General features: G+C 34.6%; 1 protein-coding gene across 3 annotated transcripts; it reads right to left on the bottom strand.

The window, feature by feature from the left end:
• Window positions 1–3,791: 3,791 nt before the first annotated feature.
• On the bottom strand, window positions 3,792–218,956 carry LOC145683397 (hemolymph lipopolysaccharide-binding protein-like). Of its 3 annotated transcripts, none has more exons than XM_081754727.1 (4): window positions 218,884–218,956; window positions 174,099–174,384; window positions 91,492–91,752; window positions 3,792–4,043 (listed from the first exon to the last, which is right to left on the bottom strand). In XM_081754727.1, exons 2-4 carry the CDS (start codon window positions 174,364–174,366, stop codon window positions 3,880–3,882), a joined length of 693 nt encoding a protein of 230 aa, XP_081610853.1. In that variant the 5' UTR covers window positions 174,367–174,384; window positions 218,884–218,956; the 3' UTR covers window positions 3,792–3,879. The 3 variants fall into 3 exon arrangements, with proteins under 3 accessions (XP_081610853.1, XP_081610855.1, XP_081610854.1); XM_081754729.1 differs by lacking the exon at window positions 218,884–218,956 and adding an exon at window positions 218,720–218,857; XM_081754728.1 differs by lacking the exon at window positions 218,884–218,956 and adding an exon at window positions 177,724–177,853.
• Between the last annotated feature and the right edge of the window lie 69,402 nt (window positions 218,957–288,358).

Below are 288,358 nucleotides of genomic sequence, written 5' to 3' on the forward strand. Positions count from 1 at the left end.
TTTTCCTTGTTGCTCTGTAATTAAATATACATGACAAACCAGTTACCATGACAAACTGTTTAATTTACACAAGCAGTCCTGAGCAACGTTTATAATCGTGAAAGGACATATAGCATCGTTGCTGACGTACCCATTAATCCCACCTATTCATTCATTCATTCATTCATTTAATTGACACAAGTCAACGTTTAAAAGGTTAAAACATCAGATATAAATGTAAATAACTTAATTCTTATTTTAATAAGATTACTTTCTTCTTCAAGAAACTGTTAATATTATTATTATTTGCAGTTTTAAGTGCGACGCTTCTACCGTTAAGGTAAATTTAACGGTTATTGTAAGATTGAATGAACCGGTGGGATAAAAAAAAGTAGAAGGAAGCGGGACCACCCTGAGAAAACTCAAGAACACTGTATGTCCACAACAAGGTCTACTTTGAGCGGGGTGGTAGTAAACCAGAGGTAATATGCAATTAATATTTTTATTGCAACATGTAAAGTAACACTCTAATTTAATCGCAAGGACATGTAAAGTGACACTCGAATTTCAAATCTAGCACGCATCAAAATTAAACCTGATTGCGAAACACTATCAAGCATTCCACTTAACGTGAACTTTCCATTTTCCACTTACATACTCTCATCATTGAACTTCTTTTTGATACAATTTCTATAAAGATAATTTCAAGTGCTCACAAACTTAGCTCAATTTTATGAATCTTTATGTTTTAATACTTTAGAGTTTAGAGCAAATACTACTTTTTCAAAAGTATCTGGCATCTAATTTACAAGCTCACGATTATTTCTCGTAAGACGGAGTTAATTTGCACAAGATTTAAAAAAAAATGAAGAAAATGACATTTAACTTAAAAACGCAATGATTTAGAATACCGTGTTTTAAACATATATAACAGCTAAATATATAAGAAAAACATTCGTGCATTTGGATTAGTAAATATTCAGTATGAACATACTCATTCAAATATACTTTGGGGAAAGTTACCGCACAGGTTAGGATACTTTGCAGAGTATAAAAAAAAGTATGTTCAACACACGAATATTATATTTTTATGCACTGTTTTCCGTACAGTTTGTATTCATTTCACTTCCTACACAAGACTACATGCAGTCTACAAATTTTGATATTAAAATAATGATACCGGTAGTCAAATGGTTAATGTCTCAAAGAGGTAAATTCAGATCTCCTGAAAGTACTTGTTGATAAGACTGCAGGGGCAGATCCGGAAAGCGGTTACATGCTTAGTAATTGCTAGGAATATCCCTATTTACGCATGTAATGTATTCAAGGCATATTCTTCTTATCATATTCCACACATATTCTTTTTAGTATACTCCACGCACATACTTTTTAGTATAAGCTACGCATATTGTTTTTTCAATAGATTGTTTGTATTTCTAGTATATTTCACTTATGTTTTTTTATACCACGCAAATCATTTTACCACGCAACACAACGCATATATTACAATCGAGCATATCTGAATATGCTTTACTTTCGTGGGTACAATAAGGCAATTCCTTATGCATTTTTTTATAGAGTTAGGGGATTAGAGAATTTAAATGGATGATAATTGAATTGCCAAAAACAAGTTATGGAATTTGTATGAGGTAGAAGTATGAATGAATACACGTTTAGAATGGCATAGACAATTGTTTCACAAATAAACATTTAAATATATGATCTTAATTTGCATGTAGTATCAATTAATTTTGCCAATTCTATTACGGTGAATTTAGAATTCAGATACACAAAAACTATAATAAAAGTACACGAGGACTTAATTTATTGTAATATCCGCAGTAAAGTATATTCCATGCATGCTATTTTGAATGCGTGGAATGTACGGAAAATATTCTTACAATAAACTGAAAAGAATTGCAAAAATTTACGTAAAAAATATGCGTGGCATTTGCTAAAAACAATATGTATGGAATATACTAAAAAGAAAATGCAAAGCATATATGAAGAACGGATATATCGATATTATTAGAATATGCTGCGCATATACTGAAACACCCAAAAATATGCTGAGAATATCCGCAAGTTTCGTTCGATGTTTGCGTAGAATATGCTGAGCATTTACTTGTGCTATGTGGGATAGGTATGCAACCAACTACTGGGGTTTTGAATCCGAGCCAGAGAGCTCACAGCCGGATTTAAAAATGCGACAAAATGTAACGTAGACGAAAACACTAGCCATGAGCAAATAAAGGAGACATAATGTTTTACTATTATTATAAGAATATGTTTTAGTTTAGTGCTAAACGAGTGGCATGCTGTAGAATGAGGCCAAATTATGAGAATCGGTAGAAGTCCCCACAACCCTTGTCAGTTATTTAATGTCGGTTATGAAGGGAAGGGGTAGGTTCCGACAAGAAATTGTTTCAGTTCTGTGCTTAAGGAGTAGCATGCTGTCGAATGAGTGCAAAATTTTTAAAATCGGTACAGGTCTCCATAACCCTGTCGGTTATTTTATGCCCGTTATGGAGGTTAACGGGGAGGTTCCGAGAAGAAATTGTTTTAGTTTCGTGCTTAGGGTGTGGCACACTTTTGAATGAGTGTAAAATTTTGAAAATCAGTACAAGTCCCCATAACCATTTTTGGTTATTTTATGTCGGTTATGGAGGGAAAGTGGGAGGTTCCGACTAGTTGTTTCAGTTGCTTGCTTAGTGGCATGCTGTCCAATGAGTAAAAATTTTGAAAATCGGTAGAGGTCCTCATAGCGGAAGTTGTCCTAAAAATTATGTATTTGGGTCTTTAAATACATGATATACAATTTTAAGTGCATATACCTTAACGTGAGCAGACATTAAACTATTTCTTTTACATTTTGAATAATATTAATTTATTTTCTTAAGGATGGCAATTTTGTGGAATATTCACATTATTCAAGATATTCGCTTTAAATGCTCATCTTGCCACAAATTAGAGTTCCTTCGAAATGTATTTAGTTATTTATTTTCTTTTTTTTTAATTTAATATTTGTTTACGTTTCCAGGAGTATGTTCAGTATCGAAGGGAGTAGAAGATTACTACGAACGAAATATTGTAATATAAAAATTGTGGGAAAATGGAAATCGCGGTGTTTCTCCAGCAAACATTCTAGTTAAGACGAACGCGCCTTTGGCGTAGTTCGATTCCCGGCGGGAGCTCATGTGGTTCGGATTCCACTTTAATCTGTAGGTCCACGTCTCATATCGCCTCGCTGCTGAAAGGGACGCTAAACTAAAATCAACTCAACTCAACTCTAGTTAAGACGACCTGTTATCGATCTTGACCTACTCTAGAGGTAAGCATTATTCATTTTGATGCAGTGTTGCTGCTTAAATTTACCTATTTTCAACTATTTTACCTATTTCCAGCTAATTTAGAATACATTACTAGAAATAAATAACTTTTAAGACTCTTCAAATAAATATATCTTAAACCAGTATTTGCATATATATATATATATATATATATATATATATATATATATATATATATATATTTTCTATTAGGTCTACTAAATATAGAGTTAATTTGAAATGGAACATCTGAAGAATTGGTTGATGTTACTGATAAAAATAAACAAACTGCATAATACAACCAACTAGATAAGATTACTGCATCTGGTATGTATATGTGGTTCCGGTATCAGATAAGAATTTGTTTCCTTGTGTCAGAATGTGTCTTAACTTACTTTAGTTACCCTAGTATAGTCACAAAACTATCTTACGTAAGGTTTCCTATATAAATGGTGTGATTTTAAAAACTAAATAAAACTAATATTATTCATCAGTAATATTTTGTTTCATTATCTCGTTTAAATTCTTATTATTTTATGAATGCGCTATTTTTATTATGATCTCTATTCTGTTACTGCACTCCATATTCACAAAAAAAACAGTGTTCAACAAGACAGTTTACGTCGTTATAACGAGCCGTGTTAATGCTAAGTGATCCACAGTCTTCTTTTCCAAGGAAATTGTTAGGTTCACCAGTTTCCCAAAATATAAATCCAGTTTCATCCAGTGGCTGACCTGTAAGTAAAAAAAAAAGCATCATGTTGAATAATCGCAATTCTTAGAATATTTGTAAAATGCAACGTATAGTATATTTTACCTAAGTCTAAAAATTTGAAATCTACCTCTAAGATTAAATATTAATGTAACTTTTGCTTATTCATTCAAGAGTTATTCTTAGTGTAACATTTTTCAAAATTATATATTATTATCTGAATCTACCGCAATTGAAGAGTAGATAGCAGTGTGAGGAAATCGTAATCCTATTGTGAAGTTTTGTTTTTGTATGCTGATATTTGTTTGCAAATTTAGAAACTTATGAGAGGGCTTTAGGCATGTCAATTATTTCGTTGATGTTTATAATGAAATACCTTATGATAGTTTCATGAGATGTTTTATGATATGAATTTCGCATCTTATCACAGTATACAAAACAGGAAGTAACCTTGGATACAATTAAAAAGGTTTCATCAATTCTTTTATTCTAATTTTCGAAATTTGTTAACATGCAAATTTAAAACGTTAATCGCCATGTATTCAAGTATGCATTTAAGGAAAATATTGGTATAGAAGACTGTAATACCCAATGTTTGTTTTTCATTACAGGCTAACAAATTTTGGATAAAGGTGCAATTAGGTTGTCTAATGTGGATGTGGTTATTTTGCATCACAGGGTCTTACATTTTTAGCCATATACTTTATTGAAATGTAGGGCGAAATTTCCGTATTTGTCTGCCCATTTCATGCTACAGCAGTTCTACGGGCTTCACATCTTGGGACTGCGGAGTCTATGTCACACTTTTGTAAGATATTTTGTTGTTCTTGTGCCCCAAATAATTCCTTGTACTTCTTGAATGTGTGTTTATGGTCGTTGTCGTATTTAAAAATAAGTCTTTGTCCAATTAGACGAATTACAGAAGGAATAATTTGAGTTTGCGATATGTTCTTGCAACGTTTCTATTCAGTATTCCATATATTCTTACAATATCTCCCGCATCGAAACCAGCAAAAAACCACTAATCTTCTCAGAGCCTCCGCCATGCTTCACTCAAGGGACAGTACCTGGTTCAAATGCTCTCATTAGGTCGACGGCGGCAAAGTACTCTTTTTCTTTTACTCAAACCATCAAATTTTGATTTGTTCCTCCACAGGAAATATGAACATTCACAAGTTGTGCAATTTTGATTTTATGGCCAATTCAGCCTCTTCTTCTTGTTTGTCGTCTTGAGGAGTGATTTCGATACTATTATGCACCCTTCATATCAGCATTCAGTAACTTTCGTTTTACTGTAGTCACATTCACAGGCTTACCGCTGCCCACATTGATGTCAGCTACTATTTCGCGTGCAGTCAAGCTACATATACAAGCACTATGTTGAAATCATCCGTCGAAGTTATAACCCGAGGTGGTGTAGTGCGCACTTGATAGTGATATCTTCTGCAGGTATGAAATCTCTAGAATACTTTTGCCGGATTTATGAAGACCGATGATAACTGCTCTACTCTCTTCGGAATATTCCTTTCTTTGTACGTTTTCGTTAGCGTTAAGTAAGTAAATAGCTAAAAAATAAAAATTTTCCACTGTAGAGTGGTTTTATGGCGAACTGAAGAATCTTCCCCATGTTATTTATATGGGAAATCTTCTGCACTCCAAAATGTTTAGGGATTTCCGGCAGGACTAGAATGATGATATTTCGTCAGGATGTAGCCTTTCGGGACTAACGTACATGGAAATTGCCAAAATTGAATATTATTAGTTTTTCAGGGGTCTAAAGGGAGAATGAAAAAATCCGCATGTTATTTAATTGGGCGTTTTCTTACGATACCAAAATCTTATCTTCTAGATAGTTGACATGGGGAAAAAACTTGAAATTTTGTAAAATTTATAGATTTAAGAGTTTCGAGGCCGTAGGCCGTGTAAACATGAGGATCAGGGGGCGAAGACACCAGCTGTGCCAAATTCGAAAAATGTGATTAAAGAGCAAATGCACAAAATTCACTTTGATGCAAAGACCTAAGAGATGCAAGGCCGTAGGCCAAGCAAACTCGGGGCCTGGAGGCCGAGTCCCGGCTAGTCAAAGGCTTGTTTAGTAATAAAAATCATCTGAAATAAATAAATAAATAAATGAAATAAGACACAACAAAGAATTCAGGAAAAAAATGAAGTTAAAATTAAGTCTGGCATAAAATTACTTCTATTGTTGTTTCGTAAGGATACAATGAAATCAAACCAGATTAAGACAAATAGCATATAAATACCATATCTTGTATCATTAGTAGGTAAAATTCGCTTGGGTCGAGCGTGGGAAAATTTCCCAAAAATTTCTCATGGGAACGTCAACTAGGGGTCCTAAATAGGTCTAAAATATTATATTGTTATGCTCATGGTCTCGGACTCATACCATCTGTAGAAACAAGATGAAACATGCTTTTTCCTCTTCTTAGTTTTCTCGTCTTGTATTTGATAGCTACTTTCGAGCCTCCGCCCTAGTCTCTCCTGCGACGCTAAGAAAGGCATAGCATTGTTTACCTATTTTGGACTGCCTCTGTCAGAGCCACGCCTTCGAAGAGCGAATGTTATTTGGTCCTATCCCCACTGAAACGCCTGTAGGTTATAAACTGAAGCTGTAATATTCAATGAACGAAGCTTTCCACCAGATTGTATGAAATTTGTCCTTTGATCGAATTGGTCTTAGTTGCTAAGACGAATATTGTATTTCATGATTTTTCTTTTGAAAACGTTGGATCAGAAACCGTATATGCAACTGCTCTCATAGACTGGGAGCTGAGTGGTTAGTTTCGAAAAACATTCCCATAGAAAACATGACTACTTATCTAAATCACTTATGGAGATAATCTAAAGATCAAATTATGCCAGGCAAACAATAATATATGATGATGATGATGATGCTTATATTGAAGCAGTGGTGAGATTTTATTTTGAATGATATTCCCATAGAAAACGATGACTAGTAATCAAAATTACTTATGCAGAGATTCAAAAGTAAGTAAAGTATAGATGTGTTCATTAGTATCCAAAGTCACTTTTGCAAATAGGACAAGTACAGGGTTTGTCGAGAAAGTAATAGGACTGATTCGATTTTTAAAAAAATATTGAGCCAATCGTTACAATTCTTTAAAAACTATCCAAATAGTCAAATTATGCAAGGCAAATTATAATATATAATGATGATGATGACCTCTGTATTGAAGCCGTGATGAGATATTGTTTTGAAACTCATTCCCATAGCACGAAGAACTGCAGCATCAACACCAACGAAATTTAGTATGCATCGTATTCCCATAGATATATCTGTATAAACAAGATAAAACAACTTTCCCAAATCTTGATGTGAAAGATATTATGTTAATTACTATAATACATCAAACAAAACTAGAATATATGATGATGATGCCTATAATGAAGGCGCGATGAGATATTTTTTCGAATGAATTCCCATAGAAAAAGACTAGTATTCAAAGTCATTTTTGTCCTTCGATCGCAATGGTCTTAGTTGCTAAGTGATATAGTATTATATACTTATATATTGATTGGCCTTGGACCCCCTGTACTATAGTATATGATATTTATCATTCGAAGCTCCTCATTTCGAATCACTATTATGTTTTCAAGTGTTCAATGCTCTCTCTCTCTCTCTCTCTTTCATTGAAAATTTAACCCGGACCCCCATGTAAGTATAGATGTGTTAATTAGTATCCAAAGTCACTTTTGCAAATAGGACAAGTACAGGGTTTGTCCGGAAAGTAATAAGACTGAGTCAATTTTTAAAAAAAATATTGAGCCAATCGTTACAATTCTTTAAAAACTTTCCAAATAGGCTCCTTCTGCGTCGATGCAGCGCTGCCAGCGCGATTTCCAAGAATTGAAGGCGTCACGGAAGTCATTCTCCGGAATGGCCTTGAGAGCCGCGGTGCAAGCTGCTTGGATCCCCTCTGTCGTCTCAAAATGCTTGCCTTTCATCGGGCGTTTCAGGCGAGGAAACAAAAGAAGTCCGGGGAACCGCATCTGGGCTGTAGGGCGGCTGCGGAAGCGTTGGGATGCCGGCCTTGGTCAGGTAGCTGTTCACAAGAAAGGCGGTCTGAGCCGGGACGTTGTCGTGGAGCAGCTTCCAGTCGGCTCCGATGTCTGGTCGGACCCGATTGACCCTTCGTTTGAGTCTCTTGAGCACTTCCACGTAAAACTTGGAGTTGACGGTTTGTCCAGGAGAAACAAATTCATGGTGCACGATGCCTTTGATGTCAAAAAAGACAATGAGCATCGTTTTCACTTTGGATTTTCTCATTCTTCCCTTTTTTGGGCGAGGAGACGCCGGGGTGTGCCACTCAGAAGATTGGCTCTTTCTCTCGGGGTCATACTCAAAGATCCATGATTCGTCACCTGTGATTATGTTATTCAAAAATTCGAGGTCACTTTCACACATGTTCAAATTTCTTTGGCACAATTCCACACGCCGCAATTTCTGGTCGTCAGTGAGCACTTTTGGGACAATCTTCGCGCACACCTTGCGCATGTTCAAATGCTCCGTCACAATTTCATGAACCACTGTGTTTGGTAAATTAACATCTGCGCAATTAAACGAATACTTAGTCGACGGTCTGAGTTCAAAACTTCGCGCACACGAGTCACATTTTAGGTGTTTGTCGAAGTCGAAGGTCTTCAAGCACGGTCTTCATCGGCCACCTCTTCCCGGCCCTCCGAAAAGGCCTTGTGCCGCCGAAACACACCACTACTTGCTAAAACATCATCTGGGTAAGCCTGCATGATCATATCAAACGTCTCTGTCGCAGATTTACCGAGTTTAATACAGAATTTAATCGCGTACCTCTGCTCTAACGAACGCTGCATTTTCCGCTTGCACTAGTCACAGAAACACGTCGCGCGAAAAAGCCTGTCCTGACTCTCCGTGAGCTCGAAGACAACTGACCAGCCGCTCGTTCGTTAGCTAGGAACGCTCTCTACCGGATCCAGTCGGTGCGCGCACGCTCCGAAGAACAGTCTTATTACTTCCCGGACAAACCCTGTAAGAAATTACATTAATCGAGCTTAGGAAAGATGTGTTAGTGGTTGTAAGTATAATGGATTTCCCTAATTCTGAACAAGGTGGTATTAAAACGTAAGAAAGAATGAAATTTGTTTTGCTTTCAACGGTAATCGAGCTTAGGACTGTATGTATAACACTCGCGCTAACCACTAAAACATCAAATTTTTAGCGGTAAACGATTAGAATTGTGTCTCATCGAACTCCGTAATGTTGAACAAAGTGACTTTAAAACGTAGAAAAAGAAGATATGTTTTGCTTTCAACGGAAATCGAGCTTATATAATATATCCGTGCTAACCACTAAATCATCAAGATTTCAGCGATAATTGATTAGCCTAGGGCCCATGTACTATAGTATATGGTATTTGTCATTCGAAGCAATATAATGCTTTCAAGTGTTTATTGCTCTCCCTTTCTCTCATCGAGAATCGAATTCTGAAACCTATGTAAGTTGTGTTAATATGTGTATAATCGAACTCCTTAATGCTGAACAAAGTGCTATTAAACGTTAAAAATATAATTCGGGATTATAGCTCGGATACATATGTGTACGGCTTGCACGTGAGCTATATCTGTACTTTTTGGTGACATCTTTTACTTTCCCTTGTTGTATATATGCGCCTCTAAGGCGCACACAAGTATACTATAAACTGACTAGAGTAAATCATATCTCATTATAGTGCATTAAGTGGAATGTTCATTAAATGTGTAAGAAACTGGTTGCTTAAAATATTACTTTAAGTTAATTTGAAATATATACATTTTCGACTGAGTGCAACCTTATCGGAAACGAAATCATGATCCTAAAAATGAAATGAAATCTTTGAGTTTTACGTCCCATGTTATGCCGGTTAGGCTAAAGGAGACGGTGATGATGAGTAATGAATGAAATGGTGGAATGAAGAAAATGGGAAGAAACGGGAGAAGCCCGAGAAAACCCACGTATACGGTGTTTGTCCACCACAAAGTTCACTTGGCGGGGGCAGGGATCGAACTCGGGATCCCAAGCATCAGAGGTGAACGCTCTACCACTGAGCCACCGCGGCCCCCACTCATGGTCCTAGGGTCGATACCACACGGAAGCGTATGTTCGTTCGATAGTAATTTAGTGTCCTTTCAGTACCACACATAGGTTGTATTCTCATGACAGAGGCCACAAATTACATGCTGAAGGTAGAATACTGTAATGATATTGAAAATAAAAATTAGTGATCTTCTTCTCTTGCAAATTGATCGTTGGTGCTCCCCAAAGGGACCCAAGACAAGAGGAATAAATTCTATTTACTCATAACCTTTTTGTATTTGGTAATAACAAAGAATTCTATCCTTTAAAAAACACGTATACATATAAGTGAAATTAAATGAAGTGTGAATACCTCTTCTCATTGTTATACATTGAATTCAGCGTTAAAAGTTATTTAGTTTCAAAAGCAAAAGATGAGATACGATACCAGATTATGTAATTGTGTGTGTGTGTGTGTGTGTTGATTAGTATTTCAAGTCGTTCACAGCTGTCATGAGAAAGTGTTTAGAGTCTTGTTAGAGCAGATGAACGTTGAACGATAAAAGGATGTATCACTTGTAGTTGTATGTTAAAATAATATTACGAATGAAGATGTATTATAATGTGTTTTAGTTTCGATAATACCAAACGATAGGTTTAGGCCAAACAACAGCAGAAATGTAGTGGTTGTTCTGACACCTCACCGAAGAACAATCATCTCTATAGTTATTTAATATAAATAAAATAAAACTGTTTATCTGTCTGCTTGTCTTTATGTCTGTCTGATGTATGTGATCGGGGACCACCAAACATGATTATTTTAACATTGAAAAAGAATCCTTGAAATCCTTGTGTTTTACGTCCCACGATAATGCCGGTTAGGCTAAAGGAGACGGTGATGATGAGGAATGAATGAAATTGTGGAATGAAGAAAGTGGGAGGAAAGGGGAGAACCCCGAGAAAACCCACGCATATGGCGTTTGTCCACCACAAAGTTCACTTGGCTGGGGCTGGGATAGAACCCGGGCCCAAAACACCAGAGGTGAACGCTGTACCACTGAGCCACCGTGGCCCCCATTGAGAAAGAGTCGCGTGGTAGGATGAAGGAGAAAGTGGAAGGAAACAGCATGGCCCCGAGAAAAAAAAACACGAGCACAGTGTTTGTAATGTACAAAGTCCATACGGTTCGAATTGGTGTCGAACCAAGAACCCTCAAGTACCGGAGGTGAACACTCTGCCACTGAGCTATCGTGCCTCAGGTGAATAATGATAGAAAAATGAATAATCTGAGAGATGTGATGGGAAACAGTTTTAAGAGAGCTTGTACTTGATATTGCACACGCATACAATGCAAGATTAATTAGAAGTTAAGATAACTTTATGTGTGGATTCAAATTTAAAAAATGGCAGACACGGGTTCTAATTCCACGTTAGTTAGTAGGTCCACGTCTCAAATAGTCTCACTGCTGAAAGAGACGCTAAATTAAAATTAACTTAACTCAATGAATTCAAAAAAAGAAGTTACTCATTTCGTTTAATAGTTTTATAAGTCTCCTCTACTTTCATTTGCTCAGTTCTAGAGCGTTCACATTTGGTATTACAAAAAATCTAATTCTATTCTGCATCAGGATAAAAAGACGTTTCTGGTTATGCTTAATTTTTTATCTTTAAGTTGATTTCAAAGATAAATTTTCGACTGAACACTACCAGAACCAAACTCATGATTTTAGGATCGATACCCTACGGAAGCTCAAGTTCGTTAGATTTGATTTTAATGTCCCTTTCCGTATGGGTGGGTGAGCACTCTACCAATGGAGGGAACGCAAACATACTTGACCAAGGATCAAATTAATGACTCAGACAACTAAGATAAGCTAGCTTTATGTGTGGATTCTAATTCAAGAAAAAGAAGTTTCTGGTTTCGTGTAATAGTTATATAAGCCTCATCTCGTTTCATTTATTCAGTTTTAGAATATTCGCAGGCAGTTAATTTTGTTACTATTACTATTAGTGTATGTAGGAATTTATTTCTTGTTGTTTGGTGTTACGAATTTAAATCTTTTTATAAGTATTATTTTGATTTCGATTTTTATTTAGTGCTTTTTAAATCCTTTTTTCGTAACGTAATTAGTTATTTCTTTAATAGAGTTGGTAATGGAATTAATAAATGTATTTGTATTTCTTAAAAAAAAACTCGTTTTCTGCGGATGTACGTGCCTATGTTGTGGAAGATTTGAGTTGGACTACTGACAATAGATTATGTGGTTTGAATTTCACGATAGGCTGTAGATTCATTACTCATATAGCCTTGCTTAATCCTTCTAGAATAGAATTTTCAGAGAAAAATTGATAATGAAATCAGAAATGTGTACATATTATGTAGTTCGAATTTCACTAGAAGCTTAAGTTTGACTTACATCTCATATACCCTAGTCTAATCATTCTAGATTAGAGTTTTCAAATAAAAATTGATAATGCATCAGAAATTTGTATATGTATTTCAGATATTAATGTTGGTTTTTGCGACAATGTTTCTTTGAATGCAAGTTATCTTCTCTATATAGGATAGGTCAGTGTTTCTTTCTTTAGATATATAGGTTGTCTTCTGTTGTTCAGCGTTACGTCACTTGATGTGAGACCAGTACGTTTCACATTTTCGCTTCTCACTTTTGTTGATGTTTCTCTTCACAAGTGACTTATCTTCACACGTATGCATTTGAAGGTGTGATATAAACCTGAAGATGATGATGATGAACATGTACAATACGAAGCAAAAAACCTGCAACATGAAAGTTTAAGTTCATTGTGAAACTACGCCAACAACATAGGCAACCAACCTAACGTCTTTGTGGCACTGATCACGCCAGGATAACCTTCGGCTTCGTCCCCCTGCACACTTCGTTTGGAGCAAGAAATGCATAGACCACGTGACTACAAATCACAAAATTTCTCACAAGATGGAGTAATAGATTGAGGTTCTTCTCATTTCTCTTCTCATTTTACATCCTCAGTTTTAAAGAGAGAGAAAGAGAAAAAGGTCAACGTGATAAAAACTAAATAAAGAGGAATATGCGAAATATAAAGGAAAAGAAAACGTGCTCATATATTGACAAATGACACATGCACTTCAAAGGAGACCACCTCAAATTTTGTTATGAACCATATATAATAACTGTGAGAATCAGCAAACCACAAAGACATAATTACACACAGTAAGTGTTATATAACACATATTTATTTAAACAAATAAAAATGCTTGCAGAAAGCTGAAAATGTCTTTAAAATCTCAACCATAAGTGAAACAAGAGATTACTTCTCTATTGTTTTTCTTCGTAGCATCCATCTACATGGAGAAATGAGAAAGAGAGAACATCTTAAGAGATTCGCACGTATACAATATCGGAAACTGCTAAATGGAAAAAATTACAGTCTTTGGATGGGATTCGAACCCAGAACCATGGTATTAGAAATCCCACACTCTACCGATGTAGCTAGTCTGACAGTAATACCCTGTTCCTCCATCATTACCATGAAAGATGGAATGGAGTCTGCAGAAAACTACGTCTAACATGTCCACGACAGACCGCCTATAACCTATGTCTAATTGGTACTTAAAAAAGCTAGTTCTACACGTGCATAGAAAAGTAAAATCAAATGAGTAGTTAGTACAGATCACTTTGTCTGTCTCACTCTATCTCTGACTATAGAAATCGAGGAAGAAGAAAAAAGTATAGAGGTGAGAACACAGGAAGAACAAGCAAAAATATAAGTTGCAGGAAACTGAATATCAAGGAGAGAGAGAGAGAGACATAGAGACAGAGAGAAAAATAGAGGAACGGAGCAAATGATTTAATATACATCGGAAAAGAAGGTTCACAACTGTGCTATACATTTAATGTATTGAATACTCCGCAGGCCCGTATCCACGGGGGGGCTAGGGGGACCGGGACCCCCCTAAACTTTGGCTGGCCCCAATAAAGGTTTCACGATAGGCTTGCAAATGAACTATAATATGGTGATGAAGTATAATATGATTGAGTCGGGCTCCCCCTAACTTCGGCCGCCCCCCCTATATTTTTGGGCTGGCTACGGGCCTGATATTCTATTTCTTCTAAATTGCTTGCTAGATGACAAATATTAATTTGTTAAAACGTAGCAAATGCCCGCGTTGTCTTGTTTTCTTACTGTTTCAGTAATAGTGGAAAACGTGGTTTATGCAACATAATAAATTACTAATTTTCCCACAACAATCATGTAGATGTTGTTGATGATTTTGAGTTTAACGTCCGTTCAGCAGCGAGACTATATGAGACGTGGACCTACTTATTAACGTGGAATCCGAACCATATGAGCTGCTGCCGGGAATCGAAGCAACCATGTACTGTTGGTAAGAAATTTCTAAGCAAAAGAAAAAACTGATCAGCAAAATACATAAAACGATAGTCCTGCAAACTATTACTTAAAGAGAATTTATTGTAAAATCAATACATCCATGTGGCGGTATATAGTCGTAAAGTGATTAGAAAACTTAATATTAAACTGTCGATCACATTGTTTTACTTATTTGAATTCAATGTCGTATAGATTCGGTTTTAGCTCTAGATTTTAGCGTTCTCACTTCGATTCTTAACTTGTTGGAAATATGCATTAATCGAAATTATAAAAGTATACGAAATTTAACTAGCTAAAAGAAGAGAATAACATAAAAATCCGGATTAGAGTATAGCACAGTTGTGAACCTTCTTTTCCGATGTATATTAAATCATTTGCTCCGTTCCTCTATTTTTCTCTCTGTCTCTATGTCTCTCTCTCTCTCTTTCCTTGATATTCAGTTTCCTGCAACTTATATTTTTGCTTGTTCTTCCTGTGTTCTCACCTCTATACTTTTTTCTTCTTCCTCGATTTCTATAGTCAGAGATAGAGTGAGACAGACAAAGTGATCTGTACTAACTACTCATTTGATTTTACTTTTCTATGCACGTGTAGAACTAGCTTTTTTAAGTACCAATTAGACATAGGTTATAGGCGGTCTGTCGTGGACATGTTAGACGTAGTTTTCTGCAGACTCCATTCCATCTTTCATAGGTAATGATGGAGGAACAGGGTATTACTGTCAGACTAGCTACATCGGTAGAGTGTGGGATTTCTAATACTATGGTTCTGGGTTCGAATCCCATCCGAAGACTGTAATTTTTTCCATTTAGCAGTTTCCGATATTGTATACGTGCGAATCTCTTAAGATGTTCTCTCTTTCTCATTTCTCCATGTAGATGGATGCTACGAAGAAAAACAATAGAGAAGTAATCTCTTATTTCAGTTATGGTTGAGATTTTAAAGACATTTTCAGCTTTCTGCAAGCATTTTTATTTGTTTAAATAAATATGTGTTATATAACACTTACTGTGTGTAATTATGTCTTTGTGGTTTGCTGATTCTCACAGGTATTATATATGGTTCATAACAAAATTTGAGGTGGTCTCCTTTGAAGTGCATGTGTCATTTGTCAATATATGTGCACGTTTTCTTTTCCTTTATATTTCGCATATTCCTCTTTATTTAGTTTTTATCACGTTGACCTTTTTCTCTTTCTCTCTCTTTAAAACTGAGGATGTAAAATGAGAAGAGAAATGAGAAGAACCTCAATCTATTACTCCATCTTGTGAGAAATTTGTGATTTGTAGTCACGTGGTCTATGCATTTCTTGCTCCAAACGAAGTGTGCAGGGGGACGAAGCCGAAGGTTATCCTGGCGTGATCAGTGCCACAAAGACGTTAGGTTGGTTGCCTATGTTGTTGGCGTAGTTTCACAATGAACTTAAACTTTCATGTTGCAGGTTTTTTGCTTCGTATTGTACAATAGACTTCAAACTTTTAACGAAGTCATTCGGTTTTCCTTTTAATGTTAGACTTTTGATTTGAGAATAATTTCTTTCAAGCAGCGGGTGAGGAAGCGCTGCTATACTCTACGAAACTCCTCAAGAAGTCATTGTTGCCACCCTGAGGAAATGCAAGCTGGTCTCTTTACTAAAAAAAAATACTTTCAAATCCCCTTTATAAATAATATCCACCAAAACGTCACTGAGAAGCGGGTATATACAGTACAATCAATAAAGCAAGCAAACAAATAGTGCATACATTATTATTATATTCGACATAGTCTTCATATCGCTTGAGGCACTTGTCGGATCATAACACTAGTTAACAAAGGTTTTGTTACATAAAAGGAAATACCTGTTCTTAAAGGAACTTTTTGCGCTGAATTCGAATATGCACTCGGTTTCTCTCCATCACGTACGATTTTCCCGTAACAGAGCGATTTTCGGGAAAATCCCTCAAAAATTTCCCTTTTCGTTTATTTTACACCCCAAGATCGTGTCCCCTTGCATATACTAACATCGAAATTATACTTAAGTATACTTTAATTCATATTTAACAAATCCTCCAAGTTTCGTAATAATCGCTTTACTCTTTCTAGAGAAATAAATATGTTTGTATGTATACTGTGTGTACTGTTTATTGCACCTTATAGTAATGCTTTCAGATCTCTTAAGTTGAGGTAAAACCTTTTGCTTTATTACCACAAACACATATATAAAATATAATACAATATAATTTACAAGTGTGACAATTTACAATAAACATTATTACAAATGTACCAAAAGGTCATGAAAAGACAATCAAAACTATCACAATATATGAAACTTCCATTGGGTTACTAAAACGTACACTACTTCCTTCTTTTGTAAGAAATGTTGCATTCTCTAACAAGACCCCAACAATAGTCCCCCATCATTGAAGGATCCCATCCTCCCTGGTACCATTTCTCCATTGCCATTATATCTTGGTGGAATCTTTCCCCCTGTTCGTCGCTGAGAGCACCTAGGTTAGCAGCAAAGAAGCTGAGGTGGGAGTGCAAAAAGTGGGTTTTTAAAGACATCCTACAACCCAACTCTTTGTATTTCTGTATCATGTCCTGTACGATTTCTGTGTAACACTCAGCTTTGTTATTGCCCAGAAAGTTGCTCACAACACACTTAAATGCTGCCCAGGCAGCTAGCTCAACACTGTTTAACTTGCTGTCAAAGCTATCATCAAGCATTAATTTCCTAATTTGGGGACGAATAAACACTCCCGCTGAAATCTTAGCATCACTCAGGTTAGGGAACTTATCTCGCAAATACTTGAAACCTTCACCAGATGTGTCCATGGCTTTAACAAAGTTTTTCATAAGTCCTAACTTGATATGAAGTGGCGGTAGTAATATCTTATTAGGATCTACCAAAGGAGCGTATTTGACGTTGTATTCTCCAGGTACGTAATTCACTCTAGGTTCCCATTCCTTCACTTCATAACGTTTGTCATCAGCTCGGCCATCCCATAAACATAAAAAACATTGGTACTTCGTGTAACCGCACTGCAGTCCTAATAAAATACCAACTACCTTGAGATCACAACATATTTGCCAACAATGGTCCTTGTAATTTATAAGATTTAGCAAAGTTGACATGGTGTCATAGGATTCCTTAATCTTCACTGAGTGCGCAAGTGGTATAGAAGGTTTTTTATTTCCATTATGTAAAAGGTCAGCTTTAAGGCTGACCTTTGGCGCGTCGATAAATAACCTGCATTCTTCTGGAACGTAAGAAATTCCTAGCTCCGCCATCAACCCATTTATATCCGTACATACGCACACATTATCTTGCATTGAGAAATAGCTTGAAAATTGAACATGCCTTTTCCTGTACACTGATATGTTCGTTTCTGCATCCAATAAGTTCCACTGCTGGAGCCTTGATCCCAGAAGTTCCGCCTCTTGTTTTGTCAATTGCAAATCACGGACTAGGTCATTAAGTTCACATTGCCGGATGAAATGTGGCTCGCGAACACAGTCAGGGATGAACGTTGGATCCTTGGAGTACATGTTGATGTCGATGGTTCATCAAGGTCATGATCATCATCAGAGTCTTTTGGCCATATCTCTTCCCAGTTGGTAGGGGGCTCGGGAAGTGGAAGTTCATCTCCGTCGGAATAGGTCACACCATTGGTACAGCAAATTTCATGTACCTCCGTTTCCCTTTGGCCCATGCAAGTAAAGTGACGTAGCACGACGCACAAATTATGTTGGGTGCCCAAGTTTTGTACTGATCTCCCACACGACATCCGAAATATATATAATATGCTAGTTTCACCGATGGCGTAATGGATCTAAACTGTCCTTTAACTACAAACTGGCCACGCAGATAACAAAAACTATTTGTTGAGTTAACACACGAACGCCGTCCTCTTGATGCCATTGTACTGATCACAAACTAAACTTCTGGTCTTAGTTGGGTATAATGCCGTTAAGATCAAACATGAAAGCACTCTTAGCAGCAAAGACAACTTTGAAAGTGAAGTAGTGTTAAACCACACGTCAATATAAAAATGTACAAAACTCCCTCACCAGGTGTCAAGAACACAAGAAAGAAAGAAATGCACGGGGGGAAGGGGGAAACGATACCGTAGTGGAAAATTCGGACTGCATTAGTTCATTGTTGTCAACAATGAGTCTGTATTCCATTCTTTCTTTCTTTTGCATTCTGTTACATTTGATAACAAATATTGATAACCATTTCATGAACAAAACGAAAAAAACTTGGAGATTTATATATATATGTATTAAGATATACATATACTGTACGTTTAAAAAATATATACGTGGGAAATACATTGTATTTTTATACACGTTTCTAATTCACAGAGAGCAATACAACTGTGTTGTTGACTATTGTAAATATTCACTTTTATGTCTGTGTTTGTAGTAATAAAGCAAATCGTTTTTACCCCAACTCAGGAGATCTGAAAGCATTACTATCAGGTGCAATAAACAGTGCACACAGTATACATGCAAATATATTTATTTCTCTAGAAAGAACAAAGCGATTTTTACGAAACTTTTAGGGTTTATTAAATATAAATCAGGGTATACTTAGGTATAATTTCTATGTTACTATATGTAAGGGGACAGGAGCTAGGAGAATAAAATATCTGGAAAAGGGAAATTTTTAAGGGAATTTCCCGAAAATCCCTCTGTTACGGGAAAACTGTACGTGATGGAGAGAAACCGAGTGCATATTCGAATTCACCGCAAAATGTTCCTTTAAGATCAGGTGATTTTTCTCATGTAACAAACAAAAAGTTTAAATTTGTTAACTAGTGTAATAGAAACAAAGTTCGGTCAAAACGTTATACACAGTTCACTATGTCTTTAAAATGGTATGCATTACACATCAACAAAGAAGTTAGTTTCGAAGTCCTATGTTTCGCGTTGTTTGCGTCTCACTTTAAATACATTCTGTTTCTCATACAACTTAAAAAGAGAAGAAACAAATGTGATCACTCTATCAATGGACGTAGAAACGTGCGGTAGCACTAATGGAAAACCCACAAACACGATGTTCATCACAAATTTACATGGGTAAAGATCGAGGCATGGACCTCCACACATCTTAATACTCTAAACGAACTGAAAGCTGTAGAAATTATTACTTTATGATTAACATAGGTTAAGTGAGTTTCACTTCACATTTCAATTTGTTTTGTTATTTCTTTCCGTTGTTGCTATCTGATGATAATATTCAAACCTCAAATGAAATAAAATGCTTCAGTTTTACGACCCACGATTATTCCGATAAGGTTAAAGGAGACGGTAATGATGAGAAATGGTGATTAACGGTAAAACCAAAACTGACTACTACCATTCTAATTTGAAAAGAGGATTAAGAGAGGTGATGCGATATACGCTATTCTCGGAACGATGAATTGTTTTCAAAGAAATCAGTTCTCGATCTTCCCGTTTTGTGTCTTGATTCTTGAAGTATTCTCAAAAATTTTTTGTCGTCTAGTCTTGTTTTGGAAATTTAGGTACAAAATGTATGCCCCTAATTTCATATAGAAGTTATCCGCGAAGGATGTGATATAAGAATACGTAGACGATACTGAATTAATTGTTGGGGTATGTCGCGTAGTAATTGTGTTCGTACAATTACGTTATCAATTTATAGTTTTTGTACATGACTCATGTAACATTGAATCAGTGTTTGATATCTGAAACTTGGGTAAAGTAGTATTGCACACGATTCTAGGGTGTTTTTGTATCTTATCCAATTTGAAATGTATTTGTCGAATGTCTTGTCTCTTTTCTTGTTGAGAAGCTTCTCGTTTCTTTGGAAATAATAGTTCTTATTAGTATTTTGGGGCTTCCCTAGCAAGTCGTTCATTCCCCTGCATTTGTACATTTTATTTCTACTTTCATATTTTTATAGTTATTAGATAAGATAAAATATGATCGTGATTTAAAAATGAAAACAAAAGGAATGACGATAAAAGCTTTTAAAATAAGAAATAAATTGTTTTGTGGATCTTTGAATAAGTAGTTAAGAAAAACTCATATCAAATTTTATATTAAGTATAAGAAACATAAACGTTACCCATGCACACATGATATTTGTGCACCACAAAGTTCAGTTGGTGGAAGCTGGAATTGAACCCGAGTCAGTACATATTTGAGGTTATCGCGATACAAAACTTTATTGTCGTATGAAGTTGAGCATGGTAATGAAAGTTTCCTTGGAGGATTAATTCGTACAGTCTTGTCAAAAAAAATCATGCTCATTACTGTTCTTCGTTTGTTGTGATGAACACGTATGTTCAAGGTCCGATCCCTATTGCATGACATTCCGACTTCTCTGTAAATTTTGTCTAATGTAGACACCTCAATCATCCAAATGAATTTCTGTTCACGTCCCTCGTTGTAAGTAGTAAAACAAGATTGACATGGGATATGAAGCTTTATAACTTTTTTCGTCCTTTTTCTCATTCGTGCAAAGTTTACAGAAATTGTTAGTATTTAGTTCATATTTATCACCACAAAGTTACTTATCCATGGATCATATCAAAGACTTACAAGTGTAGAATCTTCAGAATTCGAAAATGAAAAATGATTTTTTAAAATTCCATCTGTAAATTAAAATGTATCTACTTTGAAATTAACATTTTTATTAATTGCTTATCAGCAGTCACATTTGTAAATAAATATGATGTATTTATAAACGTCTTATCATCTTGGTTCTGGGTTCACGAAACACTCTCAAATCTGAGAAAGAAAACTTAATATAATGTTATATTCACGAATGGCAGTATCGTGTTCGTGCGCTTTCATAAGATTCCCCTGTTTCTTTGCTCATGTTTCATTTTATTAATTTTTTTTATAATCACTCACTTTCAGTAATTATAGGTGCACTTTAGTCTAGAGGGTATAAGCGTTGTTCTCCTATTACTATTCAATATCATTGTCTTAAAGCATGCTGTACAAATTGTATAAATATGTTATCAAAAGACAATAACAAACGAACATAAATTCTGCAAACACACACACACTCACACCTTCACACACAAGATCAATTCTAAACTTAATAATTCTCTCTCTCAAATATATTATTGCTGACTTCATTTATTATTTGGTTTCGTGAAGTACCAAGAGAAGTGTGCAAACTGACCTACCAGCGTTTCTCCTTACATAAAAGTTGATGATCTGCCTCGTTTCTAAGCTGTTAGCGTACTTCCTTTAGCGTGGGAGACAAGGGTTGGATTTTGTCTGAGAACTCCTGTGGTTTGGATTGCACGGTAATTAGCAGTAGTAGACCTACGTCTCATGCAGCATCACTGTTGTGTGGGACGATACAACACAAATCAAAACAACCGAATCAAAAGTTATGAGGGTGTATGTTTTCAATTATGAACATTATTAGTAAAGTATGATGATGGTGCAAACGTAATAAACATTCCATTAATTTAAATCTTTTAGTTTTAAAATTCAAGAAAAGCGTATATTTAAATTACATACTACTAATAATGAATTCAAATATGATTTTTTCCATCAAACCTAAAATATTATTGAACTTAAGAATTATACTTATTCAGAAATATATAAAATATATCACTTTCACTTAAATCACTACACTCAAGAATATTGTTTTAATAATAATGAATTCAAATACAATTTTTTTGTGCAACTTAAAAAATTACAGAACTAATGGATGATACATTTTCAGAAATGTATAAAATATATCACTTTCAATAAAAGCACTAGACTGAAAAATGTTTTCTTTCTTGTATATTCCATTTCACAAATAGAATTGTAAACTTGATCATGCATATTATTTTCAGGCAGTGAGACATCCTTTACATGTTCTTGCCAGTCAATTTACGTCATAAAATACATCACTTTCACTAAAATCAGTACACTGAAAAATATTTCTTCTTCTTCTCCTTTTTATCAATATATATCCATATCACCGATACCTTCCAAAGGTTGAGTATCATTTTCCCCGCATTATGGCTGTGTTTGTATCCTGTCAAATAATTCATCCCTGATTGCGTCCATGAATTTTGTTGACATAGTACTGTCATTTCCATTTGCATCACCGTGGTTCTTCAAATCAAGACACGCCTTCGCAAAACTAATGCTCATTCTATTAATAATACTCTGTTCATCCACACATGCATGGATTTCCTCAAGTCCAGTATATGCAAGACATTGGATTCTACATGATTGCGAATAATATCTTTACATAGATTAAAATACGAGGGTCGGAACTTAAATAGTGGCCACACTGCTATGGAGACACTATGCAATGAAATATACTAGTGGCGCTGATATCGCACGTTGTTCACATATCTACCTAACCACCGAGCAAATAGACTCGCCCGTCCCACGTCATCGGTAGGCGCACATGCGAGGAAAGCACAGTCACTTGTGAGCGAGCGGTCTAACGTAAAGGTGTCACTATGTTTTCGAAACAGGAACAACGGAGTTGGAACAAGATTGAATGTTCCAGAGGTTGTATAGCACGACAGTGTCATCAAAAGCTTTAAGAGGCGTGTGAGGAACGGGCATAGCCGTACTGAACTGTGGCACTTGGGTAAAAACTTGAACGAAGTTCGGCAAACTGTTGGCAGACATGCATCGGGCAGGTCGTCCTAGTGTCTCTAAAGAAGAAGTGCAAGCTCTTGCCGTGTTAGTGGACAGTGATCGACGCCTAAAGACTCGTGAGCTCACCCACGAAACGGGATTAGCGATTACGACTGGGCTTCGCATGAGTTGACGGAAATGCAGAAATGAATGCGTTATGACGCTGCTCAGACGCCCAGTGTGGTGAAAGTTACGGTGATTCTAGTTTATGACTGTGATGGTTTTATCCTAACAAATACGTTCCTCCAGGGAAGACCGCCAATTCCCAGTATTACTGTTCGTTTCTGGAGTATCACCTGCGACCAGCCTGCTTCTTCTTCAGAGACTCTAAGACGACTTGCCCGATGCATGTCTGCCAGAGTTTGCCGACCTTCCTTCAAGGCTTTTACCCATCGTGCCACTGTTCAGTACGGTAATGCCCAGTACCCACACAACTTTACGTTAGATCGCTCGCTCATAAGTGACTGTACTTCACTCCCTTGTGAGCCTGCCGGTAACGTGGGAAGGGCGAGTCCATTTGGTCGGAGATTAGGTAGGTATGTCAACAACGTGTGCTATCACTGCCACTAGTACATTTCATTTTATACTGTCTCCACAGCAGTGTTGACACTATTTAAGATCCAACCATCGAATTCATGTACCACATCACTGATAGCTTTACTGTTTTCCACAGCATGCTCAACACAGGGTATGATTTCAAAAATTAAAACCATTCGCTTGAATTTAAGTACATACTGTTTCAAGAAGAATGTGGTGTTCATTTTTTTCTAACACTGCATTTTTTTCACTCAATAGTTTTCGTTTAACCAGTTCATACTTTCGCCCCACAGAATGTGTACATGTAATTTCCACTCGAGAATTTAAATAGTTCGAAACAAATGGGATCGAATGTACAAGCTTCTAGTACTCCGACAAACTTAACTTAACTCCAAACAAAAGTCCCTTACTAATACGAATCACTGGCTCAATTGTACTATTATGCAGTCCAATACATATTAATTTTGTTTATACTGAACTAAGTGAACACTGAACATTTAACAAACACTCATTATTAATTACCATAGTTGATGTACAGTTCGCGGCATAAAAATTGATAAAAAAAATTCTAAGTCCAAATTAATAACAAACACTTACCCAGTTTTCTTATGCATCCAGAATACATGTCTCAATCGAATAGTTGCTTCTAGTACGATCCAACTTCAATTCCTCTCCTCCTCAACCTTTCCTTAACTAAAGCAGTCTGTGATGTAGTATACTCTTTTCATTCAAAAAAAATATCAAGTTTACATGTTATAGCTCCAAAGCAGTCTTTTTCATTCGTTTGTTCTGAAATATCTTTCAAGAGCCGAAATTTTAAAAAACGTTTCAAGATCTTCCCATAGTTTGATTGATACCTTTAGTTTCATCCTTTCGCTTCTTTAAAGACTGCAAGTTAGTAAGTTGCTCCCGAAGGAATCTATGGAAATTGCCAAAAACAGCAGTAAGTTTACTGATTCGTAAAGTCTGTAATGCACGCACAGAACTCGAGAATATCAACTGACAGAAATGTGATTCAATGATTCATTTTAATTTCTTTTCAGTAATTGAAAGTAAATATTCCAATATCGTCCTTTGGGCAGGACAAAATGGTGTAATTTCCCCTCTCTTGAGCTTCATAAATACAAATCGTTTGATCAAATGTATAGTAATACACTAATAAGAAAGTGAAAAAACTTTTGTCGGCGGTGGCTCCTTCTTCGAATAAGATCTCAAATGACACTGGTTTTAACAACAAACTTACTATAGATATATTGCTAGAGAGCTTACATTTGGTTTCAAGTGTTGAAGAATGATCTCAAGCCATATGAGTTCCTGAGCTACATTCAGAGATACAGACTGAGAGAGGTTGAAATATGGAGACAGAGAGGAATGAATTATAACACAGATTTATAACTGGGGAAAAATGATCGGACAGCATTTCTATTATGACGAAAATTTTGATTTTGTGAAAGAGAAGAAGGGAAGGTTTCGAACTGCGAGGTTCACATTAGGCAGTTGTCGAAACAAAGTGGAGAACACTTTTGTGAGTATCAGATGATAACGAATGGAGAGAAAGAACTTGAGAACTAAGGTATTAAGAATTTAAAAAATCTGCACATTCCGAAACATGGTTCAAACCGCGGACTTTATAGTTATCGAACCATGGCTGAATCCATTCTGCTACGGAGAATTCTGTACTCATTCACATACGTTTCCTTCAGCTACGCTGAAAGATAACTTAATAGGATATTCCAAAATTGACTTGTGGATGCGCCGTTGTGATAAGACATAATGTGCATAATGAACTTTCCCTTGATCAGAACACTTCTTAAGCCAGTGAAATTTGTTACTGTTGTGTTAATTAGTTGATATTTTATAGAACCATCTGATAAAGTAGTGAGAAATCCTGTGAGCCATTGTCTGTTAAGTGAATGGTTAATGTGTGTTACTCCTACGTGTATGGTCCGAGCTTCGAATCAAGAACATTCTTATTGATTATTACCTTTCAGCTATGCTTATACTGTGCATTCCACAATTTCAATTTTGTAGTAATGTAATCACAGCTAGTTTAATTCGAAATTATTTACAAATATGATATTTATTACTTGCGTTTCTTTAACTTGCGATGTTTCAAACTTGATATTAAATCTTACAACCTTAATGTAACCCATTTCCCAACGGTATATCATCATGAATGTTTGCACAATGTCTACGGTCATTCGTTAATACCAAATTCAGTTCTTACTGTAATGTATGTACATATATTTAGAAAGTTTGACTCAGAAAAAGTACAGTGCAATATTGACTCTTGGAGGAATTTCAAACGAATTTACTATACGTATAAACTACCATCTCAACAATCTACTATGCGGGCTAAGACACTGAAACCAATCCAGGGAGGGAAAAGGGTTACAAGTACAAAAGTATTAAAATACGAAAAATATTGGTGTCAAATTCATAGATTTCTTGGTTCGAAGAGATGAATAGTGGCTACCATATGGCACTTCTCAGTTGTTTGTTGCCTTGCATAAATGGAAAATTGTTTTAAAAGTATATTTTACATTCAAGTATGATTGTTTTAAGAAAAGCTTGTCCTTCAACATTATGTATTATAATTATATTCTACTGTATTTCTTATTTATAATAACATATTTTCTATAGATATTTTATTCTATGTTATACGTTTCTTATTTACATTTTACGTCTTGCATTTGAAGAGGAGCTTGCGATAGTTCGGAGCAGCAGGGACATACGCAGAATGCAGGCCTTGGCAATCAACAGCCCCTGCCCCACGAAATCACTACTTTACTGTAAATGATATTTAATTTTAGTGATGATGATATATATTTTAGTAAAACATACCGTCACAATGCCTTGTCTACGTCTCTGCAAAGCAGTGAAAATTTAAGAGTGTGAGCAATTAGTAATGTTTACCCAGAAGTTATAGCTCGGATAATTCCGAGTGTTATATCAGTATTTGTGTATTATCACTTTTCACCTGCAGTGTTTTTTGAAACGCACTAAATAGGAACTGTTCTGAAGTCTTCACTGGTTCCCTCTATGACGCCAATAAGGTCAACCTTGGACATATCCACATCTAAAATATCATCTTTTATATCACTGATCTTGTAAAGTATCCATTCCACACAAATATAGGATATTTTCGATTCTTTTTGCCTCTCACTCTCCCATTGTCAACTCCATGCCACCCAAGGCTTAATTTGGAATTACGCAGCATCCACAGTGTAATTATTCATCTATGCACATGAATTCGACACTAATATCGTTCGTATTTGACTTATTTTATTGTCTTCTTCACCTCTTGGCAGTGGTGATTTCAGTGTCTCCCCCTATAACTATGGAGAAATTTCAATCAACGTAAGTTTAGTTATAAATTATCATTTGAAAAATAATTGTGCAGGTGATCTTTTAGGAGAGGAATTCGTTAACTACATTTTCGATATCAATGTATTCTTTTTTTCTTTTTTCTTTTTCTTTTTTTTTCTTTTCTTTTTTTTTTTTTTTTGCTTTCCATGCTGAAAATTGCCAAAGGGCTCAACTTCATCTGCATAATTGTGCTATGAATATAGGTATTAGTGGTTTAATCAATGAATGCTCGCTTGGATGTTGCTCTCGTCACAGGAAAAGTGAGATACAGTTATAAAAAAGAAATTAAATAATTAAGATTTAAGTCCCACGATTATACCGATTACGCTAATGGAGACATATATGCTGAGAAATGAATGAAATCGTTTAATGAAAGAGGGGGAGGAAACGGGACAAACCCAAGAGAAATGGGAAAAACCTGAGAAAACTCATGCAGACGGTGTTTGTCCATAATAAAAGTACATTCGGGTCCAGCGGGGATCGAACTAAGGAACTTATGCACCATAGGTAACGATATAAAAGAATTAATGTCTAAACAAATATGGAACACTACTATTAATGACGGTTATATAAGATTAAATCTTTTGTTATTTAATTCTAAGTTAAAGGTTCAACCAATCTTTCAAAATACGTGGAATCGTAATCGTGTTTCGTTTTAGGTTAAGGTATTATGATTCTGCTGTTTCACGTTTGAATGGAATTACGATTCCCGGTGTCTTTTCTACATATGTTAACGAGCAATTATTTGAAACTCTTTTTCGATTCGGATTGGTATGGGGTTAATAGCTTGAAAATGAAGTCTCTACGTATAATGTCCCACGATTATGCCTGTTAGGTTGAGGAAGACTATGATTAAAGCAAGTGAATTATGATGGACAAATTAGTGGAATGAAAAAGTGGGAGTATCCCGAGTAAACAAATGAGCACGATATTGATCGTCTCAAGCTTACATGCCTTGGGAACGTACCAGGTACCTCACCCATCAGATAGTTCAGTAGGCGAAGTCTCAGTTTCGATTTCCGGTGTGAGAGCCTTTAAAATATTAAATGTCCTCGAAGTATCTGTGTTTGCGTTCCTCTCGTTCAAGGTGACTGGAAATACATATCAAAAGACGATAGTCGAATATAATACAGAAAAGTTACGGAGATACTTTCGGTCTCTTTTTAAAATTTAAACTTGAATTCTCTGGACTATAATATTTTATCATGACCGAAATCACTGTTTCATCGTTAATAAAATATTGCAACCGTTAACGTTTGAAATTTATTATCTACACGAGCGTTTCTTTGCTGTTGCTTAAAAGAGCAGCTTTAAAATAGTGGTTTGAGCAGTCGTTTCGTGAGTAATGGGTCGGCGGTTCTAGCTCCTCCGACAACATTCAAAAATATTTTATTATTTACAAAGTTGATATTTCTTATGTATAACAATATAAAACAAAGTCAATTTCTGTCGTTCTTACAAGTTACAGTTGAAACGACTTCCTTCACAGGGGGAAAACTAATAACATGACGCCACCGTCTACACTCTCGATTCGTACTGTCTGAAAATCACGTGTTTTCCAAACAATTCATGAATACAAAACGGCAATCGTTAAGGTCTAGTATGAGTCAAAAATTTGTATGAAACGACAATGTGAATTTATTTCTTCCACTCTCACTAAAAGTAATAATATTTCCGTTCGTCATTTTCAACACGTTCCATATATTCGTTCAACTAAAATTGGTAAATACGAACTATACTTTATGTATATATATTTTGTTAAAATATCAATATAACGCAAATATAATCCATTGTTTTTTACCCAAAGAAAGGTCGTTACTATGTATCATGATGAAGACAAATCCTCCTTAGTTTTTGTTAAGGCATTCGAATGTCCGATTTTTATATTGTCCAGAAGCTGACACCTTCTTTTTTCCCCTCTTTCCTTCCAAAGTGTCTCTTATAAGGAAATTCGTCATTATAGAGAATCCAAAAAAGTTCTTTCGATTTTTCTTAACTTCGGTATGCTTATTTTCAATGGAATAGGACGTAATATTTAGGTCTCAAATATACAGTAATAATAATAATAATAATAATAATAATAATAATAATAATAATAATAATAATAATAATAATAACAATGAAGACAAATTAAGTATGAGAGATTATATTAAAATCTGTAAAATCGCCAATAGCTTTAGTCAAACGTTACAAAATAGTTGGGATTGGAGACAATTATCAGGACCATCAGCACATACCCTCTGCATACGTCCCTACAACTAGCTGAATGTTAAACGGAAAGTTTCCAGGCCAATTGCATGTAGAAAGTAAGGGATAATGAACTCAGAAGAGCCATTCAAAAATGTGTTTTTAAGTAATGGCTATGCAGGCTAAGGTAAAGAAGAAGTCGATGATGAGAATGAAAGAAATCTTATATATAAAAGAGAACGTACAAATCCTTTGTTAGCTCATCACGCTAATACGGCTGAACCAATTTCTTTCATTTTTGGGGGGTTATTAAGATTTGGACCCTAGATGGTTTTTATCATATCACTTTAATTTTCAATTACCAGTGTCTTGAGATAATTGACCATTCAAGTGTCCATAACGTACAAATCCTTTGTTAGCTCATCATAGCTAAATCTAACCGTATTTATATGCAACCCACATGACCGTGTCACTCGGCGGGTTAACATAAATGACAGGCGATATAATGTTAACATTTACTGCAATCTTCTATGGTTTTTATCATATCACTTGAAAGCGAAAAAGTAAAAATTATCTAAGTAACAAAGTTTATTGCGTTCCGGGGTGACCCCAGCGAAGCGGGGTGAACGCTGCTAGTATGAAATAAAGAAAATGGGAGGAAGCGGAATCCGGAGAAAGCTACACACACGGGGTTTATTCAGCACAATGCCCACTAGGCGGGAGCTGCGTGGATCATGGTGAGCCTTTATATTAACAACACTTCAATAATAATAATAATAATAATAATAATAATAATAATAATAATAATAATAATAATAATAATAATAATAATAATAATAATATTAAAAGTTTTAAAGTTGCCCTAAAATTTGGAAAACTTACTTAAACGTAGGGATTTCGGAGAAGAGTTTCCGTACCTTCAAGATACACCTCTGGAACTACCCACATTTTGGACAAAAGCTTTCCACTCACGTTTCATGTAGAAGGTGTTTTACTGTATGTTTAAGAATAATAATTGTAATAGAAATAACTGAATATCACTAAACACTAAGGCATATAATAAACTATTTTTTTAGGATATGCAAAGGTAATTATAAAAGCTTTGCTAAAAAATACGTACACATACCATAATTAAATGAGCTGTAAAATAAAAAGTAATAAAAAAGCCTATAAGATTCAGTCTACAGAGCAATTGTTATTTAAAGAATGGACATACACTATTTCCTGAATCGTAAAAACACGCGAAATGTTTACGATACTGTTCGTCTCGTCTAGATACTCATGTTCAAAGCGTCATGATAATTGGAGCTACTCTTGTCACACCTCGAATGTAAAATGCTAATTCTCATGTTATTTTGTTTGATTTAGAAACAAGATGAGAAATTTTTCTTCTCATGGGTAACATTAAAAATAACGAAATATTCTTGCCAAATGTCACGTTTCTGCTTGTAACGGTATGACAGGAGCGATAATTAGCTCCCAGCGATTTTAATCTTCTACGTGATAATTATTATTAATATTATGATTCCTGAAGATTTGATAGTTCAAGTATTGAAACATCCAAGTATTCAAATATCTGAATATAATAAAATGTGTGTCATCGTCTATCAGTCGCCATGAAAAATCCTAGAGTACGAAAAATGCCTGACGTGGATTCGAACCACGAACCTCCAAATTACTTGTCCAGCGCCCTGACCACTAAACCACAATCACAACGCCGTAAATGATTTCTGTTAAATCTTGTTATGGTAGGTCTTTTTTGCCTCAGCTTGCAAAGTTGTATGTTATATTTCTTCGTTTCAGAACGTCTTTTGTATCTTTTATGGTCATATAAGTGAATAATCTCCTGCAAAGTTTATATTAATAACTTGAGTTGTTCTTAAACCTTTGGTTCACAAGTTTGTTTCCTCTATACACGCAACTACGGATATGACAAATTTAGTTCTCATACTTTGCACTTGCTTTCAAAGCATTCAGCATTAAGTGGTAAAGTAATTTGTTCCGTCACGATTCATGAATTTTGTAACAAAACACGTCAAGAAATGAGTTAAATGTAGGATGGAAGAGTTGATATCAAAGTTGAGTACTGTAAGCTAATGAAAAGCATGTAATAACGTCTCGTCTTTGAAAATAATGTGAGCTACTTTTAATTCACTAACTGGTATTAGATTTGGTTCAAGCTTGAAGATCTGGAATGCACAAACTCAGTGTAGGGGAAAGAAAAAGGCAACAAGAATGGACGAGATTCGAACGTAGGACAACCAGCAAAAACCCCTTCAAGAACTCCTCATCTATCAAGCCAACAACTTTTATAAGTTATACATTTGCATGCAAATGATACCATTATGCGTTTGTATAATTAATGTTTTGCTCTTTTTCTCTTCAAAAACGTAACATTTATACGATGATTCGTTTCGTTTATCATTAGAGCTTTGAAAGACATGATTTGTGTTTGAGTATAGGAACTTTCGTTTCCTTTAAGAAGCAGTTCTAGCAAATAAAACTCAATTCACACAGCAGTAAAAAACTTCGTACTGCCTTAGAAAATATTCCTAAAAGGGTGAAACTGTATCACGCATCCGGCGTAACTAACGGGAGTATGGTGAGGGAGGCCTACAGCAAAAAGGGGCCCACTGAAGTTTCGTAATTCCACTGTCGAGGTTTTTATATAATTTCAAACTTTTTCCTCAATGTCTAAAATGCAACTACTTTAGTCTTAGATGAAACAGAAGTTGTGAAGTAGCTATAGACTGTGAAGTCTACGGAAAAGATTTATCACGTCCTTGCAGCAACAACTTTAAGTTTTCGAACAGTAATGAGGAATAAGATTGATTGAAAGTTTAACTTAGAATGAAATAACTAAAGATATGTTCTTATATAACTTTCATTGATAATAGTGTTCCGTATTTCTTTAGACACATGTTCGTTATATCTTTACGTGTAGTGCATGGGGTCCTTCATTCGATTCCCGCTTGACCACAATGAATCTTATTGTAGACAAACACTATGTGCATGAGCTTCGAAACTATAGGAGCTATAACTTCTGGAGAAACATTACTAACTGCTCACACTCTAAAATTTTCACTGCTTTGCAGGGGCGTAGAGAAGGCATTTTGAGGGTATGGTTTACTAAATTGTATATCATCACGTCTAAAGTAAGATATAATTTACAGAAAAGTAGTGATTTCGTGGGGCAGGGGCTGTTGATTGCCAAGGCTCGCATTCTGTGTATGTCCCTGCTGCCCTGTATTATCACAAGCTCCTCTTCAAATGTAAGACGTGAAATGTAAATAAGAAACGTATAAAATAGAATACAATGTATATAGAAAATATGTTATTATAAGTAAGAAACACAGTAGAATATAATTATAAAACATAATGTTGAAGGACAAGCTTTTCTTAATAGAATCATATTTGAATGTAAAATATACTTTTAAAACTATTTTCCATTTATGGAAGGCTACAAACAAGCGAGGAGTGCAATATTTTAGCCACTATTCATCTCTTCGAACCAAGAAATCTATGAATTTGACACCAATATTTTTCGTATTCTATTACTTTTTTATTTGTAACCCCTTTCCCTCCCTGGATTGGTTTCAGTGTCTTGGCCCGCACAGTAGATTAATTATATGGTAATTTATACGTATATTCATTTCGTTTGAAATTCTTCCAAGAGTCGACGTTGCTCTGTACTTTTTCTGAGTCAAACTTTCTAAATATATGTACATACATTACAGTAAGAACTGAATTTGGTATTAACGCCTGACCGTAGACATTGTGCAAACATTCATGACGATATACCGCAGGGAAATGAGTTACATTAAGGTTGTAAGATTTAATATTAAGTTTGAAACATCGCAAGTTAAAGAAACGCATGTAATAAACATAAATTTGAAAATAATTTCGAATTAAACTAGCTGTGACTACATTACTTCAAAAGTTGAACTTGTGGAATGTACAGTATAAGCGTAGCTCCCAGAAAATAATCAATGAGAATGGTCCTGATTCGAAGCTCGGACCATACACATAGAAGTAACTGACATTAACCATTCACCTAACAGACAATGACGCACAGGGTTTGGCACTACTTTGTCAGATGGTTCTATCAAATGTCACTTAAGTAACACAATAGTAACAAATTGTACTCTCTAAAAACTGTTCTGAACAAGGGGTAGTTCTAACAAAAGAGATACTGACCAAAGCTTAAAACCCACTTTATTTTAAATTCTAATTTGTAACTGTTTCTGATATCTAGCATATCCTTCTTCAGACACTATCGAAATTAATGAAAATACATACACATATAAATAAATGTTGTTAGAACAAAGTTTAAATTCTTGAACCGTTAGATATATATATATAGTCATTGTTATAAAAAAAGTTTAAATTCTTTTAACAGACATATATATATATAGTCATTGTTGTACTTTTTTATTTTTATTTATTTTTTCTTCTTTTTCTTATGTACAAGTAAGGATTCCCAAAGTTACACAAGAAAGAGGTAAAGCTTAGACCAGCACTAGACTGTAGAGGCAACTACTGGGAGCCACTAGAGAAGGAGTTGAAGGAGATTTGTGAAAGCATAAGAGAAGAACAACAATCGTGCAGAGTGAAGAACACAGAAGAAGGCAAGGAATTGTTAAGAAGAGTGGATCTTATTGGAGGTAGAAAACTTATGATTAGTGTTGATGTTAAGGCTATGTTCCGGAGCCTCAGTAGAGAAGCAAATATAAGTGTCATAGAGAAAGAAATGGGTAGTAAACGTATAAAAGGATGGAGAAAGTATTTAAGTTAATATGGGAAAACAGTTATTGTATAATCGGTGAGAAAGTGGTAAAAAAAGAAAAGGAATCAGTATAGGTTCGAGGCTGAGCCCAGTACTGGCAGAAACAATTATGAGCAAATGGGAGACAAAGGTGAAAGAAGAAGGTGTAAGAACTTGATCATATTTTGTAGGTATGTGGATGACTGTCTAGGCTTGTGGAAAGGGACTAAGAGACTATTTGAAAACTTCTAAGATAGTGTGGAAGATAAACAAAAAGGCATAAGCTTGGAAATGGAGTTGGAAGAAAATGGAAGAATAAACTTTTTATACATGACCATAATAGAACAAGGAGAAGGGCTGGTTACGAGGTGGTACCAGAAAGAGTGCTCAGCGGGAGTGTACTGCCATCATAGGAGCGACGTGGATAGGAATACAAAGAGAAATTTCATAACAAATATGATAAGAAGAATAGAAATGATGGAGGACGAAGAGGAAGGAAGGAAGGAGAGCATACAACAATTCTACAGACAGTTAGAGAAGAAAGGTTACAGCAAGAAAGAGTTAGAGAAGGAAGAAGAACGCAGGAAGAGGAAGAGAGGGATAAAGAAAAATGAAGAGAATGAGAGTGGAAAATGGCATGACATTGAAAGTATGGGAGAAGAAACGGATAAAACTGAAGAATTTATTGAAGAAAAGAGGGGTCAGAACTTATAGAAAGAGTGGGGTGACTTTATTAAGATCAATAAAGAAGAAGAATAGAAAAGGGACTGAAAAGATTAATGAAGAGGAAGAAGGGGTCATCTAAAGGGTATGGTGTGAGAACTGTGATATGTCATATATAGGAGAGACAGGAAAGAGAATGAAAGAAAGGATAAAAAAATGAAGATGATGTTAGGAGGAAGAAAGATACCAATGCCATATACAAACATGTTAAGGAGACGAATCACGGAATTAATTGGGATAAGACGGAAGTATTGGAGATGGAGAAAAGAATGATAATAAGGAAGTGGAAAGAAGCGGATTGGATAAAGAAGGTAGGAAGAGAAACTGATGAACTGGAAAGGGGGCTTACCAATTAATGAATTATGGCAAGAAAGTTTGAGTAGCATAGAGAAAAAGAAAATTAAAAAAAGGCCCTTATAAGAACCAAAAATGAAGGAACGTGATTAATTGGAAAGTGAACACGAAGACTTATAGGATTGGCTGAAGGCCTCAGTAAATAGAAAAAGAAGAAAAAATAAAAAAGTACAACAATGACTATATATATATATATATATATATATATATATATATATATATATATATATATATATGTATGTCTGTTAAAAAAATTTAAACTTTGTTGTAACAACATTTATATATATGTCTGTATTTTCATTAATTTCGATAGCGTCTGAAGAAGGATATGCTAGATATCCGAAACAGTTACAAATTATAATTTAAAATAAAGTGGGTTTTAAGCTTTAATCAGTGTCTCTTTTGTTAAAACAATCAATCCGAAGCCATGAATAGTCTTACTATCGAAGGGGAAGTTCATTATGCACATTATATCCTATCAGAACGGCGCATCCAGTAAATCAATATTGGAATATCCCATTAAGGTAGCTTTCAACGTAGCTGAAGGAAACGAGTGTGAATGAGTACAGAATTCTCCGTAGCAGAATGGATAAAGTCATGGTTGCATAACTACAACCCATCTCAGAAGCTGCAGATTTTAAAAATTCTTACTTCCTCAGACCTGGCGGTCACAAATGTGTACATTAAATTTCTATTGCATTAATTCTACTTAAAGCATTGTTGTGGGCATACAGGCCGATTGTTTACATTTGTGTAGCTTTGCCTCACTGTTATACAAGTAGCTGCTGCGTTCTAGTGAGTAGTATGTGATAAACGTATTGTAAATGATCTGTGGTGTTGCAGTTTTATCAACAGGTACTACCTCGTCGATTTTATTACAATAATTAGAAGTTTCTCGTTTCTGAACTATCTTTTTGAAGTGCTTGCGTGTGTTTGTGAATATCTGTTATGTTTTGTTGTAAAATTACAAATATGACAAGCAATTCGTTATAACTTTATTTGTTGTTGAAATATAATGTACACAATTGTGCCCAAGAGGTTCGTAATGAACAGATGCCTTATCAATGAAAACTCATTGAGTATGTGTTTTTGTGTGATAATATTAGTAAGAATGGGTTTGTTTTAGCTTTGATCGGGCTTATATCAACGACATTAGACCAACATTTTCTCATAAATTATATGGTACATTGAGTTACTGTGTACACGAATTAGAATCATGGATAAACCATCTGGTAGCAGCCCATCTCTCTCCACGGAGAAATTTTTAGATATGTTGGAGAAAGGTGATATTTCTGATTTCGATTTATGTGAAGATGAAACCGAGGAAGATTCACCGCTTGTAGAAGAAATATACTTATTGGATTTTATTTTTATAAAATATCAGCGTGACCGATAGAATTCTAAATATTTAATGTACAAAAATGTGTACAATGGGACACCAATGCTATATAAAAACTAAAAATTTATATGACAGTGGAGTCCAGATGTACACATTTGTGCACATAAAATATCTGGAGAACTATGGGTAACAAAACAAAATTTCAAGCAAAATGGCATCAGAAGACCCCAATGTGTTTAAAAACCACAACAAATAATTTTCTTCAAGCTTAAAAAAAATCAGGTCTGAAGGGGGTAGATATTCTCGAGCTCTCTGCGTGCATTGCAGACTTTAGGAAGCACAAAACGTGCTGCCGTTTTGGGCCATTTCCATACATTTCTTAGGGAGCATCTTACTAGCTTGCAGTCTCAAATATGGGAAAGAATGTATTAAAGGTATTGATGAAGCTATGGGAAGATTGTGAGACTTTTTTTTAAAATTACTCTCTTAAAAGATATTTCAGAACATCATCATCATCATTGGTAGTCTGCCTTTTATTGGCAGGTAACTTCCCGCAGCTGACAAGCTCCATGCTCCACGGTCCTGCGCTAACCTGTTATTCTTCGCGCATATTCTTTCTGTTTTAATATCATCCATTAATTGTAGTCTCCTTCGCCCCTTCCCTCTCTTTCCCGCCACCATTCCCTCTAGGAGGTCCCTCACGATACAATTTCTTCTTACGCAATATCCCAACCAGTTTCTCTTCCTCTTCCTAATTATATCTAAAAGTGTTCTTTTCTGCCCCACCATTTCTAACACCCTCTCATTCGTTTTTCGCTCGACTCAACTAATTATTTCCATTCTTCTCCACATCCACATTTCGAAGGCTTCGATACGATTTTCGTCACCTTTACGTTTCCACCTTCAAGGTCCCACAAAACAAACTTTTCTTCCTCCTAAAGGCTTCTTTCGCCATTCCTATCCTTGGTCTTATTTCGCTTTCGCACTTCATGTTATTACTAACAATACAATCCAGATTTCGAAAACTATTCACTTGTTCTATTTCCCCCTCCTACTTTTATATTTGACACATACCCCGTCGTTAAAATCACCACGCCTCTTGTCTTTCTAACATTTATTTTCATCCCATATTTTTAAACCCTTTCTCATTTTGTCTAATTAAAACAAAAGAAGGGGAAAAAGGAAAAAGAAATAAAGAAAAAGAAAGAAAGAAAAAGAAAGAAAGCTCTATAACATATGAGATGCATGGAATAAATCGTGAGTGGGAACCCTTCGCCCCTGGTGGGGGGATATTCATGAAGCTATAGGCTTATGTCTAATTATATTGGAATATATTATCCATTTCTTAATTCCGAACATACTAGGTTCGATCGAAATGAGAAAACTTTTTATCGAACTTCTGAAAAAAATAAAATAAAATAAATAAATACATGAACGTGTTTATTATATATGGAATTCCCAGTCACGACCCCATTTTCAGTTTTATTAAAAATAGAAGAAGAAGAGAAGAGAAAATTGGGATAAAGGAGAAGAAAAATAGGGAAAATAACAGGATGAAAAAAAGGAACTGTTACTGGATATTTTTGAGAAATATGGTAAAGGAAAGTGAATAATTATCGAATTGGGATCATTTCCAATAGCTATTGGGTGAATATTTGGTATTAAGGTGATCAAAGGTAGACACATGTTAACCCATACCTCTCAGACCTAGATCCATTTACCCTCAACTACCGAATTATCCCAATCTAGGTCTGAGATAGATGAGAAAGTTTAATTTAACAGTTTATTATATATTTCCAAAGTTCTTAACGAGTATCCAGTACTTGAAGTATAAACGATTAAGTGGACGGCATGCTAGAATTGACCACAGAGAAGAATAAAAAAAATCAAAGTAATACATATATTTGTCGAAGATTTTGACTTTCAAAGTTCTCTCATGATGACCATTCGTTCAGGCTACATCAGTCCTTTTTGCTTCCTTCATAGAGCCAACTTAAATTAAGTCAGTATTGACATTCAACGACTTTAATTGCCAACTACCATTAACTATAGTAACTCATATATATATATATATATATATATATATATATATATATATATATATATATATATGTGTGTGTGTGTGTCAATAGAATCGGTGCACTTAATACTAAACCTACATTTCACTCACACTCACATTCATAGAGGACAGTGTATACTTCACATTACATTTAGTTGAATTAAACTAACCTAACTACATTTCTATAGACATTTATTACATTTCAATAAAAGAAAACTTAGTTTGACATAACAGGAAAAATTTGATACATGAAAAAAGAATGTTTCATAAGCATGCACAGAAATCTGCTACTTTCAACAATATCAAATAACACATTTCTCTTTCTAGAGATATTAAAAGTTGGTTTACATTAAAAAAACAATATTCGACAAAAGACGAAAAACAAAAAAAAAGGAAAAAAAATCAAAGGTCAACATATTTAAGATTCAATGCAATGAATACATATCATTGTAAAAAAAAATATATAATTGGTTAATCATTCTTTAAAAAAAAGCACTTTACTAGCATTTTATTGAGACTCTGTCCGAAGAGGAGAAATTTCGACAATTTTATGAGTCTTTGTTCTCACGTCGATAGTAACTCCTTTTTTAACTCTCTTTATTCACTGTGATTGGTGTCCATGAGAGTATTTAGTCGTTTGTCTTAACGACAGACAAAAATTTTAGTTCCTTCGTATTATTCATATATATATATATATATATATATATATATATTTCTCATTTCATCACGACGCACTTGATATGAAATTTCAAAAATTATTAAGATTTAAAAAAAATATTATCGGATCCAGTCACAGACATTGAGAACTTATTTCCATTATACTATATCTAAATGAAGCTTTGTCTTTGGACTTATCTAGGTCCTGTATTCACATTACTAAATTATTAACCAAAATCAGTTCAACTTACGATCACTAAATTTTTATTTCCAGTATAGATCGTGGAGTCAAGAGATTGTATTCACTGAACTGACGAAAGCCAAGTAGTTATGTTTCCAGTCGTAGGGTAGGATTTGTTTCATAGGTTACTGATAGAAGGATTCGTTGGTGGGGCGCACTGTTTCGTAGTTTACTGAGTTCACTATGATCTCGCAAAATAAATTTGGATAAGGATTAGGGTTATTTTTACTTTTCTTACGACCTGCTACTTGTTCTATTTATGCAGTATTTAACATGATATTCAACTTTAAAAGTCACAAACATTAATAACAACTCAATAATGTGTCATTTATTACAATTTACGCGGTAATACTGTATATCACAAATAGTTGGACAGTGTCGGGTGTCAAAAATCTATGGCAACCTAAAACAACCAGGGTAAATACCGAGCCCTTTAGATACATGATCGTATATATATATATATATATATATATATATATTCCTCAATACAATCAATTTCACTCTAATATCAATCTCAGTATTTCGTCGACGTTTAAATTCTACGTAACCTTTTTATATTCGATAAATATTCACATTTTATTGGCTCAAAGACAAAACAAAACCCTGACTCCCTAAATTCTTTTTCTTTTCATAAGGTTGCAACATCGAAATGTATATGTATAAACCTGATAATTAATAATAATTCTCAATTTACTAAGATCCGCGTATAAAGGAATGGTTGATAGTATTTAGTAAGTTGACACAAGAGGTGGAAATACAACAAATAGAGCAGGCACGTAACCCTTTAAACTATGTAAGTACATATATAGATGTATATACAGCGAAAAGAAAAAAATCAATGTTATTCGAAACTAGTGGGCCCAAACTACTAATACATACACCATATAACCGATCAATAGAAAGAAAACCAGAAATCAGTAATAAGCAGGTATAAGTTGTACGATGAATGAATAACAAGTAAGTTTCTGGGAATCTGAAAGCATAGTGTACATTCTCGTCAGTTTCTTCCGTGGTGGGTTCAGTATCGTGAAAAACGGTAGTAAGTTGTTCTGAAATACCTCCACGAATTGTATCCCTCGATGTCTCAGTTAGTACATACGATCGAAATAAGTGATATGAACATCGGATGTTTTCATGAGTTTGAGAAACCGGGGGGGGAAGGTTGAAATTTTAAAAAAATCTCGAATAAGAAGGAAGAAAGAGACAAGAGAGAGAAAGCGGCGCCAACGAAAGGAGAAAGATTAAAGTACTACTCACTACACAAAAGAGTGATCGAATTTAAATATATAACAACTCATAGCCAAAAATATTCACGTATGCCGAAAGAGGGTGGTTTACTTAAATACGCAAACTAGGGGGGGTCCTGCTGCCAAGGATGCAAGTCTGTGTCCATCAGATCCCAATCCCACAAGAGTTTGCTTGTAAGATTGAAAACTGAGCCCCGTATCCGGCCCAGACCAGCAGGATAAAAGGAGAGGGGGAAGGGACCAGGTAACCGCGTCCCCAATTTTGAAATCTCTAAGTAAGAAAAAAATATTCGACCCCTCAGAAGAACTAAGAAGGTTCGAGGACAGTAAAGAAACTAGAGTAAAAGTAATAGCTAAGATATCCCTAAGTAATGATTTGCCAAAATAAAAAAAATTAAATAAACTGAATTTTGGATCGGTAATTACAATTACCAAACATCACCGATGGCTACCCTGCGCAGACATGCCAAAGTCTGGGATGTCGTAAATTTCCCTCACCCAATTAAACTAAGAAAAGAAATGAAAAGACCTAAGGGGACTAGGGGCCGACATCCGGGTACGCGATTGACATAAATATTAATTAAGTAGTGGTTGATTTAGTCAGATAGTCCGAACTAAGTTGTTAGCTATGTGAACACTGCACGGTAAGTACGGTAAGCAACGAGAAGAAAAAAATCTCGGAGAGTCAATGAATGTTAAAGGTACAAATGACCAAACCTGCTCTTTTCGATGATCACAGGATATAGCAGTTATTTTTCTTTATTATCATTTCCGCCAACCTTTAAAAGTAATTCCCACATGATGCTACCCTGTCTGTTGAAAGGCTTAAGATCCGGGGCTGTTAGTATGAGGTACTTAAATGCGAAGTAACACACAATTCCCAAACTACACTTTACTATCCAAATATCAAACTCTGTTGGATGAATGTACTGGTGTAGAAGTCAAAACGCAAGAGTAAACATATTCATATTCTCACTATATAACATACACTAGGAATATCCATTTAAATATAGGTGTCATATCATCTCATTCATATTTTATATCATATTACTAATATATCATTACAGTCATTCATTATGTACTCATTTTCGCGCGAAGTAATATTTTAGAGACACCCTATTTAATACATTTTACACGCAGTACATACACATATTTATATTACACATTAATAAATATATATTCATTACAATCTGTCACGCTTAAACTACTACACGATAACATTCATTGAACCACGGACTCTTTGTTTCAAAGCACTCAAATTATATTTACTTCGCAGCTAAAAAAATCATACGTGTATTTACTGAAAGTTAAATTGTCAACGATGAATTTATTTTTGATTTGCTGATAAAACTAAAGCAACAATTTAAAATTTCTACAGCCACGGGAAAAGAGAATTTAAAACTACATTTTGAAACAAACAGTAGCAGCATATGGACTTTACCTCTATTAAGAAAATAGGCATTCTTTATTTCAGTGGATATTTCGATTGCTACTTGACCTAGCAAGCTGTAATTTTCAGGACTACGAGATCTCATGTTATCTTATATGAATGCATTCTCATCTAAACCGAAAACCATGTCCACGGGATGTAATTTGAGAATAAATGGCCAAAATCAAACAATCTAGATCACTAAGTCATGCGATGTCGTAATGTCAACAAACAATTGACTACCGAAAACGGGCATGATGGCGCTGTAGTGGATGCATAATTTACCGTGTACGGAAATATATACTTGTACTTATTAATCAGAAATCTAATATTTACTCTCGTTTAGTGTGCTTTGAGTTAGACAAATGGTATTAAACTAATGCATGTGAACTAAACTATTCTAATAGTAGAAATCACGCACTCACTCACAACTACTAACTACACACACCATTATAAATACTACAAATAAAAACTACTAACTAAACAAACACCATTTAATTACATGCATATTGAGGAAAAGTACTCCTTTGTTCGTATATAGAGTTGGCTCTATTAAACTTTAGGGGGCAAAATGAGAAGGGTAACCCTAGGTCCAATTGACCTGGCCAATTACTTAAAACATATTTACTAGAGATTGATGCCCTGGGGGCACCTTAACGAGGTTTATTGAGGGACGCTTCGCCTGAAAGGGGAAAAGGCCCTAAAACAAACAATAACTAACCCATCCCCCGCTAGAAATGGTTCAATTTGGAAACAGAAATAGGAGCCCCTTTTTATTAGCTTAAGCTGCCATTCTGCAGATTAGTATTACAGCTATGAAACCTACTAAGTACATGCACTTACTAATTTTAAAAAAAATCAAATTTACAATATAAACTTTAGAATGTACGAAACCAGGTCGTATTTTCCTAATCCCTAACTGAATTTTACTGTTTGAAAGAAAAGGAAAGTAAAATCACTCTTATAAACTGTCTATGCTTCGGCTCGGATGACGAGCAATATGACGTCTGAAAAGCTAGTTCCTATTTCTCCTTTGTTTTACAGTTCACTTAACGAAAAATGGAAGTTTGTCAGCTCCTAAATATCATACGGCGTTTATCAATGAAATTAACTGGATATTACCTTGAGATAGTTAGAATGTCCGTCCTTTTACCGCAGATATGTAGAAGAAGAAATCACGAGCTGCGCCTCGTAATGTGTCTTCGATTATTATAATAACATTGCGCCGAAAACGACAAGGGTTGGAAAATTCCACCAATCATACGGGAACCTTTATCCGCGGAAATTACAAAACAAATAGAAATTTGGCAAATCCAGATAAAACCGGATCTGAAAGTTATTATGAACTAGTGAGAGGGAGTGAGGGAAAGATTAGGTACCTGACTGAATTCTACATTGGTCTGAAATTAAGAAAATTTATATCCAATGACGGAATTATTTTTTGGTATGACGTCGGCCTGATAAACCTTGTTCTACTCAACTTGTGTATGCGAAAATGTGATTTACACTTAATCAAAATATAAATAAATATATTATTCAGTGGGAATATGGCTACTAATGAAACCTTTCTATTCATTACATTTAATTTGAAGTAAAGAGAGTAAATAAATTGTGTAATTAAACCGAAATCGAATAAAAAAATTACTAGGTACAGGGTGCGTAAAAAAAGTTGCCATTACTTTCGACTGTAATGGTACATTACATAATATTACAGAACAAACGAATGAAAAAGACTGTTTCGGATCTATAACATTCTAAACTTGATTCATGTTTCTTTTTTCGTCTGAATGGAAAGAGTGTAGGCCTACTACGTCACACACTGCCTTTGACAAGGAGAGGTGGAAGAGAGGAGGAGTTGGAGTTGGATTGTACTACAAGCACCTAATCGATTGAGATATGTATTTCTGGATGCATAAGAAAAAGGGGCAAGAGTTTGTTATGAATTTTGACTTACAAGGGAACCTTCCGAAAATGATAGTTGCAGTGAAAGATGTGGCCCATGCCAATTGAAAGAGCTGTAACAAGATGACTATTAACAAAAAAATAGCTGCCCATAGCAATAGGTTCAAGAAATATAAGGGGTGGAAGTTCGGGAAACAGCAAGTTTGGACAAGGGGGAAAAGTGCAAATTTCGCAAAAAAAAAAAGTGGGGCACGGCAAATACAATGCTGACAAATGATGCATTGAAAGAGTCTTGCCAGAATAGAGAACAAATGAAGGCCACCAGTACGGTTAACAGTGTTGCCAACTGCAATGAAAAGTTCATGTTTTGCAAAGAGCAGTATATGAAGTGAGTGCAATATTCAGTGTCATGTAGAACATAAGATATGACGTGTATAATCAGTGGTACAATCTAACAAAAGAAAATAGGATAAACAGAAGTACGAAAAATACGGAAAAGACGGAGTTGGCCATAATGCGCCACATTTAATCACTAGCTGCGATATTAGAATGAACAAAACAAGAAGCACCGACTATGCAGGAAACTGACGTACCTAGCGTCGAAAAGAAAAACGAGTTCTAAAGTTGGCAACACTGGCCATGACCATCCAGACAAGTCTAATATAGTTAGGCCAGTCGCTTCACAAAAATAAAATTCCGGCAAGAGGCACTAACCTTCGCATTATTTGTATATGCTCGTCCACATTGTATGTGCAATTGTTCGATGAGACTATGGTCCAAACCAAAGATATATTTGCAATGAGCACAGCGGAATATTGCCAATCCGTCACACAGGTACAATGATCACCTGTGAATGTCTGGAAACAGTACTCTAGAGGTGTGGGACCTTTGTTTTTCTTTCTATCACATATACACACCTGTAGAAAGCAAACATAAACAAAGACTTGATCTGCTGTGTGTTGCTGTCTGCAGTACTATCACCGCCTATATTATATATCTAGAGTGTCCCACCTAACTCTGCGACTGAAATAGTTTCAAAGCGAAAAAAGTGTGACGCATCCAGTTGTGCCGGAATGTACCCATGTCAGCGGGCGTCAAACTTCTGTGAGACGCAAATGCCCCCAAGTCCCCCATCATAGGGTCCCTGGGGCCAACTTCAAAATTTATCAGCATCATCGGTCGAGTTATATTTCTTTCGGTAAGTCATTGAATATGCAACAATGCATATCAGAAATATTTACTATATGGGATTTCAAAATGGCCGCTAAAAATATCTGCTCGGTGACAAGAACAACGTGCATTTTTGGCGGGCATTTTGAAACTTCTGCTTCATGTGGCAAATGTTTCTTATAGGCGGTGTTGTATCTATCCAGAGAAATATCATCCTCCGTCTGTTACCATTTGAAATGTTGCGGTTGACCCCTTGAGCCTTATTATGGGGACCCTGGGGGACTTGCTTCTTACAAAGTTTTCTTGGCCCTCGACGTGAATACATTCCTGTGCAATTGGATTTGTAACATCTCTTTTCGCTTCGCAGCAATTTGAGACCACAATGTTCGATGCCATGTTTAAAGACAACATATATTTGTGGCAGCCATTTTGAAAAACATGCTTCATATAGCAAATGTTTCGTATATTTGTTGTTGCACATTCCATGATCTATCGAGAGAGGTACCATTCGGTCCCTGTTGCAATTTGAAAGTTTGAAGTTGGCTCCTGGGGCCCTATGATGGGGATCGTGGGGTCACTTGCTTCTCACAGACTTTAATCACCCCCTGACATTGGTACATTCCTCCATAACTGGATCCGTCACATTTTTGTTCGTTTCTCAAATATTTCAGGTCACAAAGTTTGGTGGGACACCCTGTATATTCTCACAAGCGACCCAACCATGACACAATGTTTATTTCTATTATCGGTTGTTGGCTCAACCCGAAGATTTCATGTTCCCCGACTTGACATTGCCTCAATCACTCTGGCATTGATGTATTCCGAGTGATGCCTCTTGGCGGAATTTTCTTTTTGTGAAGCGAGTGGCCTAACTATATTAGACTTGTCTGGATGGTCATGGCCAGTGTTGCCAACTTTGGAACTCGTTTTTCTTTTCGACGCTAGGTACGTCGGTTTCCTGCATCGTCGGTGCTTCTTGTTTTGTTCATTCTAATATGCACAGCTCGTGATTAAATGTGGCGCATTATGGCCAACTCCGTCTTGTCCGTATTTTTCGTACTTCTGTTTTTCTATTTTCTTTTGTTAGATTGTACCACTGATTACACACGTCATATTTTATATTTGTATGACACTGAATATTGCACTCACTTCATATACTGCTCTTTGCAAAACATGTACTTTTCATTGCAGTTGGCAACACTGTTAACCCTACTGGTGGCCTTCGTTTGTTCCCTAGTGTGACAAGTTTATTTCTATGTATCACTTGTCAGCATTGTATTTTGCCATGCCCCACTTTTTTGCAGAATTTGCACTTTTCCCCTTGTCCAACCTTGCTATTTCCCGAACTTTCACCCCTTATATTTCTTGAACCTATTGCTATGGGCAGCTAATTTTTTGTTAATAGTCATCTTGTTACAGCTCTTTCAATTGGCATAGGCCACATCTTTCACTGCAACTATCATTTTCGGAAGGTTCTCTTGTTAGAATTTTTGTAACAATTTCTATGCCGCGAACTGTACAAATAGTCACGGACATGTTACTCCAATAGCTGAATAGCACAGAATAATGTCACTATACACACATGTTTAACTGAGCACACATGAAGGGGGAAAGAAGGATAATGAAGAAGAAGACTATAATCATGTTTTATCTTATTTGTACATGTCCATACACTTACAATGTGACCAATTCAGTGAATTCAATTCCATGCATGGTCTGGCCCGTTAAATTCATTTTTTTCATTTGTATAATAAACATACGTTTCCAGTTTGTAAACATGATAATAGTGCACCATGATTTGCTTCTACTTTTTCAGTAAAGAATCCTGGCAGAATCACTTTTTGTTCTGCTTTAAATGTCACACAAACATTCTTTCCATATACGGTTGTAATTAATTTGCAGTCTGCATTAAAATAGATTTTATTAATTTCTAAGTCCTGTAATTTTGTAAAAGATACTAACGGCGGTGTATTAAGTTTAGTTAATCGGAGATGCCATCTTTAGTTAATAGATTTAAACAACAAATCTCTCTCTCGAAGACAAGATATTATGTTCTCTCTCGAAGACATAATCTATATGTATGGCCACTAAATCAGCTTGTTCTCATTCTCTTAAGAATTCACAAGATATCTTTCTTAACTCTCTGAGGATATAATAAAGCAGCCTTCTGCGTGAGACACAAAACTTAACATATTCACACAGGATTGAAAAGAATTTCAAGCTCATCAATACTCCTGAGCATGTTATGGGAACATGATGTCTTAACAAATCACACGAACAAAGGTGATTTCTTTGACCACATAGAAAGTAAATCGTAAGCAAAATAAGAATAAGCTGAATTCCATGAGAAATGAAGTTTGCAACTAAGTAAGCCAAAGGAGAACGTAATAACAGAATTTGGTCATCATAGGTACAATGATTTATTACATTAATTTTACAACTAAACTCAACAAATAATACTCAAGAAAGTGCTAATGGTAAATATAGGCATATCAAATATTTATAAACTTGAGAAAGGCCTACGACTCGATTATGTGGGAAACATTTTATAACATTCTTAGAGAATTTGAAATACCGAGAGAAGTTATTTGAACTGATTAACATAGGTTTAAATATATCTCAAAGTAATAAATTATTGTTCACGAACTAGAATGGCCTGAAACAAAGAGATGCGCTCACGTCTTTATTATGCTAAGCATTTTGACTAATAATACATGGATCTACAACTTAATGTACGACTCGAACTTGATGATGAGGCAGAGTGTGTCAATGATAGAGTATGCTTAGCGTCCCTGGTTCGATATTGAGCGATTAGATTTGTGATGAAGAGCGTCGTATCCATCAGTTTTCATGGAGTACTCTCCTTTCACATTGGCATTCCATCGTCATTTACTTACCTTAAATTTTTTCGCCCTTAACCTATAGGCAATTCTCAAACTGAAAGATTTCATTTCATTTTCGAATCAGATAAGCTCCCATTGACTACTAATATCTCTTATATCAAATATACGAATGCTAACTATAAATATTAAGGAGAGGGTATCATATGTAAATAAAATAACGTTAAGTGTCTCAAATTAAGTGTCCCCAAGTTAACGCTAAAGATCTTCTCAGAAATTGTGTCCGAAATTTCAAACACGAATTAACTTTTCAAATCTAGTTTATACCACTTTCGTTTGATATCTAAGTACTTCAAACAATTTGATGGCACATAATTCGTGTCTGTTTTGATTATGACAAAGTTCCTGGCAATTAGCATTTTCTCTTTCTGTTTTCGTGAACTAATTAAGTTAGTTTGGTAGTAGAATTTAGGTCTAGATAGGTCATAATTACTTTGCGAAGAAGGGAAAACTGAAACTGATCGTTCATGAGATACTGTTCGTATATTAAACAAAATTTACAGAAAAGTTGGTTTCGGTTATTTCAAGTCGAGTCCAGTTTTAAAGGAACCTAGTTCGTGCAAATCTTTAATGCAAACCTATTTCAGGGTGGTTTGCCTAAAAAGAGTTTTACATTTCTTGGAACGAGTGCCAACACCGGGAATCGAACCCAGGACCGTTCGCACCGAAGGTACATCATACTTATTAAAGTTGTGAAACTACAGAGTTCAGTTAGACACTGTCATCTCTTATTGTAATTTTGGGACTCATAAAGGTGTCAAACACATACTAAAATTAGCAACAAGAAAGGTAGTTGTACGTGTTTAAGAAATAAATAATGTAGTACACTTAATTTCATGCTACTGATTTCCAAAATAGCAAGATAGGCGATTAGGCTTAGGAACGTTTTGACTTGACTACATTACTCTTTGTGATAGATTCGATAATTTTTTATTCTAGTATGTATTTAAAGTAAACGTGTCATTATAATACATTTTAGGCGTCATGGATAATCAATGCTTTGCTGCGAGTAGAAAAGGGCTGCGAAACATTGGTCTAGTACACTGAGTATCCAGCTGAAGAATAAGTTGTTGGTAACACGGAGGTAATGTGTTATATACAACGGTTATACAGGTTAGGCTTAAGGAGACGATAATGATAAAACATTAATGAAATGGTGACAAGAAAAGTGGAACAACGAGAGCACCCACGCTCACAAAGTTTATTCACCACACAGTTCACTTGTTTTCTGCTGGGATTGAATTAAAGATTCCATGCACGAAAATTGACCTCTTTACCACTGATCCATCCCGCACATGTTTCGTGCTAGGATGAAAAGAGAGAGACATAGAGAGATTCCACATTTGCTTCCCGATTATTATTGCAACAAAGTGTATAACCGTAAAAGATAAGCGATTTGTAAGAAGTCTTCAGGAGGAAAGGACAGCATTCACGAGGACATAGATTTGATTGTTAGGAGGAGCAAGTATTTCAGTTGGATGCAAAAGTTGAGTAGAACCGTTTTTAATGACGATCACAGTTAGTTCATCATAAAGTTCACTTGTAGTGAGCTGTGATCGAACCAATGAGCCTATCCAAGAAAATTGAACGATCTACCGCTGATAATAAGAAGCGAGATAAAACTAAGGGATATAACAAGGAGTGCCTTACGGATTCACAACTTAATGAAGAATAAAGTTTATTCACCACAAAGTTTACATATAGTGAGGTGGGATTAAACCAAGGACTCCATGTACGAGAATTAAAAGCTTTAACATCGATAATAAGAAGGGAGATAAAACAAAGGAATCTAGCAAGGGGTACTTTTCAAATTCACATTTCAATGAGGATTACAGTTAGTCAAGAGAATCTATAACAAAGCTAGGAATAAGATATTTTTGCATAATAAGACATTTTTTGTAATAATACGTTCATAAAAACAAACTGTCTTCCTTATTGCCAGTTCGTAATGTAAATATGAAGATGTATTTAGGGGATTTAAGCCATGTTAGTTCAGTGCTCGGACAGTGGATCTAGGCCGTCAAGAAGTCCTCAGGAGGCAAGGATAGCATTTGCGATGATCTGGATTTGAGTTTTTTGAGGAGCAAGTATTTCAGTTCGATGTAAAAGTTAAGCTGAGCCGTTTCTAATGAGAATCAGTTTTTTTCAAGACAAAGTTCACTTGTAGTGAGCTGATCGAAACAAGGACTCCATGTAGGAGAATTGAACTTTCTACCGTTGATAATAAGAAGCGAGATAAACTCAGGGATCTAACAAGGAGTGCCTATCGAATTCACAATTTAATAAGGATTCCAGTTTGTCTAGGGAATCTATACAAAGCTAGGAATACGATCTGTAACATTTAGATCTTTTCTGAAAATGATTTCATAAAAGCAAACTGTCTTCCTTATTTCCAGTTCATAATGCGTATATGAAAATGAATTTAAAGAATTGAGGTCACGTTAGTTAAATGGTTCCGAGTTCGATTAATAAATATTTGCCTTTTTGACGTAGTCCACAATTCGAATGCGGATGAGTACTCTTCATTTTACTTTTTAATGTCATTATGTTCAGCGTTATATAGTTCAACAATTGATATGAATACTTGACTTCATCATGGTTCGATTTGCGGATAAATAGGTATCACTAACGTATTTACACTATTCGTAACGACGTCGTCCGTCTCTTCGAGTGAATGAATGCATTACAGTTCAGATTCGCAACCGGAAATGCTATGACAGTGGATTAATTTTCTTCTTCTTTCACACACACTCTCTTGATGCAAAGTGATACACACCTAAAGGTGCTCAGTAAAAATACGATATCTCGAAACCCATGAGCAAAAAATTCATATATCCTATATACATAAATCCTAATCCATAAAGGTAAACGAAATCGCGAAGTAAAACGATCATTTACAAAAAAGTACAACATATATGAAATCGAAGATTCTCAAGAAACATATGGGCTTTTCCAAGTGAATACTATCCTGCTACTTTTCACATACTCATTCAGCCCTCATCTAAAACAAAGTTATAACATTAACTCATTCCTTTCTTCTCACATTATTCGATAGGTGCGTCAAAATATTATTTTAAGTGAATCTTATCTACCAACAATTTTAATTTGCACTACACATAGCTCAGCATTTTCGCGTTCAGATTACGTAATCTACAATCGCACGTATGGAAGTTCGTATGTGCCTGTGTGCGAAGAGTACAAGTGGTGCACTTCTCACGACAGCAAAACAATACATGTAATCTGAAATGCTGTATACGTACAATTCTTCTGTAAGCTTGAACATTTGCTACAAAAATATAACTATTTTTTGCTTAATAATGTTACAGTACCCAGAAGGAACATAAATTTTTAATCTAAGCTGACAAGTTTTTCTCTAGTACTAGGGGGCACGGTGTCTGAATAACAGAGTGTGCTTATCTCTTATGGTTAGTGTCTCTGATTCAATTTCCGAGCGAGTACCTTCATGATCGTATTCGTGGAAAGACATATTTGGGGGGATATTAAACCCTAAGATTTCATATCATAAATTAACATGAAGATTAACACCCATGATTATATCCCACCACAGAGAAACTTAATTCTACTCTAGATCGTGATATACCAAGTTCAATCCCTGCTCTCACAAAATGAATTTTGGCACAGAACCTTTAAATCGTAAGTTAACGAATGTACAATCAAGATTAATTGTCTGTTTGACTTTCACTCGCGAATAATAATAATAATAATAATGTGATGCTGTGTTCTTTATTTTTATGTTTGTATTTACGGCTTAATACCACTTTGTTCAGCGTTAGGGAGTTCGATGGAACTCAAGTCTAATGGATTACCTCTGAAAATATGATTTTTCAGTGGTTAGCGCGAGTGTTATACATACAGTCTTAAGCTCGATTACTGTTGAAAGCAAAACATATTTTCTTTTTTCTTACGTTTTAATACCACTTTGTTCAGCATTAGGGAAATCAGTTATATATACAACCATTAACACATCTTTCCTAAGCTTGATTAACGTAATTCCATACTTGTCCTATCAGCAAAAGTGTCTTTGAATACTAATAAACACATCTTTACTTACAAGGGGGTCTGGGTTAAATTCTCAATGAAAGAGAGACGGAGAGCATTGAACACTTGAACGCATTATAGTGATTCGAAATGTGGAGCTTCGAACGATAAATAACATATACTGTAGTACAGGGGACCCAAGAACAATCTATTTAAAAGTACACAATACTATATCACATAGCAACTGTTCTTCCTTAGCAAGTAAGAGAATTTCTATCAAAAGACAAAAAATGACTTTGAATAATAGTCATCGTTTTCTATGAGTATGTCATTCGGAAAAATATCTCACCGCACCTTCATTACAGGCATCACCATAATATATTCTAGTTTGGTTTGATGTAGTCATTCACATAATATCTTCCACATCAAGACTTGGGAAAGTTGTTTTATCTTGTTTATACAGATATATGTATGGGAATACGATGAATACTAAATTTCGTTGGTGTTGATGCTGCAGTTCTTCGTGCTATGGGAATAAGTTTCAAAAAAATATCTCAAGGAATACGATCAATACTAAATTTCGATTATGATCATTATGCAGTTCTTCGTGCTATGGGAATGTGTTTCAAAGCAATATCTCATCATGGCTTCAATACAGAGATCAGCGTCATATATTATAGTTTTCACGTGCAACACACGCCCCTTGAGGAACACAAGCAGCAAATTCCTATGCATAATTTGATTTTGGATTCTCTGCATAACTGATTTTGATTACTAGTCATCGTTTTCTATAAGAATGTGTTTCGAAACTAACCACTCAGCTCCCAGTCTATGAGAGCACTTGCATGTACGGTCTTTCATCCCACGTTTTCAAAAGAAAAACCATGAAATACAATATTCACCTTAGCAAATAAGACCAATTCGATCAAAGGACAAATTTCGTACAATCTGGGAAGCTTCGTTCATTGAAAATTACAGCTTTAGTTCATAACCTACAGGTGTTTGAGTGGAGATCGGACCAAGGCCAACTAATTTATGCTCTTTGCAGTCGGAACTTCGGCAGAGGCGGTCCGAAATAGATATTCAATGATATGATAAGCTTCCGTTCTTAGCTTCGCAGGAGGGACTAGGGTAGGGGCTGGGAGGCAAAAAATAGCTATCCAATACAAGACAAGAAGGCGAAGAAAACGAAAAAGCATGTTTCATGTTCTTTATACATCTGGTAGGCGCTCAAGAGCATGAGCATAGCAACGTACTAGTTTAGGCCGATTTAGGACCCCCAGGGAACGCTCTCATGAGAAATTTTCAAAAAAAATCCCACGTTTGACCCAGCTGAATTTTACCTACTTTATTGGGGTAAATTACTTAATTAATGGTATGTACACCCATCATTACAGTTCACTGTTACGGGAAACGTGAAGATTTACTGATCCTTTCCTCCGTATTTTCCCTTATATTACTATTATAAACTCCCCTAAAAATGGCGAAGGAAAATGATTCTGACACCACTTCTAGCTCCAGAAGTGAAAGCTTATGATTAAAAATGCAAACGAGCCTGGTAATGACGTCGAAAAGACTTTACTAAGCTGAGCTTTACACTGTTCATCTCGTTGTTCAAGTAATGACTATCTAATATTTTAACCCTGTCAAGATATGGTACGTAACGGCGAGAAGTGGAAAATGCGCGGTCATACAAATGGACACTTGCAACTTACCAGGAAAAGGTGTTTAGTCACTCAGAGATAATTTCACCAAATTTACTATAGGAGTAGGTAATTTCAATAGAAAAATGTAGAACTATTTGTTTTGCAGACGATCGAAATCGTAAATAATGGGCCCCACAGTTCAGGAGAAGTATGGCCTGTTATTAGATATTATTGGAACTGAGCCATTAATAGCTGTTCAGTCAAATGCAGAAGAAATTAAACGAAAAAAGGAAAGATAAGGTGAACTGAAAATGCGCAAGTGTCCTCCCTCAGTCCCACAAGGCGAATGTCGGGATACTATATCTACCAACTCCGTTACCATTACCGACCTTGTTTCTTGCCCATTTTATATATATCAGTACTTAGCAAAATGAAATGATAATAAAGAAAATATATATACACAAAGATAAATCGAGGAGGAAGACGAAGCTCGAATCTCTGGCTTATATTTTCTGAACTGGGCAACGGGATGTTGAGGCTTACATAATTGTCAAGGTGCTAATTGATTTATGGTAAGGAAGCACAGACAGATCTGCAAGAGCAGGTTTTTCACACTTAGCGATGTCTGTTTTTCAGTGCTCACTGTGGAACTATGCATTATAAACAAAGCTTTTCACAGAACAGTATCGGTGTTGATACGTGGCTGTTTTTGTCCGATATATCTCACTGCTTTCTGATGGTGAGTATTCCAAACTCAAATATCTCATTTATCCTTTTCGTTAACATAGTTGTGTTAACGAACAGTTTTACATGTATTCAAATGGCTATTTTGTCATGTCAGTCCACAGTTGTTCCGATATTTAAATTCGACTCCCAAGTACACAATACTTCAATTTCGGTGGGCACACCAACGTAGATATTGAAAGTCCATACAGATGAAATCAGTTAATATTCGTGGATACAAACAGCTAATATTCGCTTACTCACAGCTTCTTTTAGTGTGAAAAATATAGCATCTTCGTTTCGACCCCTTGCACAGAAAAGTGCTGGAAACGCACAAGATTAGTTTCAGCATGCATTTTCTTTATTTTTTAATCTAATTTCGTTAAGCTAACTCGTGATGCATACCTAACGTTTAATGGGAAAGGCAGTTAATACATTTAGTATACCGGCATTCGGCTGGTGAGAATGATGGATTATATTGGCACATTTTGTTGTTCATCTAATATTTTTTGTTTTCATTCTTCTTCCGCATTGGCTACAACAGCGAGCAAAGGCTAAGTCCCATTAATATCATTTTAACATGACATATTTATCTGCAAATGTTGCGTCCGTTATTTCTTATTCCGAAATCCTACGAAACGAATACTTGCTTATGTTGTTTCCTATCCCAAGAATAAATTTCATGGAATTAACTCTGAGTGACACGATGCCCTTCCCTCGTTAGTTTTAACCGTTTCATTTGATTTCTGGGAGTAACATATCAAGATCATAATTACTTCAAGTTTATTTTGAACATTTTGAGTTCAAGGCAAAACGATTACTATAGTTGAGTTTCAGCATTTGATTGGCTAATTTATTGTAATGGTTAAAGCCTGTTAATTGTTGTTCATCAGTTTAAAATTTATACACACTTCAGTAATTTTCCCTGTAATTGAATTTGTTTATTTTTTAAATCGAAGTTGCAAACCACGTTATTTTGGCATCATTTAAATTAATTTTAGAGAACTACTTAAGTAGTAGAAATCCAATCAATCTGGATCTGGAACAACGTTTTGCGCAGTGACTCCTATAGCATGTACTCGGTTTCTCAGAGGCGCAAGATATGCCATGAACTACGGACGAATCAAAAATGGAAAATAGAACACACTGAAATTGAATTCTATTTTACGACTCCTTTATAGCAGTGCAATAGGTCCCTCTTATGAGCACTTTCTGCATTGCTATTTGAACATAGCAAGAGTTACGTAACTTTATAGGCATATAAACTACGAACACAACAATGTAACATAGCATACCTAATAAAGTGTATAGCTTATTTTCCACTCCTATTTTAACATAGCAAGAATTACATAAAACCATCAGCACAGAGACTACGAAGGATTATTTTATCAGCAGTATTACGTAACATACCAAGACTACTAATATAACAGACAATAATGGAGGGTGTATTCGTTCTCTTTTACGACTACCCTTCGAACCCCATTTATAAGAAATACTAAGAATACATATTTCAATCAGAGATCACACAGAGTCTACGAACATAACTATGTTACATAGCAGAGCTAATAAAAGAGTATTGCAAATTTTCAATCTTTATGTAACTTAGCAGAAAGGCTACTAAAATAATAATGCTGTATTCGTTCTCTTTTATGACCAACTTTTCAGCCACTATTTTAAGATAGATTAAATTGCTTAATACAATGAAGACAGAGACTACGAACATCTATTTTCGCAACCCCGTAAGTATAAAAGAGTATGGCCCATTTTAACCACAAGTTAAAAAACCTCAGATTACAATCCCTATGTAACATGGCAGATATCATAAAAGAGTATAGCTTATTTTTCCAACACTATCTAAAACAGGAGAGACGATGAACATACATTACAACCTCTATGTGACATAGCAGAGATGACAAAAGAGTATGGATTATTTTTCAATCCCTATGTAACATAGCAGATATTACATAAAACTATGAAGACATAGCAAAGAATAACTGGGGTGTATTCGATCCCTTTTACAACTACCCCTATTTTAACATAGCAGAGCTAATAGAGTATGAACACATATTCCAAACTCTATGTAACATAGTAGAAATTACATAAGACTACGAACACGTAGCAAAGCTCATAAAAGGATTTGGCTTTTTTTTCGCATATTTTAGTAGCACTTCTATGTAACATAGCAATGACAAGTAAAATATCAGGGAATAATGGGGGTATACTCGTACCCTTTTACGACACCTGTTTCAGCATAGCTGAAATTACTTAAGACAAGGCACACATAATCCAATCAAAAATTACACAAAGATTACGGACACCTATATTTACAACCCCCTATGAGAAAATTTATGGCCTATTCTTTAACCAGTACTGAACATAGCACAGGTTACACCTCTTTTTAACACAGCAGAGAATATGAGCCAACAGAAGGAGCGTATTCGTTCCCTTTTATGAACCAAAATGTAACATTCCAGAAATTACACAAGCATTCATCATGTACTACATGTCCCAAATCTACTGAGCATCCAGTTGAAATGTCAAATATTTAAACAGGAATAACTCGTAAGCGGAGCTTTATATTCAGGTGATGTTTCCACATTTAGTAACAGGTCATCAACTACTATGTGTCGCGAAAGTACAGACCATCGAGGTCAAAGGTCAAATATTTAAACCAGAATATCTTGTACACGGAGCCACATATTGAGGTGGTTTCCACATTTATTAATAGGTCATCCAGTAATACATGTCCCAAAGGTACTTTCACCAAGGTCAAAAGTTAAAATTTGGACATAAGAAAACTCGTAAACGAAGCAACGTATTGAGGTGCTGTCTGCGCATTTTGTAATAGGTAATCACGTATTACATATTCCAAAAGTACTGATCATTGTTTTTAAAGGTCAAAGATTTAAATGTAAACAATTTTTAAACCGAGCAAAGTATTGCGGTCCTGTTTCCCAATTAGCATTAAGTCACCAACTAGTACATGTCTTCAAAGTACTGATTTTCGAGATCAAAGGTGAAATATTTAAACGTAAATAACTTGTAAACCGACAAACGTACTGAGGTGTTGTTAACGCATTTTGCAATGTCTTCAAGTACTACAGTCCCAAAACTAATGACAATCCAGGTTAAAGATAAAATATTTAAAGCCGAATAACTCGTAAACGGAGATACATATTTAGGTGGTATTTCCACATTTAATAATAAATCATAAACTACTACATGTTCCAAAATTGTTGACCATCGAGGTCAAAGGTAAAATATTTAAACGGGAATAACTTGTAAATGGAGCCATGGATAAATTTGTGTGACCTATTCAATTTATTACAAAGCAGAAAAAAGTGAAAAAGTAATAAATTTGAGTTGCTTATTTTCTTTTATATTAACGAAAAACAAACGAAGAAACACCATTTTAACTAGGATTGATATTCTCTACTTTTTGTGCCATTCAAATTATCAAAGGAATAAATTTGTGTGGAGTGATTATTTTTGTACAGTTCGCGACATAAAAATTGTTACAAAAATTCTAAGACCCAATTAATAACAAGCTATTGCCCCGTTTTCTTATCCATCCAGAAATGCATGACTCAATCGATTACTTGCTTCTGGTATTCAATATAACTACTAACCCTCCTCGACCTCTACTTGTCTAAAGCAGTGAGTAGTGAACTCTTTCCATTCAGTTGAAAAAGTAACAGGAATTAAGATTTCGACGACATAGCTTTCAAACTGTCTTTTTCTATCGTTTGTTCTGAAATATTTTTAAGAGCCTAATTTTTTACAAAATTCATACAATGTTCCCAGAGCTTCATTAAGACCTTTAGTTTCATTCTTTCCCTTCTTTCAAAACTGCCAGCTAGTAAGATGCTCTCTAAGAAATTTATGGAAATTCCCAATAAAGGCAGTAGGTTTTGTGCTTCCTAAAATCTGTAATGCACACAGAGAGCTCTAAAATATCTCCTGACAGAAATTAGTGTTATTCAATGATTTATTTCGTTTTTCCAATAATTGCATGCAAATGTTCCAGGGGGTCATTTGGGTAGGAAAGGTGGGTGTAGTTTACCCTTCATAGAGCTTCATAAATACGTATTGTTTGATCAAATGTATATTAATACATTAATAACAGAGTGCTTTAGCAAATAAAAACTCTACAGAATTAAGATAGCACATTGCTAGAGAGCCTACATTTGGTTTCAAGAGTCGAAGGTTTGATCTTAAGACATATTAGTTCCTGGGAAACATTGAGAGAGAGAGAGAGAGAGAGAGAGAGATAAAGAGAGAGAGAGAGAGAGAGAGAGAGAGATTCAAGTATGGAGACAAAGAGGGATGGTTTGTATACACAGATTTAGAATTGGAGAAAAGTGATCGGAGAGCATTTGTATTATGACGAAAATTGTGATTTTGTGAAACAGAAGAAGGGAAGTTTTCGAAGGTTTCGAGGATCACAGTAGGAAGTTGCCTAATGAAGGTGGAGAACTATTTTTTAGAGCATCAGATGATTACGAAGGCAGAGAAAGATCTTGAGAACTGAGGAATTAAGAATTTAAAAAATCTGAAACTTCCGAGACGAGTTTCGAACCACGATCCTTGTAGTTATCGAACCAAGACTTTATCCATTCTGCTACGAAGAACTCTATGTACTCGTTACATACGTTTCCTTTATCTACGTTGAAAGCTAACTTAATTGGATATTCCAAAAGTTGACTCGGTGGATGCGCCATTCAGATAGGACGTAAACCTCTTGTAACTTAGTTACAATGTAACGTGGCGGGTATAAATCAATAATCAGATGATGCCGACTGCTTTAAATCAAATGCAGAGTATGAGAATTAGATCAGTGATATCTGTGGTGGAGAAAAAAAACTTGTGAACCAAAGGCTTAAGAACAACTCAAGTTATTAATATAAACTTCGCAGAAGATTATTCACTTATATCATCATAAAAGGAATATGAAAGATGTATTGAAACATAGAAATATACAACTTTACAAGCGGAGGCAAAGAAACCTTAGTAACTAGGCGAAAGACGAACCATTTACCGCGTAGTGATCGTGGTTAAGTGGTCAAATCGCTGGATAAGTAATCTTTGGGTTCTTGGATCGAATCCACTTCGGGAATGTTTTAACTTAGGATTTTCGATGGCGATTAATCGACGATGACACACGTTTTATTATATTCAGATATTTGAATACTCGTATGTTTCAATACTTGAACTATCAAATCTTCAGAAATAATAATTATTATTATCTCGTAGAAGATTAAAAGCAAGGAGCCAATTATCGCTCAGTTCATACCACTACAAGCAGAAACGTGACATTTGGCAAGAACATTTTTGTTTTATTTTATGTTGCCCACGAGAAGAGGACTTCTTCATCTCGTTTCTAAAATTAAAAAAATGAGAATTAACATTTTACATTCGAGACGGGACAAGAGTAACTCAAATTATCGCCTCGTTTTGAAGATGAGAATCGAGACGAGACGAAAAGTATCGTAAACATTTCTCGTCTTGTATCGATTCTCGAAGTAGTGCATGCCCATTCTTTTAGTAACAATTTCTCTGTAGACTGAAACTTATAGGCTTTTTGTTAGTTTATGCTGTTATTTGTATAAACCTATTTATACTACCATTTATGCTAGTTATGATACCTTATGCTACTATTTATGCTATTATGTGTTACTTATAGGCAATTTCAGAGCTCACTGAATTATGGTCTGTGTAGGTGTTTTTTAGCAAAGCTTTTATAATTATCTCTGCATATCCTAAACATTATGAAATTATATGCCTTAATGTTGAGTGATATTAAGTTATTTTTATTACTGTTGTTTTCCTTAAAACATACAGGAGAATACTTTCTACATGAAACTTTAGTGGAAAGCTTTTGTTGAAAATGTGGGTAGTTCCAGAGGCGGGTCTTGAAAGTACGGAACCCCCTCTCCGAAATCCCTACTTTTAAGTAAGTTTTGCTAAATTTTACGGCAACTTTATATTATTATTATTATTATTATTATTCTAATTATTATTATTATTATTATTATTATTATTATTATTATTATTATTATTATTATTAGTTGTAGTAGTATTAGTAGTAGTAGTAGTAGTATTAAAGGGGTTCATCCTCTTCCACCCATCTACCGGCTAGTGGGCATTGTGCTAAACAAACACTGTGTGTCTAGGTTTTCTCCAGGTTCCGCTTCCTCCCACTTTCTTTGTTCCAATAATTGTTTTATTCTCATCATCGACCGCTTCTGTAGTTTAGCCGGCATATTCTTTACTTAAAAACAAATTTTTTATAGCTCTTGTGAGGTCTGTATTCCTACTTTCTACATGAAATTTACCTCGAAACTTACCTTTATAACATTTAGCTAGTTGTAATGACGTATGAAGAGGGGATGTTCTGATGGTCCTCTCACTTCTCTCAAATCCCGGCTATTTTGAAACTTCTGCCTAACGCTACGGGCGATTTTACAGATTTTGAGGATACAGTGTGTCCTCATACAGAATATGTCTTCTATATTAGTATTATTTTTGGTATTTTTGTTGTTGTTATTATTATTATTACTATTAATATTATTATTATTATTATTATTATTATTATTATTATAAGTAGTAGTAGTAGTAGTAGTACTGTTGTTGTTGTTGTTGTTGTTGTGAGTAAAATAGGCACAAAATTTGTAATATGAGCTGCACGTTGGTTTACTGACCTTGAATAGGGACTTTAAAATTTCATCCGTTTTCATACTTAAATTATCAATAATTCAACAAGGAAATAATTAGAACATGATAATTTAATTGAAATTCTTGGTAATTTTATCCATGACAAACACTTTACAATTTTATATCGTAAAGGTCAGATCCATCGTTATTGTAAGAGCGGTGATTGAGGGATTGACGATAGAAATTCAAACTCAGATTAGTTAGAATTGTATTGCAAGTGTAAATTGTTCAGTCAGTAAAAAGGCCGTGGATCATGTCAGAGTTGATGACGATATGTTTTGGTGAGGCAGTGGTTCATGGGGGATGGTGGGTCGGAGTGGGTCATAGTAGGTGGTGGGCCATATTCTGTCACGGTTTGGTGTGGGTCATAGTGGGTCATGGACAGACTGGGTCACGGTGGGTGGTCGGTTGTGAGTCACGGTGGGTGCTGGGTTAGTGGGTTGTGGGTCAAGGCTTCATTGACCCACGCCATTTCTAGATTAAATGGTTTGGGTTAGGTTTAAGCTTGAAACATATTGTGTCCGTTTATTTTAGAAAACGAGCCGTAATTTGGTTCAGTTTTGTTTGAAAATAGACACTATATTGTCACTTTCAAGAATATCCGTAAATATTTTGGAAAAGTTCCAAATGAATTGTTATGGCTTCGTTTCAGTTTAAGGTATTATGAGTCTGCTGTTTCACTTGTGTATGGAATTACGATTCCCCATTATCATTTGTGAAAAAAACATTAATGAGCAAGAGCAAATACAACTGTTTTTCGATTCGGATTTGTTTGGGATAACAGCTTGAAAATGAAATCGTTACATTTAATTTTCAACGATTATTTCTGTTAAGTTGAGGCAGACTATGATTGAAGCAAGTGAATTATGATAGACGAAATGATGGAATGAAAAAGTGGGAGTGTCCCGACAAAACAGACCAACACGATGTTGTCCCTCTAAAGCTTACTTGACTTGGGAACGAACCAAGCACCCCACCCATCAGATAGTTCAGTAGGCGGGGTGTCAGTTTTTATTCCCAGTGGGAGGGCCTTTGAAATATTAAATATCCTCAATGTATCTATGTTCGTGTCCCTGTCATACAAGGTTACTGGAAATACCTCTAAAACGAGAATAACCTAGTATAATAGAGACACGTTACGAAGATGCTTTCCTTTTTTATTTAAACTTGAATTCTCTGGACTATAGTACTTGATCATGACCGAAATCAGTGTTTCATCGTTAACAAAATATTGGAATCGTAAACGTTTGAAATTAGCTACATAGAGGAGTGTTTCTTGACACCTACTTAAAACAGCGATCTTAGCGTAGTGGCTTCAGCACTAGTTTCGTGAGTTAGGGGTCCACGGTTCGCGTTCCTCAGAGGATATTCACAATTTTTGTATAATGTAAAACGTAGATATTTTTGAAGTATAATAACTTGAAAAATAGTCAATTTCTCTCGTTCTTACAAGTTGGAGTTGAAAAGACTTCCTCCACAGAGGAAAAAACTAACATGACGTCACAGTCTACAATCTCAATTCGTACCGTCTGAAAACCGCGTGTTTCGCAAACAATTCATGAATACAAACGGATCATCCTTCAGTTCTGGTATGTGATATAAACTTGACTGAAACGTCATTGCGGAATTCTTATTAAGTTCTTCCACTCTAACTAGAAATCATAATATTTTCTTTGGCCATTTTCAACACGTTCAACAAAAATTGGTAAATAGAAGCTATTTTGTTAAAATACAATACAACGCATACATAATCCAATGGCTTTTACCCAAAGAAAGGGTGTTACTATATATTGTGATGAAGCCAAATCCCACTTAGTTTCTGTTAAGGCATGCGAATGTTCGATTTTCATATTATCCAGTAGCTGACACCTTCTTTTCCCCCTCTTCTCTTTGCAAAGTATCTCTTATAAGGCAATTCATCCTTATGGAGAATCCAAAAAAAAAAAATCTTTTTATATTTCTTAACTTCAGAATGCTAATTTCCCATGGGATAGGACGTAATATTAAGGTCTCAAATATACGGTAATAATATTGATATTAATAATAATAATAATAATGATAATAATAATAATAATAATAAAAAGAAGAAGAAGAAGAAGAAGAAGAAGATGATGATGATGAAGAAGAAGAAGAATATAGGAGAAAAATCTGTATGAGAACACACTGTATTAAACTGTAAAATCGCCGTAGCGTTAGAGAGAAGTTATTATATAGCTGGGATAGGAAAGAAGTATCAGGACCATCATTACATACCCTCTGCATACGCCACTACTTCTAGATAAATGTTATAAATTAAAGTTTTGAGGTAAATTTCATGTAGAAAGTAGGAATACAGACCTCACAAGAGCCATAAGGAAATTTGTTTTTAAGTAGTGTTTATTCCAGCTAAGCTACAGAAGACGTCGATGGTGAGAATGAAAGAAATATTGGAATAAAGAAAGTAGGAGGAAGCGTAAACCTGAGAAAACCTAGACGCACCGTTCGTTCAGCACAATGCCCAGTAGGCGGGAGCTGGATGGAAGAAGCTTAACCATTAAATTAACACTTCAGTACTACTACTACTACTACTACTAATAATAATAATAATAATAATAAACATAATAATAATAATAATAATTTAAAGTTTTAAAGTTGCCCTAAAATGGGATTTCGGAGAGGCTGTTCTGTGCCTTCAAGACACGCCTCTGCAACTACTCACATTTTTAAACAAAGGTTTCCCCTAAAGTGTCATATAGAAAGTATTCTACTGTATGTTTTAAGGAAAATAACGGTAATAAACTTAACTGAATATCACTCAACAGTAAGGCATATAATAAACTAATGTTTGGGATATGCAGAGATAATTATAAAAGCTTTGCTACAAAAATACAAAGACCATAATTCAATGAGTTCTGAAATACAATGTAACGAAATAGCCTATGAGATTCAGTCTACAGAGCAATTGTTACTTAAAGAATGGACATACACTATTCGAGAATCGAGACAAAAAATTTTACGATAATTGTCGTCTCGTTTCGATTCACATCTTCAAAGCGAGACGAATTTTTGAGTCAGCCTTGTCCCGTCTCGAATGTAAAATGTTAATTCTCATTTTTTGTTTGTTTTAGAAACGAGATGAAAAAGTTCGCTTTTCGTGCACAACATAAAATAAATTCAAAATATTCTTGCCAAATGTCACGTTCCTGCTTGAATGAACTGAGCGATAATTAGCTCCTAGCTTTTAATCTTCTACGAAATAATAATAATTATTATTAGTTTATGATTATTATTATTACTATTCCTGAAGATTTGATAGTTCGAGTATTGAAACATCGGAGTATTCAAATATCTGAATATAATAAAATGGGTGTCATAGTCGATCAATCGCCACGAAATGCATGAAGTAAAAAAGTAATGTCCGACGTGGATTCGAACCACGAACCTTCAGATTACTCATGCAGCTCCTTACCACTGAACCATGATGACTACTTTAGGTTTCATTGCCTAAATTGGCAAAGTTGTATGTTATATTTGTTCGTTTCAGAACATCTTTCGTATTCCTTTTACGATAATATAAGTGAATAATGTTCGGCGAAGTTTATATTAATAACATGTGTTTTTCTTAAAGTTGTTTCCTTCTCAACCACATATATGACTGATTTAATTCTCATAGTCATACTCTGCATTTGATTGAAAGCAGTCGCCACCACCTGATCAATGATTTATATCTGACACGATATAGTGTAACTAAGTTACAAGAGGTTTACGTCTTATCTGAACGGCGCATTCATTGAGTCAACTTCGGAATATCACATTAAGTTAGCTTTCAACGTAGCTAGATGAAACATATGTAACGAGTATAGAGTTCTCCGTAGCAGAATGGATAAAGTCTTGGTTCGATAACTGGAAAGTTAGTGGTTCGAAACCCGTCTCGGAAGATTCAGATTTTTTAAGATTCTTAGTTTCTCAGTTCTCGAAATATTTCTCTGCCTTCGTAATCATCTGATGTTCTAAAAAGAGTTCTCCACCTTAATTCGACTACTGCCTAATGTGCTGCTCGCAGTTCGAAATCTTTCCTTCTTCTGTTTCACAAAATCACAATTTTCGTCATAATACTCTCCGATCATTTTTCCGAATTCTAAATCTGTGTATATAAACCTTCCCTCTTTGAATCCATAATTGAATCTCTGTCTCCCTTTCTCTCAATGTCGCTCAGGAACTGATATGTCTTGAGATCAAACCTTCAACTCTTGAAACCAAATGTAAGCTTTCTAGCAATGGGCTATCGTAACTCTATATGTTTTTTGCTAAAAGCAGTGTCTTTTAGATTTTATTTGGGGTGGGGGGAGATTCTCCGCCGACATAAGATTTTCACTTTTTATTAGTGTATTTGATGAAACAGTTATGAAGATAATAAAAATAAAAAGATACAGTATTTTTGGCTATTTTCGATCACCGTGCTGATAGAGGAAAAGTGAGAAGGAAACCCAGGATAATATAATTAGATACAGTTACGAAGAAGGGATCATGTCAATGTAGAAATAAGCTCACGAAGCAGAAGTTTCATGTTTAGCCATCTATATAAAGTGCTGGATTATTAGCTGTGAACAGGTTTATTCAACTCTCAAAACTATTGTTTTCTGTGTTGCTCCAGATATTTTGGCTTCTCAAAATTAATACATTTTAAATAAAATAAAAAAGAAATGATACGAATGTTAGCTAACATTTGTCCTGTTAGTATAGTGAGGCACATGTATTGAGCGCAAATAAGTTTTTATATACATAGGGCACCTTACTAGAGTGGAAGGCAAACGCTTAATATTATGTTTCTACTTTTTATGCTTTAGTGTAATTTCATTAGGCATAAGCTGACATGGCGAGAGAGACCATTAAAATTTATTTAGCAATGCAACTTACTAAGCATTTTGTTCTATGACCCTACAGTTTTACCAAACACGAAGTACCACAACAATGTGTTGCACATATAAACGGAATATATTTTTCTGTTGGTAAAAGATTCTAATGTAAAATTTGTACTATAACGTACTTTTCCTTCTTTGCATATTTTGAATGGTATGCAAAAAGTACACAAACATAGTAATATGACTCTCATTTTACATACATAGTATAAAATATGAATTACAAATTTGCATCAGAAACATTGGATTTCAACATCTATCTGCAAAACTAAATAGGCCACTCAAATTTATTCCTTCCTTTATTTGAATACCACAAAAAGGTATAAAATACTGAGCTATTTAAAATGTACCCCCTCTTATTTTCTTCTGATTGGCTCAAAATAAAGTAGACTAGTCAAATTTATTCCCTCGTTTATTTGAATATTACAAAATGGTATAAAATAATCAGGTAGTTAAAATGACCCTTCTTAGGTTTTATTTCTTAGTTGGTTCAAAACTAAATGCTCAATCCAAATTTATCTCTTCGTTTGTTTAAATAGTAGAAAAGGTATAAAATTGTATTCCAGTTAAAATTGCTAGACAATTGACACAACAATTTTCAGAGAATTTAATGATATTCGATATCATATGTATATGTTCTCTCACAGATTTCGTACAAAGTTTTATTTACGTTCTTCTACTGACATTATGGAATTGTTTTTACCTATTGAGAAATGAAGAACGTTGCACGTCGAAGAAAATAGAGAGAATAATCATTCCAGGGCAATAATATTAATAATAAAGAAAATCAAACTCTTCGAAATAATCAGAGATTTTTCATTTATAGTAATTCTAATACAAACAGGTATCACAATCAAAAATTCAATAGCACCATAATAAGGCTAACAGAGACAGTCACTTGAATAACTAACACATAAATAATGGTAATAACAACAACAGTCAACGCTACTCAAGCAATCAGAATATAAAAAGTAAGCAAGTTCGGAATCGAAAAAATCAAATTGCGATAAACTACGTAGACAACGTAACCGGAGTCTGATTCTCAGGAAAAATACTAAAAAGTTGTACTATGGGCCGAGTATTAGCCAGCGTAAATTACTTTAACGAAGGGCGAAATACATATTTTTATGTTACCCACACACACATGTAGTTTGGAAAGCTAGATTTAGATAGAGGTGGCTGAATCGGACACTAACTGTGTACACCACTACGTTAATTCTAACCCAACTCAGATTTCTTCCAAATTGAAAGTGAAACTTGGTTGTACAGACGTAGAATCCTTTTGCGTTTTGCGGCTGGGGATCGGAACTTCTGTTTTATCACTAGCTCTTTGGAAACGTATAAGTGCTGACTTCAAGGCGTCAAAATTATCTCCAACCGATAACATTTTTCCAGATTATTTTAGTGGATCAATTGAATTAAAAGTAAGAGGCTAGACATTAATTACAGTACAGATCGATCACATTTCCATTTACTTAAAGTAACTCGATTCACTCAACAAAAACCTAATTTTCGGATTAGACGCTCTTCAAGGTGTTAGCAATAAAACAGATCTATCTCAGGCTACTATCATGATGTTATACAATAATTCAGAAAAATTTAACCACCTCTTAGCAGACCGACACGTATCAGAGTGAATTTCAGGGGACCAAGGAAATTGCATAGGGGATGAAAATGTTCTACCCTGTATCTACATTTGAGAAGCAACACGCTACACGTGATCATATTCGAAATGATACAAATCGAACCCTTAATCTTACACCACACAAACAGAAACAATTACGTTTCCTTTTATTTAAATAGAGAGATATTTGAACTAACTCTACCAGGTCTTTGTAAATACCTTCTTTATGAGATGGAAGTCAAAACTTTCAACGCTGGTTTGCTGGCAGTACACAATACTGCACAAATATTTGGCAGACACCCGAGAAAAAATCAATAAACTTTTAAAGTTATGGTAAAACTGCTCCTCGTATTCTATACACAGCAATCTTATTTTATTCTTCCGAAGTAAAACCCTTAGCGGAGGGTATGCGTCGATCTTCGATTATCGAATAAGTTCATTGAACTTCGACAAACCAAATCAGAGAATATGCAAAACTTGCTAATAAAAGTGAGGTTTAAACAATTTCTGCCTTCTTTAGATTCAGTACGTAGTTACAATCAAGCACTAGTATGTAGTTAAAATCAACCTCCTAAATAACATTCATGCATAGCATTTAATTGTAAAGAAAGACATTATCAGTGTCGTATGACATGTTTCTGGTATAAAACGGTAGTAGTGTGTTAATATCTTGCAAAATATATTGGAATCCTATGTACACTCCAAAATATTTAGTTACATTGACCATCTCGCCTGTTTTACTGATATTTTGAAGAACATCTTCAGTTGTTAAAACGTTGTTTTAAATCAAGGAATACAACTTTACCATAGTATTGAAAAATGTTAATTGTGTTTCCTAGGTTTTCTAAATACTTCTGAAGGCATCAAGAAGAACCACAAAAATGCAAAAACCGTTCGAAGTTTACTGCGCCCTACTGATGTTAAATCTCAGCAATCTTCAGAGGACCTTTCACTTTGTATCATTCTTTAGTTCCTCGTTTTGCAGAGAGAATGAAACCAGTTTTCGAACTTCTTAAAAAAGGTGAGAAGTAGCGTTGGAAACCCGACGACGATAATATTTTTGCCAAATTAAGACGACATATCTAAAGACGGCCTTAAGTCGCATCCGGACCTTAATGTACCCTGTTATGTAGAGTCAGAAGCTTATGATGGGTACAGTCCTTTATCAGGATGTATGCGACCTTAAGATGAATACTAAAATTTATTACTAGGACTCTGACTTCACAAGAATCACGGTTTAACGTAAGTGAATTAGAGTTTTTGGCAATCGCTTTCGCTGTTCAAAAATGGCGTTAATTATTGATCAATAATCGTGTCATTTTTATTACATGTCACAATAAACTTTGCCGTTTTGTCAAAGCTAATTCTCAGAATAAGTGTCTCTTACGATTCACTATCGAATTACAACAGATGGATTATTAATTTTTTTACCAGAAAGCTTCCGACAATTGTGCTGATAAACTCTTACTTTTATTTCTTTCTACAGATTTACCCACTAAATGTGTTCACTTTTTACAGGTTATTGTAAATGAAATCCTTAATATGCCGTCCAAACAACTTTGACGTTTACAGCATAAAAAGTCTAAATATTTAGTGCTTATTTTCTTTGTAGGAGGTGAAATAATTGAATTTTGACCGCGTAATTCTATGAATTGTTCACAATTCTTAAATTAATCGATAACATTTTATGTTATTAGAGATTTTCCATTTCCTAACCCGTTGAAAATCCTGTCCCTAGTTCAAAAGATGATATTTGCTTATCATGATCAACTTCGTCACGCAGGCACCGATAAGATAATAAAAATTATTTCCAACTCGTTCTATTATATCAAAGTTAAGGCTGATGTCAATACGAACATTTGGGGTACTATTAAATTTATGCAGTTTAACTCCTGGATGCATATGCGGGGTCAAATTGCTCCCAAGATCCATATTGCTTTCTTAATCTCTTTTTTAACTCAATGTATCACATACTTGTGTATTCCTTTATTGATCTTTCGTGCAAATCTCAATATTTAAATTATTTGTATATTGTAAATGGAATGTATGTTATATACGTTTTCAATTGTAATGCTGCTTTTACATATTTGGGGGCAAATAGACCCCAGTTTTTTTACTGTGCTTTAGTGTTCAATTTGTTTCATAGTCGGCCACAATATGTAACTTTCAAGTGGCATCACTGCGCATGTGGCTGTTCGTGGCAGGCAGGGATGAATTCAGGGGTGACCCGGAAAATTTCTCCCCGGTGTTACGACATTTAACCCCGGGTGCTTGAGAACTCAGAGGAAATTCTTGTAAAATACGTATTTGAAGTTTTTTCACCTCTATGAACTGAAACGCCCCTAAGGAAAATACTCTGAATTCATCACTGGTTGTAGGCTGATCCCTTTTCTATTGTGTTTTAGTGTTAAATTTGCTTCAGTATTGGCTACAATGTGTCACTATAATTTAGCAGCAGTGTGCATGTTAGTTGTTCGTTGCAGGTGAGTTTTCATTGCGTGCATAGAATATAACTCAATATTTTGTATAATTCATCATTATTACAATGAGTCTTAAGAAGCACTAAATAATTGAATCTCTAGGTAAAGATGACGATTACTATTGTATTGATAGTGAAGTGTCAGATGAAAAAGAAATGAAAATCCAACAGGGATCATCATGTGAGTTGTCAATTTATGAAGGAAATATAAGAGACGGTGTGTGAAGTGATGAAGATGATGACACGATTGCACGAGTGCCATACAACCAACACTGAAAGCAAAAAATGGAACTCAGTGCTAGAGTCCGCAGCAAAAGTTCTGCAACATGAGCAAGTCAGTTTATTGTGAAACGGCGAAGTGTCTTGATCGAAAATAAGTGTCCAGGGGAGGACGCCAAGATGTTTTCTGCTGTGATTCGTGCCACTTAATGCTGTGTTGATTTCCTGCGCTATAGATGTAGTTTCACAATAAACTTACATGCTCATGTTGTAGGTTTTTCTGTTGTGGATTGTACAAGTATCCCCTCCAGCTCATCATAACCATGTGCATAATCTAGTAAGAAAGCAGCCCCTGCCAAAGCAAGGTATTACATCTTAATATTCAGTATACGTAGAAACGTATACCTGAAACGCAAAATATGAATAGACAAGCTACGAAATTGTAATGCGATTATAAAGAAAAGGAAAATATTTCCAACAAATACCGAATTATGACTTAATTGTTAGGGGGTCCAAGTATATCTTGGTTCACCAAACTATCTGCTTAGAATACAGGTTGGAAAATAAATTTAAACTTAAACTCATTAATGTATCATTGCATAATTACCGAAGGATCGGTCGTATCAAGGTGCTAAACATGCAAAAAATTGTTAGCGAAAAGCCCCAATAGTAAGGCTACAATCCTAGATAAAATAGTTAGGTAAATACCGCAACCGAAAGATATGCCCATAAACCTTGAATACCTGTCTTAATATGGTTCCTATAATAAAGAAAAATCTACTTATAGTATTAACATAAATTTAATATATTTATAACAATATAATATGTTTACAATAATAACATATACAATATTAATATCAGAGTATCATAATGATAAGCACTATAATATGCAGAAGGTAAGCAAAGATTGATATCAGACATTTTAGAGGAATCCACAAGTTTCCATTTCTGTTCGGTTATAGCTTGCTCAATGTCATCAATCTTACGAGAAGCTAATCTTACCTAATTAAAATTGTTAATTACATACTTAAATGGTACATTTAGCTGTATCTCGTCCAAACTTATTGTTTGTCCATGTACGTCAAAACAATCATAGGTAAGATTCAATTTTGGTTTTAAATCCTTAGATGTAGTATTGGATTCATAAATGTTATGTGCCTGGATCATTATTTGTTTTCCACAACCTTTACAATTTGGCTGTAATATTAGCTTACCTAAATTAGTAATACAAAGGTCATAAGGTTCTTGATTTTTACACAGAGGTGTTATCTTCTCCTTGCCATTTGTTTTTGTCCAATTGTGTTAACAATGTTTGTTCGAGGGGAACAATTTTCAAGTAGTTCTCTAGTATATTGTAATAATTTTACCTCATATTTTTCATATAAATGGGTTGACATAATTGGGAAACTTTGTTTACATACATATTGGTTGGTTTGCAAGATTTTACTTTTACAGAATTCTACTTCACTTAACTTGGCATAGTACTGCTGGGTGTTATCAACTAGGAGTTATTCCTTAGTGGGTTGCATATAAATATGTTTATTGGTAGTATTTTGTATTCTAATTGGTAAAGGAATGATGTGATACATATCGAATTTCAAATGTTCAGTTAAAGGTAAGCTAATTACATAACACAATGTATTATCATGAATGAAAATATCTAAAGACATGACATTGAGGAGTAAGTATCCATATGTCAAATTTGTTGGAAAGGGTAAACGGAGTCCAGTCGGAAAAGTAGTGGCACTAAAATTGGCGGAATATCTCAGCAGGAGTTATTATATGGGGTTGAAAAATTCCCTTTTGAGCGTTTATAATCGCTTGCAATATTAGTTCGAAGTCTTGTCGTAGATCTTTTAAATGTCGGTCAGTCGTTTGAATGTACTCATTTAAGGTAAGCCTCATTTCTAAAGTAAGAAAATTTTGAGAAATGTGTTTGGTTCTTTTATTAATTTCGATAGTTAGTTTATCTAGACTTTCTTATATTTTCATTCGTTTGTATGGTAGAAATTGTTCCATTTAATGTTAATAAAGTAATTTTTATAACCATCATTTGTTCTTTACTTAGTTTGAGAAAATCATTTTGTACTTGCTGTAATTTATTTATTTGCTCAGTATACCACGCCGCATCGCTAGCTTCCATTATATCATTTGTACCCACAAAGTCAAAGAGACCTCCTTTTACTTTATCTTGGCGGTTTTCAGTTACTTGGTTGATTAATAAACGCTTGGATGGACTTCATTTTTAAGGTCACGCTTTGTGAAAAGTAGTATTACAATTTGTTTTACTTGACTGAATCAGCTTATTTCAAATATTTCTGGTTGCTAGTACATAACGACATATAATAACAAAGTTTTCTAGTAAGATTAACATATGTGACGAGCCTAAACTCAGTTTATATAATTTTGTGTATCCTTTACTCATAATATAACCCTGGGATGTCTTGGAATCTTTCCAATCTAGCCTTGGTGTATGCTGCGCGGACTGTGCACATTAAAGACATAACAGAACCAAATTCAACATCTGTAGCAGAAGAGTGAGAGAGAGAAAAATGAAAAGTTACTATAAGCTTAGATGCATCTCAACCTTGTGAGTACATTTAATTAATAATAATGCTTCAACGATTGGCATTCACTTTTAATATTTTATTCTTTCTTATCTGCAATGTAGATTTGACACCTTCCACTTTGACCAGTTTGTTGTTGCTTTCATTCCAAGGTGGCCGGCTACGGGGCTAGCGTGAAAATCTTTCAGAATCTGTTTTTTCTTTTCTTCCGTTAATAGCTCACTAGGTTTTTCTAGGACTTGCAATCTACTGAGGGCGCCGGCATTTTGATGGTTTTTTCCTGGTCTGAATTTCACTTCAAAGTCAAATTCGACTAATTTCAGACGCCAGAGCATCAGACGGGAACTAGGATCTTTTTCGCTGAAAATATAACAAAGTGGACCGTGCTCTGTCACAATAGTAATGCGACGTCCATACAGGTAAGGTCTGAAAGTACTACATCCCCAAACTATTGCTAACAGTTCCTTCTCAATTGTGGAATAATTCAATTCAGGTTTGGACAATGTGAGTAACGCATAGGCTATTGCCCAATCTTGTCCTAATTCTTCCTGTGATAGAAAAGCGTCAATGGTGTCCTGTGCGGCGTATGTGCTCAAAAGGAAGGGTTTGGAAAAGTCTAGATACCTGAATAAAGGATACTCTGTAAGTTTCTGTTTCAAATACCAAAAGCTTGTTGTTTTCTATCAGTCAATTTGAAGGGAGTGTTTTTCTTCAAAAGATTATTCCAATGTTTGGTAATTTCACTAAAGTGATCTACAAAGCGTCTAAAATAATTATCAAATCCGAGGAAAGTCGTTCGTTTTTCACAGTCTTTGGTACGGGATAATGGGATACATTTTCAACTAATCGTGGATCTCGGCGTATTCCATTTTCTGATATAATATGTTCAGTGTAAATAACTTCTTTTCTTAAAAACTCGCACTTGGTCGGTTGCAATTGGAGGTTATGCTTACGTAAACTTTTCAGAGCTTCAATTAATCACTCGCTATGGGTCTTTAAAGTGGGTGCGTAAATAATCACACCATCAAGATAAGATAAGCATCTTATTCCAATTATTCCACTCAAAACTACTTGCATTAATCGAGCTAAGGTTGCAGTAACCCTCTTTAAATCACAAGGCATACGAATACATACCCAATATTGATCATTTGCCGTGAATGCTGTTTTAAGGCGTTTCTCCTCACAGACTTTTACTGCGAGACATCCAGAATGAAGTTCGAGCGTTGTAAAAAAATTGGCTTTTCCTAGTTGATCTAAAATTTCGGAAATATTAGGTGATGCATAAACGTTTCCGACAGTGAGAGAGTTAAACCTAAAAAATAAAAAGTACGATATTTCTGTTTCACGGTGCTATCAAAATTTTTCGGCACTACTACGAGGCGAGAATTAAACGGGGATACTGAAAGACTGATTAATTTCATCTTTAACATCTGATCTACTTGTCTTTGGTTTCGTCCCTATTTACTTCAGATAAGCGTTAATTTCGGCGATTTATTACTGTATGTTCATGTTGGGAGAGAAATGGAATTTTATGTTTATGCAACTTGAGTGCACTTGATGTTATCTCCTTAGAGAAAGAAAACATCGTTAAATTCTACGCAGATTTCTAATATGCTGGATATTTTGTCTAGAGTTAAGTGTTCTAACCTTAAGTGTTTACTTAATTCTATCAAAATTCCCTAGAGCTTTTATTAAATCATTAGATGTTTGAATTGATAACACCTTAGTTTTGTCATCTGAAGAAGGCAGCGGGTCAAACGTTACTGGAGATAACTCTACTGTAACGGGGATTCGTTGGCGTTTAGAATAATGCTAATGCATTTACTGTTTTCTCCTTCAGTTTTAGCAGCACCTAAAATAACTTTTTCTTGCACATGTTTTCGATTAAGAATCCCTATACTTTCTGTTATTGTAGGGCCCTCGACAAATTGTTCGCACCTCGCAGGAATGTGTAACAGTCACGTTTTGATGAAATTTTTAATACGTTTTGCTTTGTATCGAAATCTAAGCCAATGATTCCTTCAGTGGCTAAGGTTAAATTTACGTTATCTGACACACAGTGAAATTTTTGTGTTATCTCTTCCTGGCCTAATTTCAAGGCTAAATTAATTCTTCTGCTTGCAAGTAAGGAAGTGGAATATATTTCTTGTATTTTTGTAGCAGAATGTTTATTAACTAAAGACAACAGGTCAGATGTCAGCTCGCTTCATCGAATTAAACATAATTGACACCCTGTATCAGCCAAAAGAATTACTTGTCGTCCAAGTTACTTTATGTATATTCTGGTCTTGTTGTTATTTAAGATCAACGGGATATTATTGCAGAGGCCAAGAGAGAATTGTCTTGCCTCGTCATTTACACGTTTACCGAATTGCCAACGCTTCCACGGTATTTTCTTCCATCAGTGGCGTGTTGCGCGGGACTACTACACACGTTTTCCGAATTACTAACACTACAATGATATTTTCTTTCATCAATGGCGTGCTGCACGGGACGACTGCCCCTTGGGGAGCGAAAATTACCTTCTTCTTCTAATGCCACTTCTACTGCTCTTCCCAAATTACTCGGTTCCTTATTCCTGGCAATTGTTTGAATTCTTTCGTGGGCTAGTCCTTAAATGAAACTAGTCTTCGAAAGGTGCTCAATCAATGACATGGCGCTGCAAAATTCCTCATCGGTACAAATGCGACAAGCGACTTCTTTTAAATCTGGTTGAAGGGAGTCGATTCTGGAACCCCGAGAGATTACATTCTCTTGTTTTCCTGCACGGGTATTAAACAGATCGCATGCATAATAATCTAAAGTACGTTACGTGGCATAGTTTTTCTCAAGAATGCCTTTTACGTCCTCTCAAATTTAATAATACAGGGTTTTCATAAAGTATGGACGGATTTAATTCGCTTATAATTTACATAAAAATGCTCATATTGAAATCAAATAAAGTGCAAACGGTAGCGGAAGGATTAAATTTTTACCTGTAATCTGCACCAGCTCAGTTCATTCACCGCCACATCTCCAACTGGGTGCCGTTTACGTCCACACATTCGCGTAGGACCGTCTAGGAATCGACTTCTGTGGCCTGTTGATGTTGCTTTCCCTTACCCTGTTCACTGTTGCAGGCGATGTTGGCGGCCTCCCACTTCGAGGACGGTCCAGGACGCTTCCTGTCTCCAAGAACTTAGCATGCCACTTTCGGATTGCACTCTCAGTCGGTGCCGGCTTTTTAAACTCTTTGGTGAACTTTCGACACACCAGAATTGGCCTTGCCCTCCCTCTCTCAACGTGTTCAGAGTTGCCGCTTATCTAACAGTGTTGCCAACTAAAAATTTAATGATTCCGCTACCGTTTGCACTTTATTTGATTTCATTATGAGCATTTTTTTATAAAAATTATAAGCAAATTAAATCCGTCCAGACTTTATGAAAACCCTGTATGTATGCGTCAGGGGTCTACGATTTGAAAAGCTTTGTCTGCGTTGTCTATAAATCCTCTAAGCTTACGTTTAACTCTTGAAAATGGTTCTGAAAAAGATTTTAGAGCTTCACTAATGAAACAATGTGTTGGAGTTGTTTCAGGTTCACTGTACTGTCCCCAGCTTCAGCCACTTAAAAAAATGTTGGACTTAAATTAAAATTAAGTGGAAACCTCTAAGCAATATGTATACTTTGTAGCAATGAAATATTAATAAATTTAGTTAATGAATGTTAGATTTCACTTGAAAAATGATGAATTAATTAAGAAACAAAAAAGGTTTACAACTTAGAATTGTTCTTTCTCTGGTTCCCTTCGAGATGAGCTGCTGCTTGCTATATTCACAGGATAATGTGGTCCTCTTGGAGGGTCCTGTGTCTTCTAAGGCGGGAATCCAGATATGTTGGTTCCCCAGGCCAGTTGAATTTTCCGGTGTGGTTATGCCGAATGGTTGATTTGTACTGGAGTGAAACCTACTCCAAATGCGGACTGACGCAAATTAGTTTCAGGAAGATGTTCGTTTTCGTTGTATACGAGTCCAGGGAGCTGCCTCCTTCCAAGAAAATAGTGTTTTTGTCTTAGTGGTTGTCGTGTCAGATGAATGCGGTCTACCACTACTGCTTAATCTTAAACTCTAGAGCACTGGAACCATCGCACTGCTGAACACCAAAAATGCGTTTGTACTGTAGCGCCCCGATCGGATTGGGGGCGTCTTTTCTTTCTGCCGTTGGTTCATGATCTCTAGTTCGACTCTAGTATACAGTAACACAATGTTGCAGAGAAATGAAACGTAGATAAGAACTTGATTGTAGTAGAGATTTATTGGTTGAATAAGTTGCACAGTAAAAAAATAAATATTTACAAGAAAATGCACAGACTGATTGAACGCAGACTCACTAAAAGGAATACGAGAATGGTAAAACGTTTGACAGGCTAAGTCTAACTAGACACAACCGCAGGTGACAGACTGGGCCTTTTCCAATGAAGTGAAATTACGAAATTCAGGGTGAAGAGAAGGATGAAGAAAGTGTCCTCTTCTGGGGTTTAAGTCTTTCCCATTTGAATATCATTGACGTTAGTCTGATGCGAGAGTCCAGTGTTCGTACATCACATGATTTTAATACATGACATTACCATCTTTCTGCATTAACTTTGACAAATAAATTTAAGAACATTGCACTTCTTATCTCTGATGATTCCACAATGCCTTCACATCCATCGGTCAATAATCTTAACCATACATACATCTAGTGTCGTGGTTTCTCCATAATCCGACTGTTACTCTATAATGCGACATTTCCTTATTATTTAATGAGTATATTACATTCTCTGATGCCTCTGTCATGCAAGTTATTGACATTAGTGAACTTGTTTACATGTAATGTACAGATCAATTATTAGTGGATTAAGAAAATGAAAAAAGATCAAAATGAAAGAAGAAGATGATACACAAAAAGATAGGTAAAGGAGCCAAGGTACGACACGTGTTTTAGAAATGGGAATAAAGATAGAGACCGTAAATGGAAATGTACATTCAAGATGTAGAAGTACATGAAAATTGAGATTTAGTTATCAACACAAGCCACGACTCTTTCGTCTTGACCGCGGGATGCAGTACACACTACCCTTTTGCCCAATCAATTTAAAGTTAGGATTGGGCTTCTTAATTTAATTGCACTTAGCCAAAGACGACACGGACGTAAGCGAACGATTGTACTTTTCTTTCTTTGTATTCTAATGAGAAAAATAATTAAGAAATTGGCAGAAACTTCATAAAATAGACATCCAGGCACGTAGCCAAGGGGGGTCCAGGTGGTCTGGAGCCCCATTCGAGACCATAAATGAAAAAATAAGGAAGGATGAAACAAAATGAAATGAGAAAAAGAAGGATCAGCGTTAAAAATTTTAAAAAAATAAAAAACTACAGGAAGCTTTTGTTTACTCTTCCTCATGAGAAGATTTGTATTATTTGCAATACATGGTAGCGAGGTGAGCAAGATATCCTGCAAGAGTCAGGGAATTTGAAATTTCTAGAAAAGTTACAGAATTCTCAGAATTTCTGCTACTAGTCAGTAAGATTTCAAGCTTCCAAATGCATAGTGCCGTTGAATAACAGCGTGGACATATTTTATCATATTTTTTGGTTATCGCATTCTTGCAGTATCAAACATGTTATTTCAAAAACAATTTTGTACTGTCCCTTTAACCTGTCATTTCGAACCGACTGTAGTTGGCGGAATAATAAAAACAAAAAATTATGTGGAAAGAAAGTTCTATTAGCATTTGATTCGACAGAGAAAGGAACGCAGATATTGTAAAATATTTTACAAGACATTATTCAAATACTTTTACTTTTTATAATAGTGAATATGTAGTTTTTATTAAATATAATAGTTGAGGACATAATAAAAGGAAAATTGTTATATTTAAATACACAGAGGAAGGGCGTAAATGTTGTAAAATCTTTTTCAATGTGTTTATTATTATTATTTTACTCGAGATTTCTTCATAGTTTGTTATTAAAATACTTACCAAGATATCCTAATTTTATTGTCCTAACAAACCAATATATGTTGATAGTAAAGTAGTTAGATTGATGAAGCTCCTGGGCCTTTAGAATTTCATGTCACGTCCCCGCGTTACGAAATCCTTGCTAAACGAACCAATATATATTCCAGTAAAATAGTTTAGAGTGATCGAGCCCCTGGTGTGATGACCACAGTATTTCATGTCACGGACCCCCCCTTCACGAATTACTGGCTACGTGCCTGAGACATCGATGATCTTTTTCCTTTTATTACCTGCCAACACATTGAGAAAAGATGTTTCGTACATTAATGTTTGTGTCTAAAATCATAGCGATCTTTTGCAAAGAGAAATAACTTACCGCGACGCGTTCTCGAATTTGTTCAACATTAGATGGGAGAAACTGAAATCCCGACCACTGCTGCTCAAGTGATCGTGTGATTCTAAATATTTTGCAAGTGCCTTCGGTTTCGAGGACGTTAAAATGTCGTGGGATGGATTTTTTAGAATTCCTTAATCTTAAATTGTATGATTTGTCGTGTGGTGTGTGCAGACAAGAACGTTTTAAATATAGTCTCTTTCGATCGACAAATATGGATCCGGTCCCAGTCTCTTCTCTATAGTTTCGAAATAAATTGTGTGGAATTATTCTACACTAAATTTGACGGTAGTTTAATACAGTATTCCTTCCATAATCAGGCCCTTGCCCTGTCCCCATGCGCCCTCCGAAACATTACGTTATAAAGCACAGATGTTGTTTTACAAGAAATTCTTTCAGTTGTTATTGGTAAAGAACATGTGTAGGGTACAGAGTTCCTTTACGAAAGTCGCCTTTGCGAAACCACACCAAAGATAAACGATTTTATTTATTCTTCTCTAGCACAGCTCTGTGCAATGAATACATATTGTTGCTCTTATTAAAGAACCTCTGAAGGGTACAGTCCGAACGTTACGTGAGGTACTCTTACGAAAGTACATCCAACTTAAACTTTCATTTATTCTTATGAATAGCACAGTTCTGTACAATAAATATATACTGCTGCACTTGATAGACAACCCTGAAATATACAGTGCGCACTGCGAAACATCATACTACAGATAACTGTTTTTTTTTGTTCTGTATTATAAATTCCTATAATGGCTATTGATAAAGAACTTGCGAAAAGTACAGTGCACCATGATAAAAGGCGGCCTCCTAAATATCACATTATAAATATTTTTTTCAATTCTTCTGTCTACCAGATTTGTATTATACGTTCATACAATCGCTATTACCAGAGAACAGGTAAAGAATACAATCACTTTTCAAAAATATCTATAAAGCCACTAAACAATTAACAAGATCAAATTGGCAAGATAAAATATAAGTTTTTTGTGCTGCTACTCATTTACTGTCAAAAAACTGTCAGAAGCTAAGTGCAATCTATATAGCGCTAAGTGCAATCTATATACAATTCATGTTTTCTTAAAAGCTCTTTATTTACAAATTTGTTTGCTCCTGTGTATTTTAGAGAAGTGGTCGAATAGTAATCAGTGTCTATTTTATTTCTAAATTATAGCTATATTGATTTATTGGTATACATTTACTTGCATTTTTTTGACAAAAAATTACAAGAACTCAAAAGTGTTTCTGTAGCAAAGACGTTTTTGCAGTATAACTATTTACGTTTCTAAACACATTTTGTGGTTTTAATATATAAAATGTCATATATATATATATATATATATATATATATATATATATATATATATATATATATATCTATTATATAAAAGAGAACGCACAAATCCTTTGTTCCCTCATCACGCTAATACGGCTGAACCAATTTCTTTTATTTTTGGGGGGTTATTAGGATTTGGACCCTAGATGGTTTTTATCATATCACTTTAATTTTTAATTACCAGTGTCTTGAGATAATTGACCATTCAAGTGTCCATAACGTACAAATCCTTTGTTAGTTCATCATAGGTAAAAATAAACGTATTTATATGCAACCCGCATGACCGTGTCACTCGGCGGGTTAACATAAATGACAGGCGATATAATGTTAAGATTTACTGCAATCTTCTATGGTTTTTATCATATCACTTGAAAGCGAAAAAGTAAAAATTATCTAAGTAACAAAGTTTATTGCGTTCCGGGGTGACCGCAGCGAAGCGGGGTGAACGCTGCTAGTATATATATATATAAGGTGTAAATTACTGTATCAAATACCAGGAGGTGACACCGAGATAAAACTAAATGTATAGACCAATTTGGGTATAAACATGCTTGTTTTCAGCGCTTTGATTACCTGAAAATGTGTAGAAAAAGCCATAACTAAAGAACAAAATGTCGAATCGAAGTCGTTTAAAAGAGAATTGCCATTATTTTCAGTTGTAGATAATATTAGAGTACAATCGGAAATAGTGAATTTCGGCGCAGGGGTGACTCCCAAAGAAACTGGACAAGACATGTTCCTTAGAGGATGTTTTTCAAAATTTGAGTCAAGGAACTGAACAACGATCAAGTACATTTCAACTATGAAAAATAATAGTACATCGTTCAAGTTAGAAGAACACTTAGAATTCGAAAGACAGATACACATGATCTACTTTGTCTCAGTACAAAATAAACTATGGGAAGAATAATTTAAATGAAAAGAAGTGTTTAACGTATCAAAATTATACCTTCTAGGCTAATGTAGACGGATGGTAAATAAACAGCTTCCTGTCTAACTTACGAGTATATGAGGATGGAAAAAATGATAAGCACGCGTAAAACTTTAATCAGCTTTGCCGATGTCATATTTCTAATGCTGTCGACGGTGGACAATAGCACACTGTGAAGTGTTATTTCTCACATCTGTCTAGTGTACACATAGTATAATCATAGTACAAGGTATCTTTGAGTATTTTACAGCTATCGTACTTTGTACGAAACAGAATAAATAGGTAGTTTGGAACTGAATTTCTTTGCATCAGTGCTACACTCGCAAAAGTTTGTGCTTCGTCGAGTTTCATTGCTTCTGTGTACGGAAATATTATATTCCACTGGAATGCTTATTACGAGGAGGAGCTGCTTACTTTCACCTGCTACTTACTTTTACCTTCAATACAACTCCTTACTTTCACCCAAATTATTCACATATATGTGGAAATAACTTTTACCATGTGTAGAATCCCTTGTACTCTTCATCATACATGCTCTTTCCGCGACTGTGTCTGAACAGTCATTATAAACCTACTCTGGGTGGAAGTTACTGTTTTCCATTTTCACACACTCTAAATTGGACAGGAAGTCGATCATTTATCATCCGTTACCACTAGTCTAGACGACATAAATGTGACACGTTAAAGATTTCTTTTCATTTAAATTCTCATTCCCAGGCTTTGTTCTGTGTTGATACATAATAAATGAATCACACATGTGTATATCTCATTCTTTCGAATTCTAAGTGTTCTAATTTAAACGATGTACTATTATTTTGGTTTGTGGGAATGTTGTACTTGATTATTATTGATTTTGCTCATTCAGCGTTTGACAAAATACTCGAAGTAATACTCCAGTTTTTTTTTGTATTTACCTTGGCACCGCCACTGCACAACATCCGATTGAACACTAATGTTATCTACGACTATAAATAATGGACAATCTGTTTTGCACGATTTTGATCCGACATTTTGTTCTCGAATATTATCTTTCTCCTTTTCTCCGAAAATTTTCAGATGGTTATGGGTTCGAGTCATTTTCACACCCAGGTTGTTTTCTCGGGGACAGTAATCACTGCAATACGTTTACTACATCAATTAAGTTAAACTATAAATACATGGGGTTTGGTGAAGGTAGGGAGGTTACTTTCAGTGTAGATTGTTCTGTTTCTAGAAATGTCGGTGTACTTCTATTCCGTTCAATTACCTGCCACTATTGTTACTGCCTGTAATACCATGTGCCACGTTTCTCATTACTAACAACGTTGACCGGCATGGCAAAGAAATTTTAGATGTTGGTCATCGCAATGAGCAGGCGTCTTGTCAGATGTGTCCATGAGTTTCCTCGCTGTTCTTCCACTGTAGAGCGTATTTTCATTTCCACCTCTCTTTTCATATTTATTTAATCATTTTAAGAAGCAACACAGTGAAACATTAATTTGTTTCAAACATATCTGAAACAACAAGTTACCAATTCCTCTCAAGATAAGATACCAATGCTTTCCTCCCTTTCTATTACACAGCCACTATTTTTGCTTTCATTTTTCATCATCTCCCATATGTTGTAAGCAGTTGTTGTTCGCTACGTTGGAGGAGAAAAAGGGGTACATAGCAACTCAGTGTTAGTGTTTTGTCATATGGCAAGGAGTCCCACTTTAGATCTTCGAGCAGGTGAGTTTCTGGTGAATGACATTGTATTTATTGTTTTTATTTTCGTTTTACTTTACAAAGATACTTCCATTTTCTCGCAAATGCTCATTGGATCAATTCTTCCAGAATCATTATTTATTGTTAATGTATATCTCCATTAGCACACAGATCATGATTGTGGATCATGAACCTGTATATGTAATGATATTTAATTTCCTTTTATCAAGTACATTCATCCCCTAGGCGCCGCTATGACTCAGTAGTAGAGCGTTCACCTCTGGTGCATTGGGTCCCTGGTTCGATCCCAGTTCGCAAAGTGAACCTTATGGTGGACAACCTCCGTGGGTTATCTCGGGGTTCTCCTGTTTCCTATCCCTTTATTCATTCCAACATTTCATTCATTTATCATCATGTCTCTTTTAGTCTAGCCGACATACCCGTGTAACGTAAAGCTCAAAGATTTCATTTCATTCTTACATTAAGCCCCACTGTAGTTATGGACCACGCACAACCCACGAAAAATCAATGACGGAGAATTTGAGAGATGAATCCACAGAAAAAAAGAAGCGAAAAATGTTATATGAACATTGGGTGAATGCGGTTAAGTTTGGACGCTACAAGTATCTGAAATACCACTTTCGAGGCAACAGTTTGCAATATTGCAAGGACGGAGATAAAATACGAATGCCAAAGATATTAAAGAAAACGACATCCGAAGAATCCAATTATGTATAAGTGATGGCGAAACAGTAGAAGGACCCTCAAAGAAAGTGAATGAAACGCGGAGAAAAGTGAACAATTTACACTGAAAAGCTATAGGAGAGGGTGTTACATGGAACATGGAGCAACAATATTTAATGAACAAAGGCAATAATGGCTATGCAGTACGGACACTATTCGAAGTATAATGAAGAAATACAGTATCTTTGAAAAGGAGAGAAATAGGAATGTGGGGTCAAAAGATATAAAAGGAAACTCCATCCGAAGAATCCAATTATGTACACATACTGAGGAAAAGTGGCGGCGCACGTTAGCTATAAACAAGTTGTTAAACACTTTTTAATGATGGAACGTGCAGATCGTACAAAACACACATGGAAAATAAGACCCAGTGTACAGTATAAACAAGAGGTATTGTACTTACCGCGGTCAACATAATGCCGTCCTACATCAGGTGTTCAATTATATTCTCCAAGACAGACAGTTATACGATGTCGTAATAATTCTCTGACTAGTGTCAAAACGCTGGCGTTTGCCGTAGTGTACCAAATGCAGCTCATATACACCAGCGAGGATCTTCAACGTCATTCATGGGTCGTGTATGCAGGAGACTCTTCACATAACCCCAGAGGAAAAATCAAGGGTCGAGTGAACGTAGGGTCATGGTCGTCTGCTACCACGCCCTATCCACCTACGTGGAATTTTTCGTTCGCAAATGTACGAACGGTGTGGCATGAATGGATGTCATCAGGCATAAACCACATACACTGTCGTGTCCTCAGTGGCACGTCTTCAAGAAGAATAGGTAGGCCCTTGATAAGAAACTGGAGATCGACATTACTTGCGTGCAATCGCTGTGGTAAGAAGTGTGGATCCACAACGTTCTCGACAATAACACCAGCCAAAACATGCATCTGAATAACCCTGTTGATGCTTCGTCTCCACAGTTGCATGCGTGTAGTTGGGTGTCCACCGATGGTTATTGTGGACATTCGTGATACAATCCCGTGTGAAAAATGCCTCATCCGAGATAAATATCTGTGTTGGAAGAACTGGTGATGCACGGCGCTGGTGGTATAACGAACGACGGAACGTTCTTAGTCACCATCGTTCGTTATACGTTGTATGCTCTAAGATCATTTTTTACAAGATGTTTAGCACGAGTTGATGCGAAACATGTTCCTGCCTTGCCATTCGTTGGATTCGATGGATACTCGGGTTCCGGATAATTTGTAGGATGTACACAGCTATGTTAGGGAGGAATGACCCAGTATCCTGTAATTGCTGATGAATGCGAATAAACATCCCCTGTCCTGCAATTTGTCGATCTGTGTATAATCTGCGTGCTTCTTCCGCAAATTAATACAACATATGCATACTCCCTATTTCATCACTAGTGTACACTACCCTATTCATCGTGGTGCATTAAACATAGCATTTGGCCGTCCCACGCTTGTCAACATCAAAATTGTTTCACATGACACAACATACACCACTTTCACATACACACAGTCACTACTGTGCTGTAGAGTTGAGCAAAAACATGTTTGTGCTGTTACTGTGATTGCCCCATTCACTACGAATGAACTGTGCGCGCTCCTCTGCACCTTCAACGCAAAGCTTTCGGTACACGAATTTTCTACATTGTCTATGGATAAGCTGTATAACCCGACGTTTTCACGCACCTGGTTCCACCTACTGTAGCTATGAGCCTTGTCATCGCACACTAAGCAGTACAGCAACAGTTGTATTCTTTGTCTTCCGATAGTTTCCAAGTAGTTTTGTTCACCAACTTCAGCTTTTCTCTCCATTTCATTCGCTTTCTTTGTGCTCTCTTGTGAAACCACTGTTCCGCAGTATGTGTGCATAGTTGGATTCTTCAGATTCGGTTTCCCTTCAAATCTTCTCACTCAACATTTTTATTTCTCTCCGTTACACAGATACTGTATTCCTACAAACCATTTCCAATACAGTCCGTACAGCATAGCCATTGTTGCCTTTCTTCATTAATATTTTTTTCTTCCATGTTCCATGTAACATCCCTTCCTACAGTTCTTATTATTAAAAAGGTTTATTTTCTTCTCGTTTAATTCACTTTCTTTGTACCCGTTCTGCCGCAGCCACTGTTTCGCCATCACTTTTGCATAAGTTAATTCTTCGGATATGATTTCCTCTGATATCTTTTGACCCGACATTCTTATCGCCTCCGTTCTTGCGATATTCCAAATTGCCGCCTCGAAAGGTGACACTAAACACGCCTCTAGTGTCCAAGCGAAGCACCATTCATGTAATGTTCATTAACATTTTTTGTCTTTATCTGAAGATTCAGCTCCCAAATTTTCCGTCATTGGTGTATGTCGACCCTATATATATATATATATATATATATATATATATATATATATATATATATATATACGTAATCACGTATGAATTGTTGCCCTTTCGGTAGACCTGTCTACCACATTCATTACTACCCCAGCTCATAGTTCTTTCCATTAATTCGCACCATATTCTATTAGATAAAACATAAATTACTAATTCATATACAGCAATTAACATTTATCTTTTAAATTAAATATACTCTTTGTTTGTTAAATTACTAGCTGCAATAGACGGTGTTGCAGGCGAAGAATATTTTTGAATTTTAAAAATATATTTGAGATTAGTTTTTCCCATTCGATTACGTATTTGAATCGAAATGAAATTGCAGGAACGCGTTTCAGGCAGGAGCAAATGAATAAACTTACCGCTGACAAAGAGTAAGGGCTTGGACTTTAATGCTATCGGAAGTGTCGTTTTTAAAATCAATAACCCCGGAAACTATTGAATAGACACACATATACTGTATTTCAATTAGAAATTTTAATTTCACCCCCTGTTTAAACCTCCATACCAGTAGAGATAAACTTTGATGTGAACGATATCGCATGTATCACAATTCATACCAGTGACATCAAAAACTATGGATTTGACTTTAATATGGTTCATTTTCGATTATTTTCACATGTTCCTGTATTCCCCAAGATAGTGCTAGATGTGATAGAGGTATCGAGTAACGGCGGGAGTTGTGCTTCTCGTCTTTCACGTTGAGTGATAGATTTACGTCTTATATAGATTCGCAGCTCAAAGGCACTCTGAAATCCATATTATCTCACATCGTGAGATATTCTTCTTTTGCGTTATTTCTAAACCACTTTTCTCTCTTTGAATTCCCACCTAACTTTTAAGATACACAAAGCTCCTAAAAAGTAATTTCTTCCTGATTGGAGGATGCAAAGGTACTGTACCATACAACCCTTATGGAACTACGGTAGTTGTAGAAATCAGTCCATTGCAACGGCAGTTATTACCTAAAGCGTAAGAGCGCTGACTTACGAACTCAAGGATTGCGAGTTCGAATCTAGACCAATTAAAATGATTTTCTTCTGAATTAATTTTTAAAATGGTAAATGTCTATCTTCACTTTATGTCGTAATACTGAATGGAGATTTTGGTTGCGAAAATGCGTATACTAAATCATAAGAAAAGAAAGAAAATTTCAAGATAACTTTTGCAATCTTAATTATATTTTCATATACCTACTACGTTTCTAAACCATCAGACTTCTAGATCACCTTTCGCTCTCTTACGTCCCTCAACTTATTTCTACAGTATCTTAGTGAATCAGATGCACGTATATTACATATGTCGTATCTCTTTCTATTCTCTCTACATCACATCTGGAGATGAACCTTTCGAAAATATGCTACAGAAAAGATTTTAAAAACTAAGACGATCTACGCTATCAGTAATACATGTTGTGGTGTTTAACTTACCATATAAAAGATTAAATGGAAATATGAAAATACGAATTTTTTAGAGATGACAGTGCTCTCCTGCTTTAAATCTGACCTTTTACTCCCTATACCTACGTTAATTCACTAGTCAAAATAAAAGTTCTTCAAAATTAATAACAATTTCTTACGCAAACTTTCCTTCCTTGTAATACTTTGCGACAATGTTAATGCACTTTTGGCGATAACGATGCATAAGCGGTATTGACTACAAGTTTGTAATTATATGATACTGGACATTGTTCTTAATATATCCTGAAGGATGTTGAACGTTTTGAATATTATGAATTTGAGGACCAACGTAACATCACTTTTATTTTTAGGAAAGAGACGATTATGTTATGTTGTGCTAAAACAATTATATTGGGTTTTCTTTTTACGAACACATATATATGTTGTGTGTTGTGTTGTGTTGTTTTGAAATAATTACGTTGTATTCTCTTTTTATGCATTCATACGTGACACATTAAATTTAAAAGAATTCCAATGCTTGGTCTTTCTGTAATGTTATTTTAAAAATTCCATCACTTGGATTTCTAAACTTTACAGGGTCATGCATTTGCCAAATTTCTCTATTTTAAATATTTGTAAAAATTAATATTCCTTTACATTTTAATATAGTTCATGTTTTATTGATTTGATTTTTAAAGGATTTCTTTTTACTCTGAGATATTGTAATGTGTGATATTCTTTACATTTTGATAAATATAGTACTATTTTCCAGAGTGAGTATGTTGTATTGATTAAAATTATTGATATGAGTATTGTATTTGTTCATCTTAGTGTTAAAGAATACTCTCAATTGGCCACTCGAAAATTACATGGTATCCCTTTTTTACATAGCTTTTAAAGTTCATATATTATTGTTTACTACCACATCTATTTGAGGAAATTATACTTTTCTTATATTTTGTTTTTACGTATATCAGAAACAAAATCAGTTACCTTTTAATATAGATAAAACTGTCGATTTTATCACTATTACCCGAATTATTGCCATTCTTTATTAACGCTTCAAAAACTTAAATTAATATTGTGAAGAAATTGAAATTGTCTATGCATTAAGATACCTTATATTTGTTATATAGAAAATTCATTTTGCAAAATTTGGCTCTACCTTCATTATGAATTATTGGAATTACTAAGCCTCGTAAATATTGAATGTAAGATGCATAATATTGTTCTCTACTTTATTTATATATTTCATGTGTATTAAAACAGCAATAAACGGTATGTAATTGTTATCTAACTTGATGTTTATGTATATTTACAAGATAGGCATGCAGCTATTACGCTAACCATGAAAGCCTAACCTTTAACATAATTTAGCATTATCTTTTTAAATACTATTCAATAATATTAAGCTTTTTAAAAATAATTATTGCTCACAAAATCTGCCTGTAAGTTCTTTCGTATTAATCCTTCTATTTTTTAATTTATTTGATTTGAAGGTATGGTCTGATTAGTTATAACAACAAGTTTAACAACTTAGTGCGTAGGCCATTTCAAAAACCTTTAGATTTACTTATTCAAAGAAAATCAACAATTTTATGTTTATGTTTATATGTTTCTATATTTCTTTTACATATTTTCTAGATTTTCTTGTTTATACTTTGTATTTTCTCCAAGTTTCGTACCAAATAGTCAGAATGTATTATAGTATTCCTAAACGAATTCTTGTGTTATTTAGAATCACTTATAAATCTGTTTAATATACACTTTTTTCAAATTCTGATTAAGAATAACGTTCAACTTTCTACGACAGAAGACTTTACACTTCTACAAGTTTAGTAATGATTAATATGAAATTTTCGGTACTACTCCTAAACGTCCTTGTTATGTAATTGTTTTCCTTGATCTATTTTTAAATTATTGGGTTTATTAACTGAATACCGAGACAAACGCTTTCTTAAAATTAAAACCATGAAATGTAATAATACAATCACTGCAATATTAACACCAATCTCGCTTTGGGATTTTTTTATGCATTAACAAATAATATTATGCTTTTTGCATGAATTCCATGAAAATTATGACGGTGTTGAACTGAAAATTATACTTACTTTATGCCTTGTTTTTGGACGTCTTTATATGATTTTATATAAAGCATTTTGACAGCCGCTAATTGTTATGGTAAAATTATACAAATATCATTGTATCAAGCAAGTAGATTAATGGTATCATGTACCATGTAAAGATTATATATTTTAACTTAAATAACACGTTAATGGTTGTAATTTGTAAACTTAGAGACACTTGAGATCAGATGGAATACGATGCCTTCACTACAGAAAAACGCATCCACTACCTTCATCTTCCGATACAATGGTTAATTATCTCATAAAAAAGCTCTCAGATCTTATTACAGAAGTAAGAGGTATTCATGCTTTATCACCCAGAATCAATGGCGTATTTAAATAATAACCAGTCCTCTATATTCATTCTTTTACAAATGTTAACGTTAAATTCCCGGCATATGTTTGTGCATGTAGGAATACATATTAGAAACAATCGAGTATAGCTCGTCGTATGTGATATAGAAACTTCAAAATGTATCATCTCTATTAGGGGTATTACCTTTTAAACATGTTATGCGCCAACACTTACGAAAATGGTAATTTAAATATCTGTTATACTTGATGACGCTGATCACAAAGGGATAAATATCAGTTCAGAGGGTGCTCGGGATGCATTCCGTAGTTAGGTTACTTACGTTTACTGGAGTATAAAAGTTGATACAATTAAAATTTTGAACATATTGATAATAGAAAACAATAACCCAAGACTTTGGTGATCAACACTTCTGTGATACGAGGATTACCAATTCGAAATACCAGACAATATATAATTCCCATGTTGACAACAAAATACAAATGCGTGTGGGTCATTGTTCATCCTTGTCTACAAGCAATGTATTCCCTAAGATGTCCTTTCTAAAAATTTCATATGCAGCAGCTTATCTCTAAAATTAAGTAATAATCACGAATGCCGTAACAAACAGTGATTATACACTTTTGTGCCTTCATTATACATAAACAAGACCAATGTTTTAAAATTAGAGAAGCTTTTTTTTTTATCTGACCGTATCAGGCTTTTCCAGCCATCTGCGATCCGTGTTGTATTTAAAACAGTGCGTACTAAAGTGTGATGGTTTATTTCGTATTTTTCAATATTGCATCTTCACACCATGTGTGTATCTCAATATAACTTGCCGTAGATTGCTATTCTCTAAAAATCCTATTTGAGACTCAGACTGTTGCTCACCCATCCTACATTGTTCTAAGTGACAACTGGCTTAAATACAATTGCTGGTATGAAAATGTTTACTTCCTTTCTATCAGTGTACTTTCCATTGATGTGATTTTCATTTTTTGTTTTTAATTTGTTTTCATACTGGAGTATTTTGGCACACTTGCTTTTGACTATCTTCTTTCTGTCAGTAATGCAGTGCAGTACTAGCCACGTATTTTTTCTTTGGAAGAAATAGATTTTAGATTTTACGCTAATATCATATACTTTCTCCTCTGAGCAAAAAGTTTCATAAGATTGTCGCGTAGGAAGGACATACCGTTAATAGTAGATCACCGATATTTTGCTGCTGAAGTCGAGACTAACTACTTGTGACGTAGATACATAATGTGTATATTTATGATCGGTATTTTCATATTTTGGAAATTTAAAAAGGATATATAAAGCTAGGATAGTTAAAATATAGATAAATTGAAAATTTGAAGTTAAATTTCCTTACCAAATATTGTAACAAATTCATCTCCCTGTCTATAAAAACCAAGAAAAGCCCATACGCCGCATGTGTTGATTTTATGGATGTCCCACTCTGCCCTAAACATGTTCAGTAAAATAACTGCTTCTTGTTCCGAGTTGATGATAGCTAAATGGCCACCTTCGTCTTCACAAGTGGCCGCAGCGTCGTCATAAACTTTCTTATTCGTGTTGAATTTGTAATATCCAATTCCAGGGTAAAATTTGTAGTCCTTAGGTGGCATTGGAACTAAGAGTGGATAACATTATTTTGTATCAGTGAAGGTGTTGAAAAGAACTTACGTTCATAGTTAATAAAAATGCCATGAAATAATAATTAAATAATAATTATAACTATGAGACTTCAATATTAGATACTAATAGTCAGTAAATTAAATATTTGGGATAAAATGACTTTTATTTTAAATTTAGTGCTTTATTAGTGCGCTTAATATTTATTTCCAGGAGATCTCTTGTTCGACATTTTAACCAGTGATGATTTTCATTTCTAGATAGTAATCTGAATTTCTAGGCTATAACTATACTAGAATCGTCCAGAAGTGAGCAGTGGGGTAACTAGACAGTTTTGAATCCGGAAAAGTCGAACTTCACACTTAGGAAAAGGAAATTGACGATTTACAAAATTGCATTAAAGATGCATGTGAGCAGTTACAAAAGACACCGGGGATGATAAAATGCATTGGAAACTTACGTGTAGCACGTTCTATAGATGTTGAAGTAGTGCTCTTTGAACATTTGTAGGTACGTTTATTTTAGCACGTATGACCTATTAGTTTTTTTGTGCTGATCTGTGTAAGATGCTACGTTACAAATACAGCATGTTGTTGCGAACTTTGTCTGTTATGTGGCACAACTAGTTAGGCCTGTTCTCATTTCTACCCTCTCTCTGCAAGTTTCTCTCTGGTATACCACTCTCCAAAGCCCCCTGGGATTAAGCAACCACAATAAGTGTCCTATACTTTGACTCTAATCGTACATGTGTGTGCAATTGTGCCTTGGATAATAACATTTTCTGTGTGTTTTCCATCTTCACTGCACCTTTTCATAAATCCTCTATTCCCAGACGTTCGGTGAATTTATAAATTGCGTATGGAGAATCTTTTACGCAGTTATGTAACATGCAATTAACATATCAATCTGAGAGGACCTTTATGTCTTTCTCAACCACTTCCTAGCTCCTATCATTATTGCGATGGTAAGTTCACTCTCCCCATTCGAAGCCGTCTTTCTCGGCCCTGTCCATTTCCAGACTATTTGTCGTACCAACATTTTTTCTTGTTTGTGACCAGGAATCCGTTTTTGCTCTTTTCGATATTACTTTTTGGGATAGCTATTACTCTCAAAAGTAACATGCTTGACAATAACAACAGTTTTTATAGGAAAATGATACCATGGTTCGAAAAACAGTGCTGGAGACCATGAAAATATCTTAGTTTACATTTTCAATAATGTATGTTGAATTAGGTGAACAACAGAAAGAATTACAAAAATAATATGAAAAGTTAAATTACAATAATATATATTAGAGTAGCTAAAGTGCGCAGAACAAGTATTTGTGTTAACTAAAAGCTTATATAACATGTTTCACAGACCACTAAATTATTTACACGAAGACAAGAGACAAGAGTAGACGATACTTCATACTTAACCCTTAGTCGGTAATATCCATCCCCAGACGGATGTACTATATTTTTTCTTCACAGTTGGTACGTATATTCGCAGTATGATCTGATATTTCACCTGTGCTTAAGTGGTGAGTTCACTGTACTGTTTTGTGCAAGTAGTCGCGTGTCTAGGTCATTGGTGTAAAGTAGGAAGTGAATAAAGTTTTAGTGAATAAAGGAAATAGTAAACAAGACCTTGCCCGATTCATGACACATACAACTTATGAACTCAGTTACTCAGATTTATTTCACATCTAAAAATTTATAACGAATTCTTGATAGATAATCGAGTTTCCAAGTTACACTAGGAAATATTTGCAAAATAACGTTAATTCCCGGAAACTGTGTGCATATTATATTGTTCTAGGGTTTAAAAAATCATTTTACACATCAATGGTAATCGGAAGTTTAAGTGCCATATCTTCTTCTCCTACGGAGCTTTATCAATCAAAGTGTACACTGACCTATCAATAATGTTTATTTTTCAGCCTATCGATCACACATTTAAACCCTTTCCGAATTGTCAATCATTAATTATATTTACACATGTTTGATTTGCTTTTTACTTAGAAGTGTTTATGAGAAATTATTGTAAACATTATGTATTTGGTTGCAGATATTAAGATCAAATTTGTTCTGCCCTGATTATCAAAGATGAAATACATTATGAGAACTATATCTGGGTATCGTGATTCTGGTTCACCTACTTTCAAAACAAACTGTCTGCTATAGAGAACCGAAATAAATTTTGTTACACAAAGTAACAGCATGACTTCAGAAAGTAGTAGTCTGACTGATAGTACTGAAACAAATAATTTCTGATTGAATTGTGAAGTATGAGCTTCTTTCTAAGAAAATTTATTGGGAAAAGAGAGTAATGTACTTTTTTCCTTAAAGGGTATGATATTTTATGTAATGTAGTTTATTTACCTAAAAGTAAAACAGTATATATAAAATGAAATAGAGTGTTCCCAAATAGTTGAAGTTCTAGCTAAATGTTATACTTAATGTGTCCGATAAGTTATTGGTTCACGGTCCTTGTACATTTAAATTGCTCTTAACTGGCCACGTATTGGTTTTGATCACCAAATACTATAACCTAAATAAAATGTTTATGATAATATTCAACGATTCTATTGAACACAACATTATGTTGATTTAAATTATTCAAAAGAAGTACACAGTACATACATCGATATGGCTATGTAGTATTAGAATTCGTGCTGAAAACATATTGAGAGACTGACACAATATAAAGTGACACCATAATAAATTGCCAATACCTTTGAATATAATAAATGCATAGATGAACAAGAATTTAATTTATTAGTTGTAGACACAGGACATCAAGATTCATTATTAGCTTTTAAAACTAACTTGTTATCGAGATTGGAATGCCATCAGGTATATGGAACACAGATTAAATGATCTTAGCTGTAACATGGTTCATAATAGCGCACAATCATTAACAAATGCAACTAGAAATAATTTGGACCAAAAAATATTAAAAACTTGAAACTTTGCTTCCATCAACAACGAGTAACTGTGCCATATTTTTTTTCATTTTATATATTTATATATTCTTGAGAGCGCAAAAGAGAACATTTCCTTACATTTAATGAAACAGTCGTTAATATAAGTTCTGAAAATTATAAACATAAATCTGTGGTTTGAAAATCGAATAGGTTTTCTATGGCGTGAACAATATGAGCGACAAGTTGGAGAGTGATGGAGGGAAAGTGGAGACAAATCTCTTCATATAATTAATAGTGATTACTGTTAGTTCTAGCACTATAGTCTCGATTAGCCAATTTCGTTTGATTTTTTGACTAAAATCTTATCTTTTAAGTAATTTAGGTATTTAATTTAATAAGATAAGAACATAATGACATTACTGATATATAAGTGAAATTAGTTGAATAATACATGAATTAAGAAATGTTTTAAAATATGTTACATTTATAATTCATGTTTCAGTGCAATTTCATCACACTGCATTAGTATATATTAATGTCAATATTAAACATCTTTCCGAAAATTATCTTAGCATTTACCTCGCCAATAAACATGAACTAGTTATATTTTTTACGTATGATCAATGGAGAAATCAAACATTCTAGGGGGGATTGAAACAACTCTACTATTTTGCTACAAATAGAAATATAACTAGAAATGAGTCTAAAATATATAATAACAAAATGAAAGAATAAAAACAAGATGATTAAGTACAAAATATGGGAGAGATTACATATGCTGTTGTAGGTCATAAAAAATCTGCAAAAAGAAAATTTAGAAACTTGCATAATGAACTTAATTGCAGAACGAATATCTAGAATTTTATATGGGTTATAAGACTGTACCATTTCCTCTTGATAATAAAGTTAGCTATCACCAACTCAAAATAAATAAGTTATGGGATTATGTTTCTATTATAAAGATTGAGGGCATGATTTTAATTTCAAGAAATATCATGTTTCCATTAAGTGTATTCATAACGAAATGTGAAATGATTATGCAAAACCTATGTGGAGTATTAAATTTAGGTTTGCTGTATTAAATTACATTTTTGTAAAACAAAACAAAGTTTATATATAAACTTAAGGTAATATAATTTATTTAAATAATTTATTCTGTTATCTGTTTATTTTTCGCGTTTTAGTTCTTGCAAGGGTTATGAACTTTTAGTTTTACATATCTGATAAAGTTCCTAAACCAGAGTATGATTTAAAACTAACAATATTTCTAGGTTGTGTGGGAGGAACAACGTACGTCTGAAAGGGGCCATAATGACATAAACCAAAATTTTAGATCTGCGTGTCACGCTCCACTTCTATTTAACTTCTTATAAGTAAATTCTTAACTGGATTTGAATAATCACTTCTTAGTACTATTAGTATAAGTCATTCAAGCTGATACACGTACCGGGCAGGAAAGAAGAGTACATGTTTACTTATACTCTTTGGACCAAGTTAATAGTACAAGTCAATATACATTATAAATACAAGGAAGTAATCAGTGTTCAAAAGATATTTTATAAACACAGAATAATAACACATTTTTATGCCTAATCTCAGCTTATTAATTCTACTTAGACCACAGTTGCTTCGTCCAGTAAATAAGGTGTGTTTTGAAGCCTACCATGTTCAGTTTGTCAGCTCTTTTTACAAATTGCATTGTTTCTTTCATATTAGGAACGTATTGCAACAGTGTTTAAGAATCGACAAGCAGTTTCCAATACTTCCCGCTTTTCCCCCATCATTTCAAAATTTAATAGGCTTTTCTACCAATAATATTATGTAGAAGTTTACTACTGGTAGACAAAAATAATAAATTGAAAGTTGTGGACTACAGGTCGAAGGATATCTTACAATTGATACAAATATCGCAAGCAGGTATCGGAACTAAGCAGTATATGTATACTTTTATTTTTATTATGTGCTTAAGATGCCGCAACCGATTTCTAGGCTCTTGTCTGCAGCATTTCTTTGAGAAAAAAATGTTCCACGGTGTACAATATTATTTACAGTGACATATGTTATTTTCAAGCGGTATTATTCTATTTATAATATTATGGACGTTGTATTTAGGTCTCCTTCGGAAAGAGCACTCTCAGAGCTCCGGGGTAGTGCCCTCCACGAAACATGTCCGGATGAAACACTGTATGCCTGTATCCAAATGTAGACCCAGGCCAGGAGACCAGGTATAAAACGCATATTTTGAAATTCTGTTCAAATATTATTTCATAAATTTTTGTGTGCATTTGTGATATTTACTTTCGTCGGCAGCGAGATGAAATGTTGTCAGTTTCATTTGTGAAGAATCAGATAATCCATCAGTTCAATAGTTCTTAGGTATGTTTAAATGAAATGAAATCATCAGTTTGACAATGTAACAAATATTGCGACCACTGCGGAAAAAGAAAGACTTCGGTGCTGCAGTGAAATTGAATCTTCTGACCTAAGCAGTTATGACTAAAAGGAGAAAAACCGTTTGTATCAGGCATTGATAGTGAACGTAACAGTAGCAGTGTATTATTCCTACCTAGTATGACAAACGTACCAGGAAATCCAATATAACTCAAGGATGTTCCACAAGTTGAAGAAAGAGCAGAGTGAAGTCCAGATATTCAAAACCATTAAAACCGTGAATCACTAAGTCTCATGATATTTGAGAGAAGTTTGATAGAGACGAGTGATGTATAAGTTTAGAGGCTGTTTGAAGAATACTGGCCGTTGGGAGTCAGAAATAAAGGGGTTGCGTACGTTGTGCCCCTCGTTGAATGCAAACAACCAACCATTAGCAGAAATAAGAGCAAAATGATCCTGAGAAAGAGAAAAACAGACCAAAGATACACGTATTGAAATTCAAAATCAATGGTAATCGCGTACGTGTGTGTATAATTTGATTTATGGAACCTAAATATTTGTTACGCTTGCTATTGCCAGAGGAAAGGATTGTATTTCTGGAACTACATCAGAAGATCAAAGAGTGCACATTATATCGGAAAATGTGATGCAGTGAAGCGTCATAACTCTTCATCCCAGCATCGGAATCGCATTACACAAGACGTACAGGTAGTCGTTTATTCTTGCCACCACATGTGCATTTACAGATGTACATCGAGGAATATTTGAAAGCGATATCTCGTAAAATATAGGAAAGAGAATTTCATAAGCTGAATCTAAAATTAAATCACCCATAGTGGATACCTGCCACAAGTGTGATGTATTACATAACCGAAATTATATCGCTGTGAATAAAGAATCGAACATTACTCAGAGAGAATCGGGTCAATATCATTTAGAAACTTACGTTGCAAAACGTTCAAATCACTAGGACAAGAAAATAGGAAAACATACTTCGTGAATGGCATGCTACGCATTCGATCTTGAAAAAAGGAATCACCTTATCTAAATATACGTATTGCATTTTACAAACAACAGCAATGAACGTTCAACTTGTCAATCGACGAAACAAGTAGTGGAATGAAACTGATGGTGCACGTGGAGGAAAGCAGATAAATACGTGCCTTTATACCGAACTTACGTCTTTGTTTGATGATGTGAAACATGTGTTATATCTAAACACTTCTATCGGCCGATAGGAAAACTCGCAAGTAGCTCCCATGTTTTCTGCTATTATGCAAGAAAATGAAACCTTGAATATATTGATTAAAAATTTTATGTTAGAAGTCACAGCAGTAGTATTTCCGACACCCTATCTAAATTTGTACTTTGACCCCGACATTCGTGACGTCAAAGGTCAAAGTTCAATGACATGCGCCGGGAGTCAATGACCGAGGGGTACTTAGGACCACCCTTTAAATTTTGGCAGAGGTACCATGGCCCACCCCCTAAATTTTGGCAGGGGTACATACTACCACCTACCTTAAATTTTGAAAATTGTCAAATCTAAAAATTGGGTGTCGTAGCCTTGGACCCTAGTATGTACCTCTAGTAGTATTGGGGGGCTATGTCGTTCCATTTCGTAGATAGAAAAATGCCAAAAACTCAAATTCCGGACGATTTTGACCTAATTTATCCCTTTTAATGAGGTCTTATTACCCTATATAGTTATATGGGCGTATACAAGGGTCCATTACCTTTCATAAGATATGGGTACATTAATGCACCCCTTTAAAAATTTGGGAGGGGTACCTTGGCCCTCCCCTTCAATTTTGGAAATTGTCAATTTTAAACATTTGGTGTTATAGTACTGGACCCTAGTATGTATCACGTTTAATTTGGGTGGTCTACTTCGTTCCCTTTTAGGGGTACAAAATTGCCAAAAAATAAACGTAAGCAATACGTAATACTACGTGTTTGGTTTTGACCTAAGTTATCCCCTTTGATGAGGTCCTATTACCTTATATGGTTATGTGTAGGGGGTCCATTTTCGATCATAAGACATGGGTATATTGATGCACTCTTCTTAAAATTTGGCATAGGTCCACCGTAGAATTAGGGTATTGTCCAATTTAAGCATAGTACAGGACCTCCATATGTATCATGATAAATTTCGGTGTCCTATTGCAAAATTTTTTAGTACAACCATTTGTTCGGTTATTGACTCAAGTTATCCTTTTTGATAAGGTTATAAGGTATGGACGGGTATCCCCTTTCAATTTGGTAGGATCCTTAGGGTGTAGTACGGTCACGTTATCGATGATTTGGTTTTTATGCGCGACGGGTCCCTGGTCAATGTTTTCTAGGAATTAGGTGGAAACTTTGCCCAGGGTACTCATCATATATCGTACAGTTCCTTAGGAGAATCTAATAACGTTGTATGTATCATATTGATGGAATGAACAATAAAAGAACATAGATAAGCATAAATTGTATTTTATTCAGTTTCTGGTTGCTTCGTTTTCTTTCTTCATACACTAAGGTATTGACAATGTCTGTATATTGAGCTGGGTTCCTTCATTGGACCTCCTTCTCTTCTTGATTGTTATGATTTGTTTCCATGTTTTGCAGCATAGCTTCGTATAGTGAATTCTGTAAAAAGAACGAGGAAAAAGATTAGTATAGAAATACGTGATAATATAACAAATAAACTTTCAATGATAAATATGATAAAATTAACTGGAAGGTATTTTGCAGTAGTCTACGATCATTAACCGTGGGTACTGTTGTGATCAAGTATTGAATTTCACGCAGAGATTTTCCTTGGATTTTACAGCACAAATAAAAATAAGCATAATAGCCACGTACGGATGAACCAAGACTTTGCATTTGGCTATTATTATATTTATAGTACATACAATGAAGTTTTAAGAATGCAACATGTTGTGGTACATAAGGAGGTAGGCCATAGCTGTCAAAATAGTCTCCAACACCACGATTATCAATATAAATTGCAATGCAATGGCTTCCTAGTTTTATGATGGATCTGAATTTAAATGATTGCCAGAGGAAGAGAAATCCGTGATGGCAAATCATCGCTTGCAAATACCCCGGTAAAATTATTACTAAATAATGGACTACCATTAAAAGCACTAGCTAATTGTAATGTATTCAACATGGAGAATGGAAATGACACATAACGTATACGTACCTTGTAATTTAAATGTCCAGGATACTGTTGCGCTGGTGGTCGATCTCTAGGAGTGAGGAAAACTCCCCATACACAATACAGATTGCAGGTGCTGCTAATTTCTCTTGGAAATTAACTTCCAATCGGGTTGCTCCATGTCGTTGTAAATTCCAATAGTGGCAATCTCCAGCAGAAGAAGCCGGAGTTAGGTCAAACACAAACAGTGTATATCCATTCTTGTAGTCGGCTCTTGAAAGTGTATTTCCAGTATTGGAAAATATATGCCAGAGCCTGAGAACAATGTGTGGTATGATGAAATGTAGAGACTCTCTTCAAAGCTGGGTTGCAATGGTTTTGAAGGTACAGCTTTTCCATCCACGTACAATGTAAAGAAATTAATGTTTAGATGTTGAAATGCAAATGGATTGTTGGTAGTAGTTCCACTGGATGCTTAATTTGATGTAAATCCTACAATAATATGATTTGGCAATGTTCCCATAAACAGGCTATCAATAGTTTTGGATTGTATATCCTTCGGGATGGTAAATTATTTCATTTGAACCCTCGTCAGAGGATACTTTGCGGTGTAGATTGTAAAATTTTATTGTGTGCCAATTTGAAACTAGGGCTAATGCTGAATTTTTTCACCTGCAACAATGCATCTAGAATATTGATTTTTGCATTGACACAACTTTCACTGCCCATGAGACAACAGTTTGGTTTCGCAGGAATAAGTTTCACACGTAATTCCACACCATGAATTAAAAATCTATCTTGATTAAAAGTGCCGCAATGAAGATGTACAATCATATAAAATTTCATACTTTGTTTTGTCAGTTCACAGCGTTGTAGAAATCCTTTGTCTTCCCTGGTGGTTGCATTCATATGACCAACCGTATCTGAAACCAAATTGTTGTTTGTAAATGTGTATTTTTAGCTCCATCACTATAATTGAGCAGTTTTTCCAGGTATGAACGATATGGATGATTATTTGACGGACATGAAAACAGTTTATTGTTTAAGTAGATTTGTACTTCACTAAGCATAGCATTTAGAAAATCATTGACAGGTGCAATTGCTTTATCCGTTTTGGCCAAGGAGGAACCATTTGATTTCACAATTTGTGCTTGGATGTACAATAAAGTTTGTGGCAAATTAATATATTCATCACTGCTACCACTCACTACAAATTCTATTGGTGAATTTTCAGCTATTGAACTAATTAGTTTGTAGTCTATAATACGATTGTCCAGAACAGTGGTTTGCGTGAGTAACGTTAAAAAGTGTCCAATTCACTTTTTACACATTCACAGGATTGATGATGCAAGAAAGCCATTGTTGAATTAATCAAATATATCTGGTGACGATGCCAATGATCTCTTCTTCTCCTCAAGTGATAATTTACGTCTCTTCGTAGGATTGATGGTGTTTTTGATCGTTGGAAGCTCAACGTCAAACTGAGAGCAGTCATCCCATTTTCGTTTATGATATCCACTTCCCAGCATACTTTTCAACTTATTTTTAGCTTTTTCTTGTAAATTTGGTTATGCTTTGTTGATGCAACTGTTCTTCCAGCGGTTGATTCGAGATCACAATATCATTAACCATATTGTCACCTGATTTTAATAATTCTTTTCCCACAGTTTCAGCTCCTAACTTCACAAGTGGTAACACAGAACGAAGTAAGCCACTAAGGAAACATCAAATGCCATGTCCTGCTTGATAGAGAATTCCCATATAGACGTTGAAGATACAGGATAACGCTTATTTTTGGTAGTATTACAAACACGGATCAGTCATAACGACGACGACGGAAATGTAGTTTTGTATCCTCGTCGCCATGAGTGCCTTTACATCGCAGTGACGGGTATGTGACCGCGCAGTACTCCAAGGAAGGGATGGTTGTATAAGAATTTGTGATTAATTTTGAAGAGTTTTTATTTTGACTAGGGAATTAACATAGGTGAAGGGAGTAAAGACACAGATATGAAGCATCAGTTCACTGTTATTGAAGCATCAGTGCACGAAAAGATTCGTATTCTCAGTTTTTCTATTTATTGTTTTATATGTTAAGTTAAACACCACAATATGTATCACTGATATCGCAGATCGTATTATTTTTTAAAATCGTGTTTGTAACCTATTGTCAAAACATTCATCTCCAGACATGATGTAGAGAGAAGAGAAAGAGATACATCTGTAATATATGTATATGTGATTCACTAAGTAACTGTAGAAATTAGTTAAAGGGCACATAAGAGAGCGAAGAGGAAGTCTAGAAGTCTGAACTTTTTAGAAACGTCCTAGATAGGTGAAAATATAGTTAAAAATTGCAAAAGGTATCATATAATTTCCTTCTCTTTTCTCATATTCTAGAATACTTTTTCGTTCACATCCAAACATCTCTATTCAGAATTACAAGATAAAGGTGAAGAGAGAAACATTTCCATTTCAAGAATTATATCAGAAAAAAAATCTTTTGACTTAGACTAGATTCGAACTCGCAACCCTTGAATCCATAGCTCAGCGCTCTACCGAATAAGCTAACAACTTCTGTTGGAAAAGGTTGATTTCTACAACTACCGGTTGCTGAATGGTGTGTATTAACCAAGTTTGCCGAGATAATTTGCTTTATATAGCTATTGCAATAATAATAATAATAATAATAATAATAATAATAATAATAATAATAATAATAATAATAATAATAAAACAGAAGAAGAACAGAATCTAAAAAGTCGCATATGTTAAAAGTTTGACGTGCAGAGTAAGTCCTAATATGAGATTTTATTAATTATATATAATAAATGTAAGCGTGGGTTATTCGTGCGTGCTACTCAAACTGCGCAACTCACTACCGAGTCCCATAAGGGTTGTACGCGTATGGTACAGTAGCCTTGCGTCCTCCAACCGTGAAGAATGTTTCTGTTTGAACCTATGCGTGTCCTAAGAGGAAGGAGGAGATTGAAAGAAAGAAAAGTGGTTTAGAAATTATGCAAACGTAGAATATCTCACGAGGCGAGGTGATATAGAGTTCAGCGTGTCTTTCAGCTACTACTCTATACAAGACGTACATCTACGACTTAACGTGGAACCCGAACCACACGACTCCTGACGGGAATCGAAACCCGTATCACCTCTAGTTCTATCATGGGAGACACAGGAACATGTAAAAATAATCGAAAATGAAAGATATTAATGTTAAATCCATAGCTTTTGAGTGCATGAATTATGTATGATACCCTCTATATCGATCACATCAAATTTTAGCATTATCTGCATGGAGGTTTAATGGGAGGGGTGAAAATTAAAAATTCCTAATTGAAATATATGAGTGTCTTTTCAATAGCTTTCGGGGTCGCTGAAATGCAATATTACACTCCCGATACTATTAAAGGCCAAAGCTTTACTCTTTCGTTAGCAGGAAGTTTATTCATTTACTTAACTCAGGACACCTTAAAGTTAAGGATATGAAACTCGATGCATATATTTCTAATTCAAAATTATTAGATACGTATTGTAGCTTAGACTTCTAAGGAGGGGAAGGGACAATTTACGCAATGATTTCCTTCACATTCGAATAAAATACTGCCCCATTATATTGAAAAAACTCATTTCGAGTGGTGTCATTGCTAATAGTTTTCCGTATTTTGTTTATATCCCTACTCATTTATAACAGTATCTCACTTTTCCTGTGACGGGAGCAACACCTAAGCGAGCATTGAGGAAAGTAAATGCCATTAAAATCTATATTCATAGCACAGTGTTGCAAATAAAGTTGAGCTCTTTGGCAATCTTTAGCATGGGAAGCGAATAAAGCCACCACATTGGAAAAGCAGCTAATGAATTCCTCTCCGAAAAAGATCACCCGCACATTTATTTTACAGGTGGTGGTTTATAGCTATACTTAAGTTTGTTGAAATTGCTCCAGTGAGGCGAGACACTGAAGTCATTCGTAATAAGGGGGAAGGGACATGTAAAAGTAGTCAAATATGAACAATATTAGTATCGAAATCATAGTTTTCGTGGTCGCAGATGAATAGTGACGCTGTCGATGTTTCTTACGTAGAAGTTAAGCCTTGGTTGGCATGGAGGTCAGAGTGGGAGGGTGACAGGCAAAAAATAAATAAAATAAAATCGAAACATCCTATATTTGTGTCGAATATATATTTTTCGGTATCTCTGACATAAATAGTAATATTCCAGATGTGGTATATGACCAAGGTCGGCCCCATTCGCATGCGGTTTCAGAGGAAAAAATCGGTGAAGATTTCAGAACAGTTCCTTTGACTTAAGTTTCAGTACACTGAGAGGAAAGAGTGGTAATACACAAATACTGGTGTCACATCCGGACCTATCAGAGGTATGATTTCTGGGGAACTGTCGTTGCTCCAGGGAGGCATTATACCCTGATCAGTCCCTAACATTCTTACTGCTTTACAGGATCGTAGGCAGGAATTTATTTCAGTGATCGAAAACATTTTTAGGGGTAAATTGTGCACCCTCCAGGAGCCCAGGTAGCATCGTACGTTCAACAGTACTTTTTCTGAGTCAAAACTTTGTCTCTCTCTCTCTCTCTCTCTCTCTCTCTCTCTCTCTCTATATATATATATATATATATATATATATATATATATATATATATATATATATAACAGTAACAGAGTCGGTTGTAGACAAATTTCGTAACTGTAAGCAAATAATATTTAGGCGCCCCGCCTATATGATAATAAAACAATTGAAAGCTGTAATGGAAAAAAATTCTTCAGATAATTGTTACAATTACAAATTTCTTCAATATATAATAATTCAGTCTTCCAGTGAGTATTAAAGGAAAATGGTAAAATTAAACCTAATTAACTGTGGATGAATCATGACCAAAGTTCCAGTTTTAATAATTTATATCTTTTATTATTATTATTATTATTATTAAATAAGCACAGGAAACAACTAAAATGTATACCTAAGATGTATTTTGACAAATACAGTTGAAACATAAAAGTCGAAATAGAATAAAACTAATGTGCTTCAAGTCTAACATTATCACAGGTTTGATTTTGACAAAGAGATATGCTCTTACACTTCATTAAAAGCATATTTAAATAGTGTTTTCTAGTGATACAAATATGGTAATTAGCTTAATTTCTCGTTTTCTTTGTTACTGTAAAGTTCATGTTATAAAGACACTTTTCTGGCTTTCAATTTGGCAAAATCTCTTATTATTGCATCCATATCAATTTCATTCAAAATGTCATCTTCAATGGCCATCAAAGCTAGTCCATTTAATCGTTCTTGAGATATACTTGATTTCAAATAATTCTTTATTAATTTTAGTTAAACTAATTCAATACACAAAAAATGACAAAAGTGTGTGTCTTAATTTATATGTAATTTGTCCCCGATCAGTGGCAGAACTTTAAAATCAGGTTTCTCCGCAAAAATTCTTTTCAGGGCCTCTTATGCCTATAGAACAATTCAATTCTTTCGTGTTTCTTTCCAACATAGACGTTCGAAATCAGGCAGTAACACAATGTAAACACAAGTAATGATGCACCCATTGAGGTCCGAAGATTTTTTCGGAATAACCTATAAAATGCAAATAATTTTGTGTATTTGCCCCCTGAAATTATGCTAATTGGGGGATCCAGACTCTCAGACTGCCTGTTCAGTGTTTCGTCCACACATATTTTAGGGGGCCACTCCCCCCGGGAGGAGATCAAAATAATACGTCTATAATATAATAATAAATAAAATAGTACCAGCAGTGGCCCTACTAAGTGTGCCCCCCGGAAGATGTTTTCTGAATAGAAAACTGCACCTATTAGGGATGCGCACGATACAAGATTTGTGGCTGTCTCGTCTCGAAAATGTGCTGTAAAAGTGATGGCTCGACTCGAAAAATGTATATTTCTCTATTGGAAGAGCCGTGTCTCGACTCGAATTTTGTCTGGAAAATTCTGTCTCGACCTGGCCCCTTGCGCATCCGTAGCACCTATGTCGGTACATCCCTGAACACAAGAAACTAATAATCAAAACTCTACTTTGCATTAGAATTATTACTAATTTAAAATATCGCTCCATCTAAATTTATTAGCAGAGAATGGATTAATAATTATTGTTATCTGTCATAATAAAACGAGCATCTGTATACGCTGCTGTGATTGAAAGTAAGAGTACTGAAAAAAATACTTGTCATCCAAATGACCTTTCGTCGCTTTCGATTATATCCTTTCAAGTTCTATACTTATATGCCACCTGAAAACTAATTGTATTCAAACAAATTTTGAAATACATGAAATTTAATTCAGACCCGTAACCGAAATGACCGTATCGTTCCATTTTAATTCAACAATTAAATTACTGCAACCAGGTTAAAATAAATTTGTCAGCTTCAAGAGAATGTCGACCTACAAATGCTTCGTTAACAGTGACTGATATTGACAACTCCCCACCTCAATATTTGTCTAATTTTGTCCAGCACTCGAAAGAAACTTTTTTAGAGCCTTCGGGTGCCTCTTATCTTCTTTCACGTTTTGTAGCTTTCTTTTCCGATAAAATGCTCACTTGGTTTTATATCGTTGGTCATTATTATTACATGAAAAACAAAGTACTATTAAAAAGTGAAAGCACACATCATTATAAATTAAAATATAAACAAAAACGAAATGACTTAGGATAGAAATGAAAATGTTGACGAATGACAAATGACTAATAGATATTAACAAAGTGAGCATTAAGCACTGGACAGCGATTGTGAGTCAATAGGAACTTAAGTTAAAATTTCCCTCAGAAATGATTTTTAAAGAACCCATTTGTACCGCCCGTCTTTTCTTAGTATTCGCTCCACTCCCTGGACGAATGGACAAGAAAGCCTACTTGCTTGCATGGGGGCCCGAAGAATGTTTTTAGGGTGGTCATCTCCCTCGTTACTATATTACGTTTGGTATTTTTATTTGTATTAAGAAAATCTTAAGAAATTATACATATACATTATACTTGTCGTAAGCCAGGTGGGGCCTGGCCCTTTCGTCCCCTTTTGGGTGCCCATGCTGGCTTCAACTTTGATAATGTGCATTTCATTTACGGTGATCTTTCTCAACCCTTAACTGTTGAGAAAGGAATGAAGAGTCTGTTATATTTGTATTTTGTGCATATGGTGGGATTGTGGAAAGAATACCAGTCTTTAGCTCTACGGTCATAGTGCTTAATACAACATCTATTGGAAAGCTAAATTTACATTGATTTTATCTCATATTCGTACAATATCCCTCTTTCCTCTTTAAAAGGTCTATCCTGTGTCATGGAAATTTTCCTCAAACTAGCATCTCTTGTAAGTGTGGCATTGGCATCAATTTCTAGAGGATATCAGGCTTAGCGCCTATTTTGAATTTTCCCTGTATGTTGTTAGTGTTCTTCAAACAAGAAATTGTAATTATTAAATAATAAAGAAGAGACTTCCGTATGTTGTCACCTCATCCCAATACAAATTCATGCTTACCATTCTCTTCCTAGTTTCCGTAACTTCATCAAAACAAGCTCAGCCACGCCGTTTCAGCAATTAACAAACTTCCCTATTGACCAAGATAATTGTGATGAGCTAGTCATCCACGCGCGGAGCACCAGGAAGATGCGAAAGCAAAGAAGTAGAACAAAACCAGGGGAAACGGGACCCTCGAGGTGAGAAGTGTGACAGAAGCCGCCAGAAACACACTTTGGACCCCTATTCAGAAGAGTCGTCGTAGCAGCAATTGAAAGACGGTCGGCACGCCTAGGCCCTCACCAACCATTGCATGACAGAGGTGTCATTCTGAAGAGGCCAGGACATCTGGGAGCTGTTGCCCTGAGGTCGAGAGGTTCTTCACTCTCGAACGTGAGGTCCGGGATCGATACCAGACGGAAACACTCAACGAATTGGAGGATAAGGCTTCACCCGATATTTGAAGAGGCTCATCATATCGAAATGGCTGAAGTACAGTAAAACCCTTTCCTTTCCTAACCTTTGTGTCTCTGTGATTTCTTCTATTAGAAAATATGCATTTCATTTCATTCATCCCAATTAATTACTTCAGCGCTGTACTGCTCAGATCCCCACGTACTTTCTCTCTTGGCATTCGAAGTGCTATCCCCACATTCTTTCAGTAAAGAACTGATAATTGAGCAAATAACTGTGGTTGTAACTCCACAGTACAGTACAGCAAGAAATTGATGTGCGAGTCCATTTCATTTGTAAAGGGGTGTTTTACAGCCAACCAAGCGAAGATTCGACTTTATTGTCCTTTTGATGTATTTTATCTGTATCTCAGTCTGTACAATATTTATTCGAAGCTATATGAAGAAAATTTTTCATCATAACATTTTTAAAATGAATATTTACATTTAAAACAAAATTCATTTTTCTAATTTGGCGCCCTGTTCACCTGGCGCCTCCTGCGAACGCGTAGTTCGCAGGATTCAAAATCCGGCCCTGCAGTAACAATGGAATTCAGTATTACCGCCCGACTATCGTTGTTGTGAAAACATTCATCATAATATGACGTAGGAAAATGAGTTACATCAAGGTCTAAGATCTAATATCAAAGTTGAAACATCGCAAGTAAAACAAAAACATATAATAGCAAAAAGTTTTGAAAATAATTTCAGTTTAAACTAGCTGCGACTACATTTAATTCAAAATTGAACTTCTGGAGCGCAACATATGAGCGTAACTAAAAGAAAAAATCAATAAGAACAGTCGGGATTTGAACCTAAAGAAAACAAGTAGGAGTCCCTTATGCTAACCATTCATCTACTATATTTTGTTTACTAAAAATATTTTCCATGCAGCAAAATACCATTTCACACTGAAACATTAACAACATAAGAACAAAGTTTTCAAGACAATTTGCCAAAGCTTATGTATTAAAAGTATCCCGGTATTCGCCCAGTGGTACTGCAAAATCACTAGTCAGGATGCCTCGTATCGAAATTTGAACCTGGAGACTCACAATTACAAAGGTCAACGCTAACCAGTAACCTACGTTCGCTCAGTAAATGTCATGAAATTACTTTTCTGTAATTATTTTTGGAAAATGTTTATTATTTTCATGAAGCAAAGAGTGCATCTTCTACTTGGGCAAATACCTAAAGGCACAAGTTATACTTCTAAGAGTCAACTAATAGTTGATGTTTATTATTTCCGTCGATTTTCTACATCTGCTAAGTTATTTCAATTTTTTTTAAAGTTTTCCCTTCCGGTTATGACAATGATTAGAAATGAAGAGTCCTCTTCTTATACAATTCTTGATCATTGTAACATTTTTTAGTCTAAATTCTGAATTATTGAAAATATTTAAATTAGTTAGATTGAAGAGGATAATACTAAGAAACATGATTAGAAAAAAATAAACATTGTTGTTTAACGAATTGATAGAATCAAGCTTTTTCAAAACATAAAAAATACTGTATGGTATGGGATGATCATGGAAAAAGTAAAAATAGCCATCGAGGACACACTAACCAACCACGGTACGCAGGTATGTCAAGGTTCGTTAACTTGAAAATGAAATGAAATGAAATCTTGGAGTTTTACGTCCCGCGGTTATGCCGGTTAGGCTAAAGGAGATGGTGATGATGAATAATGAATGAAATGGTGGAATGAAGAAAGTGGGAGGAAAGGGAGAACTCCGAGAAAACCCATGCACACGGTGTTTATCCACCACAAAGTTCACTTGGCGGGGACTGGGATCGAGCCCGTGACCCCAAGCACCAGAGGTGAACGTTCTATAACTTGGTAGACGTATATGAAGAAATCACTAACAGAAAATAGCTGATAGCTTTACGCCTAACCATCTCAGCGACCTCGAAACTATGAACTCTACATGAACATCGGTTGTCGTTTTCGATCATTTTAGCGAGGGGCAGGGAAGGAAGAACGCACACAACTCGCTGTATAGCTTTAGGGCAAATACCTAAAGGCACAAGCAATAAACCACTTGACCAAGAGCAATGTTGCAAAACATAAGACAGGGTAAGCCCACGCTCAGCCTGTTCGACACAAAATCACTGACCCTTCGAACAAGATAACATTATAGCGCTCTCAGAGTCAGGTTTTAATTGCATTTGTGTTGAAGTATGTTTTCTTTGATTTTTAAACATTTGATGAATTTCTTACACACTGTTGTGTATGATATTTTCTATGTGGAATATTATTGAATATTTTCTACTGTACACATTGTGTAAATAGAACTCATCTGTATTTCTTACATTGACTTTGAAAACTTTAGCAATGCCCTCATGCGCTGTGTACGGCTTTAAAATGAACACACTAAATAGAAAAGTTGGTGAAGCGAATGTCAAGTTCCGTTCATTTCCAAAGCAGGGAGATTTACAGTAATTGTAAAGCAATAGGGGTGTAATTTTGTCATCTGTGGTTGGACCCAAAAAGCCGTAGGTCCACGCTGCTTATGCCCTTAGCAGAGCTGAGCTGATTTTGAGTTTAACATCCCGTTCAGCAGCGAGGCTATATGATATGTAGACCTACTGGTTAACGTGGAATCCGAATCACATGAGCTCCCACCGGGAATCGAACCTGGGTCTCCCACGCCAAACGCGCGTACGCTAAGCTTGTGCCCTTAGTTTTATGAATTTTACCAAATGAATGAATATCTACATATTTTGCTGAAAGTATATGAGTTCTTTGCTATATTGCTTTTGTAGTAATATTTTTGTCATTAATTTGCTTATTATGTATCTTTCTATATAAAATAACAAGTTCTGGCTGGCTGATTGATCAACGCTAGGCCAAACCGCTTAAGTTAGAAACTTGAAGTTTAGAAAGGGCATATGATTTGTAATGTAAGGTCCCACTAAAAGAAGAATATTTGGAAATTTGAAGGGAAAAGGGAGAAAGAGGAGTGGAAATTATCTTAAAATGCCCATACCTTGGAATCTTTGAGTGTTAACGACATGAAATTTGGTATATGGACTTCTCATTTAAAATAATTAGATATGTATGTAAGCGTTTTTATGATATTTGCCCTAGAAAGGAAGAAAATAGGGTAAAGTTACAATTGTTATAATTGGATGGTCATAACTCGAAAATCGTTAAGGTTATTGACATGAAAATTGGTTGAGTTGATTTTGAGTTTAACGTCCCATTAAGTAGCGAAGCTATATGAAACGTTAACCTACTGATTAACGTGGAATTCGAAATACATGAGCTCCCGCCGGGAACGAAAATTGGTGTTTAGGTTTTGCAAGTAAAACAATTAAAGACATGTTTCTGCGTTTTCTATTTTTCCTTAGAAAAAAAGGTTTAAATTGTAATTAGTAAAATATAATGGCCATATTCCAAAATCCCTTAAGAGTAGTAACATCTTGATTAAAAATGTATTTCAGCGTTATATATATATATATATATATATATATATATATATATATATATATATATATATATATATATTACGGTTAGAAGAAAAACAGCAGGAAGACAAAGTTGGGAGTTGAAATTGTTACAATAAGATAGCCATATCTCGAAACCAGTTAAGATCAGAGGTTTTAGGGATATGAGAAGTGAGAGGTCGGAGAAAGAGCAAATGCAAGCGTCTGGGGGCGGACTCCCCGCCTAGCCGAAAGCAAGTTATGCAATAAAAAAATTTGCATTAGTTAGACTTTACACGGCGGTTTCTGGGTGTTAGTTTTTGAAGCTCCAAGTTAATCACATAACTTCAATTTACATGGCTTTATTTTCTAAAATTCAGCAGTTGTTTATAAGTGGGTATTTTGGACTCAAATTTTACATTTAAATTCATATGTTTTTTCGTTATTTATATCTGGTATCAACTTTGTTTTCATTATCAGAAAGATAGAAGAAATTTTCTATTATTTTTACATGTTCCTGTGTCTCCCATGATAGAACTAGAGGTGATACGGGTTTCGATTCCCGTCAGGAGTCGTGTGGTTCGGGTTCCACGTTAAGTCGTAGATGCACGTCTTGTGTAGAGTAGTAGCTGAAAGACACCCTGAATTCTATATCACCTCACCTCGTGACATATTCTACGTTTGCATAATTTCTAAACCACTTTTCTTTCTTTCAATCTCCTCCTTCCTCTTAGGACACGCATAGGTTCAAACAGAAACATTCTTCACGGTTGGAGGACGCAGGCTACTGTACCATACGCGTACAACCCTTATGGGACTAGGTAGTGAGTTGCGCAGTTTGAGTAGCACACACGAATAACCCACGCTTATATTTATTATATATAATTAATAAAATCTCATATTAGGACTTACTCTGCACATCAAACTTTTAACATATGCGACTTTTTAGATTCTGTTCTTCTTCTGCTTTATTATTATTATATTATTATTAGTATTATTATTATTATTATTATTATTATTATTATTATTATTATTATTATTATTATTATTGTAGCTATATGAAGCAATTATCTCGGCAAACTTCGTTAATACACACCATTCAGCAACCGGTAGTTGTAGAAATCTGGCTTTTCCGACAGTAGTTGTTAGCTCAATCGATAGAGCGCTGAGCCATGGATTCAAGGGTTGCGAGTTCGAATCTAGTCTAAGTCAAAAGATTTTTTTCCTGATATAATTCTTGAAATGGAAATGTTTCTCTCTTCGCCTTTATCTCGTAATTCTGAATAGAGATGTTTGGATGTGAACGAAAAAGTATACTAGAATATAAGAAAAGAGAGGTAATTTACATGATACCTTTTGCAATTTTTAACTATATTTTCACCTATCTAGGACGTTTCTAAAAAGTTCAGACTTCTAGAGCTCCTCTTCGCTCTCTTATGTGTCCTTATTGGGATGTTTTATGAGACACATATTATTAGTTGCAACATGGGATATGAATAAATTGGTTTCTTTACGTTGTATATTAATTGCATAAATAAGACCCCGTATATTGTTATAATAGCGTACAGGAATAGTTACAACTTTCCATGGTTAATGATCATTACTACCTGATGATTTGTAATATTTTTTATTGCTTTCGCTGTTAATGTTAAGTAAAGAATGTGTATAATGAATCTCTACAATTGCCACATCCCATTTCTGGCGATAAGAATATAGCGGCAATTGTGTTTATAGCTTTGAAGTGATTGTAAATCATTTAAATCATATTCCCGTTGGTGATCAATAATGCTGACAACATAAAAATCTCTACGAAAACGACGACGTAAAGGACGATGTAACGTGTAGGTACGTGTGTTTAGCTAAAGTTTTATTTTGGCTAGAGGTATAGATTTTCCTGTGGCTTGCCATAATTCTTTTGCTGTGGAAAATCATGCAGGATGTGCTGGATTGTAATAAATAGATTTCAACTTTCTGTTCATGGTTTGTACGTTCACCATTGTGGAATGATACGTTTTCTTTTTGGTCGGACTTCTAAAACATCATTATCATCATCTTCTTCTTCTTCTTCTCTGGGAGAAAATAACTTAGCTGCAGGTTCTAGTGGTGCAGATCCTTCAGATGCTGTTGTACTATTCTGCTTGACAATATAGATTAATCTTCGTGGATTACCAATTAATATCTTACCAAATTTCGCACTGATCATGGTTTGGAGATGTGACAGTAATCGCTTCAGAAAATACGTTTTTCCATACCCACTAGGTCCTGCGAGAATACAGGTAAATGGATGTTTCCACTGTGTATCCATGATGAACACTAACAGCTAGTCTCAAATATGATGCGTATTTAAAGCGATGTCAATTTTTTTGTTTTGGTTTGTAAATTCTTGCACTCAGTGGTAAATGCTCCCGGGAAACGAAAAAATCGTTTATATGTTTATCGAATAGCTGAAAACCGTTTATTTCTTAATCGAATCATTGAAAACCGCTTATTTGTTAATCGAATAGTTCAAGTTTAACGGTTACTGTGAAAGTTGATCACTCATTTTAAATTCTAATTTTAAAAAAAATCGTTAGGAGTTTATTGTGGAAAATTTTTGTTTCAAAATTATGTTCGAATTTTTTTTTAAATTTTTAGTTTGAAAACTTTTTCGTTTCAAAAATATTCTTTCAAACTTTTTGTTTTTGTAAATTCTCGTTTGAAATTTTTTCGTTTCAAAATTTTTGTTTAAAAATTTTTCGTTTCTAAGTCTTTTGTTTGAAATTTTTTGTTTCAAAACTTTTGATCGAATTTTGTTTAAAATTTTTCGCTTGAATTTTTATGTGTGAAATTTTTGAAACTTTTTGTTTCAGAATTTTCTTTCAAAAAATTTTAGTTTGAAGATTTGTGTTTGAAAGTTTTTGTTTCAATTTTTTTTGTGAAAATTTTGGTTTGATTTTTTCTAGTTTGAAAGTTCAAAAAAGTTTTAAATGCCGTGAATCTCGTTCAAAATTTCCACCTAATTCCTAGGAAACATTCACCAGGGACCCGTCGCGCATCGAAACCAAATCATCGATAACGTGACCGTACTACACCCTAAGGATCCTACCAAATTGAAAGGGGATACTCATCCATACCTTTTAACCTTGTCAAAGAGGACAAATTGAGTCAATAACTGAACACATGGTTGTACTAAAAACTTTGCAACAGCACCAACGAAATTCATCATGATACATATTGAGGTCCTGTACTATGCTTTAATTGATAATTCCCTAATTCAACGGTGGACCTCTGCCAAATTTTAAGAAGGGTGCATCAATATGCCCATGTATTATGATCGTAAATGGATCCTTATACATAATCATATAAGGTTATAGGACCTCATCAAAGGGGTAAGTTACGTCAAAACCAAACACGTTTTACTACGTATTGCTCACGTTTATATTTTGGCAATTTTGTACCCCTAAAAGGGAACGAGATGGACCACTCAAATTTATAGTTTTATATATTAGGGTCCAGTACTATGATAAAAAATGTTTAAATTTGGTAATTTCTCAAATTTAAGGGGTGGGCCAAGGTACCCCTTCCGGGGTACACAAGTACCTATGTTTTATGAAATTGAATGGACACCTACACATGAGCATATAAGCATATAAGGTAATATAACCTCATCCAATTGGGATAAATTGTGCCAAAAAGCCAAACGCGTGGTTGTACTAAAATTTGGCATTTTTTACCCCTAAAACTGAACGAGGTGGACCACCCAAGTCTATAGTAAACTATATTAGGGTCCTATACTATAATACCAAATTTTTAAATTGGGCAATTTCCAAAATTTAAGGGGTCGGCCAAGGTACTCCTTCCAAATTTTTAAAGGGGTGCATTAATGTACCCATATCTTATGAAAGGTAATGGACCCTTGTATACGCCAATATAACTTTATAGGGTAATAAGACCTCATCAAAGTGGATAAATTAGGTCAAAAACTTCGAAATTTGAATTTTCGGCAATTTTTTACCCATGAAAGGGAACGAATAGACCACTAATACTACTAGAGGTACATACAAGGCTCCTAGGCTACCATACCCAATTTTTAGATTTGGCAATTTTAAAAGTTTAAGGGAGGTGGTCCTATGTATCCCTGCCAAAATATAGGAGGTGGGCCATGGTTCCTCTGCCAAAATTTAGAGTGATGGTCTTAAGTACCCTCGGTCATTGACTCAGGACCAAGGTCATTGTCCTTTGACCTATGACGTCAAATGTCGGGGTCAAAGTCCAAATTTAGATAAGGTTTCGCAAATACTACTACAGCCTACTGTAATGTGATATCGATCATACATTGATCTAAAAACAGGAGAACAGACAAAGCTTTCAAATTTCCCATCCTCATGATTTATATCAATTAGTGCGCTCAGGAGATAAAAATACCAAATTCAGTGTTACAGAACTCGCATACAGTGGTTTCATCAATTTCGGTGTTCTCCATAAAACTGCTAATTTTCTACGGAATGTAGTTAGCATCACACTAAATGGTTCCGATATGATAAACAAAATAGAACACTATACTATAAGAACTCACTGAATGAGCATGTGCCTTTCAGGACCATGAATGTCTGCCGGAAAGAAAGCTCAAAAGCTGCTTCGATGACTCCAAAATGCTACACTAACAAATTGCCTATCAAATGGGAAAAGAAAAAGGATCTTTTAGATGTTCCACCGGTGATACCACAATAATTCGACGCCATCTATTAAGGATTGTAAACATCGGATATCCCGTAAATATATCCAAGCATAAAAGTGCATGAAAAAATTATTGAAAAATATTGCAGTTTCACGTGCATGCATTTCATCCTTAGAAAAATGGATTGAGTGAACATGAAGTTCAGTTACTGTAGTTTCGTTATTTACAGTGACTTCTGAAATTTCGTTATTTACAGTGACCAGCTTAATATAAACATTTTATGATTATTCTTAATCTTCATTCAGTCTTAGTTCCTCCTGTATACAGGAATTTGTTTCCTTTTATCTGCCAATGTTCCTAAATGGGAACATGCTTTTATAAATCCTGTAGAGAGGTTGTAACTGAAAGATACGGACGATGTTTGGTCATTTATAATGTAAGAAGGTTGAATCGTTCATTTTAACTGAAATATTTTGTCTTAAAACATTTTTAAGACTTCCTGAAAAAAATGAATTTTACTTTTTCGGCACTCTTTGCCATGCATATAGTAAACGATTTTAAATTCGTGTCGAAAAAGAATTCTTGAAAATTCCTGAAATATCAATTGGGAAACATCAATGTTTGTAATAAATACCATTGCGTTTGGATAAATTAAAAAAAAGGGGAGTGAAATACATTTTTCTTCCATGTTCTCAAATGGAAAAACTGACAATTTCCGTTTGCGTTATGGAGCTGGAGATGGCGAAGAAGAATTCAATTTCCACGTCAAAGAGGTAAAATTACTACTTTGACTTTTCAGCAATGCTACTTACATTACTAAATGTAGTAGTGTTTGTTGTTTTTTTCGAAGTTATATATTACTTTCAGTGCCAACAGAAACAAGAACAGAGACATTTGTTTGGAAATGAAATTTACTTTTGATTTGCTATATACTTTTTTTTTTTAAAAAAAAGACAAATCATTCTACTAGTAACTCGTGTAGAGGCGAATGTATTTACAAAGCTGGTGTTTTATTCAGCTCCAATTCGTAATAGTTAATGAGAGTGGCGCATAACTGTCCAACAAAACCTACCTACAAAATCCCGTAGAAAACTTTATGACTTTTAGCGAGTCTGATTCACATGATGGTCTTCGAAGACGACGTAGATTTGTATCAAATTTCTTCAGATGAAGGTGGTCGCCTAACAGAAGAAATAAATAATATCATGTTGGAGGAAGTAGCCTATAAATGAATCTGTAGACAAATTAAATTACACTTTGATTATATATAAGAAATATCGGTCTCTTCGATGTTTTTGACAGATTATTGTGAAATTCCCGCCTAAACACCGCTGGAAAAGGTAGAATATATTTTCTAATGACTTGAATGTTGCTGGCCAGTATCTAAGTGAGCTGCCTTACATATCGGAAATTAAATGACAGTAACGAAAGTGAGGGCCTTAAGCACTAAAGAGAAGTGGCGATTACTCTTATGCGCCACAAGATAAGAACTACACCAAGACCAGGACGAAGAACACAATTTTTTGCATATCGTACGGAAACTCTTGTTCATTACATAACGCAATGTGATCGATAACATGCCCTATGTGGAAACAATTCTCGTTTGTAGTGTTTGAAATGCAAGTAAAGAATTCACATCCATTGATTTTCCAAATGTAATGTCATTTATTCAATAAAAAATATCCGTTGCATTTCTGAAAAGATAATGAAATTGCATTGAGCTTCCAGTACATTATATTCATACTATATGTTTTGAAGGCTATTGTATTGCATTTTTTTATTCTTCACAATAAATCCGTACATACACTCGCAAATCATTATCAATTTAGACTTTAATAATAAGAGACTAAACTTATGTAATAATATGTATTTACAACATTTTAAAAGCACAAAGCGCCGACGTTCCCAAGTGGAAACACGAAGTATTTCATACATGTACAACAATTTGTGTAACTAAAAGCACATAAACGTCTAAATAAACTTCGATTCGAAGGAAACTTTTGTTAGATATTTAATTTCTTCTCAATTAGGCAAAATATAAGATACCTAAGTGTAAGTAATCTATAAAGTGGAACTTTTAGATAAACATGACTTTTCCTTTTAATGCCTAAGAGTATTCTACTTCTTAAAATAATAAATATTCACAGATCCACAATAGACTTTTTATAAAGTGGCGAGGAACAAAAGTTGAATTTGGTTTGAACCGCGTGTGTATTACATGATGTAAAATCATGCCATATTGAATAATTTTATATCAAAAGACTGGTTTAAAACTAGTACAAGTCAGTTATTTTGCAAAACAGTAGATATTAGTAAAAACTTCTAGCTTTCTAAGATTCCCCTTTCAAATATTAACATTTCTTTATAATAATGCCATGCAGAACTGCAACATGTGTTACTAAAATAGATATGTCGGTGCCGGAAAACCCGTGTTTCTTCATACTGTGAAGATATGTGTATTTGGACAAACAACAAACCATTTATTTTGGAGTTCGGAACATTTTATTTAAAAATTCATACATTCAAAAGCATAATCGTTTATTTAATGTCCAATCACTTTTCGTTTTTTTCATCTTCTTCTTAAGCTTTTGCTTCATGAAACTGCAGGGGTTTTCAATCGGGTTCCTATCAGGACTATTGCCCGTCTATTGCCCCGATAATAATTTTGAACCTCTCGAAGAATTTTTTTACAGTTTTCCCTGGTTAAAGGGGTCCATCATGCATAAAGATGAAGTGTGTGTCATCTAATCAGATTGGAGTCTGTGGAAGCAGATTTCTTTTAGAACTTGTAGGTATTGTTCGTGCTTCATTATTCCCACTGTTATATGCAGTTTCTCAGGCCGAAGACAAACATGAACCCCCAGACCAGGACTGAAGTAGGATGCATCACTGTTAGAGGCATTCCAACTTGAATTCCTTCCCAGGTCGAAGTCGCACATATTGTGAACGTTCATCAGAAAGTAAGACACATGATTCATCACTGAAACACCTATTCTCCAATCAGCAGTAGTAGTAGTTGTCCCCGTTGGCGCGAATGACTCATAGTGACGTGATAGGTCAAAGGTCAATGACCTTGGCCTGGAGTCAATGACCTAGAGTTACATAGGACCACCCCCTCTAAATTCCAGCAGGGGTACCTTGGCCCACATCCTAAATTTTGGCAGGGGTACATATGACCACACCAATTAAATTTTGGAAATTGACAAATCTAAAAATTTGGCGTGGTAGCCTAGGGCCATAGTATTTACTTCTATTAGTATAGGGGGTCTATGTCGTTCCCTTTCATGAGTAAACAACTGCCAAAAATTTAAATTTCGGATGTTTTTGGATGGTCCACATCGTTCCCTTTTAGTGATACCTAATTGCCCAAACCTAAACGTAAGCAATACGTAGTACCACGTGTTTGTTTTGACCTAAGTTATCCCCTTTGATGAGGTCCTATTACCTTATATGTTTATATGAGCGTATAAAGGAGTCTATTACCTTTCATAAGACATGAACATATTAATGCAACCTGGAGGGGTACCATGGCCCACCCCTTAAATTTGGGAAAAAATGAAATGAAATCTTTGAGTTTATGTCCCACGATTATGCCGGTTAGCCTAAATGAGACGGTGATAATGAGAAATGAATGAAATGGTGGAATGAAGAAAGTGGGAAGAAACGGGAGAACCCCGAGAAAACCCACGCACACGGTGTTTGTCCACCACAAAGTTCACTTGTCGGGGGCTGGGATCGAATCCGGGACCCCAAGCACCAGAGGTGAACGCTCTACCACTGAGCCACCGCGCCCCTCCTAAATTTTGGAAATTGCCAAGTTTATACATTTGGTGTAACAGTATAGGAGCCTAATGTAGATCACTATAAGTTTGGATGGTCCAGCTCGTTCCCTTTTAGGCGTACAAAATTGCCAAAATATAAACGTAAGCAATACGTTTTACTACGTGTTTGGTTTTTGACCTAAGTTATCCCACCCTAAGTTATCATATTGATGCATTCTATTTAAAATTTGGCAGAGGGTCCACTGAAATTGTCCAATTTAAGCATAGTACAGGACCTCAATATGTTTCATGATAAATTTTGGTAGTCCTTGCATGCGTAGAAAATAGTACAGTCGCGTGTTCGGTTATTGACTCAATTTATCCTCTTTGATAAGGTTATAAGGTATGGACGGGTATTCCCTTTTAATTTGGTACGACCCTTAGGGTGTCAAATGCTAGTACGGTCCGTGATCGTTGGTTTGTTTTAATGCGCGACGAGTCCCTAGTCAATGTTCTCTAGGAATTAGGTGGAAACTTTGAAAGTAAAGATTCATGGCATTCAACTTTCTTCAACTTTCAAACTAAAAAAAATCAATCCAAAGTATTCAAAACAAAAATTGAAACGAAAACTTTTCAACGAAAATCTTGAAAGTAAAATATTTACAAAACAAAAATTTGTAACGAAAAATTTTGAAAAAGTTTCAAACGAAAAATTTTGAAACAAAAAAATTCAAACAAAACATTTTCAAACAATAATTTTGAAACGAAAAAAATTTTCAAACAAAATTTGAAACAAAAAATTGTAACCAAAATTTTGAAATAAAAAAAATTCAAACAAAATTTTTGAAAAAAAAATTCAAAAATTTCAAACGAAAAAAAATCAAATAGAATTTAAAATCAACTTTCACGGTTAACCGTTAAACTTTTTCCGGTTTTTAACTATTCGATACACAAATAAACGGTTTTCAACTATTCGATTAACAAAAAAATGGTTCACAACTATTCGATAAACAGATAAACTTTTTTTTCGTTTCTCGCCAACATTTACCAGTGAGTGCAAGATTTTACAAACTTAACCAAAAAAAATTAAATCACTTTAAAGACGCATCATATTTGAAAAAAGGTCTTAGTGTTCATCATGGATACACAGTGGAAACATCCATTTATCTGTATTCTTGCAGTATCTAGTGGTTGTAGAAAAACGTATTTTGCGAAGCGAGTACTGTTTCATCTCCCAACCATGATCAATGCGAAATTTTGTAAGATATACTAGTATTATGCAGAATGGCAAGACATGTATGCAACATTGCCGTTTCCAATAGAATTTCGTGAAGGACTTCCACGAATGAAAGATTTTCAGCCTCAAGCTGGACCACATTTGATTATTATTGATGTCCATATGCGAGAAGTAAATAGTGATATTGTCGATATGTTCACGAAATATTAGTGTGATTTTTATACCACAAAACATATTTCATCAAAGTAAAGCAAATAGAAGTATGAGTTTAAATTGTTCGTATTTGGCGTTGTTTAAAATCCACGTGACAAATCACAAATTTGGCATATGAGTTATCAAATCATGCATGAGCATTCACTACTTCTACAGGAAAGTTGTGCAGACGCAACAAGAAACCCACATGGCTATTTACTGATAGATCTTAAATAAGATACACCCGATGAAATGCGATTTCGTACAAATATTTTACCCGATGTTACATTACGTTTACGTACCAACAAAACATGTTTAAATTATTGTGAATGTGAAAAGGATCACTTAGTCTATCACGATGTCTCCTACAGTGAAACATGCTGATCTGCAACGTGCTCTGCACAAAGCTAAACCAAGATTGTGTAAAGCTATTATTGTCAATGCAGACGCTTCATTAATTCATAGTATTTGTGAATGTTGTTATAACGTCTTAAAAGGCAATGTTGCACTGACAAGTGCGCAGAAGTCAAGATTAAAGCGTTACAAGAACAACCTCCGCTATCTCGTAGACAACACAAAATCATTGGACAAAAAGAAGAAACGTTTAGCCGTACAACATGTATTCTTACCTGCATTACTTGCACCTATTGTAGGAAGTATTTAGCCGGACAACAAGGAGGATTCTTACCTGCATTACTTGCACCTATTGTAGGAAGTGTTTTATCCAATATTTTGTTTAAAGAATAAACATCGTGGAACATAGCAAGAAGATGGTTTTAGTGCCACCAGAAATGCTTCAACGAATGCATGCATCATCATCCCGTGCTAGTGAAAATCGGGAATCTAATCTTGATCGTGAAATGCAATCTATATTGAATACATCGTATCCAAGTGATGAGTAAAAATGGAATCAGTACAATAGAATATTACAGGAATATCTTTATTTGATACGTAAACAAGAAGAAGAAATACCACTTACAATTATATCGATGAAACCTGATGGTGACGTTCCGAATGTTGACGACAGCACGAAAAAAGAAATTTTAGCTGTAATACCACAAATGTATCGTAAGAAAGAAGAACTACTATTCCGTCGTTTAAAACAAGATGACGCAATTACGTGGGATCATAAAGGAAGAGTGTACATCAACGATCATAAACTACATGGACTATATATTGTAGATTTAATGTGCGATGTGACTCGAACGAATAAACATTCTAAACCCCAAGCCTGGGAATTGTTTTGCAACTACCTTGCATCGTCAAACATACCTCAAGAATTGATTGGTAATCCACGAAGATTAAACTATATTGTCAAGCATAATAGTACAACAGCGTCTAAAGGATCTGCACCACCAATACCAGCACCTGAATTATTTTCTTCCGGAGAAGAAGAAGAAGAAGAAGAAAATTTTGATGATATTTTAGAAGTCCGATCAAAAAGAAAACGTATCATATCACAATGGTCAACGTACAAACAATGAACAGAAAGTTGAAATCCATTTATTACAATTCAGTACATCCTGCATCATTTTCTACAGCAAAGAAATTATGGCAACACACAGGAAAATCTATACCTCTAGCCAAAATAAAACTTTGGTTAAACAAACAACCTACCTATACGTTACATCGTCCCGTACCTCGTCGTTTCCGTAGAGATTTTATCTTGTCAACAATATTGATGGCCAATGGAAATATGATTTAAATTATTTAAAATCACCTCAAAACTATAATGACCGTTACCGTTATATTCTTACAGTGGTTGATGTGTTTAGTCGGTACTGGTGGGCTGTACCACTAAAATCGAAAAGTTCCGAGGATATAGTGAATGCATTTGAAATTATTTTCTAGGACAGGAAACCAATTGTGCTACGTAGTGATCAAGGAACTGAATTTACCATCAAGACAGTACAAAAGTTTCTCAGGAAACACAACGTGCAACATGTTACAACAAAGGATCCAGATTATAAAGCCAGCATCTCAGAAAGATTTAATCACACATTGAAACATCGTATGTGGAAATACTTTACCAAATATCAAACATACAATTACATCAATGTATTGCCTTTACTTCGACGGCATACAATGAAAGTCGACATTCCACTATTAAAATGGCACCAGCAAACGTTTCTCAGGACAATTTACTGGAGGTGTGGCATTACTTATACGATAAAAAACTACAATGTACAAAAGAAGATACGGATTTATCTGTTGTTGATACTGTTCGTATTAGTAAAACAAATGTATCTTTGAAAAGGGTTACCTCGAGAACTAGACTTGGGAAATATTTAGAGTAAAAGCCATTTTACCAAGAAACCCACCAGTGTATCGACTAGAGGATTTAAATCATAAACTCATCGATGGCGCTTTGTAGAGAGAAGAATTACAACCAGTACCGCTCCCTTCGACGTTCCTCATAGACAAAATATTACGTATAAGGACAAAAGGTCACAGAAAGGAGTATTTCGTCCAATGGAAAGGATATCCTTCCTCACTCAATTCGTGGATCCCTGCAACTTCTTTGAAGAAGAAGAAGAAGAAGAAGAAGAATGGAACCTGATCAAGACTTTTAAGTTACACTTCCCAGTAATAGTTCCATGGATTATTTTCCAGAAAATACATTGATTTCATATATTACGAAATTACAACGTCGTGTAGAGTTTCGCCAGAAATGGGATGTGGCAATTGTAGAGATTCATTATCCACATTCTGTGCTGAACATTAACAGTAAAAACAATAAAATATGTTACAAAACATCAAGTAGTAGTGATCAGGAACCGTGGAAGTTTATAACGATCCCTGTACGCTATTATAACAATATAAGTGATCTTATTCATGCAATTAATATACATCATAAAGAAAATAATTTATTTATATCTCATGACGCAAATAATAATATATGCCTCATAAGATATCCCAATAAGGAAATCCATACTTCTGTACAATCCTCGCTACGTGTTAGTTTAATACTTGAATTTGAACCGAAAAGTGATTTAAAAATATGCAAAAGGGGCAACATACACCGGATGTACGATTAGGTTTACCATCACAAATGTTCGTCTACTGTGACATTATTGAATCTGTCATTGTTGTAGATACAATTGTACCCTTGCTACGCATTGGTAACATGGATCCTGTGAAATACTTTTGGAAGTCAGGCAGTACAAATCTTTAATTCTGCACATTATGTTCCGGTGGAAAAAATGAATTTTGTGCAAATACAAATCGATATAAGGGATAGCACAGGTCATCGTATGCCATTCACCTTTAGAGCGGTGTGTAAAAAAAAAAACACATTTCCATCGTCATGACTGATCCGTATTTGTAATACTACCAAAAACAAGCGTTGTCCGGTATCGGCAACGTCTATGCGGGAAGTCCCTATCAAGCAGGACATGGCATTAGAAGTTTCCTTGGTGGCTTATTTCGTTCAGTGTTATCACGTGAACGTTGACAATCCGTTCTGTACAAAAAGTTAAAAACTAAAAGATTTTATGTGAATTCCGGGGTTACCCAAGAATCTAATCTTGGACTCATTTTGTTTATATTATTTATTGATGATCTGCCTTTTTATATCCATACCTCTCATAAATTAGTATTGGCGGATGATTTATAAAATGTTGTAAATGTGAAATCTGTAGATGATTGTCTACTCTTGCAACATTATCTGACTAATATACTAGTATGATGTACTACCAATAGACATGAAGTAAATATTAAGTGTAAAACAATGGCATACAGTAGACGTGAAAAAAACATATAACTTTGATTATTCGATCAATGGAAGAAATATAGAAAAATTAGAAACAATTAAAGATTTAGGTGTGTTGTTTGAGAAAAAACTAACCTTCTCGCGTCAATTGGCAAATCTTACCAAGGATGCATATAGAAATCTTGGGTTTCATATAAGGACGACCAAAGAATTTAGAAATGGTAACACTTTAAGTATGCATTATATATCTTACGCAAGATCCAAACTTGATTATGTCTCACTTATTGGGAACACTTCTGTAAAATATTCAGTCAAAAAGTAGAGCAGATAGAAAACAAATTCATACGTTTTCTCGCATAGAAGAAAACAGGACATTACCCAAAATACTTCTGTGGAACATTCAGTGAAAACGTAGAGCAGATAGAAAGCAAATTCATACGTCTGCTCACATAGAAGACGACAGGACTTTACCCAGAATACGAACCAAGTGATGATTGACTTGATAACTTGATCCTTGATAACTTGATAACTTGATAAATTGATGACTTGATAACACTTGTAAAAAGACGGAACGACCTCCTCTTGTTACACAGACTTTTGCACAACAAAATAGGCTTTATAGACATAATTAAAAAACATAATGATCGAAGTTCCATCATTATCAAAAGAGGCAAGGGAAATAGTAGCCTATTCTAGTACAGGAATTCACGTACAAATGCACTGAATATTTCACCTACCTGGAGAATTTGTTCTACATACAACAAAATCATTAAGGTTTATGAATATGTAGATATATTTCATTGTTCAGAAACTCCTTAAAAATTCTAATATTGAGTGTTCTGTAAAAAAGTAAAAGGTATTCAAAGTATATATATAATATTCTATTCAAACATTAGGTTCATTATAATTTAATTTTTGTATTCAAGTTTTACATTATATTCTCACATTATGTATTTAAGTTCATATGTATACACTGTAATTGGCCGGTAACACCTGATGTGTAGATACATAAATAAATATTATTTCCATTTATTAATTATTATCTGTGTGTATAAGAAGTAAAAACGAATACACCTATAGGGCTATGTTTACTGATATAATGGGCATAAATAACCATAGATCATAAAATTTAACAAGTTTATTGTTCCCTAATAGCCGAGTCATGAAACGTTTTTTGTACTAACAGGGATGATATCGAAACTGCCCCTTGAACTGGGAGCCATTCTATTTATTTCCTGATAGGACATCTCGAGCAAGTTCCAAAACAGGTGTTCGTTTCTTGCCCGGAAGTGACCCCGCATTTGCAGGGGCTAAAATATATAGAACATTTTGCCATATTTTCTATAGCAGGTGTACAGAAAGTACGTTGCTACCCCTAAAAGTTGAAACCTATGCTAAAACGTCAAAACACCTGTTTCATCATTGTAAAAGCATAATTTAACAAAGTGTAAATATTTGCCCCAAGGTCTCCGCAGGGTCCCAAAGTGGGGTCCAACTCAAAATTTGCGGGGGGCACGGTGGCTCAGTGGCAGAGCGTTCACCTCTGGTGCTTTTGGTCCCGGGTTCGATCACAGCCCCCCCCCAAGTGAACTTTGTGGTGGACAAACACCGTGCTCGTGGGTTTTCTCGGGGTACTTCCGTTTCCTCACACTTTCTTCATTCCACCACTTCACTCATCTCTCATTATCACCGTCTCCTTTAGCCTAACCGGGATAACCGTGGGACGTAAAACTTACAGATTTCATTTCATTTTTTCAAAATTTGCGATTAAAAAGAAGGGCAAGTAGCATATCGTTTGAAAGCTACTGTTAAAAGAAAAACGATAACAGAAGTTTCACAGCTCTAATCAAACTCTGTGCGAAATGGCGGAAGATTTAAATATGAAAACAGTGCATGGCCACCACTAGAATTTCGAAATGATCATGTTTACCCCAGGGTCCCCTCAGGGTCCCAGGTGAGGTCCAACTCAAAATTGGCAATGAGAAGAGGGGCACGTAGCATATCGTTTGAAAGCTATCCCGCTACAACTTACCAACAGCCCGTCTCGTAGAAGCGATCTATAAACCTCTAGACGGCGTGGCTGTTTTGCATTTACAAGTGTCGTTTTGATGTGAAGAACCACATAGCTCGACATTTGTTTCAAAGCTTTAGGTGTAAGAGGTGGTCCTGAACTTTAAGATTCAGCATGTAGACGTAGTGTAAACACCCAACCATTTTGCACAGGATTGGCGTAGAGACGAAAGATTGGTTCCATACGGTGTCGTTTTGAGAAGCTTTGAAAGAAAATACTACTTCACTCATTTGAAAATGTGTAGTTTGGCCGCTGTCCTCATATAGGGACTCCAGATCATACGTTTTCATTTCTATACATTGCACGTTTGCAATGACGTATTTAGAAAGCCAGCAACCCTGACTTATAGCCTGTGATTAGCTTGAATGAAACGTTGTGTTAGTCAATTTGCAATAACGTTGACTTACATCTAGAAAATTGATTCTCTAGATTGCAAAAAAGATCACAAGCTCATCAAGTTGATGGTGACAAACTCTGTTCTCCAGGACATTACAATGACCGTAGACGATTATGTTACGTCCGAAGATAATACTCAATTCCAGCCCTTGGACACGACATCAAATCAACAAGGAACTGCTTCGGGTACCGAAGGCGATCCTGATTACGACTACCTGGACCCAAATCCTTCTCAGGAAACCACATTTTGGAGATCATGGAGTGAAACGAAATTGAGGGATACTGTAGCAGTTTAAAACAACGCATCCAGTGGTCAAGGATGCGAAACATGTGGCAAGAGTTGACATCTGTACAAGTGACAACACTTGGATGTAACTATTCCTGGACAAGGCATCCAAGCGGACCAAGCTAGCAGAACTCAGAGAATCTGTCAAAGCATGGTGCAAAAATCAACGCGCTGCTTCGAATTTTTTCGGGATCACTGAAGAAGGCATTTGCCGTGGAAGCATTGGAACAATGGCGGAAGCTAGGGTTTACTGGTTTCAAGGCATCCGCCGATTCTGGATCCGCCGACCATTGAGAGAAATGAACTGGGGTTCCAGGAAAATCACAAAAGTCGTGACAATGGCGGTCAGGACAAAAGCACAGGACCGCTCAACGAATTCGACAACTTCATTCAACAAATCAGGCGGGAGATTGAAGAGGGTAACTACAACCTTGATCAAATTGTGAATCTTGATTAAAGTGGATTCAATTATGAATTACTACCACCACGAACTCTGACTCAACGTAGATTAAAAAATGTCGAAACTCAAGTAAGATGCGAATCAAAAGTGACACATTCTTACACAGTCCAGGAAGCGATTTTGGCATCAGGAAAGCTCGTGGCCCTGACTGTCATTGTGCTCCGCGAACCATCCGGGAAATTTGGATCAAGGTCCAATGTAAAATCCCTCAGATCCCTGGAGTCATAATCAGAGCCAACAAGTCAAGAATGATGACAAAGGCAATATTCAAGGAATACCTACATCTTGTTCGAGACGTTGGAACTTCGTGTCTTTTGTTGAAGGATGACGCAGCCATCGTGAGAGATCCGGACTTGTATCAAGAGTGTCCTGACTTACACCCAGGAACAATCACTCCAGGCTGTACTTCTTATGGATAGCCATTCGACGTGGGATATATTCTTTACATAAAAATGATGGTGAACCGTGCCCACAAGCATGTTCGGAATGAAGGACTTGGAAACAAGCTAGACATGACAAATGTCCATATTCCAGTATTCCAGTGCTCACTTCAATGGGGTAACACGAAATCAGTTGGAATCACCCAGATTCCAAGATATGATCATGTATGCTTTCGGCAAATGCTGATACATCGACCTTCCTGATGATTTTAGTTACCTTACAGTGAGAGACTTGTCTTTCAGTTTCCACATAAGGGATCCAGCTTTCTCGACTCGTTCTATTCCGGACGACGAACACTGCATGGAGAAGAGTTTTATTCAGTGCAGTTGGTGTCTCTACCCACTGTGCTTTTATCACTTCTTCATGAACAATATCATGGCCGCACCCCTCCACGAGACACTCAAGCCTCACTATCACGCCGTAGAGTGATCGTCATGCATATGGCCCTCATACCTGCATAACGAAGATACAGTCCTGGCAGCTACCACGTTGCTACGACCGTGCGTGTCACTTACGTGGCTCTCACACATAGATCAGAACAAAATCCAAGCTTCAGCAAACAACATTCGACGGAGCTTTTACCAGACGGGTCGTCGGAAAATTGAAGAACGATAGCTTGTAAACGATATACTATTTGAAGCCTTTCCAAACAAAAACTTCGAGGTAGACTCCGCGTGGGACCCTACGAGGGCCCTGAGGCAAACATTTTCATTTAGATAAATTGCACGTTTTAAATACTGTAACACATGTTTTAGAATTTTGACACCTGTATCACCGTTTTGGAAATCTAGTGGTGACCATCCACTGTTAGCTGCAGACTGTTTTCAAATTTTTAATCTTATTAGAGCTGTGAGACTTCTGTTATCATTTTTTCTTCGTTAAATTACGCTTTAACAATGATGAAACATGTGTTTTGGCGTTTTAGCATAGGTTTCAACTTTTAGGGGTAGCAACGTACTTTATGTACACCTGCTATAGAAAATAGGTCAAAATGTTCTATATATTTTAGACCCTGCAAAGACGGGCTCACTTTCGGACACGAAACGAACACCTGTTCTGGAACCAGCTCGAGATGTCCTATCACGAAATAAATAGAATGTCTCCCAATTCAAGGTGCAGTTTTGATATCATCCCTGGTAAGATGAAGAGACTCGTACTTTTCTTAGAAAAGAAGTATTTTATACGAAATTATTTAATTCTTAACAAAAAAGGACAAATTATCGTTAATAATAATAATAACGAACAAATAAAAGAATCACAATGCCAGTTACGTAGAAAACATCTTCCAATAAACAAAAACAGCATTTGTATGACGAGATTCAAACCCGAATCTCTGACATGTGGGTTTCCTCTTTCACCCTTAGCCTCAAATTTCTTACACAAAGGTGACAATATAAATTGGGAGTTACGGTAGATAAACACGGAACATTCTATTTCAACACATGGTGATAGAATTCAAATAATGGGAAAATAATTTAAGTTGTTTTCTTTGTAAATTGGAAGTGAATTGAAGAAGAATTGAAATTTAATAGAGATCACCGTTGAAAATAACGATGTAGAATGAACATGAAGAACGCTCCGTAGTATTTTCCCCATTTAGGGAAGTCGATATACCTTTATTTTGAGTTAACAAGGAAATCTGGAGTATGTCATTGTGACACTCACATAAGCAACGCCTCCTATATTATTATTGATATCTTGTTTGTAGTCTTCATTGAAAATATTTTAGCTCCGTAATAATTTGAATCGAATTTGAAGTTACGTAATAGGTTAGTGGGTAGCGGATTGAACTTCTATTCGGGATACCTGGGATTCAATCCCGCAAGGTTGAAAGAATTTCAACTGTTTCAATTTCAATTTCATTGCATACTCAGTGGGACAAGCTAGATCTTTTCCTCTTCAGAAAGAAAATCATGTTGGCATGAAAAGAATTGTTGAGAATCTGTAATTGGAGAAAATGATTTACAAACTAATTTCCGGGAGCAATTTTGGGTTTGATTTTTCGTATAGTTTCAAGCATTTTCTAATTCATGCGTGGTCATAATGGCTGTTTTTTAAACATACAGTAGGTGATGAAATAATACATTACAAACGCAGCAACAATGAGATTAATCTACGATGTTCATTCGTGAAAACAATCCGAACCATAGTGATTATTATCAGAGGGTATAACTGTTTCGCACGGCATCTACTAGGACTTTCACTTGCATAAAGACCTGATTTAGTGCTACTAATGCTTTTAGTACCGAGTAAAGTTATTTTTCATTTGTTTAGGCGGTTTACGAACTGCGAATGATCCAAACATAATGTAATGGAATTGAAGCACACATGGAGGGACATACGTATGCTGGTGGTTGTACAGAACATGTCTGGATCATTCTCTAGTGCCCACTTAGCGCAATTTAATCAAAGCATATAACTTGATTGATTGAAGGTGTATCATATTGTAACAGTGTATCAACTCACCTAGTGTGGGTTGGAGAAGAAAAATAAGCAAAATACTGGTGGAAAGACGGAATTGGTTTCTTTGAAGAAACAGTATCAGAAGAACCGGTAATAAGAGGAAACCTTTCTTTCTGTGAAGAAAGGAAGGAGGAAGAAAAGTCGCAATCAATTTGGTACATCCTTCGTGAAGAGTTGAAGAAGAGAAAAAGAATATTGACCTCTTTTATTAATGGTTTGACTATAATGGCTACCAAATAGTTGTGTATATTTTCCTTGTTGAAAATCTACTTTTCGCTCTATCGTAATATTACTGAATTGCAAAATTGTTGTGCAAAATTTAAAACACTTTATGAAAATTTCTATTTTGAATCCGTAAAATTAATTTCTTGCACTGTAATTTTAGATGGTTTGTTCTTTTTAAATTTTGAAGCTTATTATTTAAAATATTACACAGAAATCCATTAAGTAAAATACAGTATTTTGAACATATTAAAACCAAAAATTAATTATATAGAAACCGGATCATTTCAATATTTGTTCTTTGTATAACATTTCTTATCCTGATCTTTGTTTTTATCATTGTATTCGTTTTATATATTTTATTTTATATCGATTAAAAGCTTTGTAAATTCGTTACTACAACTTGTGAATGTAGGTATAGGGCACTATATATCGAACACTTAGGGACATTCTTATGAATGTTAAATCAATATTTTCTGTCAGTGATGGACAAGCCTCTCTATGAGCCTTAAACTTTAAGGGTGTTACTTATTAGTTGATTCCAGCCCATTATGACAATTACAGTTAATAATTTTGAGATTTGAGGTATATTTTCATAGCAAAGTTGTATTACTTCATGTACCAAACGGATTGTCTTATATATCGAGCAGTGAGGTTTTAATTATCGAACAGGAGGTTTTATAGATTCAACAGCGAGGTTTAAATATTGAACAAAATATTTTATTTTTAATCATGTTCACTTTAAGGGTTGTATGGATATAATGACATTGTAAAGACATTGCAATAATTATGAAATATAAACTAAGATAGCAGATGTAAACAGAAATATATATTAAAATGTTCTTTGCTACAAAATATTTGTTTCATATCGCCACTTTTCAACACAGAGAGGAGCATGTCTTACGTTAATCTTTTTCGTTGCCCTTCTACTTCTTAAGTTCTTCAGGGTATTGTATGCATTTTCTTAAAGTTAAATTGATGGTCTTTCTCCGGAGCTTCAGGAATTTTGAGACACTCTTTGAAATAATCATAACTATTACTTGAAGAAGGCGAGCATGCAAATTCCGAAGCGATGCAATAACTCTGGTTGAGAATTTTTCCCCTTTTTGAAATGGCGGCACCTTGAAAATCTTTCCTGGGCGAACCGTATACTTCTAAGCGTTCCTTATTTCATGTGAATTTGTGATTATCACTTCCTTACTCTTTTTTTCTTCTTCTGAACTTCAACCAGTTGTTGTTAAGTTTTATGAGCCAATTTAGTTTAATATGTCGCACTGTACCAGGTTTTAAATTTTTCCCAATAAGCATCCAAATTTATATCACCATCACTCTGTCCCTATTTGTCTTGTCTTAGTTTGTCGCGGAACATATTAATAACAGGAGGAGGCAGGAATTCTTCCAAATTAACATCAACTAATTGCATTTTCTGATGAGTGGTATGAAAGAATTGAGAGGATGAAGGGATACTCTGATTGTGGGGTCTTCAGTCTATAGGTGCTGTAGTGCACAGCAGGATTCAATGTACACTTACGAAATGCGATTTTTACAATCTCTAGTTTGACGACATCATTGCAAATTTTCTTCAACTGGAGTGCAAAACTTTCCTTCTTTACCGATGTTTCGAGAGTTTTGATTTTCTCGTCCTAAAGAGCATTATTCAATGCTCTTTTCAAAGATGAAAATACACCTACGTCTCGTGGTTTCAAAAGATGAGTGGCATTGAGGAAAATACAATGAAGCAGTATTTCATTATCCTGACAATATTCCCTCTTGGGAAGTCATAGACGACTCAGCTGGCTATCGAGAAAGAAAATAACAAGAATTGCGAATTTTCTCAATCTATAGCCACGACCTAAACCGTTGGAGGTAAATCAAAAGCGCGTTAGTCTTCATTCAGCTGGTTTGTTCTGTCATAGACCCATGCCTCAGGTACAGTATTCTTCATAATTTGCTGAAGCCGTGTGTTGCTGTGGAAGATCATGGTTGGGGCGCAACGCCCGTCAGAATGGAAATTGACGAGTACTGCTAAGCCCTAATTTCCTTTACATGTTACTTTAATTTGAAACTGTTCTCCATTGATACCAAGGAACTTTCCTTAAACCTTGCGGAACAGGAAGTTAGTTTCGTCTGCGTTGAGGGCTCGTTTTAGTTATTTCATAATTGCACTTAATCCCTCAAATTCAAGATAGCTCGAAAGTTCAGCATAGCAGACTAAGGGAGGCGGATGATTAAGGGAAATGAATGATTGAATAATTGGTAGAATGAAAATATGTGAGTAGCTCATGAAAAGCCACGGACACGATGTTTTCCACCATAAGCTTCCTTTGTTCGGGGATCGAAGTGGGGACCTCATGCACCAGGCTTAATCGCTCTGAAGCTGCGCCACCTGTCCCCACTTCCACTACTAAATAGGAATACTAAAAACCAGGAAAGAACAAAATCCTATTAAGAGATTTCATCATTGCTACGCAATCTGTCAAAACACTTAAAGAACATGAGTTCTAACTTCACGCTCACGCTTTAGCTTATTTTACTTTTAACGCCACTTTCGTCACCTCAATAAAATTCCAATGAAAGCATTTACATTTTTCGTAACGAACTTATACCTCTCTGCAAATGAATGTATCAGAATTCAGATTATGATAAGTACAGTTCTCAGAAACGAGAGATGGTTATTACTCGATAGGAGTCAGAAACGTTATGACATTGCAATATTCTTCTTTTACACACACACACACACTGTCTTCTTGCAACGTGGTACAGTAAAGAATTAGCATACAAGCCTCTAACTAATTTTGCATTCTACGCGTGGCTTTTTTTTACACTACAATCGAATGTGAAGTATTAACTTTCTTAAAAATTGTCGCCTAATGCATAACTCCAATTATGCTATCGCATAAATATACATATAACTTGAAAGTAAACGAAATCGGGGAACAATACATAACATAAAATCGAAGATAACGACAAGTCTTATGAAAGGTTTCTCATTAACTACACGAGCTTTCATAGAAATTACAATCCTTCTACGTTTATCAACTTCATACAGTTCTACAGCTGTTGCAGCATTATTAAAATATAATTCAATGTCATTCTAATGAATTCGTCAACGTACGTAAGCCAGAGCGGAATGTAAGCGATAACTTAACTTTCTCAGTATCACAATTGTTCTTCGTACGTTTTTCCGTATAATTCAGCTCATCTCATAACGAAATCAAACTTTACAAACATTTCAGCCCGCGGTTGATATTTTCATTAGATCCTTGTTTAAAAAAGTTTGTGTTCCGTCCAAGAGATTTTTTATACATGTAATTTCCACTTAAGAGTTCAAGTAGTCCGAGACAAACGAAACCAAATGTACGTTACACTCATTCGGCAAATTTAACTTTACTAACCTAAATTGGTCATCCACACACCCAGATTTGAATTGTGGACCACGTCAATCAAAGGCAAATGTTCATATTAATCGATAGATCTTAGTGGCTCTCATCATGTAAGTTTTTGTTCATTTCTTTCCTTCAGCATTAACAAAACGGTCCTGGTTCAATTCTCGATTCATTCAATCACATACACACAAACACAGAAATATGTACAATTTCGGAAGTCATTCCCTCATTTTGGTAATTTCTAATACATTTCATTTTCAATTATTAAAAATCGAAACTTTACATCATAAAGTGACTTCAAACAAAAAAACTCTAGCTTACAATACCAAATATTCGTCTTGAGTATACGATTTCGTCTTGAGTATCTTCAGTAAACATGCCGTCACCTGATTCGAGGCTTCCTATAAAGTGACTTTGAATAAAAAACTATCTTCCCTATCGCAACTATGATTAACATCGGTGAATCTAAGCATTTTCATCATCAGTTCTTCAATAACTCCCACGTGGAACCTATTATCTATGGGGAGATTTTCAGTCTCATTTCATAGTTAACAATGGGGCGCAGTCCAAACTTATATGTCTCATCTTGTTTATACAGGCACCTAAGCTTGGCGACTAAGACCAATTCGATCAAAGTACAAAATTCATACACTCTGCTTTCATGGACATTTACGCTCTTCGCCGGAGGGGGCGGGGGTCTAAACTAACTACACAGTACATACCTATGGTCACATACAGAAAAAAAATACGAAAACATAATTTTTAATCTTGTTTCTAAATATCCATACAGCCGTCAAAGAATATGCATGACGCCTATTAGCTAGTAACATACTAGTTTATACCGCTTTAGGTCATGGAAGCTTTCCCAGGCCTAGCCTATAGTTTAAAGGTCAAATCCAGCTCTCCGCCGGGACCTCTACTAATGTATGTATCATAATGATAAGACCCTGATATGAACTAATTAAACTGTTATTTAATGAAATATCAATTTGGCTAAATACTGAATGTAAGAAATTGTTTACTGCTGCAAAATTGTCATCACCACTTAAATTTAGTAGTATCATGCTTGTCATTTTACAAAGTACTTCAATATATGCAGGATAAATAACTTCACCTGTTTCTCCAGGAACAAAAAAATCGATAGGTCCTTGTTAGGTTAACGGACGTTAGGTTAGGAATAACGGGACAATATTCTGCATTAGCGGTTGTATCATTTGTATAGTCAAGAAGTCAAATTCATCGGAATAACATTTAGAATAACTTTAATTTGTTTTTAGTTTTTATATCTTCAAGCTTTGCTTGCGTTACGAATTTTATAATCGTAGCACTGGCATGAGAGTTCCTTTTCCACATTTCGCGTTGAACTGTCCGACATAGTTAATAGCTTTTGCTTTTAAATTATCACCACCTTCTCTTGGACGTGCACGAGCAGATTTTTTAAATGTTTTTTCTTGTAAATCATCACCACAACTCGTATACCCATTTCTTATGTTTAACGACTTACAGCTTTAGCAGCCTTTTTTTAAAAAAATTAAAATGGAAACTGAAAAAAACCTTTAAGGAAGTGAGATACTCAGTGTCCCCTTCGATATAAAGATTTTAAAAAATACGGTACTACAGGTTCATGTTGTTAAAAAGCTTGACTTGATCTCATTTTTGTTATTTAACACCAGTATTAGAGTTCTCAAATTAAATTGAAGTGGAACACTCACTGTTTCAGAACGAAATGGCAAATTTCGGTTTGCGTAATCTCTTAACAGTATTATGATTGAATGATTTTGTAATGGTACTGAAATAAAATTTTATAAGTGACATATAACGAATCTCTTGAAACGTAATCGTTTGAAGTATTGCGTATTTAATATCCAAAATTGTTGGTATACTTAATAATAATTATTCGTATCAACTAAAAATTGGTTTAATATCTGTATAAATAAAATATTGAAAATGATATAGTTTTCTTAAAAATTTAATTTTGTTGTTAATAGAAGCATAAAAATATTTTCACTAGCCTACAATTTAGAAAATTATTTTACAACATACAATTTTAATGTCGATTTAACAGGGAAGTGAGAAAACTACAGTGTTTGCACTCATATAAATTACAATTTAAATACATAATTATAACGTCAAAAGGAAAACTATTGTCCATTGACTAATATATCTAAAACTATTCTTATTAGGATACAAACACCTCATCAAGTTACTTTCCATTTAGTAAAGTGCCAAGGGCCGACGACGTTAGCGTTCATTACTGACAGAGGGAGAATTGAATGATCATATATATCAGCGCATGTGAAGTCCCAGAATTAACATTTACCTCGCATCCATGGAACCAATGTCATCACATACGGTCGCTTTAAATCACAACGACAACAGCCACAATGTTCCCGTATTGAAAGAATTCCATCTGAGTAAAATGTTCGTAATATTATATCATTAAGGGAGGAATTTCGGGCGAATCTACCAGCACTCTTCGTGCATGAAAGCCCAGGAAGGAAACTATGTTAACCTCATCTCCACAAGCTGGACAGTGATGGCACTCACAAACAGCTAAACCTAAACATAAGACAATAGCAATTCGAAAGCTTTCATTTGATAAATGAAGGCCTAAAAGGTGGAGAAGGTATCGCCATTAACCCCGTCACTCGCTTCGGGAGATGAAACAGCGAGGAGCTGTCCGGAACCGCAACAGATTGTAACGGACGATTATGTAATTGAGATGCATCTGGTGTATACCTTGATGACTTATAACACTTTGCTAAATTCTTGCATGTTTGTATCTGATAAGCTTGCTTACTCTTGCTGGACTGAAACGTACGAATAAAAACTAACCCTGTGGAAGTAGAGCTTCAATTAAACGCAGACATCCCTGTTATGACGAAAAAATAATGTAGGAATACACCTCGTCGAATACTAAACCCGCCCAAGCGAACAGGTAAACATGCTTGCGGCCAAGAGTCGTCATTTAAAGAACAGTTAAGAATTGATTTAAGACCAGTTTTCTTGACAGTATCATATCTTTCCAGCAAAGAACCCTCATGCAAGGATATCTTAAAAATAGGTTCAGCATATTAAAATAGGTTAAGCGAGGAATTGATAAAGTTGCTTGTAAAAGGAAAAGGCTTTACGGGCTGAACTTCGGTACAAGAACAATACTAAATTGGATATTTTCTTCAATAGCAAGTTAGTGAGTGCTTCCGACCTGAGAACACAACCAAGAAGTCAAACATTTTGAGTTGTTAGAGGACGTGTGCCTCATGGAGCCACATTAAAACTAAAAATTTCGTCGAATGTAGTTTCATCTGTTCCAAGACAACCCACCTTGCATTTTGAAAAGTTAAGAAGCAAGCCAAGAAGTGATTCCATCTTATTTATTTCTATTAAGGATGAAAGAACTAGTTCGGATTCACCTCCAATTGTTCCATCGTCTATATACCAAATCGGTCTCCAGTGATTTAAATAATGAGTAAGTATTTATAGCAAAAATTGCTGGACCCAGGGAATCACTTGTTTTACACCTCTTTGAGAAAAGAAAGTTTTTCCGTCGAAAAACAGATAAAGTGATAAATAACATTGATAAATGTACGGATAAATTGAAAACAAATCATTCATTACTGCGGGAAGCATAATATCCCGATGGAGCTCATTAAATGCGTTCCGAACCTCCAAACTTACAACTGCCTTAGTAGCACTATGAATAGAAAAGGAATAAATTTGGGTTATGTTAACATCTGTCTCGGCCCCATTTTGAATACAAACACCAAGCTAATGGGGGATGAGAATGTTTTTAACTGACTCACGTTTTCTAAAGCAAAGGATATGGACCGAATGGACCGAATACCACCGCTATGGACCGAATACCACCAACCTTTTTTCTTAGGACTGGAAGTTTGGTACCGAAAAACAGAGGGCGAAATTTCATTGGTACTCTTCCAGAAATGATTAAATAAAATATATCACAAAAGGATTTTAGTAGTTCTTCGAATCCAGTATTTGACAAGAAAGGTCTTAAGAATTGAAGGAACAAACCCACCTAGGCCTCCCGTACTGAATAACAGAAAGGCATTAATTGTTGTTTGAACCTCCATAGTCAAAACTCCATGAAAAGTGTTTAGACCATTAGGAGTTCCGGCTGAATGAAATTGCCAAAGTCGGCAGAACGTTTCTACAAAAAAAAATGAAATGAAATCTTTGAGTTTTACGTCCCACGAATATGCTGGATAGCCTAAAGGAGACGATGATGATGAGTGATTAATGAAATGGTGGAATTTAGAAAGTGTGAGGAAACGTGAGAACTCGGAGAAAACCCACGTACACGGTGTTTGTCCATCACAAAGTTCAGTTGGCGGGAATTACATCGAACCCAGGACCCCAAGCACCAGAGGTGAACACTCTACCACTGAGGCACCGCGGCCCGTTGCACCAAAAGTGTCTCCAATAGATTGGTATCCAAAAATAGCAACCTTTTCATCAGAAATTAAAAGACGTGCTAATGCACGGATTTCACCATCGGCAAGTTTATTCTCTAGAACCTTGAAATTAAAACAATTAGGATTTAATATAGATTTGCTCATCTTGGTTGAAGGCCAGGTTAAGACGCCATGGCGAATATTGCACCAGAGGGGAACTCGCTGCTTTACCCAAGAAATCAGATTCTTAAATTTATCAGATTGTTTGGGAGCACGTAAAGCAAGAAATGGAAATAGGCATAGGTTTATAAAGTCTTTTGTAACATTTGAAATTGTTATATGATTTAACACCTCTGCTAGTGCATCAGGCACCGTTAATCCAGCACCTTTTGGAACACTTCTTAAAATATATGTCGAGGACCTTAGTGACAGTAATACCTTGCCCACTGTCGTTAAAACATTTATGTTCGTACTGTTGTTACTATGGGTAACATATGCAGTTTTACTCTGAAGGTAGGAATTAAAAGTGATATCAGAGTAAACATTATCATCGTACACATCGCGATGTTTCCAACCAATATGTACAGCTAAGCCTCTTGCACTTATATAATGCTTCCCGCAATAAAGACAGGGCAATACATTAGCACTTCTATAAGCATCAGCGAAATAGTTGCCATTGCTATGACTTAGCACTGTAACACTATTTGTATAAAAGTTAGAATCTTACCAGCTTGCGAAGCACATTCTTCACTTGAAAATTCAAATAGTTTGTTTTACTAAGTAAGTTTATTTTAATTATATGCATTTAATTTAATAGTCCATCTTTTTCATTATTTCACTTATGATGTTGATATCCAATATCCAGGTATAGTTGTCTGAACCCCCGAACTTCTTGAAAAACAGGTTAACTGTAAATCTAATGTACGTGACAATGGAAGTAATACTTTACGTTCAATATACTGAGCATTTACAATATTTGAAAAATCTAAATCTTATAAACCTTGATACTTTATTTAATTCCTCTAGTAAATAATTCATATATGGATAACATCGATTAAAGGGTTTACGTTTCATAATTTCTCCATTTCAAAACTTGTACCACATAACACTTTCGTCTATGGTAATATTAAAACTAGTTAATGGAATAAGCTCTTCACTTAATCTTAATACTATTCTGATTCTATAATTCTATGTATTTTAAATGCTGATTTTTGTTTGTCCACATTGTACCGTAAAAAATGCATAGCGCGCCCAAATGTGTTATTCTGTTTTTCGTCTGAGGTAAAGGCGTTTTTATGAAGGAGGAAACAAATAAAAAGGGGAGTGATGTGTAAGGTGCTGTTGTTTTATTTTCAAGTGGATGACATAGAACATGAAATTGATCGAGATAGTTAACTAAGCGATGAAAACATAGAATTAAGTCAATATGGCTATAATTCAGTACAAGAAAAGCCTGACATTGAATATTAGATTTAGCCATTTATAGGTTTTGCGTGCTACTTACTAGCTAAGATTTTCAACATAAATAAAGTGTAGTATGTACTTTTTATTAAGCAGCAAAATCACTTGTCAAATTATTATTTTCCTTGAATGTAATGCTGGTGTTTCTCATTGTGCATAAATATTGGACATTCAAGAAAGCATAAGTCATAACCTGAGATTTGTGTTGAATCGGTTATGATGTCTTTGAGTAAAAAAAGAAGTGTACATTCAACCAAGTCATATTATAGTAACGTCTATGAAGAATATACAGTGAAAATAAAATTATGTTCTGTAAAACATATCTCCATTCCAGACTCAATATTCTAGCAAATTTTTAGTGTTTTCTGTGTTGTATTTTTCAAAGCTATATGTGATATTTCTGTGCTAGTATTGTGAAGGAACAAATAAATAACTGAACACCAAAAGAAAAAAAACATGTTTCTCGTAAAATTAATAGATATTATCAGTATTACTGTACATCGAACAAAGTGCTCAACGTGCCTGATGGTATTATGATATGATGCGAAGATTGCTCTGCTTGAAGATTATTGTAAAGACAATCATCAATCAAGTATGTCAGTTATCATTTTCTTTTAAATTTAAATGTCAAATTCTCAGTTCCAAAACGCAATGGTAATTTAGACATGTTTCATCTTTCAAATTAAATTCTATTCTATCGAAATTTTCTTTGTAACTCTAATACAATGTGGTGTAAGAAACAGAAGACATGTTAGCTGTATATGTTCTTGACAATATATACTACGATCTCGAACTATTTGTCTTATACTTTGCTCTTTTAGAATATCAACCAAATATTAATATTATTTGGAATATTATAATCTAAATTATATTGACATCTTCATGTGTTAATATTAATTCTATCCATCACGACTCTGGAACTCACTAAAGAAATAATAAACACTTGTGACCAGAGTATATACACTTGTTTATTAAAAACTATATTCCAGTGTAACAGTTTCAACAACGTAACATATTTAACTTTTGACTACACTCCATTTTTATTTTTTTTTAATTTTCACTAATAAATAAAAGAATGTTTTGCAATCCTGTTGTAATACCAATAATATATTAGTTTCCTAATTTTAAAGGATAATTAATACCAATTGGATTTTTATTTTGATAATATTTTAACATTCGAAAGTTTTCGCGATTCATGTGTTGAATGAATAAAATACCTGGATAATATTCTTGGTTTATTTCAACATGATGACGTTCTAAGCTATTATGAATAATGGTAGTTTTTATATTCTTTTTATTTTCACGAACATTGTAAAAACTTCATGGAATAATAATTTCTATTAATGCAGCACTCCACTCCTCTTCAGTTAAATCAATATCTTGAGCTAATTTAGCTCTAAAGATTCTGTAGTATTATGGATAATTTACCGACTTGCATTTGAAGAAAGAGTAACGTAAAACTCGTGTGTAAATCCGGCATTTCAAATACCCTCCCCCGACTAATGGTTTAACTCACCCATAGTCTTTCCACGTTTTGTCTTCTAAGGCAAATGAAATACATGTAAGCCCACTTGATAGATGAACGCCTGGAATCGTGATAAACAATTTAAATTTATTTGTAAGATACATTTATCTTATGTAAAATATAAAACATTTTTTGTGTATTATAACATAGTTTTACGCTTACCCGTGTTACGTCTATTATTCCTGTATAAAGAAAACAGATATGCTTTACAGATAAAGTTGTAAAAAAACTAAATTTGTCCTGGGCTTGTACTATTGAGGTCAGAATAATAGTTACAAGGACCGTTTCAACTAAATTATGATAACAGTAGCACAGGAACTAGTTAGGACATAATTTGACTTACTACACATAATATGTATACATGATAAAGTTACCTCGCTAACAAACTTTCTTTATGATCACATGACACTTCACTTCTACGACCGATATTTTTGCCACATGAAGGCTCCCAGTTACGTTTCCCAACGATTTCGCCACCGCTTTTCTCTTTAAAGACGTGTTTCTCAAAAAATATTACGGATTACTTGTTTTTGTTTTCTCAAGAATGACTCCAAAACTTTGTAATTGAGGTAAATATACATCTCTTTACTTCGTACAGCTTTAAATAATAGCTCAAATTTTCTGAAACTCTTCGTGTAATTAACACGTTATGAGGTTGCGAAGCATTACATCAGAAGTCATTTCTATCATTTTAATGATGTCCTCAATCGAAATCTTCAAAACAACATCTGATTACGATACCAGAACATTATAGCAGACATCCATTCATCCAACATTACACGCGGCCATGATTTTTAATATACTGAGTTTACTCCTAGTACATCTGCAGAACAATTCACTGCTGGCTAGGCTAAAGGAGACAGTTATTATGAGAAATTAATGAAGTTATGGAATGAATAAATTGGGGAAAATGAGAGAACAGGAGGAAACCCACGTACACAGTGTTTGTCCACTACAAAGTTCACTTGGCGCGAGCTTGGATCGAACATTGACCACAGATGAATTCTCTACGCCTGAGCCTCCGCGGCACCGAGTCACTGGAACAGTTGCTAGAATTTGATACAACACAGCGAGGTTACGGAAAAAAATGAAAGATGGGAAATAAATCTGTAAGGTTAGGTGAACCTTTTGATAACCATTGATCGACAGCTCCCCTAATAAGTAATCGGTACATTTGGGAGAATCGAGTTGCTGCCCGAGACACATCTGACAGAGTAGTACAAATTGCGCTCAATGTGTGAGGGAATTTTTAGGTACAAGCTCAAATTGTTTAGGAGATACAGCAATTAGAAAATCACATGGATACAAATGTTATAATCGTAATACATACTCCAAAACATAAGAAAGATAAGAAACATAAGAAAGATGTCTTATACCTATTATTTCCTCTAAACTAGATTATGTTCGTACTTCCAGCAATATTTAATTGATGGAACAAAAGAGATAGTGTTTGTTTAGCAAATCCGAAGTAATTTTGTTATTCCATAGAAAAGTTACCAATTACTTCAATAAATATGTAGTTAAGAAAAGACTGCATGCATCGTGAAAATGTTCTGTTCACAGTGAGTAAATTTGAAAAATGCAATTGAGTGTCATTCGAAAACTTTTCTTTCAAAATTCTGTCTAAGCAGTAATCGTAAGGAGCGACCTAACTTCTAAGCTTCTCATCCGAGTATCTAGCCTTATGGAAAGCGAATCGTATTATATTCCAAAAACGAGCTGAGTGGGTGAGCTGGTGCATTATGAACGACTGAAGTTGTACGATCCTATTGTGACGTCATACATTCACGTCACTTTTGCTATTATTGTATCAGTGATGAACAATGATTTTTGTATGAACGTAACAAGTGAACATCCAGAAGCTGAATTATGGTAGTACATTAACCAGGTATCAGCACTTTGATCAATTCACACACACTGAAGAAAACTGTCCTTTTTGTTTGCAGTCCACAAATTAAGTTACAGCAGGACTTTCTTCTTATCACTTGGAATGCTTTTCCACATAACGTCTGAATAGAAACATGTGATGTCATCACACCTTCTACTAGCTGTATCATATAAATCCTTTGAGCTTTGCACCTACACTTTACCTTACATATTTACTCTATTAACACAATTCTATCTGCTTGTCTCAAGAAGCAACTCGATTCACCAATTATAACATTTACTTGTTAAGTGTCCCTCATCTTTAACTGTGGATGCTGTGCTGCTGTTATAGTCAAAGCCTTTGTCGAAGTTTTTGTCTTTTTTATTGTCTCCTTTACTACGAAAGTCGGTAATATCCACATCACGATGACCTGCCTTGTACTGAAGAAAATGTTTCCAGTTCTTTATAAACAATGGAACCATTCATCCCATAGTTTTCACATAATCTCTGTATTTTCTCCTCGTACAATTACTAGTTCACTTGCTGTCAAGTTAATAAAGTTACTATGAGTAAACGTGTTCATTTCTTTTAATACGCGAATGTTATAGTTACTGAAGTGATCTGTCAACTACAACATCATTGAGTCCAGCAAAATGTTGTACATCGGTCCATTCGGTCCATATCCTTTGCTTTAGAAAACGTGAGTCAGTTAAAAACATTCTCATCCCCCATTAGCTTGGTGTTTGTATTCAAAATGGGGCCGAGACAGATGTTAACATAACCCAAATTTATTCCTTTTCTATTCATAGTGCTACTAAGGCAGTTGTAAGTTTGGAGGTTCGGAACGCATTTAATGAGCTCCATCGGGATATTATGCTTCCCGCAGTAATGAATGATTTGTTTTCAATTTATCCGTACATTTATCAATGTTATTTATCACTTTATCTGTTTTTCGACGGAAAAACTTTCTTTTCTCAAAGAGGTGTAAAACAAGTGATTCCCTGGGTCCAGCAATTTTTGCTATAAATACTTACTCATTATTTAAATCACTGGAGACCGATTTGGTATATAGACGATGGAACAATTGGAGGTGAATCCGAACTAGTTCTTTCATCCTTAATAGAAATAAATAAGATGGAATCACTTCTTGGCTTGCTTCTTAACTTTTCAAAATGCAAGGTGGGTTGTCTTGGAACAGATGAAACTACATTCGACGAAATTTTTAGTTTTAATGTGGCTCCATGAGGCACACGTCCTCTAACAACTCAAAATGTTTGACTTCTTGGTTGTGTTCTCAGGTCGGAAGCACTCACTAACTTGCTATTGAAGAAAATATCCAATTTAGTATTGTTCTTGTACCGAAGTTCAGCCCGTAAAGCCTTTTCCTTTTACAAGCAACTTTATCAATTCCTCGCTTAACCTATTTTAATATGCTGAACCTATTTTTAAGATATCCTTGCATGAGGGTTCTTTGCTGGAAAGATATGATACTGTCAAGAAAACTGGTCTTAAATCAATTCTTAACTGTTCTTTAAATGACGACTCTTGGCCGCAAGCATGTTTACCTGTTCGCTTGGGCGGGTTTAGTATTCGACGAGCTGTATTCCTACATTATTTTTTCGTCATAACAGGGATGTCTGCGTTTAATTGAAGCTCTACTTCCACAGGGTTAGTTTTTATTCGTACGTTTCAGTCCAGCAAGAGTAAGCAAGCTTATCAGATACAAACATGCAAGAATTTAGCAAAGTGTTATAAGTCATCAAGGTATACACCAGATGCATCTCAATTACATAATCGTCCTTTACAATCTGTTGCGGTTCCGGACAGCTCCTCGCTGTTTCATCTCCCGAAGCGAGTGACGGGGTTAATGGCGATACCTTCTCCACCTTTTAGGCCTTCATTTATCAAATGAAAGCTTTCGAATTGCTATTGTCTTATGTTTAGGTTTAGCTGTTTGTGAGTGCCATCACTGTCCAGCTTGTGGAGATGAGGTTAACATAGTTTCCTTCCTGGGCTTTCATGCACGAAGAGTGCTGGTAGATTCGCCCGAAATTCCTCCCTTAATGATATAATATTACGAACATTTTACTCAGATGGAATTCTTTCAATACGGGAACATTGTGGCTGTTGTCGTTGTGATTTAAAGCGACCGTATGTGATGACATTGGTTCCATGGATGCGAGGTAAATGTTAATTCTGGGACTTCACATGCGCTGATATATATGATCATTCAATTCTCCCTCTGTCAGTAATGAACGCTAACGTCGTCGGCCCTTGGCACTTTACTAAATGGAAAGTAACTTGATGAGGTGTTTGTATCCTAATAAGAATAGTTTTAGATATATTAGTCAATGGACAATAGTTTTCCTTTTGACGTTATAATTATGTATTTAAATTGTAATTTATATGAGTGCAAACACTGTAGTTTTCTCACTTCCCTGTTAAATCTACATTAAAATTGTATGTTGTAAAATAATTTTCTAAATTGTAGGCTAGTGAAAATATTTTTATGCTTCTATTAACAACAAAATTAAATTTTTAAGAAAACTATATCATTTTCAATATTTTATTTATACAGATATTAAACCAATTTTTAGTTGATACGAATAATTGTTATTAAGTATACCAACAATTTTGGATATTAAATACGCAATACTTCAAACGATTACGTTTCAAGAGATTCGTTATATGTCACTTATAAAATTTTATTTCAGTACCATTACAAAATCATTCAATCATAATACTGTTAAGAGATTACGCAAACCGAAATTTGCCATTTCGTTCTGAAACAGTGAGTGTTCCACTTCAATTTAATTTGAGAACTCTAATACTGGTGTTAAATAACAAAAATGAGATCAAGTCAAGCTTTTTAACAACATGAACCTGTAGTACCGTATTTTTTAAAATCTTTATATCGAAGGGGACACTGAGTATCTCACTTCCTTAAAGGTTTTTTTCAGTTTCCATTTTAATTTTTTTAAAAAAAGGCTGCTAAAGCTGTAAGTCGTTAAACATAAGAAATGGGTATACGAGTTGTGGTGATGATTTACAAGAAAAAACATTTAAAAAATCTGCTCGTGCACGTCCAAGAGAAGGTGGTGATAATTTAAAAGCAAAAGCTATTAACTATGTCGGACAGTTCAACGCGAAATGTGGAAAAGGAACTCTCATGCCAGTGCTACGATTATAAAATTCGTAACGCAAGCAAAGCTTGAAGATATAAAAACTAAAAACAAATTAAAGTTATTCTAAATGTTATTCCGATGAATTTGACTTCTTGACTATACAAATGATACAACCGCTAATGCAGAATATTGTCCCGTTATTCCTAACCTAACGTCCGTTAACCTAACAAGGACCTATCGATTTTTTTGTTCCTGGAGAAACAGGTGAAGTTATTTATCCTGCATATATTGAAGTACTTTGTAAAATGACAAGCATGATACTACTAAATTTAAGTGGTGATGACAATTTTGCAGCAGTAAACAATTTCTTACATTCAGTATTTAGCCAAATTGATATTTCATTAAATAACAGTTTAATTAGTTCATATCAGGGTCTTATCATTATGATACATACATTAGTAGAGGTCCCGGCGGAGAGCTGGATTTGACCTTTAAACTATAGGCTAGGCCTGGGAAAGCTTCCATGACCTAAAGCGGTATAAACTAGTATGTTACTAGCTAATAGGCGTCATGCATATTCTTTGACGGCTGTATGGATATTTAGAAACAAGATTAAAAATTATGTTTTCGTATTTTTTTTCTGTATGTGACCATAGGTATGTACTGTGTAGTTAGTTTAGACCCCCGCCCCCTCCGGCGAAGAGCGTAAATGTCCATGAAAGCAGAGTGTATGAATTTTGTACTTTGATCGAATTGGTCTTAGTCGCCAAGCTTAGGTGCCTGTATAAACAAGATGAGACATATAAGTTTGGACTGCGCCCCATTGTTAACTATGAAATGAGACTGAAAATCTCCCCATAGATAATAGGTTCCACGTGGGAGTTATTGAAGAACTGATGATGAAAATGCTTAGATTCACCGATGTTAATCATAGTTGCGATAGGGAAGATAGTTTTTTATTCAAAGTCACTTTATAGGAAGCCTCGAATCAGGTGACGGCATGTTTACTGAAGATACTCAAGACGAAATCGTATACTCAAGACGAATATTTGGTATTGTAAGCTAGAGTTTTTTTGTTTGAAGTCACTTTATGATGTAAAGTTTCGATTTTTAATAATTGAAAATGAAATGTATTAGAAATTACCAAAATGAGGGAATGACTTCCGAAATTGTACATATTTCTGTGTTTGTGTGTATGTGATTGAATGAATCGAGAATTGAACCAGGACCGTTTTGTTAATGCCGAAGGAAAGAAATGAACAAAAACTTACATGATGAGAGCCACTAAGATCTATCGATTAATATGAACATTTGCCTTTGATTGACGTGGTCCACAATTCAAATCTGGGTGTGTGGATGACCAATTTAGGTTAGTAAAGTTAAATTTGCCGAATGAGTGTAACGTACATTTGGTTTCGTTTGTCTCGGACTACTTGAACTCTTAAGTGGAAATTACATGTATAAAAAATCTCTTGGACGGAACACAAACTTTTTTAAACAAGGATCTAATGAAAATATCAACCGCGGGCTGAAATGTTTGTAAAGTTTGATTTCGTTATGAGATGAGCTGAATTATACGGAAAAACGTACGAAGAACCCTTGTGATACTGAGAAAGTTAAGTTATCGCTTACATTCCGCTCTGGCTTACGTACGTTGACGAATTCATTAGAATGACGTTGAATTATATTTTAATAATGCTGCAACAGCTGTAGAACTGTATGAAGTTGATAAACGTAGAAGGATTGTAATTTCTATGAAAGCTCGTGTAGTTAATGAGAAACCTTTCATAAGACGTTGTCGTTATCTTCGATTTTATGTTATGTATTGTTCCCCGATTTCGTTTACTTACAAGTTATATGTATATTTATGCGATAGCATAATTGGAGTTATGCATTAGGCGACAATTTTTAAGAAAGTTAATACTTCACATTCGATTGTAGTGTAAAAAAAAGCCACGCGTAGAATGCAAAATTAGTTAGAGGCTTGTATGCTAATTCTTTACTGTACCACGTTGCAAGAAGACAGTGTGTGTGTGTGTGTAAAAGAAGAATATTGCAATGTCATAACGTTTCTGACTCCTATCGAGTAATAACCATCTCTCGTTTCTGAGAACTGTACTTATCATAATCTGAATTCTGATACATTCATTTGCAGAGAGGTATAAGTTCGTTACGAAAAATGTAAATGCTTTCATTGGAATTTTATTGAGGTGACGAAAGTGGCGTTAAAAGTAAAATAAGCTAAAGCGTGAGCGTGAAGTTAGAACTCATGTTCTTTAAGCGTTTTGACAGATTGCGTAGCAATGATGAAACCTCTTAATAGGATTTTGTTCTTTCCTGGTTTTTAGTATTCCTATTTAGTAGTGGAAGTGGGGACAGGTGGCGCAGCTTCAGAGCGAATAAGCCTGGTGCATGAGGTCCCCACTTCGATCCCCGAACAAAGGAAGCTTATGGTGGAAAACATCGTGTCCGTGGCTTTTCATGAGCTACTCACATATTTTCATTCTACCAATTATTCAATCATTCATTTCCCTTAATCATCCGCCTCCCTTAGTCTAATTGGCATAATCGTAGGACGTTAAAATGAAATATTTTATTTTCAGTATCGAGACTATTGGAGGCATGAACCAACAGTTTAAACTGGAGTACTAACAAGTGAATTGCGTTTAAATTTCAATGCTCTCCCTCCGGAAATCGAGCACAGGACCACCCTCACCACAATGAGATTTGAAAAAAGTAACATTAAAGCTGATTGTTTATACAATTCAGTGATTTACAAAAAGTTTATACAAAGAATTTGCAGTTAGATGATTTATATTAGCGTTTTTGTCAAATTAAAACTTTATACTGTATGTAGCATAACATTCTTATTTGTCAATGTGGACTTTTGTATAGTATATAGAGTTTCTCCTTTTCGCAATGCTGCTTTTCGTACGTTATTGTAATAGATACCTCAGTGGTAAAGCGCTCACCCCTGATGCAGGTGATTCCCGGTTCGATCTCAGGCCAACATCGTCTCAGACAATTTTCTCGGGAGAGTTCCGCTCCATTTCATTACATCATTTTTTTGAAAAAAAAAAATCATTATTCAGTTAAGTTATTCATCCCTACACCTTAGGGTAAAGGAGATATTCGTGGAACTTTAAACTGAAAGATTTCATCTTTATCGTTGCACACGTTTTTCCTATTGAACGCTCATAACATTCTACAATTTAGTCGTGTTTCTATTTTTATGATTAGCTTCGTAATTTTCACATTTTAATAAATTATGGTTATGCATGGTGTTCTAATACTACTACTAATAATAATTAAAATGAGACGAGACTTATTAAAGTATTAAACAACACGAGAAACTTCTTTTGTCTTGATTTCAAATCCGCGAATAAAAAGACAAGAGAAGGGAATTACAATTTTATAATGGAAAAGTTGAGCACTTTACCACTGAACTAACACACCTTCAATTCTTAAATGTATTTTCATATATACGTTATGAACTGGAAATAAGGAAGACAGTTTCTTTTAATGAACTTATTATCAGAAAAGATTTAAATGTTACAAGTCTTATTCTTAGCTTTGGTTTAGATTCACGATAACTGTAACCCTCATGAAATTGTGAATCTGTAAAGCACCCCTTGTTAGTTCCTATAGTTTCATCTCGCTTCTGATTATCGGTCATCTTAAAATAATAAAAAAATCGGGAAGCAATTGTCGCATTTCTCTCTCTCTCTCTCCTTTCATCCTAACACGAAACAGTCCCTCGGTGGATCAGTTGTAGAGCGTTCCATTTTCGTGAGTGGGGTCCGTTTTTTAATCCCAGCTCAGAAGTGAACTTTGTGCGGAGTAAACATAGTGTGCCTGGTTTTTCTCGTTGTTCCAATTCTTTTTCACCATTTTCATTCATATCTCATCATCACCGTCTACATTAGCCTAACCTAAACGTGGGGTGTAACACCTTACCTCCTTGTTAACAACGACTTACTGTTTAGAGGGATACTTAGTGTAGTAGAGCAATGTTCCTCAACCCTTATCTACTCGCAGTACATCACAGATTATCCATGACGACTAAAATTTATTATAACGACATTGTTACTTTCAGTACATACTAGAGCAAAAAAATACCGCAAATAACGCAAACACTAACGTAGTCCTATCAAACCCCTTCTAAACCTAACTGTCTAGCTTGCTATATTGAAAATCAGTAGCATGATGTTAAGTGTACTAAAGTATTTATTTCTTAAAACACCTACAAGTACTTTTCTTGTTGTTAATTTCGCTGCGCGATTGCCACTTTTGTGAATTCCAAGATTACAATACGAGATGACAATGTTTGGCTGAACTCTGTAGTTTTACTTTTCATTGATAATGCAACTCGATCGTAGCTACTGTGTGTGTGTGTCTGAGTGAAACGTGTTATTATCACACAAAAATATCTGTAGATGTAAAGAGAGAGAGGCTAAGGAATGTGTCACTTGTCGTATGCTAAAAAAGATCATTACTATAATATGAATGAAGATGTGTGTGTGTGTATGTGTGTTTTACCATTGATAATATCAAACATGCATCTTAAAGCGTATCATGAATCGGAAATCTTTAAATATTTCATTTATTTTATTATATGAACAGAAATTCTGATAATACACATTAAGAAAGAAAGAAAGAAAGAAAGAAAGAGAGAGAGAGAGAGAGAGAGAGAGAGAGAGAGAGAGAGAGAGAGAGAGAGATGAACGCTTTCATTTTAAGGTCACACAAATATTCCCTTTCGATAAGACAAGTAAAGGACGGTGAAATAAAAGGTGATAGCATGACAATGTGGAAAGAGCACGACAGAGTATCGCACTGAATAATTAACATCATTGTAAATTAATATTTTAACGCATTTGCATTGTTCATTCAAAAGTTACTACATTTTTATATTACAATCATTCTTCGTTTGCTGTGATCCTGGGCAACAATGAAGAACATTCAAAATAAAGAACATTTCCTGTCATAACTTTAATAAGCACAAGGTTCCTTCGATGCGAGCGGTCACGGGTTCTTTTTCCGGTGGGGCCACTCGGTCGAAAAAGTGTAAAACTTTTTTTAGGCCAGCCACCCTGAATGAGCTTTGCATTAATGGTGTGTACGAACGAGTTTTTTTGAAACTTTACTCGGCTTGAAATAACAGAACCCAACTTTCTGTAAATTTTGTTTAATGTAGGAAATGTAGGAGCGATAGTGTAGGTTAAGTATAGCATTTAGCAAATTTTAAGTAAGGATTTAGAGTATAAATGACTGCACTTCAGGAAATGTTGCTGAATATAGGACACTGTAGCTCATTTTATGAATAAAGGAGTAAATAACAAAAACTTCCTGTGTGTGCGAATGACTATAAGCGACGAAGCTTAAGATTTCGTGATTGCAGTGCAAGAATACTACTTTCAAAATTAAATTAGCAATTGATTAATATATTTTTTCTTTTGTTAATGTGCTAAAATAATTCGGCGCAAAAGCCGCATCCTTTTTAATTTCAGATACAAAGACTGTGTGCTCAAGCACAAGACATAAAGGAGCAAAATTTTGACTGCACAGCAGCCTGGGGCTTCTAATAGAAGTCCTACACAAGCAGATATGATCACCATACTGCAGACAATAATTTAAAAAGGAAGAACGTTCCAAGAACAAGAAAAACAGAAGTATGAAGAAAAAAAGAAGAAAGAAAAAGGAATCAAGAAAACTACGAGATGAAGTTAACAGGACGTTCAACAAACACAACGAAAAAATTAGAAAGCTATAGGAAGAGAGCATACAAGAACTAAGAAAATAACGAGAAGAACTAGCAAAGGAAAGAGAAGAACGAGAAAAGATCAGAGATAAGCAGAGAGAAGCCAACGAGGTCTGAGAAGCTCTACGTAAAGAGGAACAGCTACAAAATATTGAAGTTACTCAGATAAAAGAGCAGCCCAAGTACATGATGGACAGGAGCGAACCGGAAGAAGTCATTCTGCAGGAACCTCCACCAGAAGAAGATGTGCAGGTAGGGTATCAAAAAGTTAAACAGACCCCACACACATGCAGAGGTATCTACAAGTGTTCCCAACGATTTGAACACTCCAAAATTCAAGATTAAACTTAAACTGCGTGGAAAAAAATCCCTGGTAAAACAAGAATACAAACAATATGGGACAAGAATACATTACTAAAAATTTTCACGACAGACGTCCAGGATGGCAATGCAGCCATAACTATTCAGAAGGAAAAATCACTCAATGCCCTGGAAAGAACGGGCAGAAAATTCCAGAAATGAATAAGCAAAAGGTATGCTTGAGCTCAAGCATAAAGCACCATGTATAGATTACTACGACCAGAGAAGCCAAAGTGACCAGCGCGATTTACAAAGTAGTCAGAACAGAGTAGTTGGAACACAGGAAATGAGCAACAATAACTAGCAGAACAAGATCAATCCGCTTGCAGTACGTTTTACGATGTAAGTACAAGAAAAGGGGACCACAAATCTGACACAGAATGTAAAACTGGCCAACAGAATACATTGATTGCCGATAGGAAAGTGGTGAATACACAAGAAATGAGTAACGACAATTCCTACTACTCACACTGTATGAAAGAAGCCTCGAAAATAGCATGAATTGTATCGTCATTGTTACCCTTCACACAGCCATGATACATGCATGCTAAAAGTTGACTTTCAGCGGTCCAGGTTCGTGTCAAAGGTCAAGTAACAACTTGTAGGAAGAAAACCTCAGATACACAATGTCGTGAAAAGAAATGGAAGCACAATAATACAATGAATGTGTGAAAGAAGTAATGCAAGAAGATACTGCAAGAAAGGAATAATTGAATAATGAAGCATTAGCTGGGAAAAGAAAACTTAGCAAAAAATGTGAAAGAAACACACAAAAAATTCTTTATGGCACAACTCATTTAAATGTACCTGCAACTTTGATCTAAGTCGTTAACCCTATAAGATAAAAGGAAATAAGGAGATGAACTATATAGATGCATATTGCCCAGAAGTGAAACTGTTAAACCAGCGTATTTGTTTTAACTGCATTTCAAATATCGGATATGAGACAATGGAAATTCCAGAGGACGATTTGAGAAAGCTATTCACTAATGTGCGCAACCCAGCATTGAAACCGGCTCAGGATATAAAATTTTTGTTATCACGAAGAAGTGCTTGTATATAGAGCAATCGGTAGAAATGGATTCCCGATTTGAGCTCCCTGAAGTGAGGTTTTGCGTTTAGAGCAAGAGACTTAACGCACCCCTCCTCCTTGGTGATGATAGCTGCGAAAACGCGGCGAGCTAAAGTTTAATGAGCTCCGAGGTGAGAGCAGACAAGAGATCCACCAAGATGTTAGCAACTTCCCACATTTGAATGGTTCTAACGTGAAAATTTGCCTTTAACATTTGGCTATCCTTATATTTTAAAGTTAATAATGTCAAAACGGCATAGTAATAGGCTCCTATGTCAAAGGATCCGAGTCAAAACGGCCCCGCGTCAAAAGGGTTCGAGTCGAAAGTGCCCCGCTTAAAATAGGAATGAGGTGAAAGGCCCCAGTAAATTCTGTTTCACGGGTAAAAGATCTGAGATCAAAGCAAGAGGGGAGATCAGGCATGGACAAAGGGATATTACTCTCTTGGAAAGTTGAAGGGTTTGTACAAAAAAAAGGAAAATCTGTAGTTACTAGTAACAAATAGTAAATTTGAATGTTGTTATTAATTTTGTTTGGCTGTTGATTGTTCTGCAGGAATCGCTATTATGTACCTCATTCTCCATGAAAATTTGCTTGCACTTTCATCTTTATGCATTTGTATTCTCGAAAACATAGCCCAATCACAATTTATCTATTATTGACTTTCCCCTTAGTTCTAAAATTCTATTTCAAACCCTGGATCAAAGTATAGTATGAAAAATATTATGTGGGAAATATTAGTTTAATTTTGCTGTGAGAAGACACATTTGGTTTTGTATACAGGTTTAGTATTGGGACATAATGATAATGACAACATGTGTGGATAGATAAAATACAAATGTTACAATTGGTTTTATTGCAAAAATTGCTTTGATTTCTAGCGTGGTCACCATATAAGCCATCTTGAATTCCAACATATTGCATATCACACAATATTTTTTTAAATATATACGGTTATAATTTTACACTTCAACGTATGCGTAAATATTACCATAAATGAGAATGTGAATTCATTTTTGACATCATCTGTTCGAGACAAGGTGTGTTATTTTTTGCATACGTATCTAATAGGAAACATATCATGACATGGCAGTAGCAAAGAGACCCATGGGCGGAGGAAAAGCAAATGATTAAATTTGGCATTGCTGTAGAAACGTTATTGTACATTGTTTAGTGTACATCATGCCAGCCATTTTGAATTCCGCATGTAGTATATCACACAATATTTTTAAATAGAAAGTTATGTGTGTCACATAAATTGTTGCTAGAATCTTGCTACCAACGACAATGATTGATTTTTGACAGATCGTCATTAGTTTAAGAGATAGCATATGCTACGTTTGACATTGTTCTAGTAGAAAAATGAATCGGGACAGGCAAATCATAATTGTTTTATTCTTCACGTTTCTGTTTGTTGCTTGTTTTTGTAAAATGTTGTAGAGTGAGTTACCACATATATTAAGAGTAAGTGGAATATATTTTAACTTGTTTTAAATAGTAAGTATCTGTGTTATTGGTTGTTACTTTAAACAACATAAAGCAATAGAATGTTCTTAATTTGCAGTTTAGAATATTCAATAGACCTCAATGAAGAACTTGGTTCAAATAGTATGACATGATAACAGTGTTTTATATTGTCGGTGTATCGAGCTGTGGGGATAATATGGTAAGGTAGAATAGCTAGAAAGAAACCGTAGATTATATAAATTTAGAAAAATAAGATAGTTAATTTTCCTAGAGCTTACGTAGATAACCCAAAAGATGTGTGGGAATATGTGTTGCCTTCTGACGAATATAAATTAAACCTGCATGGATATGATGGTAGAGTAATAGTTTTTTGGCAAGTAAATACAGAGTTAATGTCAAGAACTGCAGCCTACTGTAAACCACGGAAGAGGGAGTGTAATAATTTGTGCTATTTATGTTCATCAGATGTTGGAAAGTTATTGTGTGTTGACGATGTTATTGCTATATATATATATAATCACTGCCACCAGGTTATAGAAGTATTTTTTGTGGACGCTCTGTATATTTCGTATTGACAGTGATTATTTTTTAGATTTATACTTTATTCTGCGACGCCAATAAGCTTCCTTCCCACGCAACTGGACAAAGAAGTCTTTCCTTGTCTTTTCATATATGTATTTAAAACATTGCTTTGAGGTGAGAACATTTCAGTAAACGGCGAACCTTCTCAGTGTTTCCGCCTGACTTATTAATATACACAGTATATAGTCTACAGTTATTACAACTGAATTAAGTGCTTTCTTTAATCGTTTATGGAAATATTACAGTAGATTAGAGCTGATCAAATTAGACCAGGTGCAGAAGAGTCAAATGGTCGCCAGCCACATCGCTTTACCAGTGTGTTATCTAAATATTCTCACAGTTAAGTTATGGCCAGTGGACTAAAATTAACATCAATTATCTTCCATATTGTGTTTGCATGTACATACAGCTAATTTAACTTGAATGCTTTTAAGAATGAACTGCGAACATTAATTAATGGACCAATGCAACTCGTATCTCGAACATATTGGTTCAGGGAGTGTTACTTCACGTTTCTAGGTAGCAACCACGCATGTCATGTCGAGCGTTAAGCATAATATTGTACTAAGGTGCATAAGATATTAGCCGGTGAAGGGTGTTTTTCTATGGCTAGCCCTAACCAATAAGTCCCAGATTTATACACCTATTGCGATAAAGTTACAAATGCGCCCTCCAACATTACCATTCCACTTTGGAGACATTGATTTCGCTGAAGACTCGTGTCGACTGTTCAGAACTGTTGGAGCAACATTTAGATACAACGTGGGATTATCCCGGCAACTTTTCAACCAGTCCTAATCCCCAAGTGCGTCAATGGTGAGAGAAAAGCATTTATAGTGTAATCTCAATTATTATCTATATATATAAAAGAGAACGTACAAATCCTTTGTTCCCTCATCACGCTAATACGGCTGAACCAATTTCTTTTATTTTTGGGGGGTTATTAGGATTTGGACCCTAGATGGTTTTTATCATATCACTTTAATTTTTAATTACCAGTGTCTTGAGATAATTGACCATTCAAGTGTCCGTAACGTACAAATCCTTTGTTAGATCATCATAGGTAAAAAATAAACGTATTTATATGCAACCCGCATGACCGTGTCACTCGGCGGGTTAACATAAATGACAGGCGCTATAATGTTAACATTTACTGCAATCACTTGAAAGCGAAAAAGTAAAAATTATCTAAGTAACAAAGTTTATTGCGTTCCGGGGTGTCCGCAGCGAAGCGGGGCGGGTTAACATAAATGACAGGCGATATAATGTTAACATTTAATGCAATCTTCTATGGTTTTTATCATATCACTTGAAAGCGAAAAAGTAAAAATTATCTAAGTAACAACGTTTATTGCGTTCCGGGGTGACCGCAGCGAAGCGGGGTGAACGCTGCTAGTCTTATATATACAGTATAGTGAAAAGTGAAATGTGATTTTTATAAAGGAAATAATTCTACATAATTATACACATTACACGTGTTAGTGTTGTGATCTTTTCTCTTCGTTACTTTTCTTTATAATAAATAAGTATAGTGCCATTTTACCCAGTGTGTTTTAGTTGTATGTGTGAGTGATGTTTATGTCCGTTATGATCTGGATGACCGTCTGATAGTCCGTGAGAAGAGACATCCGATACTCTCGGCGTCTAATGTTCATTTCATCATTGATACCGACGAGCAATTTGGGAACAATTTTGTAATCACTTCTTGGAGAGGTTCTTCAACGTCCTACCCAGGTAAGTCGAGGACTCAGGACAATACTTATTGGCAGGAGGACCTCGGAGGACACCGGATTACAGGACAACGACCAGGCGATTAATATATATATATATATATATATTAACATCTGCTAATGATTATGACACCAAACACTATTCGAAGCTTTCTTGCACCCACTGGAAAACGTGAAGTATATTAATATTTATTTGCATGTATTGTTATTGTAGACTGTTCCCATAATCCCACCGGCTTCGATTTAACACAATTTGAGAAATAAATTTCACTTTTTATTGTGTGGTCAATTTGAAGGCATTTTGTTATACTACCATTAAGAAACCCATATACATCACATTACGAATCAATCATTATGGAACAATTTCATATCTTAGGAGGCAGCAGTGGCACCAATCTTTGAAAATTTTATTTACAACGTTTTTCATTTTTAATTGATTTTGTTAGTAATAGTGCATTTAGTATAAACACACAACAAGATTTTTTTTCTCTCTCTGTCTGTGTGTATGTGTTTCTAGTTTCCGGCGTAAGCGTGTGGATACTACCAGGTATACTTTCGTGAGTATATATGGTAGTGTGTGTGTATGTGTGGCGGAGGTATATGAAGTATTAATTGGGATCCGCTGTGGAACTTATCGATATATTAGTAAGTACATACGAGAAGCCATTACTTCACATGATAACTTTAGACGAATGCGAATTTTTTTAATTCTGCTTTTTCCAAAAAATAAGTAGAGTGATTCCTCTTGAAGGAGTTCCTTAATGGAGGTGATTCACCGACTGGACGTGGTAGAAATGGGTTATTTCCAATTTTAACGTTGATAGAGCTTACAAAATTTGGACGATTACTGTGTTTGGATTTCATCATAATCTTTGAGTCGTCGAACATAACCTCGATGCAGAAAGGGAACCCTAAACTTAAATAATTAACTAACTCGAAACCGATTAGAGTACAAAACTCAAGGTTTCGGCAGAAAACTAGCACAAAAATTTGGAATAGAAAAGGTATCAATAATCCATTTGGAGGGGGAGGGAAAGGATGGAACACGGACATAAGACCATAAAACACGTTATTGAAATGGCAGTCAGTGATGATTATAGAGGTGGCTCTTGGGCCTAGAGCTTCGACATTCCCTCTATGGCATTTCCCGAGCGTGCACAATCTGAGTTCCTATTCATCCATCGTTTGTTCAATTCCTCAGCCTTTCAAAATCTGAAATGAACATTGCGTCCTATGGTGCTCAATATAAATTACATGTATTTTTTGCAGTACTGCTTTTTGTTATACTGTTAAACTTGTTTATGTTGATTGCTGCTTTAAACACTTTAGCCGTAACGTTTACTTATAATGTTAGGCTTACCAGTTAAGCCTAACGACATATTAATTTTTTCACATATATAACATCCCATTAAAACCAATCATTGTCAAAATGTACGAGAATGTATACTTTTATACAATCTATAATTCCGTGTAAAAGATGACTTAAACAAAACTATATTTATAAAATGTAGAACCATGAACAAACACTCAATACATCATATCAAAAACTGTATAATTTGAATCTAAACAATCCACATAATACACAATTCTTTTTTCTTCTTTTAAACATCTTTACATTTTTGCTATGTAAAGTGGGGGACTCTCCAAATGATAGACCCCAACCAAGTAAAATTCAACCACAAATCATCGCAATCGTTTGTACATCGTTTGTACAGACATGTGCAGGCCAAAGTTTAGTTTTTACACCATTAGGGACACCGCCAGAACGAAAAAGTGGGGATTGTTCAAATGGTAGATTCTACCATGTAAAATTCAATCACAAATCGTCGCAATCGTTTGTACAGAAATGTGCGGGCAAAATTTTTATTTGTACACATTTAGGGGCGCCGCAAGAACGGAAACAAAGTGGGGGCTGTCTAAGTGATAGCACCCCGCATGTCTAATTCAATCATAAATTACCACAATCGTTCCCACAAATTGTCTCAATTTTTTACGTCATTTGTGCAGAAATGTGCAGGGAAAATTTTCGGTTGTACACAATTAGGGGCGACGCCAGAACGAAAACAAAGTGGAGGCTGTCTAAGTGGTAGTACCCTACCATGTACAATTCAATCACAAATTGGAGCTCCCTCGTGGTAATCAGTAGGTCCACGTCTCATAAAGCCTCGCTGCTGAACGGGACGTTAAACTCAAATCAACTCAACTTAACTCAATCACAAATTGTCGCAATCGTTATTACATCGTTTGTACAGAAATGTGCAGGAGAAATTTTGTTTGTGCACAATTAGGGGCGCCGCCAGAACGAAAACAAAGTGGGGGCTGTCTAAGCGGTAGCCCCCCACCATGTCCAATTATATCACAATTTGTCGCAATCGTTTGTACATTGTTTGTACAGAAATGTGCAAGCAAAATTTTCGTTTTTACATAATTAGGTGCGACGACAAAAGGGAAACAAAGTGAGGGACTGTCTAAGTGGTAGCCTCCACCATGTCCAATTCAATCACAAAATGTCGCAATCGTTTTTAAATCGTTTGTACAGAAATATGCAGACCAAATTTCCGTTTCTGCACATTTAGGGGCACCGCCAGAACAAAAACAAATTGGGGGCTGTCTAAGTTGTACCCCCCACCATGTCCAATTCAATCACAAATTGTCGCAATCGTTTGTAGATCATTTGTACAGAAACGTGCAGGTGAAATTTTTGTTTGTAAACAATTAGGGGCGCCGCCTGAACTAAACAAATTGGGGAATGTCTAAGTCGTAGCACCCCACCACGTCCAATTCAATCACAAATGGTCGTAATCGTTTGTACATCATTTGTACTCAAATGTGCAGGCAAAATTTTCTTTTATACACAATTAATGGCGCCGCCAGAACGAATAGAATGTGGGGGCTGTCGAAATGGTAGCCCCGATTATGTCCAATTGAACCACAAACTGTCGCAATCGTTTGTACAGAAAGGTGCTGGCGAAATTACCGTTTGTACACAATTAGGGGCGCCGCCAGAACGATAACAATGTGGGGGACTGTTTTAATGGTACAAACATATAAAAAGTGTCACATACTATGGATAATTTTCTAACAAGACTTTGTGCACACTATTGTGTCGATTGGTATGTTCATACTATCGGGTGATTCACTACATTGATGTTATTCTAACGATGATGGAATTTTTTTTTGTTTTTATATTTATATTTATAATTACAGTCATTTCTGCTGAGTGAGTTTATCACTCCTCGGCTCTTATTATTACATTTATTCGTTACTTATTATGTGAGTTGAATCCTTATGAGAAAAATGCATTTTTGCCTTTTATCTTGCGCAGAATCCGTTATTCTCATCTCGTACAGGAAATTGATTTAATAAATTCACAAAGTAGACTGTTAAAGGGAAAATTATAACACAGTATCTTGTTTTATTTGAACATCTTCATGAAACTCATTTTGCAGAAACTATAGAATGCATGGTGAAGTATTTTGGTGCGTTCAGCGTTCTGATTTACGAGTAAGGTTCCTAACTGGCCGGTATTTCAACGGCCTGGCCTGGAATATTGCTGTGATTTTGATTAAGGCCGGTGACAGGTACAAACTTCTTATTAGCTCCCTTCTGACCGCTATTTTGGAATCTGCAATCCGGAATATAACATTAAGAATCCAATGTTTTCAACAGTACCTTTTCAAACACAAATTTCCGTTGTATTATACATTATCGATATTTTTGTAATCTATGGCAGTTTTTTATTTATTTTACATAAGAAATTTGATAACACATAGATTCTATTGTAATAGAATTTTATACATTTATTGAAAATAGAAAATGACGTTTTAAAGCAATTTCATTTGTTCGAAGTGTAAGTTTATAGAGTAAATTTCATTTTATGAATCAACAATGGTTACGTAAAGATTAATATCCAGTATTATTCATCTGTTTCGATAATTTTAATGACGTGGCAATTACTGGTAAATATAATAACGATCAATACAATCTTCAGTTTCTCATTTGGACAGGGAATTTTGAGGGTGGGCCGGTAATTTTGTTTTCCTGAGTTGGCAACCTAGTTACGAGGTTTTGTTTCAACTCTGCTACGTAGTGGCTCCGTACTGACACTCCGCATGCAAATAAGCATGTAAGGCTACGATACGCCCCGGTTTCTTAAAATTTACACCGGTGTGCAGAAATTTTCCTTCTTGTCCTGTTTTCTTTTATTATTATTTTTTATTAGTTACATATCAAAAGTTCTGAAAAGATAATAAAATCTACTTATTCCTTTTGTTTCGATTCCGACATTGCTATAGGAACAATTTGATTCCAATCTTTATTATTATTCCAATGGCTCTGCTTCCCTGGATATAACATGCAATGCTTAAATCCTCCTAACAGGCACTCTTATCACCAAAAAGAAGAATGTATACCCCGAGATGGAAGGAAATTCTTGTGACGTTGTAGACCAGCCCCAAAAACTTTTTTTTTTCTGGTTCAGAAAAACAATTATGCAAATTGCTTACTTTCAGTTTGCATTTAAGGCTAACAAAAATAAATCAGTCCATTGAAATTTATAAACAACTTCGTAAGTCTGGATATTTTTTTCTTTATAGACATGTAGAGCATGTGAGGTGGTATGTGTAATAGCATTGACAATATAATTTTTGCCTAAATATTGTATGTTCACTGATTTCGTTTATATTGTATAACAGCTTCTAGCTTCTATAATAATTTTTAGCACTGTTGATTAAGTATCGACTATATCAATACATTATTTAAGTTGTGTAATTAGTGCGATGCTGTAGTAAAATTCGAAAGATAAAATTAATACAAAATGCAATATTTACTACTAATTTGTAAGATGTCCCGTTCTTTCTGTTTTCAAAAAATATGGTAGCCTCAAAGTATGCTAAACCATACAAAATAAATTGTACTGTAAATTGTACCCCTCTGATAGTGCTCTCAAACAGGTCGGGTTACGGGTCGGGTCGGGTTGGATTGTCAGATTCTCCATTTATTTTGAAATACCATAAGGAGCTTTGTTGTAGAATTCAATTCGAAGTTGGTGAATGAATGATAATTGTGACTAATTGTAGCTGAAATAGTAATAAAATTTTAATTTAACCCTATATTAACTAATTGGCATGCCAATTGTAATTAATATTACGGCTGACTTTTTCTTTCTTCGTTTTTATGTCTAGTTAAATGTCACATTAAGTGAAATTGAAAGGAAGTATCTAGTTAAGGTCCCACGTTATTCACCAACGCTAGGAGAGACAGTGATATTGAGAAAAATTGAAGTGGTTGAATGGAAAAAGTCGGAGGAAATGGGAGAACACCGAGAAAACCCATGCACACGGTGTTTGTCCACAAGAAAACTCACTTGGTACGAGCTGGAATTAATATCCATTCACCCTGTCAAACATCTGACTTTGGACAGGACTTATTATACTATTATTATTATTATTATTATTATTATTATTATTATTATTACTTTAAGAGTGACCAAAAAAGTTCCGCCGCCTTTTCACCAACACCTTCGAACATTGATATGTAACGTAAGACGTACCTGGAATATCAAAAATAGTCTCCATCAGCATAGACGACCTTCTGCCAGCGTTCTGGAAGGCTATGGATACCATCGCAGTCGAACTTGGTGGGACATGAAGCGAAGAAGGTATGAGGTGCATATTGAAACTCGTACTCGCGATTTGAACTGGCGTTCTCTAAGGTGATTGTCCAACGAATGGAACAGGTGATAATCGGACAGTAAAATGTCCGTGGAGTATTTCGGATCCAATAGTATTTCCCATCCAAGGCGTAGAATGGTGTCCTGGGTCATCTTAGCCATGTGGGGCTTAGCGTTGCTTTGTAACAGGAGGACCCCTTTGCGATTCAGAAGTGCTGGATCCAGAGAGTGACAGTACACAGTTACATTGATGCTCTGATCAGCTGATAGCAGTTCCCGATGGACGATGCCGCGAGCAGTCCACAAAATGCGCGGAGAACCTTATTCTGGTGCAGTGCTGGCTTGGGCTGTTTTTGAACCGGTTCATGGGATGCTAACCAATGATGACGGCGCCGTGGAGCTTCATACAGGACCCACTTTCCATCACATATCAACACCCTGTCCAGAAATTGCTCCTTCTTAGACGAGACACCAAAGAAACACAGGTGTCTGCTCGCGTTGCTTTCTGGCCGCAAGTCAAATCATGTAGGACCCGTCAATCCAACTTGCACACCTTCCCAAGTTGATGGTGGTGGTGCCGAATGGTTTCTCCACTAACACTGGATTGTAGTACCGGTTCCTCAGATGTCTGACTTAGCCTCAATTGCTGCTTGAAGATCTTTATTTTAAACATCTTCCGGCACTCTACTGCTGCATCCTCCGCGTAGACACCTTCACCAAAGGCCTGTCATATCTTCCGCCCAGCGGAGAAGCGTATTTCCTCAATTTGAACTCGTACAGCAAACAAGCCCTTCTGACGCTCTAAGAAGGTCCCATGTTCACCCTGTCCTTACGCACCTTCACAGTGTATCTGAACAGCAACAACCAGGTGGTATGGAGAGCAGGTTCGGGGCATTCTCGTCTCGAAAATGTGTCGTGAATGTAGTCTTGTCTCTAAAAGTACATATGTTTCTTTTGAAAGAGCTCTGTCTCTTCTCGTACCCCTTCATAAATATTCTGTCTCGACTCGTCTCGTCCAACAACTGACCTTCGCTTTATCTCCATTCGCGTTCAACTCACGGTGTGAGGGCCAATTGAACACAGACCTCCACAAAAAGAGACAGAACTTTCTTGGTCACCTTCAGATTATGACTACTATTATTATAATTATTATTATTATTATTATTAGTAATAGTATTATTATTATTATTATTATTATTATTATTATTAATAATAATAATAATAATAATAATAATAATAATAATAATAATAATAATAATAATAATATTGGTGCGGTGGTGATTTGCCTTTCTCGGCATTAAATTACTCGCTGATTTTATATTACGTTGCAAATATCTTCGAAATAAATTAATCAAGAAAAAATTAAAAGGTAATTCCTTACAGAATGATATTTCAGTGCAATTAGTTGTTTATGATTCTATCAGACAGCAACGCTGTTTTTAAATAGAAAAATCGGAATGTTAACATAATGACTTTTTGTTTATTACACAGCAAAATATATTAAAATAAGTTCTATATACATTCCTTACTAGAATATCATGTTATCTTCAGAACTTCAAATTTTATTTTGAATTTCGAACTTGATTTCCTAAATTTTAACCTTGCAAATTTGGATGTGGAAGAAAATAGAGAAGGTTAGCAGGGTAGAGAGGAAAACGAAATAGGTAATGATGAAAAAATGCAAGAGACGAGAGCAATATTGGACGATATAAGGAAGCGAAAAAATGGACGGATCATAAGTTTCGATCTTGCTAAGGGATTGTATTCTGAGAGATGTAGTAAAGGGGTGATATCAGGAAAGGGAGAGTGTGTAAGAATGTTGCAATTGATAGATTGTAATAAGGAGGGTGGTACGTTATGTTGGGTTGCGAGGAAGATATTAGCAGGAAATCGCAAAAATGGAGCTTCTTACCTAGTTCACGGAAACTGGCCTGTCATTAATGGCGGAACACTGAGGAGAAGGAGGAAGATAATTATAAAACAAATATAAAAGCCGAAACAATGGTTTATGCATACGGATTGACAGCACTTTTTTCTGGTGGCAGCTTTGTAAGGTTCTAGTTCCCTCAAACTGGTTAGAGTGTAAGGTCAGGTCACTCGGGTCGGTTGTCGGGTTAGGTTACCTAGGTCGTGTCACTCGGGTCACTTCGGGTCGCGTCACTCGGGTCAACTCGGGTCAACTCGGGCCGAATTGTTGGGTCGGGTCAGCTCGGGTCGGGTAAATCGGACCAGCTCGGGTTGGGTTGTCGGGTAGAGTCAATCGGGTCGGATTGTCGGGGCGAGTTGTCGGGTTGGGTAAATCGGGTAGGATCACAGGTCGGATCAGTCAATTCGGGTCACGGGTCGGGTCGGGTTGGTCTTCAAAACATAATTACCACGAAAATTACAATATATCACGGTTTATACCTGATTGGACTTCGAATAAAACATATCTTCAATGATGTGTACACCATGTCGCCATTTTTGTATGAGGGAATTTCTAGAGGGATTTTGTGGGAATTTGATGGAGTGTAGATTCCTGTGTGTATGTGTTTGTGATACCTTACAGGATACAAGATGCCGAGGAAGTGTGTAAATCAACCAGACAATTTCTGTTATGTATGTGGGGAGCTGACATTTAAATGGCAACGTCGTTGTTTTACTTCACTTGTGAGGAAGTGTTGCCAGTTATATTTTGGTTGCTGCGTAGGAGACCAAGATAAGGATTTTGCACCTCACTACATTTGTTGTACTTGCATGAAACGTCTGACTGGGTGGGCTAATGGTGAACGAAACATGAACTTCGCAGTACCGATGATCTGGAGGGAAACAAAAGATCATTCTTCGGACTGCTATTTTTGTATGACAGAGATGTAAGAAATAACCACTAAATCAAACCACGCAGTACAGTACCCTAATTTGCCATCAGCAATTAGGCCAGTTCCACACAGTGCAGAATTACCTGTACCAGTATCTCTTTCTCATCTTACGGTAAATGAGGATTACGTAGTTGAGGCAACTACTGAAGTTCCAAATGAAGAAGATGATCCTACTTATGTAGGAAGCACATCCACATTGGACCCGCATCTGATAACTCAGGGTGAACTAAATGACCTCGTACGGGATTTAAAACTCTCCAAGATACAGACAGAACTTCTTGCTTCTAGACTTAAAGGCTGGAATCTGCTCCATCGTGACACTAAAGTGTGTATTTTTCGAAACCTTCATACAGAGTTTCAAAACTATTGTTCTCAAGAAAATCACTTAGTGTATTGTAATAATGTCTTTGCTGTGATGGATACACTTGGACATGAACATATAAGTACAGAGTAGAGATGGTTTATTGACTCTAACAAAACTAGTTTGAAGAATGTCCTTTTGAACAATGGCTACAAATTTCCTTCAGTGCCTTTGGCTTATGCAACTAATATGAAGGAAACGTATGAAAACCTCGAAATGGTGTTAGAAAGAATTCAGTATGAAAAATACAAGTGGGCCGTTAGGTGTGATTTAAAAGTTATTTCTTTGTTAATAGGTTTGCAGCTTGGTTATACGAAATTTTGTTGTTTCCTCTGCGAATTGGACAGCAGGAACAAAGCTGAACATTACACCAAGAATTAATGGCCAAAGCATGTATTAACTTTTACACAGAAGAATGCTGTTTATTCCTCACTGGTGAGCCCTGACAAGATAATTCTACCTCCTCTTCACATAAAGTTGAGGCTCTTCAAAAACTTTGTTAAGGCAATGGACAAAAGTAATACAGGATTTTATTTCCTCAAGGAAAAATTTCCTCGGATTAGTGACCCTAGGAATTTTTGTAGACCCCCAAATAAGATGTTTGATTCGTGACCAAAAAATTGAGGATCTCTTTACTCTGGTTGAGAAAGCAGCTTGGTGTTCAGCTAATGTTTAACAGAGAATTTTTAGAAAACAAGAAAGCCTCAAATTACCGTGAAATTGTGAGTGATTTTCTGCATTTATTCAAAGAGCTGGGTTGCAACATGTCCCTTAAAGTTCACTTTCTAGACTCCCACCTGCATTTCTTTCCTGAAAACCTTGGTGCTGTTACTGATGTGTATGGGAAACATTTTCATCAGGTCATTTCATCCATAGAGAAGAAATACCAGTGACAGTGGAGTTCAAAACTGCTAGCTGATTACTGTTAGACACTGAAAAGAGTTGTTCTACAAGCCAAACACAGAAGAAAGTCGACAACTAAAACATATTAGTTGAGGTAAGTAAGTGTTCAATTATTAAGAAGATACCACTCGCTTCTTTTGTATTTTTTATTAAGTAGATATAAAATGGTGATACGGTGTATATATCATTGAAAATATTTTCAGCGATGTTTCAGAGAGCGTCTACTATGCTGGTGTGGTCGCATCTTGAGGAAGCAGTGATAAATATAATTTAACAGAACAAATAAATGTGAATGTGCTCTATCTTGCATTTATTTCGATTAAAAAAGGCCTCGCTGGTATTATCTACATGCAAAAATAGTCCATGAGATACGAAGTGGAATCTCTTTTTTCAGAAATATGGAAATGAAAATCTGCCTTAAAAGTTGGTTCAATTTGTATTATGTACTGCCGTAAGTAATGTTTTTGCCGAATCTGTCTTTACTATTATTGAAAATACTAGGTAGGATAGTCGCAATCGCCTACTTGTTAGTCTTGTGATAGCAGAGATACATTGTAAAGTTAATTTTTCTCTGAAATCAGACTATTTAATGACAGAACTCATATTATTTATGATTAGTTAATGAAAAGACTCTTGCTTCATGAATGTGCGAAAAGTGACAGAAATCACACTTAAATAGCATTCAACTAATCATGTTGATATTATTTCAGTTTTACACTTGTCTCCCAAAGGGAAGAATTATTAAATCTCACATACTTTAAACAGATATAATCCGAAATTGTGTGTATAGTGAAAACGGTTATTACGTTTTGATTAGTAGTGCTTGCTAGTATTTCTATAATGTCTTACATTCGAATTCACTTTACACAAATACATAGTAAGCAATGTAATGATAATTGGGGACGTCACTACAGTGTGTTTTGAGCAGAGAAAACTTCAGAAATGTTTTTATTGGTTCAACATAGGCGACTTTTACCTTGATTATTAACAAATAATAAAAGTTTACTATTAAGTCTACGATGTGAAACAGAGCGAAAATTATTTTATTCCCAGTAAAACTTCCTAATCATGTATTATCGTCATCATCAACATCAATTATTTACTGAATTAAGAAACAAAAATTAAGATGAATAAATGAAGAAAAGAAATAAAAATCAAATCTTTTGCTTATGGAAATCAGTCTTATGCTTATGAAAGAAAAATAATCGGTACAGTAAATATAATCTTCAAAAGTACATCCATATATATTGGGGAACAAGAGAAGCACGCATTATTTACATTATTTGAGCCAATGCGGAGAACCTTGAGATGGGAACTGGAATATTCGTATTTCCTCCACATACGAAAAAAGTAGCGCAAACATTATCTTTAGGAGCAAGCAAGATAGTATTACGTTTATGAAGAAATGAACTCTTTACGTTAGGAGTGATAAATTACAAGATTATTGCGTTTTACATTTGATGTCTGGTTGGCATAAGCGAAATGAAACATATGTATTTGAATGGAAGAGTTTTCTAGTTATGTTTCTCTCACTAACATTCCCCTTGTAGTTATTAAAAATTCAAAACGGTTGATAATATTCACTATGAAAAAAGATATTTTCAATGCCAATACGAAAATAAAGTGATACGTTTTGCTTTGTGGAATATAATATAACAATTGGGTGTCCATTAAGAAAAACGAAACATTTCAATGAACATTCAGTGTGGTAACATATAAGCCATGATTGAACAATTTAATAGCATTTGTTTTAACCCGAAAAACATGCTATATTACCTAAAGAGTTAGAAAAATTGAAACCTCGACAGAAATGATGCGAAAGCAGACATTTGGCTTAATAACACGTAGATGAGTCTCTGCTACTAACATAAAGGACACTGGACTAAAAGGCGAAATATTTACCAAACGAGAGATAGAAGTGTAAGGTAGTTCCCATGGTAAGAACGTGTGGTTCTGCTTAAGGTGACAGTACGAGAAGCATAATGAGCTGTATCAAAGTATTGCCTGAATGCTAAAAGGGGTATATATTGGCATATAAAGATGAAGATATGCCATTCAATGAAGTTGGACAAAGAATTGGACGGACTGACTGTATGATAAACAATTTTCTTAAATTTTGGATACAGTATGGGGTAATGAAATCATCAGGAAGGACTCGTACAATAACCCCACAACAGAAAAGAGAGATAGTGCGAAAGTTCATTATTGATGTAGTATCTCTCACACAGTTGACGCGAAGCACTAAGAGACGTTTCGTATAAATTTATCCCATTAAGAGCTTTGAAACATTAGAATCATCTCCGATATAAGACGAAAGAATAACAGCCATGACTCAGCGGGCACTACAATTGGGAGGGTGAGCGCAACAGTAGTCTAACCGACATTTTTAGGGATGGAGAAAAATCAAGTTGAACATAAATACATGTGTTTTTGTGCAATATATATATATATATATAGAACGTATGACACATTCAACCATGTGTGGTTGCTTTTGGTATATAGTACAAAAAGCACATGTGTTTAACTTGATTTTTATCCATTAAAAGATGTTGGTTAGAGCACCATTGAGGTCACCTCCTCACTTAGCGGCGGATGGTATGAGCTAAAGCAAACCATTAGTTCCCTCTATGTCTTCTTATGTGTGTAAATTTTATGGTTGAATTAATCGTGAGATTTGGTCTTGGATGGATTACATGGTATGTGATTCGATGCAGATTCTGGTGAATCAGTGGATTAAGGCGATGAATCTGAGGTTTCGTGTAGTTATGCAGTGCTTGAAATTGTAGATTAAATAGCAAATTGCGAATGTGTAATCTAAGCTCTGAGATTGAGCATGATGATCGAAACCGGTACCTCGGAGGTAGTCTAGATACTTTTATCGTATTATATTGACAATAACTCTTAACGTTATCAGGCACTGGTAACGATCCAATGTATTAGCTGAGAAAGTATATAAGTACCCATGGATTTTCTCTTCTCATAAATGATGAAGTTATAATTATCGCTGTGACATTAACTAAAAGAAATAACATATGGTACAAGTAGGAAACAAACTGATCCTGATAACCATGTCGTATATCGGCAGACACAGCAATACACACGAAGCTCGGGTTAAACCTGAATTGTTGATCCTGATGCGACGATACAATGAATCTCGTGAAGAAAATAATGATTTATGGAAAACAGAGAAACGAACAGCACACCCTATTATTATGAGGCACAATCAATTCGTAATTCTTGTTCCGTCGTTCGTTTTATAATATCAATTTTAGAGATAAACGTAAGAAAAATGAGGCAAATTTGCCCCGCTTAAAGATAAGACATATGTGTTCAAAGAACTGAAAGTATTCACAACGTGTCAACAATACGTAAAGGGAATGAGAAATTGTTAAAATTTTGTGGCAGATGTTTTTTCGAGCTACCTATGTATACATGTTTAACAAACCGGGCAAATGTGTCAAAAATTGGGAAGTTTGTTATATATAACTTAGTTTGTGAGAGGCAATAAATTCATCGAAAGCCTATTGTCACAGTACCTGAGATCACAATCAATTACAAACGAAGAACATATACATTATTTTAATAGCAGATAAGGGAAAGGTGCGAAATGTACATATAAATAAATAAATATATTTATATTTTACTTTTCTTAGTATCTGAAACAATGCAGTATGTAATACTTAGTTACGTATATAACTTTTCGTGTCTCAGTAGACTCTGGTCTCTAAAACAAACATTATCCGATATAAAATTTATTTATATTTTGGAAAGGAGACTGTAAGTTATTTTTCAAATTATATGTCGACATATTTTATATCCTACAAACTCTATAATAATTTAAAGTCATTGCGTCATTAAATATAATTTATAAAAGGTAATTTCAAAAAAAATATTTAACAACTTGATAGTAACCGAAGCCAGAATATAAACAATTACTCTTTCCAAACTTTAAATAAGTACATACTTTCCACATAAACTTGAGGTTTTTAGACACAAATTGATACTTTAACAACAAATATAATAGTATCAATTACCAAAAATATAACTGAAGCCCTTCCAGGTATAAACCTAGGTCTTTTCTCCACTTCAAGAATAATATTTAACTACCTAATACGTAGCAAATTTTACTTTAAAGCATCATTAAAACTTGTAATAAGGAGTCCATTTTCAATCCAATAAGACCAATTTCAATGAACATTCTGGATGTAAATTACTTATTGCAGACAATTATACTTAAAAATTTGCTATTGCGAAAATACTTCTCAACATTTTATACGCACTTATGACTCGATTTAAAATAGCGAAGAAATCCATAATAAAAATACCAAGATGCTGAATATGAAACTCCATCTAACTGAATAATATTCAATAGAATTAGTACGAGCTCTTCAATCGTATTTGATATAGGTCTTCTTTATGAACTATACTCTTCAGAGAAAAGTACGAGTTTAGCCAAACAGTTCAAATTTTCTCCAGTAAGTAAAAATGAAACCACTAGCCATTAGTTTTGTAGCATTCTATCTTTTCTTCCATTTTTTACCTAAACTCACTACAGATGTTGCAATATTATACTCCTGTAATCTGCAGGTACACGTAGGTCGAACTGGAGATTATACTGAAGTAAATCAAGGGCCACAGGCTGTGAGAAACCTTTCATTTAAAAAAAAAATATGTAACTACATATAACTTCTTCACGAAGATAACTTTATCAGAATAAATTATAGCATGGATTGTGAAATCAGTAAGACTCAGGGAAAGAATAATCGCAAAAATATTCTGATAAATGTAAATAATCTCTAAGTGTCTGTTAAATGTAAAAAAAGAGATTGATTTATTTATGCTATTTTGTCTTCACCAAAATATGACGTTGGAATTACCCGTGCCGCAAAATAGCAAACAAATGAGTTGTTGTTCTTCAAGCATTTAACACAACATTAACGAGCAAAGATCCCGGCATCAAATTACAATTAATACTGGACTATATCAAGACATATAATAAACTTGACACTCTAGATATGCTTTTTTATGAATATACTTGCCTTTGGGGTACAATTAAGTACGCTCTGTCTTATTTCTCAAATATGTAGACGTCAGTCCCATAATCATTTTGTCACTAAGAAGGAGAATTTGCAGAAAGATACATATTCGAAGTCTCAGAAAAATGCGTGTTTAAGAACAACTTGGCAGACGTCTGATTCATTCATAGTTAACATATCGAAAATAAACCAGGAGGTTACAAGAATTTTATATTCCATACTATACACTTGTCCTTTTTTTGTTGAGTATTTGCCCTGATTTAGAAGTTGCTGATAAATGTTAATTTTCTATATTAAATCAATTATGTATCTTTTGAACAGTTTTCCGGCTTTAATATTTCAAATACCATGATCGTATCTTCGGTATTTAAGTATTATTTTAATATCATTACAGGTAAGGCAAAGAAATTATGTTGACTCTCGACAACCTAAATTATCTACAGTATGATCTATCTAATAAGTATCATATATATGTATTTACAAATATCACAATCAGAACTTTAAGCCTTCTATATTGGCGTACGTATTGCACATTGTTACTTAAATTTGAGCAAACAATTATAAAAAATAATGTTAACCAGAACATACCAAATAAAAGTACTTGAATAGTCTCATCATTTTGTTCAATAATTTTCAATTCTAGCATTATTATTCTAAACAAATATTTTTTCTTGAGTTAATATATTGCTTTTGTCCAAATCTACTTTACAAATTGCATTAAATTTGGTCCAAAATTAAATTGCACTGTCCATAATCTTTTATATGTGTTATATCAGAAGGCATATTATCAAGTAAAGTTTGCATTAAATATTTAGGATTTGAAGTATATATATGCATACCCAAGAACATCCATAAACAACATCCTTAAATGTCATATGCATATATTTTTTCTCTCTACAATGTAATACTACGTACAAATTATTTATCAATGATCACATTTATTACTGACAAAAGCTATAGCCCGAAAATAACTATATCAGTACGCATATAGTCATCAGAAGAAGATTGAAATGTATTGTCAATCATATATGCATAATGCTTACCTATTAATCTAGCTGAATATTTAAGTGTTTTCTTTTTGTTTCCAACAGAAGGTTTTTTCGAAAATGTCCAATTATATGTAGTTTTGCCCGTAAAAATGGTAGTCAGTTCAATGATCCAATAGTTTCTACAATAGTTCCGGTTCTCTTTCTTAACTTCCAAGTGCTTGATAGGAGATAATTGCTGGTACGGAACAATTTCCGAAGAAACACCACAAAGTACTATGATAGTATTGAAACTCACTATATATCGCCATAGATTTTTCATCATTTGACTGCTGAACTATTTCTGTAAACGCACAAAACAAATATAACTGTTGCACAATTTACCTTATTTCATAAAAAATACTATACATTAGGGTGGGTGTAATTTCAAATTATTTTAAAAATTAGTTCCGCGATGCAGCCAAAGGATGTGTTTTGGTGGGCAGAGTGTACCGGTTCTTTTCAGAATGTTTAATTGACGCCTTTATATGACGCAACACGCACTGCACCGTACCATTTTCAGTTTTTATTTGTGTAAATACATATATTCTAGTTTCTTTTCTCTTTAGATTCAACCTTAGGGACAGTTTAACTATACGTAATTCATCACCCAAAAGACAACTTATGTGCAATTATTTGCATACATTCTCCTAATTTCACCGCTTAACGCAAGAATTTTACGTAATTTTTAGTCATATAAAAGTGTTTTTTCACCCTAAGAAAAGAGCTTTTTTTGTTGCTGTAATTCAATTCATTTTCAACATTCACCATATTTTATTCCTTGGCCAAAATAACTCAACAGTCACCACAAGGAGGACTTCAATTCACCCTTACTTATGTCCTCCCGCTGCTTAATTTTGTGATAAGTCTTTGTTGTGTAACCTGCTTCACGTTTCTAGATCGCATAGTCTGTTTCGATCCGTATGTTGGCATTTCCTTGTGGGAAAGCAAGGCACAGCGTATGAATACGTCGCTACAGCCGACGCACACATAGAATGAGACGCTTGCCACACCAAACCTTTCGTTCGCTTTACTGCTTGGATATAGCACGGGAACTCAGTACTTTATTCTTCGGGTATTGTAGTTGATTTAATTTTTTTTTAATCTCGTCGTCGGACAGCATCTTTGTAAGTAAATTTTCTGTTGGGCTGACAAAGTCATCCACTGTACAATGTCATATTAATAATCCTCGTGAAAAGTTGTTTTAAGAACTGTGAATTCTCTAATTGATATTTTTTTTATGTTACTGGCCTTCATAAACATCTTCCAGTTAAGTGTATGAATTTCTGGAAGTAAACTGAACTGATATCTTAACGTTCGTAGCGGCTGGTTGTGACGGGACATCAATCAACACGGCTAGATCAAATGCTTCTCTATGTTGTTCAAGAATAAATTTAAATTGGGTACTTCAATTATTTTTTTGTCTCCTACACGCAAATAAACTACTAGTTAGTAACTTACTAAGACATCTCGCGTGCAGAATATCGGTTAGAAAAACGCTTTTTCAGCGAAAAAAAGCTTGACATTGCGAGGATGAGCTCTTGGTAATATACTAAACTAAATCTTGACTATTTTGATAAATCCACTGAAGTTGAAGATTGCATTGAGGACCATATTGCTTACTACCATAGATTCACTCAGCATATTTTTCATCAAAATTGGATATCAAGAACCCAGACCAGTGGTCCAATCACGTTAGCTCACCAGGGCATGTCAGATTCTCCGTTCGTACATTAGCACAGCTACACTTAGCGAGACTTTGGTGTGTCATGTACAATACAACGTCAAGATGTGCGGCCGGGTCTGGTTTGCCATCAAGAAAAATCCATTATGCTGTGAACGACTGCGTCATTTATGGAATTTAGGACGACTAGCCCAATTTCTACACACGGTAATAAAGCAGTTATTATTCTCTGCATTACAGTTTAATGGTTTCTTAGCGCACCAGAAAAACTTGTATCTTGCTATGATCATAGATGCCAGTTCGAAAATTCGTAAAGCTATCTGGAAGAGGGATTAAGAATGCTCTCCACATAAAAAAGAAAATATCAACCCGAGAATTCACAGTTCCTAAAATAAACTTTTCCGCAGTCGATGATTACGACATAGTGGAGTAGATGACATTCTACCCAACGGAACGTCCATTGAAAAAGATGCTGTCTGATGATGCGATTGAAATCAGCTACAATGTACAAAGCTGTGGCTTCCTTTCTCGCAAGGAATTTCCAACACACGGGTCGAAAAGTACTATGACGTATAGTACAAACTGCCCCTAAGTTGAATCTGAAAGAAACGAGAATAAGTCATTTACCACCGCTAAAAAGTGAAATATGATATGGTGTAGTATTTGGTGCATACCATAAAACGTCTATGCGACACATGAAGGCATTGACGAAACATTCTGAAAAAGAATCTTGTGCACTTTGTCCACCAAAAGACATACTTTAACCGTTTCACCGAACGCATTTTTGAATAACGTAGCCACTGTGTATGTTTACAACCTTAATTCGTACTAAATAAGTTGAGTAAAATGTTATTATTAGCTTACTGACTGCCCTAGTAAATTAGCACAACGTATTCAATGTTTAACTAGCAAGTGTTATGATTATATGAAAATGTATTAAGATGTGTCAAAATCAATGCAGCAGTAAACTGCAATATATACACCATGTATCGGTATGTTCTAAAATTTTCATACTAGTTTTATCTGTGAATATATAGCATAATGGAAAATGAAGCGGTTTAAAATTAGTATGCACGTTACATAAGGATAATAGTGCAAGTATTTATCTTGCACTCTAATAGTACAAGTATTTATCTTAGTTACAAGATGTTTTAAAATAATTAATTCAATTATAAAAATACATATTAACACAATAAACTGAATGTTCACTGAACAGTTCGTGTGATCAGAGAGTCCCACATTATTGCATCGAATGTAGTTCACCACTGATATCTACACGATTTACTTATGATGTTCCTTATAATTGCATTCTCATGAATATGAAAAGTTCAAAGTTAGCTAGCACACCACTTCTAGAGAATATACGGATGATAAGTTTGAGGAAATATTCTGTGTATACATCTCTCTCGTGTATTGAGGTAGCACAATGTACAAAATGCCTCAACACAAACGGCATTGTGATGATATCTGTCATGTCATGATAAAGAAAATATTGAAAACGTGAATTTCGATGACGGTAATGCCTATAATGGAGTGCGTACTGAGGTAAATCTTGTTATTGTAGGAAGTATAAAGTGTTCTGCGAAGTAGACCGCGACAGTAGTGTAAGTGATAATTTTAACGAGAGTACCGAAATATCAAAAGCGTTTAATTCTTCCATAGAAAAAAAGACGTTGGTGTAAAGCAGTTCCATTGCAAGGAAATCTTTCACTTTAAATGAATATTACTGAATATATACAGAGTAAATGCTTAGTTTAAGCTTCAACATTACAAAATATGAAGTTCAAGCGGTATGCATAGTTAGTGAACGAATATATGACCTGTGTCTACATGCATGACAAATCTGAAGCCCCTGGCAACAACATAATACGATGCGTCTAAATTGACATACTTAGACTGAAAAATGAGTAACGTTCACTGATAAAATATAAGAACACTGAATAATTTCTTCCAACTTACGAAATATTTTAACGTTATATGCCATGTGAAGTTCCTGTCAACCATTTTACATATTGAGATTCTCTTTCAGACATAATTACCAAGCTGATCAGTTGGATCTATGACCATTGCCTTTTATGATAGTTTCACTATTACTCGTGTAAATATAAAACACGCTGCAAAACGAATGAAAAGGTATAAGGCCAATATGATAAAACATTACCCGTTTTGAACAATGGGTAATTGTAAATTAAGAAAGATTTCCTTTCTTAACCGTAATACATTTATTAAATTATCTTTGTATAAAAAATCTTTTCTGAGTATACTTAATTACTTTCTCTTTTCAGTGGAACAAATATCTACAACAAAGTTGTATGAACAACAATTAGAAATTGGAGATAAATTAAAGCAGTATTGTAATTGTGCACAAAACATAGAAGGCAATGCCCAGAGTGAAACATATTACATTATTTTGAATATGTATACTTCAAATAAGAAATAGAATTTAAGAGCACCCTAGTTGAAACATTCTTGTTAATGCTTGATTAAGTTGAGAAATGCGGATAGAGTCAAATAAGATTGATGGGTACATTCGATAATTGCTGAAATTTACGATGTCCTCAACGTCCATGACTGGTAATCAAAAAGAAAATCATCATTGATAATTGAAAGTAATGATTGAATATTCAATAATTCGTACCACTAGTAACTCACTCAACGGAAGTTAAATTAGGGTCTAATACACTAGTATTAAATCAATAATAAACATTATTTATATGTTAAGAAAAGCTAATAAATAAGACTTCATGAAATAATAATAATAATAATAATAATAATAATAATAATAATAATAATAATAATAATAATAATAATAATAATAATACACTGTAGGAAATGTTTTTTCAGTACATGGATGTACATATACAGATAACCAACTAGTACTAAAAAGTCAATTAAAATCTGCAGTTTTCTTAATCTTTGTCGTCGCTATTCAGTGTGAAAATTTAACCTACGTACTCAATGTTGAAAGAAAATTTATCGCGTTAAACGAGAACTTTACCTCGATCCTTTACACTCAGAACGGAAATGTTAGAACGATGTAGTTTCTTAGGTGACACCCAGTTATGCAAAGAAGCAGGTCTCTGAAGTTCAAATTTAAGAACATTTGGAAAATGTATGTAAGAATGGAAATAATATAAGTTTGATCAGAATAGCTTACTAAACCTAATATACAAGTATAACGTATATGCTGAGGTTTTCTTTTATGTTCACAACCAAAATATCTCATGTTAGATAAGTTTGTAGCAAGGTTTGGTTTTCAATTTTATTAGACTAGGAAAAATAAACAGGGATGGTTTCCATAGTTCTCATTATTATAACAATTTCCGTAATCGCATTCACAGAAAAATAATAATATCTTGTAACTTATAAGCGTATCTTCCATTTTCTGAAAGGAGCAGCATCAGTTAGCTTTATCTTTTCGTCATAACCATGACACAGCCTGATGCCAAATGTCTAGGACAAAAGCATGAAATGTTAATGATATATATAAGGCACTCTCTACATTCTTAACTGCGTATATTTCAGATTTAGTGTATCTCAAGAAACAATTAGAAGTTCCAAGGGAATAAATAAAGATATAGTGGAAACTGAGTACTGTTGAAAATCGATTCTTTTATTGACCTTCTCGTATGGACAATTTTCACAGGTAAACGAAATGGCAATGCTCTACTTTATAAGCGAAAGCTCGTTTTGAAATTTGGTTACAGTAACATTGCATATACGAACTTGAGTACGAATCTTCTGCTCATATTATACAATGTGTCAATGAATAATAATACTACTAATAATAATGATAATAATAAATATTTAATTGCCACAATGTATACAGTTGTAGCACAATAATTATCCATTTCTTGCTTATCTTCTAGCAAGATTCATGAATGAACATCTTTTCACAGAACTGTTGTTAAGCTGATTTGTCGTCTATAATTTCATCTAAAAGCAGGTAATATCTCCAGACAAAAGATGTAATTTGCTTAAAAATCGATAACTGAAAGTAGAGTTTATCCAAAGATATGACAAAATGTAAGGCCTCTTACTATGACCATAAAAAGAACGTAATATGTGAACCTGAGGACCTGAGGATTCTGAGCATTTATAGTAGTCTGGTTATCTTGTTCTCGACTGGTTGAAACCGTTACATTTACTCGCGAAATTAAATAAGAACATGCGTATTTGCACAAACCATGACTCACAGGACCAACACACTCTTTTCCAATCATCTGCGGACCAATTAGCATGCTCCTCTGTCCAAGCGCGACGAAGTATGTGTTGACGAGAAGTAAGAATTTGGTGCCGAGTGGAATAGATCTATTCGAGCTTCATGAGTATCAATATATATCATATATTTGTGTGGGATATGGGTGTGGTGCAATACTGTGGATCGAAAAATCGACACATTCAAATTGAATTCAATAGTGCGGAAAGATTTCAGCCTCTATCCAAAAGTATAACTGCATTTTTAAAATTAAGCAATATCTTCAGTTCAAGGATAGGGAGCGAATTTCATGAAATAATGAAAATAAACTACTTTTGGGAACATCCTGTATAAAATGTAATTCACTTCTGATAGTTATAATAAGACGATTAGTTTTTCATTGGCAAATAAGAACATATATAATAAACGGAAACGGTAATCGGATAGAATTTTCAGTTCGCGTATAGAAGTCGACGTTTCGTCAAATTGTAAAAAAATCATACTTTTTTCGAACACGCTGTATAAAATACAGTTTACTCGTTACTGAAAGACAATTTCATCACAACCATTAATATTGTATATTAAAATGAAAGTACAAAAATTATTATAAACCAAGGGAGGAAGAAGTACTAAGCTGCAATTTACAATGTTCTGTACCTAGGTGAGATTACATCTTCTGAGATTTCTATAGGAACACTGTTAAACACAGAACTCAATGAAATACGCAAGCAGAAGGTTCTCCAGCACAATCACAAATGCGCATAAAGAGAGGTCCTACAGTCTTAGATCGGTTTGGCTTATAGAAAAGAGAGACCGCAGAAATTGCTTCTAATGTCTTACAAGACATTTTTAATTTCAGAATCGGACATGTTTTTGGTTACAGATAATAAATCATGAGAAAAGTAGTAAATTAGAAGGGCATTGCAAGTAGATTGGAAATGTCACCTAACTATATATTTGTCTTTCAATAAAGATGAAACTTTGGAATATGGAATATGGAATAAAATGTATCACCGAATAAGAAAAAATGTCGAATATTCTTGTATCACAAACTTGATAGTCAGTTTCTTATCCACGTAATGGCTGCATTTGCGAAAAACATATATGAGATCATACGTCCTTATTTAAGTAATAAATGCTTGAAGCTAAATGATCTTTCTGCAATCGTCTGTGATGTCACAGTAACTGATATTTAATTAAAAAAAGTGGAATTATTAGTTATATATGAAATCAAACTATTAAAACATTCCAGTACTTCTTTTATTACAATATAATGAGCTGCCTTTCTGGCTTTTATTCGAACATCTAGATGGTGATACTTCAGGCCCCACAACATTTTCTGGAAGTATCGTTAAACAGTTGAAACACTGTAAGAGGCTTCCTATTGTTGCATATAACGAATTTCCAAGGCATTTCTGTAAAAAAAAACATGCCCTAATCACAAACTAAAAATATCTTTTTTCATGAAGTAAAAGCTAAACACAGTTAAGAGTGTACAAGATAGATTGCAGTAAAATATCCAGGCCTTATAAGTTTTTCAGAGTAGTTAACTATACCCGATTGTATTTTGCGGTTTCATTTTCGACGAAAGATCCTTAATTTGAGCTGATAACACGAGCCACGAACATTGTATAAACGTACACAAAGGTTCAGTTTTTTCTAACAAAATGTCTTAAACGATGTTGGAGCACATGTTTTTAAACAGATTTACATATAATGATACTAACGTGAACTTTTACTAGAAATTATGAACCCTGTAATACAGCAGAACACTTTCGATGAGCACTCCGAAAATCAACTTTTGGCAATGACGATAGATAAACTTAAACACATAAGAGATTTAGCTTCCGGAAAGTCGGTAAGATCTCTTAACGAACAATCATTATGCATTTTCCCTCACCTCATCTTAATCTTCCAGCATCTGGGTAAAATATTGTTTATATTTAGGGACAAAAGTACTATTTAGAAGGACACAACGTGTTAAGAAGGAGAAGAAGAAAATATATGAAGTAATAATTTAAATATTTGTATTGTAAAGACATGTTTCATGTGTTGGTTCGTATGACAACCTGTTTTTCTTGATACACTCTTGTGTAGTTCATAAATACTAAAATATATTGTTAACTAGGGGGTGCAACGGAAGAAGCACGTTACGTATAGATGGTGCCGGAACCCTGGGACCTTTGAGATTAGTCAAAAGTTACGATAAACTATCTCATATACTCAAACACCACGAATTACATTTTATTAAGAAAGAAAAGGAAGATACATAGAAGAGTTAAAATGAATATTTTGATTATCTATAAAAGGGTGATATGTTTTTGTACTTTATTTGTAAATTACGCATATTACATCCACAGCTAATAAACTGTATGATTAAACCGATATTACTGATTCACCCAGATATCATGGAGGAACGACGAATATTTTAGATGTTACTTGCTTCATTTCTTATTCAAAAGTTCATGAGTTAATATGATAAATATGACATGCTTAGTTCGTATGTTAATATAATGATATAATACTTAAATATTAGTACAATGAATAACTTATCCTGTTCCTGCAAACTTTGTCTTCGATCACACATAAACTGAGCAGCACTCTAAAACACTATTAAGAACATGTAAGAATCTTGTATATTAATTAACATGAATGTTTTTTCTAAAAAACTATGAATACATTTGCTTTTCTAGAACTATGAATGAATGTTTTGTCTAGTTGAACTTGACAACACACTGCACGAATGCAGAGGCACCACTTGAATAGAACATTGAAGGCACTGTTGCCAGCCAATGCAAACACAAGTCACTAAAACTCACCAAAAAATATTAAAAGAATCACAAAGAATTCACTGAAAGCACTAAACTATATACAAAAAATGACACTAATATGAATAAAAATAATGTACATATACAAGCTTGTCCATCTTCCCCTCCTTGATTGGACACAATCAATTAATATTCTAGGGTCAAAGGAATTAATTTAGCAACATTGCTGCCGAAAAGGCCCCTTTTACACACAGTTGCCACTCGCACTAAATTATCACAACCCGGATGAACTTCTTCAGTCACACCTAACTTCTACATTTTAGGAGGAACATTGTCTTCTTTTAACAATAGATCATGCGTGGTTGTAGAATAGGCTGAGCTGAATTCCATTTTGTTCTTTGTTGTAACTGGTTGAGGTAAAACCCTTGACCAAAGTTTCCAAATACGCTGTTACATTTGTTGAATCCGTTGTCATCTGCCTCGTCTGTTGATAGGTGCGTCCAGTAGATCTGGTCACGGAAGGCTGAGAGTGTAGCTCCTATCAACAAATGTCCTGGACTGAGATATTGGATCTATAGGATCGTTGGAAATGGCGGTCAATGGTCTTGAATTTAGAATGGCTTCAATTTGAATAAGTAACGTGTTAAACACTTCGAATGTCAGACTTGCTGTTCCTACTACACGCCGAGGCTGGTGCTTCATGAATTTTATTTAACTTTCCCATGACCCCATGTGAGGAGATCTGGCAGGAATGAATTTCCCTTCTAAACCCTCTTGAGCTGAGTATTCCAGGATGTCCTTTCTGTTAATCTTGCATTCAAAAAATGTTGCAATTCTCGATTGGCGCCAACAAATTTTGAACCACTGTCGCTACCCATAGATAAGTATTTTCCTCTCCTAGCAACAATTCTCTTTAATGCTGTAATGAATTCTTCAGAAGTTAAGTCTCAAAACATTTCTATGTGAACTACTCTATTGGCTAAACAGATGAACAACGCTGCAGAGACTTTCATTTGAATTTTGCTGCGAATCGTGGGCTTGACATAAAAGAATCCTGCATAGTCCACTCCCACGTGTACAAATGGCCTTGCTTCATTTACTCTCTCCTTGCGCAAGTGTCCCATTAACTGAGACGAACTTGTTGATCTCCACTTGAAACAAACCATACAATTGTGTACTATTGCCTTGACCATCTTCTTAGCTCTTGAAATCCAATATCTGGTACGCAAAGATTCAATAAGAAGTTGTGTTCTTGCATGAAGTCACCGTTTATGTTCTTCTGTGACTATCAGGTGCGTGCAATGATGTCCTGCAGGTAGAATGAATTGATGTCTCTTATCGGACTCGAAGTTTCAATGTTCCAGTCTCCCTTCTACTCTTAGCATTTCTTCCGTGTAAAGAAAAGGAAACACATCGTTGATTGGGCTTTGTTGAAACTTCCATTTGCTGCTGTAAGTTCAATATTTTTTTATGATAGGTAGTATGTTGTACTATCTTGATACATCTGTGTAACGCTAAACGAAGTTCCAAAGCGTCAAGACTCTCGGTTTTTCTTTCTAATTTCTTGGAAAAAGAATGTTTGAATCGCAAACAATATGCCACTACACTCAACATTTTGTTTAACGATGAATACCTTTTCATAAAGCTTGTTTCATGAACTGCCACAAAACTTATCATGGACTTCTTCTCTTCTGCAATACTAGCTGGCTCATTTTGTTCTTGACATGGCCATTCTGTTGTGTGAAGAAACTCTGGACCATGCCACCTTCTCGAGACTGAATAAGAATGTTGGGATCCGCTCCTCGAGTAACTTTGTCTGCCGCATTTTCTTTACTTGGCACGTGGTGCCATTGGTTGATTGATGTGATTCTCTGAATTCGAGCCACCCTGTTGGATACAAAATGCCTTCAACAATTGGGAGATGATTTGGTCCATGACAAACTATCGCCGAGTCTGTCCACATGTGTATACCACTGATCTCTAATTTCAATATGGATAGTGTTTTGTCTATTAGCTTTTAAAGTAACAGTGCTACACATAATTGCAATCTAGGCAAAGTTGGCTTCTTCAGTGATGCAACCTTCGACTTCGATCAATGTTTCTTGATCGTCTGTAGCTCTGATATACACTATTGCTCCACAATTTTCTTCACTTGCATCGCAAAAAACATGTAATTGAATTTCCTTAATGTACTCCGAAGACATTACGTTTCTTGTAATTTGTATCTTCGGAATCGCAGGTAACCAAGACATTAATAGATTCCACTGAACTTATAATGGGTCTAATGGGTCATTCGAATCCATTCTTGTCTTCCACAACTTCTGTAAAAATTCTTGTATTTGATGACAATTGGAGCGATTAGACTTAATAGATCGAAGATAAATGACACTACGCTGACGATTTGTCTTTTTGTCATTGCAACATTACTTTCTACTGCAGTTCTGTGTTTGCAAATTTTGATCAAAATTATAAGTTTGTCTGTTAATGGAATCCATGCTATTCCTAAAGTCTTAACACCGTCTTGCTGACCAAGTATGATTGGCTGTTGGGATCTCCCTGAGTACCTCTTCTTTGTTAGAACACCATTTACAAAGCTTGAAACCTGCTCTGCTTAACATATTACTAAGATCCTTCTGTAGTTCTAATTCCTTTGACAAGTTTGGTACTGATTTTAACACATCATCAATATAAAGATTCCCCTTTATTGCTTTTGTTGCTTCTGGAAATTCCTTGGAATTTTCCTCCGCTATTTGCTTCAGACATCTTGGTGCCAAGAAGGACGCTGATGAAGTCCCGTTCGTGACTGTTTGTAACTCATACTACTGGATCGGTTCTTCTACTGAGTTTCCCCAAAGAATGCATTGTAAGTACTTGTCCTCATCATGAATTAATATTTGGCGGTACATTTTCTCTAAGTCTGCTGTAAAGGCAACAGGATACAACCGAAATCTTAAAACAATGGAGTACAAGTCATCTTGAACAATTGCCCCAACTTGAAGAATGTCATTCAATGATTTGCCATTAGACGTTCTTGCACTTTCATAAAAACACACTCTTTATTTAGTTGTTCTACTGTCCATCTTGAATACAGGATGATGTGGAATATAAAACAACTGCCGCTGCTGTTCTCGTCTTCTTCTGCAACTTTTCGCATGTGACCCAAACTTAAATACTCATCCATGAAGGCGGCATATTGTTTATGAAACTCTTGATATTGTAGCAATGTTCTTTCAAGCTGTTTAAATCTTTGTATTTCTATGTTGTAAGACCCTCCTAAAGCTGCATTCTTTTTCTTTTTTGATAATTTAACAATAAATCTTCCGTCTCCATTTCTGGTTGTATTTTGTAAAAAATGCTTCTCACAACTTTCTTCTTCATGCGTGTAAATCTTAGTCTGAAGATCTTCGAGTTCCCAGAATTTTCTCAAGTCTCTTGTGTATCCAAGTCTGTCTCCATCTGAGCAAAACATGAAATTACACACTGGTTGGCTTCTTCTGGTATTGAAGACATAATTCCGAAAACTACGTATCGTAGCTTCGTTTCCTGCAAAACTGGATAATGTCCTTTTCTAGTCATCTGGCCTGTCTCAAGTACAATACCATCACGAATAAGCATGTCCACTGACGGCGAGCAATGAAAATTTGAATCGAGTAAGCACATATCCTTTGGCAAGTTGCAATTACTGTTATCAATATCCTTAGCAAGTATGCAATCTGTAATGTTTGGCAGTACTAAACAATCGATCACTGCATTAAAATCACATGCTCGTGAATAAATATGAACTTCAACACTGTGCTGAGCTTCGGAGGTTACAGAATCAATACCTCTAATGGGAACACGACTTTTCCTTTTCTTGAAGCCTAACCTATGAACTAAAGCTTCGCTTACAAAATTCGATTGAGACGCTGCATTTCATAATTAACACTCTGCATTGTTGAAAACGACTTTCATTGTCCGTTACGTTAACTAACGCTGTTGCAAATAAGATTTGCTGACATTAATTAATCTTAAATGAGCAATAACAGTCCTGTGGTTGAAAGTTAACCCGATTCTGTTCCGTAACATTAGTACGTTAGTATTATTGTTATTTGTTTGGCTTGGACTTGCTTTGTTAGTAAAATCCTGAGTAGTATCTTCATGCAATAGTGTATTATGCTTAAAATTACATTTCTTACAAGTACTTGAATTACATGCCTTTCCTTGATTTTTATTACCTAAGCAATTAAAACATAATTTATTTTTGCTTCAAGAGCTCCTTTCTTTGATTAATGTTAACACTCATAAATTCTATGCAGCGAAAAACAGCATGCGTTTCTTTGCTACGGCAAATATTACATGCATTTGGAAGCACAGTAACAAACGAATTCACTTGACTATTATCCTTTCTTTTTGTATTGGAACCTACACTTTTGTCGCCATAAGTACTTTCAGATTGGGTAGGACGAATGTTTTCTAACATTTGACAACGACCTTCTAAAAATGAAAATAATTCCGATAACGATGGAAAGGAGTCACTACTTTGCTCAGCTTCCCATTCCCTTTTGCTTGCCGAATCAAGTTTTTCTACTAAATGTTGTGCTAGTAGTATGTCATGCAAAGAATTGTCCAAATTCAATGCTTCAAGGGCTTGAAAAATAGTACTTTCGTTATTTACAAATTTTCTAATGTCTTTAACGTTTTCTTTCGTTACTGGCTTGATATTGAGCAACCCTCGTATATATATCGAAGCTATCAACCATTTGTGTTCGTAGCATTCAACAAGAGGCTTCCATGCATTTCCGTACTTCACTTCTACTGTTGGCAGATTTGCTATTAATGTAAACGCTTCTCCCTTGAGTGATGTGATCAAATATTGAAATTTACAAATTGTACTTAATGATTCGTTATTGTGAATAACGGAAATAAAAATGACCTTAAAGGGCGACCACTCCTCGTATTTACAGCAAAACGTTGGCAAAGAAATTTTAGGCAACTGTACGGATCTACTACTTGAATTTGCAGCTTTGTTATTTGCTGGCACTGAATCCGCTTTTTGTTCAAAACTATCAATAAATTCTTGTAACTTAACCTTTAAATCATAATACAGTTCCTCGAGTGTAATTTTGAGAGTTTCTTGTAACCTGTCTCAACCAAGAGTTCTATTTCTGACTGTATCTCATCAAACTTAATAAAAACTCCTTCAAGAGCAACTAGCCTGGTTCTTGCTTCTTGTATGCTAGGTTTATTTTCATTCTGTAGTTTTTGAAGAAATGTCTGTATTCTTGTTCCCTGACCTTTGACCGAAGCACGTTTCTTAATTAATTGACCCAACTGCACTTCTGCAATTGTTTCAGTTATTTATTTTTTTAACTAATCAAATTGCTGATAATATATTTTACTTTTCACTTATGAGTGACCTACAAACATGTAGCCTTGAATTCAGCTGGGTTGAATGCACACACAGCACTGTGCTGATATGAACAGTTCTGTCTTGCCTATGACAGCAGCACCCACACAAACACACACGAGAACAAATAATGCAGTCACGTTTCTCGTTCTGATATCCGGTGGACGGAGGAACAAAAATGATGATGATTATGTATAAAGGGGCAATATGTTTTTGTACTTTATTTATAAATTACGCATATAAATAAAGCTGTATGATTAAACAAATATTACTGACTTACCCAGATATGATGGAGGAACGAGAAATAAGACTCAACGAATATTTTAGATGTTTCTTGCTTCAATTCTTATTCAAAAGTACATGCGTTAATATGATGAAAATGACATGTTTTGTTCATATGTTAATAAATGATATAATACTTTAATATTAGCACAATGAATTATTTATCTTAACTTGTTTCTGCAATAACTACAAATATTTGTCCACATGGTTGCTTGCTAAACGATCACACACTTTGTCTTCGATCACACATAAACTGAGTAGCACTCTAAAACACTGTTAAGAACACGTAAATTTTGTATATTAATTAACATGAATATTTTTCTACAAACTATGAATAAATATGCTTTTCTAAAACTATGAATGAATGCTTTGTCTAGTTGAACTTGGCAACAGACTGTACGAATGCAGAGACGCCACTTGAATAGAACACTGAAGGCACTGTTGCCAGCCAATGCATACACAACTCACTATAATTCACTAAAATCACTAAAAGAATCACAAAGAATTCACTAAAATCACTAGACTATGTACAAAAAATGAAACTAATAATAATACAAATAATGCACATATCCATATGCAAGCTTATCCATATATCCAGGGATGAAGATACCAGTATTCCAGTTGAAGACGTCAGTATACCAGCAAGTGAGTCAACAACGCATGTGATTTTTCTTATGCGGCAGCTAAGACAGCAAATGAATTCCATGACATGACAATTGGATTCTACATTGGAGCAAGTAACACAATAATTAATACAGCAGATGGATTGCTGATTGGAACAAGTAAAGCTACAAATAAAACAGCCGATGGATTCCAAATTGGAAGATGTAACGCAACTGATAAATACCTAGCTGGAACTAACCGATAATAACGTAGAGCAAATTATCCATAGTTTTGCGGTGGTGAGAAGTACAATTGAACTAGTAGAAACATAGGTTACTGACAATATAAACCAAATTCAGATATTGCTACATGAAGTAAGAGCACAAAAGAGAAAATTTGTACAGCTAATTTTAATATTGACCCTGTCATCAGCGTAACGTTTGTGAAACATAAGAGAACTGAATCAAGAGAATGTGAGTAGGAGCGTAATCCATCAGAAGGCTTTTCTGAAAGGGAGGACACCATTTCTAATATCGAAGATGAAGAAAGAAGACCATATCGAGGGAACAAAAAACACGTAAACCTAGACATCTAAGGTATATACAAATTAATAACCGCTTAAAATTTATTGAAAGAAAATCCATGACCAAATGTAGCGGTAGATTTCAGAATATACCTGAATTGTAGAATAATATACCTGCAGAATATACACTTTTTTTAGAAAAAATGAAGAGGAATGTGAACTAGTTGGTGTAAATAAATCCAATTTCCTCAAAGTTTGCCACCCATTTCGTTAACACCTAGTTCGGTATGGTATATAGCTATCAGAGACAGTCTACGTAACATTCAGATTTTAAAACTGCGCTTATAGCAAATTTTGAAAACGATTTTATGTTAGCAGACCGGAATGGCCAGATTAGAAATAAATGTTTTCATCCTAAGATGGACAAAAGTCTCACAGATTTTGTGATTTCAGCATACAATGACTGATTTCAGCATACAATGAAGCTGATGAATCCATATCAACAGGATTTACGTGTTATTGCATCAATACGAGTATTGTTATTGTTTAGTTTACAGCAAATATTGATCTATTCGCAATACAGAAATTTAATTATGATAGTTCAAAATTATAAGAAACTGTCTAGGTTGCAAGGTAATCCTAACACATATCAAGGTAATCATACTCCTCTTCGAAACATCAATATTAGAGAATATTGTAATGATAATAGAGAAGATAATGGTAGATTTTCTCGTAATGGCAATATAAAATTATATAATTTTAGAACAAACAGAAATAATAATAGCACAGGTTTTAGGAATAATGAAAATAACCTATCTAAGTTTCCACGTACTCCCAGATTTCGTAGTAATTAAAATATGGCAAAAATTTTCAAAATTGAATTCAAAGAACTGGTGAAGCAAATAACATACAGGACTGTAGTCTAGTTTGTGTTATTCAATGCAACTTAATGTAATCATTTGGGAATGTAATTTGAACTAAAGTTATGGCATTCGTTAAAACATATTCAATTAGTATTTATTTTGTTTTACTTTGAATATTGTTATGATTTCGTTTGTAATTTGTACTTCGTTTCAATTCTCCGCAGTTACACCATTTAAAAGGGCGCATGCTGCTAAGAAGAAGAGGAAGAAGAAAATATATAAAGAAATAATTTAAATATTTGTATTTTATCGAAATTTTTCTTGTTTTACTTGGTAAGACAACCTGTTTTTCTTGTTAATATGGTAACTGAGTGACATAGAAAGAGTATCCATATTGTTTTTAATGTGCCTAATTAAATATTTATTGCAAAATATACATACCCTAAAGTGCATCATTGTGGTGTGGGATGTATCATACTATTGTGTATTTTATAAATACTAAAAATATAGTGGTAACTAGGGAGTGTAACAGAAGAAGTACGTTACACACAAAATTCATGGATTAGTCAACTTACAAACTTTGTTCACCATCATTGATAGCTAGTGTGAAAACAAAGTGAATTAAGTCATTTCGAAGGACGAAGAAATTAACAGATGTTGCCTACGTAAAATTTCCATGCTAGAGTAACCCATAGAAAGAGTCCTGAAATTCGTAATAGGGGCCAGCCACAAAAGTCCATGACTCTTTAAACAAAGATGGCTTTATTAGACTGAAAAATTTGTAGGTTTAATGCCAGACTTATCACTATCAAATTTGGGCCAAATAAAAGTTATTCCAAAGTACAAAAAAATTGTAACGCGTTGATTGATTCGATAGTTGGGAAGAATTTGAAACCTGAAACAGTAAAGCCACCTGTATGTGGTGAGATTTTTATCTCTTCTAATTTCAGAACTGAGCGAAGAGTTGAGCACACAGATCGAAACGTAGGAAAAAGTTTTTGTAAAGTGTTCGATTTTTAAGTTGCAATGCGAGAACGGAATATCAAATCTAATTGCGAGTTTCTTTTCTTCTGTACATTGCATTCTGGCTCTTCGTCTGTTCTTCTATGATAAATAATGGTCCTATTTCACCTATAAGTAAGTAGAATTATTTTATATAGATTGTTCCAAAAAGCACAATGTATGACAATATGGCGAAATTTCTACGTCAATTAGCGATAACTTAGGATACTACTCTATTTCAATTTTCTTCCCTGGTTGTACTGTTACATGCATATGAAAAACTCTTCCGTGCTAAAGCTATAAGAAATAAACTGTATTTTATGCATGATGTACCAATATTAATCCTCTATCTGATTATTTGACGAAATTTTGACTTGATGCCGAACTGAAGATATTACCCGATTATGAAACAGGCATACACTTACATTCTTTGAATGGGCGAAAAAACTTTGTACCCTATTGAAACTTCATTTTAAAAACATTTTTCGATTCACTATATTTTTCACTTACTGTTGTATTGACTAAATAATTCCAGGACACTCTTGGTTCATTTGGCTGTCAATAACAGTTTACGTGACGCTCGCCCAACGGTTTAATTTTTCGTAGGACACTGTAGTTTCGATTTTCGAAAAATTTTCCTAAAGTGTAACTTTCAATTTAATCTCAAACCATTCAAAATATTTTGTATAATTATTTATCTAGAACGTCTCTAGAAGACTTAACCGTAGGATTAAAAAGGTTGGTCAAACATTACCGAACATTTTTTATTTTATTCTTTTACATTGAATATAATCTGACATTTTCCATTTTTCTGATATTTGTTCAATACATAATATTGTGTGTATTTAGACGGATACACATTTTTGTTTCATCACATATGACGTATTTATAAAATGAATTTGTGATGTTGTGCATATTTGACACAACTTGGAACGTCATTTCATCTAAATCTCAAGCTAGTCTCAGAAATTTATTTCCTCTTTTATGTACATTGTTGAAACTTTCCCGCCTTAACGTAATTGTTGGTAGTTCAAATGAACCGATTTATTGCTATTTGATGTGTTCTGTAAAGCACACGGTTCTATGTGTTTTAGAAGCTACTCCTTAGATGTCAAGAATTTTGGCTTAGCTTAGAATACAACAATAACAAGAACAATAAGTCTTTTCTTTTTTCGTAGTGTCTAGTTGAAGCCTTACGTAAGTTGAGTACAGTAAGAGTTGGAAGAACTATTTTGGGCTTAATATGGATGTTGTTTCCGAAGAAGAGATCACCAGATTGTTAAAAGCAGATTTGTCTTGAGTTAGAATATGTAAGCGACAGTGACCATGATACTCCGGAAGTAATCGATGATGATGACTCAAGTTCGGGTGACGACGAAGCGGTTAAACTGAAGTTATCAACAGTGAATTTGTCGTCACAGGTGATAAATATACAACAAGTTCTGGTAGAGTTTATATCTCTTAGGCACCAAGATAGTCTAAGAGGGATTTTGCTAACATTGTTGGACAACCAAAAGGTGTAACAGCTGAACGGAAGACAGACAATACATTGGAGTCGTTTATTATTGTTTTTTACATCAGATGTTGTCTAAGACAGTCCAAGAGGGATTTTGCTAACATTGTTCGACAACCAAAAGGTGTAACAGAAGAAGGAAAGACAGACAGTATATTGGAGTCGTTTATTTTTTTTACATCAGATGTTGTAGGTATAATTATAAAGCATTCAAAAGAGAAGACAACTAGAAAACATATCCCTCGTACAAGTGAAAAAGACATATAGGCCCTTATTTTGATTTTCAGTCCGATGGGGGTTAATCGTGATCAAGAGTTTTCAATCCACGATATAAGGTCCAAATTATTTCGAAGACTAATATATTTTTTAGTAATGATTAAGACAAGATTCCGTGAACTTTTATCAATTGTACGTTTCGACCAGAAAGGCTTGAAAAAGACAAATTTGCGACACATAGAGAAGTGTTTGAGAAAATCAATGAAATGTTTTCTTAATTCGTCCATTCCAGTCCCTAAAATACAATTGATGAGTTGTCCGTTTTCAGGGTTCATTGTCCCTTTAAAGTTTTCATGAATGAGAAACCTGGTAAATATGACATCCTTATAAGAATGTTGACTAGAGCAATTGAGAGGTATGTCATAAAAATGGAAGTGTATGCCGCAAAAGACAGCCAACCTGTTGAAGAAAGTAAACCACTGCAAGTTTTCAAAAGATTAATGGACCCTATAAAAATACCGGCTATAATGTGACAATTGATAGATAATACACATCAGTGGAACATCCTGATGTGCTATATACAGATTTTAAACTCACCTTGGTAGGCACTATGAAAGCCAACGCTAAAGGTATTGGAAAGGAGCTGAAATCAACAGATTATAGAGAGTTATATTCATAAAAGTGCGCTTTTACCGACCCGGCTACCTGTTATTTTTGTTTCTTATATAACCAAGGAAAATCCGAAGAAGAACCTCGTGATACTGTCCACTCAACATTGATATGCTGAAATAGAATTTGGATATCCCAAAAAGAAGAGTCACCTATATTACAACTCGACAAAAGGAGGAGTGGACCCCATAGGCCAAATGGATCGTCATTACACTACAAAGAGAGGTACTAGAAGATGGCCAATGTGATTACTTTACACGCTGATTTATATATACACAATTAATTCATACACTCTTTACATTGAGAATATTCCCACTTACCAACAAAGGAAAAATCATACGTAAAATGTATGTACAAAATTGGAAAAACAACTGGTGCAACCTTTTGTATAAGACCATTCTCAGCATCTCCGACAATTACATTTACCGATAGTGAATGCAATGGAACACCTACTTGGTAGAGAACTTCAACACCAGAATATCAACATTCAGGAGGAACTTCCTCTGAAGAGAAAATGTCACATCTGTGTGAGTCGCACACTATACAGAAAAGCTCAACAAAATGTCACCAAAAGTAATATCAGATGTGCATATTGTGGACTCAAATAATGTAGAACACGTGCTGATACAAAAGTTGTGAGCGCTGGAACATTTTGCACTGTAAATGATAACTAAAAAACAAATGTGTTTGTTCTCTAAATGAGTAAAACTGTAACTCATACTCCTTAAATCTTTTGCTGAAACCAAACGTGTTCGTCCTCTAAATGAGTAAATATGTAACTCATCCTTGTTAACTCATCCACTTAAAATAATTGTTAAATAATGTAAACGAGCTCTAGAAGACTAATTGTAATTTCTAAGTTCAATAAAACATCTTTTGTTCCTCTACAAGTAACTTACGTCAATTTTTATTTATTGGGCATTTTTTGCCCAACTTGGTAATGCACGATATATAAGATATCTTGGTAATGCTAGGGTTAATCTGAAAAATAGAGAATGTTGAATATCCAGATAAGTTGGAAACTTATTCCATAAGTTATTGTGGTCGATGACCAGCATAAAAGGTAAATAACAATGCAAACAAAGATCTACAAATTGAAGTCTTGCGAAACTGACTACACTTGGAAAATGATGGTCTACCAATATTCCACAGAAATACTGGTAATGTAAAATTAACTTATTGTAACATAGTGCTCCATATAATTATTTGAATTGATTTGATTAAATGTTCGACCCAGACTAATTAGAAATAGAAATCAGTCATTCGCCCATGACAAAAGGCGGTCTATTAAAATCACAAATTGACTCAAACTGTTGTGTTCGAACTTAAGATGATTATAACGAAAAGCGTCCCCGAAATTCCACTTTCGCTTATCACTAAAAAAAAACGGGAATGAAGAGACACCGATCTCAGAAAACTACACCGCATGTTTAAAAATATAAAAAAGGAACAACTCGCTATTTTATATGTCTATTGATTCCTTGCAGAAAGCAATTTAAACATTATAGTTCCCTAATAAACAAAATAGTGATAGGAGTATGTTGGACTTGCTACTGTTTCAGACTGTTAAACTTTGTATTCAGGCTGTAGTAGTCAGACTGTATTCAAGTTATATATACATATTTCTGACTTAGCAACATATCGACAATTTTTTTTAATTATATAGTGAGCGAGGTGTAATATGAAGATATGCAACCATGGATTTATGAACATATCTAACATGTTGAGAATCTACAGTTAGAAAACAAAACATTAGTAATTTCATTTTTTTTTCACTGAGCTGTTAATTCTGAAAACCACTATTCTGACAACACTAGTATAAATAGCTTCAAACCCAAATATATTTCGATTGTATATATCATAAAATAAAGAGAAACCTGAGGTATTATCTGTCAGGAAAGTAAATGTACCCTTTTCTTGAGTCTGGCATTCTTACGCTCTATCCATGCAGAATATGAGAATAAAATCAATCAAATGTTTACTGAGGGACAAGAAGAAAAGACTAATCTGAATAAGACATTACAGAGGGGCACAAGCTGTGAATACGAATAGTGCATAATGTAAATAAAGGGCGACACCGAAAGAGAAAGCCGAAACAGCTGCTAAACGGAGAAAAGAGTAAAAATTTTCGAAGCGGGAACATAGAACACAAATAAAACAAATATGTCAATAACTAAGCGTTTACCAAGCAACGACCTTGGTGTAGTGGTTAAGGCGCTAAATTACAAATCCAAAGATCGTCGGTTCGAATCTACTCGAAGTGATATATTTTTTTTAAATAATGCATACAGCACACGGAACGTGGTAAAAGAGAGCGTATTATCCGTTTAATACGTTAAGTGAAAAAGAGTTTAAAATTTCGGTGAAGTTTATTACAGAAGTGAGACAAAGAAAATGGGAAAGCTAGTAAATTTAATCGCGGGTTGTATCAGAGGGTGGTGACCGAAAAAGCTGGAAATTTTCCCGAATTTCGCCCATGTGAGTCTCTACGATGGGCACATTTCTTCAGAAAGAAAGAAAGAAAGAAAGAAAGAAAGAAAGAAAAAGAGAGTGATGCTCCTGGAACTGTGAGTGTGGTGCTTTCATTCAAATCAACGAGACGACAAGTAGACGATTACATAATAAGAATGCCGAATACAAACAACCATAAAATAGCAAAGTAATAATTGCAAGCGTTATCACCTAAGGTTGCAAGATCCGAACAACATATCACTAATATCCAGAATGCAATATATTGTGACTTACACAACTCCCACCTTCGCAAATCTGCCATGTGAAAACAATCACAAGTTTTATTATGAACCGTATTGAGACTATAGTATTAAACTATATAAGTATATATTAGGAGATTCGTATTCTGTTATTTCTACCACAACCAGTTTTATTGATATTCAAGACAGCTAAAGCACTATATTTGTTAACGACGAAGTGAAGTTATTGCAACACTGCGTTACACAGTGAATCATGCATATTACACTCCTGAGTTTTGCTATGCAGAGGCTAGCTACCGAGGCACGCTGAATAACGCCTGAAGGAAGCAGCGAAAACAGATTGCGATACAGTGAAGTGAAAAAGCAATGCATTACAGATATTTCAAGAGAAAAAAGAATGATCCCTCTTTCCAATCTTCATGCTGTAGTTCTAACATCCAATTCTCCATCAAAGTTACATGCCTAGACGATTATACAATTCCATTACACTTAATCCAGAGCCTTCAAACAACTTTGCTCTACGAATGGAAACGTAGAAAACTACACTTATAGATATATCATACATAGACAGTTAAGTAGTAATAGATTAATTCAAATTAAACTAACATAATATCGATTGTCTAAATATACATAGGTTTCAAACAATTAGACACATAACAAACATTCACAACATCATTATAACCTATCATATGTTAATTCCACTTCACAAGTGGTAGAATGAAAACCGCAGACTGACCGTGGAATGAAAAGGGTAGAAAATTAAATTATTTTTTTTTAAATGACAGTTATGAACACAAGGTAGTAAAGGCAACAATGACGGTCAATGAAAAGAAGATGAGGTCGGATTTCGAGAAATTACTTAATAATGAGATGAAAACAGAATTTTATAAAAGGAATGTTTATGATGCGCTAGACACAAGATGGTTGCCTGCTTTGTCTCGTCATATGAAAATGTGTCGTTTTAGAGAGGCGAAAAAAGCCTGCCTTTCGTCTTGTACAGCGGCAGATTTAGCTCAGGGGCGGGGGCCTAGGCCCTCCAACTTTCAGATTGACGAAAATAATTTAAACTATTATTTATATAGTTTTGAAAATTTATAGTAAGGTCATGATATATTTAACATAGTTTAAATTCGGTGTCCCACCAGATTTTACCTTCTAGATCCGCCTCATGTTTCGTGGCTATCCCGGTGTCATCTAGTGTTTCCGAAACGAGATAAATTGTTATCTAGTCTCCTTTCGTTTGATTTTCTTTCGTAATACTCATAATAATAGAAGTAAAATTGCAAGCCATGTAGCTTCGAAATGTAACGAAGTTTACAAGTTAGAATTTATAATCGGACAAGAGAGGGCTATGGAATACTTTCAAGACTTTTAAAACGCAACGAGTCCAGACAAGGGCCTGTCACGTCTCGTCCATGAAAACGAGACTAGACAGACGCTTTGTCTCGTCTCGTCTCGGATTTAACAAAACCGATATTGTCTCGCCCATGCCGCATTGGAAGCCTCTCAGCAGAGATGAAGTAGATGTGGGCCGTGGGCCAAAAGGACGTGACCAACTGCAACCCACCATCCACAGACAACTTCTGACCAAAGCATATATTAACTAATAAATAATAGCGTTACAGTTTCAGCAAATTAACTTTGCCTTTATCAGATATATTAATCTGTCTGGTGAAGGCAAAGTTAATTTGCCGAAACTGTAACGCTATTATTTATTAGTTTATATATGCTTTGGTCAGAATTTGTCGGTTATTTTATAGAATCACCTTGTGCGAAATTCAGGAAAATTTGAAGTTTTTGGTTTGGGATAACCACCCTCTGATACATACCCCTGATTAAATATACCTGCTTCCTCGTTTTCATTGTTTGACTTCTCTAACAAATTTCAGGGAAATTTATAACTCTTATTCACTTAACGTATTAAATAGATAATACGCTCTCTTCCACCACCTCTCATGTGCTCTATGCATTATTTTTAATAGAACTAAAAAAATATATACTCCTTGGAGCAATTGGAGCCGCCATCCTTTGAATTTGATATCTAGCGCCTTAAACACTACACAAAGATCGTGGCTTGGTAAACTTTTAGTTGTTGGAATATATGTTAGCATTTTTATTTTATGTTCCCACTTCGACAATTTCTACTTTCTTTTTCTCCGCTTTCTCTGTATGATTTAATGATCATATTCTAGATGGTTAGAACGCAGGAATGTAATGACTAAGACGCTAGATTGAAAATACAAAGGACGTAATTTCGAATCCACACCAAGTAGAATGATTTTTTATTAATGCATACAGCACGTGAGAGGTGGTAAAGGAGAGCGTACTACCCGTTTGAAAAGTTAAGTGAAAACTTGGTAAAAATTCCACTGACATTTATTAGAGAAGTGATACAATGAAAATTAGGAAGCAAGTATATCTAATCAGAGGTGTGAATCAGAGGGTGTTGATCGATAAAACGAAATTTTTCCGAATTTCACACATGTGAGTCTCTACAATAGGCAGGCTTCTTCATAAATGTTCCTATTACAGAGACCATCTTATTAAACCGAGTACACTAGCAAAAGTTATTTTAACAATAACAAATGGCGTAGTATTTTCTCCTCAGAACGATAAATTAAAAAGTGTATACAGCAGATGAACGAAGTGTTTGGAATGTCCTAGTAATTTCCTTGCCCTTTAGCAATTAACATGCCGAAATCATCTCTATCATAATACAAGTGTTTGCGTCCACCTTTCTTAAGGATTGCTCATTTAGTATGAGAAATCACTCTTTTATTCTTCACGACTGCTTTGAGAATAAAATAACTTGAAAAGGATTTGAAACTATATTGATTAGCTGTATTACTAACAAGTCCAGCACTTCACCCCTACTTTGTCTTCTCATGCAACATCATAAGCTGAATATTGCTAAGCTCAACCCTGATGTTTGGAACGAACCGGTAATGCTCCTTTAAAGATATTTCCACCAAAGTGCATGCCGAAGTTAATTTATTCGATGACCTTTAGGCATTTTAGTGCCCATTAATAAACTAAATAATACACAATGGAGAAAAATTACAGAAATGATATGATATTATACAGTAATTTCGCCGTGCAAGTTCAACAGTATAATAATAATAATAATAATAATAATAATAATAATAATAATAATAATAATAATATTTCATTGGTCCTGCGCGGAAAGTGAGAACTTAATCAATCACATGTGTAGTCAAGGTAAGGAGAAAAGCCTAAACTGAATGAAACATTGAAGCGAGTCAGAAGCTGGGAATAAAAATTGTGCATGGTGTAAATAAAGGATGACACCGAAAGAGAAATCCAGAAACAGCAGGTAAACGGAGAAGAAAGAGTAGACATTGTTGAAGTGGAAACATAAAATACAAATACAAATAGGGATTAGCACGAATCGAGCCAAAATTCGACTCGTCTCGAGTTTAATACGAGTCGAGTCAAAGGTAATTTTCTTGAGTTGACTTCCGAGACAAGTCGCTGTTTTCGAAGTCGTTTTGAAATAATGTCCTGATTGGACTGGAAAGTTAAAGCCATGAGAAATGTAAGCAGTAACATGGAATGCTTGCCCTAAAATTTGGCAAAACTTACTTAAGCGTAGAGATTTCGGGAAAAGGGTTCTGTAGCTTCAAGACACACCTCTGCAGCTATTAAAATTTTAAACTAGAGCGTTCCACTATAGTTTCATGTAGAAAGTCTTCTTCTGTATGTTTCAAGGAAAATAACTGTAACAAAATAACTAAATATCATGCAACAGTAAGGTATATAATCAACTAATTTTTAGGATATGTAGAGGTAAATATAGACGCTTAACTACAAAAATATCTACTCAGATTATAATTCAATGAGCTCTGAAATACAATGTAACGAAATCGCCTATGAGATTCAGTCTACAGAACAACTGTTACTTCAAGAATGGACATACACTATTTCGAGAATCAAGACAAGACGGGAAATGTTTACGATACTTTCCGTCTCCTCTCGATTCTCATCTCCAAAGGTAGACGAGAATTTTGAGTTAACTTTGTGCCGTCTCGAATGTAGAATGTTAATTCTAATGTTATTTTGTTTGTTTTAGAAACGAGATGAGAAATTCCCCTTCTCGTGAGCAACATTAAAGCTGACAGAACTATTATTTCCAAATGACACTTTTCTGCTTGTAATGGTATGACCTGAGCGATAATTAGCTCCTACCTTTTAATCTTCTACGAGATAATAATTACTATTATTCTTTAAGATTTGACAGCTCAAATATTGAAATACCGGGTATTCAAATATCTGAATATAATAAAACGTACGTGGGTCCTAAAGTAAAGTAAAAAAAAGTATCCTAAAGTAAAACAATGTGCGACGTGGATTCGATCAAGCACCTTGACCACTATGCGGTAAACGATTTGTCTTTAGTCTGATTACGTTAGATTTCTTTGTCTTCGCTTGCAAAGTTGTACATTATATTTCTTCGATTCGAAACGTCTTTCGTATTTTTTGTGAATAATCTCGCCAAACTTTATGTTAATAACTTGAGTTGATCTTAAATCTTTGGTTCACAAGTTTGTTTTTTCTCCACACGAAACTACAGAAAGACAGATTTAACTCTCATGCTTTGCATTTGTTTCAAAGCAGTAGCCATTACCTGGTCAGAGACTTATGTCCGCCACGTTACAGAATAACCAACAGAAATTCATTTTCCGGATTTCGGACAATTATGGAATTCGCTAAAATTTCGGAATTCAGATGAATTCCGGAGCTCGGAAAGAATCCGGAATTTACATAATTCCGAAATTCAGAAAAATCCAGGAATTCAGAAAAATTCCGGATTTTTTCGAATTTAGAAATGTTTATGAAATCAGAAATTCCCAAATTCCGGATTTTTCCGAATTCCGGATTTTTTCCAAAATCGTGAGTTTTCGAATTCCGGAATTTATCCTGTTTTAATTTAGGCAGTCCGGAAAGTAAAAATTCCGAAATTGGCCACCACTAGTTTACACACAACCTTTCAGAACACTAAACTAATAGCTATCTACAAACAAAGATGTAATGCCAAGCATTTTGTTTCCTGAAATACGTCATGTATTAAAATCCGACAGCAGTTTCAGTATCTAACCAGAAATTGAATATATCTAGCTACTGGAAGTTGAAGTATTTAGAATTGTATTGTGTATCATCTTTTTGTGTCTTATACAACCCTGCAAATCACTGAATTTCCAAACTGCTTTCGTTAAATCCAAGTTGTACTATTCACAGATACAATAATTAGTATCTATATGATTGGGTTAGTAAAGCTTTCTATATGATAGGGTTAGTAAATCTTTCTCTGTTCTCCCGTAAAGTTGTGATACGATCTACTATAGGATACAGAACTAATTGTCAATTTAACCAATGTTGTTGTATTACTACACATCTCCTTCCGCCTCTGTCAACTCTGGTCGATCTCATTGACGCGACATGTTTGCTTTCTAAACCATTTTCTTCGTTTACTGTACTAAACAGTAACTATTCTGAATTATATTACTACGCATGCCTCCTAGATAAATATTTCTGATGCCAATAGTATCCGTTTTCCCCAAGGAATGTTTTTTTTTCTTATTGGCAGCATGATCCTTTTATTACATTATATGAAAAGCATGTAGCTCTAAATACTTCATGTATTACATAGCATATAGGTTTAACTACTACATGTAAGAACGTTGTCGACTTCCAGCAAAGAAGTAACATATGATAATAGTATACAACCCACGGAAGTGATAGCTGTTAATGCAATACTTGTTATCCCTAACGACACTGTGAGAGAATGAACAAAGCACTGGCCACACGAGTTAGAATCTATCTTAGCTTTTTTATCCAGTTGAGAGAAAATATTGTTTCTTTTCGTTACAGGTAGGCACTCTTTTCATATTTTCTACCTTCCTTTGCATTTTAAAAAAGAAAACTGTCTATTCTTATTCGTTGTACGAATGATGTATCTTCTCTTTGATTCCATGTCAAACATGCGCAGGTAGTGAAAGACTCTCTTGGTGATAATAATAATAATAATAATAATAATAATAATAATAATAATAATAATAACTATTACTAGCTTACCCGTAAATAAATTTCGCACAATACAATTTAACATTAATATGTGAAAATAAGTAAGGTGGCTGGCGTACCCTTCATATATTTTTTCATGCGCCTTATGGGTCCACAGTGCCCAACGTTGGTCCCATCTCTCTACCACATTCTGCTCTCGATATCAATTATTGACATTTTGCCTGTGGAGGGATCAACTCTGGCCGCATGACTCCACATGACGATGCCCCGAAGGACGCTCTTCATTATTATTTGCATTGAAATTGCTTATTTTCATTTGTTTACTTTTTATCAAGTTATGGGGGGCTAGCATCTTGACATATTTTTTCGATGGGTTTTATAAATGCATAATGTCCAACGTTGCTCCCATTCTTCTACCAGCTCCCCTTCTCTAGATATAAATTATTATTATTTTTCCTCTAACGGAGATATGGCGTTTGAATCATTAGGTTTGATAAAGAATTGAGAAAGATAGGTAGTTGCATAAACCACACCTTTTAGTGATTATTATTATTATTTTACTTGTCACTAATGTTGCTTATCACTATTTCCAATGCAATGTGTTACTAAAAAATAAATTAATTTATACTCCTCGCCAATTATTCTCTCGAACATCAAATACTTGATTTATAGTTTCCTGTGTTAGTGGAAAGCACATTTATTATATTTTTCTTTCAAATAAAACGTTTCACAAGTTACTTCACTTTCAATGTGTAACATCGAATCATCACTAACAGTCGTATTTTCAGATAGGAAGATATTCAGCATGGCCGTAGCGAAAGGACGTGAACCTTAAGTAACTAATCGGATCCAATACTTCAATAAAAGCACATAAATTCCTCCACACCAATATTTCAATAAAAGAGGAAAAGGCACTCAAACATTGTGAATACATATTTATGGGCCAAATCTTGTTCCTTTGAATTTTTTAAAAGTTCGAACTGCCGATATTTTGGACATTTACATTGGATTATTAGCGTTAACGCAATCATCTAAGATATTTCAACAATTAATGTGTGCCCCAAGATTAATCTCCATCCGCTGAAAGTTATGACAGTTGTTGCGTTCACAAAAAAAGCGTTATATATATACAGAGAGAGAGAAAGACAGAGCGAAACTTTCAATCTGAGAATGGTGGAATGTTTTACGTCTCCGATGGTCATGTTTTTCAAAAGTACATAGAAAGCTTGCGACATTTCTGACTTGATGGTCTCTGCAATAGACACATTTATTTTTAAAAAATCCTATTGTAGAGACTCAAATGTGTTCAAAATCGGGAAAGTTTTGTTTTTCCGATCACTGTGCCCTGATACATACCTCTGATTACATTACCTGCTTCCTCGTTTTCATTATTTGACTTTTCTAATAAATGTCTATGGTTTTTTTAGGTCATTTTGACTCAACATATTACCCTACAACCACACTGTGCTTTTATTAGGACATGTATCACACCGTGGGGTCATATACGACCCCAGTCTGGAGAGTCGTTTTATTAGACTAGATACGGTTATATTATGTTAGATTAGATAATGTTAGGTTAGATTAACTTAGGGTAGATAATGTGTGGTTTGTTAGATTATATATGTTTATGTAGGTTATATATATATGTGTATATATGTATATATATGTTATATTATATCTATATGTATTAGTTTAGGTTAAGTAAGGTTAAATGAGGTGAGGTTAGGTTAGGTTTATTAGGTTATACAATCTTATACATTTCACGTATCACATTTTATATATGTTGACATAATTCGTTTCTTTACCGATTAACCAATTCGTCTAAAATACACGAGTTCTACATTATAACAATATATATAATATTTTCATTGGGTTTCAATTGTTTGATATTTTCATTGTTTTACATGGACATAAATGAAGCAGTTTTCATTGTTTACCATTGTTTACAGTTTGCAATTCTCGCAAATGTTGTGTCGGTGTTCAGCACACACACTTCTCTTACACAAATAACACACTGCTACTCCTTTTCTGTCTTTCTTCCGGCTACAGAAAGCACATCTACCTTGTCGTCCAACTGGTGTCACACTTTGTACCGGTTCCTCTTCGATGCCAAGAACATGACGAATATTGTTCCTTTTCTGTTTTGGCTACCTCTCGTTATTTGCTCTCCTTTTCATGTGTTGTTCACAGAGTGCCAATGCAAGAGCCTTCAAGAAATCAGAACGCTTCTTCAGTGTTGAACTAGATCCCGAATTGCACCTTAAGATAACGAAGCTATTTAGTGCCGCTGTATCTAACATACCATAAAAACTCTGAGTGGCCACCTAAGTGTCTTCCTGGCAACTGTTTTCGAATGACAGTGTTGATCAAATTGATCCACGCCTCCTTTAGTTTGGTTGTAGAATAAGATTATTTCTGGTTTCTGCGTCTCATTGTCTATGTCAGCTTGATTATGCTTACACGATATCAGAACTACGCACCTGTTTTTTCTTGGTACAAAGGAGACAGCGGTTTTGTTTTGGCAAAAGAAACAATGAGGAATAAACTGGTTTCACTTTTGTTTCAGTTACACATGGTGGAATTTCTGGTTTAATCTTCCTCATAGTGCCAACCATGGTGAGTCCTTTTTCCAAAAGGTTGTCAGCTACCTCACATGAACTAAACCAGTTGTCCACAGTTGCATTTCTGTTTGTGTGATGGATGGATTGTGTGAGATTTAACACATATTCAGTTGAAATTGCAAGCTGTGAATCTCTTCTCTCTTTTCCAATATATGGTTTTGCTGCACACATATACGATGTTTTGGCGTCACACATCATAACAACTTTTATCCCATATTTATCGGGCTTGCTGGGAATGTACATTTTGAAAGGGCATCTACCCCTGAACCCCAATAATTGTTCATCTATCGTGACATATTCTGAAAGAGTATAATATTCAGAGCAGTGACGCACAAAGATATCCCACACTTCACGGATGGCAGCGAATTTGTCTACATATTTCCTTTGGTCTCTTGTACCTTTATCGTCAAAGCGCAAGCAGTTTATGAGAAATTCAAATCTATTTCTTGACATAGTGCTCCTAAATGCAGGTGGACCAAACGCTTCAGACCATATATCACTTACTGTCATGTGAGAATTTTTTAGAACACCGGCTAGATAAAGCAAACCAAATAAGGCACACAATTCAATTTTGTCAGTGGGGGATAGATAACTCCGATCTGATTTGAAGACACACTTTTTTCTTTCTATTTCTTCATGGTAAAAATCACAATTGTGTTCAAAATGTCATCTGAAAAAAACAGTAGTCAAATGTCCTTTGCATCGGTTCTTTGTTTCGCTTCCTTCTTGGGCCCTGGGAGATGAATAACAATGTTTTTTTCAACGTTCCAGTGGATTTTTGGTGGAAGGGTTTAGTGTACCACTTACTGCCATTCTTCCTATAAATGACTTTACGTTGTAACAAGTCGGAAACATCATCGTTATCAACATCAGCTTGAAATTCATCCTCCGATTGATCATCCTGCTCCTCATTATCCTCATTTTCACTTAACAGTTCATCAGCATCGGACAGATCATCATCTGATTTTTCTAAAATGCGTACAATATCTTCCCGGTAAGAAAAATTCCTCGATGCCGCCATTCGTAAAAAAATCGCCCACTAGAAAATGATTTGTTATATGGCTATTCAAAACAAACTATGTTTCATTAATCACACCGTGGGGTCATATATGAACCGAGCACTCAAAATAACAGAACTTTCCGCACCAACACAAAATGCAACTTTCAGTGCCAACAGAATGCTTCGAACTGAAGCTAGACGAAGTGTTGTGTTTCCGTCTCACAATGGCGCTGGCGCAGATCGCATTCTATATGCACTGGGGTCGCCGGTGGATTTAACCAGTATTACGGGTTAAACGAGTAATATGATCTCTTTTACCACCTCTCATGTGCACGACTCGTTCGGAGAAGTAATACTGCAGAAGTAGAAACTAAACACAGGGTTCTGATTGGTTGGTGTTATCCGTTTCTCGCTATGCAGCATACATATAACAGAAAGGAAATGTTAGATTCTGTCCCCGTTTGTAGTCGAGTGTTCTAGGTATGGGCTATTAAAGAATTTCGCTTTCGGCGTGGGTTCAAACTCGGCCGTAAGAAAATTTTCTTTTAAGAACATTCTTTATCTCATACTCTCCGTGCAGAACCAAAGGATTATTATTATTATTATTATTATTATTATTATTATTATTATTATTATTATTATTATTATTATTATTATTATTATTATACTTTTGAAATTGCACGGCGAAATTAATGTATAATAAGATATCATTTCTCTAATGTTACTCCATTGTATGTTGTTTAGTTTATGAGTGGGCACTAAATTGTCTCCGTTCATCGAATAAATTAACTTCGGCATGCAATTTTGGTGAAAATATCATTACAGGAAAACATTACCGGTTCGTTCCAAACATCAGGGCTGAACATAGCAATATTTAGCTTATGATGTTGCATGAGAAGATAGTGTAGGAGTGAAGTGCTGCACTTTTAAGTAATACAGATAATCAATATAAATTCAAATCCTTTTCAAGTTTTTTTCAAGGCAATCATGAAGAAAGAAAAAACACTACACCATTTGTTAAACAAACTTTGGCTAGCGTAATCGGTGGAGTATGATGGTCTCTGCAATAGGCATATTTCTGAAGAAGTTTTCCTATTGTAGAGACTCACATATGTGAAATTCGGGAAAATTTCGTTTTTCCGATAACCGCCCTCTGATACATACATCTGAATAGATATACCCGCTTCCTCCTTTTCATTGTTTCAGTTCTCTAATAAATGTAACTGGTATTTTTTACCTCTTTTTACTTAACTTCTCAAACGTGTAGTATGGTATCTTTTACCACCTCTTGCGTGCTGTATGTATTATTAAGAAACCGATTCAAACGTACGTCATTTGGATTTATAATCTAGCGTCTTAGCCACTACAGCAGGATCTTTGCTTGGCAAGTGTTTAGTTGTTGGCATATTTCTTTGCTTTTGTATTTTACATTCCCACTTCGACAATTTTTACTATTTTTCTCCGTTTAGCAGCTGTTTCTGAATTTCGCTTTTGGTGTCGTAATGTATTTACACCATGCACTATTCGTACTCAGAGTTTGTGTCCCGCTGCAACGTCTTATTCAGATCGGACTTCTCTTCGAGCTTTCACTAAATATTTGATTGACTTAATTCTCATACTGTCCATGGCTAGAGCACAGGAATGCCAGGCTCAAAAACCAGATGTACATTTACTTTCCTGACAGATAATACAAGCATTACCAACTAAAAAATACTTAAATTTGGGATTTATATTGAACTATTGCTTACGGCGTACAAAGAGAAACATATTTCAAGACTATTAGCATGGAGAAATATGACACCAGTTATACGTAAAATGAATCATTATGTAATATTCCTAGTATCTTCTAATATGAAAGTACATCAATGAGAATCTAAGATATGTAAGAACTTATCTATGTTAATGTGTTGTAGCACTATTCTATAATAATTCCAAAAGTATGATTTATATCTCTAAATTTGATAACTATAAGTTGTCAATACCACATGATTTCTTAACAACACCACACATCAAAATAATTCCATTGGTTAATCCATAGTATCGAATTGATTTTCTGATTAATGACACTGTTTCTGATTCTTTCCTATAATATACCTAAAGTGTATTCAACTCCCTCTCTCTCTCTCTCTCTCTCTCTCTCTCTCTGTGTGTGTGTGTGTGTGTGTGTGTGTCTATATTTATTGAATATTTACGTTTTAAGTCTCATGTTTATAAGGGAAAAATCAATGAAACAGTGATGATGAAAGAATGTACGAAATTAACGGACTCATAGAATACTGAAAGTGGAAAGGAATTAGAGAAACCACGAACCACATTGACTATGTGGTACTAGCTGGGATGAAACAAGGCATCTGATGCACTGAATAACGTTACAAACTCCTGTAGTAGGTCCGCACACTACTACAATGTATATGTTGTAAGGACTACTTTCGTTTTCAGCGGTATATAATATATTTCAGAAGAAGAATCACGGGGGACATTTAAAAAGGAAGAATTACAGTGTTTATTTAACGCAATTAATATATTGATCCAACAGGATTTCTTGGTTTAAGTAGTGTTTGAAATTTTTAGGATAAGTAATGCTTTAATCGTTATCACTATTTTAATTACAATTTCGACGCTATAAAGTGTATAATTTCTTAGCGAGAAGATACTTCCTAGTTGCAAATTCAATTAATAGGCCCTATTACTCGACTAAGTTACCTTTGTATCATGTAAAATACAACTATCCTCCTTATACTAGTTTAGAAAAATATCTACTAAAGAACAAAATTCTATATTGCTTAGCTATTTAATAATTTCAATTCAATTACGTAGAAAAAGTAATATTCTGTAAAATTTATTAACATCCTACCTTTAAAAAAATATTATAAGTAGATAGATATATTCATGTAATAACTGGTTTATGGTAATGTTCTAGTTAATTTGCATTAACTACTTACTTCGTATTTCGAATACAAAAACCTCTTGGTATTACCCATTTAAATGTTCTGTTGAGAACTAATAAAAAGGCTCCAGAAAAAGAAGTATCTGTTTCCCTGAAAATACGTCATTCTCAAACAAACCTTATACACAGGTGTAATAGTAATTTGTGAAGGACGAACTTTGCACTACTTTACAATGATTTTGCTGTTTGCAAACTATTAAGATTTTCTTAATATCCTGAGAAACCCAAAAATGTAGTTAGTTTTGCTCTATCATGTACAGTTCTCTTAAAACAGAGGGGGAGAGGAAAATAGCCGGATAAATGTATATTTCGGAAGAAATACTGGCTATAATTACGAATATAAAAAGATACTTTAGATGTCCGATCCTTATCTTTGAATTTAATAAAAGATGTGCAGTTACTGATTGTGTTAATATTGAATCATATGTACAGTATCTAGAAGCTGAAGCATAATGAAAAAAAAAGTCAAACGAGATTGTGATTATCAGAGTTGGAAACATTGAACATTGCTATGAATAGTTAATGTGCTGCCATCTATAAACTTACGATTGATATATTGACCTATCGAACCTTGTAGTTTCGCAAGGTAATAACAAGAGTCAACATGTTATAATTTTGAGAGTGAAATTGTTTCGAAATTGTGTCGGGAAGATGAGAAGTTAAAAGTGTATAGTGTATTGTGGTTTGTATAAGGAAACAGGAGCATTGCGAGTGTGTGGTTAATATTCCCTGATTCTAAATTTATAACTTTTTTTTTTATTTTCCATTTTCGATCAAACGACCAGATGAGTATTGGTCACCCACTTAGGAATGGCCCCGATTCCTATTAGATCATCTGTGTATGTACATATTAATATTGGTTTGGTAATTGATTTCTACTTTCTATTTTGAGACTAAATGAAAACTTCAAATTTAAATCAAATTATTATAAATTAAATGAGTTGTGGAAGAATAGCTAATTTTCGCCTTCCGACATTAAGCCGTGATTGCGAGGCAATTTCACCCAGGAATCGGTTTGTTAGTTGTTATTATATTTATATGTTTTTCTTTAAATTATTTGTTATAATAAATTATGTCTCAATTGAAACTGATTCCTTCTAATTTAAATATAGTTTAATAACCCTTTCTCCAAGTCTTGTTTTCCGTAACCACTCGGAAAATGCAGTGTACTTGTCTTATCTTTGACATGATTGCTGCATAGTAATTTAGTTACCTTGCGAAACTACCGGAAATATTAAGACTTTGGTTAGAAAGAAAGGGATTTATATTATTTTGGAATTGAACCTGAGTACGAAAATTACGAATGAAAGACCAGACATTAATTGAAAGTGTAATAATAAGTGAAAATAGCGAGAAGGAATTTAGGCGTAATATTAGAAATTATAGTTTTAGGATTTAAACCTGGGGAAAAAAAATGTCACAGAACCTTCTTGAGTGTTTTTCAACGGGTGAGAATGGCCAGGGGAATTCTCTCCTAGTTGACCTTGGCGAAGGGGAAAGAGCGAATGCTTGCGGAAACGGGCGAGTAAACGATGACGATTCCTCGCTTGATTTCGCAGGTGTGGTTCTTCCTCCACATCGCGTGTTAAAGCCAGCTGTTAGACCAGCTATAAGATGTAATTTTAATAAGCTTTTGGGTGATAACATGTATAAAGCTATAGAAAAGCAGGTTAGTCATTTACCTGAAATAGATGGAAGTAATGGCTTTGAAGTATGTAAATTTCTATTAAAATTTAACTTGTTACAAGCTCAACTTGAAAATTGTGTAGAAGCTTTGTTAGTGGCTTCTCTGAGTAAATGTACAGGCCCAGCATTCGAGGAAATGCAAAGGTTATTGAATATCACTACTGACTGGGAAAGAATTATAACAGCATTTTTAGAAAGATTTGTTACTCCGCTAGTAAAAATGGAATTCTTGAAAATAACGTTGTATAGAATAATGCAAGTAGAGGAATCTCTGGTAGATTTTATTAAGGAAAAATTAAGTGTATTATTCATTTTTGATATGAAAATGTCGGAGGATGAATTAACTAAAACAATTGCTAACCTTGTACCACCTGAAATAAGGGATTTAATGATAATTACTCAAGTTCCCCATACTGAGAAGGAATTAGTTGCGTTTGCAGAAAGTTACGAAATGAATCGGCGTTCCCGGTTGGATTATAAATTTATTACACAAAAACAAAATCAGAATGTAAAGTCCCTTGGTTATGTTAACGAGAAAAATAGGCAGAGGAATAATTTTAGTAAATATAATTTATGTGGTCTTAATAATCATTTTTGGAAAATGTGTCCTTATAATAAAAAAAACATTCGTGGAGAAAAAACATACTATGTTAGTGAGGAACAACCTCCCTCCTTATTACAAATGCCTGTTTCGATTTGTCGAGATCTGTAACCCTGTATCATTGACTCTGGAAGTAGCCTGTCCTTAATTGAAGAACGAGTGTTGGCCAGGATTGAACGTAGGTGCCGTCCAAAAACTAGAGTAGTGAACTTTACCCTCTCAGTCATGAATTCTGAACCTATTAAAATCTCTAAACAAGTGGAACTAATATACTTTATAAATGGTGTTAAGTTTGTAAACTGGTTTTCGGTGGTTCAACATTCATCTTTAAAACTGCTAGTGGGACTTGATTTCCTACAAAAATATAACGTTAATATAAACATTCGAAATCGTGAATTGAACTTTACGGAACTAAATTTAACCGTAAAATTAACTGAATGGAATCAAACTCGTTGTGAATCCAGTGATCTGTGCCCACAAATTTCTCGTTTTAGGTCTGGTCCTGAGAACTCTGTGTCGCCGCACGACCTTGACGCAGGGGGAGCGGGGAAACCCAGACCTAGTCAGCGAACGATACAGCCGTCAACCACTTGTCAACCTCGATCAGCTGATTCCAGGAACAGCTGCCAGACAGCCCAGCAGTGTTTCCATACACAACGCAAAAGAGCCAAGCGGAATTTTTGTAGGGAGGAGTCCAGAGTTCGCCAACCGAAACCAGGGACCAGCCAGCGATCTTCCACAGTACTTCAGGATCATGATGTTAGGGGAGGTGAACAATATCAAGACATTCCAGCTGGAGTACCAATTTCCAATCCTACCATCCATGATATTTATCCGGAGGAAGAAAATACAGGTACAGTAAACCTTCATGAAAATATTTTTTCTGACGATTTAATACCACATGTTGAGAACGTTTTAGACAAATATAAGGACGTTATAAATGAAGAATTAGGAACAGTTAAAGATTTTGTTTATGAAATTAAAATGAATGATTTAAGTCCGAGTGTAGCTCAACCATACCCTATGCCACGTCATAAGTTGCGTGAATTAGATGAATACTTGGATGAATTAATTAAGAAAAAGGTAATTAAGGAAGTTTCCAGTTCTGCCTACATTTCTCCGTGCTTCTTAGTTAATAATCGCGATGGAACCAAGCGGCTAGTGGTAAATTATTTTAATATTAATTCAAAAGTGCTTGTAACTGGATTTCCAGCTCCTAATGCTGAAGCTACTATTGCTAATATAGGTAAACATAAGATTTACAGCGTTCTCGATGCCAAGGGAGCTTTCCACCAATTACTGTTAGATGAAAACTCGAGGCAATATACTACTTTTGCTACTCCAACTAGGTTGTTAAGATATTTGAAAATGCCGATGGGTTTCATAAATTCACCATTTATTCTCTCTAGTATCATGAATAAAATCTTTAGGGATCTCTTAGGAGATTATTTAGATATATTTTGTGACGATATTATTATTCATACTGATACTATTGAAAAGCATAAAGAAATATTAGAGCTAGTTTTACAGAGATTACGAAAATGGGGTATTACTATTTCTAAAAGAAAAACTAAACTATGTAAAAATAAAATAAAATTTTTAGGTTATATATTTTCAGGTGGATATATGATGATCGATGATGACCGAGTCCAGGTAATTAAAAATCTACCTCGTCCTAAGAATCGTAGAGCGTTGAGTAAGATGATTGGTTTCTTGTCATATTATTTAAAATTTGTGAAAGATTATGGTGAACTAATGGGTCCTTTACATGCTTTAAAATCAAATAAAATACCATTTCGTTGGGGAAAAGAAGAAGATGAGATACTAGATCAAATAAAAGAGGCCATTATAAATCATATTGTATTGAAAGTCCCGGACTTCTCTAGTCCTTCTGTAATCCACATAGATAGTAGTAGTAGGGCTTATAGCGCGATCTTAAGTCAGTATGATGATGAAGGACGTCTTCGTAGTGTATATTTCTTTTCGAAAATGATTCCATCTAGTGATTGGTCTAAAAGTATTTTCGATCTTGAAATGAAAAGTTTAGTCTATGCTTTAGATAAGTTTGATATTTACTTGCAAAAGAAATTTACTATTTATACTGACAATGCTAGTTTATCTTGGATATTAAGAAATCATAAAAGGCAAAAGAAGTATGGTTCTTTAATAGAGAAAATAAGTAAGTACTCTTTCGATATAATTCACCTGCGCTCTTTCAAAAACCATCTCGCAGATTACATCAGTCGTATGTATAATTATGTAGACTTTACTCCACCCAACAGTGATATAGAAGAGATTAATACTATTAATTAACAGAAGGTCCATCTTTCTTTTGTAAATTTCTGGAGTCATTCCATCTTTAATAAACCACTGGCTGAACATCAAAGAGAAGTTCCTCAGTTCAAAGAGATAATTTTAGCTTTAGAGAGAAAGGAAAATAAGGATCCGTACATATTGAAAGAAGGTGTGCTATTAAAAAGAACTAATGGTAGAAAATATGGTGGTTTACGTGCAGTAATTTCCCATTTTTTGCGCTATTCTGTTATAAAGTATTGGCACGAAGAATTAGTGGGGGGATGCCATGGTGGGATCCAGAAAACTATCTCTAAGGTTGCATCTAGGTTTACTTGGGATAAAATGTATGCTGAAATTAGTGATTTCGTGAGACGATGTAAAATTTGTCAAGAGAGCCAAGAACTTAATAGGAAACCGTATGGTACTTATTATTCTAAGGAGCCTCGATACCCGAATAATGTCCTACACTTAGATTGTATGGGAGCTTTGCCTACTAGTAATGGATTTAAATACATTATGGTTTTGACAGATAGTTATAGTCGATTTGTTATAATAGAACCTTTAAGATCTTTGAATTCTAAATTAATATGTTCTAAATTAACTAAGATCTTTCTAACCTACGGGTATCCATTTTCTATTTTGCATGATAATGCGTCATACCTCAGTAGTGAGTACTTCAAACAGTATTTGTTTAGCCTAGGAATTAAAAACATCTGTACTTCACCTTATTCTATGTCCTCGAACAGAACAGAGCGTATGAATAAAACGATTAAAGGGATACTCAGATCTTATATTAATAAGAATCATACCAAATGGGCTAACTATCTTTATCAAATCCAATATACTTTGAATATAACTGAAAATTGTGAAACTCAGAAAAGTCCAAGTGAGTTGTATCTTGGGCGTAAAATGTTCAATCCATTAGATGTTAACTGGATTTTAGATTTGGGTATAATAGAGAAATCACAAAATAAAGAAGAGATTAATGATATTATAGTTGATAACATCGAGAAAGCGTGGAAAAGGAGACAACAAGCTTATAATAAAAAACATGTACCTAGTAATTTGCCTGTGGGAGAATTAGTACTTGTAAAGAAAATGTTAAAATCATCCTTGGATAAGAAATATTATGCCAAGTTTGATACTAAATATTCCGGTCCATTCAAACTTTTGAATTATGTAACACCCAATACTGTGTGGGTTGAGTTAATTAGTAATCCTGATGTAAAGTTAAAACGTCATGTTCAATTTATAAAGAAGTACTTGCCACCAAGAAATGTAAACAGTGTTGCACATATTAATAATAATAATGACTAAACTAAGAAAGAAAAAAAATGAGAAATTGTTCATTTCCAAGATAATGTAAATTATATATATATATATTTGTGTGTAGTTTATGTAATGTTTCTGTAAGAAATGTACTGTTGTGTATTTTTACAATTCGGCAGGTTCAGAATTATGTGGATCCACTATGTTTGTGTTTGCGTCTGAGACAACTGATTACCTTGAATCTACTGCTTGGTCGAGGAAAGGCGATTTTGTCAACCCTAAGGCTAGATATGTTTCTCACTCTTTTCATCTCATGGGTGCTTCCAGTCAATCTGTGGTAGATAAGGAGGAAGATCTCATCTTGTTGTGAACATCTACTTCTGGGACTTAAGATAGGACGTCCGGACATTGGTAATCGTGTAATATCTGGAAGTTGTTGGATTACTCTTGGTGAGTCGAACTATCCTTATTTCTGCATTCAGTGATTTGACTTCAACAGTGAATTATATTTTTTTTTCATTTCGATAACCATTGTAAAGAAGCAAAACTTCCCAGAGGGGAGGAACTTAATATGAAGCATAATGAAAAAAAAAAGTCAAACGAGATTGTGATTATCAGAGTTGGAAACATTGAACATTGCTATGAATAGTTAATGTGCTGCCATCTATAAACTTACGATTGATAAATTGACCTATCGAACCTTGTAGTTTCGCAAGGTAATAACAAGAGTCAACATGTTATAATTTTGAGAGTGAAATTGTTTCGAAATTGTGTCGGGAAGATGAGAAGTTAAAAGTGTATAGTGTATTGTGGTTTGTATAAGGAAACGGGAGCATTGCGAGTGTGTGGTTAATATTCCCTGATTCTAAATTTATAACTTTTTTTTTATTTTCCATTTTCGATCAAACGACCAGGTGAGTATTGGTCACCCACTTAGGAATGGCCCCGATTACTATTAGATCATCTGTGTATGTACATATTAATATTGGTTTGGTAATTGATTTCTACTTTCTATTTTGAGACTAAATGAAAACTTCAAATTTAAATCAAATTATTATAAATTAAATGAGTTGTGGAAGAATAGCTAATTTTCGCCTTCCGACATTAAGCCGTGATTGCGAGGCAATTTCACCCAGGAATCGGTTTGTTAGTTGTTATTATATTTATATGTTTTTCTTTAAATTATTTGTTATAATAAATTATGTCTCAATTGAAACTGATTCCTTCTAATTTAAATATAGTTTAATAACCCTTTCTCCAAGTCTTGTTTTCCGTAACCACTCGGAAAATGCAGTGTACTTGTCTTATCTTTGACATGATTGCTGCAAAGCACTCAATCATATCACAACGCGTTACACGTTGGGAACGCAATAACTGCGCTATGTAAGATGTGATTGCGAAAACTAGGAGTCATGGTATGTTTTGTTGTTGTGTTTAGCTGTGCTGTCTGTTGTTGAATCCAAATAGAACATAGGAAATGTCCCAGCAATCCTGTATATTTCTGCTACATCTGTGGCAGATATCTAGAGTAGAAACAGAGTCGAAAAATTACGTCGTTTGTGGAACGTGCATCAAGACAAGTCGTTTGCACCACATACAGTATATAAATATGTGTCGAAGACCTGAAGAACTGAACGAAACGTAAGAAATCTCTGCGTTTCATAATAGCTGTGATATGGCGTGTAGCAAAAGATCATAAGATGACTGCTATTTCTGTCCGTGTGAGATTAAAGGTTTTACTGCTAAAATCAAACGAAACCTTACATACCCTACCCTAACCCTAACTGAGGCCAATCATAAAAAGAGGAGAGAAATCATACGAAAAAAAAATTAAAAAGTAGTAGAGAGAGAATTAAAAGGAAGAGTCAGTAGCGTCTGCCATTTAATAAGACCATATGAAATGGCAAAGGCAGGGGGAAAGTAAAGGCTTAAAAAATAAAAAAAATAGAAAAATACCCTGACCTGTCATATGCATTACTACCTTTACCACATGATTTTTGTGTTCCAGTACCTAACCCACCTCAAGAACTAGTTTCTACAGATTCTGCTTTTAGAAGCACCCAATGTAGTGATGAGATATACAACAGAGAAGAGGAAACTGCTGACCCGAAGTTATTTACACTACGCGAGTTAAACGATCTAGTGCGAGACTTGAATCTGTATGAATTATTAGTTCTGTGTATTTATAGAACACTTGCGAAAATATGAAAAAAAAAACTTAAATATGAGAATCATCAGTGGGTATTGTGTATGATTTTAAGGATGATATAGATGCTTCTTGGACTGCAGCAAGGGTATACCGAATATCCATACCACATTTGCGAATACGACAGCACAGAACGCGATAAACACATGACTCAAACTAATTTTACTCTCAGGAAGAAACGGAATATAGGAAATAAAAATGTGAAAAACGTCTGCCTAGATACGTTATACGACACTAGGAAAGTTATATTACCACCATGCATACTAAACCGGTCATTATGAAACAAATTGTCAAAGCTCTTGATAAAATAGGCAGTGCTTCCAGTATCTAGTGACAACATTCTCAGAACTTGCAAGTGCTAAGTTAAAAGAAGAAATATTCATTGTTCCTCAGATCAGAAAGTTTCACATCAGTCAGACTTTGAACATTGTATCACAAGTGTTGAAAGGGAAACATGGAGTGCATTCAGGGACGTGTGTCATAATCTCCTCGGGAACAGCAGACACGAAAATTGTGTCCATTATACGCGACAAATTTTAAACATTAAATTGTCAAATGAGTCTTAAGAATCACTTTCTGTATTCACATTTAGACAGTTTTTCTTCTAACTTAGGTGATTTAAGTGAAGAACATTCTGAAAGATTTCACCAGGACATCAAAGCAATTGACTGCGACTATCAGGGACGTTGGAGATCAACAATGATATCGGATTATTGTTGGACGTTGGTATGTGAAGATTCATGAACTATACGCGAAAGGAATGCTAGGTTTAGGACCTTCCAAGTGAAAAATCAGACACACAAAAGAGGTAAGTTGTTTATCAATGACATTCAGCACCGTGAATACCCGCCCAGGGCAAGAACCCGCCTTTACGCCCTTTTGAACAACTAAACGAAAACACTCGCTCAAATATTTGCACAATTTTGTAACCTCCCTATCCGAATGCCCGGCATAAGCCCCGTTTTTTCGTAATTACGTCCATGATGACCTTAGATATTTAGAATATCGATGTTCAGATTACTTCTTAAGCAAAATAATGTTCGTTTGTTGGAAATACATAGTTATCAGTTACTGTATACCAGCAGCGTTGCTGTGTAATTAGCAAAATTTACGCAGTCATATTTTCCGATTAGTGAGAAAACCTGACGTGATGGGGAAATACTAATTTCATTTTCGTACTTAGCAACCTCAAATTATATACAATCAGGTCTCAAATCAAAACAACTTTCAAAAAGTTTCATTTTGTCAAACAGTGTATCTACGAGAGTTATATACAACTGTAATTCATGTTATAATTCGTAAGTTGATGCTCTTATGATGTAAACTAACTACAAATAATTAGTTAATGTCTTTTTGTTTAAAGGTCTATAATTGAATATATTTTTATAATTATTATCTCCCCATAAATTTTATACAATATTGTGTATTCATTCTAAAGATTTTAATCAACATATATAATACTTGATACTTAATCAGCATATATCTAGTGAAGCGCTTCCTGTTAGCAGTAAATAAGTTATTGAACTATGTTCTGAAGAAGCACATACTTCATACCAACTATACGTTATATAAGTAACATGTTTGTGTGTTGCATCTATATGAACTTTTCGACTCACGCCAGAATATATTCGAAAAAATTTCCATTTCCAAATAAAATCTCAACTCTAAACGTGTAACATGTTCCTGTGTTGTATATCTATGTCATTTTGCACGCTCACCTTAAAAAATTGTTGCAACTCTCTGCTTCAAACTAACGGGATTTAGAAAAGTAATAAATAAAAGATGTGTGGGTATGTTTATTCTTTGCACAAATTATAAACAATAGAAAGTCAATAGAATTATATTGATACAAGTATTACAAATATTAAACATAATTTCACATCCACCATTGTTCACAATAAAAACTATATGATAAAAACTGAAATGCGTTTTTCTTAAAAGAAAATATTTTTCCTAATATTACAAACTCTTTATTTGAGGAGCAAGTGTTGTACTTTGTAATTTATTGTAATTACCTAAAAATTACAAAATTATTGTGCAGACTCCGATTCTTAACATTTTCTATATGATTTATTATGGGTTGCGTATACACACAATTCAAAACAGTTTGTTAAGGTAAGTATATTTCGCATCACGTAACTTGGTGATGCAATAAGAATTTCCTGCTCATGTCAAAAAAAGTATATGAAATAACTAATTAGTACTAAAATTGTATTAAACTAACAATTACTAACTAACCACAATTTTATGTACAGTATATAAAATTTGTCACTCATATATTTTACAATAATATGATATATATTTAAGTCGCAGTATATATATATCCTGTCGAACGAACACTACATATTCCATACTTAAAATACATATAAATTTAATGTGCTGATATTAGCAAGCGTGGTATCAAATAGTTCATATATTTTTACTTTAGAAGCCATATCTAATAAAAAATTCCCATTCATCTGACTATATTTCTTAATTAGTTAACATATATAAAGATGTACAGTATAATTTTATATCCCCAATGCCTTCTCTTTCATGGTTAAAAAGTATGGAAGGTGTGCAAAAGCGTTAACGCAAGAAAAGTAGTACAAATGTAAAAAAAAGCAATAATAATAACCAAGTTTATTGTTGAATACAAAGTTTAATTTCAAACTACAACCTTATCATTTGCGAATTTGTGATTAATTTTAATACTACTAATAAATATTTATTATTGAGTGCTCTATAATAGTAAGCGTCGCGTTATGTCAACAAAAACTTTTGGGACCTCACAAGTCAAATATGAATAACGTTGACCCGGAGTAAATGACCTAGGGGTACTTCCGACCATTCCCTATATATTTTAGCTGGGGCACTTCAAAATACCATTACATTTTTGTAGTGCTATAAGTAGAATCAAAACCAAACTATCAGCACATCTCTCCCCACCAACCCTGACTGCTTATCACTACTGGATCAGCTACTATCCAATATTATTTAGGCAGTACATTAGAAAAAGTAATACAGCATCGATACAACCCAATACGAAACTAATCCATAAGCCACTTAACAGAGAGAGTGAAAACAGTGAAAGCAATTCCATTTACTACTTTTTTGTTCCATTCAAATAGATTTTCAGATGGCGGTTTAATAAAAAAAAATTAAGACAGACTCATAGACACACACTAATGCAAACTCACAGAGTCAACTGATCTAATCTGAATCATATATGTATTCAATTCGTTGTTACATACATACATATATATATACATATGCTCCTGCATTCCTCCACAAAACAAAGAGATTAAATAATACCTCATTTACTTACATTCTCCTATATATATAAGTGGAATTTGCTTCTTGTATGTACACATGTCTTGCATAATACAAGTTAACGTATTTTCTTTCTTTCTTTCTCAAATAGGTAAAACAAGTTACGTTTCTATTCTTCAGCTACCTCTAATTCAGCTACCTTTTTTATACAGTGAATTGTCTTATTCTATTTTTTTAACAATACTCCGCTCAATTCTTCTACAAATACCACGCTATACATTACATTGACTACTTCTTTTTTTAACAAACCTCCACTATTACGCCTGCACAAATACCACGCTATGCATTACATACCTACTTTTATTTTTAACAATCATTCATTAATTAATTTTATGATTTTTATTTTATAAGTACCACGCTATATGGAATCTCTCTCACGCGACCCCTTCCATTTGAGACAAATTCAATAATTATTCAAACAAGAATTACTTTACACTGTCCTCCAGTTTCGTTTTATCTTAACCCCTTATAGATAATATACTATAAAAACTTACATGCAATTAAAAGTGAAACGTATAGTGTTTACATTGAAAACACCAATCTCTCTTTATGCTTATTACGTGTGACCTTAAGCCTGTTCAGATGTATTTTAAACTTCACCGTTAAGCTTAGTCTTCAGTTTTTATTTTCTTCTTGCAACCAGTAACTCAAGATAAATAGATCTTGGATATTTTCCAAACTTAACACAAACTGTTCTATACTTGTATGTTGCAGAGCTTTTATAACAATAACAAACAACTCTACAGCAGACTCAATTTCCTCCAACCTCCTACAATTAGAAACTACAAGAGGTCCTTTAATGTCTTCCATCTTACAGGATTGGGTTGCTCTTGGATATCTTCCGTCTAATCTATGTCCTTATCCTTATTTTTTTTAAGTTTTCCTCCTCTACTCGTAATCTAATAACTTCTGGAAAATATTTCCATTATAAGTCTACAAGCCATCTGTCTTGAGAGTTGCGAAAGGTGTCTGGCTTGGGAAATACAAAACCTCCATGCTTTTATAGGTCAATAAACAATAATATCACTTAACTATTTGGAAACTCTTAACTATTTATAGAGATTAATAAAATGCATATTCATTAGATTTTAGAAACCGAACAGTCTTATGACCATTTGTTTCGATTAAAACTCTGACATAATAAATCTTCTTAGCGTTAACCAAAATTGCGTGTAAGATGTATTTAGCTTTCAAATGTAGCTATCCCCAACGCGTAGAAAATAAATATACTAATTCTTCCACCCTTAGTTCTCGTAATGGACTTTGGTCCAAGGTGTTTACATACTATTCTCTTGAGTGTAATAGCCTGGTTGCATAGTCCTTGGCTTTTATTGCATCTTGTAATTCTAAGAGTTCGCCTTCTCTTTTGCTTCGAAAGTTTAAGTAAAAATTGTTAACTGGCTCAACTTTTCGCAAGGGGTATGTTCTTAATTTTTTTTTATCGATTCTTTTTCTACTTACTTCTGGAGTTAGATTACTTGTTGCAACAAGACTAGTTTGGTCTATTAAAATATTCGTGGATGGTAGAAAAGGGTATATTTGTGTTGGAGAAATAAGGTTTTCCCTGCTTAATATAGCAGATCTCCACTATAGATCTTTCTACTTATCTTTTAAGTTCGGGATTGCTTCTATCTAGCAAGTTGGTTAATATCTAGCAAGTTGAGAGACAATGCAGAAAGAATGAAATCAATTAATTTATCTTGCTTTCGTTTATGCTGTGGCAACTTAATACGTATCCGAGTTAGTTTGTTAGTGTGTCTATTTCCCTAATATGCAAAGTGTAAATGTCTCTCGTTTCTATTTACCACACAACAAGTACACTGCTGAGAATTACATACTCTAGTCCACATGCTTCGTATTTTTGCTATAAAAATGGAGCAGCCTGTAAGCATTTCTTGCTTTTCTGTAATAACCCTACACTATCTTTTATTGGATCTAAAGACATAACACAAGAATAGTTCGCATCGAAGTAATTATAGATGGTATCCAGACGCGAGATACCATACTCTTTAGCTAAGTTAAAGTTGTCTAGTAAGTTATAAATTATCTCTTGTTTATTAAAGATACTTGCCAAGTCTTGGGTAATATCGAAGTCCAATAACAAGTAATGTTCGTTCTCTAATTCTGCTAGTATGTTAGGTAGGTGATTTAGTAAACAACAGAAACCTTGTATTTTATACTTATGTGTGTCTTATATCTGTGTAGAATTTGATTCACACCTCTAACTCGTTTTGCATTAGAGTCAAGTTGGAATGGTAAGTTGGCGTTCATACATGTTCTGCTACTACCCAGCTGGAGAAAATAGATCTAAGAAAATAATTACACGAACCACAAGAGTCTTTCTTTAACAAGAAATTACCATTTAATTTTTCCTCACTATGTTGGAACTCTGTACTTTGAACAATCATAATGTTATCGCAAAAGGGTTCTGTAGTCTCTCTTAAGTAATCTTGTCTAGATTCTACTTCTGCATAATCTAAGTCACTGATATATGTTAATAGATCATTGCTGCCATAGTTTTCCAGTAATAGCCATAGATTAAATCTTTCGTCAGTTGGCTTGGAAATGTTAGCTTTTTGTTTCTAATAGTGTATTTGGTGGCAGAAATGATTTTTCTCGTTTCCAATTATTATAAAGAACAAGGCAAAATGTTAATAGGTTAGAGCAAGCTCTATGTAGAACAGGAAGCCTCTAGAAGCTGCACAATATGGAAAGGAGAGTGTGTATAGTCATTATAAACAGTACAAAGACTATGGATTCACAAATGTTTTGTCTACGGTTCATGTGGTTCTAAAATCCAAAGACCATAGAGTTCTACTAAGAGAGTTCACACGCTATTTTAAGGACAATGTGCTTCTAAGAAGTCAAAAGCTAAAGTGCGGACTCCATAGCTTCCAATTTGTTTAGGTGTGTATGGAGCTCTCACTTAAGAATGCTCACTTGGTATTAATGGAAATTTCCATTTCTTTTTTTAAATAAATGTCCTTATGTACGTCCCTATGCATACATCTTACAACGTGTACTAGTTCGCAATTCTCCCTCCACTCTATATTTTGTAAATACTTTCTGTTTTAGGGAAACAATTTATATGGGTAAGGCCATTAAACACATATTTTTATCTACGAGTCGCTATGTACTATTTAGTTTAGATATTCCCTCTTTACTTTTTGATATAAGTGTCATGTACATACCTCTACGCTACGAATTGTCTTTATATTAAGGGGATCTGATACCTCTTCGCTTAAGTTTCTAACTTTCCATTTGAAAGTATATAAATTTTAATATGGTTATTTCTAACAAAGTATTGCAGGTAATGACTTGAAATTTTTAATACAAATACACAAGACCCATGTAAATCCAACCACGGTCTTCAATTTACGTTACATGCGTTAGATTAATTGCAATATATTCTTCAGTAAGTTTAGCAACAGAGAATAAAAAGTATGCTGCAGAGAGGAGAGGGCTGACCATCTGTTCTAGCTGCTTTTAATGTGATTCTCACTTCCCAGTGGTTAGAATGGTATGGAGTGGAAGAGCCCAAAATCACTTCTTTCTTCCTTTCACGGTCTGTTTGTTTCTTCCACCCCCTGTAGTCACAAGAAGACAACTTGTTTCGGAAAGCATTTTGAATTAGTAGCGAAAAGCCAAACTGAATGACACCACCGACGGATTAAAGTGAGGGGCGGTCACTCCCTCCGAGAACATTGGCATACTTTGAATAATCGGAGTAAGAAACTAGAAATTATGTAATATAATAAGAAAAGCTAGTTGAAGTTACAGATCAGACGCATTTCAAGTGTCACAGCATTGTACTCTCATCCCCTCCCCTCCCCATTCCCTTCTGTAGAAGTTCTCTGTTGTTTCTCTCTTCCATATTGCCTTTACACTTACACTTTCACTATCCAGTATTGATTTTGACCATACCATCTGCACAGAAGGCGAGTAAGGTTTACGAGTCCTTCCTGTCCCCCCTTTTTTTTTTTAAATTGCTAATTATTATAAAATTTATCGAAAACAATTCATCTCAACGATAAAGACTTATACACATTCATTATTGCAATCTTAAAATAAACTCTCCGCCTGTCGCGTAAGCTAGCGATCTAATATATACGAATAGATGAAAAGTTAGTTTGAATCCTTATGTATTGTTTCTCTGTAAATAAGTCCGAATTCATATTTGTTTCTATTGTTGCATCGACAAAACTGAGTGCCAAATCGATTTAGCCTCGTTGGTCTTTGCGAGGTCCCTCAAGATGCAATGTCGTGGGCAGTCGCCCGCCACTTGAAACGCCTCTGCACTAGAGGTCTGCAAGTGCTCGGGCCTACAAAGCATGTATCACTTCGGGCCCAGGAGGGGTTCGGCCAATAGCGTCATTTCAGATTTGGTTTGGGGGGCCAAGACCCCTTGATATATGTAAAATTTCGCGTTTTTCACTGACTTACTACTATTCTATTGATAAAATCTATATAAATCTCAAACTCAGGGGGGCAAATGCCTCTCCCTGTCCCCCTAAATGACGCCGCTGGTTTCGGGCTATGAATTTTTAAATATACAACCATATTTCTCGGACTTTTTCGGGCCCAACTTTGTAAATATAGTGTAAAACGATACAAATTGCACCGTTCTCTTTGAAGGACTTTTAAAACTGCAAAATAAAACCTCGAATTGCTGTAAATAAAAATACAATTTTGCATTAATAATTAAGTTTCTGTAATTCAGGCTTATTTCGGGCTCATTTGATTATCACAGAGCTCAGTCCGGGCTCGGGCCTAAATGCTAAGACATATTTTGGACTCGGGTCGGGCCTCACGGGGTGAAAATTCCGACCTGTGCAGACCTCTGCTCTGCACCCACACACATTCCTTCCTAGTCTAGAAAATCTCCTCTCCTTCACATCGTCAATAATGGTAAATTTGTTCTTCGTATATTTGCTTATTATTGTAAGAGAAGTTCAAACCAGAGCTCTAAAATTGGTTCCTTTTCTGGGGTAATGTGAGTAATGCAAATTAAGAAAGATATGCGTAATATACAAATGTCAGAAAAAACTCTATATTAATTTGAATAGACCTTTTACGTAATGTTTATTTTAGAAATAATAAACTTATGCAAATATATCGAGGCATCTGAAATTTAATGTTAAATAGTGGCCAGTGAGCCAGAAGGGGCGTGCACTATTCAGTTAGTCAAAGAACTGATATATGTAGCTTGAAAACTACTACTATTTAAACCAATATTGAATTAGACAAATCTGTAAAAAGTAAGATAACCATAGTTGGAAATAGTGTGTGTATTTTTTTTAAGGAGGAAACCCAGGAGTAAATTCTCGATAAAATAATAATAATAATAATAATAATAATAATAATAATAATAATAATAATAATAATAATAATAATAATAATAATCTTCCTTCACTTCAATCATAGGTTAATGCGCAAGAAGGAAATTTTAAAACTTTTCTATCCCCTGGGAGAGATGTTTTATAATTTGATAAGGTCTCTTCTTCGTAACTGCATCTATCCTTGTTCGGGCCGCGGTGGCTCAATGGTAGAGCGTTCACCTCTAATGCATGGCGTCCTTAGTTCGATCTCAGCTCGCACCAAGTGAACTTTGTGGAGGACAAACACCATGTGTGGAGGTTTTCTCGGGGTTCTCACGTTTCCTTCCACTTTCTGCATTCCACAATTTCCTTTATTTCTCAACATCACTAGCTTTCTTAACCTACCAGGCATAACTGTGGGACGTAAAACTTATAGATTTTTCTGTCCTTGGTCTTCCACTTCCTGGTTTTTCTTCTGCCTTTTCCTCTATCAACACGGTGATCCGATCGGAGTGTCGAATAAGATAGGCAAACATGCTGTTTCTTCTCTTTCCTATTATCTTAATGATCTGTCGTCCTTCACTAGCTTCCTTTAGTACGTCTTCATTCCTTCCCTTATTATTATTATTATTATTATTATTATTATTATTATTATTATTATTATTATTATTATTATTACTAATCTTTCTACGAGTACATCTCCCTTTTGTGGCAAGATTCGCCCATTTTAATGTTTTAAACTTTCGCTCTTGATTATAAAATTCATTATACATTATAAAAGTCTATACAAAGAAATGTATAGGTCTACAACCTATAAATAGTTACACACATTCTACCATTATAAAAATAGTATACATCTTACAAAAATAAATTATCAACGAAATACCTCACACAACGAAATACCTGTCAAACAACAGTTGTACTGTGCATATATTTATATTAATTATATAGACTGTCATGTCTTTTAATCACATAGCTACCCAGCTTGCCTCACGACGATGGGCAGACGCCAATAATTTCAGTATTCTAGCAGGAATCGAACCTAGAACCAGGCGATCAGGAGTCGAACGCTATAACCACTAGACTATGGAACCCCATTGAATGACTATAATGTTAAAATTCAAATGATTCTACAAAAAACAATTATCAACGAATTATCATTTCTAACACTAACGACATTTATACTGTTGATACATTTATATTAATTACTTTATGAAAACAACTAGAATGACTATATATCTAAAATTAAAATGATCCTACAAAAAGCATTTTTTTTTCAACGAAATACCTTACTATTGTCAAAGAACATTCATACTCTGTGTACACATTTATACGAGTATTAATTACATTATAGAAAAGCATAGAATGATTATATGCCTGAAGTTAACTCATCCAAAAAAGCAATTATCAATAAAATATCTTGATATTGTACACTGATTACATGTACTGTATACTTTGTATATTACCAATACACTAATTTCTAAAAATTGAATAAAAATATTGTATGTATGAAATATTACATTGACCTCACAATACCAATTTTTGCCAAGTCTAATATCATCTTTCAAAGACATTACTTTTAGTTTTATTACAAAGTAGAGTACTTATAGCATCTTATACGAGAACAATATTGAGCTTCTTACGTTATTTAGATACAATATTTTTGTTCGTTCCAAATTTTTAATACAAATTACTGCTGCTGTTGTCTTTTTACATTTAGTGTCTTCGAGTTTATTTTTGTTTGTCGAATCTAACACTGAGGTTCACGACGGAGAAGTGACTGTTCCAACCTAGAATCAACAATTCCAAGGAGTATGACTGCTATTTCTACAGACAGCCGACAAAAGAACAAAGCTGCCCAAAACAAAGTTTTGAAAAAAAGGAAGAAAAGAAAGAAAATTAGAAGGAAAGGAACAGAGGCGACATTGGTTTTTAGCCTGAAGCGCTCATAAATCACTACCACATGTCACGAAGAAGAGTAGGGCTAGAGGTGCAGAGGGCTCTCAATATTCCTTCAAAAAAGATCTATTCATATGCTATATACAGCATAGTTGCCAAACTTTCTGAAAAATATAATGTAATTAATCTAACGTATGTAACGTAAATTGGAGACCGTGGTTGGATTTATATGAGTCTTATATATTTGTATTAAAAATTTCATGACATTACCTGTAATACTTTTTTAGAAATTACCATATTAAAATTTACGTGTTACCAAATGGAGAGTTAGAAACCTAAGCGAAGAGGTATCAGATGCCCTTAATAGAAACAATTTGTATTTGTCTAACCAAGACAGAGATATTTTTTCCATTTAATAAATGTATTTTCCTGCGGAGAAGCTAAATTCTGGTTCTGTTTCTAATTACATTTCTTTGAACGATGTTTATTTGGTAAAGAGACTTAGAGTAAAGGATATAAGCGTTGTTGCTACTAAAATTAGAGACAAACTGGTTCTCCATACATCTGGATTGTCTTTGTTATTGCCCGATAGACGCAAGAAGTTATTTAATAGTTCTGCTTCAGAGTTGATTAACAATTCTAACGATAGTTTGTACTTTACTTATAATGATAAAGAATGCCTATCTAAGTACAAATCATGGGAAAGTCTCACGATTTATACAAGTCCTATAGAAAGCAAATAAGAACAATTTGATTCGGATCACTCTTCTACAGAAGTTGCTTTGGTCTCCGGAGCTAAGAACAATATACCAAGAAAGAAGAAGAAGAAGTAATTAAGAGACAGCATTTGATTTCTTTTGGTATGGCCGTTAAGAATAAGAAGACTTCTTCTTTAAGAGACGTAAGAAAAAGTATGCAAACTGGTTTCTAGTAGAGATAGAGATAGAGATTAATGGTTCCGATTAAATAAATGTCGATTCCATAAAACACAAAGTTATTAAGAGATCATGGTATATTCTTGTAGCTTCGGTACGGGTGTAAAAGATTGTTTTCTTTTACATATTGCAAGCCTAACTATGACGTGCTTAATATGGGGATTGATTTGCTTGGTGACACAGATAGGTTGTCCTCTCATCATTATCTGAAACGACTAGGAATTGTCTAATTGATTAGCATAATAAGCGAGAGGTTATAAATGCAAATAACAAATCAGTTTTACGTAAGTCAAAACTCATGTATTTTCAATCTAAGCGATTAATGTCAAGTGTACAGAGTGTGTATTGTGTGGATATGTCAAAACTATAACAGATCACAATATCAACGATTCTGGTTATTTATCACTGGCAACAGTACTAGATAGGAACACATACCTTCAAGGTTCTGCGTTGCTTCCTTGGAATGATTGACAACTCTTCCTACCTTACAATGTAGCCTCGGCGGAATTGTAGTCTCTCAACAATGACTAGGACTCGAACTCTGGACAGCCATCTAGTGCTTCTCTAGTTACTTGAGTTCTAACCGAATCAAGAACTTAACGTGTCTCTGATTCCTAGATCTCAACTCCTCCTCCACTGATCCTCGTTCCATCCTTCAGAAGGTTTTTATTCTTCTTTTGAGTTTTCGAAATTCGCTGCCTCATCTGATGGCATTTCTGTATTGTCCTATTTCGTTGTCGAAACCTCGTTGTTTCTGCATTGTCATCTAATGATCGAAATCTCCAGATATCCTACATCTGCAAGTCTGATAGTTTGGACATATCCGAAATTTGTTATTGTTAACAAACTCTTACAAAAACGCATGACATGACATTTTCTCAACTATCATTCTTGTCATCACAACATTACATCATTTGCAAACTCGTGTCTTCAGGATTATTACATAAACATAAACATAATATACAACATGCTTTTGTAATGTTTACCTTTGTCTACAACCTTTCTTAATTGTGATAAATAAATTTAAACAAGATTTAATTTCTACCTAATAAAATATCCTTCTAATTAGATTAACTTCAAATTTCCAATAAAATAAATAATCCAAATATACTTGCGTTGACAATATATATGTAACAAAATCATTGATTACTCTACTCGCAAGAATTTTTATGGTATCATCCCTTGCGTCAAGCCTCTTTGCTGCTTCACGGTTTCCCCTTATAGTTTTAATTCTTTCAATCATTGTTTGTTTTTCCATTATGGTAACTCCATCATCAAAAGTCCCCAATGCTACGTGTTGAACCGTCAAGTACCAGAGTTGGCGTGAAAATTTAGAAAGAGCCACTTCAGAAAATTCAGCATCTATTTGTCTTCAACTGTATAAACGTTTCAAAAATTGTAGGTCTTGTAATGGTGAATGGGATGCTTGATCACATTTCAGCCAATTGTGAACATATAGTCATATCAGAAAATGCATATTCTCCGAAGACCCGTTTTCATTTGCTTCGTTAAACAAAATTGTTGGCGAAAGAGAAATATTTTAAAGAGTAGCTTCCTTTTCCCATCCAACATACATAGTGAATTGCTCCAGGCAAACGAAAGGAAACTCCTCAAGCAGGTATGCCATCCAAGGATAAGATGATCAGTTCTAAAAATTCCCTGCAATTTTCTCTGCAGTGTCCTGCTTCTACAAGTTTGATAGCAAAATTCGATACTTCATTTCTTACATCGGAAATATTGTTCGATACATCATCATCAATTACTTTAATAAAGTTAGTGCAATCTATTCTAGACCACCCGTTCTGAAAACACTTCAATGGGAGAACGTCCGGTCCAGACGCAAACGAAACAACACTTATCAAATATACATTTTAAAACTAATTCATAAATATGGTGCCTACAAGGAAGGTATAGAAGGTTATATTGGAGCTACTGCTCTAGCAGAATGCAAGCACCATTGACATGATCCACATTGCAGGGAGTAGTGCCACAATAAACTGCCTGCACGAACTTTACCAACTTCCATTCTTCAAGCGAATGTACTATAGTAGAAGCAATATGTTCTTCTCTTGATGCCGACATAATGGGAACACCAATTAGCTTCTCATGACCATATCTTGTAATAATTATTGATAACCTGTCGGCAGTCTCTCTGCCAGTCAAATTCGGCAGTAGTTTTCCGTTCCCATGCACAACTAACGCACTTGATGCAATCTGAAATTGTTTCTTGTGGTTCTGTGCAACTCCGCTACGGGTTTTCTCTCAGCATCGGTGAATGGAAGACCCATGTATTGCTAGTTCCTCTACATTATGGCCTACTGCTTCTGGCGTCGCTGTCAGAATATGTATTGCTGCTTTATCAGTGACCTGTTATCGATTAAGAACAACACCAGTCTTTGAGTAATAAAATTAGTTTTCCTTCTTTTACTTCTCTTGGATGGTCCGGGCACAAATGCATCCGTATTTACATTTTCTCTAACATTCTCAACTGGGTGTTTCTCTTTCTTACTTGAACTTCTTCATGTCTTTTGGTGTATAAAGTTCAAACAAAACATTTTCAGAAGTGCATATTCTTTCACGTTCCTCATTCTTTTGAAACCGTGCATATGTCTTTCGTTCTTTTCACGCCAAACTCATGTCTACCTTTAGTCGTGTAAGAATTATTACCTCTGAAAAGGAGAAATCTTTTCACATGTAATAATTCTTACACGATTAAAGCTATCTTTAAAATAGTGCCAGATTTGTCGTTCTGGTAAAACGATACTTCAAAACGATATATCACATGGCCCTCCTTCTATTTGAAATTTTTGACCTGAATCCAAAATGGCGGATTTCAACATGGCCGCAATGACAGTACTATAAAAAATTAGGTATGTTTCTTCCTCTATTTCTATCATCCAGCTTATCTTCGCATTACCTTTACCCGTTTCTAAATTACATTAGTTTATTCCAGATTTTTCCCATATACACGGTGTACTATGTGCTGTAATCGGATTCAAAATTTTAGGTCGCTTAGGGCACCATTTAATATTATTGAATGAAGCTAATTTTTCTCCTGGCTTAATTTGGTCCCATAAGGAACCATTTTATGGGGTGAGACCAGCCCGATCTGAAAATTGATAATTATGGACCACCCTAATTTATATATATATAGATTTACTTATGATTATAACATCAAATCTGATCCGAAGCTTTCTGGCATCCAGTGGGAAGCTTTTAGTATATTAATATTTGTTTGCATATATTGTTATTTTAGACTGTTCCCATAATGACCATCGACTTATATTTTATAAAATTTGATAGAGAAATTTAACTTTTTATTTCGTGGTCAATTTGAAGGCATTTTTTTACACTGTCATTAAGAAACCCATATACATCATCTTACGAATCAATCATTATGGAAGAATTGCATGTGTGTGTTGCAGCAGTGGTACCAATCTTTGAAAGTTTCATTTACAACTATTCCTTTTTCTTTTTTTAATTGATGTTCTGAGTAATTGCGCGTTCTGTGTAAAGGTGCAATAAGATTTTTTTCTCTCTCTCTCTCTCTCTTTCTGTTTCCAGCTACCGGCATAGGCATATGGGAACTACCAGACATACTTTCGTGTGTACATAAGTTAGTGTGTGTGTGTGGTGGGGTCGAAGGTATGAAGTATTTATTACGATCACTTAGTGGAACTTACCGTAACATTCCGCACGATAACTTTTGAAGGAATACGAATTTTTTAATTCTGTTATTTGAAATAGATAAATAGAGTAATTATCTCGAGGGAGTTCGTTAACGGAGATGATTTATTCAACAGAAAGTGGTGCAAATGAGCCATTTCCGGTTTCAACGTTGATCACTGTAGAGGACATACTGTAATAGATAACGACAAACGGTTTTCGGCAGTCGATTAAACGTTTCAAAGACAACTCCCATATTCATTCTTAACACTATAGTAAAACCGGAAGTGGCATAAATGAGACATTTCCATTTTTATTGTTGATCACTATAGAGCAAAAACAGTAAAAGATAGCAAGAAGCAATTTTCGGCAATCGATAAAGCGTGTCAATGATAACTTTCATCTTCATCATTAACATCCTAGTAAAATCGGAAGCAGTAGAAATTAGCTATAATTTCCGACTTCAAATTAATCTACATAGGGAGATAGGAAGAAGCTGTTTTGGGAAATCAGTTTAGCGTTGTGGTAATAAGTATCGTTTCCTCTCTTAAACTTCTAAATAAACCGGGAGTGGCAATACCCAACTACTTCCGGTTTTAGTGTTGATGACAATAGATTAGAAACCGTAATAAATAGCGAGAAGCGGTTTTCAGTAATCAATTAAGTGTTCCAAGAATTTTCTAATTCGACTTTAATCTTTCTACGCAAACCGGAAGCGACAGAAATCAATCACTTCCAGTTTAAGCATTGCTTATTATAGAATATATAGCGAGAAGGGAATATAATGGAAAATTTTATTAAGTACCCAAGAGTGTGTTCCATCTCGACAGTAATCACTCTACTCAACTAGGAAGTGAAAAAAAATATATACTACAACTTCTGGTTTCCAAATCAATTGAGAAAATATTACGTAAATCTTTACTGCTTTTACTATTAGGATTACGTAATGTTTGTACATACGTCCGTCCGTTACTCCGTACTATGACATTTGGACGGATACGAATTTTTAAATTGTTTTTGCAATAGAAAGATACAAGATCTCGAGGGAGTTCTTTAATAGAGAAGATTCACCAACCGGAAGTGGTAGAAATAAGTCATTTCCGGTTTTAATGTTGATCATTATAGAACAAAAACGCTAATAGATAGGGACAAGCGGTTCTTGGCAATCGATTACACGTTTCATAGCCAACTCTCATCTTCATTCTTAATAGACTATTAAAACCGGAAGAGGTCCGAATGAGCCATCGAGAATGGACAATCGAAAAAGCGTTTCAAGATTAATCTACGTCTTCACCCTTAGCACTCTAGTAAAACATGAACTGGTACAAATTAACCATTTCCGGTTTTAACGTTGATCACTATAGAGAGAAAAGGGTAATAGATAGTAAGAGGTAGCTTTCGGCAATCGATAAATAGTTTCAAGAACAACTTTCTTCTTCATAATTAACACCTTAGTGAAAAATATGTGGCAGAAATTACCTATAACTTCCGATTTCAATTTAATCTATATAGTGCAAAAACTATAAGTTATAGAAACTGTTTTTGGGAACTAATTTAGCGTTGTAGGAACAGGTATAATCTCTATTAAACTTCTAATCGAACCGGAAGTAGCAAAACCCAACTATTCCGGTTTTAGTGTTGATTGCTATATATTAGAAACTAACTAGCGATAAGCTGTTTTCTGTAAACAATTAAGTGTCCCAAGAATATGATCTATCTCGACTCTAATCTGTCTACTTAAACCTGAAGTGGTAGAAATCAATCGCTTCCGGTTATAACATTGAGCGTTATAGAATGAATAGCGAGAAGGCTTCTTTTGGTAATTCATTAAGTGCTCCAAGAGTATATTCCATCTCGGCAGTGATCCCTGTACTCAAATCGGAAGTAAAATAAATATAGTAGAGCTTCTGGTTCCCAAACCACTACACAAAATATAACATGATCCTCTTTAAGATTTTATTATTATTAGGATCACGTAGTGGAACTTGTAATATCGTAATGTTAGTACGTACGTACATACATACGTCCGTTACTTCGAAAGATAACATTTGAAACGATGCTAATTTTCTATTATTATTATTATTATTATTATTATTATTATTATTATTATTATTATTATTATTATTATTATTATTATTATTATTATTATTTTCAATAAGTAGATAGTGTGATTTTCTCGATAGAGTTCATTAATAGAGGTGATTCGACAAACAAAATGGTAGAAATGATTTTTTTCAGGTTTTAACGTTGATGAATAAAAAACAAAAACGATAATAGATAGCGAAAAGCGGTTCTGGGCAATCGATTATACGTTTCACGGGAATTTCTATTCTTATTCTTAACATTCTAGTAGAACTGGAAATGGTAGAAATAAGCCATTTCTGGTTTTACTATAGAGCAAAAACGATAATAGATAACGAGAAGATGTTTTTGGCAATCAATTAAACTTTTCAAGGATAGCCTTCATCTTCACTTTTAACAAGCTAGTAAAACTGAAAGTAATAGATTTGAGTCATTTCCTGTTTCAACGTTGATCACTATAGAGCGAAAACGATAATATATAGTAAGAAGCAGTTTTCGGCAATCGATAAAGCGTTCCAGGAGTAACTTTCATCTTCGTACTTAACACCCTAGTACAAAGGAAGTGTAGAAATCACCTATAACTTCCGGTTTCAATTTAATTTACATAGAGCATAAACTATAAGATATAGGGAGAAGCAGTTTTATGGAATCAATTTAACGTAGTGGGAACAGGTAAGTTATTATCTCTCTTAAACTCCAAACCGGAAGTAGCCAAATCCAACTACTTCCGGTTTTAGTGTTGATCGCAATAGATTAGAAAATATAACAGATAAGAAGAAGCGGTTTTCTATAATCATTTAGTGTCCCAAGAATATGTTCTGTCTCGACTCTAACCTTTATACTAAAAGCAAAAGTGGCATATATCAATCACTTCCGGTTATAAATTGAGTGTTATAGATTGGAGAGTTAGAAGGGATTTTATGTAATTCATTAAGTACCGCAAAAGTGTATTCCATCTGGACAGTAATCTCTGTATTAATACCAAAAGTGAAAGAAATACGATACAAATTCCGGTATCCACATTAATTGAGAACATATTACGTCATCGTCTTTACGGTGATTACTAGAGTTTATTTTTAAATTAAATACCAGCCGAATGTTTACTAAATTTTGTGAGCTACTAGCCCATTCCCTAAGGAATAAGTACTGGATATTCTGTGGTCAAACTCGGCCAAGAACAGGGTGGACGCGGGTTGCATTTCATACCTTATTTCTCGATAACTACTTAATTAGCCAGCAGCATTTTCTTGATAACTATTGGTCGAATCGGAACAAAATTCGGTGGTGCGCAGCCCTCAACCTAATTAAGATCTCAACATTTGCTGGTCGAGTTTGGCCAAGTTTTGGGCTTGATTTGCGTGTGGTAGTTTATTTCTCGGTAAACTCTTGTCAGATCCAATCTGAAGGATTTGCCATTACAGAAAGCCGCTCGTCCCTATTTATCAATTTTGCTTTATAATGTTCAATGTAAAACCGGAAATGGTTTATTTCTACCACTTTTGTTTGGAAACGAAAGGAGATGAAAAGTATTCTTGGAATCCTTAATCGATTGCCGAAAACCGTTTTTGTTTTATAGTGGTCAACGTTAAAACTTGGAAAAGGTTGATTTCTACCACTTTCGGTTTATGGATCACTTCAAATAATTAGCTCCTCCGAAATAATTACTCTACCCATAGTTTGCAAATATATATATATATATATATATATATATATATATATATATATATTTATCTTTTTAAAATAAAAAATTGCTTTCTTTCAAGAGCTATCGTGCGCAGTACCTTCGTCGCAGCAGCTATCGTGGTCTATTATTATTATTATTATTATTATTATTATTATTATTATTATTATTATTATTAAGTATTCTACCTGTTGGCAGGTACTGGGATTAATGGGAGATGTGAGTGTGATTGTGTGTTTTTTTAAGTTCTGGTCTGGAAATTCTTATTTCACCTTTCTCAGTCTTCAGCTTCCTCATTTTATCCCCAATATTTGATACCATTTTTCAAATCATCGACCAACTGCATTCGTCTTCCTACTATTCCTTTCTTACCTTTCATCTCTTACTTTCAACTTTTCTCTTCCTCAGTGGGTTGAGAAAAGCTAATACGTTTTAATCTGGTTCCTTATAATTATTACCAGACTGCAGTTTCCTCTATCTATTTTTAAATACTATTTTCAAGAAATTGAATTATTATTATTATTATTATTATTATTATTATTATTATTATTATTATTATTATTATTATTATTATTATTATTATCATTATTATCGCGTCTATGTTCTGTTATTCTTTTAACTGTTAGAGGAAAGGTTATTTTTTCTACAGTCTCACTTCGGTATTATACTTAATGTTTAGTTAACTCAAGAAAAAGTGGATCTAGTTGTGTGAATCCTTCAATTCATGTTAGCCTTCGGTGATCATTTAGTACTTTTCAGCGAGAGAATTTAACAGAAGTACAATGTTCTTATAGAGTATTCGTTGTAGTGTTATAAAGTAGGAAATGATACAAGACGCTGGGTTTTCTAAATTAAAGTTTTGGGATCCTCTAAGGCAATTGCTCCATTTTTAACAAGCGCCCACATTCTTAAACCCTACATACTTCACGCTTACATCATTCGCGATGTCTTTGACAGTTTGTGCAATTTTAGTTGCAGCATTGTATTCTCAAATCATCAGTAATAGCAACAAAAATAATAACAATAATAATAATCTATACTGTATATAAGACAATATAAATGAGTTACTCATTATCGACCAAGCCAAAATGCTATAATTAGCAAGAATATTCTTTGTGACGAAAGCAAGGGTTAAAGAAAGATTTTTGGAAATACGTATCCTTAGGATAGTGTATCTTGCTAATCCCTGAGGTAAGGAAGATGAAACTAGGCATATAAACTAACCATTAAAAAATACTGAACTTGTTTCTCACAGTTTCTGAAAATTCCACACCTAAACAAGAAAGGAGTAACTCGTATAACATTAATTTTTCAACTGTATTTTATTTCATTTATTTTTAGAAAATGAAAATATCATCATCATAGGTATTCTGTCTTTATTGGTAGTTTACTTGCCGCAGCTGAGAAGCTTCCATGCTCCACGGTCCTCTGCTAACCTCTACGTCTTAACGTATGATCTTTCTGTCTTTATATCATCCATTAATTGTAGTTTCCTTCGCCCCTTCCCTCTCTTTCCCGCCACCACACCCTCTAGGACGTCCCTCATGATACAATCTCTTCTTAGGGAATGTCCCAACCAATTTCTCTTCCTCTTCCTAATAATATCTAAAAGTGTTCTTTTCTCACCCACCATTTTTAACACACTCTCATTCGTTTTCCGCTCGACCCAACGAATTCCCTCCATTCTTCTCCACACCCACATTTCGAAGGCTTCCAGCCGATTTTCATCATCTTTACGTAATGTCCACGTTTCCGCCCCATACAGTACAACACTCTACACGAAGCATTTTATGAGTCTTTTCTCAACTCTTTATTCAAGGTTCCACAAAACAGACTTTTCTTCCTTCTAAAGGCTTCTTTCGCCATTCCTATCCTTGCTTTTATTTCAAGTTCGCACTTGATTTTATTACTAAGAATACTACCCAGATATCGAAAACTATTCACTTGTTCTATTTTCTCCCCTCCTACTTTTATATTTGACACAGACCCCTTCATTCCAATCACCATCGCTTTTGTCTTTCTAACATTTATTTTCATCCCATATTCTTCAAAGCCCTTTCTCATTTTTTCTAACATTTTATTGATTTTCTTTTCAGATTCTGCAACAAACGCCATATCGTCTGCAAATCTTATGCATTTAATCATTCTACCTCCTACCGAAATGCCATCATCATCATGTAAACTCTTTTTCACTATCTCTTCTAGATAGACATTAAAAAGTGTTGGCGAGAGGCAGCATCCTTGTCGATCTCCCCTTGCAATTGCACTCTCTTCCGTCAGTTCTTCCACTATCCTAACACTTAGTTGTTGGTTCATGTATAAGTTTCTTATTAGTCTTCTATCTTTCCATTCCAACCCTATCTTCGTTAGAACTCCCAAAAACAATTCCCAATTCACGCGGTCAAAAGCCTTTTCTAGATCACTAAATATAAATACACCTCTTTCCCTTTTTCTATAAATTTTTCACCGATCGCCCTTAATAATCCAATTGCATCTCTCGTGCCCTTGCCTCTTCTGAACCCGAACTGCTCCTCCTCAACTTCTTTATTTGTTCTTTCATATAACCTTCTGTTCAGTATTCGGAGCAGAACTTTAGCTGCATGAGACTAATAGTTCTATAATCCTCACATCACTTTGGGTTCAATTTCGTAGCTATCGGTATAATGATCGTTTTCAGAAAGTCTTTTGGCCATTCTCCTCTTTCATATATTTCATTGCATAATCGGAACAATTCTTTCTTTCCCTTGTCTCCTATATTTTTAATGAATTCAATTGGTGTGTTATCTATTCCGGTTGTCTTTCCATTTCTAATCTCGGATATAGCCTTTTCAAACTCATCCCTAAGAATACTAAATCCTTTATCATCCTCGCCTACTTCATTTTCTACTTCAACATTTAGGCTACACGGTCTATCCCTACTCTCATATAAGTCTTCAACGTATTCTTTGCACCTTCCTATGACCTCATTTCTCTCGCTGACTACCTTCCCATTCTTATTTTCTACTGCCATCATAATACCCTCTTGATAAATGTAAGAATTCTTTATATTGGAGACGTGAAATTTCAAAATTAATCTCAATTAGAAACGAACCAATACATGTTTAGGTTTTCCGAAAATTCTGTCCTAAGATGAGAATGGTGGATAGTGTCTACTTATTAAAATTTCTGCATTTGCTTACGTTTGAGGTGTGAAATTTGCCTTTGATTTCTTAACTATAAATAATTGAACGTATGTTTCCGGAAATTCCCCTCTTAAAGATGGAGAAAAGAGACGATTTCTATAATATTAAAATTTACTACTATTTATTCAGAAAATTTCATGAAATGTGAAATTCGCTTAAATTCGTAATGTGAAATTTTGTAAACCAACTCTGAAGTAAAAAGAATGGAATACGTATTTCATAGTTTTCGAAATTCTCCTTTTAAGCAGAAGGAGGGAGGAATTAATTTACTTATTTCTCGACATTCAAATCGGCGTTCGCTGTCATCATCATAGAATGTTCGAGGAGAATTACTTAACATATTTAGAACTACTCTAGAGCATGGTTTCATCATATCGTTTTCACTGAAATGCGTATCCTAAGGGAAGGGGTCAAGGTCTAAAATATTTGCTAAAATACAGTATCTTTCAAATCTCTCATGTATGAAGATGAAATTTAAATATAAAAGCCAAGTAGACACGCAACCCAGCGTTCTAGGAAATTCAACTTCCGTCTTATCTCATGAAAAATGATTGAGAATTTTAGAACATAGTTAGCACTTGGCTGAAGCCATTTTTTAACCATGTCAGTTTCATTAAAATTCGTATCCTAAGAGAGTGGAGGAGTTAATATATACGGCGAAAATTAAATATCTTCCAAGCCACAGAGATGAAACTAGGTATATAAACGTTTTCCTTAACGAGGTCACCATGTGGACATGCCCCGGCGTTTTCGAAAATTCTGCTTCCAAAACAGGTTACAGGTGACAAAGTGTTTGAAACGTCTGAAATGAATTTTTAAACATGTTTAGCCTATTGAGACATTTCTATTTTATCAACTCACTTTGAAAAAAAGAATCGTAAAAGCAGAAAAGAATTTAGATTTCTTGCAGAGAATAAATACTGCATCGTATGAAACACATTTTTGAACATGGTCGAGCTAGGGGTTTTATTTCACTTTTGTTCAAATAAGTTACGTAACGGGGAATGGGTGATCAAATATAACTTTCAAATATTTGCCATAAACCTATTCTACTCGTACGAAGAACGGGCTTGCATATAATAATGGTAAATAATAATAGCCATATTCTCACAGATTTATATTTATTTCCAGCGAGACTTCTGCATAGCATTGTAGTGCAGTGGAATATTATATTTTACCAGTTTTGTCAATGAAACCACTCTTCTTACACAATAGTTATTTCAAGTTTAAATGATGTTTAATTTAATGTTTTTTACAACATTCGTAATATGTGTAATTTTTAATTTAGTTCTGTCAGAGACTCGCAGCCTTAGATTAGGAGCCATTGCTCTAGGGACTACTTAAAAACTTTGAATTTACACCTACATAGAATTTGTGACGTGGGGTACCACTAAGAAAAATTTTTGAAAATTCACGAAAAGAGGAGGAATTGGGGTGACAGTTATTTTAAGAAGATACCCTTATCTCCGAAACGTATAGAACTGGGAACTTGAAATTTGGTATTTGGATTTCCAATTTAAAATAATTTAAGATATGTTTCAGCATTTCTTTTATATCTTAGTAATAAAGGGGAAGGAAAAGGTAAGAATATTAATTATTACTCGTATAATAGCATATCGGTATCTCAGAATCTCTGAAAGTTGCAAACATGAAATTTGGCTTTAGAACTTCTCATTTAAAACAAGATCTCTTAAAGACAGTAAACAGAATCACCCAATATTTTTCAATTAAAATTGAAACCAGAAATTGTAGCAGATATCTAGCACTTAGTGTTATTTACTAGTGATTATAGTGGAGATGGAATATATTCTAGGGACGCTTAATCGAATACAAACCGTGCGTATCTATTGCCGTTTGTCATATACAGTCTTTTTCAAGAAAACTTTGCCACTAACCTCTCTTTGAAAAGGCCTGTGGTCCTACCTACAGTTAGAATTAAATCAAATAAATGTGAATTTTGTTTGGTCGATTAAGAAGTTTATTTAGAGCCACAGCATTATGATGTCCTTTTGCAGTTGCAAGAATATCATCTTTCATAGAATGGTGAGTGGTCATGATTTCTTGAAAATTGGCCCAAGTCGCACTCAAATTCGCTTTTGAAAATGTTACTAAATTTAATGGTTTGTTAAAGGAAAGGTCATGAAATTTCATTTTGGAATTTTAGTAGACACCCTGTCACTTCTGATTTTATTAGAGTGTTATCAATAGACAAAATGTATTCTTGAGATGCTCCGTCGATTGTCGAAAACAGCTTCTCGCTATGTATTACAGCTTTTGCTCCACAGTAATGAAAAGTAAACGGAAAATTCTTGATTTCTACCGTTGTAATTTTATCAAAGTGTTAAGAACAGAAATGAAGGGTGTACTTGGAATCTTTTAGTCGATTTCCCAAAACTGCTTCTCTCTATATATTACCGTTTTTCCCCATTCAACGTTAAAGCGGGAACTTGTTTATTTCTGCCACTCTCTATTTCAATACAGTATTAAGAATGGAGTTGAAAGGTCTTATTGGGATGCTAAATCGACTGCCGGAAACCGTTTCTTGCTATCTATTACTTTTTTTGGTTTACAGGATCAACGTTAAAAGCAAAAATGGTTGATTTCTATCACTCCTGGTTTCTGATCCACAACCTCCTAGTTTATGATCCTCTACTAATGAACTCTTTCGAGATAATTACTCTAGCTATCAATTGCAAAAAACAGAAGTTAAATAGATTTTCGTTCAAGAGTTTTGTGCGGAGTAACGGACGAGATGGACCAAAGTACTAACTGTACAGTATTATTATAAATCTTACTCTGTAATCCCAATAATTAGATACATATTTCAGCGTTTTTGATTGTGATCTAGAAGGGAAGAAAAGGGTTTGGAAGAGAATAGAGGTGGATATTACAATTATTATTATACTAAGATGTTTATATCTCGGGATCCCGTGAAGCTGAATACATGAAACGTAGTATTTGAACTGAAATTGGTAAGCTTCCAGATATATAAAGTGCAAGGCCATAGGCCGAACAAACACGGTGGCCTGGGAACAAAGCCCCCAGGTATTTCAACTGAAAGTCAGTATATTCGTACTTGCAGGTATTGGAGGTGCGAGGCCGTAAACGAGCAAACACTGATGATTGCAGGTTTGAGATGCAAAGCGTTAGATCTAACAAATTTGCGGGTCTGAGGGCAAAGCCTTAAGCGAGACGAAGGCTTGTATTGAATAAACTCTGAGGAAGACACTAAGGAGGCTCACACAATATTTTCTTAATTAATAATGAAATAGGAAGTGATAGTAGATTTATACCACTTCCGGTGTTAATAGAGGGATTGGATTGGTGACACAATTATATTCTTGGGATGCTTAACTGATTGCAGGAAACTGCGTCTTGCTACCTACTTCCGTATAGAGGTTGATATCTACCACTTCCAGTTTTAGTAGAGAGTAAGGGATGAAGATGAAGTGTATTTTTAGTCGATTGTAGAAAACCGGGTTACGGTTTCTGCTCTGCAGTGATCAACGTTAAAACCGGAAAGTGTTGATGTCTACCACCTCCGGTTTTAGTATAATGTTAAGAATGGAGATGAGAACGGATGGTTAATCGATTATGGAAAACAGCGTTTTGTTATCTATTACAGTTTTTCTTCCATAGTAATCAACGATAAAAACAGGAAATAGTTAATCCCTACCACTTCCTGTTTTTGTTGTAGGTTAAGAACAGAGACAATATGCATTCTTAGGACGCTTAATCGATTTTCAGAAACAGCTTCTAGTTTTCTACTAATGTCTTTTGCTCTACAGTGATCAATCTTAAACTGGAAGTCTCTGCCACTGTTGGTTTCTGCCACTTCCAGTTCAAGAGTCAGCTCCATTAATTTTAAAACATTTTTTCCTATACAATTATATAACACTTGGTTTAATTCCAACTAAACTTGATACACATATGTCTTACAATCTGGAAAGAAATACGCGGGAGGGTAAAGAACCCCTAGCATCCCAAAGAGTGGGGATGGGAAAGCTGACATTTTAAAATCATTGTAATGATCGATATTCCTGTTGAATCCACAGTTTTCGGGTGAGTCGCTGATATGGATAGTGACTGTTTCCATGCCGTTCAAGTTCATCCCTGAAGAATCGGAAAGAGTGAAATTTTAAAAGTAATAGAAAATGGCGGATATTAAAGGCGAATCCATAGTTCTCATTATTTCTAATACGAATATTGGTACTTTTGATACAATTTAAAAAGAAGTTAGAATGCAACTTTTGAATTTAATTAATGTAGAATTCTGCATTAATAAAAACTATACTATTTGCCATCCGAAGTTGTAGGTGCGACTGTAGAGTTTTTTTATTATTACTATTTTTAAAGTGTACCTTTTAAATAGCACCACGACATGGGAGGGAGAGAGAGTGAGAGATTTCTGGCCTTTTCAACATATTCTTAAGCGTTTATAAAGATGTTATTAAGATTTTCTTATAATTTTAATTTATGTTTGTTTCTTATATTGCAAGTACACACAACTTGTAAGATGTAAATACAATTTAATTTTTAAGAGACTCAAAAATGGTGACGGTGTTCCGGTGTTCTAATAGCTAGCACGCGAGCCTTTTGTGCACGTAGTCACACGTTCGATTCTTAGTGGGAGGCTCTTACAAAATTTGGACGATTACTGTGTTTATGTTTCATCATAATCTTTGAGTCTACGTCTCATATAACTTCGATGCAGAATCCTAAACTTAAATAATTAACTAACTCGAAACCGATAAGAGTACAAAACTCAAGGTTTCGACAGGAAACTAGCACAAAAATTTAGAATAGAAAAAGTATCAAGTATCCAGTGATCCCATCAGGGAAAGGATGGAAACATGGACATAAGACCATAAAGCACATTATTGAAATGGCAGTAAGTGATGATTATAGAGGTGGCTCTTGGGTCTAGAGCTTCGAAATTCCCTCTAGGGCATTTCCCGAGCGTGCTCAATCTGAGTTACCAGAATTTTCATAGTACTATATTCACCCATCGTTTATTGAATCCCCCCGTACTGGAAAATCTGAAATGAACATTGTCTCCTATCGTGCTCAATATGAATTACATGTATTTTTGCAGTACTGCTTTTCACCTATTGTGTAATGAAATTCGTCCACGAGAAAATCTGTAATCAACACTAAGGCACGTAACCAAGGGGGGATCTGGGGGTCCGGACCCCCCTTCGAGACCAGAAATGAAAAAATTAAGGAAGGATAAAACAAAATGAAATGACAAAAAGAAGGATCAGCGTTAAAAATTAAACAGAAAACTACAGGAAATTTAGCTTACTCTCTCTTATGAGGAGATTTGTATTACTTGCAATATGGTGGCGAGGTAAGCGAGGTACTCTGGAAGAATCAGGAAATTTGAAAAATCAAGAAAAGTTATGGAATTCTCAGAATTCCTGCTACTAGTCAAGGAGATTTCAAGCTTTCGAAAGCGTAAGTGCCGTTGTGTAACAGCGTGGAAATTTTTTATCATAACTTTTCGTCATCGCATCTTTGCAATATCAAACATGTTATTTCAAGGAAATTTTCTGTTGCTTGTTTAACCTGTCATTTGGAACCGACAGTAGTTGACGGAATAATAATAAAACAAATGTTGAAAGAAAGTTCTGTTAGCATTTGATTCAACAGAGAAAGGAATGCATATATTGTAAAACTAGTTGTATATACACATGCTTCGCACAGGGGCTGTATTTGGAAGACCACGCCTGTGGGAGTATCACCATTGATTTTAGCGACTGCGAAAACTATGGATTTGATACAATATCGGTCATTTTGGATTACTTTTATATGTCTTGAGTAGTATGCATACCTAACTACGAGCGCACTTCTACCCTCCAATCAATAACTGCTAAAAATTACAAATCCACCACTAGCCATAGTACTTTAACAAAGAAGAATAGCACAAAGTAGATTGGGTAATTGCACTGCATATAGGCTTTTATGACATTTAAAATCATAAAAAAATTACAATCTAAAAATCTTACATCTAAAACTATAAATCTTCTAACTTATAATGACCCCATGGTAGGGTATTGACCCCCTCCTTTAAAATATATCTCTTATCATCCACGCAACTTAAAGCTACCTTATTTACTTCTATACTGTACAAATCGTGCTTATAACTTCTAATCAAATTCATCTTCTTATAATATTATCTTTGGCTAATCAAACAGTCCTTATATTCGTTAAATGTAAGTTCTTTATACACGATACTCTTCTTAACACCTTTAGCTTTCTTACAACACTTTTCTTTATCGAACTTACCTTTAAAGTCTTTATCTGTTAAATCTATTTGAGGTGCTTTTATACTGTACATCTTACTTCTTAAACCCACAAACTCTTCTATGATTGTACCTTTAATTTCATCCTTCATCTTACCAAGTATTTTCTTATTGATTTGTAGTATCTTATATTTGTTATCTTTAGGGTAGTCACTGGTATCGAAGTAATCAATGTAGTTTTTCATGTCCTCGTACACATCTTCTGTTTGAATATGCTATATATAGCTATCAGTATCTGTATAACATACTTCTATTTTGTCTTGATATTTTGGTTTCATCACATTGTAATGGAAGTCGTACATTAAATATTTCGATAGATCTAAGATACTCATTCCAACATATATTGGTTTATTAAAAGTTAATTTTGTTTTATTCATTATGATTGCACATAGATTCTCAGTATAAATAATTCTATCTTTAAAATTTGGTTTAGCAATTAGTTTTTCTACTCTTGTTGGATCACATTCTATTTTTATAGGTTTATATCTCTTTCTAATATTTTCGTTAGTCTTTCCAAAAACTGAATTGTTCATTAGCTTATAAAAGTCTTTTTCAAAATCATTTGTTGCTCTAATTCTCATCTGCGTGTTTAAATCTATGTAAGTCTTTAACCAATCTGATTGTTCAAACTCTATTACACGATGAATTTACTTAAGTTTTAATCCAAGCGATAAACATTGTTTTAAGTTTCGATAGTGAATTACATATTTTTCCTTATCGCATAAAGTTGTTAACAGTTTTGATTGATTTGAACCAGGCGGACACATGTTTTGAGGTGCTAATGGGTAGTCTTTGTGATAGTCATGTAATTCTTTAGGATATTCAAGATCAACTTTTAATATGTAACCAGTACTAGAATCATCAGGTATATTTGTGGAATCTGTTTCTTTTATCTCATCTTCACTTAACCACCTAAATCCCTTATACGGTAAGTATTGATTCATTGCCCACCCATACAAGTTATTAGCATCCAAGTACATTAAGTAAGAATCTTCTTTATCCTTATCGTAATCTTCCATATACTTATTGTTTGCTTTTACATATCTTTTACTACATTGTGAAATTCCACTTCTTATACCTTTCTCTATCATCAATACCATATCGTAATCAGTTAATAACTCTAGTTTTATAGTTGTCATCTTTAACATTGCATCCCAAGCTAAACCTGGTGCTGTCATATACCAAGCTGGATCGAGACCATAAGCTTTAAGACATGTTTCTTTAAAGTTCTCAAACACATCTGCTAATAACAATACATCAGTTTTTAGATATAAGTCATGGTATTGTCCGAGATTCTTAATTTTAAATGTTTTCCACACTTTCCTAGCATGTTCATAATCCTCATCACTTATATGTGTTTTGTTAAGCTTGTTGAAAAATGCTTTCTTTGGAGGTATTTTCTTCTGTTTAAACTTATTCCAATCACTAACATAATCGTACGGATAAACACCTTTTCTTGTTACAAGGTTAAATTGTTCTTCATCAGGATAGAAGTGTTGTGTGTGAATCATTTGTTCTCTCGTTAGGTTTGATGATAATTTGTCTAAACTACATGCCATAAATCTAAATGAATCTACGAATTTTAATTTGATAGTTCCAACTTTTTTACTGGATGATATGTAGCGTTGCTCGTTATTAGGTATTAATTCTATTTGTTCTTTATTACATCCTAGCTCTTTTATAAACAAGTGAGAGTCATATCCAGATAAGTTATGTATAATCACTGGTACGAACTTAGGTATTCTAACTTTTAAATTACAGTTGTTACATAATGCAGTTACAAACTCTCCTGTTATATGATCATGATGTTTAACTTTGTGGTTTTCTGGTGTATATTTTACTTTAAAGTAAGAACAGGATTGGGATTTTTTGAAATCTTTTATTTGTTTATGTGTTAATGGTAATTCATTATTTTGACTATATATGTATGATATTTGTTTAGATTCTTTCTTTAACATTCTTATGAACTTTTTTGCTGCATCTTTACCTCTATACACAACAGGGTGTGTTTTACTTCCATCACTTTTTACAATATAGGAACAGAATCCAGATGGTTTGTGTTGTTGATATTTTTTGGTATATGACTCATCTTCTGCATAACATTGTTTACATCCCATAATCTTATGTAATAGACATTCAAAATCAGCATAAATCACAAATGGCATTTTCATCGTATATTGATAGTTTTTAAATTCAACATATGTATCTTCTGATGACATTTCTATCTTAACAGCTTCATGAGTAGAACAATCTTTTCTAATGCAGTTTGTGAGTAAAAATATAACAAACATCTATCACATAAGTATTTTCGAGCTCTCCATTTAGTCATTTGACTGCTTACTAATCTACTTAGATCTTTAATCCAACAATAGTGTGTTTTAACTTGGTCTTCATTTTGCTCTTTTATATATAATAAATTCACATGGGTGTCTTTTTTGTTTTTAGTATGATATAAAACGTACACTATATACTTTCCATCATCATTATATGTATAAACGTTAAATGATATATTGAGTCGTCTTTCAATTTTTGGGATGTCACTTAGTTTTACAGGAAAATGAATATCTTTTAATTTTTCTTCTAAGTCTATAACGATATGCTTGTACTTTGACGGTCGTTGTGGGTCTTTTTCAACAGGATGCAATGCAGAGGCAATTGAATACAAGAAACACTTTTCATCTTTGTTCTTTACATTGATAACAGCTTGTTTCTATTTGATTTCATTTGGTAGTTCTATATATGATGATTCTCTATATGGTGCATATTTATTAAGAGCTAACTCCAAGTAGTTTATATTTGTAAGAGTCCATCCAGAACCTCTAGCTTGGAACTCATCCATTCTTGCTCGTAATATTTGTTTAGCATCACTTATGAATTCTTTTAGATTGGTTGATTGGAATACCTCTTTGTTATTAATGTTGAAGTAAATGTCTTGAATCTCCTTACCTTTCTTATATTGGCAGCTTATTAGTAGATTAGCCTTTAACGATCCATGTTTTTGTAAGCTGATGTTCAATCTATTTATTAAAGCCTTTGATGTTGAAGTGATATATTGTTCTAGAGGATCATGTTCTTTATAAGTTGTTATAAATCTCCATGTTTCTAATCTTGATTTGAATGCTGTGCTTTTAAGTTTTACATCGATTGGTTGTGATTCAACTTTGATTCTTGGTTCTTCAAATACTTCTTGTTTAAATGGGAATATATTTCTAATCTCTCTATTGCTTTGTTCATTGTCATATTGTTTAAGAAGGTCTATCAGTTCTGCCTTTCTTAATCGGGAATATCTTCTGATTCCCCTCTCTTTACATTGTCGTCTTAGCTCTATTAGAGTAAATCTATTATAATTACTCATCTTATTTATTATATAGAAAATCTTACTATGCTCAATTTTTAACTTCGCTGGATTATTTCTGTTCATTTTCATACTATTTTTACTCCCATATATCCTAATACAACGCTTAACATTGTACACTCCTGCCATTGTCTACATATTACGCGTTGTATTAGAACACGACTTTCATGGGAATAACCCATCAAAGTCACATATACACATATTGAAATTAAATCGTTTTTGTAAACTTACTCATCATCATCATCATAATCATCACTACCATATTTATATTCATCATCACTACTCAAATCAGATGTTTTTTGTTGCATTATTAATAATCCTTTTTCCTTTAACAGTATTTGCTTCTCTAATAGTGCTGCTAAGAGTTTAAGATCATGATGAATTAGTTCAAGTCTATCATGTAATATATCAAAATGTGCTTCCATATTTATTATATATAAACCAACAAAAATGAGATAAATTAAAAAAAGATAAGAATAAAAACGAACATGACTAGTGCTAAGGAAATATTATCTTACAAACCTATATTTGATTGTATATGTAAATATTTAGATATTGGTGGTTATAATGATGAAGACAAAATAAATTTTAGCGTGTCCATAGGTATGTTAGATCATTTGTTCAAGAAAACCACTAAAGAAAACAACTCATTTCTTATACAAAACATTCTCTATGCAAACGTTATGAATTTGTCTGATGAGATATTAGATTCACTGACTGATTAACAATGGTTATCTATAGATTATGATAATTATGAGGAGGAATATAACTATGATCACATTAGAGAAGACTTCATACGTAAATATCTGCAGAAAGTTAATTTGAGTGAAATATGTTTATGGAAAAAGTTATCGGAAGAGTTTATAAGAGAATTAGCTGATAAAGTTGATTGGGAGATTATTTCTGGAAGCCAAGACTTATCAGAAGACTTTATAAGAGAATTTGCAGACAGAGTTCATTGGAAAGAAGTATCGTATAATCCAAACCTATCTGAAGAATTTATGAATGAGTTTATAGATAAAGTTGATTTTGATGCTATATCTTATAGAAATAAACTCTCTGAAGCCTTTATACGAGAACATGCAGATAAAGTTTCTTGGTGGTGCTTATCCGCAACTCATCAATTATCAGAAAACCTTATAAGAGATTACGCTGACAAAGTAGATTGGGAAATGATTACAATGTCTCAAAATTTAACAGAAGGATTTATTGCAGAGTTCAAAGACAAAGTTCATTGGCATAACATTTCAATTTATCAACACCTCTCTATAGATTTTATATATTTATTTAGACATTACGTAGATTGGAGAGTTATAATAAGAAAATACCATAATAATCCGATTTAGGTAGTATATTGAATTTAGCATTCGATGTTACAACAGATGGTTTGTTTAATGTTTAACTGATTAACTTTTATGACTATTATATCATAAAAGTTGTAATAAGAATGAGTAGAGACCGGACTCGTTGATGAAAATTAAGAGCTCTGATGGATTTGTACCTATAGATGCGAGAAAATACTTAACAGATAGGGAGCTTCGATCGGTGCTACCAAAAATATACATGTTGAAGAATTGTATGAGGTTGTATGTTTGAAAGGGGGCCAGTGCTTGTGGCCCCCAGTTGTAACTTTAATTATCTAATATTAACATTAATTATCAGACAATAACCGATCATATAAACTATCAATTTCATTCATCAATTCTTCTTCTGATAGTGATGTCCAAAACTCATTGTCTTTACTTTTTACACCTATTCATCTTTTAACTCCAATCCTTTTAATTTTTCGATTACTTCATCATCTTGAATTTGTTCTATAACTTCTTTGATCGTGTTGAGTTCACACTTAAAAAAATCACCTTTATATTTAAATTCATCTAATTGTTTATGTACAAGTGACTCTAACTTTTTAGCATCATTTGTCTTACACGTTTCTCCATAATAAAATAGCTCGAAGTCAAGTCTAAACTCATTAAACTGACCTAGGCGTTGTTCAAGGTTTTTTGTATAACCCACTTTATATATATTCTTCTCTTGGTGCTGTTTGGTAGTTGCTATATAAACAAAACCTGACTTATCATTATCTTTTTTCAATTGAGACCATCTTTTTATTTCTTGGAACAAGTCTGGATGAACATATGTACTCGTGATTATCCTTGGTCTTCCTCCTAAAATCATGTAATATATTTTTTTAGACTGATACTTTTCTTCTATTTTTTTATTAGTTCTTTTGATTCTTTATTTTTCAGCCAGTGATCAAACCTTCTACCATTGATCTGACACAGTTTAGTAGCATTGAAATATCCTGTACTCTTATCTATAATCAATTTGAAATCACCAAAAATACCATACCAATAGTTATCTTTAATCCGTTCATAGCAAATATCGTTTAAACTAAGAGAACTATCCATAGTACTCATATTTATTATATAGAAAATCTTTGATCACTGTTTGTATCTTTTGGCTCTATATAATGCTTTGAGTTTTGCTGGCTTGCATGTAAGCCAGCTAATTTTTATCATAATATTCAAGTAGTTTCTTACTTCTTACTAATCTTAAAGTCATCCCTACGAATTCGGTGCGATGACTTTATATAAGAAATTAAGTCTTTAGATTGTTTATTTCGTTACCAGCTAGTTGTACCTTTACATGCGAGAAAATACTTAACATTTTGGACCTCTGAATACGGTGGGGCTAAAAATTTTCAAGCGCTTTTTCTATCATAATATTCTATTAGTTCTTTTGATTCTTTATTTCTCTACCAGTGATCAAACCTTTCTCCATCTTTGATTGTGTACATAGAGCGGTTGGTAGAATCGTCCCCATAAACGTTCTGTAAGGGGGAGTAAAACTCCCCCTTGTCCACAAACATAAACAGGCTCTTTAAAATTGCTAGCTTGATCAGGTTCTTGGGAAGTCCTGTGAAATCCAAAAAGCAATAGCAAGAAATATTTTCCTGTAAACGTATGTGCTTGATATGGTGTTATTGATCTTGTTACCTGCTAATTTGACTTTATATGATGCTTGTTTGAAACCCTCGGAATTCCGATGATTAATTTTCTGCTTATAGTACTAAAGTCAAGTCCTTAAAGACAACGTAAGACCAAAGTTTCAGAGTAGATTTGAAGATCTGGAAACTACAAATGGCGTCCGTAATCCGGACACCCTCCCAAATGAACAACCTCACACAACCTTCATCAACGAACCGGGGTTGTACTCTCTAATCATGAAGTCAAAAAACAAAGAGGCTGAGCTGTTTCAAGATTGGGTTTACGAAGATGTGTTACCAAAGATTAGACAAACAGGCAAGTACAAACTTACACAACCCAACGAGCTCTTCGAGATAATCACCAGTTTTCAAAACCAGCTAGCAATCAAGGACAAAACCATTGATCAAAAAGACAAACAGCTAACACAGAGAGTAACGGTTCGCTAGCCTTTTACGGAAAAATAGCCATAAAAGACAAACATTTATATTTACATTACATTACTTTTATCTATCCAACTATTATGTGAATCATCAAAACCTAGCCATTTAACATATACTTTATCACCCTTCTTTCTCAACACCTTTTCTACCAAGTATTCATCTTTATGTTTCGTCTTTAATAGTTCTGGTTCGTAAAATCTACCTTGCATATCCTCTTCTTCTAAATCTTTAATTCTATATGTAGGCGGATTAGATGGAATAACTTCACTAATAACAAATACTTCTGTTGACCAATTAGGTGTATATCCTTTCTGAAATAACCCTTTCGATTTACTTATACGAACATGATCGCCTAACTTGTATTTGGGCTTAACACGCTTATATTCTTTTTGATACACTTTCTCCAATATTGCTCGCTCATTCTTCTTATTAACTTATGTAGGTTTTAAACCAATTGTTCTATGAATTTGATGATTATACTCTTTAACTAGTGTTGGTAATATCTCTATCCATTTATAATTTCCTTGTGTTGTGAACTTCTTCCACATGTTCTGTTTAAGTGTTCAATTGAATCTTTCAAAAACAGAAGCTTTCTTACCACTATAGGTTGAGTAATGATTAATCTTATTTTCCTCCATTAACTTCTTAAACTCTTTATTGTAAAACCCATTACCTTGATCAGTTTGTAAGTTACTAGGTTTTCTCGTTCTTAATATGGATTCGAATGCTTCTGTAACATTTTTACCACTCTTATCTTTAACAGGAACAGCAAATGCATATTTCGAAAACACATCTATAACCGTTAGCAGATACTTATAACCTTTATTTAATTTGGAAACACCTTTTAATACTCCACTATCCATTTCAACAAGATCAGCTTGCCAAAGATCATCGATACCTTTTATAACTACACTTAATCTGTCAAAGTTTTTTCTAGATGGTTTGTGAATTTCTTCTATAATGTCTTCTCTAACACCTTTACCTTCTTCTAGTCAATCACGCTTTTTAACGAATTGAGTTTTAGTAACACCACATACAGAACAAATACCTTTCTTTAGATATCTTCCATTCTTTGTTTGTTCAATTTTAATAGTATCTTTCTTCGTATCTGTCGATTTCTTACACTTAGCACAATACATCCTGTTTATTATGTAGAAAATCAATAACTATCGCTCTTTAGTATTAGGCTATCAACTTTCTCATCATCATCATCCCTATCTTCATCTTCTCTTTCTACATACATAATAAGCAATAATAATTTACCATGTTTCAGATCAGAATCTTGAGATGGTCTAACTGCTAATTGATCATTTATATTAAAGTGTAATGGAAAAGTTTCAATTAGAGAACCATTTAAATATATATCTATAAAATACGTATTATAAGATGATTCTATATGCATTATCCTACCTTTATAAAGAAATTTGTATGCGGTAGATAGATTATGTATTAAAAAGAATGGATTTTCAACATTTTCTGATATCAATCGACCTGGAAGCTCTATAACATAACTTCGTTTGATGAAGTTAAGCTCTTCTTTTAACATGGCAATATCTTTTCTCACAACTGTATTATCTAACTCTGATATCATTTTAACATTACCAAAGATATCCATATTTATTGTATAGCAAATGTTTTTATGAAAGCTCTCTTTCTATGTACATTACAACAAACAATAATTGTCCTTCTTCCATAGCAGAATTTTTATTTGGTTTAATCGTAATTATATCGTTCTTCTTAAAGTCAAAAGATATCTCTTTAATCAAAGTATCACCCAAATATATATCTAGAAAGTATTTATCCAAACTTAATTCAATGTGCATTATTTTCCCATTATAGAGAAATTTGTAACCGTTAGAGAGATTAAATATTCTAAAGATTGGGTCTTTAACATTCTTAGTTCTCAATCGATATAGTAGAGGTACAGTTTCTTTTTGCATAATCAATTTAATAGTATCAATCCTAAACTTTTCAATATCTTCTTTCTTTATGTATGTGCCTTGTAACGTTTCTAATGCATCTTCAAATCGTTTTCTATTGTCCTCTAATTGGGCTTCTATTGACCTAGGTTGACTTACGCTAACAACATCATTTAAATTCTCCAACAAATTTTTCTTCACTAATATTAACATCATCTTTTCTATCTTTAACATTACCAAATATATCCATACTCATTTATTATACAGAAAATGTCCATCCTAATTTTTCAAAACATTTCTTTAACATCTCTATTTGTTTAGATGAGTGTTTAAAATCAATATCAACATGAACATCATGCTTTTTCAACAGATGATACAATACACATTTTAAGTTAATAAACAATACTCTTTTCGGATACAGTTCTTTAAAGGTTTTGTATAAGTTTTCCAAGTCGTTTATAAGTGTTTCTTCCATATGTTGTAAGTTTAATGGTTTTTGATCGGTAAGGTGATAGTGTATTAAATACACATCATCATAATATTTTGTGTATTTGTTTTTCTTTAGTACTTCTAGAACATTTTTATTGATATTAAATCTTTTGACATATCTTTAAATTCATCATTTAACACCTTTAACACATCTTTAGGAATATTTTTATCTTGTACAGCTTGTAAACGAGATAACTGTACCTTAAATCGTTTTGTAGTATCATACAATGGTTTTCTTACACAACCGGCTTTCATTTCTTCATTAGTACTGTAAACCCAACCACCCTCTACAGAACAATCATCACAAATGTATCTACTCATACCTTTTGTTAATGACTTACTACCACAATTACTGCACGCTAATGGTCTAGAGCTATAATTACACAACAACTCCTTTAACGTAATTATTGGGCGTAACTTTTCCAACTCTTCTTCCGTGTAAAAAAATTTAGGTATTAACATTTCCCATAAATCAATAACATCATATACGTTGTTTTTATCTTTTAAGTCTATCTTACTAACATCCTGAAAATACTGATAAAAATAATATCTATCTAGTTCATCTAGTTCATCTTCATGCTTCTCAAAATAATTTAAAAATCTATTGTGTATAGCTTCCATATTTATCTTAAAACTTTTATGGATATACCATAAAAGCACTTAGACCTAATCATTTTTAATCATATACATAACATCACTAAAAGAATACCCTTGATTTAGAAGATTTAAGACCTTAACACAAAGATGACCACATACAAAACTTCACTAATATGGACAAGGGGGAGTTTTACTCCCCCTTACAGAACGTTCATCCTCAAACAGTTTTTATCAACGAGTATGGACTTTACTCACTTGTGTTTTCATTTAAGAAGCCCCAGGCCAAAACTTTTATGGATACAAACCATAAAAGCACTTAAACCTACCGGGGGCTACGCTGTAGCCTCCTAATCATTTTTAATCATATACATAACATCACTAAAAGAATACCCTTGATTTAGAAGATTGAAAACCATAACACAAAGATGACCACATATAACTGAATTAAAGTCTTGTATTCGTTCGTCATTGTAAAATAAGTTTTCAGTACCAAGATATTGTACTAGCTGCTTAGGAGGAACAACACCATAAGAATCGAACACATACTTTATGTTGTTATCTTTCCAATAGCATATCCAATGAGTACCAATGTTTTCTGATTTATCGAGGTTAACTATACCACACTCATGTACATAGGGTTTTTGTGAAAGTTAATCACTCATAAATACACCTCTAAATCGTTTTATCTTTAATTCTTTAACGAACCTCTCTATATCGAAGTTTGTCAATGGTTTTAGTTTTTTGACTTCTTTGGTTTACCTGCCCCCTGCCTTTCTTTCATGGCCATATTGTGTCTTTTTTGTTCTTCAAGTTCTTGTTTATTCTTCTTAGCATCCAGTACAGTTTTAGTAATCGCTGCTGCACCACCTGCTAATGAGCCAACTGCTCCTAAAGCTGCTAAAATGGCTGGAATTGTAAAAATAAAACCACCCATATGATCTTTCTTAATCTTTTTCATTTGTGCAGCAGTTAAAGTTGAATCCATTCCTTTACCTTCTTTAATTTTCTTAGATTTATCACTAAGTTGTTTCTTTGTTAATACATGATCAATATTTAAATCCTTTAGTTCGTTGTAAGGAACGCTAAACATACAACCTTTAATAGAACACATCTTCCTATATATTTAAGAGAAATTCTTAGTTTGTAAAAGTACAGTTGTCGTTGCTCCACCAAAATCAATTAAGAAATCATTCTCATCTGTTATCCTTATCTCAAAATTGTCAACCTTGTCTTTAGATATAGGGAAAAATAATGGATAAGTAGGCTCATAAATAATACTATGTTTAAACTCGGCATCTGTTTTAAATGATGCTATAATTCCTGTTTCTCTATGTGTGTATTCTGTATTTTTAACAAACATACCATCTGCTATATTACAGTGAACATTTATAGTATCGAATGGGTGAAACTTTGGCAACTTACTTCCAATTTGTGTTTTGTTTTTCTAAAACTTCAAGAACATTAAACCCGACAGTACCTATACCCCAATTGTAACATCATTACTATCAGTTTCTATTTTCACTCCGTTTCTTAAATGATCTTTTGATAATTTATGTTGATTGACTGAGATTTTAAATATTGATTAAGTGATTTCAAATTGTATTGCCCTTCTGATATAAAGACTTGTTTATTACCATACGAGAAACTGTTTTTTCCTGTTGTTATATTTGGAGTTAGATACGTACTGTAAAACCCAACTAGTCCTATATTTAAATAGTTGTTACTGTTGTCTAATTCGTAATGGAGTTTCTTCTTTAAAACAAGTATCACTCGTTAACTTAAATACCTTAGCCATTTATTATATAATAAATGAATGAGTTTGATTTACCTAGAGATATTCCAAGAGAGAAAGTAATCAAGTTAATAGAAGATATCATTCAAAAGTTAGAATACAGTTTGAAGAAGAAAAAGAGAAAACTACGAATTGTTAAATATACATACTACACTTTGATCACGTTATCAGTTATACTTTCTGCAACAACTGGGTTTATTAATATTTTTATACCTGTAACAATTTACTCGATATTAAGAACGTCTCTTGCAACTGGAAGTACTATAATAACAGGTTTGTCTTCTAAGTTAAACATAAGCAAAAGAAAAGACGAATATAAAACCATTGTCACTTGTATCAATTCATTTTAAGAACAGTTAGAGATGATAATAACATTAAATGTTGAAATTTATAACGAATATATAAAAGATACGTAACTTAAGATCAGAGAACAACTTAAAGATATAAGATCATAAAAGAGATGATTTTCTCTATAACAAATGAGTAAGAAAACTATTAATTGGGATGTAAAAGAGACGATAAAAGAAACAACAGTTAAGAAAAGAAATGGAGAGCTTATACCTGATGATATTCGATGTCTTATAATGGGTCCATCTGGGTGTGGTTAGACGTTTTTCCTATTTAACTTCTTATTACAGCCAGGTTGGTTAAACAATAATTACTTCTACATATATTCTAAAAGCATGAATCAGCCCTAGTATGAGCAGTTAAAAGATCGATTTGAAAAAGCAGAACTAAAGTTTAAAAAGCAAATAGCAACGTTCTTAAGCGGTAATGATTCTATTGTACCTATTGATGAATGTGAAAAATACTCTGTCGTTGTGTTTGATGATTACATTTTAAAGAATCAAGATACTGTTAGAAATTACTTTACATAAGGTAGGCATAGACATTTAGACTGTTTCTATCTTGCGCAAACATATTCGAAAGTACCCAAACAGCTTATAAGAGATAACGTTAACTTCCTATGCATATTCAGACAAGATGATACTAATTTTAAACATGTGTATAATGAGTTTGTGGGAGGGGATATGTCTTATGATAAATTTAAAGAGATATGTTCAAAATGTTGGCAAGATGATTATGGTTTTATAGTAATTGATATGACAAGTAAGGTAAACAATGGTAAGTATAGGAACAAGATAAAACACTTTAAAAACGTTTGATGTTTTTTCACGTTTGTTCGTTTTAACGTTTGACGTTTATTGACGTTTATTGACGTTTTTTCACGTTTATTGACGTTTATTGACGTTTGTTCGTTTTCTATATAATAAATGGATGAGAAAGAAATTAATAAGAATATCAAGTTAAAGGAGTTCTTGATAAAGGGCTTCAAATCTTGGAAGAAAGAAAGAGCAGGTATATATGATAAGTTTAAGAGACAAGAGCAACCTGTAATTGATGCTATTCAAAACTTGGGAAGTGGGATCAAAGAAGTAGCAGAACAAAATAAAAATCTAATAACTGAACTTGTTCCAGTTGTACATAAGACGGCTTCAATAGATCCTAGTCTACTAGAAACCCCTAAAAAGATAACTTATGATAATTCTCCAAGTAGTAGTGATACACCTATAACGGGAGAAATAAAACAAATGAGAAAACAAATTAAAGACAGAGTGGAAGGAGTAGAGCCTTTAACAACAGCCCAATCATTTGGTAAGATTGCGACGAAATATTATAGTAAAAGAAATGATAGTGTATTTGGAATAAGAACTGTAGAAGAAAATGGAAAAATAATAAATAAGGTAGGAAATTCTGAAGTTAAAGTGAATGGTGATGATTTGATAATTAGTGGTAAAACTTATAAAGGAACAGAAGGTCTATGGTAATTGTTAACGATGAATACTAATAAAACCATTGAAGATTATGATGATGACGATTTTGAACAGTACAAGGAAATAATAATAGAATCAGATGCTGCCTTCCAAAAATATAATCGAGATAAAAAAGTAGCATCTAGTAGAGGTTCTAAGTACATTAATATTATCAAGCCTATTTGGGAAAATTATATTAAACCATCTTTACCTCCAACACCACCAAGAAAGAAAACACCAAAGTCTGGGGAAGGAATTAAACAATATACCGAGATACCTAAAGAATATGTATGGATGGATGACGTGAGAAAGCTTATAGATAGGCTAATTGTTATAGATGGAGAAGAAAAGGCTGGTAATAATAACTTTTACAATGAGAAAGTAGGTATATTGAGTATGATTAATAATAAGCTTTCACAATTTATTCCTAATGATCCAAAAGGTATAGGTTATTTGATTAAGATCTTAAATACATTGCCACCACGATTCTGGAATGATGAGAAGCTTGGAAAAGGATTAGTAAATGATTTGATTAATAAACTTCCAGTTGAATTACATATTCCAGGTTTTATATTTTGCGGGCCTGGGACTAAGCTTCAAGAAAGGTTAGAGAGAGGTGATGAAGGTATTAACCCATTAGATGAAGCTTGTAAAGAACACGATATATACTACAGAGACAATAAAGATACAGAGTCAAGATATATTGCAGATAAGGAACTAGAAACTAAAGCATGGAAAAGAGCATTTAGTAGTGATGCGTCAATTGGTGAACGATTAGCTGCTTTTGGGGTTGGTACTGCTATGAATGCTAAGGTTAAGTTAGGATGGGGGTTATGAGTTTTTAAATGTTATTATGTATGATTCTTTTATGGGTATGTCCCATAAAAGCGTTGTTTCAAGATTTTCTTTATAATGAATGGATAGTGTTGAGAGTTACGAGTTACAGAGTTTTAAAGCTAACGCAAGAACATTTAATAATTTGAATGAAGCTAACAAAGATATTGAGTTTGATTTCGATGTGGGGGATGGCTTCATACATCCACACAAAGCATATTGTCATATGACTTTTGAAGTTGTTGGCGCATCAGTTGGAGGACCATTTGGTGCAAATGATACTATAAAACTTGTAGATAACTTCTTACCATTCTTCTTTTCTCAAATTGAGGTTAGAAAGCATGGAGTTGTTATAGATAAGATTGAACTACCAGGAATAACATCAACAGCTATCGGAACATAAAAAATTTCCAAACCAGAAGTTGAATATCTAAAACAAGCAGGATTTGAAACAGGTGAAAAACTTGGTCTAAGAAAGGACTTTAGTGTTTTGTACCAATTAAGATTAATTCTAGGCTTTTAAGTGATTATAAAGAGGTTATGTGGAAAGGTGGATTGAGAATAACATTTACAAAAACTAACAACAATAACGATGTCTTGTACAAATGGACTGGATCAGGAGCAGGTGCAGCAGCTCCTCATGATGTAAAAATAACAATAAAAGGTATCGAGATAAGAATGCCTATTGTTGAATGCGAATCTAATTATGAAAACAAGTTAAAGTTGAATATTCTTAAAGAACCTAAAATCATTTTTTCATTCCTTACTTATCAATGTGTTCAGAAGACTGTTGTAGGTTCTTTCTTGGAGTTCGATGTTACTACTCAATTTAATTCTAGACAATTTGATATGCCTGATTTTGTAGTTGTAATGTTCCAAACTGATAGAAGTGGCAAACAAACAGCAGATGCACGTAAGTTTGATCATTGTAAGGTAAAGAATATCTATCTTAAAAATGGGAGGAATGAGGTATTTCAAAAGAATCAAGAAACTTAGATATTGCTAACAGGGATTATTTTAAGATGTATGAAGATTATACTGCATTTAAGAGAATAACATGTGGCAATATCGAAATGTACTATGGCCCTAAAGAGTTTATAGATAGCAGACCAATGTATGTGATTAATTGTAGTAAGAGGAAAAACGTATCGGCAAATGAGAGAACAAACATAAAGATTGTAGTAGACTTTGCAGAAGCTGTGGCTGCTAATACTACATGTTATGCGATTTTAATTGGACGAAATAACTTTCATATGATGCTAAGAATGAGAAAGTAGTAGAAGAATTTTAGATAGTTAAATGCATGTTTGTATTGTTTTATGGAAGTTTTTCCATAAAACGAAATTGATAAAAAATGATGAAGATTGTATGTGGTTGTGTCTTAACACGGGGTATTAATTCGATACCCCCTAACTTCTGAAAAATTTTTCTTATCTTCTTTGTCTACATGATCTTGCATGGCGTTTGCAGTCTTCAAATGATTAAATATTTTTGTGTATTGTTTTATGGAAGTTTTTCCATTAAACGAAATTGACAAAAATGATTAAATATTTTTGGTAAAGATAAAAATTGAAGAGTGTTGATTGATTTTCTATATAATAAATACGATGGCGAGTCATATTGAGCTTTTAGATAAACTTGGAAGTCTTGAACAAAAACAGGTTATTGGATTAAGAGAATTAGAATTAAATACAGAATATAAGATTGTGAAAATGGAAAAGATTAAAACTAAGTTTGGAAAGAGCATTTTAGTTGAATGTGAAGAGTTTAAGGTATTTCTTCCACCTAGATTTACAAAACACTTAACAGATAAAATGATTGATGAGATCGTTAAAGATGGAATAAAAAGCAAATACACTGGTTTAAAAGATAATTATCCAACTGTTGAATTCTGTATGTGAATCCAAAGAATAATAAAAATGAACAAAAATATGTCGTCAGAAGTAAAAAAATGGAGAGAATAGAATGGATCATCAAAAGAAATTTATACTTACTAATAATTTCAATGTAATTGTGAAAAATGTGCAGACCCAAGTTCAACTTGATTTTGATATTAACGATTGTCTATTCAGCTTGAATTATGATCAGTGGACAGAGTTTAAGAAGTCATTGTTTCCTATTGAGAACGAGGTTAGCAGAAGATTCCATTATCAATATCCGAACTTGTAATTTTAAGTATGTTTTAAGTATGTTTTATACTATCAAGACTATAAAAACTAAGACCTTTGAATATACAGAACATAATGCCATTTAAATTTTTAAGATACATGTATAAATAAGAGATTTATTTGAGCTTTTTGTAATTATATCCTTAGAGTTATGCAATTTATAAGACATTCAATAGATAGGAAATTCATTTGTCTATTGATTGCCGTTAGGGCGCCGCGGTGGCTCAGTGGTAGAGCGTTCACCTCTGGTGCATGGGGTCCCGGGTTCAAACCCTGCTCCCGCCAAGTGAACTTTGTGGTGGACAAACACCGTGTGCGTGGGTTTTCTCGGGGTTCTCCCGTTTCCTCCCACTTTCTTCATTCCACCATTTCATTCATTTCTCATAATCACCGTCTCCTTTAGCCTAACCGGCATAACCGTGGGACGTAAAACTTAAAGATTTCATTTCATTTCATTGATTGCCGTTTGAATTTTGAAAATCGGTTAATATTTGATGATGTTATAGCAAATTCGAAATTTCGGGAATTTTTTATGGGTTTATTTTTGAGTTTTTGGGGAAAATGTTATTCTTTAAAAAAGTCTTAGAATTTTATTGTAATTATGGTAGCATTTTTTATTATTTAAAAACTAACAATAATTAGTGAAATTATTAAAAATTAGGCAACCAGTTATACATGAATAAAATAGTACTTTTACGTTTCTATTGATTGTCGTTTGAATTTGAAAATCGGTTGATAAATAATAATGGTATAAGCATTTTTCCTTTTTTGCCCCTGAAATTTCAGAAGTTATGTAATCCCGCATTACTTGCCCCATGTAAGTATGCAGACCGCAATACATATATGGGCTATCCAAAAATGCAATCAGATTGCCAAAATATTCAATAGGAACCAAGATATAGATAATCTTATTGTTATATATTTTGAATTTACCGCTTCTATACTCATGCTCTCTCTAAAGGATTGTATGTTGGTAAGAGAACCATGAGATTCAATGACGTCATGTATTACGTTTTCTCCCCGAAGGAGACTACGTCACGGATTAAATGACGTCATGTATGATGTACTCTCCTTCGAGGAGACTACGTCACATAGAGCGCTCTTACAGTTGCTAGCTAAAAGTTCTGTTGAAGGAAGAGAGGCTAATGTGTATATATGTATGTTGATATGAGGAGAAGGAAAGAAATTTGAATTGGAAGGTCCTGTGCTTGTACTGGAATCGTTCAAAATGAATCAGTGACAGATCGCCTGTTCCAGAGTTGTATGTATTCCTTCTCATTGAGTTTTTAAAGCTAATTATTAACGGATTTTCACGATTCAAGTGTCAAATGAAAGCTTATAAACTGGAGATTAAAATGCAATAAATTTTTGCAATGAATATTTTGTGTAGGATTCCATTGTAATATTTTAGATGTAAGTTTTATAATTTTAAATGTCATAAAAGCATATTCAATCTCACTTTGGGGTATCCCTCTGTGTTAAAGTGTAATAGTCAGTGATGGTTCATAATTTTGTAGTACTTAGGAGGAGGAGGGGAAAACTGCGCTCGTAGTTAGGTATGCATACTACTGTCTTGGTATCTCATCCTCCCCTCCGGTGAACCCGGCCCGGAGCCGAATAGCGTGAATTTGGAAGTTAATGCGACTGGAGTTTCACCATTGATTTCAGCGACCGCGAAAATATGAATTCGACACTAATAGCTCAAGTAGTAGAGCGTTGGCTTCGCATTCGGGAAGTCGTGGCTTCGAATGCCGCTGCCTACCATCCTGACTGAAGTTTTCCAGTGTTTCCCTCAGTCCTACCAGGAAAATGCCGGGATGGCACCTACTAAACAGGCCCTGGGCGAAACTTCCCAAATCCTTTGCATTGTTAATGTTGTTGGATATTCAATGTAAAATGTCCTCTGAGCAGAATCTGGTGATTGTTAAATAAATAAATAAATAAATAAATATCGGTCATTTTCTACTACTTTTACATGTCCCGGTAAAAGCCCCCTGAGACCCTCTGGTTCGAATTTCGACAAAAATGTTTAACTTTGGTCTGGAGCCTGGACCAATGTATGCGTGACTAAAATTTGGTAACTCTCGGTCAATTTGTTTGGTTCCCAAACCGGTTCCGGTAAACGCCCCCTGTTTCGAGACCCCACTGTTTCGAAATTTGAAAAAACGCTTCGTCTTGATCTGGGGCCTGGGCGAAGGTACCCCTGGGCAAAATTTGGTAACTCTCGGTCCACTCGTCTGGTCCCCAGGGCACACACAGACAGACTAACACACATACAAACTCTTTATTTTATTTATATTAGAAGATAGTTTATAAGACAGTATTCCGTATGTATTTTTATAATAATTGAGGTCATAACGAAAGGAAAATTGTTATATTTGAATAAACAGAAGAACGTAAATATTGCGAAATCTTTTTCAATACTTTTTTTATAATTCTTCATAGTTTGTTATTAAAATACTAGCCAACATATCCTCATTTTATTGTCATAACAAACCAATATTTCTTGATACTAAAGCAGTTTAGATTGATCGAGGTACTGGGCTTTCAGAATTTCATGTCACTCCCACCCCCCAGCGTTACGAAATCCTGGCTAAACGAACCAGTATATATTCCAGTAAAATAGTTTAGAGTGATCGAGCCCCTTTTGTGATGACCACAGTATTTCATGTCACGGACCCCCCCCGCCCTTCCTGGCTACGTGCCTGCAACACTGTCAGCAGCTACGTTCTCGACTAATATACGTTTACAAGAACAACTTTCTTTTCTTGTTTTTTTTTCAACAGTTAACCAATTTAAAACCGTATTATAATTCAAAGCGCTTATTATATTTCTATCCCAAAACAAGAATATGTAGTTAACTTCTAAAATGCTTCGCTCCGCAGGGACCCGTTCAGCGCGTGCAACAAGCAAAAACAACATGCTTGGCGTCTCACAAATGACAAAGGATTAAATAGAAAAGCAAAAGCAGCACAGCAGGTCCTTACCGGAGTCAGAGCTGACAACATAGTTTCGGTCGTCACTTACGCCAATAGACCTACAAGCGGTGTACAAGAGTTATACAGTTACCATATATGTTGTGGCACAGTAGCGCTACAGGCGGAATGTGCACGAACTACAAGTGAATATGTCTCTTACAAGTATCAATCACTGTTGCACCCTCTTTACATTCTACACATCCTTTTTTCTCCCACCTTTTGACCTTGACAAGCAGAAGTAGCAGGCTTTCCGAGTTCACAACAGTAACCTGCTTGTGTGTAGAGTACGTTTTCAGTTCTTCGAACTTACTCTGCGCGCAAAGAACAATGGTGATGATCGGGCAACCGAATACGGCAGCGAGAAACACCCGGTTGCAACTTTAAATGTAAAATACAAATATAGAGCCTTGACAATGCCGGGAGGATGTATATATATATATATATATATATATATATATATATATATATATATATATATATATATATATATATATATATATATATATATATTAGGGTGGTTCTTAATTACATGGCGAAATTGTTTTTTCCTAAATTCTTTGCTCCCAACACCTAAATTGGTTCCATGTCAGACCCAATAAATCCATGAAAAAAATGGGCTCAATCGAAGAATATTTAACCGACTCCCAAGCGACCTAAATTTGAATGCATATCCTATATGTTAATATATAGAAAAACTCTAGAATAAGCCCTTCTTACTTTAAAGCGGCTGAAGGGAAAGGCACCAAATCTTGGATACAGGGATTGGAAGTAATCAACATCTGACTATGAGAAATAGCATGATTGCTGCCATTTTGAAGTCCGCAATTTTGTATTCGGACCCAAAATTTTAAATGGAAATGATGTTTTGTGACATCGTTTTTGGGTAAATTTTCATTATAAAACATATCTTCCTATATTGTCAACTTATCTCTGGTCATTCAATTTTTTAGCTTTGAAATAATAGTTTATTATCTTTCAATATTGTTTTTTCTTTATATTAATACTGAAATATTAATAAACTATTACATACATGTAACAGGAGATAATTATATATATGTTGTTATATAATTACATCCCGTCGAAATACACACCAGCCTATATTGAAATTATTTATATGAAATGAAATTATAATGAATGTTTAAAATGATAATAAAAGAAAGCTGACGGCTGTGGATAATTAGGCAAATTCTACTGCATCATCAAGCCAATTTTTCTAGCACCTGGATACATTTTTCTGTGTTCACTGACTATCTGCAATATCTATTGTTTTCCTTTTTCGTCCTTTGTTAAAATGTTCCCGTATTCTTGTATCAGTTTACACCTCCCTGCAACATCATTCGCCACCACAATGTTTTCAATATATTCAACCCACGTTGAAAGTTAACATCTTCTTTCCAAATAGATGAACATGTACATTTCCTTCTTTACTTTATGGTTTAATTCAAATAAGGAAAACTATTCAACAATCTTATAAATCTGCAGCCCGTACAGAGATATAAACTCTCGAAATATTAAGTTTTATTACTTCCGAGCTTTTATTTTCCATAGTTGATAATTATTACATGTTCAGAGATAAATGGAAAATAAAGACAAACGTCTGTTTGTCGTCAAAAGCTACCTCAAAATGATATATCATACGATGTCATTTCTATTTAACATTTTGTGGCCGAATCCAACATGGTGGACTTAAAGATATGCCTCATGTCGGTCACTAATAAGTTATGGACCTACTTTTACAACCTCTATCCAAGATATGATTCCTTTCCCTCAGCCATTTTTAAGTTACAAGAGTTTATTACAAACTTTCGCCATATACTATACATTGTAAATCATTCAGATGTTTAGGTCGTTTGGGGGTCGGTTAAATATTCCTCGATTGAGCACTTTTTTCACATTAATTTAGTCCGACATGGAACCAATTTAGGGGTTCGGAGCAAAGAAATTCGGAAATCGAAAATTAAGAACCACCCTAATATATATATTAATATATATATATATATATATATATATATATATATATATATATATATATATATATATATAAATTTGCTTATGGGCGGAAGCAATAGCCTAGCAACAAGATAACCACCCATCTCCCTTACAAACTAATAAGTATATCTCCGAACTTTATAATTAGTTGTTATCGAGGAAAAGTTACTAAAATAGAGAATGTGTTTAGTAATGGTAATCTGTATATGGATTTCGGATACACAAGGGTATCCAGGCAACTTTTAGAGCATTCCTGTTCTACTTAAAGCTTGCCACAAACAATTAATAATTTCAATTTTTTCTTTATAATGGTAACATTTCCAAGCCAATTGACGAAAGACTTAACACCCTCGGTCTGTGAGGCCTTGTGTTTAAAATTTGTAATTTAACCATTAAATAATAGTGTAGTACAGTAGAGTTAGCACATAATATTGCCTAAGTAACCATGCTTTGTTCTTTGTAATAATAAATATCCTTATTAACTACGTACAACTGTTTAAATAAATACACAAAACATTTTTTATTCTTTTAACTGGTAGCTATATATATATATATATATATATATTTAACATAACGTAAGCTAAGCTAAACTAACCACTTACAAGAAACATAAGTTAGTTTAGTTTAAGTTAAGTTGTAGCTATAGGTCGGTCGGTTATCAGATACAAAATTATTACACATTTTTATGCGCATACTAATTTTTGGGAAATGTTTTTCAAAAATGAGAAATAGTATAATATATTTTAAAAATAAATCCAATAGTACAATTATGAGAAACTGAATAATTATGTCATTACACATTACGCATTAGTTTAGGAATAAAACTGCAGTTACATATTTTTATTCATAGTAAAGTCAATTGCCATAGAAAAAGGCCTTGGTATTCTCCCAGTCTTGCACGATATTTTCTACTGCACAAAACACACAAACATTCTTGCTACATTCAATACAAATTGGCTGGTTGCAGATTATATAGGCAGTTTTGCGTTTTCACGCTGATAGAGATTTTGAAAAATCTTCCCTTTTTTCTAAGCGGTCATTGGGGTCTACCTTCTTACTCGGGTCTGCTTCCTTATCTTGTGATGGTTGTTCCTGTGGAAAGATCTTCCTTATATTATCTTTCAAATCTCATTGAAGACTTGGAATAGCAAGTCTTCTACGAAGGCGGGGAATTATGAGGTCTAATTCAAGTTGTTTGACAAATACAAATCGCGTCATTAAGAGTCTGTCCTTGTATAAAATATACAAAATAAAAGCATTCACACAAGCAATGTTGAATATTCTGTAAAACAGAGCCAGAGGCCAGCGCCTTGTTCTTCGACCGGAAGAAAAGACTGCACAGTTCATATATAGAAGATCGACACCAGCTTTCGTTCCGTTGTAAGAACATATAATTTCAGGCTTCTGCTTTTCGACATTAGTTTCAATACTATGGTGCAGTGTTGATGCAAGAACAACTGTTTTGTTCTTTTTGGTACAAAACTTAGCAATGTGGTTTATCTCTTAACCCGGTGGGAGCGATTTTCTTTTTGATCTGGATTTTGAAGAAACTCTTGTGGAATGAATTTCTTGTCTTTCTTTATGTTAGAGACGTAGATCAGTTGTCTTTCCTGAAGTTCGACGAGAACCTCCATACATGAGTACTAGTTATCAGCCGTGACATTCCTCTTACTAGGCACAATTGACTTGCAGACTTTGATAATTCCTTGACATGGTATACTGAGAGCTATTTCTTGTTCTCTTAGACCACTGCCGTCACTGTCTCTCCAAGTGTAAATATAACCATTGGCGAGGTACGATTTTTGGATTGAAATGAACACATGACATCTATTCCATATTTTCCGGGTTTGCTGGACATGTAAATCCTAAATACACTTCTATATCGAAAAGACACTAACATTTCATCAACTGTTACATTTGGTGATGCAGAATACACACTTTATTTGAGATAAACTGTTCAAACAGTTCCGATGTAGGAGCAGGTTTGTCCATCTCTCTTCTTAGAGAGTGTGTTGTGACGTCGTGGATCCTCAAACACATAAGCGAAGTCTTGAAACGTTTTTCAGACGTTGTTGTCGAAAATATGGGTCGGCTAAAACAGTCTTTTATAAACAAAAAGTTTATTTATTTGTCATTTGAACTCAAAATTGAGAAGAGAGCGACTCCAACCTAAATAGGGCATTCATTTCTTCGATATAAGTGTCACTGTAGTTACTTTCTTTTGTGTGAGCTGATAGTCCGGCTCTTATTTTAGGTAGCTTTAGATTTGTATTTCTTACGATTGAATACATCATAGTAGGATCGAAGAAAAGAACCCAAATTTTGTGCTTTTTGGTTTGTTGCCTAGAGTTTTTGCACGTCATTTGATGCAAAAAAGGTGTTCCTAGCAGAAGGTCTGATATATCTTCTTGGTTCCATACTACTTGAGGCATTTGGAGGGTCATTTTCTTCATTCTATCCAAACAGAAGTGCTGTTACGTACTCTGCGGCAGAAAATTTCGTACAACAGATTGCTGTACCTCACATTCCAAATAAGACTTTTTCGTCTTCTTCTTTTTCTTCTACTTCCGGATTCTCATCTGTAGTTACGTTTTGGCTTTTCTGTTCGTTAGGTAAAACAAAGGCTGGATCTTTATTTGAATCGTACGAAACCCTGTCATTGTCTGAATCATCAACACCCTCTTTCATCAATAACTAAAGGATTTGGTCAGAAAAATCTGGGTCACTTTTGTCCAATTTTCTTCTTGGGTTTTATGGTAGATTTGGTTCACCCATTTTTTAGATATGGTAGATTTTCACTCAGTATTAAATTTGTGCTTGATATTGGCTACCAGCGTCATTTCATTGAATTCATTCCATCTTAGTCTACAAATGAGATTGAGTGAACTTCCTTCTGCCCAGATACAAAGAATTATAGCTTGAGTTCAGCTCTCTCATTCAATAACTATCGGCAACAAAGACCCTAACATACTTGGTTATTTTTGAAGTTGTAACGGAGACTCTACTTGGTACAACCGGCTCTAAGAAACGAATGTGTAAGACTAACAGAAGCCCTCGGTATTAAGACCACACAGCAAAATAACATAAACCGAAACCCTCGGCCTCAGAGACGGGCACGTTTCCGACAAAAGATATATTACGGTCAAACACCTCCGTGAAGCTAAACAAAAACGGTTGATTTCGGAGCAGAGGAAATTGGAAGGAAGGTATTGAGTTGCTCGGCGATGCTAGTATAAGAAGATAATATTTTTCTGCGGATTCAGAGACCGGTGTTTCGGTAGCGGTGTTAATCTATGGCTACTACAGGAAAACTTACACAACAACAATCTATTAACAAATATTGGTGACTTAGATTATACATAATTAGAATCTAGACTAGATTACTTAAGAGAGATTACAGAATCCTTGTGCAATACCATTATGATTGTTAAAAGTACAGACTTCCATCATTGTGAGGGAAAATTAAATGTTAAGACCTTGTTAGAGAAAGACTCTTGTGGTTCGTGTAATTATTTTCTTAGATCTATTTTCACCAACTGGGTAGTAGCACAACATGGTGTGAAAGCCGACTTACCATTCGTTCTCGACTCTAATACAAAACGAGCTAGAGGTATGAATCAAATTATACAAACATATAAGATAGAGGTAAGTATAAAAGACAAGATACCTGTTGTAGCTCCTTATAAAATATAATTTTTGAAACCTTCCTATTACCAGTTTACTAAATCACTTACCTAACATACTACCAGAATTAGAGAAAGAACATTACTTCTTATTGGACGTCCATATTACCCAAGACTTGGCAGGTATATTTAATAAACAAGAGATGATCAATAACTTACTAGACAACTTTAGGTTTTGTATGGAATAACAAGTAAGTTATTATTTAAAGGAATTGGAGGAGGAAGATAAGGATGAGTGTTTACAGAAATTAAAGGTGAAACTAAATAACAATAATAACGTTGGGAAACAATGTATCCGATGTAACTGCAAGAATTCATTAGGGGAATTGTACAACAAATTCGTTTGTCAAATTCCGTGTGCGTGGGTTTTCTCGGGGTTCTCCCGTTTCCTCCCACTTTATTCATTCCACCATTTCATTCATTACTCATTATCACCGTCTCCATTAGTCTAACCGGCATAACCGTGGGACGTAAAACTCAAAATTTCATTTCATTTCATTCGTTTGTCAAATTACTAGCCCGGGTGTAACGAAACAGATTGGAAACCACATTATTGATTTTTAATATGTCCACAAAAACGACTTAGTCTAACATTCTCCTCTCCATTAGCTAAAGAGTATGGTATCTCGCATGTGGAAGTCATAATCTATAATAATTCGATGAGAACTATTCTCGTGTTAAATTTTTAGATCCAGTAAAAGATTATTTCAAGTTATCACAAGAAACCAAGAGATACTTACAGGGTGCTCCATTTTATGAAATACCAATACGAAACATATGGACTTGAGTATTTAATTCTGTGTAGATCAAACTGGTCTTGCTGCAACAAGTTATCTAATTCCAAAAGTAAGTAGAAATAGAATCAATATGAATTTACTAAGACCATACCCCTGGCCTAAAGTAGAGCCAGTTAGCATGGTTTATTTAAAGTCTCGATGGAAAAAATAAGCCGAACTTTTATTACTAAAAGATGCAATACATTCTTAGGACTATCCAACAAAGCTATTACACTTAAGAAAATAGTATGTAAACACTGTGGAGAAAAGTCCATTACGACAACTAAGGGTGGAAGGGTTAGCTTCTTTATTTTCTACGCGTTGGAGATAGCTAGACTTGAAAGCTACTAACAACGTACATGCATTATTGGTTAACGATAAGAATATTTTCACTTATGTCGGAGTGGTAGTCGAAACAAATGGTCATAAGTCTGTTCGGTTTCTAAAATTTTATCAACATGCAGTTTATTAAGCATTGTGTTTCCAAATTGTTATGTGATGGATTTTGTTTCTTACCTATAAAGAGATGGAAGTAGTATATTTCCCAAGTGACAGGCTTTTCGGAATTCTTAAGACAGGTGGCTTGTAGACTTATAATGGTAATACTTTTCCAAAAGCTATTAGCTTACGTGTAGATGAGGAACTCTTTAAAGATAAGGATAAGTACTTAGATTACAGATATCCTAGAGCAAGTGTAATCTGTTTAGATGGAACACATTAAAGGATCATTTGTCGTTTCTAATTGTAGGAGATTGTAGAAAATTGTGTTTAGTGTGGAGGTGTTTGATATTATTATAAAAGCTCTGCAACATAGAAATATGGAAAGGTTTATGTAAAATTGGAAAATATCCAAGAGGTATTTATTTCGAATTACTGGATGCAGCAAGAAAATAAAAACCGACGACTGGATTTAACGGGAAAATTTAAAATACATCTGCACAGGTTTAAGGTCACACCTAACAAGCATAAAGAGAGACTGGTGTTTTGAATGTAATCACTCTACGTTTTAGCTCTTAATTGTATGTAAGTTTTTGATAATATATTTTCTATAAAGGTCTAAGATAAAAAAGAATTCGATGACACTGTAAAGTAGTTCTTCTCTGAAAAAGTAAAGTATATGTCTGTATGGAAGGGACCGCGAGAGAAATGTAATTAGAGGAGTCTCCCTTTAGCTTGGTACTTATAAAATAAACATTGCAAAAATAATTAATAGATGATTGTTAAAAATAAAAATTAGCAATACAATTTAAACTATGGTATTTAAAAAAGTAATTGGTAAATAATTGTTAAAATTAAAAGCTGACAATACAATGTATACTATGGTATTTATAAAAGTAATTAATGGGTGATTGTTAAAAGTAAATGCTGACAGTACAATTTATAGTGTCAAATTTGTAAAAGTAAATAATGGGTGATTTTTAGAAATAGAAGTAGGCATTATAATTTATAGTGTAGTATTTTTTATAAGCATTTTAATGGGGGAATGCTAAAAGTACTAGTAGGCAATGTAACGTATACCGTGGTACTTGTAGAAGCATTGCAGTGAAGAATAGTTGAAAACAGTAGTAGGGAATTCGAAGAAGCATTGTAGTGGAGGATTTTTAAGAGAATAGAAGCAGGCAATACAATGTATAAACAACGTAGCTGAAATAGGGATAACTGAAGTATAGTAATGTCCTTTTTATTAAATATTTGAGAAAGAAAAAAAGAAAATTGTTGACTGATATTATGTAAGTCACGTATACATACAAGAAGCAAATTCATCTCATATATATGTAGATGAATCTAAGCAAATCACGTATTGTTTTTGTCTTTGTCTCGAGGAAGAATGCAAAATAATATGCATATATATGTATGTATGTAATAACTAATTGAATACATATATGAGTCAGATGAGAGCAGTTGACTCTGTGAGTTTGCATTAGTGTGTGTATATTCAATCTAAAACTTCATTTCTTTATTGTACAGGCATCTGTGAAGCGATTTGAATGGAACAAAGACTGTAGTAAATGGAATTGCTTTTACTATTTTCATTCCTTTTCTTCAATGGCTTATGGATGAGTGTCGTATTGGGTTATACCGATGCTGTAGAACTTTCCTAAATACTGCGCTAAATAATATTTGGTATTGGCGGGTTCAGTAGTTATAGGGAGTCAGGGTTGTTAGGTAGGGATGTGCTCGTACTTTTTTTGATTCTACTGATATATAGGACCACGTTCCTCTATTTTTGAAAATTGCCAACTCTAAAAAAGTGAATGGTATCGACGGATTATTGTGTGTACCTAAATGTTTTTTTGGGGGTCATCTCGTTATCTATCACGTGAAAAATTGACAAAAATTCAAATTTCGGATGTTTTTGCTTAATTTATTTCCTTTGATGAGTTGTTATTACCTTATATTGTTATATTAGCGTATACAGTGGCCCTTTCCGTTTTGGAAGGCATTGGTATATTGATGCAATCCTTTGAAAATTCGGGACGAGTACATTGGCTCAGCCTTTACATTTTGGAAATAGCACAATGCTAAATTTAGTATAATAGAATAATATCATAATATATACCATTATAAAGTAGGATGAACCATTTTGTTTCATTTCATTGATTAAAAAAATGCTAAAATATTAGTACTATTATATGTCTTTTTTTGCACCCTATTTATTCTCTTTGATGAGGTATTATTATCTTATATCGTCATATGTGTGTGCGTGCTTGGGTTCATTATTTTACATAGTCTGCAAGACAGTTTTTGAATAACTGAATGAAATGTACATTCTTAGAAACGTAGTTTAATTTTTAATAAAATGATACACAGATACTTACAAATGTTATAAAATAAATATTAAAAAACAGTTTTGAATGATAATACACAAGAACTTACAGTTATTAGCCTCTTCTTACACTAATTGACCTTGATAAATGCAATTATTACCCATGTATTTATTTGTATTTTTCCATGCAACATTTAAAGAGTTACATTTTTGTAAACCACAGTTACACACATTATATTTTTGTATGCGCTATTAAGATAATACACTTTATTATAAGCATGTAATTAACCAATTTCCAGCTAATATAATATCATAACCAAAAATATTTTCTTTCCACAGAAAATTTATATCAAACTTTATTTACAAAAACTAACAAATTTTGATGTTACTGAAAATTATTAATAGATTTATAATTACCTATACTAAAAATAAGAGCTCGTTTTAGTAGAAATGACAATTAAGAACTCTTTTAGGGAAATCACTCATAAACAGATAGGCTATAACCTAGACATACATGTTTTATATGAAGTGGAATTAATATCTAGAAGGTCTTCAATATCATCCAAGTCCTCCTCCATAGCACCTGAAGTGTTTGTTTCGTTTTTCTGTTTACAATTTTGGCATAGTAACAAATTACGATCACTTTGATCAGGAACACGAATACGCTGAGCTTTTGGAATGCACATTATGTGGTAAACTATGATCACACTTAGTCGTGCCATTACTGCGATTTACAGCACCTTTACATATATAACATTGTGTTACAGTCTTACGAATAGATTGTCTACTTAGAAATAAAGTTCTTTTAGTAGTCGTCTGTCCTTATTATTTTTCCTTTTTCTGAACTGGAGTTGACAATTTTTCTTTTTCCTGTCTCTAATTGCTTTTACGTTATGTAAGTTGTTTCCCCTCAAGTAATTCTTGATATTGTTTAAATGTAACAAAATAAAGAATCTTTCAGTGTCCTTTTTGTTTTCCTTTTGGACTTATCCCATAAAAGGAAATTATATGAAGTAAAAGTTGGCATATTAGTTGAAAAGGATGCTGCAGGAATTTGCGCTGGATCACCACTCGATGAATTCATACCTACTTTTTAATTTTTTGTAATTCCGAATTATTACAATTCTCAGTTACATCTGGATTATTTTCTGCTTCCTCAGTTTAGTACATTTTTTGTTCACCTAATCCCTATCTCAGGTATAACGTCGATAGCTGGGAGTATCACCATCTGTAAAGTAACTACGAGAGTTTTTGTTAAGATTCTCATTTCTAAGTAAATAAACTAAGGGCACAAAATAAAGAAATCTCAATTACAGCCAGTTTGATAAAAAATTTAGTTTAGCTTTTGAAATGTCTGCACTCTGCTTTCACCTACAATCTGTGTGAATGATTCATACGGTAGTCCTAATGACATTTCGGATGTAAGTCTTCCTACGAATGGGTGTATATTTATTGATTAAGTGCCAAGAAATTGTAATAGTCCATATCATCTGGATTAAATAGGTACAGACCGCAGGCTTCAAACCCGCTCTTCAAATGTTCTGGTTTAATGGTAGTCTCAACTGTGTCTTGTAAGACAGAAGCAGATAAATGTTTTGTGAGCACTTCATTAAGGTGTTTAGTTTGACACTTTCGTACCGATTTACGCATAAATATTTTGATGGGTCGAGACACTTCTACATCGGCAAGTTGCAGAATTCTGATTGCCTATCGCGACCATCTCTATTTCCAGCTGTGCACACAAAATGCCTATCAGATAAGTCAGGTGAGATTTGTGTTCATCAAGGAACAGAGTTACTGGAAGTTTTTCAGTATTTTGTACTGAAAAAGGGTGAGGTACCTCCCCTATGTATTCATAAAAATCTTGAATTGTCGTCCACCCAATGTCGCTTATTGCTAAGTCCCAAGAAGGCGAAACTGATTCGACCACCTTCTCTAAAATTCGTTTGTAGGGATATACTCTAACAGGCAGACCTGAAGATCCACTACCCAAAAATGTGAACAAGTCCGTTGTTTATTCTCTTCAGGATCCTTGTTGAAGGGGAGTATATATTGTAGCTCATTTTTTTTTAGCAAGAACCTTACCAGATTCTGGGCCTAACTGGAAAACTATTTCATCACCGTTCCAGATTCTCGGGAAATCTTCTAATGTATCTTCTATGTGTTTGTCTTGCACATACTGACATATGTCTTTGACACATTTTCGTATATTATCCTAATCTAAACTCGTGCTCGCTGATGTGAAGCCCTTGTTTTTTCGTTCTCTTATTTTTGGGGGCGTTTCAGGAAATCTGTAAAACATATTAAATATAAAATTAATTATGTGATAGATACATATGTTAGAAATTGACATAGCATTACCTTTGAAATCATGTGGTGAAAACACTGAACGTTTTTAAACGATTAATATATTTTCGTTTATGGAAACATTATTTTTGCAAAATAACCCACATCTTTTATTTATCTATTATTCCAAGGATAAATTTAGTTCAATACAACATTTTAACTGTCATGGTGAAATTTTAAAACCTGTAGCATAATTAGACTCAAGAAATCAACTATTAGCCTTATTTATTTCATTGCTAGTGAAAACCTTTGTGACCAGTTAGGATTACTAGACTAATTTACAGATTCCATAAAGTACCTGATTATACTTGCAAGGATATATTTAGTTAAGAGTCTCTAATTTTAATGTTTCATAATAATGGAAACGATAATACTGAAAGAATTTTGCAAATGCTAGTCTATATCTGCGACAAAATTAGATACAAGAAACAAGGATTCAAGGGGGAAATGCATACTTAACCAAAGAAGAGATCGTCAATCTACAAGTCGCGGCACGAACTTAGTGGTTCATAAGTTTTATCAAAAAATCATAACAATTGATATAACACTAGAAGCACGGAAATTTTGAACCCCCTAGAAGCACGAAGCAGTCAAATTGACTGCTTTCCATTTCTGGCTAAAAAGGAAACTTATGATGTCACATCATGACTGTATTTTGTGACTTTCTTATTGAGACATATCTACAAGTAACCCTATCAAGCAAATTATTTATTTTATAATGTTTATTTATAAACATTACGCACATCAAATATGTAATATCGAAATATTTATGAATACAATAAATTTAGTATCATAGATTTTAAAATAATAAAAATAACCAAAGATTACTGTCAACTCTCGTTAGATAATAAACGGTAATCGTAAAATAACATTTTCTATTGTACCTTTCGAAAATATGAGGAGGAATTACAGTGTCACTTTCACTTGGAGCAGATAATTCGCTTTCGGATCTCTCCAGTACACTATCCACGAATGTACTTTCGACATTTGAAACATATGTCTGCTCTTTTGTAGTTTTTCATAATCGTACTTGACATTGTATTCGCTTGCGTGTGGAAGGAACTTCCCTATCTTCAGATACACTTTCACTGTCATTAGTGACATTGACCATCATCTCTTTGGCCAAACGTTGGGGATATTGTAGCCAACTGAGTTTCTTTCCAGTAGCTTCTTCGTATACTATCCACGAAGTCAAGAATGTAAAATCAACCAAGTTGAAAAGAACGTTCATTGGCCAGAGTCTACACGCACACTGCACTGTGTATTTCTTTACCATTTGATCCACGATGTCCACAACAAACTTCATCTGACTGTAATATGTTATAGTTTTGGGTCATTTTCTTTGGTGTTGCGGAAATGGATACTTACTTATGCATGGAATTCAAGACACAAACACTTTTGATCCGCTTACATTTGTAGACAGTTAATATATTACCACTCTGGTCATGGTTAACATCACAGTGATACAGGTCTTTGTTTTTTGAGGTTGCAAAACCTTTAGGAAACTCTCTTCTGTTATGTTTTATTGTCCTAACTAAACTAGTACATTTAGCCCTAAAAGATTCAGCTAGTTTCCTTGTCGTGAAGAAGTTATCACATGTAACACTTATTCTCTTTCAGTGAATGGATTTATCAAACTAGAAACCACAAATTCACTTATCTGTGTCCCAGCAGGGCATTCCGAATCCTTGCCCAGATATGGAAAGTCTTTAGGACATAATTTGAATGCACGTCGGCAAGTAATCAGAACTTGATGCTAAGTTTATTGGATTTAATTGGCATTTATTGGTGAAATCGACATTTGACTTTTGTGGAATAGAGTTGCTCGTCAACGATGACGTCATGCGGTTTCTAACATTTTGTGCACTTCTCATTAAATGCATCCAAAAGTTCTGACGCGAGTGCGAATTTGTCCATTTGAAGTCCTAGAGATTTTGTTCCCTTTTCATCAAATTTAAAGTACCGTTTTGTTTCACAGAACCTTTCCCTATTCGAGCTCCCTCGTGGCTAAGCGGTTAGCGTACGCGCCTTTGGCGTGGGAGACCCGGGTTCGATTCCCGGCGGGATCTCATGTGGTTCGGATTCCACGTTAATCAGTAAGTCCACGTCTCATATAGCCTCGCTGCTGAAAGGGGCGCTAAACTAAAATCAACTCAACTACCTTTCCCTATTCGTTGTTTACTTTTAAATTAGTGACCCGGTTGTTCTTTTCCAGGAGACCCTAATGGATATTGCTGAGCACTATTAGCACCTCAGTAAATAAAGCCCAAATAATATTGTAGTTCTGAAAGAGTTGAAGTCCAATTTGTTTAGTTCAGTTGCCTATACACTTTAGCTTTAGTGCACTTTTGTATATGTCTCCCCATTGGCTCATCAAATAATAAACGAAAAGCACTACTACAATCTTTATCAGACACTCGCTTCTTGCCAATATTTATCGGTCCTGGAGCTTCGCGAACAATATTCTGCTTACATGGACGGTAAACGTCACCTTGTCCCAAATCCAATTTTGTCCACATTGTTCCATCTGGAGCAATACAACTGTCACCACTATTGTCGTTGTATTCTCCATCATCATTCCTTTTCTTCATCACTTGAATATAAAATGTTCTCTTCAGGTTCAAAAACACTCGTTTCCATCCCCTTCACTAGAATCCTGCAAATTTTCATTCTTTTCTTCAGACTCAATTTCTAAGACATCATGTATTTCTTGAGGTCTCATCGTAAAATGTCACATGTACACGGTTCACCTCAACTAACTATACATACTCACTATTGGCCGCATGTACATGAACTAATTTGTTTGTCTACAATAACACACTATGTGATATCTTGTAAGACAGTGAAAAATATAATATGAAGTTGTTAGAGAAAACAATAAGTTCTTTTGTGTCTCAAATTACAATCAATAAAAGTTTTAATTTTTCTTTTGTACAGAAATAAGAAGTGTGTAATGCTGCCACTTGCAAATCACAAATAGAAACACTAATTTTCTATACTCTTTATAAGGCAGTCAAAATGACTGCTTCGTGCTTCTAGGTATAACTGACACTAGCGCCCCTGTGAAAAGGGACATAAACTTATTGTTAATATTATCAACAAGTAGACACAAAAATATTAAAAGTCAGCCAATTTCAGGGCCTTAGCGAAAACATTATAGAAGTGATACGAAATTATATTTCTTGAAGCAGTCAAAATGACTGCTTCGTGCTTCTAGTGATAATTAAATAGTAATAAAGGGAACTAACATACTTGTGAAGGGAGGAATCAAAGTATTTCGGTTATATTTTGATTAGATAACATTATAAAGAAAGAACTGCTTTAAAAGTGGATCACGGAAAAAACTTACCTAGATTATTTCGAGTCGCAGCCTGAAAAAATCCCTGCTCTGCAATAGCTTAAAAGTGAAACTCGTACTTTATCTTAAACCATGCACAGTCAGGACGATTGCTTGTGAAGTGGTGCGGTCGCAGATTAGTTTCAAAATAGCTTTCAACACTGTATAATAAGTCATCCTTTTTTCTTGGAAAACATTTTCAAGAAAGCTCCAGAATGCACCTGTTAATGGTAAATATAAAGAAATATATAACTGTGTACAAAAACACTAGCATCGTTTCTTTGCAAAAAATGATTTACAGTAGAAATAACTGTTGTAGCAATAAACCTCTGTATCTATAATAGATCAACTCTTCATGGAATCACCACAATCCAACATAAACAAGTTGAGATAGTCTACATTGACAATAATGTTCGAGATAGCACTCGACGAGTGAAAGAACATTGTTTAAATTGTAATATTATTCTACATACTGAAATATAAATATTCCATAAAGTGTTCTTTCTAACGACTCTTTCTCTTCCCTTCTTAATACTGGTGATGAAAGGAAAGTTTTTTGTGTTAAGACCTCATCCTTTTAAACTGAATAGGTCCTCTTTGAACTCTGTACTTTCTGGCACTTGCGCTCAAAATAACTCATTCCTTGGTAACTGCCTGAGGTACGTTTCTGAGTGCTTCAATTGAATATTTAGGTTCTTTTCGTATTTTAATTCAGAGATTAAAACCTGAAAAATACTATTAACAATACTGATTGATAGAATAGTTCATTTCAGCACCTAAAATATTGCAAAAAGAGCAATGAAGTGATAGAAGCATTTTAAGGAATAATTATTAACTAACTACAGAACTAACCAGAGTTGATAACTAACTACAGACTAACGACAGTCATTAGCCACTCCGGTTATTAACTGTAAAGATACATTATAGGAACACAAGAAAACTACAGGTTGTGAACTAAAAAATAGTGTTTTCGAAAATTTCAGACCGCGGAATCTTCAAAAACGTGCCTGAAATTAAGATAGAATTTAACATATTCGAGCAAGGTAGATAAACGTGCCCTGGAATTTTCGGCTCAAATTTGCTCATAATATGATCTTGAGGTCCAAAATAGCGTTTCCTGAAAATTTTAGACCGCGAAAAATGTGCGCACGATAGAATTTACCGTATATGGGCAAGGAAGATAAACGGGATATGGGAATTTTAGTTGAAAATTTACCACAACCTGTTTCTTTGGTCCTAAATAGTATCTACTAAAAATTTCAGAACGCGGAAAAGTCAATAAGTGGCCAAAGATTACGATAGAATTTACCATATATGGGTATTGTTGGTAAACGAACAATCATATTTACGGTTCAAAACGTATCACATCTTGTTCTGTAGGCCACATATAGAATTTCCTGAGAATTTCAGACCGCGGAAAGATCAAAAAGTACCCCAAATTAAAATGGAATTTACCACATACGGGCAGGGAAAATAAACGGGTTCTCGGACTTTCATTTCACAATTGATCACAACGTGTTTCCTATGTCCCAAATAGTGTTTCCTGAAAATTTCAGAGCGCGGAAAGTTCAAAAAGAGTCCACAATTACGTAAGAATTTACCATATATACTATCGGAAGGGAAGATAAACGGGAGGTCGGAATTAAAATTCAAAATTAATAGCAACGAGTTCCCTAGGTCCCAAATAACGTTTCCTGAAAACTTTAGAGCGCGGAGTGTTCAAACAGGTGACCAAAATTAAGATAGAATTTACAATATATGGGCTAGGTAGATAAAAGGTCCCGCGGATGCTCGATTAAAAATTAATCACAATCTGTTCCCAAGTTCACCAATAGTATTTCCTAAACCTGTCGGACCGTGGAAACTTTTTAAAAAAAGTGCCCAAATTTACGATAGAATTTGCTGTATATGAGCAGAGTAGATAAACTGGTGTTGGATTTTCAGTTCCAATTTCATCACAGTGTTCGTTACGTCCCAAATACTTCCTGAAAATTTCAGATTGCGGAAAGTTAAAAAGGTGTCCAAAATTACGATAGAATTTACCATATATGGTCAGAGAAATTAAACGGGCCCTTGGATATTCGATTCAAAATTAATCACAACGTGTCTCCTATGTCCCAAATAGTGTCTCTTGAAAATTTCAGAGCGCGGAATGTTCAAAAAGGAGCCCTAAATTACGATAGAATTAACAATATATGGGCAAGGAAGATAGATGTGACCTCGGATTGTCGGTTCAAAGTTGATCACAACGTCTTCCCTAGGTCCTAATTAGCGTTTCATGAAAATTTAAGACGTCGAAAAGTTCATGCCCATGATTACGATGGAATTTACCATATATGGGCAAAAAAGATAACGGGAAAAGAAATTTTCGGTTCAAGATTGACCGCAACGTGTTCCTTTGGTCCTAAATTGTTTCCTGAAACGTTCAGATGACGGAAACTTTAAAAAGTGCCCAAAATAACGATAGAATTTACAATATATGGGCAGGGAAGACAAATGGGTTCTTGTAGTTTCAACCCAAATTTGATCCAAAGGTGATCTTGTGATCGCAAATAACGTCTCCTGAAAATTTCGAACCACGGAAAGTTCAAAAAGGAGCTCAAAATTACGATGGGATTTACCACATATGGCCAAAGAAAATAAACGGGCACTCGGATTTTAGGTTGAAAATTGATCACGTGTTTCCTAGGTCCTATATAGTATTCCTGAAAATTTCCTATCGCGGAAACGTCAGAAATTGTCCAAAGGTTACTATAAAATTTTCCATATATCGGCAGGGTAGATAAACGGGACATCAGATTTTCGGTTCGAAATTTATGGCAACGTATTCCTTAGGCCACAAATGGTATTTTCTGAAAATTTGAGACCGCGGAAAGTTAAAAACGTTCGAAAAATTACAATAGAGTTTACCACATATGGGTAAGGAAGATAAACGGTCCTCGGAACTTAATTCAAAATAGATGAAAACGTATTTTTTTTGTACCAAATAGCGTTTCCTGAAAATTTCAGGCCAAGAAAGTTCAAAAATGCCCCCACATTACTACAGACTTTACAATATATGGCAGAAAAAATGAACAAGCCTTCGGATTTTAGGGTCAAAGTTCATCTCAACATGTTTCTCAGGCGCAAAATAGTCTTTCCTGAAATTTTCAGTCCACGGAAACTTGAAAAAGGTGCCAGAAATTACGATAGAATTTACCATATATTAACAGGGAAGGTAAAAGGGCCCTCGGATCTTCGGTTCAACATTAATCAAAACGTGTTTTTTAGGTCCAAGGTAGTAGCTCCTGAAAATTTCAGACTGGGGAACTTTAAAAAAAATACCAAAATTGCAAAAGAATTTAACATATACGGGGAGATAAACGGGCCCTCGGATTGTAGGTTCAGAATTAACTAGAATGTGTTCCTTAGCTCCTAAATAGCAATTTATGAAAATTTCAGATCGCAGATTTTTCAAAAGGGTGACCGAAATTACGATAGAATTTAACATATTTGAGCAGGGTACATAAACGGGGGAGGGAATTTTCGGACCAAATTTGATCAGAATGTGATCTTGAGATCCGAAATAGCGTTTTGTGTAAACGTTAGACTAGGGAAACCTTAGAAGTTCCCCAAATCACGATAGAATTATCCATATATGCGCCTGGAAGATAAACGGGTCCTCGGATTGTCCGTTCAAATTTGATCCCTATTTGTTCCTTATGTCCCAAAATTGTGTTTCCTGAAAATTGTAGACCGTAAAAACTTCAAAAACGTGCCCAAAATCAAAGAATTTGCTATATATGGGCAGGGTAGATAAATGGGCAATCAGATTTACAGTTCAAAATCTATCGCATCTTGTTCTTTTATAGCAATTTGTGAAATTTCCAGACCACGAAAAGTTCAAAAACAGCCCTAAATTACGATAGACTTTACAATATGTGACAGGGAAGATATACCGCCAGAAGGGGTTTCGTTTCAAAATTGATCATAACGTGTTTCTTATCTCCCAAGTAGTAATTCTTGAAAACTTCGGACCACGAAAACTTGAAAAACGTGCCGAAAAACACGATATCATTTATCATATATGGCTAGGGATGATAGACAGGCCCTCGAATTTTCAGCTGATATTTGACCACAACATGTTTCTGAGGTCCTAAATAGTATCTCCTGAAAATTTCAGATCGCGGACTCTTCAAAAAATGCCCCAAAATTACGATAAACTTTACTATATATGGGCATTGTAGGCAAACGAGTAATCAAATTTTCGATTCAAAACTTATCGTATCTTGTTCTTTAGGCCAAAATAGCATTTCCAGAGACTTTCGGACCGCGGAAATTTCAAAATGTGCCCAAAATTAAATGGAATTTACCACATCTGGGCAAGGAAAATAAATCGGCCTTTGGATTTTTTATTTAAATTTTATCAAACGTATTCCCTATTTCCCAATAGTGTTTTCCTGAAAATTTCAGAGCGCGGAAAGTTCAAGAAATAGCTAAAAGTACGATAGAATTTACCATATGTGAGCAGGAAAGCTAAACGGACCGTGAGATTTTCGACTCAAACTTGATCACAACGAGTTTCTTAGGTCCAAAATTGTGTTTCCTTAAAATTGCAGGTGGCCGGATTTCAAAAAGGTGCCCGAAATTACGATAATTATCATATGTGGGCTAATAAGATAAACGGGCTCTCGGATTGTCGGTACGAAATTGATCAGAGCATGTTTCTTAGTTCTCCAATAGTATTTTCTGAAAATGGCAGACCGTGCAAACTTTAGAAATGCCCAAAATTACGATAGAATTCACAATATATGAGTAGTAAGGATAAACGGGTCCTCAGATATTGGGCTCAAATTTGATCACAAATTGTTTTTAATGTCCTAAATAGTATCTTCTGAAAATTTCGGACCGCGGAAGCTTCAAAAATTACCAAATTTACGATACAATCTACCATATATGGCCAGGGAAGATAAACGGGTCCTCGGATTGTCCGCCCAAATTAACGACTGCGAGTTCCTTATGTCCCAAATTGTGATTTCTGAAAATTTCAGACCGGCAAAAGTTCAAAAACGTGCCCAAATTAACAGACTTTTCCTATATACGGGCAGGGAAGATAAACGGGCCCTCGGATTTTCGGTTAAAAATTGATCACAAAATGTTTCTTAAGTCCTAAATAGTATCTCCTCAACATTTCAGACCGCAGAAACTTCAAATTATATCTTAAAATTTCGATAGAATTGACCATTTATGTCAGGGTAGGTAAACAGGCAATCAGATTTACGGGTCAAGGTTTTTATCGCATCTTGTACTTTAAGAATCAAATAGAATTATCTGAAAATTACAGACCGCGAAATATTCAAAAACTGCCTAGAATTATAATAGACTTTACAATACATGGCAGGGAAGATAAACAAGCCCTCGGATTTTAATCTCAAAATTGATCGCAACATGTTCCCGATCTCCCAAGTAGTGTTTCCTGAAAATTTCAGTCCGTGAAAACTTGAAAAACGTGAAAAAAATCACGATATAGTTTATCATATATGGCCAGGGAAGATAAACGGACACTCTAAATTTCGGATCAAATTTGATCACAACGTGTTTCTTAGGTCTTACATAGTATCTCCTGAAAATTTCAGAACGCGGAAACTTCAAAAAATACCCACAAATTACGATAGAATTTACCATATAAGGGAATTGCAGGTGAACGAGTAATCAGATTTACGGTCCAAAACTTATCGCATCTTGTGTTTAGGCCCCAAAAAGTATTTCCTGTAAATTTTAGACCGCCGAAAGTTCAAAAAGTAGCCAAAATTAACATGGAATGTACCATATATGGAAGGGAAAATAAACGGGCCGTCTTATTTTCGCTTCAAAATTGATCACAATGGGTCCCCTATGTCGCAAATAGTTTATCCAGAAAATTTCAGAGCGCGGAAGAATGAGAAAAGAGCCCAAAATTACGATAGAATTTACCATATATACTATGGGCAGGGAAGATAAACGGGCTTTCGAATTTAAGATTCAAAGTTGACTGCAATGTGTTCTCTAGGGCCAAAATTCCTTTTACTGAAAACATGCTCAAAATCACGATATAATTTACCATATATGGGCAGGGAATAGAAACAGGCACTCGGATTTTCAGTTGAAAACTGATCACAACGTGCTTCTTTGGTCCGAAATAGTAACTCCTGAAAATTTTAAAACGAGAAAAGTTAAAAAATCCTAAAATATTAAGATATAATTTACAATATATGGGAATTCTAGGTAAACGGGTAATCAGATTTACGGTTCAGAACTTACCGCATCTTGTTCTAAAGGTCCAGAAAAAAAGGATTTCCAGAGAATTTCATATCGCGGAACCTTAAAAAAGTTTCCAAAATTAAAATGGAATCTACCTCCTTTTGGGCAGGGAAAATAAACGGGCAATCGGATTTTCGTTTCAAAATTGATCACAGCGTGTATCCTATGTCTCAAATGGCGTTTTGTAAAAATTTCAAAAATTTTAAAAAAAACCCATAATTACGATAAAATTTACCATATTTATTATGGGCAGGGAGGATAAAAAGGCCTTCGAATTTAAGGTTCAAAATTGATCGTAACGTGCTCCTTGTGCCCAAATAGCCTTTCCTTAAAATTCCAGACCGCGAAAACTTCAAGAAATGTCCGAAATTACGATGGAATTTTCCATGTACGTGTAAGGAAGATAATCAGGCCCTCGGATTTCGTTTCAAGATTAATCACAAATTGTTCCTTAGCTCCTAAATGGTGTTTCCTGAAAATGGCAGAACGCAAAAACTTCCAAAACATCCCTATATTACAGATAAAATTTACCGCATATGGGCAGCGAAAATAAACGTGCCCTGAGATTTTCGGCTCAAAATTGAACACAGCGTTTTCGATACGTTAAACATAGTGTTTACTGAAACTTTCAGATCTCGAAAACTTCAAAAATGTGCCCGAAATTACGACAATTGACCATATATGTTCAAATAAGAAAAACGGGCTGTCGGCTGTCGGAAAATTGATCACAACGTGTTTCGTAAGTGCTAAATAGTACTTTAGGAATTCTAAACATTACGATAGACTTTACCGTATATGGCAAGGGAAAATATATGTGTCCTCGGATGGTCAGTTAAAAATTACACATGATGTGTTTCTTACGTCCGAAATAGTGTTTCCGGAAAATTTCAGACAGCGGAAACTTCAAAAAGATGTCCGAAATTACGATAGAGTTTACCATACATGAGTTTACCAAAATTGATCACAACCTGTCTTCTAGGTCCCAAATAGTCTTTTTTGGTAATAATTTCAGAGCGCGGTAATTTTAAAGAGTCTATAGTTACGATAGAATTTGCCATATATATTGTGGGCATGGAAGATAAAAATGTCTTTGAATTTAAGGTTCAAAATTAATCGTAACGTGTTCCTTGTGTCCCAAATAGCGTTTCCTGAAAATTTCAGACCGCGAAAATTAAAATAGGCGCCCATAAAAAGTTAACCATATATTGGCAAGGAAGATAAACGTGCCCTCGAATTTTCGGTTCAAAATTGATGACAACGTGTTTCTTAGGTCCAAAATAGTACCGCCTGAAAATTTCAGACGGTGCAAACCAAAAAATGCCTAAAAATTACGAGAGAATTTAGCAAATATTTGCAAGATAGGTAAACTGTTATTGAAACATACTATCACAATTTATCGAATCCTATTCTTTAGGCCCCATATAGTATTTCCTGAAACTTCTAGACCGCAGAAACTTACAAAAATACTCCAAAATTACGATGGACACCCAGTATTGGGCAATGTCAGTGTTGTATAACTTAAGTAAACTTCGGCGGTAAATAATATTTGCCACTGAGGTTTGTCATATCAGTGGCGTATCTATTACATGGTGTTGATGTTAAGTAGTGCAGTCAGTCACGTTTATGCCAGAAGTTATATGAGGACTACGGTCAGTGAGGGGCGAGGAGGAGTGGTGTGCTCATAGTGAAACTTCCCTAGTACTGAAAACGTGCAAAATTAAGGGGATTAAATTCTACAATGCAGCATTAAAACATATGAACTATGAACAGGTGGTAGAAATGATTCAAAACAGTTTACCTACTATTTTGAATTAGCTGTGTGTTAGATGTGAAGTGACCATGTAATAATTGTGTAAAGTCCTAATTCGTTAAATTCAACTTTTTTATTAAATTACATTTATCGACTACATAATCAAACTCTTTAAACTCCATTGGAACAAAACTTTTATTAATGTTGTATATTGCCAGACAGTTTGAATAGGCATATATTTGTTAATTGTCACTTTCGAAATTGTCAATAATCAGGACTAGTATCCTTCTTCATTTTCCTCACAACTTACGTACAACCTGATACTTTTATCGAACGTCGTGGTTTGTCGTATTTTATCGAACGACAAATTCATCACGTTATAGCCAGACAAAACCACGAAGGACACATCGACAGGGGGTATTCGACACACGGTTAGGATAGGTACAGTATTGATGAGAGAAGCGGATCGCATCATTGGAGAACAACCAGCTCCATAACTCAAAATTACCA

Source organism: Thermobia domestica, chromosome 4 (genome assembly GCF_964235325.1).
Source record: "Thermobia domestica chromosome 4, izTheDome1.hap1.1, whole genome shotgun sequence".
Taxonomy (NCBI): domain Eukaryota; kingdom Metazoa; phylum Arthropoda; class Insecta; order Zygentoma; family Lepismatidae; genus Thermobia; species Thermobia domestica.

Bases quoted from the DNA above. Each gene is read 5' to 3' on its own strand.
- LOC145683397 (XM_081754727.1), bottom strand. From the start codon at position 174,366: ATGATGAAAAATCTATGGCGATATATAGTGAGTTTCAATACTATCATA. The intron at 91,753-174,098 runs GTAAGCATTATG...ATCCACTCTTAG, and splicing joins ATATTCAGCTAGATTAATAG to TTCCAATGCCACCTAAGGAC. The intron at 4,044-91,491 runs GTAAGGAAATTT...TTTTACTTACAG, and splicing joins TGAATTTGTTACAATATTTG to GTCAGCCACTGGATGAAACT.